The sequence below is a fragment of the Lacerta agilis genome, chromosome 12 (genome assembly GCF_009819535.1).
Source record: "Lacerta agilis isolate rLacAgi1 chromosome 12, rLacAgi1.pri, whole genome shotgun sequence".
NCBI classification, from domain to species: domain Eukaryota; kingdom Metazoa; phylum Chordata; class Lepidosauria; order Squamata; family Lacertidae; genus Lacerta; species Lacerta agilis.
This window is the reverse complement of record NC_046323.1, coordinates 20,964,405-21,252,762: the sequence shown is the minus strand read 5'-3', so window position 1 is coordinate 21,252,762 and position 288,358 is coordinate 20,964,405. Positions and strand designations below refer to the sequence as shown.

General features: G+C 42.2%; 3 protein-coding genes across 9 annotated transcripts; 1 reads left to right on the top strand and 2 right to left on the bottom strand.

The window, feature by feature from the left end:
* Positions 1 to 34,733: 34,733 nt before the first annotated feature.
* Positions 34,734 to 105,931, bottom strand: HIBADH (3-hydroxyisobutyrate dehydrogenase). Its single transcript, XM_033165205.1, has 8 exons — positions 105,810 to 105,931; positions 100,828 to 100,988; positions 98,237 to 98,346; positions 95,442 to 95,563; positions 54,963 to 55,096; positions 53,592 to 53,668; positions 37,048 to 37,204; positions 34,734 to 35,465 (listed from the first exon to the last, which is right to left on the bottom strand). Exons 1-8 carry the CDS (start codon positions 105,889 to 105,891, stop codon positions 35,307 to 35,309), a joined length of 1,002 nt encoding a protein of 333 aa, XP_033021096.1. The 5' UTR covers positions 105,892 to 105,931; the 3' UTR covers positions 34,734 to 35,306.
* A 13,557-nt stretch (positions 105,932 to 119,488) lies between these two features.
* On the top strand, positions 119,489 to 151,788 carry TAX1BP1 (Tax1 binding protein 1). Of its 6 annotated transcripts, none has more exons than XM_033165388.1 (17): positions 119,495 to 119,588; positions 121,151 to 121,255; positions 126,426 to 126,609; positions 129,751 to 129,853; positions 131,195 to 131,382; positions 132,595 to 132,753; positions 134,279 to 134,427; positions 134,508 to 134,598; positions 135,426 to 135,611; positions 136,274 to 136,501; positions 138,091 to 138,237; positions 140,454 to 140,579; positions 141,854 to 141,925; positions 146,004 to 146,184; positions 146,480 to 146,628; positions 149,846 to 149,931; positions 150,694 to 151,788. In XM_033165388.1, the coding sequence occupies exons 2-17, from the start codon at positions 121,233 to 121,235 to the stop codon at positions 150,893 to 150,895; spliced, it is 2,274 nt and encodes a 757-aa protein (XP_033021279.1). In that variant the 5' UTR covers positions 119,495 to 119,588; positions 121,151 to 121,232; the 3' UTR covers positions 150,896 to 151,788. The 6 variants fall into 6 exon arrangements, with proteins under 6 accessions (XP_033021283.1, XP_033021279.1, XP_033021284.1 ...); XM_033165390.1 differs by lacking the exon at positions 119,495 to 119,588 and adding an exon at positions 119,628 to 119,646; XM_033165391.1 differs by lacking the exon at positions 119,495 to 119,588 and adding an exon at positions 119,933 to 119,950.
* A 720-nt stretch (positions 151,789 to 152,508) lies between these two features.
* JAZF1 (JAZF zinc finger 1) lies at positions 152,509 to 288,080 on the bottom strand. Of its 2 annotated transcripts, none has more exons than XM_033165395.1 (5): positions 287,636 to 288,080; positions 213,561 to 213,633; positions 174,882 to 175,096; positions 157,055 to 157,224; positions 152,509 to 154,970 (listed from the first exon to the last, which is right to left on the bottom strand). In XM_033165395.1, the coding sequence occupies exons 1-5, from the start codon at positions 287,748 to 287,750 to the stop codon at positions 154,794 to 154,796; spliced, it is 750 nt and encodes a 249-aa protein (XP_033021286.1). In that variant the 5' UTR covers positions 287,751 to 288,080; the 3' UTR covers positions 152,509 to 154,793. The 2 variants fall into 2 exon arrangements, with proteins under 2 accessions (XP_033021286.1, XP_033021287.1); XM_033165396.1 differs by having other exon boundaries at positions 174,882 to 175,078; positions 287,636 to 288,074.
* Positions 288,081 to 288,358: the final 278 nt, after the last annotated feature.

The window sequence follows — 288,358 nt, the reverse complement described above, 5'->3', positions numbered from 1 at the left end:
GCATTGTATTAATGTGGCTTTTATTGGATTGTTATAAATGAAAACTAATAAAAAAATTATAATAATAAAAAGTTTAGGGATGGAGACTGAGCAGTTAAGGATTAGATGAAGGATTCCCAAAAGGCATGATGGCAATAGACAGGAGCCTGCCTGGACTTCCTGGAACGCTTCAAACATTATAAATAAGGAGCAAGCTGGCTATACACACACTTAAAGCACCTTATTAGAGAAAACATGCTTCCAATCCACTCAAGAAGTGGGTGTGCGGAGGGTGAGTTATGTGTGGAGGGTGTGTTGCGGCAGAAGGTTTGTTAACTGCATCCGAAGCTCTGTAACTGAAACATGAACTCTGAGGCTCAACTGAGCAAAGATAGGTAATATCATTGTTTGCTAATGCGGACTCCTGAATCTTCTACAATTGTTCTAGTAACGGTGCCAAGCACATCCAAGCAAGCCACACTGCAAGTCAGTGGTTTGATTTAATATCCAGTTCAAAGAAAAGGGTGAGATGTTGCAGATAGTTTGCTTCCCCTCTCCTCTGTTTTCTTTCTCATGCAAAGAGAGCAATGCTCTCATATCCAAAGAGGTCTGAAACAATTCTTACAAAATTACTGTATATGGCAGAGGGAGCGGAATTAGAATGGCAAGCCCTGCCTCCCTAACACAGACATGCTCAGTAGACTGTGTGAGTCCTACAGGCATACAAACCATATGTGTAGCTATTGATGGTGCATACAACACCTAGATGCATGCACTTTGCACATGATGCAGTTTGCTGAGCCTGTGTAGGACAGGGGCAAGGCTTGCAACCCACTCTCCCACCCGCACACCCCCAGACATGTTTGCTGTACAGTATACATGATGCAAAAAGTGCTTAGCCACACAGGGAGATACTGTGCTTTGTCACTATATCTGCCATGCAGTGGTGATGGCTCCTGAATCTTTGGTTGCAGATGCATAGTCCAGATGGTTCACACTCACAGCTTGGCTACATGTACGTCATGCAACAACAACAACAACAACAATTTTATTATTTATTATATTTTTAGACCATAGCTTCAACCAAGTTTCACAGTCTGGTATATAAAGGACAATACTTTGTAGAAATGAGTCTGCTGAAAAATAAATTAAACAAGAGTAGCTGAGCGATATTTCATTCTGTATCTATATACTTCATGATTTAAGCATGTGTCTTAAATCACTTCTGTGCTTACATAATTTAGAGAATCAGAGCCAAGACATATGCTGGAAAAAGGATTTGTGGCCAGTATGTATATTTATGTATAGCAGGCCATCAGCCTAAACAGCATCTGGTTACAAAAATCCATATGCTACACTTCAAAATTATTCACATTGGAGCATCATATAGGGGGCTATGAATCCAAGACTTGCATGTTTCAATTAACAAGATGTGCATGGATTTTGATAGCCATAGAAAATCTGGTAAAAGAACTGATGCAATAGCAATATTTAAACAGAAAAATACAACTAATGTACAAAACTGTAGACTTCCTAGCCCGATAGTTCTGTTAGACTAAATAACAGAATAGCCAATATGAGGACTGACACAAATTATTAAGGGATTGAAATGCAATTAATGGCAATCAGCATGGCAACATGGCTGAATAGGAATCGGGCAGATTTATACTCTCAGAAAATAACATCTTTTTTGATAGTTTAAAGCAAATAGATAATATGATCGTACAAAGTTTACATGTACAAAATTCATGTCATTATCTATCTTACCCCCTGCATGGCAGTGATTTTCCCAGTTTTCAGGTAGGAGTCTTTAGCAGCTCTACCTGGAGATGCCAGTGTCAAGGACTGGACTGAGGGGGACAAGATTGAGGAGGAATGGTGGAGACCACCACCCTCTCCTCCTGAACCTTCCAGAGAAGAGGAAGGCAGTATTGAATTACAGCAGGGGTTTGAGGAAGGTCACAGCTCAGAGACGGTTGAAGAGAAGACTTGGGAGGTGTTGGGGGAAGAGAGCAGTCAACTGACACGTTATCACTGGAGAGCATTTTTTGTCGGAACAGCGGTGACGACTGAGCCATAATGGCAACTCCCGGGTCGTATCTCCAGAACACGTCCAGGCTTGTCTCCAATGAGGAATAACGACCTAAGCCTTTGATGAGGCTTCAGGCACGTTCTCCCATACACATAGAGTAAGCACACAGCAGAATCAGCCAGAAATATGTACTACATTGCTACTTTATTTCTAACTATAAAGGACAGGATCATGTCTGCTCACTGGGAGAGACAGTCCGAAGAAGAAGGAACAAAGGAACAGGAAACCAGTAACATCAACATCAGTCTCCCGTGTGACTTCCAACTGTCTGGTGCTGGAATGTCAATAGAGTCTTGTGACTCCCAATAACTGCACAGTGGCAGAAACAGAAAACTAACATCTCTGACCCCCGCCCCCCCTCTCCCAGAACACGGCGTGCATTCAAAGTGGGAGAGCAAAGGACTTAGAGACAATTAGCCCCTGGCAGCCACTGTAAGGGGAAGTGCTATTGCTAGGAAGGTAGTGGGGGGAGCTCAGTTGGAGCAACACAATTAATCTAACAGGCAGCATACACGAGCCTCTCACTGTGAATTACCGAATATTCGGTAAGAGCTTCCTTGACTGTCTGCCGTGAGAGGGGGGAGGATCAGAACTCACTGAAGCCTGATGGCTGGGGAACTTTCTGGTGCAAGCAATGCTCTACCACTGACCTATGGTCTTTCCCCATAGTTCCTAATATTTAAATCATACTAGGGCAGGAGGGAGCACAAACACTTTGTGGATTTCTTAATTCTTGTACTTGCCTTGTGGTAAATTAGGAACAAATAAATTCAGAGAGAGAGATTGATGAACATGTAGCTGCCTCTCAACAGAGATAATACATACAATGTTAAATCAGGGTTAGATGTTCCATCTCATGACTTGTAACCAATAACTGGTTTTAAGAGCATTCCTGTCCACTTTTATTGGACTAATCAGAAGGCCAGAGAAAGAAGACAGTGTCTACATTACTGCAGCAGGATTCCCTCCTCCCTGTGAGGTTTTTTGTTGTTGTTGTTGTATCCTTAAAACTGCCGGGATCAGATCAAATCTATGGAAAGATCATTGAAGAGTTCAATCTCATTTTTGAAATATAGATTAGTCAGGAGGATAGCCTGAATTCAGCACTTCTAAGTAATGCTGTTTCATTGATTCTTTAGGCCAGCTGGACTTCATTTTAGACAGATACTTAAAAAACAAGTTTTAAAACTTTACTGGGTTTTTTTTTAACAACCCTTTAAAAAACCTGTCAGAAAATTAGGTAGGAGAGTTTCCCCCTCCGTTGGTATTAAGGAACAGGTTTCAGTGAGGGAGGGGGAATGTATTTGCCAAAGAACGAAGTTTTTTTTACACCACCCCGGAATTTTTTTTTAATGTTTAATGTTTTAATGTGTATAAATAATGAAATTATTAGCATTACATTATTATTATGAAGGGCACAGAAGGAATGCTTTAAAGGAATAAAAATGCACAAAATAAACTAGCTATGCAACCTGTGGCCCTCCAGATATTATAGGGCTCCAACTCTCATCAGCCCCAGCCAGCAGGGCCAATGCTCAGGGATGATAGGAGTTGTAGTACAGCAACATCTGGAAGGCCAGAGACTGGTGACCTGTGTTACATGTAATCCAATTCTGGAGAACGTTCAGATCAACATTGCATCAAATATTAAGTGGAGCAATACAATATGCAGTAGTGTGTGTGGTCCACTGTTATGGAGAAGCACAACAAAACCAGATTTTGGTACTGAGCACAGATTTCAGCATTTGGTCAATCCCAGAGTCCATTAAAAAAAAAACCCAACACACAACAAGCTAATTTTAAAAATCACAAAGGCCTGCGGTATGGCCGCCATCTTGGATGGCTTTAGAAAGGGATAAGAGAGTGACTACTAGCCTGACATGAACTGGTAGGACAACGGGGAGGAGAAAGAGGATTCAGCTATGACTGGGATCCACTGAGGCAAGCTGGGGATGGGAAAGTAGAGGTTGGGGTTGTGGAATGACACACTGGATGGGGGTCAGGGTGCAGGCAGTGTGCAGGGACCAGAAGAGCAGGACCCCTCATCAGAGCCAGAGTGGCCCCTTTCTCCATGAACAAGGCAGGTTCTGAGGTGTAGGGAGCAGAGGGAGTATGCTCTGGGAGGCTGAAGCAGGCAAGGACCCAAACACAGGTGGGGCTTGTTAACTCAGGGAGGAGGTGTTTGATTCCTCAGCCAGACCAGGCTCAGAACAGGTGAGGGTCACATGCCCTGTCAAGCCCAGATGCTGCAGTCAACATGCAAGATATAAAAGCTGAGGTGCTGTGTCTGCTCACTGCCCATGTTAAGGGACCTTGGCTTGAATGCTCCAGGACCGCTTTGAGTTTGACTCTGGACTGTGTTTCCTTTGGGGGGGGGGATATTTATTTATTTATTTTGCAGATACAAAATTGTAACAAACCAAATGCACCTCTCCATATAGAGAGAGCTTACTCTGAATCTCACGACTTCCCCCCACACCCTCCGTGGGTCTTATTCTCAATTTTTATAACTGTATATTATTCCATAATCTATATTTCATATCAATCCATACTATCTGTAGTATTTGTTACATTACAAACCAGATTAAAATCCTGCTAATATTTCCATCTGCTTGCAGTGGTCTCCTAAATAACTTATAGATTTTTCCCATTCTTTTAAAAAAGTTTTTGTCTTCTAGCTTCCTGAGTATTCCAGTCAGCTTTGCCATTTCAGCATAGTCCATTAGCTTGACTTGTCATTTCTCTCTGGTAGGGACTTTTTCTTCTTTCCATCTCTGGGTTAGGAGCATCTGAGCAGCTGTTGTCCCATACATAAAAAGTCTTCTCTGGCCTTTTGGAATGTTGGTACCTATAATTCCTAATTTTAAAAAGCTTCTGGGTTTTTTTTAACAAAGGTTATTTTAAACATTTTTTTAATTTCATTATATATCATCTCCCAGAAAGTTTTTATTACCTTACATGACATATGAGAAACATATGAGAAAAGGTAACTTCTTCTTCTTCTTCTTTACATTTTTCAGCACATATTTGTTCTTGTTCTATACATTTTTGCTAACTTACTGTGTTTCCTGACTGCTGGACTTTGGACTTTGCTTCTGTGGATTGACCCCTGGACTGTTGAACTTTGGAGTTGACATACTGTATAAGTCAATGGGACTTGCTGCCGGGTAGGTCGGGGGTACAGGACATAGTCATGATAGCTATGTTCTTCCACTGTTGGAGACAATAAGTGTCTGAATACCAGATGCTGGAAATCACAAGTGGGGAGATCAGGTCCTGCTTGTGGGCCTCCCATGGCAATCTAATTGGCCACCATGAGAACAAGATGCTGGACCAGATGTGCCATTGACCTGGCCTTCTTATAATCTATTGCTCCACCTCACATGTTTTTGTGAGGGTAAACTATGGAAGGAGAAAACCATGTGCACTGGAACCTTGGTTCCTGAATGGCTTAGTTGACGAACAAATTGGCTCCCGAACGTCAAAAATCCAGAAGTAAGTGTTCTGGTTTTTGAATGTTTTTCAGAAGCCGAACATCTGACACAATTTCCACTTGAGTGCAGGAAGCTCCTGCAGCCAATCAGAAGCCGCGCCTTGGTTTTAGAACATTTCGGAAGCCAAACAGACTTCCGGAACAGATTACGTTCGAGAACCAAGGTACTACTGTATACCACTTTGAACTCCTTGGAGAAAAGATGGTATATAAAGCACTGGATCATATGTAATGTAACAATCCATAAATAAAATAAAATCTCAAATGAGAGTTAAGCAGTGCAACCTTATGCATGCTTACTCAAAAGTAAGTGCCATTCTAATCCCAGGAAAATGTGCATCTGGGTTGCATCCTAAAGATCTTCATCAAGGTGACATTGAATAACCATCTGAGAAAGATGTGAGGCTTAGAAAGCAACGTACAGCTTATGGTGGAGTGAAGGGCAGAGTGAATCCAAAGTGTGTCTGTCTCTTAAAAGATCAATATGTTTGTGCCACCAGACATGATACAGCACAGCCTGATTGAATAAAAACTGCAGGTCACACGCAGCTGAATCTAAAATAAATGTGGATGGTGATGGGTTTAGCCTCGGGGATGCAGGAATTAAATTGTTTGCCTGGCCGCACTGGGATGGGAGGGGGTGCTGGAAGCCATAGCAGTTGCTTACTTTCACAATAGTGAGTCACACAGAGAGAGAGCAGGGGGTGGGGTGGGGAGTTCTAACACAGACAATTGCCCCTTTGGTTTACCTTGCAGGAGGCTGACAAAAGATGCTTCATTGCCACTTCCTGCCCACCTGCCTAGTTCTTTCAGAAGCCAGAACTCCATTAAACCAGGAGGTATTCCCACTTGGAAAATTTAGCCCTAATGTAAGCCATTACAAAGTCATCCAGATTTCTCCCAATCCCCCAGCCCCCCTCCCCAATAAAGGAGCGAACCATGACATTCTTCTACATTTAAGCCACACTGATGGTGACCATAAACGCTGCTCTTTGCGGAGGAGGAAGGGCCACATTCACAAATGGTGCAAAGTGACATTGCTTTGATGAAGCCAGGTGGATTTCCTCCTTCCAAAGCTCTACTGTGCCCCCCCTCTCATTGTGGCTTTAATAATTCATGTGCCTTGTTCGCCTTACAAGAGAGGCTGTGCTTTGCAAGTGGTACAGGGTGATTAAAGTACCTTTCAAGATCTTGTTGGCGAGATCTCCTGAAAGTGTTTAAATTTTAAAAAGATATTCTTAACACGATGTTGCCGCTGTGCACGATGGGAAACTGGTTTCCTTTCCCAGAGCCGATCTAGTCCAATGTCACTGAAGAATGGTTTAATTGGTTAATCATATAAATTACACTCACTTAATCATTTTAATCACCGGCAACCAATTATCGCAAAGTTATGGGCACTGAGATAACACTTATGCAAATGTTTGCTCCAACACAAGCTACTAAGAGCTTGGCCGGGGGGGGGGGGGGGAATCAACTTGACAGTGACTGATTTTAAGAGGAACACAAAGGAAAGCAATCATTTGTTGGCCAGGACTTTTGCTTTAATAAGCCCATTCTTTTGAATTATGGTGCTGGAGGAGACTCTTGAGAGTCCCATGGACTGCAAGAAGATCAAACCTATCCATTCTTAAAGAAATCAGCCCTGAGTGCTCACTAGAAGGACAGATTCTGAAGCTGAGGCTCCAGTACTTTGGCCACCTCATGAGAAGAGAAGACTCCCTAGAAAAGACCCTGATGTTGGGAAAGATGGAGGGCACAAGGAGAAGGGGACGACAGAGGATGAGATGGTTGGACAGTGTTCTCGAAGCTACTAACATGAGTTTGGCCAAACTGCGAGAGGCAGTGAAGGATAGGCGTGCCTGGCGTGCTCTGGTCCATGGGGTCACGAAGAGTCAGACACGACTGAACGACTGAACAACAACAACAACAACAACAACAATTCTGAACTTTGATAAAAATGGATGTGAAATTTAGTAAACATGTTCAGCACACAATTCTATATTTTAAGGTCAAATACGGCATCTCCCACCCCTTTTCTAAAGGGGAGAAAGGAAATGCAAGATTGTGTGGGCAAACCAGTTGTGCTCCCTTAAATCTGCCTCTGAGATGATGCACCCAAAGTTTTATGTTGATTCTTGAATCCAGGTTCCCCCAAAATCTCAGCCCAACACTTCATTCAGACCAGTTTGAAAACAGTGAACAAGGTACCTGTTTTCCTGACTGCAACTCTTTGTGTTGCACCAGCCCACCAAACCTAAGATCATTTAATGCCTGGTGCTTCCCTGTAGAATAGCCATACATATGCTATAAATATACTTTTACTACGAAGGGCATAAAGGGAATTATACATCATGTGGAAAGGCAGGGAATAGTGAGTTACCATTTTTGATAGCTCGCCTCCCAGTAACTGTGCTTACAGAGTCAAGTGCTGTTTAATTGGTGGGTAAATAAAGAGGGGGAAAAATCACACTTGTGTTGCAGAAGAAAATTAGAATGAGGAGTGATACAGTTTAATTAACAGGGGTGTTTTGTTGTTAAGACCTGGCAAAAAAGGAATACAAGACTGGTCTGGGCAATGAACGTTAAATGCTGCAATAAATGGGTAACGTTAAAAGTATGAAAGGACCATTATAAAACTTCTAATTTGGTTTTCTTAATAAAATTTGAAAGTTGTCATTGCCTTCAGCAGGGAACACATGAAAAGTTGAGCCTGTGTTAGTACAGGGGGGCCTAGTGTGAATGAGGGAGCAGAGGTGAGACAAGAACCAAACCTGGAACAAACAGGTGTGATTTTCTGCGCATGTTGAGTTTGACTTATTACTGTTTGCAATGAAAGGAAAGCAATGAACATTCTTCTTACAGCTAGATCTTAATATAAGCCAGGGCTCCGTTCAAGCTAAGGTGTTGTGCTTAAGGCTACACACTAGCATCCTAGCTTTCTCACAATTGAGGGGCTTTTTGATGCGGGGAGCACTCACACATGTAACCCACCCACTCCTGATGTGCAGGTGAGCACACATGCATTCCGAATTAGCACAATTTGCACCATTGGTTCTCGAGAAACTATTTGCTGCTGATATTACTTATAGAACTCTAAAGGCAGAAGAACATCCCTCATGTGATAGGGTCCTGATGCAGTTGCAAATGCTGCACACATTCTGAATTTTCTTGTCAATGAAATGGGACCAAACAAGAGGTATTAGATAAGCACTGTATTGGCAGTTTTGGTTCTTGGAAAACCTAGGATTTCCACAAATAAAAGGAGGAGGAGGAGGAGGACGACGAGTTTGGATTTGATATCCCGCTTTATCACTACCCGAAGGAGTCTCAAAGCGGCTAACATTCTCCTTTCCCTTCCTCCCCCACAACAAACACTCTGTGAGGTGAGTGGGGCTGAGAGACTTCAGAGAAGTGTGATTAGCCCAAGGTCGCCTAGCAGCTGCATGTGGAAGAGCGGAGACGCGAACCCAGTTCCCCAGATTACGAGTCTACCGCTCTTAACCACTACACCACACTGGCAGAGGTGGATTTAGGGCAATGCACACTGGGCACCGAGCCTAGTGGTGCTGCAGGACGTTTAAACTATGAAGTAGTGAACTTAGCAGAATGGAAGGCGAGAGGTGGGGGCAGGGGTGCCAAATGTTGGCCTGGCACAGGGCACCGTTGGAATTTGAAAGACCAAAGTCATGTTGAGAATTCCACTCCTCCCAAGCTGCAGAGGTGTGTTGGATTGTTCCATGTCCCATGTCTGTTTACATTCCAGCACTGATTGTTGGAGCCTTGTGAGCGGAAATTGAGATACGCTGTTCCGTTTTGTATGGCTTTTGCTTTTGCAGTCTCTCTCTGAGGAAGAAGGACAGAGAGAGGGGCCATTTTTTCTTTGTTCTGTTACGTTTGATTTAATTTGCAATAAATTAGGCTTAGATGTTACTCCTCAAGGCTGAGCTTCTGTTTTGAACTCTGCTCATCGTGTGCTCATGTCCCTGGATATGGGCCACATCAGTGTGACGGGAGACCGGAGTGATGAATCCCAGGCGATGCTGCATTGGGGGGAGGCACCAGGCCTCGGCGTTATCACCCAACAAGTCCGACCTGATGGGGGAAAGCAAACCAAAGCATCTATTTCCCAGTCTTCTATCCATCGGCTATTATTACTATTATTAAAAGATCAGCTGTAGATCTGAGGTGGCTGGTACCCAGTTCAGGAGTCTAATGTACCCCTAAGCAATTTTTGTGACTGCCCCAAGACCCCAATTTTGTAGGTGGCAAAAGGGATGGAAATCAAAGCAGACACAGTCGGTGGAGCCCAACAGTATGACCAGGATGAAAATCACTGCTTCCCTAGTCATCAGATTGATCATTGGATGAGCAGAGAGGTGGCAATAACTCTGCTGCTCAGTTGACCTACGTGGACCAGCTGGAGGGAGTAAGGGTGGGGCTGTGCCCCTGTGTGTGCATGCAAGGGTGTGATAGCCACACCCACGGCTGGCATGCATTCCCAGAGGGTTGGACATAGCTGAATGCAGGTTAGCCACTCCTGCTCTAGATCATCAGGCGTTCCAATGTGTATCAGACATTTAAGCTCATATACCTGATATGCTCCTCTGGTGTAGCCAACTGGGACTGCATATTGAACAAGAAAGATGAAAGACCCTGAGGCTCTTGGTGTGTGTGTGTGTGTGTGTGTGTGTGTGTGTGTGTGTGTGTGTAAGCTATAGGAGCTGTGGAAATGAATGGGGATGCTAACCTTGCAAAATGGCCCAGTAGCAGTGCCAAACGCAGGTGAGTTAAGTAATTGTCTGCTCTCTCTTGCAAATTTCATTAGGCCATTTTTGGATTAATGCAAATGATTGGATTTGTTACCCACTGGGCTGGCCTCTGGGGATTCAGGGAAAGCTGCCATTTCTTCCACAAGAATTGCTGCTTTCACTTTGGAAGCAGTGAATCCAGATTTATGGTATTCCATTACGGAGGAATGCATTAAACTCTGCAACTGTCACCGCCACCTTGATGTCAACGGAAGTGCACTGCCTAGCTTTGCTGACTTGATTGATGAAAGAGAGTATATCACACTAACCTCTCTCTCTCTCTCTCTCTCTCTCTCTCTCTCTCTCTCTCTCTCTCTCTCTCTCTCACACACACACACACACACACACACACACTCCACCCCATTCCACGCCTTGGAGGGTATTAAAAACAACAACACCAAGTACATCTGAAGGAACTGCCCACTGCTCACACAAAGTGTTCTATGAATTGTACAGCATTCTTTCCCCATTTTTACTGGGGCTTTGTCCTAGTAGACCTAATTCACAAGCCTTCACTAATAGGCTATCTGAAAATAGATGCGGTCAATGAACGAAGTGGTGGGACATTGCTGTTCTCTTCCTGCATGTGTTAGAACAATATCGCATGTAGCATTGTTCACCCTGCAAAAAAAAAAAGGTCTGGTTTGTGGCCATGGATCTATCAACTTTCCTTGAAAGAATAAAGTAGAAGCAAATACTTGACGCTTAAGCTGTTTGTTTCTAAATAGTCTATACATTTTGCCTTCAGTTTCAATTTGTGTGAAGATTCCCATGAGCACAACGGTATCATTTGCTTGCTTGCTGCATGGAAAGATTAAATAATGGCTTTAGAAATCGAGATTAAGAGATAGAGCTGATGCACTGGTGCTCCTCCAAATTCAACTATCTTGCTAGAGAGGATTTGCCATGTGGAATGAATTTGCTTATCTAGTGAAGTATTTACATGGCACCTCACCATGATATCTGAGTGCCGGAGAGTCTGAAAACACTGGATTCAGTTGTCTGCAGGGTAAAATGTGCAGCAAAATGTTATTTGTAGTGCTGTTGTGTAATTGATAATTATTAGATAACAATGGGAAAGCCATTTTGGCTGGCAGGCTTCCCTACTGACTATGGGAAAATGGTGAGACAACTGTTTTTGGTGGAAGGAGTAAGGAGCTGAAGTGTGGTTCTGTATTGCAAAATGAAGATTTCCCAAACTGTCTCCATTGCTGGCAATCTACAAGGTTGAGCTTAAATTCTAAAGTTGTCTTTTCACAAATTTATAGAAATTATAGATTTAAAAAACCTGCTGCGTATTTCGTTATAAGCTGTCCCGAGGCACAGTTTGTAAATAAAACATGCCTCCACTTTGCTCCAGCTTTTGTGCATTGAGAAAACATATTGTTAGACCTCTTCCTCTTTGCAGAACTTGGCTTCTTTCCTTCTGAAGTCACTACACATTATCAGCACCATCTCTCACAGGAGAAGGGAACCTGTGGCCCTCCAGATGTAATTGAAGTCCAACTCTCATGATCTCTGACCAGGAAGGGCTAATAGGAGTTAGTGTCCTACAACTTTCGGGGGGGGGGGAGACGACCCTCTGGTTCCCCATCCCTTATCTATCGAATCACCAAAGGCATGCCTTTATGAAGTGAACGGCAGTAAGCAGCAATTAAGGAATGTGCCAAAGATTTTAAAGAGACAGTTTGGGTTTTAAATCAGTCAGAAGATACCAAGTTCATCAAGCTACAAAGCCTTGCTATGGAGGCAATCTGTTCTGTGCAACTCCCATTGATTTCAGCAGGGCTTACAGTGGGAGAATAGGAACATAGGAAGCTACCTGAGACCAAGTCAGACCAGTGGTCCATCTATCTTGGCGTTGTCAGTACTAACTGGCTGCAGCTCTCCAGGCTAGAGTTTCGGACAGGGGACATTCCAGGGATTGAACCTGGGACCTTATGTATACAAAACAGATACTCTACCATTGAGCTACCACCGCTTTCTGGGTTTTTCTCATTAACTTTCTATATAATTATATTCATAGTGAAGGGTCCATATAATCTGAGGTGGGGGCATGGTAGGGTGGGGTGGGGTGGGGTGATACACAGCTTACCCAGCTTCTCAACATTGATGGGATCACTGCCTGTTACCAAGAGGGAGAGGCAGTAGGTGGTGGGGAGGTCAGCGTGGTGACAGCATTATGGTGGAACTAATCCAACATTCCTGCTGCTGCACGCACACTGCACCAGCCTCCTTGCTGCCTCCCCCCTCTCAGAAACAGGCAGGCACTCTAATATTGGGAAGTCAGATAAGCAGTGTATTGAGCACCAGCCACTATGGCTTCCAACTGTGCCCTGATCTATATCAAATCTAGCACAGCTTGAGGCCTTGTATTCCTAGGACCAAAGCTATATCCTGTTACCCCTTTTGGGGCAATGCAGTTGCAGTTAATCCTTTCATTATAACAATGTGATAACAGAAAGATACTAAAACAAAGGGAGTTCCCTTCGAATAAAAAGGGACCTCTAAGAGGATTTCTCCAGAGTGAGTGAGCATGACAATTGAAAATGCAGTTCAATGCAAGCAAGTGTAAAGTGATGCTCACTGGGGCAAACAATCGTAACCACATATATGTTAATGGCATCTGCATTGACTGATCAGGAAAATGATCTTGAGTTGTGGTGGACAGTTCAATGGAGATGTTGACCCATCACATGGCAAATTGCATGCTAGGGATCATTAGGAAAGGGATTTAAAATAAAACTGCCAATAATGCCATTATACAAATCTATGGTGGGACCACACTTGAAATACCGTGTACAGTTCTTGTCACTGCACCTCCATGGTTTTTTCCTGAGAGCTGGAAAAAGTACTGAAAAGGGCAGCCAAAATCTTCAAGGAGCTTGAGCAACACCCCGGTGTGGAAAGTTTATACATTTGGAGTATTTTAGTTTAGAAAAACAGTGAGTAAGGGGGTATGCGAAAGAAGTGTATAAAATTATGCACAGGGTGAAGAAAATAAATAAAGAGATTTATGCTTTAAATGTATGGTGCGGATGCTCTTGTACCACTTTAAACTGTCATGGCCTCTCTCATAGAATCCTGGGAATTGTACAGTAGTTTGAGAAGAGTGCTGAGAATTGTTGTTGTTGTTGTTGTTCAGTCGTTCAGTCATGACCGACTCTTCGTGATCCCATGGACCAGAGCACGCCAGGCACACCTATCCTTCACTGCCTCTCGCAGTTTGGCCAAACTCATGTTAGTAGCTTCGAGAACACTGTCCAACCATCTCGTCCTCTGTCGTCCCCTTCTCCTTGTGCCCTCCATCTTTCCCAACATCAGGGTCTTTTCTAGGGAGTCTTCTCTTCTCATGAGATGGCCAAAGTACTGGAGCCTCAACTTCAGGATCTGTCCTTCTAGTGAGCACTCAGGGCTGATTTCTTTGAGAATGGATAGGTTTGATCTTCTTGCAGTCCATGGGACTCTCAAGAGTCTCCTCCAGCACCATAATTCAAAAGCATCAATTCTTCGGCGATCAGCCTTCTTGATGGTCCAACTCTCACTTCCGTACATTACTACTGCTGAGAATTGTTAGGAGACTCCTATTCCCCTCCCAGACTTACTCACTAGGTCATCACCTTGTCGTGGTGAGTGGGCTGGCACGTTCCTCTGATCCTTGTGAGCAAAGCCGTCGGGAGTATCGTACTCCCAGTAGGGTCACCCAAGGCGGTAAGGTCAAGGGGGAGGAGCTTGACAAAGAATGATCCAAGAAGTCCTCAATGGCAGAACAAGCGGAAGATAACAAGCGGTATGTTTCAACAGCTGTGAAGGTGGATGAAGGCTGCAGCAGATAAGAATCTACTGTTCGGCATGATACTCATGCCATCGGAATAGAGCCTTACTGTGGAGACTGTGCATTGGTCAGTGTGCACTAATCTACACACATGAAACAAATTCACGCACAGGCGTCTCCCCAAAACCCATCCCAAACCCAAACCCAAGAAAGTTCCATGGCAATCGACAAATGCCAAGAGGAGCAGGACTGTGAAATCTGGAAGCCCCTAGTCATGAACTGGCACATGGGCGGTGGATAAAGATTCAGTCATTTTGAATGGAGGCAGTTGAGTAGCTTGGCAGCTGTATCCATGACTGAGCAGTCCTATTCAGGATCCACTCTGTTAAACCTTGAAAAGGGGGAGGGGCTAGAAAAGGTGCCCTAAGCATAGTCTGCCTCCCTTTTCCCCTGACTGGATTACCGCGCCCAGTGGGGTTACCATCCAGCGGTCATAAAAGACAATTGAATGTCCCCTCCCAGAGCTACCATTTCCACAATCAATCCCACTCCCACTTCAGAGGTAACTCTGGAAGTTGTAGCTCTCTGAGGCATATCATTGTGCTTTAAATGTTTAGTGTCAGGGTGACCATAGAGGTGCCAGGCACTGAAACTTTGGCATGCACCCCTTGAGTTACTACATCATTCATTGCATGGCTTCAGCTGAAAATGTTTCAGCATGATCTGTTATGTGTTTCCATCCCACCCCCTTTTTATTTGACACAGGATACTTGTTGCTTATCCTAAAGCCCATTGACCGACAGTGGAGTTTCTTTTCATTTCTCTTGCTGAGACATAAACACAAGAGGCGTTGCTGCAGCATCCAGTCCAAATGACTAACACATAAACCTGGATCGATACATTACATTAACAAATTTATTGTTCCTATCCCCTGCTTAATTTCTTAAGCTCCATCAGTAACATAAAATGTGAACTATAGATTTCAGATGATAACTGAATTACAGCTGAATGCAGAAGAAACTTAGGCAACCGGTAAAAATCCAAAAGGTACTGTGGAGGCAGAGAAAATATTTATTAGGACTGGATAAAATGTCACAAAGTAGCTTCAGGTTGGATATCCAGCAAAACGACACTGGGGTGTGAGAGAGAAGAACTGATCATATTAATACGGAGACGGAGTGCAGGGGGAATCAGATGAACAGCAGAATCCTATAGGTGGGTGGTGACTGGCACCCCTTCTGATTGGTGGTGCAGAAAGCAGAGAGGCCAAGGATAGGTGGAGTCAGGGCCAATCACAGGCAGAGGCAACTAATTCTAGTTACTCATCCTAATTCTAGTCCTTATCCTCCTCTCTGCTGAATTCTACAGCAGAGCAACACTGAAACTGTGTGGGAGGAAGCTGACAGACAGGGCCCCCCTCTAGACTAGTTGTAAGATGGTAGGGCAGGTGAGGGCTTGCTGAGGGCAGACTGAGGTTGGTAGGACAGTGTCCCTTTTGGCCTAATAAACCAGCCTCCACTGCTGCATAATTCCACTCAGGAGTCACTCAGTGGGGAGCATTAGGCTGCAAGCCTATTTGCAGTTAGCTGAAAGTAAGTCCTACTGATCTCAATGGGGTAACTTCTGAGTAGACATATATTGGATTGCCCTGGTAATTAGATTAGACTCTGTTCACAGCAAACCTGATTTTCGGTTGCACTGAAGGCAGCTGGTGGAAAGGAACAATGATGCCAATAAGTCAAGGAGGTTGTATGAACTAAATATATTGCCATGTAACCATGATCTTAGGAAAGAAAACAAGGTGGACTGCAGCTGCAACTCTGTGCACAAATGTCACCGAAAACAAGAAGCCATCTTCTACTGAGTCAAAGCATTGCTCCTCCTTGTTCAGTATTGTCTACACCAGTGTTTCCCAAACTTGGGTCTCCAGTTGTAGTTGGACTACAACTCCCACCATCCCTAGCTAGCAAGACCAGTGGTCAGGGATGATGGGAATTGTAGTCCAAAAAAAACTGGAGACCCAAGTTTGGAAAACACTGGTCTAGACTGACTGGCAGTTGTTCTCCAGGGTTTCAGGCAGGGGTTTCTCCATGCCTTATCTGGAGATGTCAGGGATTGAACCTGGGACCTCCTGCATGAAAAACAGTTGCGCTACTATTGAGCCACAGCCCTTCCCCACCACTCAGGTATAGCTCTTCTCCGAACTCAGAGAGTCATCTAAATAAACATGTGTATTGTCTATGTTTGCAATAATCAGCAGGCTGACAAGTACAACACTATATCACCAAGGTATTCTACTCAACAACTAAAATATATTTTAGCATGGGATGATAAACATGTTGTTTGGTCAACATAAAATCTAGTAGTAAAAGCTACAATCAACTCAATAAAGTTTATGGAAATTGAGTTAGAAAGCATGCATATTTAACACTCAAGTATCTACTTGTTATATCCAAAATTGGCTTTTTTAAAGCTGCAAATGTTTTCTGATGCCACCTAAATCGGTTATCTTAATTGCTATGCATATTGATAACCATGAAGTCATTGGGCTGATGCTTCATGCTCGGGGCCTTCAGTGGGTTGTGTTGTGTTTATCTAAAGCCATTCCTCCCATTCAATTGTTCAAAATTTGAGGGATGATCCATACATTACAATTACAACTTGTTTCCTTCTCCCAATTAATCAAGAGCCCTAGCCATGTGAGCTGTGTAATGTGTAAAGTGACAGAGTGGTGTGGCAATTGGAAATATCTTCTGCTCCTCTGATCATGGAAGCTGTTTCATAACAGTCTGTCAGTTTCTGGTTAACACGTTATATTTGCTTAGCAGACCATTTGGCTATTCACAAGGGGGAGGGGCAGGAAAATAAAGTGACGGATTAAAACAAAGGAATCAATAGTCTTTAGGATTAACATGTATATGTAGCCACTACTGATTGTTCTAGTGTGGTGATCCTGAGTTGTTCTGGGTCTGTTACCCACCAGGCAAGCAGCATCTCCCAACCAGGAGAGACTCCGAAGGCCACCAGTTTCCAATGCAGTTTCCCATAAAGGTCTAGCATCACTTGTTAGTCATTGTTGGCAGTCATCTGTTTCAAGAGACAATGGAGTATGGGTGAAGTCAAACTGCTGTGTTAGCAGCACCAAAGTGACCATCCATAGTGCACAAGCTTGGGAGGTGTGTATGGGGTCCTGGGCTAGCCAGATGCAAAGACCTTCCTCTCAGGCTCATTAATGTGGTCCAAAGGAAAGTTGGCTGCAGGAGTTGCTGGAAGAAGGTGTACAAGGCACCTTAGGGACTGCAGAAGAAGAAGAGGAGGAGGAGGAGGAGGAGGAGTTTGGATTTGATAGCCCACTTCATCACTACCCCAAGGAGTCTCAAAGCGGCTAACATTCTCCTTTCCCTTCCTCCCCCACAACAAACACTCTGTGTGGTGAGTGGGGCTGAGAGACTTCAGAGAAGTGTGACTAGCCCAAGGTCACCCAGCAGCTGCATGTGGAGGAGCGGAGACACGAACCGAATTCACCAGATTACGAGTCTACCGCTCTTAACCACAACACCACACTGGCTCTCACTCTGGATTTGTGTAGGGTTTGCTCCCAAAGACAGACAGTACAAGGCAGCAGAAGTTTTGGATCAGAGTTTTCCTTCTCCTACCTTCCCAGATTGACAAGCCCCATCTGCCCCTCACTTCCCTCTACATTATATGCAGAAACTGCCTTCCTGAATGTTGGGCCCACTATTGGTCTCATCTGCTCAATCTGCCAGAGTCTGCCTTTGCATGTAGGGAAGTCCCTAACTCACAAGAGGGATTGAGACCCATTGGCTACCATCACCTGGTCTAGCCAGCCAGTTGAAGCCATTCCCATGGTGTGGCCACTGTCACATGCTGACAGCTTCTAGGAGCCGCAGATGAGAGCTGAGTGCAGGGTGAGGACCAAAGGTGGACAAACTACCCCAAAAGGTCCCCCACCAGAGGTACTACCCCTCCCCTAACACCCCACACACCCCAGTTAATGTTGCAGCAACGTTAAACAGAGCACACTGAGTTAGCAGAGCACAAAGAAGGAGGTTGCTTGTCTTTCCGAGATTTACTCAAGAGAGAAATGGAGAGCTTTCCCTAATATCAAATTTCCTTGGAGTTCTTTCTTCGTCTTTTGCATTAAACAACAAAAAGTGTTGCCTAAGTTGCCCATGTGCAGTGTACAGCCCTGAAAGAAACTCTTAAACAGCAGCATACCTTGTATATTACAGCACCTTGCAGCCAATTACAGTAAAAGGTGGCTGCTTCCCAAGAATGTGTTTCTGCCTTCTGATTTATGGCCATTCTGTTTCCTGCATTATCTCAGACCACCTCTCTCTTTTGCTCTGGATATGCATTCTAATGAGAGTTCCCAAAACAAGGAAGCCAGTCTTTGGGCTGGTTTGTTGCTGTGTCCTTATATATGGCTAATTAGCTGTCTTGCTGGTAAGTGTAATGCCACTTCATTATTATTTAGATCTGTTCAAATCTGGGTTCAGGCCTAGCCACAGGACTGAGTCTGCTTTGATCGCCCTTTACAGAGAGAAAGGAACTTGCTCTTGCTTCTTTATTTTTCTATGGCTCTCAGGTGTGCTAACTCCCTGGGGCTGAGGCCCCCCAATCTTGAGGGGGCAGAAAAGGCCGGGTGGGATGTTGCGAAGAAGAAGAAGAGGAGGAGGAGGAGGAGGAGGAGGAGGAGGAGGAGGAGGAGGAGGAGTTTGGATTTGATATCCTGCTTTATCACTACCCAAAGGAGTCTCAAAGCAGCTAACATTCTTCTTTCCCTTCCTCCCCCACAACAAACACTCTGTGAGGTGAGTGGGGCTGAGAGACTTCAAAGAAGTGTGACTAGCCCAAGGTCACCCAGCAGTTGCATGTGGAGGAGCGGAGACGCAAACCCGGTTCACCAGATTACAAGTCCACCGCTCTTAACCACTACACCACACTGGCACAGCACAACCTGGTGTGTGAATGACTCATTGGGAGGAGTCCTGCTTGACCTCTCCCGATGCAAGCGTCACACATGCAATGCACGTCACGCGTGATGTCACACACACACACATTAGGTTTGCCCCCTGCTGCTCCCCAATGTCAGACACAACTTGGTGCCTGTGGTAGCTCTCAATACCTTTGACCCTGGTATCCTCCTGGACTGGCTCTGTAGAGGAATTGTACTATAGCAGATCTGGTCCTACCTACAGGACCAAGTCCAGAAAGTAGCATTGGAAGAGCATTTCTGCACGTGTGCGCCCGGTCATTATGCTATGGGGTGCTGCAGGGCAATATTTTATCCCCAGTATCTCTCTCAAATTACTGGAAGCAGCAGTCATTAGGAGTTTGGGGGCAAGTTACCGTCAGTATGCTGATGACACTCTGCTCTATTTATCCGTAACATCTGAATCAGGAGAGGCCATGTGGTGCCTAAACCTGGGTGCAGGGGTGGGATGGATGAGGAAAAATAAGCGCAACAAGATGGAGGCACAGTGGCTGAGTGGTTGCCATGTCTGAGAAATTGGTCAATTGCCCACCCTGGGCAGGGTTGCACTGCCCCTGAAAGGGCAGTTAAGGAGCCTGGATCCAGCTTTGTCACTAGAAACGTAGGTGGTCTCCATGCCTAGAAGCACCTCTGACCAGCTGTGATTGGTATGACAGCCACAAGTGTACCTGGACTGGGAGATCTTGACCATAGTTGATTCAGGGATTGGTGACTGGTCTGCTGCAAATGCATTCCGAGTTGGGCTTCCGTTACACGAGAACTGAAAACTGTCATTTGGGCAGAATGCTGCAACACGGTTGCTAACAGGAGTAAGACACCATCATCTCATAACACCTCTGCTCAGAGATCTGCACTGGTTGCCTGTTTGTTACTGGCCAAGTTAAAGGTGTCAACTATTGGTATATAATGGCCTTAACAGTTTACTTGCAGGATCACCTCATTCCATATGTGTCAATTTGACCACTTCAATCTGGAGAACTGCCACTGCTACAGGTGCCACATAATGTTCATTCCACAGTTGTAATAAATCAATATTTTGGTGTGGCAGCAGCACCAACACTTTGGAATTCCCTGCCTATTACCTGCATATAAATTACTACTAATGCTATTGACAACAGGCTGACACCTTCCCTGGGCTCTTTTTGGTGCCTGCTGAAAACATTTTGCTTGGGCAAACCTATCCAAACACATAGATTCTGACATGTTTTAATCTTTTGTACTGTTTACTTTAGCTATCTTTAGATGTGTTTAATTGTTTTAGGTCATTTTATAAAAATAAAGCCACTGATTACCTCAGCTTTCTCTACATAGCAGGTAATCTGATGGCCACCTCACCAGCATGATCAGTGGGTTTGGATTGCTCACATAAGACCCAAAGAAGACCCCTGCTGCATCAGGCCAGGGGCCCATCTAGTCCAGCCTATGGGCCCAATGCCTTTCAGGGGCCCTGAGACAACGGATCAAAATAATACTGTGTCAGGCAGCAGAGGAACCCACCCTCACAGCCGGTTGCCAGGAATGGACAAGACAAGGTAAAGTCCTTACCATCTGCTTTTATTCAATATTCACAGAGAGAGGCTTGGGAATGTGGACTCTCGGAATAATGGCATTGCTCCGAGTAATTTCCCCGTCCCCTCCTCTCCCACCTCCTCATTCGTCATCCCTTCTATGGCTGGTGCTGAGAGCCTTTTGCTTCTGAGCCCTTTGCTCTCCTATTTTTAAGGCTTGCTGGGTTCTGAGAGATGGTGGGTCTGGAATGCTTTCTAGTGATAACGTGTCAACCAGCTGATCCAGCTCTGCTTCCTCCTCTTCTTCCATTATTTCCCAACTTTTCACCTCATCTTCCTCTGAGCTGCGATCTCTCTCAAACCCCTGTTGTAATTCTGAACTGTCTTCTTCTCTGGAAGGGTCAGGCTGGGGAGGCAGTCTCCACCATTCCTCCTCTGCCCAGTCCCTGACATACTGATTTAATCTTGAAAGAAAATCACAATCAAGCTTTCTTCAATGTTATTCCACTAGAGTCGGAGGAGGGCAAGGTTTTGACTGCCTCAGGATTTTAATCCAGCATCGATTGTAACCACAATTGCCCCTTTTGTTTCAGCCTCCTCCCTTTATTCCAGACCGGGACCCCCAGCTTAGAGTAAAGCAAGTCTGGGGAACCTGAGGTTCTCCAGGTTTTGTAGGACTGCCTCCTATCACCCTTCACCATTGGACATGTTGGTTGGGGCTGAAGTGCATTGAGACTGTCTGACCCTGGTCCCCTTTCCTTTGAGTAATGAGGTCACTGGTCCCCTTTCCTTGGAGTAAAAGGAAAAGGAACTATTTTGTGTACCATAAATTTACATGTTGACTTTCACCCGAAGTCCAGCTTCAGCTCCAGTGAAACCTGACACATATGTTTCAAGTCTGGCTTGGATGGGTTGAAAAATAATGTGGATAATTGGTTGTCCAATCTCACGCCGAACCATTTACCACAGATTTCCAATGTAGGCCTCTAAGGAAGACTAAAAGAAATCATACATATCCTCTGTATCCTCCATTGGAATATGGTCATACGTTGCTGGCAGATAAAAAGATGAGCTGACACCAAACGTTGACATCTGGTTTAAAGCTGGAGTAGTGATCTAACCACTAGAGGGGATACACAGGTGAGAACTCATTCCACAGGAACATTTTCTCCCAAAGGTATTCTTTTAAATGGAAGTTGGAAAAGATAATTACCTGGTAATAAGAAACATAATGACAAACTCTTGGCTGGCTGTATTTGAAACAACACCAATATTTATATTAAGTCACTTCTAAACTACATCAAACAATGACCTTGCTTGTAATTTATTTCCCCAGGAGAGCCTAGCTCACTCGCAGCATATGGCTTCCAGCAGTTTATCCAGCTCAGGTGAATGAAACAAGTTAACTTGGATTTCCTTAAGGTCACTCAGATGTCTGCCGCTGTGCATGGCGAAAAATCTCCTGTGAGGTAAAATGTGCCCTTAACTCCCAGCCAAAGTTTTAGGTATCATTAAGTACTTGTCTTGGGTATTGCACAAGACATAACCTCCTGCCAAGATCTCTATGATATATTCTCCACATAACAATAGTGCCTACTGGGGCTTGACTGGCTGTGCTATAAAGATGATGAAAACAAAGACCAAAATTCAATCATTTTGTGCTTTTCACCTAATACACAGCCATGAATAAAAAGGTCTGATTTTTCAAAGGCACTGCATAGATGCAAATGCAAAGGCCTCCTCCTGGAATATAGGCTTTCTGGTCAAGGATACCCTGAAACAGAAGAGGGGAGGGTGACCACTTATGCCTCACCTCAGAAAAAAAGGATATATATAGCCAATAATAAATAAATAAAATTTGGGTGCCGATTTGCATAAAATTTGCATATGGTGATTTACATGCTAGATGCACATTTAGAAATAAATAGAAAAACAGTGCATCTCACCCTAATGAGAATCTGGGGTGGTGGGGGTGGTTCATAGACAACCAGGACCTTGAAGCCTTGAAAGTTGGAATAACGGTCAGTATATAAATAAGCTGGATGTGGGTGTTGCTGTGGTCTAAACCACTGAGCCTCTTGGACTTGTTGACCGGAAGGTCGGCAATTCGAATCCGCGCGATGGGGTGAGCTCCTGTTGCTCGGTCCCAGCTCCTGCCAACCTAGCAGTTCGAAAGCATGCCAGTGCAAGTAGATAAATAGGTACTGCTTTGGCAGTTAGGTAAACAGTATTTCCATGCCCTCTGGCTTCCATCACGGTGTTCCGTTGCGCCAGAAGTGGTTTAGTCATGCTGGCCACATGACCCGGAAAGCTGTCTGTGGACAAACGCCGGCTCCCTTGGCCTGAAAGCGAGATGAGCGCCGCAACCTCATAGTTGCCTTTGATTGGACTTAACCGTCCAGGGGTCCTTTACCTTTACCTTTTACCTTTATATAAGAATGCAAATGTGGAGTTAGGCCTTACATACATCTACTCAGGATGTTTATTATTTTTTATAGAAAGTTTTACTGGATAGAAGAGTTCAAAAATGCTGGGAGGAAGAAAATTGTTTGGGCTTTGTTTGCACACCAGCAATCTGTTCTGATTTTACAGCAAAGTTACAGAAATGCTGATCTATGATTACTAGACAAACACAGTTGGGGGCAGAGGAGGAGGAATTTGGGTTTTGTTTTGTTTTTTCCTCCCTCTTAAGAGGTTTCTTCTGCCTCCCTATTTTTAACCTTCACACTTCATCAAACAGCAACTGCTTTAGCTAGAAGCCTATTTCAAATATACCTTAATTTCTATGGTCAACCTTTCTGATCTGGATTAGAGGTGAAGGATGAGAGCTATGTCAATCAGCACAGCAAAAGGCTGAGAATTCCACTTTGAAGCTTGCAAGCCTGGTATCTAAACCATAGGACTACTAGGAAGATTCAACTGCTGTGAAATGTAAATGAATGAAGAAAGCAAGTTATTGAAAACTACTAACTACAGAGCTGAGTCTGGGTCCTTTAAAATAATTTGTTATGTGCAAAAATTATATGCTTTGAAAGTAAAATGTAACCCAAGCTGCAACCATTACCTGGGAGTAAGTACCACTGAAATCAATGGGGCTTGCTCCCAAGTAGGCCTGTGTAGGATCAAAGTTTTGCTACCAGGAAGCAAAATTAAAATTGAACTGCAACTTTCAAAACACAAAAGTTCCTGGAATAATGGCCTAACTTTCAATTTACCGTGCCAGGTTGCAAAGACAATAGTAAATGCTGCCGGAAACAGCTGAAAAGTCATGTTTTAAAGTAAAAACACAGGAGTACAAAAAAGTGGCGAACTTTCCTTCTGCTGTATAACTTCAGTTGAAATCAGTGGAGCATCCATATATGCAGCAGTAGGCTATCCCATACCATCCAGTCTGCTCTGTAAGAGCAGAAGGAGATGTCTTTCTCTGTGTCCCATCTAAGTGGAAATATGGTTCATTGTGGGGAGAAAAGGGCCTATTCTGTGGCTGCCCCCAGAATGTTACTTAGCCATAGAGCAGGCACATCCAAAGTTCGTTTCGGGGGTTTAATCACCTGGCTCGCTGGTCAGTTTAATCTGGCCCCTGTGTGGCAGTTTATTTCGTGGGGTAAAATCCTAAAAAAGCTCAACAACTTTGGTCGGCCCCCACTTCATCAAATCTGTCCCTCTTTGAAAAAAGTTTGGACTTCACTGCCATAGAGGGAGGGTTCCTCCTCCTTCTCCTTCTCCGGTAAGTAAATGTGTTTTTATTTCATCAGGCCTTTATTTTATGAGGCAATTTTTATTTTTATTTTTAAATGTCTGGCTCTTCCTTGCTACTGCTGTGCATTGTTAAATTAAATTGTAATGCTTTGTGTTGTGAGCTGCTCTAAACAAACAAATAAACAAACCTGCCATTTCCACTTCAGAAATTTCCCCACTTTAAAGCAGCTTGCAAGATTTTCTGCCACCCCAAGGCAGAAAATCCAAATAACGCCCCAACACGATTCCAGGTGGTGAAATAATAACCTAAATTGACATTTTGATCTCCTCCTAATTGTAGGGCCAGTCTTACACCAAACTAGATTTTATTACCCCAGGGGAGGACCACAGCACTCTTTTATCAACTTGTTTACCTTTAAATTAGCCATGACAACTGCATAGTAGATGCAGTGACCTCAGCCACAGATTGCTGGTTTCTATTTCCCTCTCACCTTAGCTCAGGGCATTTTCACAGGGGAGGCTTAAACGAAAAATGTAAGATGCCCATGGGAAGCCAAGGTGCAGTCTGATCTCTGCAAGCATCTTGCATAAATTAATTCAGTCTGCAATCTCCATCTACAGAAAGGGTCTAAATTCCAAGTGCAGCCCTTGCTTTGGCCATGATGCCACTCAGACCAAGCCACATACACCTTTAAGGTATGGAAGTCAGGACAGGGTTGAAAAGGGATTTGCAGGCATCACTGATCAGTGGTGCCTGCAGAGCCCAGTGCTCAGTAAGCTATTGGACTCCCTGCTGTAGGATGTAACATAAGCAGTCAAATACATTTCCTGTTTGCCTAGAGTGGACATGCAGGGGAATGTTGGTCCAGCCAGTTGAATTTCCTGTTACGCCTTGTCTGAAGCATCCTCCCTTTGCATGTGACCAGGTAGGTGGGCGTGACCCTTCCAGACTGTGGGATTTGAAACTTACAGCAGTCAAGTACAACTTTCCTACAGTGGACATGTTAGGGGATGTTTTGTACCACTCAGGAGAAAACTTCCTGTTTCCTCCTGAGCTGGCTGGGACAGACTTTCACTGCATGTGACTCAAAGACGGTGTGGCTTCTTCTGGGCAGAGGAGCAGACATTCCTCCATGTTGTTCTATTCTTCTTTTTCTCCATGCTTGTGTTCCTAAGAGTTAGGAGAAGTGACTGCTGAGTCGCAGTCACTTGAGACTATTTCCCTTATGGGATAGTTCACACAGTTATATGTTGTTCTGTAAATTAAGTCCGCCTTCAGGGATCTTATTGTGAACTGGATGACGGTAAGTAAACTAGTTTTATGTTAACTTTAATCAAATGGTCGTGTCTATTCTTTTAGGAGAGATATAAAAAGGGAAACCAGGGATCCTAAATAGTGAGGCTCAGATGAGCCAGCAACTAGCTAACCGCTGCGTAATTTAAAAGGGGGATTGTTTAACAACTCTGCTAAGTCATAGAACTTGCTGACGCAAGTTAGGAAAGATATCATAAAATAATATATCCTCTCCTGCCTCCCTAAACATCCCCACACAGACCCCACAAAAGGTCCAGTCACGCAGCCACCCTCCTCTTTTGATGCCATTTCTTCTCTTGGACTGCACTATACCCGTATGGGGTAAATCCACTCCTTCTACTTATTTGTAACTCTAAGCTAAAGCCTACCTTCAGGGATCCAGCTGTGAACTGAATGTGAGCAAACTTCTTATTACTTTTAAAAGAATCTTTATTCTTTTAGGAGGGAATCAAAGGGATCTTACCAGGAATAATAGAACTTAAGAGATTCTAACAAATCTGCAGATAGCTTCCTTGCTGTGTAAAGAGGGGGATGTACTCCGCTGTATGAATAAACTCACTAGCATGAGTTAGGAAGGATAATATTTAATCAATATATCCTCTCCTGCTACCCACAACTTTCCCACACCTGCAAACACCTGATCACTGATGCTTTGAAGACCCAACAGTTAGCGAAGAGCTGAGGCTGCAAAGCACCAGGGAGAGCTCTCTTCAAGCCCCAACAAACAGCTGAATGTCACTGCTTGCCCAGAGCCCAATGCAGCACTTTGAACTCTTAGCTGATTGCATTTATGTTACCCGAGGTCATTGCAATATTGAGTAACTAATAGGTGTGTAGCCCTGTCTACTTGGGCTGTGCAGGACTTAGGAGAGAATTTTCTCACTCCAATCTAAAGGAAGACCTCAAGGCCTCATTTTTGAAATTTTACGTTGTGTTCCTCACCATCACTACCTGCAGTTTGTGCAAAATGATGCCTGATCAAGAGTTCTGGAAAATGTTAAAGCTTGCTCAATATTTTGTGCTATTTTCTTGGGTCCTAATATAAGTATTGCTCAACTGTGGATTTTGAAGGTTTCCCTGCACCTCTTTCTGGCTCAACAGGACTGCCTTTGTTTTTTACACACCACAAAGTATTTCCATTTCTCTATATGATATAGTCCTGGCATGTCCAGCTCCCAAGAGACTGCGATCTACTCCCAGTATAAAAAACTGGCGGTGATCTACCCATTGTCATTGGAGGGGGGAGGAGCATGCGTGGGGGTGGGTGGATTGCCTAGAGTTGCTGAGCTTTTTTGGGGGGAGGATTGCACAGAGTTTTTTTTTAGCTTTCCCCCTGTAACTTCTTGTACACAATAAGGATCTTGTGATCTGCCAGGATCAGCCGGGGATCTATTGGTAGATCACAATCTACTGGTTGGACATCCCTGATATAGTCAAATGGAGTGACAGGGACATAAAAAAACCAGCAAGTGAAGAGAGTTAAATTAAGGATGAGGAATGCCGTTGGATGACAACTCCTATAATCCCTGACCACTCTCCATGCTGCTGGTGCTGATCGGAGCTGAAGCTCAACACCATATGAAACACCATCCCTTTCTTTTTAAGGAAAGGTACATTCAGTAACTCAGCTAGGACATAATCCTAAAGCATGATTTAGCAAGCAAATTTAGCAGTTATCTTGCTACACTGTTGTTAGGCAAACTATAGTTTCACTTATGTCAGAATAAGGGTGTGTGGTTTATTTTGCTCCAGGCTGAGCTTGTGGTTTCTCTGAGGGGGATAAACTACGAGCTCAGGTTCAGATGTGATGCTACGAAAATACCATGGGAACTAAGGCTGCCCAAACTCCTTTCAACTTTCCTTAAAAAGAAAGGGATGGTGTTTCACTGTTGGGAAGGCACATTCAGTAACTCAGCTAGGACATAATCCTAAGGCATGATTTAGCAAGCAAATTTAGCAGTTATCTTGCTCCAGACTGAGCTTGTGGTTTCTCTGACTGAGATAAACTACGAGCTCAGGTTCAGATGTAATGCTACGAAAACACCATGGGAACTAAGGCTGCCCAAACTCCTTTCAACTTCCCAACAGTGCTGATCTATAACCCTAGCCCTGTCTGTCTCTGTTTGTTTGTTTTTTTGGAAGACCTTTCTCTTCCAATTTAAAGCGTTGATCTTTACCAGTCTGCATCTGTATTGGCATATAGGGCAGTATATAAATTCAGTAAATAATAATAATAATAATAATAATAATAATAATAAGTAGTAGTAGTAGTAGTAGTAGTAGTAGTAGTAGTAGTCTTTATTGTTTTGTCGCTTGTTTTTTGCCACCCTGGGCTCCTTTGGGAGGAACAGTGGGATATAAGTTTATTTAATCAATATATAAAATGAACAAACATGTTTGTGGCACATAATGGCTGACCATCAGAAAGGCAAAATCATAGCTGTATCACTATCCTGTATTTTTATGAAGCAGGCATCTATTTTCCTATTCAACTAAATGGATGGCAAACAACTCTACTCTAAAAATGACTGCTTTACTGTGCACGTAATTATCTTGTTGCAATTTCAGGCTCATAGAAACTAAAGGTTTTCTTAAACTTCCAACAAACAAATGTTTGTTGATGCTGGCTATGGTGAGCTATACAGAGTTACACTATGCAAATTGGGGTTGATGAGCACTTAAATAATCTGTTTACAAACGAGCACAGCTGGGCAGGTCTCAGCGATTTTCTATCAAAGCAAAGTACCGGCCTTTATGGGCATCTGGTTGTTCCTGAATAGGTAGTTTAAACCTATACTCCCGTCTTCAAAGAAAGATCAAAGAGTTTATTACTTCTCAAAGAGTGCATTATTTCTACTTGGTACTTTCTTGTTTGCAAATTTGCATTATTAATAGCACAGGTGCCAATTTGCTTCTAGGTTGGCTTGCTTCTGGAACGAAGAGGTTCTTTGATAGAATCTGAATACATTTTATAAAACAATACAGCCCCATTCCATGCCTCAGTTAAGGAGATTAACTCTTCCTGAAGTCAGCAGAACTCAAAAGTTGCTTAAATCATAGCATAGCATTTCAGCTACTGGCCTGGTTAAACAACATGCACTCCATATTAGTAGAGATGAATGCAAGATACAAAAAGGAGAATCTTGTAGGCAAGGATGGATGGCTAGCCTTAAATCTATGTATGAGTATCAAACCCAACCCTTCAACTTAGAGTAGCATAACTAATACTCTTTAACAACTGGTATGGTATCTCATATGCCACTCTCTCTTACTGGACCACACAAGATCAGCTTCAAATGGGAATGAACATGAGCATTTGAATAAAGTAAAGACAGTGCATTCTTTATGTTATGTAAGGGAGAGATGTGACAGTTATCAGGGGTAGTTTTGCTCTAGTTATTATATATGAGAATACTATGTGGGTATCAGTGGCAAATTTTGGATAGCTCAGCTGGTTATAGTGTGGTGTTAATACAGTCGTACCTCAGGTTACGTACGCTCCGGGTTACTTACTTTTTGGGTTACGAACTCTGGTAACCCAGAAGCACAACCCAGAAGCACGCGCAACGCGCGGATGCGCAGAAGCATTCTGCGCAGTTCGCGCATGCGCAAACTGCTACTACCGGGTTTTTTGCACGTTTGTTCGGGTTTTGTACTTTTCGGGTTACAAACTGTAACCCGGAACCAATTACGTAAGCAACCCAGGGTACCACTGTAATGCCAAGGATGCTGGTTCAATCCCCGTATGGGACAACTGCATATTATTGCTGCATTGCATGGGGAGGGGTGGACCAGATGCTCCTCAGGGTCCCTTCCAACTTTGCCATTCCATGAAATTTCAGCAGCCTCCAGTGTGGCACTAAAATCTGGCGCCACCTCGTCTCTTGTGCTCCATTCTACATCATTCTGCAGCGTGGCGGCCAGTGTGGCTGAACCCTAAAACTGCCTCTGTGGGTATGGAGTTTAAAAAAATGCTTCTGGAAACAACAGTGTCTTAAAATTAGGCTTACACAGAATAAGGCACATCTCTATCTTGCAATGCATGTAAGAGGCACACATACCTCCAATGAAAATAGGGATGTCCTATATTATTATTAATAATAATAATAATAATTTGTTCCCCACCCATTGGACTGGGTGGCCTCAGCCACTCTGGGCGGCTTCTAACATATATAAAATCATTAAAATATAAATATAAAAACCTTCCCTATACAGGGCTGCCTTCAGATGTCTTCTAAATGGTTGTATCGCCTTGGCTCGTGGGTCGCATAACACACACCAAGTACATTTGTACACCGAAGCATTTAAATATCTAGGCTTTACAGGAATCATTAAAGAACAAAGGAAAGAGAGAGCAAGTTCTGAAAACATTGTGGTTTGTTTCCCACTATTGTGGCGCATGTGGAGCACGTTTTTTAATAAGCTTGAAAAGATGTTATGAAAATCGCCAATTCACGATGTTAGTTAAAAGCAGGTTGTAAATATATGTGTGCATGATGCACATTAATTACGTGGAATTTATTTTGCTTGATGATATCCTAATCTATTTGTAAATTACTTTATAAAAAGGAGAAATTAAATCCTGCGTTTGCAGCAATGCATGAAGCGTTCCCATGCTTCCTACCACACACACACACACACACACACACCGCTTTTTCTTTTGCTGGAGTCTCTCTTGGCAGACACACCACTGCCCCCTCCCATCGCTTCGGCTTACAGCAGATTGAATATCCACCATTACTCTTAGAGTCAGGGCAACATATTAAATATACACTTGTCAGCTCGGTTGTGTACATATGCAAAACAGTAAGATCTAAAAAGCTTAATTCAATCCAAGCTGGAAACCTAGCGCTACATTAGGTCATAAACAAAAGCGGGATGTTAGCAAGGCACCAGGTTCCTGGCAACCAGAGCGAAAGAATCAGACACTGCTGCCAAAGCAATAGCCTCCCAGGGGCCTCTGGAGAGGCAAGACATTTTGGCATGGCCTTTATTGCACAGGCTTCTGCTTTAGTAGGAGGTAGCTTCTGTCTTGCCGACATCTGAACAAGCTCTATCAATAGTCAAAGCACTTTGCAGAGCTGTGAGGTTTCTCACTCTTCAAGTTTGGGTTGCTAGCACTTCTATATTTGGTTGAATGTGCAAAAAGCAAGGTGAGTTAAAAATGGCGTCCGTTACCATACATCACACTTGCAATAAACAAAAATATTACTCTTCTCCCAACAATGGCCACTGAAACGTGGGCAAGGACAATAATAATAATAATAAATGAGTTTTATGGGGTTTATGTGTGTGTGTGTGCATCTATATTAGTAACTATAGCATGCTGCAAATAAGCTACCTTGTGACTTTGGGACCTATGCTGAAAGCAGGACATAAATTTATTAAACTGCTTTGAGGTTTTATTACAGCCAAGCGGTAAATAAAGGTTTAATAAATTTAAATAACTCTGAAAGCCACCCAGAGTGACTGGAGCAACCCAATCAGATGGGTGGGGTACAAATAATAAAATTGATCATCATTATCATCAGCTAGCTGATGCAGACATTCCACTCTCCATGGTAAATGGCATGAAATACAATGGTAGAAAAAGAACGGACAATGCTAAAGACTGTAATGAAGGCATTTAAGACCCCCCACAAGTTCTGGTATCTTCTCTGTGTTGGCTCTACTCCAGCTAACGTAAGTGCACTACAGCCATACCTTGTGTTGCGTTAGGTTCATTTTGCGTCTTTTCAGCTTGCGAACTCAAGTGTATACTTCCGGGTTTCGCCACGCGCAGAAGCGTTCTGTGTGCTTCGCACATGCACAGAAGCGCTCTATCGCGCTCCGCGCTTGCGCTGCTCTAGTTGCGGACCTTTGGGGGTGTGAATGGCACCCCAGAACGGATCGTGTCCGCAACTAGAGTTACCACTGTATTAGATTCAGGACATCATCATTTTGAGAAAAGGGGGTGGGTGGGTGGGCTATTGTATGTGGAAGTGTCTTTCGATTCAAGCTCGTTTAGCCTTGAACACAGCCACAATCTATCATACCCAAATAGTTCTCCAGTTGACCCAACCTTTAAGAATGCAATTGCACAATACTACTGTGACAAACTGGTTGCAGCATGCAGTGAGTGTTTTGGTTAAGCGTTCCAGCAATTGCATTCAGTTCCCCTCCCCAACAACCATGTCAGTTTTATGTGTCTGCTGAGCATACTCAAGTCCTTATGGACATGTTTGTGTACACATAAATTTACATGATCTTTGTGTTGCTAATTTTTTTTAAAAAAAATATGGCATATCGATCAGACAATTTGCACCTACATGCAGAGGTAATGTCCAACTGCGTACACAGAGGGAGGAGAACCCATTGCTGCCATTGTGACCCACCCTCCACACATACATATGCAGAGTGGAGTGGAAAATGCTATCTGCAGAGGGCTGGTCTACCCTCAAAAAGTACTGTATAACCATTTCTCTTTGCTGCTAAATAAGCTGCTGTGATTCAGCAGTTGGTGAGCCGACCTTTATCTGTTGTGCGATCAGATAAATTTTGCAAATGCTATGGGATCTGCCACATAAAATGAAAGATCATGTATACTCATTTATTTCCAACTCAAGGGTAAAGCCTGGTGACTAATAGACTATATAGTTACCACACTAACAGTCTTGTCTTCCTGGGAACTTGGCTCAGCAAACCTCAACATTTAACAAGCAGACATAACTAATTACCTCCGACCCCTAAGGAGAAGGAAGACTCTAGGTCACGGTTAAGAAGAATGAGGAACAGCAGCCCCAGTCTTCTCTTTATCTCTATCTACAAAGGGGTTCCATTCAAAATTTGTTTGCAAAAATATGCAGATTTTAGCCTGTGGTATTAAATTAAATACCATTGGCTCAAGAAATTGTAGAGGCCAACCCCCCCCCCCATCAATGACTCATATCTTTTAACAAACTATTTTCACAAATCAGTACGTAAAGCACACAGGAATATTTGAATCTGTGTTTATCTTTAATTTAAAAAGGAAAGTGTGCCTTCATTAGGATTTGTCAGCCCTGTCAGACAAATACCCAGATTTTACTGAGTGACGGCTATTGAAGTACCAACATCACAATTCAAGTTTTACTTAAAAGGTGGAGAGAATATTAAAAGAATAAACACTCTCTAAAAGTACAAAAGCCAGTAAGTAGGTTTAAAAATAAAATAAAAAATACCAACAGTCTATTTTATGCAGGACTCGTGATTTGAACATGTCGGTTTCTTAACCCGTTTTCCAACCTGACTTCCATTAGCAGATAACCATTTATGTGTCTGTGCCATCAACTCAACCAAGTTTCTTCAGGACTTCCCCCTGTAGTCTACATCATGGTCCATGATCCAGAAACATACTCACCCTTCTAATTTTTTTCTGAGTGTTAATCAGCTGTTGTGCAACAGAACAGTTTGTAGGTTAGGGAAACATACTGCATTTCCCCTGTTTCTATTTAAGCTGCTCCCATGCCATATATCCACAAACTGCTTTTATATATATATATAAAAGGAGAGTTCAACAGTGGGAGCTGCTGGAGAAGAAAATAAGAGGTAAAAAAAAAAAAAGTGTGAAGGAGTACTCCGTAATAGCAAACGTTTGTGCTACAGTTATCATTCCACAAAGCTCTCCTGCCATTAATATGAGACCCAGGAAATGTGTCCTGCAATGTCCTGGTAGGTGCAGCAGTTGGAAGGCTGCCACCCCAAACACTTCATTTGTTTAAACAGCAAAATTTCAACACCCGTATCCAAAATTTCCTTTCTGTGGGACTTTCCTCCACATCACATGTTTGGGCTTGAGATGTAAAGGCTGGGAGAAAGCCCCGATGAACTCAATAAAACCTCTTTCTGAGCAGACATGTATTGGATTGCACTGCGTTGATGGAAACAAGCAAATATTGACCTTATTCAGAACAACTAATGGGAATATACTTGCACTATAGGGACGCGGGTGGCACTGTGGTCTAAACTACAGAGCCTAGGGCTTGCTGATCAGAAGGTCGGCGGTTTGAATCCCCGCGCCGGGGTCAGCGCCAGTTGTTCGTTCCCAGCTCCTGCCAACTTAGCAGTTCAAAAGCACGTCAAGTGCAAGTAGAGAAATAGGTACCACTACGGCGGGAAGGTAAACAGCGTTTCCGATCGCTGCTCTGGTTCTCCAGAAGCTGCTTAGTCATGCTGTCTGCGGACAAACGCCGGCTCCCTTGGCCTATAGAGATGAGCGCCGCAACCTCAGAGTCGTCCGCAACTGGACTTAATGGTCAAGGGTACCTTTACCTTTACCTTTTTACTTGCACTATACTTCCATACAACTGTCCAATGTAATGGTGCTGCATCATCCAGGATAAACATGTATTAGGGATTCCTACACACACAATGGCCCATAGCTTACTGAAACCAATGGTAAATCTCTACTTGGTCCCCACCATTAAGCAGATATGTGTATACTTAAAGAGCACAGCAAAATTACACAATGATTGTTAGGTCTTATGCATGGATAATTTTTCTCCTATCCACCCCTGGCCAAAAGCTGTGGTAATTGCCAGCTCTGATTAACATTTTACTTCTCCTCATGAATAGGTTCAGAGGGTTCCTTCGTGTGCAAAATAAAAAGTATACTCATGAGCTATGTTTATTATGTAGAAAGACTACTGGACTGTAGTCCTCAATGTTACTACACATGGACTGCAGTGAAAAATGAGGGAAACTTTAAAGAATATACTCGTCTATAGAACTTCACACAGATTTTTATAAAAATACATATATTTGTACACCCAGAGTCCAATAATTATGGCAGAAAAACAAATGCAATCACACACAAAAAGCCATATTTAGTGATCATTCACCATCTTGGTTTTTATTTGCCTTTGAAGGCATGGGGTTTATTTCTTTAGATTTATAATAAATCAGGATATACCTAAAGCAAATGTGTAACAGTGAGGTTAGTAGTAGACATGAACCTTTCAAAAATATGTGAAAAGGGCATTATATATATATATATATATATATATATATATATATATATATATATATATATATATATATATAATCAGATTAGCAAAGATTAATCACACACAGTGTTATTTTAACTATGTCTACCATTTAAAACCGTGTAAGCAGCAGCCTTTCAATAAACTTGCAAACCTCTTTTAATATAACTTTCCACCAGCATTTATAATTAGGCCAAAGCGAGATGTAAAAAATATCAGGAAAATTCTTCATGGGAATTTTTTTTTTTTTTTTAAAGATGAAATGGTTTTGTTACTTAGGAAGCTCAGAATCTGTCCCTTAAATCACAGTTACATTTGCACAGTTTAGAACCGTGCTAAAGTCGTTTTGTATATAAGCATACTGAATTTTATTTAAACCTGATTACAGGTCTTTAATTAAGTCAGTTATATACTGTAAAGCTAAAACACGCACCAAACCCTTTCTCTTTATAATATTTCAAAATAAATCCTGGCATCTGCTGTAGCCCAGCAGATTAGAGGTGGGTGAGATCATGATTCATGACCTTCGATTAAACCCATGTATTTGATGAGTAATCGGCAAGAAGGCTCCAAAGACAGTTTGGTTGTTAACAGTGTCCTCTGTCAAAAGAGATTTCACAAGGTCTCCTCTTCACGTAGGAACTGGAACACAGACGAGAAGTCTTTCTGGGAGTAGCCCTTGGCACACATGACCCTATAGACCTGATGGGCTAGAGAGCCCAGAAGGACTGGCGTCTTGGTGTTGGTAGCGGAAACCTGGGCCAAGCCAAGATCCTGAAAAACAAAACAGAATTATGGGAAATGGAGCAAAGAAATAAAGTAAAACAAGAATTAGAATCGATTGTTGCTTTTATTATACAGCTTATACACAGAATCTGGCTTGTCAGAACCATCAGCTGTGTTCAGAAACCAAACATTCTTCCGGGAAGGAGTGTGGTAGGGGGGAATCCTGCTTAGCGCTGGGTTTGGGTGCACATGAAAACTCCCTGCAGGAGGCTCTCTCGCACATATGGAGCCAGTGGCATAGCATGGGTTGCCAGCACAGAGGTGGGAGAAAAACGGACAGAATAAGCATTCGCATTCAACTGACTAGTGGCATCCGTGTCACCCAGGTGATCGCAACCACAGATATAAGAAAAGGAAGAGCAGTTCCATTGTCTGGAAAGGTCACTTCCTGGTTCACATGGAGAAGCTGTTTACGACAGAGCCCAGTGACAGAAGCATGCAACCGTACTGAGGCAATGTTGGGTGTTGAAATTTTGCACACCCCCCCCAAATGAAACTTGGAAAACCTATTGTACTTGGAACAACGATGGAGGGAGGAAGAAAGAACAAACAACTGGGGGGGGGAGTAGTCAGCTTTTAAATTTGTATTAATTTGTACTAGTCTGGTGATAATTTGTAAAAATCATGGAAAAATCATGGAAAATCAATAAAATATAAAGAAATAATTTTGTGTCCCCTAACAATTTTGCGCCTAGGGCAACCGCCCCTGTGGCCTCCCTATGCTACGCTACTGTCTGGAGCAAGCAGGATCGCCTTCCCTTTGCATCAGCTGGTGCAGTATGGTTACCGGTTGTGACTGGTAAAAGGCACTTCTAGCCACAGGGCCAGCTAGGCCTCTGGTGACAAAGCTGGATTCAGAAGCTCCCCCTAGACTAAGTCTCTTCAGGCGGGCTGTAACCCCATGCAAGGTGGGTGATGGATCCGTTCCTTGGACATGGGAACCACTCACCCACAGTGCCTCCAGAGTCCAGCTCAGCTTATTTTCCCTCATCCATCCATCCATCCATCCAAGAACCAGCCTATGTTTTATAACACACATTTTTATGCATTACATCTTAATTGGTTGGTTTAATGTGTTTTTCCATGTGACGTTTCCCAAGCCCTTAGGATTTAGATCAGGGGTCAGCAATTTTTTTCTGCAGGGAGCCGGTCCACTGTCCGTCAGACCTATATACAACTATATTTTGAAAAAAATATGAACCAATTCCTATGCCCCACAAATAATCCAGAGATGCATTTTTAATAAAATGGCACATTCTACTCATGTAAAAACACACTGATTCCCTGACAATCCGCGGGGCGGATTTAGAAGGCGACTGGGCCGGATCCGGCCCCCGGGGCCTTAGTTTGCCTACCCATGATTTAGATGGACAATGCTTTGAACTGATTTTGTATTTTTCTGTGAAATGCAGGAAAAATCTGTACACGGTAATACGATGTGCTGCTGAAAGTCACGAGCAGGAGAAGGTACTGAAAGAAAACATTTATTCTGTGCAGCAAGAAGGACAAGTAACTTTTCTATATGAGCACTTTTATTATGTCCCACCCCCCTATATATGCATATACGTACCTTGGCCATGAGGGTTGTTCCAAAGCCACCTTGATAATTGTTAGCAGAAGGGACGCCGTCCATTACTCCTGGCACTGGGTTGTAAGTGTCGCTTGACCAACAACGGCCTGAGCTCATATTTAGGATTTTGGCCAGCAGCTTTGGGTCAAGCCCTAACCTGTCAAAGGTCAAAAGAAGAGAAGTGTTCGTGTCAAAATGCACACGTTATGGGTGACTTATTTTTATATGCGAGGCCCGTGTTGTCATTTCTCTACCTTTATTCGAAGACTTGAAAAATGATCTGGAGCACTGATATGAAGAGAGGGGAGACCCTTCCTTAAATTAAAGGTCATCAATCGTCCATATGCTTTTTACATGCAAATTGTGAGGTGAAAGTAGAAATAAATAAAGCCCTTCAGAGCCAGAGGCTCCCTATAGCTCTTCTATATAAAAAGATAATATTATATCCTTAAAACTCGAGTGATGTCCTTGGAAATGAGGTGAACTATCCAAAGCAGAACCACCAACTGCCAAGCTAGAAGCATGGCTGCTAGACACTAGTATCAGTAAAAAGACTAAGATCTTCTCCTTAAAGGACATTATATTATCTTTCTTTTTTATTAAATCTTTATTACACTCTCTTGCTCAAGAGGCAAGTCTACACAACACTGTGACATATGCTCTCTATCTATTCAGAGACATGCATTATAGTTCTGGGTCAATTGCTGAGAAGGTTACTGATCCTGATAAAACAAAGCTTGTCCAAGCAGAAACATCATTTGTTCTATCGCCATCACTGAGTTGAAAGAACAAACCACTATGCAGTGGAGGGTAGTCTTTACAACACAGTGAAAAAATATTTTAATACTGCATGCTGGTTGGTTGGTTGGTTGTGTTTTTTTTTTAAGAATCTGGTATGTTCCTGTGGTTGTTGCCGTCAAGCTGCAAAGTGTGATTTTATTGCAGTTATACTAGCAGGTATAATCAAAAACAAAAGCCGTTAAAAGTTAGTTTCACATAAATGCTAGGTATGTAAAAAGGAGAGACTTACAGAGATTTGGTTAACAAGAGAAAGAAAGGTAATGGTTCTACGAAAGCAAAACATCCACACTTTGTAGTTTTAAAACTAGAAGTTACATGAGGAAAAATAGGAGAAAGAGGAACGGAACTTTTTATAACATCGATCCCCCTGAAAATTAAAACCTCTCAGGAATTGCTGCTTTTGTTGACAGCATTTATCAAGGACTCTTGTTTGAAAACCATACTAGGCAAAAAACCAGAATTGTTTTCCGTGGTACAACAAACAGTGAAAGCAATCAGCTATTCTTGACTGTCATACGCCATTTAAGAAACACTAAAACTCAAGTAGTAAAGCAATTCAATCCCCATTCATCCACACAACACATAATGCATTTCTTTGCATTATAAATCTACAGGCTCTTTTGCAATTTTCCAGATTCCTTCTAGAAATTCATTATTTATATATTTTAAATCATTTATCACAGTGCTCCTGATTAACAGTCACCCTCATATGACAGTCAAACCTCGGTTCTCGAACGGCTCCGTTTTCGAACGTTCCGGTTTTCGAACGTTTTTCGGAACCCGAATGTCTGACGCGGCAGTAAAAAAAAACAAGAGAAGGGTTTCTGAAGATGACTTCAGTGCACAGGGAGCAGAATCCCTTCTCATATCTTGAAACCATGTACAGCTTTAAAAGTTAAGTGACAGCATTCTGAATCGTGCTTGGAAACAAGACTGTTAGCCAGCAAACCTTTTTCAGCACAGGCAAGATGTCCTTACCTTCAGCCCCTGCAGTGGTGGACTCTGAAATTTCAGTGGTGACCTGTGCGACTCTAAAATTCCTCCCCACCCGCCTCTTGTGCTCTGTTCTACAGTACTGTTTTGGCGTACATGGCAGGGCGGCACCCGGTGTGACCACATTGGTTGCGCTACTCTTAAAACCACCCCTGGCGCTGCTAAACTAACCTCCAGTTTAAAGACTGATCCTAAATCATGTGAAGGGTACCTCGTCCATCTTTCCCATTTTAATACAGGAGGCTCATTTGACAACATTTGGTGCATATGTTTAATTTTCGAAGCACTCCCCACATAGGTACACTCCCAGCAACTCACTAAGGTAACTCACACCGCCATGGTTGTACACAAGTCAGTGGACCATATACTGAAATGTTAGTTAAGTCTGCATTGAAAATTATTAAGTACCACAAGGGTTTAATTCACTCAAAACTCTTGTTACCAAATTCAGGATTTAGATATTTTGACATTATACCACTTCCAGAACAGAACTTCCCTCTGTTATATAAAAAATGGGCATATTGCATATTTGAAATTTACCAACCACCCAAGGAGGTGTATTCTGCAGTGCAAACCGGGGTGGGGGAGATGAGGAAAGAGAAAAGTAGTTTTCCATGTGGAATCAAACTGGTGCAGCTCCACTGTCAAGGCAGGAGTAGGTCGTCAATAACTCACAAGGTGTCTGTGAAGTTAACTCCTTATTCCAAGAAACAAAACAGCTCAGTCCTAGCGAGCAGAGCAACTCTTCCCAGTAGTTTTTGCCCCAATGACGCAGTTGCGAAGATTGGGGGTCCCTGCCTTCCCACCATTCTCTACGTCTCTTCCTCTCCCAGGTCCATCCCAAGCAACCAGAGACTTCTCCGCCTTGTCTGTCTTTGCTCCACCCTCTTCATACCTCTGACCGCTCATCATCATCCCACCACCAATCCCCTGGCTCTGAGCCTTTTTCTCTTGGGGGTTCCCCAGCTGGTGCCTCCCACTACTCCTCTCTATCCAGCCAGTCCATGACATCCACTGCTAGAATGTATCCTTCGGCATCATTCGAAGGAAGGCAATCCTGGACATCCTGGTGCCCTCAACAAGTCCCTCAGCTGGCATAGCCAATGACAAGGATGATGGAAGTTCTACTCCACAACATATGGAGGTACCACATTGGCTACCCGTTCTAAAAAAACTCCAATGCATTCACACCACTGAATTTTAAAAGAAAACTTAAACAAAAAAACCCCACAAAGCCCAATGCTCAAAATGATGTGTTCTCACACACCATGTGGTGCTTTTCAAGCGACTCCTTTCCCTGATCCTTCCCTTTTTATCCCTTGCAGCAAGTATATCATTAAAAGGAGCAAGTTAGAGGTGTTTTGCATTTCATCTTTCCGAGGAATCGTCTACTGGTGCGTAGATAACTGACAGCTAAAATTAGACACGTATTAAAATCAGTTACTGAAGAAGTCCTCTGTCTTCCACTGCGCCCAAAGCTTGTAATGGTCTGAAAGCGGGTAGAATATACAGTAATTGTCATTCAGTAAGAGTCTATCCTAGAAAGTCATGCTTCAGTGGAGAAGACTGAGTTTCCATTTGAAATCAACAAATTAATCCAAGACAGGTATCTGAAAGGGCAAGTTTAATAGGAAGCAGCTACTGGGCTCTCAACCATGATAAAATGTTATTGCTGTTTCCCTGTAAATTGGCTTGGAACATATGATACTTTCTGCATAAGAGCTCTATTGCTGTTCAAGAGATATACTGCTCAAGCTATCAAAACGATGACAGTCTGTCAGTCCCCATAATAACTTGCCACCGGACATGGCGAGAGGATGTGCATGCACACATGCATTTACAATTGCAAAGGTGTTCCACATTTTGGGCAGGGGGTGAGGAGAGAGAGAGAGAAAAGGTACCACATTGTTTGTGCAGCATCCCGTCAATAATTGCAGCAGATAATCCACACGCAAATACTTAAAAGTCTTCAAAAGCTAGCAGGGAGTTCAGGTCTACTGAGGTGCATAACATGTCTAGTTTTGTTTGTTAAAGGCAAGTTTGAAACTTTAGTTATCTGACTAACTAAATCTAGTAGGTTTTATTACGTAATTGCAACCTCAATGGTAACCGACTTCTGGTTTACGCTTGGTCTATTCAGGGACATAGCTGTTGGAAAATGCCCGGGGGGGGGGGGGGAGCCTGCAAGCCCCTGGAACTCCAAGTGCCCTCCAGTATGCACAGCTCTGTAGAAGGCATTCTCCCCTCATCTCCAGTGTGCTCAGCGACATAAACCAGCTGGTATTATGCACACTAATCTTCTAGCTTAACACAGCAAGAAGCATGAGACATCGTAGAGCTAATCTACTATTTATATACACACTATGTACAGACAAAAGCATAATGGCGTCTGTTCTCTCCAGCTCCGAGAGAACAAACAGGACAAGTAAACGTGAAAGTACATTACAGCAGAAGAAATAAGACTGTTTTCCGTTTCTCACGCTCTTCTCAGACAGGCATTTACAAAAAAATCATCTGCAGCAACGGAGGCACGAAATACTAACAATAGTGTGGGAGGTGCTGGGGGCATGGTGTGGCCGGGCGCACAATTTTTGAGGGGGCACAAACCAGGCACTCCACCCAGGCAACGCCAGCCCAGCCCAGTGCTCCTCACCACCGCCAAGGGCCTTGTCGGCTGGCCAGGCTCCCCCCCCCCCTGCATGGATGGGCAGGCAGCTCAGCACGGCCTAGTTTTGCTCTGGAGGGGGTGGGGTTGCTTTGGTGGTGAGGGCTGGGCTGGTGCCCCTGCCTGGCACACACATGTAGCCTGGGCACTGGTACCGGCACCTGCCACTACGCCACTGGGTCTATAGTCAGAAGCAAGTTTACATAGCAGCCACATTCCTAGGTTAGTTTTTGTTATCTCATTCCAGCCAAGAGCAGTGAGAGTGGCAACTTCTTCATGTGCATTTTAAAGAACTGCTTGATCCAACAATGTATACAGACTATGGACTTACAAGGCATGGATTTCTTAGTAGAATAGAGGTGGAGTGAAAAGAATGGTTTATGGTTGGAAGAGACCTTTCATTTGAGAACCCTTTCCTAGCTTCTCTCACCACTTCATCTCACCTCCTCTTGAGGCACATCAAAAGGAACAAAGAAGATGGAGGTTGCTGGATAAGCACTTTTAACATTTCAAAAATCTGTAAAAAATTGCAGTGTTACTTTTCATGCAGAGCTCAACATGACATAGGTTTCCCTCCTCCTAGTTCCACCCTCACAACCCTATGGAGGATATGTTAGGCTAAGAAATTATGACCGGCCCAAGGTCATCCAGTGAACTTCATGGATGAGTAGGGATTTGAACCCAGCCCAGGCACTCTAACCACTACATTATAACTTCTGAAGGATTTAACTGATACTCTACAGCCAATATGGGTCAGGGTTTGGAGTAGGGGTAGCCAATATGATGCTCTCTAGATGAATTTGGGCTACAATTCCAACCATTCATAGGGCCATGCGGGTTGGTACTGATGAGAGTTGGGAGTCCAATCACATTTGGACTCCACACTGGCCACCCTGGGGTTGGAGTTTGGGACTAGGACAGGGGATACTGAGGTTTAAATGCCTGCTCAGCCATGAACCTCACAGGTTAACTTTGGCCCATTCATTCTCTTTCAGTTTAACCTAACTTATTATTTGAAGTTTCATTTCCTCTGGAATCCCACACCCAAGATAAAACTAGGGGTTATACAACTCATTACCATAGTTAAAACATTTTGGCCTGGAATAAAAAAACCCCCAACATATTCTACTTCATGGTACTTAACTAGGACCAAAGTAGCTGAAATATTGAAATATAGTGTTGAGCTCTCTCAGATTTAGGGGTGCTGTCAGGAATAAATAGTTGCACAAATAATGAGGCAATCATCTAAACCACACCAACATTACTAGCGTAGTTTAATTTGCTGCCAATCTTTCAGTGGGATGATAATGTTCTAAAACCAAGCTTTCAGAAATATTCTTCAGACTATAAGCAACCAATTTGAGAAACCCAAATTGATTAATCTTGGCTGAGTTATAACCACTAATGCCAAGTTTCCGTTATACTTGGATGTGCTATATAAAGAAAAAAATTGACATTACTACCTAAGTAGACAGAAATATCTAAAAAGTTGCATTGCACAGAGGTATTAAGGCAGGTTTTACACATCATTCTGTAAAATCGAATTCAGTCATTCCAACGGAATTCAATGTGGATAACTCCCAGGTAAACGCTGAGATTCAAAGCACACAAGCAGTGCCACCATTTTATGCTAGAGACATTCCCACTCCTGCTTCCAGCCCCAGCAATGCCTTCCCTCTCCTAAATAACCTCCCCTCGTCTGATGGCAGCAGCAGCTTCACTCCATACACCCCACCCTCATAGGCACATGGAGGCACTTCCTACCTGTACCCTCTGTGCTTGTTGGGTCCTTCCCACAATATATTATTCCTATGTACTTTATGTTGTCCAAAGTGCATATCCCTTGTCATCCTCTCTTCTTTGCTCTTAAAAGCAGAAGCCACGGAAAGTAAGTTTGTTAGCTAAGGAAATCACGATCTGCACAAATACATGTGTAAACAATTCACAAGTCCGTCTTCGGCTTGAATAATCTGCTTCTCCGGTGTTTGGAATGAAGAATCCTACAAAACTAGCCTTGTGATTTAATTAAGCGTTCTAGTGACATAAAAGAATAACAATGCAGTCCCATCATGATAATGTATTCTTCAGAGGAGAATTTACTACAGAGGGATTTCTACTTGCTGAAACAATTTTCTTTTCCAACCTAGCAAAAGCTCTATAAATTGTAAACACGGTGTGTATTTTATTAGAGAACAATTCTGTCACTTCGAAAAACACACTTGTCAGCCGAAAAGAAATTGATAGCAGACAACATTCATTTTTAGTGGTTCTAAGCTACTTGAAGAATGTTGGTAAGTGCTTACTCGCAGCTATTCACATGCACAGAACTATGCTGCTCTGATTTGGCTAGTAGGGGGACACTGCTGCAAATTTAAGACTATGGCAATTTTCAAAAGTTAGAAGAAAATTCAATCAGAGCTGAAGATTCAGTGTGCATATTTTTCCCGTGCTGTTTCGAGGATGGCCGAGTTCTCTGTCATCCAGTACAGTTTCCTTTTTAAAAAAACAACTGAGAATCTGAAAACACTTTCAAAATGCAGCCAGGTTTATAGTAAAAGAGAAAATAATGTTTCAGTATAACATACTATCCTGACCCATCAGTAGTAGAAACAGCAAAGAGTGCAATGGAGTCGTAAAAGGAGAAGAAAAATTAATGCAGGACAGATGCTTAAGTTCTCCAGCCCATGTCACTGTTTCATATACACAGGCACACACTCATGCATTTCGTAATGGGAGAATGGATGTACTAATACCTGATACCATGGGTGGAAGCCAATCCTTCACAAGCTAGCGTCACTTCACACAATATATGTTAATTCTTTTGCAGACATGTTTTCCTAAATAAAGACTGTGTTGTTCAAAGTTCTGTGCATTTTCTGATCTCATGCACACATTAGTGATCCTTCAGTGGGTGTGCAGAGCTGTATTTCAGTATCCTTTGCAACTAGCCTAATTTTTGCATTTATTGTTCCTTAGGCAAGAAACCAGCACTCAAAGTTCATAACACTTTACAGGATTTTTTTTTAATAACCCCCCCCCCCCAGCAATATCAACTTTCAATAACAGGCATGAGAACATCTAAAGAGCAGGGTGGATTGCCAAGTGTTCCCAACGAACAGTTGCGCTTCATTGTGTAGCTTTGCTGCAAAGCACTGGACCACGGTTTCTGAACATACATGCAAATGGGCACAGCAGATGATGAAACGACTCCATGGTTTAGCAGCCAAGGTTAGAAGGAAACATGCACCATCTTGGACTAGTTACTAATTAGAGCTGCTAATAGTTCCAAAGGACAACGCCCAAAATCCAGTGAGTATTTATGATGAGAATAACTTGACCACTGCTGGCTAGGAAATGGTTTTCACATGCAGACTGGCCAACCATGAGATCCAGCTGCACCCACATTTGTAAAATGTTTTAGAACAGAAAAGAAAACTGAATGAAGGACACTTGTTTCAGATTTGGGTCAAACGTTTTCTGGAGAAAGAAAACTCGTGTGCCTTCTTGCAAAATGGAAAGAGCCATGTTCAGTGGTAGAAAACATGCCCTGCATACAAAAAAACCCCCACCCCAGTTCAATCCTGACATCTTTAGATAAGGCTCAGAAATATTCCTGTCTGCAATCCTGGAAAGCACTTGCTAGTCAGTGCAGATGAGAGGCAGGGAACTGGCAGCCGGTAGACCAGATTTGACCCACGTGATGGCCTTTTGTAGCAGCTCAACAGCCTCTGCTCAGCCCCCATGCATCTCCCAGCTTCTGTTATGACTTGCCCAAGAAGGAAGAGTCTTCTTGGGCTGATTGTTGTGTTCCTGTGCTACATGCTTAGAAAGAGCTATTTTCAAAACTGCAACCCATGGATATAGAGATGGTTCTCCTCTTTTGTCAGATCACAGTACTGTGTGTATGCATGCATGGTGCACATAGGAAGTCCCCACCCGCTTTTGGTTTGGTCCTAAGTACCGCTGACATCCCCCCCGTCAGAGGGTTTGCCACAAGGGCTCGCCACACTTGAGCAGATAAAACTGACCTAGATAGAGCAATGGTATGACTCACAATAAAACATCTTCCTACATTTCCAGAAGTCAAAGTCATTTATATCAGCATAAAATGAAACTTAAACCAAATCTCAATGCTTTCTGTAAGACTTTGCTCACACAGATCTGTTCTATTAGCAGTTGTATCAATTCACTAATTGTGAGTATATATATATATATATATATATATATATATATATATATATATATATATATATATGGGACACGGGTGGCGCTGTGGGTTAAACCACAGAGCCTAGGGCTTGCTGATCAGAAGGTCAGCAGTTCAAATCCCCATGATGGGATGAGCTGCTGTTGCTCGGTCCCAGCGCCTGCCCACCTAGCAGTTCAAAAGCATGTCAAAGTGCAAGTAGATAAATAGGTACCGCTCTGGCAGGAAGGCCATAAAGAAGGCTGATCGCCGAAGAATTGATGCTTATGAATTATGGTGCTGGAGGAGACTCTTGAGAGTCCCATGGACTGCAAGAAGATCAAACCTTTCCATTCTCAAAGAAATCAGCCCTGAATGCTCACTAGAAGGACAGATCCTGAAGTTGAGGCTCCAGTACTTTGGCCACCTCATGAGAAGAGAAGACTCCCTAGAAAAGACCCTGATGTTGGGAAAGATGGGGGGCACAAGGAGAAGGGGACGACAGAGGATGAGATGGTTGGACAGTGTTCTCGAAGCTACTAACATGAGTTTGGCCAAACTGCGAGAGGCAGTGAAGGATAGGCGTGCCTGGCGTGCTCTGGTCCATGGGGTCACGAAGAGTCGGACACGACTGAACGACTGAACAACAACAACTGGCAGGAAGGTTAATGGTGTTTCCGTGCGCTGCTCTGGTTTGCCAGAAGCGACTTTGTCATGCTGGCCACATGACCCAGAAGCTGTACGCTGGCTCCCTCGGCCAGTAACACAAGATGAGCGCCACAACCCCAGAGTCGGACACGACTGGACCTAATGGTCAGGGGTCCCTATACCTTTACACAAACACACACATATATGTAAAGGTATAGGGACCCCTGACTATTGGTGGCGCTGTGGTCTAAACCACTGAGCCTTTTTGGGCTTGCCGATAAGAAGGTCGGCGGTTCGAATCCCCGTAACGGGGTGAGCTCCCGTTGCTCGGTCCCAGCTCCTGCCAACCTAGCAGTTCGAAAGCATACCCCAAAGTGCAAGTAGATAAATAGGTACCTCTCTGGTGGGAAGGTAAACGGCGTTTCCGTGCACTGCTCTGGTCTCAGTGTTCCATTGTGCCAGAAGTGGCTTAGTTATGCTGGCCACATGACCCGGAAATACTGTGGACAAACGCCGGCTCCCTCGGCCTGTAAAGCGAGATGAGCATCGCAACCCCAGAGTCGTCCCAGGCTGATTTATATGCATGACCTCCTTCTCTACACGTAGGAAGTAACAAATACCAGCAATATTTCTCTGCTCAGATCCTTTCAGATTTGTATATACATAGTAGGGAGGGAGGGAGTTAGCAGGGAAAGGTAAGAAGCAGCCTGGCCATTTATCCTGTGTTATAGACTTGAAAACATAGCTTGTGGACTAGTCTAGTTCTCCCTTCTGGGGGTAGGAGAAAGACACATAGGCGAGAGTGTCACACTCACCATGACTGGGAATGTTGTTGCCTCAGAAGTCTCTTTCCACCACTTCATTTTCTTTAAGACAGAAATGCTTTCCCTTTATTCAATCTGGCAATAGGGGGAAGCTCAGGAAAGGCAAATAAATTAGACTGCAGACAATGCTGTATTGCTAATGATGTGGGCTAAGACTCATAGAATCCCTTAAACTTGGCATCAATCAAAGCAGTCAGAACCTAAACAGAATCCAAATTCGCACCACAAACCTTAACCTGGAATATGAAAACCCAGAGATACTTGCATGCTACAGTGGCTGCAAAAACCAATTAGGGTTGCATAGCATTATGGTGCCAGATACTGCCGGCTACTGAATATTTTTTATAACAGAAAGTGTGAGTTTCTACTTGAACTAAATACAATGAAGTCATAGGTGATTGATTTTTCATTAAGCAAACCATGACTTAAAACTGACTATGATACAGCTTTACAATCCTCAATTACAACAGCACTATACCACCTTATGGGTTTTATTATGGCTTGTTAAAGATACGCTTCCCTATCTTACAGATGCTCAATTTTAAAATGTAAATGGTAGAGGATATTGATAAACCAATTAGCACTGATGCAAAGCAAATTCCTCTTTTATCTCAATTACAACATGACAACTTAATAGGTCAAGATAGTCTAACATCTGAGACAAGGGCAATTCAATAAAACAACTGCATCTTGATATGGTAATTAAGAGGAAATGTGAATCCATTATCCTGCCTTTTGGGTACATGTGTGTGCATGTGTTAATATACATTTACTTATATATATATATACATACAGCTTTGCACACACTCATGTGTTTCTTATTATCTTCGCCAATATCAAAACAGGAATTTATTATTTAGGATCAGGGCCCACAAGTATTTACAGGGTACATAGCTCCTAGAGAGCAACTGAAAACACAAATATAAAACAATGTGGTCAAAATTACTGAAACCCTCACAATATATAGGAACAAAACAGTCAAAGACTGCAAAGTTAAATTAAATGTATACTGTTCATAAGGAACCACATCACTACATACGACATGTAGAGCAGAAAATCATAAATATGTTGACAGGGAATCAATCTCTTAATAACAATAATCTCTCTCAGTTTAATAAATAAACGTCATTCCATGTGGGAGCTGGATGCAAGGGTTTGTACTTAAGTGATGGGTGGCAGAGGCAGAACAGAGATCTTGCGCTGTACTATCCACCCCAATGCCTACCCACCTTCCTTAGTGAACTGGTGGTAGCAGCTGAAATGTAAGATAGCCTTCCTCATCTTTACTCAGGACTTAATCTGTTCCGGAAGTCTGTTTGACTCCTGAAACGGTTCGAAAACTAAGATGTGGCTTCCGATTGGCTGCAGGAGCTTCCTGCAGCCAATCGGAAGCCATGGAAGCCGTGTCAGACGTTCGGCTTCCAAAAGAATGTTTGCAAACCGGAACACTCACTTCCGGGTTTGCGGCGTTTGGGAGCCCAAACATTCAACTGCTAAGGCGTTCGTCAACTAAGGTACGACTGTAGTAGCCAGCTTTATGCAACACGCGTTGAGGATTCGTGAATGCTATACAACGTTAACTTAAGTGTTAGATGCAGATTTTGCCGAGTGATTTGATAGTACTGAACCTTACTGGAATCTTGTATATATGCCAATGAAGGTTTGAGAACTGAATTGGCGGCAAAATCGAGTGTAAGAGGATTGGTTAGAAATGGTCCAAGGAGTAGCTAATGGCTCACTACAGGAGGGAGTTATGTTTACCCGTATGCAAACTATAAGCTCTGGAATACATGGCTAGAAAAAGAGTTAAACACAATAAAAAATTTTTTTAAAAGAACAAAACAAAACTGCAGGATAGACATTGAACATAAGTATAAATTGATTTAAACCACCCCTTATCCCTGTTCCAATTCAATTTTTTGAGTGTCCTTGTTTTTGTATCCCAAATAGCAACAGCTATACAGTTCAGAGTTTGCAAATCCTAAGGGGAAAACCTAGGGAAAAGGTGAGATAACTCTCCACTGCAAACAGGCAAAGGAGTGCTTAACATGCTTAGTGTCCATGGAAAAGGGAAAAGGAAAGGACCCCTAGACAGTTAAGTCCAGTCAAAGGCAACCATGGAGTGCGGCACTCATCTTGTTTCAGGCCAAGGGAGCCAGCGTTTGTCCACAGACAGGTTTCCGGGTCATGTGGCCAACATAAATAAACGACTTCTGGCACAACAGAACACCATGACAGAAGCCAGAATGCACGGAAATACTGTTTATCTTCCCGCCACAGTGGCACCTAATTTTTCTACTTGCACTGGTGTGTTTTCGAACTGCTAGGTTGACAGAAGCTGGGACAGAGCAACAGGAGCTCACCCTGTCACAGGGATTTCAACCGCCAACCTTCTGGCTGGCAAGCCCAAGAGGAGGATAATAATAATAATAATAATAATAATAATAATAATATTTATACCCCGCCCATCTGGCTGGATCAGTGGTTTAGACGATCCGTGGTTTAGATGTGTGATCCACATCGCCCCATGCCCATGGAAAGTTGAACAGTTAGCAAGAGAAACAAAAAAGGAGTGAGAGGAACTTGGCAACAGAGGATGGAGGGAGGAAATAGATATAAAAAGGGTAGAGAGAACCATTCCACTGTCTGTATAAGCCTTTCCCTGGTCCACATTGAGAAGAAGAGTTTGGATTTGATATCCCGCTTTATCACTACCTGAAGGAGTCTCAAAGCGGCTAACATTCTCCTTTCCCTTCCTCCCCCACAACAAACACTCTGTGAGGTGAGTGAGGCTGAGAGACTTCAGAGAAGTGTGACCAGCCCAAGGTCACCCAGCAGCTGCATGTGGAGGAGCGGAGATGCAAACCTGGTTCACCAGATTACGAGTCTACCACTCTTAACCACTACACCATACTGGCTCTCAAGAAGTAATGGAAGTGAGAGCATTCTACAGAAATCGAAGGAGAAATGAAACATCTTGGTGTAGCTTGAACTGGGCACCACTGTACTTACCCAACATCTCCCAACTCTCCCCTCTGAAACCTCTCTCCCATAAAAAAATGCAATGAAAAATAAGCATGCTCAGTACACACCGAATGCTGACTGACAAAATTGTGCGGTGGTGGAGGATGGAAAACCATTGTTCTGTTTTGAGCAATGGACCCAGGATGTTCCAGGTGAGGCTTCAGTGGCACCCTGGACAGCTCCATGCAGGGCTCAGGCTGAAGACTATGTAACAGCAGAGCTTGGACATTGTTTCAGTGGCAGCAGTGTTCTCCACACTTTTGATTCAGCTAAAGTAAGCGAAGCGAGCAATTATATTTCCTGAGTGCTGAATTAGCAATATCTTACGTGTAGCCTAATTGCTAGTCTCCTTTTCATGGTGTGTGAGGTTTTTTTATTAAAGTGTTTTGTAGCATATATTTCAGGACGTCACATTTTAAATGAGCCAAGATAAACTAAGACAATGAGAAAAGTCAACAGAATGTCCCATCGGTCTGTTTCTAGCCTAGCCACTTAGAATATGCTTCACAGAAGAGGGAGGAAGCTCATTCTTGGAGTGGGGAATTCAACCGACAGGGCATTCCATACACTGATGCAGGAATAGCTAACATAGTGTTCTCCAGATCTTGTGTGACGACAACTCCCACCAACCCTTGCCAGCATGGTGGCCAAGGATGATGGAGTCAAGAATGACACCCAGTTGCCTACCTTTGCATTAAGGCATAGGAACATGGAGGGTCAGTTATTTGTTCTCAAAGCCTTTCGTCATCTCACAGCTTACATTAATGCTCATGTATGTTGCTGTAGGTCTACACATCCCATAGTTCATGGTGCCAGTGATGTCCCTACTTTTCTAAAACTTCCACACTGATTTACCAACACACTGATCTTCTGCCACAGTACAGCCCTTTAACAAAACCGAGGCACTTCTGCAATCAATTAGATGCAGATTTTTTTAAAAAAGGAAAACAAAATGCATTGTTTCCACATGAGACTTAAGATGACACTATAATCTCCATAGGTAAAGGTAAAGGGACCCCTGACCATCAGGTCCAGTCGTGTCCGACTCTGGGGTTGCGGCGCTCATCTCGCTTTATAGGCCAAGGGAGCCGGCGTTTGTCCGCAGACAGCTTCCGGGTCATGTGGCCAGCTGCCTTACAACCAGCAAATAACAATCCCTTAATGCTTTTTGCCCATGGCCAATATCTTAATATATGTTATTTCCAGATAGCTGAGACCACAAATGTCATGTTATTTAGTTATTTAGAAATGTTATGTTTCTTATTTGTAGCATGACCTTTGTGATAATTTTCTTAATTTTGTTTTTTACTATCCCAAACAATGGTATTGTTCAGGTAATAGGTAGAAAACAATTAATTATGGGAAAGATCGCTGTGGCCAGCAACTATCAGGATATTATTAAAGACATTATTAATATTATATTATATATTAATATAATAATAAAATATAATTATTAATTATTGTCAGAGAAATGTTCAATGGTACTTAACCAGTCCATACTGGACAGTCTGTCCAGTCAAAGCAGGTTTTTTTAAAATAGAGGAAGACAGAAGGGGAAAAGACTAGATTGCAATGGTATGGCAATAACTTCATCCAGATTGACTCTCCAACTAGTGAATGAATGGCATTAATTCTAGAGAAAATGGCTAGAATGTAAACAACCTCTGTCTCTGGACTTTTTACATGATCAATCATGCTGTGGTGAGATAGATTTTCTGCAAGGAGAAACAGACTCCTATATCTCAAGGCAAGATTCTTACTGACTGAGATTCTTATCTGTACTTCTCTATAGATAGGAGCCACCAGAATGGACTGTGATCTACACTTGTCAAAATATTTTAAAAAAAATAACAAGGAATCAACAGCACCACCACCGATTTTTCCATTGTTTCACATCAAACAGAAGTGGGTGCAGATTTGAGACAGGGAAGCATTGTGGCTATTTGCTACTGTGTCGGAATATGGAAGAATATTTAGAAAATTTATAACCCACCTGTCAATCCAATGATCCTCAAAATGGCTTGTGACAGACCGTAGTAGCATAAAGCAACCCTCCCTCTCCCAACTCAGCAGCCTTTAGACTGACTTCCCTACAGTTTCTCCTTCTCAGGCAAATGGATGGGTCCAGGTTCGTTTTGCTCTTGTCACGAGGATGCAACTTCACAGTGACCATTAGTCCTCTGACTAATGTACAGCAGCCAGTGTACCGTAGGCAGTTTTTATAAATACAGTGGTACCTCATTTTTCGAACATAAAACCGTTCAAGTCCTGAAACGTTTGAAAACCGAGGAGGAGTTTGGATTTGATATCCTGCTTTATCACTACCCAAAGGAGTCTCAAAGCGGCTAACAATCTCCTTTCCCTTCCTCCCCCACAACAAACACTCTGTGAGGTGAGTGGGGCTGGGAGACTTCAGAGAAGTATGACTAGCCCAGGGTCACCCAGCAGCTGCATGTGGAGGAGCGGAGATGTGAACGCGGTTCCCCAGATTATGAGTCTACCGCTCTTAACCACTACACCACACTGGCTCTACACCACACTACACCACACTGGCGCAAAGGGCAGCCTGCAAATTCAATTGAGAAAAGTGAGAAAAATGCAGCGGAAGCCGTTCGACATCCAAGGCACGTTCGAAAACGGAAGCCTTTACTTCCGGGTTTGCAGCGTTCAAGTTCCGAAACATTCGTCAATGGAGACGTTCGAGAACCGAGGTACCACTGTAATCAAAAGCAACCAAAGCAACGCTAATGCTAAGTTGGGGACGAACCTTGGTTTGCTGCTGCTTACAATCGCAGGGATGCAACTATTATTTAATATCTATTGTGGTTTTCAGAGTCAAGGATCAAGTAGAAAGAAAGTTAAGACAGGAATTCCCACGTCTGGGGCTTGCCAGCTTAGTAAGTGCATGTTCAGCAGTTAGTAGATACAGGACAGGATGCCACAAAGCATGTTTCAAAATGTGGCAGCTAAATGTCAGAGCTGCAAACGGGGGAGTTCACACAACTGCAAACTTCTAGATCACACAATTCCATGAATAATAATTTTAAAACCCTTTGTCTTTTGCAAGTAGTTGCACCTGCTATTCTTTATCTGTTTCATCCGAAAATAAGAAAAAGAGCTCCTATATATAACAATATCAAAATGTAATTTCATTTTATGGTCTTTATAAATAGTGTTCCTTCCTCCTGTAATCCTAGCCTAGATTAACAAACAAGGTTGTTGGGGTTGGGTTTTTTTCCGGGGGGGGGGGGCGAGCACTGCAATAATGAAATACTACACTTATGCTGCAAACAGCTGTTAATCTACATTTCTGAAACATCATTCTTCCCCCATAGAAGAGTCAGTCAGAAAAACACATAAACACAAACCGATATAAAAAGGATACCATAAAATTCTAACATACCTGATTCCAAGATTCATGGCCTCAGCAGTTCCAATCATACTAATGGCTAATAGCATGTTGTTGCAGATTTTTGCAGCCTGAAAAGAAATTCAACACCCCATGAATTTCTGTTATCCAGATAACTATCCAACAGGAACTCAAATTCTATTATGAATGCATTTGTTCCACAGCCAGTCCCTAGAACAGACAGCAACACGTTTTCAGGGGCAATGATATCTATCAAAAGCTGCAAAACAATTGTTGGCACACTTGCAAAGTAATTTGATTTGGTATGCCTCAGACATTTAACAGTCATCTGCATTTGCACTTTCAAAATAACTGTCTAAATATTTGTTCTTATTGACAATATGTTGATGCCACTGTCTAATAACCAACCAGAGAAGTAGAGTTAGCAAACTGCAACAAATAAGTGCTTATGCGTTTGGAAGTGTAAGCAGAAATCCGCCATAGAATGGACTGAAAAGATGGTAGGTACGTATTCTGTTTTAAGCGCCACCTATCACAATATGTTCTTTCTAGGCTTCTTATGTTTACTTCTCACTTTGTTAACTGAATAATAAATAAGAATAAGAATATTTGTACCCCACCCATCTGACTGGGTTGCCCCAGCCACTCTGGACGGCTTCCAGCATTTACAAAAATGTAATAAAACATTAAACATTTAAAATGTTCCTATACAGGGGCTGCCTCCAGACAACTTCTAAAGGTTGTATAGTTGTTTATCTTGGCTTATCTTCCACTGTAAACCAATGCATGCATCCCAGGACTTAGACCTTTGCTTATTCTGTGATATACAAATTGATCTAAGAGGCATTCCAGGCATCCTCATCCTTAATTGGTTATCTTACAAGTTTTCTATACCATTTCCCAGTTAAATGTTGATATAGAGCAGGCTTCCTCAAACTCAGCCCTCCAGATGTTTTGAGACTTCAATTCCCACCATCCCTGACACTGGTCCTGCTAGCTAGGGATCATGGGAGTTGTAGGCCAAAAATATCTGGAGGGCCAAGTTTGAGGAAGCCTGATATAGAGAATACAGTACGGTCAAATAAACCATAAAACCCTACCACCACCACCACCCAAAATAGCAACAACAGGATCAAAAGGCAATATGACAACTTAGTAACCAAGGACACATTGAAATATAATAATAATAATAATAATAATAATAATAATAATAATAATAATAATAATAATTATAGCCCGCCCATCTAGCTGAGTTTCCTCAGCCACCCTGGGCGGCTCCCAACAGAATACTAAACAGAATGAAACACCAAACATTAAAAACTTCCCTAAACAAGGAAAAAGATAGTCCAAGCCTATCTGTGGAAAGATGGCAAGAAATGTCTAGGATTTTTTCCTAGTCTGTACCTGTCCAGTTCCAACTTCTCCACAGTAGACCACATTGGAACCCATACATGTAAGCAGCTCCTTTGCAGCAGCAAACTCTTGCTCTACTCCTCCAACCATGAACGTAAGGTTTCCTGCTCGGGCAGCTCCAACACCTAAAGTCCAAAACAGCAACACATAATGGAGTTTAGCTTCTTTTCAGGTCACTCCATTCGCAGCTACTTAATGATGCAAGAATGTGAAGACACAGAAGTAATGCCGTGGAGTTCAATGCGACAAGTACAAAGGCACTGATTTGATTTATAGTATTTCTATGCCGCTTTTCATTCAAATGAACCTCAAAGCGGCTTACAAACCATTAAAAAAAAAGAATATCTCGAATGCAGCACAAATCGTATAAAATAATTAACAAACCATCAATAAAATAATTACAATTTATTAAGAAAACAGCAGTTGAAAAATAAGCTAAACATCACAATTGCAGCATAAGTCATATTATAGGATTAACAAATCCATATGGCATTTATAATCTATAAAGCAATATTAACAACATTAACAAAACAGCAACAAAAAAATAAGCTAAGCACTGTTAAGTTCATGCACACACTCTCCAAGCCTCGGTGTCTCTATTCAGTTCATTAAAAAACACATAAAGTACACATAATGCCCATTGTTAAGCCAGCTTGGCCAGATGTTGCATTGACTGGGGTCCTCAGGTAAAAGTAAAGGATCCCTGGATGGTTAAGTCCAGTCAAAGGCAACTATGGGGTTGCGGCACTCATCTCACTTTTCAGGCCAAGGGAGCCAGCGTTTATTCAGACAGTTTTCCGGATCATGTGACCAGCATGACTAAACCACTTCTGGTGCAACGGAACACCCTGATGGAAACCAGAGCGCATGGAAATGCCGTTTTACCTTCCCACGGCAGTGGTACCTATTTATCTGCTTGCACTGGTGTGCTTTCGAACTGCTAGGTTGGCGGGAGCTGGGACAGAGCAACGGGAGCTCACCCTGTTGCTGGGATTCGAACCACCGACCTTCTGATCGGCAAGCCCAAGAGGCTCAGTGGTTTAGACCACAGTGCCACCGGGGTCCTCAGGTAGTCCTCAGGTAGTAGGATCTTGGGCCTACCACTAATGGCACCACTGATGAGCAACTTGTTCATGCCACTCTCAATAAACAGGAGGTCCATTTCCACTTGAGGAAGTCTGAGACAAGACTGTCCCTCTGGAGTGGCAAGTTGCAACTGCACTCGGTGTTGAGGCCGACTAGTAGGTCCAGCATTGCCTCCACATTCGGGGGCCTCCCACTGCACCACAGCCCATCCACCAGCAGCTGCTCCAGCTTCTTCAGCCACACCTTGGCATATTGATATATCCACACAGCCAATGGCAGCCTTTCCAAATTACTATTTGGAAGTTTCATCACACACTTTTTTTTTTGTCCTTGCTACTAATCCCTTGGCCTGATCTCCAGCAAATTTAAGCCTAGATTTGCCGACAAAAATACAGCAATGTCCATCACAGGTCAAGCTTTCTATCAGGTTAACAGATTGCTAAATAGCTCCAGAAAATTATTGATAATTTTCAGCTGGTTAATCTTGGCCAGACACTCTTCTCTTGCTCAAATACTTGGGGAAAGTATAGTGACCTAGTTAGGGAAAGAAGATAAGCCCTGGTGTCTACCTTTGGAAACCTGGCATATAGTCACGTTCCTCCATGGACTGTGGCAGTTTGGATTATTGCAAAGGACTTGATGTAGGACTCATTTGGAAGCACCAGCTGCTGCAGAATGTTCAAGCCCAGCAGATCATTCCTATTTTGGCACTGCTGTACAGAATGCCTATTAGTGCTGAGGCCCTTTTCTAAGTGCTTTTCCATTACCTTTCCATTCATTTTATTTTATTTCATAAAATTCATTCACCACTTGATAGTAAAGAAATAACAACAGCATGACCTCAAAGTGGTTTACAAAAAGATAAAAACAAGAAAATCAAGAAAAAATTAAAACAATACTTTAAACCATACAAAAAGCTAAAATAGATTAAAATTCACCTCAACTTTCTAAGCATCTAGGTAGGCTTGTCTAAATAGCCTTTTTAGCAGGCACCGAAAAGAGTACAGTGAAGGGGACCTGCTTGATATCAAGAGGCAATGAGTTCCAAAGTTTAGCTGCTGCCACACTAAACAATCTTTCAGATACAGAATGGGTATTATGTGGCAGCTGTAGCAGTGCCAATTCCGCTGACAAGGCACCAAGGATTGGATGCATTTTCGCATTTGTGTTTCTCTGCCCCCTCAGGTTATCCACTGAGGCACTCTGCCTTCTATTCATGAAGAAATACAGTGTATACCACAAGGTTGAGCCTCTACAGAAGTGGTGCATTCGTTTTAAGATAGGAGAGAGAAAAAGAATTTGTTTTGATCTGATATTGGGAAAAGCTGTTTTTTGCAGTTGGTGACGTCAGAAGAATCATTAACTTTCAGAATTTGCCGAACTTTTCAAATTCTGGAAGGAAGAGTCTTTGTACTTCAAACACATTGAACTACATTAAATATTTCTTCTACCAGTGAGCACTAGGGTTTCTCCTCCTTTTCCCTTTACTTGTTTCTTTCCTCCTTGTGCACCTATGAAAACTTGATACCCAAAACTTCAAGTTGATTCTTATTTTACTGGTCATGTGGAAGCCTGCATGTGCATTCTTTGTCAGAGGTCCTGCCTCATGTACTGCTGCCATCGGAGTTTCAGCCAGCTGGGACATACATGGCAGGATATTTCTGGTTACGGAACTCCTCATCTCAAGAAGTGCAAAGTACAGCTGCCCCCACCCAATCAATAAAAATTAACAACAACAAAATAACAAACTGAGGTTCTGCACCCCTAACAAAAGACCTGCATTCCCAACAAAAGACTGGCATATTCTGAATTAGGTAATTTTAACTGATTATTTAGAGAGACAGGACAAGTCTCCAATTCTTCTCAAGTATTAGCCAGGGAATTTTCTCAGTTTGAGGGGGGGATATGAATTGGATCCAGACTAAGTTCTTTGACGTTGTGTCCTTTTGGGACTCAGTGGGCCAAGTTAGTCATGACTTAGTTTCTGTTGAAATGAGTGGGACTTAAGTTCAGCACAGTTTGTCTGGCTCCAACCTAATAATAAGGGAATAAATAATAATAATTAAATCTACAAAAGCTTAGAAAGATTTCCCAAGCTGTTCTGAAGGTTCGGAAGAATTCTGCACCCCCTAATACTCTGCCATCTTCATTTCAACTCAAAGAACATGGTAGTGGCGGCGGCAGCAGCAGCAAGTACAGCGCTGGGAAGAAGGAAGTAGGGAGGTTTCTCCCCTCCAACCTCCATTGCAACCCAGAAAAGGATTCCAGAGTTTGAAATCTCACCTCTTTTATTAGCCAGCTTGCTGAGCCCCCAAAGTTTCCCTTTGAATCTGGCTTGGGAGAAATTTGCAGATGTCTCTAATTATGTTTATCTTGAATCTACCTTGGAAAGAGATTATTAATACATAAAGCTCTACCTTATATCTCAGATTCCTAGAGAATAGCTAGCCGTTACAACACATTGGACCAATCACTACAGTTTTGAACATAATTTGTTGTTCGAACAAGAACACCAAGGAAAAGGAGGTCAAAGTTTTAACCTTCTCCAATTTTACACCCTTGACTTTTATTAAGGAAATTAAAGCTCTTCCTGCAGTGCCTTTGGAAGTGCAAGAAAATGGAGGGTTCTTATACCAACATTTTTTGCAAATAGACATTTTAAGGGATTAGCACCCATTGTAGTTTGCTACTACCACCTCGTTGTTTTCGACAATTGTTCTTATGTGACTTTATAGCCTGGAACATTTCCCCCCTTGAAATTCCTGCTGCATCACAAGAAATATTTTTACCATTTGTTTAAGGGAACCAAATTGCACCACGAATATTAAAAACAAATAAACACTCAGATATAACATGCTAGCTGCTAAAGCCCAAAGTTAGAGACTGAATTATTTCCTGTGTATTTGCAAACTATGAAATGCAAACATTAACTTTATTCCATTTACAACTGAACCAAATGAGTGTGAAGAGATATAAATCTCATTGAATCCAGCATAGGCATACATTTCAGCAAAACAGCACCTTAAAACAGCATTTACGGTTAATTCCACTGAAACCAGTAAATCACTTAATTTACTAAAATGCACTTAAATGTTTTAACCAGTCTACCATCAAATGAGATAAAGAAGAGGACCGAGGGGACCAGGCTGCTATGTGAACTGTCTTTAAAATACAATTGTTTTAATCATTTTCTACAGATGTAGCCTCACAAGGGTCTGCTGTCACAGGGACCATTTACGACTTGTCATGGTGTCTCTATTGTTTACCAGAGACATTCGTGCTAAAAAGGCGACAGCTGGGACAGAAAGCTGCTACTCAACAGAACAATATAATCCTGTGAAAAGTAATCAACAAATTTAAGAGTGTTAATTAACTTTACACTTTATCATGTTCAATTAGTTGCCCTTTCTAGAGAAAAGATTGCCGTGCACAATCGGTTTAGAGCGTGCCATGTTTGATTTGTAAGTGATCACTGTTTCGGTTTTAGAGTCGATGTCAGCTGTTCTCTTGGGTTTTGGTGACACAGATGAATGGCTCTACACATGTTTCAGGGGTGATCTGGTTTAACATAAAGTAGCATAACATAACCTCTTGTTAACATATTGCTGGTTTCACCTAGAAGGGAAAACAGCAGCATATGCGCGCGCGCACACACACACACGTATTTCCACAAACAAACAAGCAAGAGGGCTCCGCAGAAAACAAAATAAAGTTTAATCTTCTTCTGAAACACAAAGAGACACTGAAATGAACCATTTTTCACCATTATTTCTCAAGAAAAGTCTTTCCTTTTCGGGGCACATTAGGATCATTTCCTCAAAGCAAGATTTCTGGTTCTGCTGCATTATGCACAAGCAAACGCCTACATTTTACCAAGTGTGCATTGCCTTTAATAATGGCAGTTGAAATAAATGTTGTGTAGCTGTTCTTAGTACAGGCACATATCTGGAACTACAATGGGACTTTTACACATTTCTGAGATACATTTATAACGGGGGATTCTGTAAGAAAGTTAGATTCATCTACAATTACGATCTATATTTCCTCTAGAGCAGGTTTTCTGCTTGCTAATGGGACAAGGCAAAACATGATGAAGTGACAATGTATTCAGAAGTGCGTCTTAATGAACAAGTCTGTGTTTCTCAGTCAGCACTGACAAGCAGAGCTCCAGATTGGATTATTTCTTACCTTAGTGATGCAATCAAAACAAAACATAAACAAAAAGCAGGTTTGTCTCAATGCTGTGGGAATGTATCATAAAGAACAGCCACTCATTACTGCAACTCAGTGTATGACAATCAGTGGGAAACATTTAGAAAATAATTACTTTGTTACTGACTACTAAGCAAAGAAAAGGAGAGCTAGCTGAACACACAAATTAAAAGATGGCACTGAAATATTCAAAACATTCAAATAGCAAGGAATTATAACTGAATCTGATTCCTAAAAAGAAACAAAGTAAGCTTTTAACCGGAAAAGTTAACCCTGAAAGCTAATAATGGACCAAGTTAAATATTAAGGAGGAAATTATAGGCTAGTTTTACAATAGCTAAAATGACAAAAACACAGCAGCAGAAAACACTAGATTTCTGCAGAAGATCTGTAGGGAGAAAAGAAAGCGGTCGATAGATCTTTAAATTGGTAGCAATAGCTGTTCTTCTATCCCGAGTTGGCAGCTGCTACATTTGCAGACCTGGTTCATTATTTACCCATAATGACCATCAAGCTGCAGTCAAAGTCGGATCACAACAACTGTCAGCAGCTCTTTTAATTAGCCTTGTTTGAATTCAGATAAATATCACAATGGCCCAACTTCTGCTGAAAGAGCAACAGAATACCGTAAAAGATGAGCTGATCTGACTTTAGAACTACCCATACGGAGAGGAAGAAGAAAGAACTGTGCTATGCAAGCATATTTAAAAATATACTTGTATATTAATAAGGATTTGTGAACATCAGGCTTCCCACCACAAAGGTTCTCAGTTTCTGAAAAGATTTTTGCATCAGCCTTCTTTTTACTCTGGGATATATTTTAAAGCACAACTTACTGACACTTATTGTTTTCATTCATATATATATTCACTGTTTTCATTCATATATCTCGTTCTATTTTCTTTGAAAAAGGCATATTTTAAAGATCAATCCAGAACTAAAACAGATTAGCCTCTCATCCTATTTATCTCATTTATTTTGTTTAATCTCGGAGATCATAATCTTCCATTGCATTATCAGATCCCTCTCTTTGTGCTCATGTCACTAGAATAATGATCTCCCTACCCAGTGGGGACACAAATCAAACTGAGAGTGTGTCACCAGAGGGACCTACAAAAAACCCCCCAAATATTTGCATAATATTATTACATAAGCCGAAGAGGAATTGTATGGTAGAGTTTGTGCACACATATGCTTTCAGGAAATTAGCTCACCTTACAAATATTCCATTCACAGCTTGATCATTACAGAGGCAATATACATCTCTATTACAAATAAGTTGTACTAAAACATTTACTATAGAAGCGGAAGATTTTTGTTGTCAGCTCCTCTGGCTGTTGTTCACTCTGTAGCCTGTTGGGGCCAAACTGTATGCTGTGAACCATCCATTTCTCGGTGTTAGGGATGCTTTGTAGACACCAAGTTGTTGGGAGCATATGTAACGTAAGTTGCATATGGCCCACAGGTCAATGTTTCATTGCCGGGTCTTTGAAGTAGAGATTCTGAGGTCCACTTCTTTAAATCCAGTTATCAATTCCAAGTATTGAGACACAAACAATAGACTTCTGACAAGGCTGTGTGGAAAAGAAAAAGTTTCCCAAGCTGTTGCTTTTGTAGTAGCTACAAGATGCTCTGCCATCCCTTGTTCAGAGGGATGAGGATTAAGAATCAGAGAAAGAGAGTTCTAGAATATTCCAAAATGGTACACATTCCACATGCAGGCTTCAGAAACAACGAAGTATACTGCTTAGGGTTGAGGAACATTCCTGCTCCAGTTAGAATCCTACTAATTATTATTATTTTTTATAGTGATGTGACTCAGCATAGGTTTCATTTACTTTTTTCACTCCATGGAAAAAATACAGGATAATTATGACACACTTCAAAGAATCAGGGAATTTGCCTTGCAGTCATCCTACATTGTTCCAGTGTGCCCAGAAAAGAAAAGAAAAAACACCAATAAGGAAAACTTGCCATTCAAGGCAGCTCTTACAGGAGACTCAAGGAAACTGCCTGACCCGAACGAACAGCACAATAATGAAAGGATTTATGCTTCAAAAGAAGGTGCTGAGTGGCTATAAGGATTAAAGTGCTTGAACTTGACCATGGACATGAGTGGGAGAAAACAAACAGTAAAACTGCAGAGGAAGTTAGATATATCCTGAAGACAGAAAACAAGTCTAGTAAATGTAATGAAAAAGTTTGGCCAATAGGGACGAAGATGTTTAAAAGTCATTAATATACACCATGTATGTCTGCAGGCACCAAAGGATTACGAAAAAAGAATATAAAGCGACAAGGTATTATAGCACCAGCAAAAACAAATCCAGCAAGATTAAGGATAGCATGATGCAATTTATAAAGCGTGATGCTCTGTGCTGGTCACTTAATAGCAAATAAATATTACAGCACTTGAAAAGTTACCGGGTTGGGCGAGAAAGGCCAATCCTACAATGGCAGGCAACTGTGTAAATTACAAAGGCATAGCAAAGGAAAAATCTGTCTGCCTAGCATGAGACGCCTCTCTTAGTGTTTAGATCCTATCCACTCCCCAATGTCAAAAGTTCCTCTTAAAATACACACCAAAATTGGGATTGGGGCATGATTCCAGAGGCACATGGAAAACTGAACACACCTCCCAAGGTCTGTTAAAACTATTTCCCACAAATAAAATGGTGGCAAATATTGGGGCTAATGTATTTTTTTATAAACTTGCACAGTGATCCAGACACCCTCAAGCAATAAATCAACAAGCTGATGCTTTCACAATGTGCATTTCTTTCACTGGTGTAGCCCCTCTACCGAACTGCTTGTTAAGGGAAATTGACTGCTTTTAAAGGGCTACCTAGGAAAACTTTAGGAAGCAAGTGTTTATTTTACATCCTGCCCTTCAACAAGTTCCAGAATGGTGCACACACATCACATTTGTTCAACTGCAATCTCAGGCCACAGGACAGGGGATCAGAAATGGGGCTGCTAGGTGGTCAATGGCACCGGGAACAATAAACTTTCTTTTTTAGTAACAAAAAAGTGTTGACTGCAGAGCAAAGGAAGCTTGTGTACATGAACGCTTCGCAGTTTTGCTTTTTAGATATTATTTGGGTACTTTTACAAATCACATTTGGGAAAACAACAAAATGGCATCCTTCCATTTGCAGAACGGAACAATCAATTCACAGTTGGCCAGGTCACCTGGCAGTTATGAATCAATGTCATTAACTTGATAGGTTTATTGACAGATACAATGTTGTATCCATAACAATTGATCTGGTATACCTGTTTCACTCAACCAAGCCATCACAGGGCGAACAGAGTTGTGAGAACCGGTCCTTTGCAAGGCTCTGTGGCAAAACCCCAGAATCTTCTACTCTGAGCCTAACACTAAGACTCCAGCTATGCTAGATCTCACAAAACCTAAACTGGCCAGAACAGCCCCATGTTTAAGGAAATGGGGTAAGAGACTTTTGTCTAAACTGTGCAACTTTTACTATCAGTATAATTATGGAAGATTCCTCTCTGTTTAGTCAAACAGCATCCAACCCCAAACTGAAGGGTAGCCAATAAAATCTGCAAGCAGATTAAAAAAAAAACTCATTAAAAAAATTATATAGTGGTACCTCGGGTTACAGACGCTTCAGGTTACAGACTCCGCTAACCCAGAAATAGTACCACGGGTTAAGAACTTTACCTCAGGATGAGAACAGAAATCGAATGACGGCGCAGCGGCAGCGGGAGGCACCATTAGCTAAAGTGGTACCTCAGGTTAAGAACCGCTTCAGGTTAAGAACGGACCTCCAGAATGAATTAACTTCTTAACCCGAGGTGCCACTGTATTGCTTTTCAGCCCTGAAAAGTTATCCATGAGGAATATTAGATTTTTTAAAAAATTAAACTAGGCTATCATCTTAAGTGATGTCCATTTAATAGGACAGTAAACAGTTCTTTTCCTTTGATTACACATAAACTGATCAGTTACCATCATGATAACCATTTTAATGCAATGCTTAATTCCTACATTTTAACATGCAGAACAGAATGCCTGGTCATAATATAACTCAGAGGTTGCTTTAGAAATCAATGCACTTTTTCCAAGATATTGAAATGGTAACTTATTTTGCTATCTAACTCCTAATTAGAGAACTGATTTGATAAAATAAAGGTATGGATTTATTTATTTTGAAAAATCCAAACATGAAAGCATTCTACCTAATAAAGCTACAGTAAAGCCTTTTGAAATGTTTATGGAATATTTTATTTCTGTCCCTTTGCTACAGCTGTAAGGACATGTAATCAAGGATTTTCCAATATGTATCTAAAAGCAAATCTGTATGGTGTGTTTTATATTGTACTCCAACATGCTGTCAGTTTAATGTTTGTGGCACACAGGTTTTCCTCCAGACATGGTGATAAAAAGGAACCTAAATGGGAATATTAGAAAGTCTCTTTTTGCTAATGTTCTGCTGCAATTATTTAGTTAAGGGTTTATTTTTGTAGCTGGCGAAGGGCTTGCACTTGCTCTGCACCAGCACTGACAAAAGGAGGTCATGCTTCGCCAAAGAAAAGGTCAAAAGAGGACACACACTTATATGCTAATTTAGATTGTATAGATGTACACTTAGAAACAATTATTATAATTTAAGATGAAATGCCACAGTAGGAAGGTTTGTGACAAGATGACTTGTGCACCTGATCAGTCTGCTATCCAGATACTAGCTGTTGACAGGCAACTTCAAGGCCCCAAATCTCACTTCTTATGGCTCTTAATAATAACAATAATAATAATAATAATAATAATAATAATAATAATAATAATAATAATAATAATAATAATTTTATTATTTGCACCTCAGCCATCTGACTGCCATCTGACTGGGTTGCCCAAACCACTCTGGGTGGCTACCAGCATGTACAAAAACATAATAAAACTTAAAACATTAAAACTTCACTATACAGGGCTGCCTTCAGATGTCTTCTAAAGGTTATAAAGTTACTCATCTCCCTGAAATTTGATGGGAGGGCGTTCCACAGGAATTGGTTTGCCACATGTCGGGGGGGGGGGGCCAATGGCATCCGGGGGGAGGGATTTTGCCCAACTGACAAAATATCAGGGAAAACTTGGCAACATGATACATAGCTTGGGGGGGGGGTTACCCCCAAAAGCTCAACAATTATGGGGTCTTCCTGAATAAAGCTCAATAACTCTGCGGGTGGTGGGTGTCCGGAATTTTATTTTTTCAAATATGGTATCCCTACACAGGAAGGGTTCCACTACCAAGAAGGCCCTCTGCCTGGTTCCCTGTAACTTCACTTATCACAGCGAGGGAACTGCCAGAAGGCCCTCGGAGCTGGACCTCAGTGTCCGGGCTGAACGATGGGGGTGGAGATGCTCCTTCAGGTATACTGGGGCGAGGCCATTTAGGGCTGTAAAGGTAAGCACCCAACACTTTGAATTGTGCTTGGAAATGTACTGGGAGCCAATAGGTAGGTCTTTCAGGACAGGTGTTATATGGTGCTATGTTTAAACCACACTGAAACCGAACAGACATCTCCTTCAAATTGAGAATTATATTCTGTAAAGCAGGACACACAGTTACCTTACTCTACACTTATTTTTAAAATGTTCTCCGACATGTGAAAATGCCTTGTGAGGTTTCGCCTAAAAAGGCTAATTGCAAAGAAATCCGAAGTGAAACAATTAATTCACATACTTGCACATTAAATATTTACTTATAGCAAGATCCAAAATTGCAGCAGCAGACACAATCAGATTCCCATTCCTGTCCTGCCCCCACACTCCCTCAACCCCCCACAGCAATTTTTTTTGGGGTGGGTGAAGGCTGTAGGTTGGAGGGAAGGAATGGCAAATCCCATTTACAAAGGCAAAGGTCTGTTAGATTTCACCCTTAACATTTATTTAAAAAGCTTAAAAATTACTTATACATACTCCTTGAACACCTGTTCTCATGCATCATATTTTCTCTAGTCATAGTCTCTCTACTATTGTGGTCACAGTATTAATGCATAGTATTTGAAATAAAACACATCTGATCCTCTGTATTTTTTTATTTTTTTTATTTGAACATTTTCCATTACACAGAAATCAGAATGTGCCTTTTATGTAAAATGCCTTTTGGTAGTAGTATGAATTTTCTTTTGCTGTGAGTAGCACCAAGAGGGTAACAAAGTTAATTATTTCCCATAATAAGTAATTATGATTAGATAAGAGAGTCTTTGGTAATGACCTGTTCTTATGATGGAAGACCTGCATCTCAAGAAATATAATAATACATGAGCATAACTGTGTATGCAAAGTACATAGAACTACTGCCTCGGTTAACTTGTCAGTGAATGATTAAATAGGAATTCATAATTAGAAAAGTCCACAGTGTAATTTATTAGCTTTCCTGACAGTTCTGGTTCATTAAAGGTTGATTACCAAAGACTGACCTCTAGTGGCATAGGAGTCTCTCCTACTAGCTTGCTTTTCTTTACAGAAAGACAGCATGGAGCTGCCTAGGTTTTAACCTCAGTCAACATGAAGAGTTAAATTTGTATTTTTCTGCCCACCACTGAGGTCAGTTCCTGATTTCTACAACTAGTTCCTGCAACTAAGCCCCATTGAATTCAATGGCCTTACTGATTCACTTCTGCAAAACATACATATATGAGATTGCACTTTTAAAGGGCCAAGAGATTCCTGTGTATATTTTAAAACATCAAGCTACATTTCAAAATCTAGCTTATAAAAGCATCAAGACGCCACTTTGCATTTTCAGATTATACCCCCCATTGTTTTCAATACAAGCATGAAGCCAACTGAGAAGTTTGTAGTTCATTTTTCTTTACAGAAAAATGTAAGTGATATGTAGAAAATCCAAATCCAAATAAAAAAAGTAAAATGTTATCATAAAAACAGAGATAAAAGCAGGTTCTTGAACTAAGGGCATTCCTGCCATTCCTTTATCAGCAAATATATTTATATTCTACTAGGACCAGAACACTTAAAAGAGACTTATCCACTTTGCATGCAAGCAAAGCGACATGTAAAAGTTCCAGTTGTTTGTGGTGATGATTTAATATGCCGCCTGAATAATGAGCTGTGCTTTCCACAGCAAGTGAATCACCATTTAATGCTATTATCATCAGTTCATGACCCACCAGCACGAAATGTCAACCTGATTAATCTCATCTCAGTGCAACTGACCTCAGACAAGGAAAGCTACCCGGCTGTCCGAATATTGCTGCTAATGGTTGCTTGGCTTAAGTTTTTGCCTGTGTCTCTTACACATCTAAAAATCAATGAAGTAGCTATCCAAAAACAAACCAAAACATGCAAAGGGGAATTTCTGGAAATCTACTGCTTTAGTTTCAGTGTTTTCTTAAAAGCCTATAAAGCCATCTGATAGCATATGCTAGGTGTATGTTGGGTGTAATATATAGTATCTGATCAAACAATATTTTAGAATTGTTGTTCAAAAAAAAGGTGAACGCTAAATGGTGCCTTCAGAAAGAGATCTCAGAAAGGAGAAAAACATATACATCACTTTTGTAAAATGACTATACAGTGGTACCCTCTGGTTACGAACTTAATCTGTTTTGGAGATCCGTTCTTAAGCTGAAACCGTTCTTATCCTGAGGCGCGCTTTAGCTAATGGGGCCTCCCGCTGAGCGCGTACGTCCGCCATGCAATTTTCGTTCGCATCCTGGGGCAAAGTTCGCAACCAGGAGCAGCTACTTCCAGGTTAGCGGAGCTTGTAACCAGAAGCGTTCATAACCAGAAGCATCCGTAACCAGGGGTACCACTGTATGTAGTAAATATTAAGATTTTGGTTTTTTCACAGTTGAGTGAATCAAATGTGTGGTGGTACATTAATATCTCACCAAAGATCTCAAAAGCTCCTTTCCATTTGAGGTGTTCCAGAAGATGTCATCATAAAATAAACGCACTGTTACAGTGGCTCATTCGAGCACATGTTAAACACAAAGTGTGTTTCCGTGGACTGTGCATACTTCTCTGCATAGCTATCAAAAGTTGAAGTAAAAAACGAAAAACAGAGTTGCATGTCTCTTGGGCAATAAGCATTTTTGTTATTACTAGGGGACAATCAGGGTATTGCATCATTAACAATGAGTTCAGGAATTGGAACACTAAGAATTAAATTTTAAAACAAACAAGCCTTTGGTTGTAGATGATAACCAGAAAGATGTTTAGATGTCAGGTAAATGAAGCTGCGTTGATATACACGTCAGTCTCCAGACACAGCAGAAATTTATGGTCTATCCTAAAATTCAGACCTTCTGTTCAGCAAAGTGTAATTATTCCCTCATAGGATATAAGAACCAAGATGATATTTAAGGAGAGCTATGAAAATTATTCTCTATGACTCCTAAAAGAAAGACATTCCAGGCTATATAGCTCATTTGGGTACAGAATACAAAGTGGTACAATAAAACCAGGACAGGGGGAAAGATGGAGAAAGAAATAGTCTTCCCTTTACTTTAATATCATCGTAAGATTTTAATTGCAATACTCAATTAGCTGCAGCAGGACAGGTATTTCCTAGATTTGCTTTTATTAACACAACCAACTAACAAAATATTGGCAATTCATATACATATGGACTTGCCACAAACACAAGAGTGGTTTCACTGAATAACTAAAACAGCTGCAAATATATGACAAGACCAAAATGCTCCCCTTGTTACGTAAGAACATGGATTCAGGCATTGATAGCCCAAAGGAAAACTTGTTAGGAATCATGGACAGTACCTTTTGCCAGTGCTAGGAACTCTATGTCCAATACGATATTATGTATTCTCAAGTCATATATACAGAATTTATAGGGCAAAATATTTTCTTCCATCACACAACCTTTGAAGCAAAAGGAGGTGGGAGAAATACCTTGCCTCTTGCAGGCATAATTTAGGAACAGGTTTTGAATAAATAAGGTCCAAAATTTGCTTCCACTCTATGCAATGACACTGCTCTACAAGGAAGCATCTCTTGTACATACTTCTAGCTTGGCTTTCAATGCAGGGAAGAGTGGTGGCTAACTGGAGCATGGAGGCAGGGTAGGGAAGGAGCTGACCACACACTAGTTCACATGCACAGGCTTTTATGAGAGAGAGGCTGAGGTGACTTGGCCTTTTTTATATATATAAACTGAGACACAGAGTAAGCTAGCACTGGTTAGCTTAGTATACCGGTAATTGTAGTATACAAAAGGTGTAAAAACAGATGCTAAATGCTTTAGAGAACATCTGACTGGCCGCCTCCAAGCCATTTAAATGCCACAAAGTGGTTTAGAGACAGATGGCTGCACATAAATAAGTGAATTAAACATTTGGCAGCAAATGGAAACCATACAGAAATTGGTTTCCACACCCCCACCCTGAATGGCACAAAATGCAGTGTTTTGTTATGTAAGGGAGGCGACACACATTTTAACCATCCTGGGATCTTCTGCCATAACTACAGATTCTGGGTCAAGTACAAGGGAAGGCCAACATTGCAGTAATCAAATCTCAAAGACACCAATCCCTGAATTAGCTACTGTGGTCAAGGTCTCCCAGTCCAGGAACCATCAAAGCTGCCATACCAAGCACAGTTGGGAAAATAAGCTTCTAGCCACTGACGTTACCCAGGTTTCCAGCGACAAAGTTGGATCCAGAAGCAGTCCCAGACTATGTACCTGCTCCTTAGAAGGAAATGTAATGCCACCTAAACAGGGAATTGACCAGTTTCTTAGAAATGGGAACCACTAACCCACAATGCCTCCATCTTGCCAGTTTCAGGCTCAACTTATTTCTCCTTGTCCATCACACCGTTGAGTCCAGGCATTGGTCAAGGGCCCACATGGCTGCTCCTGATTTGGATGTTACAGAGATGAGTTCTTACCCCCCAAACTACTAATGACCACTCCCAGTAGCTTCATATACATATTAAATAGCATTAGGGATAAAACAGTACCCTGAAACACCCCACAATGTAACCACCAGAGGGCCAAAAAGCACTCTCCCAATGCTACTCTCTGCTTAGTCTTTTGGGAAGAATCAGAAGTCATGGTGACTGACACCAACTCAGTCCCATTGCGAGGCCTGAACCCAGATTACAATGGATCTGAATATGGATATGGTTTTGGTCTGTGTCAGCTTTGCAAGAAATAGCGCAATTGCCTGAGCACACTCATACCTTACATCTGGTATGGCAGAAACCGCTTGAGTTGTACTATCAAATGAAATAATAATAATAATAATACTTCCATTATGCCACTGTAGATGAATAACATACGAAGTTTTCTTTCCTACGTACAACAGTTTCCAAAAGTCATCACAGAAACTGGAGAACCATTTTGAAGAACCTACTTAGGGAGACCATATGCCGTAGGCATGAACTTACTTTGAGAGTTCTCTAATTGTTTTATATGCTCCCTATAAAAATTCTTAAGATCTTTTCGGAAAGCTAGAAAAGAACACCAATTTCAATTTTTATGGGCCTTTAAAAACCTGAGTCAAAAGAAAGAAAGGGTTACAGTTGCTTTTAGGGGGGAAAAAGTTCAATCAAATATTTAAAATGATATTATTGAAGAGCACACTTAAAACAAAAATGTAGGCTGGAATGAAGATTAAAAGTAACAGAGTCTGACCTATGTACAGATTCTGGTGGTCTGAGAATTGTGGAACTATGGTCTTCAACAAGGCTACACTAAATTTTGGATTTTCATAATCCGGAACTGTAAACCAACACTAGTTACTAGAGAATTAACAGAAATGGTTTAAACGTGTGTTGGGGGCGGGAGGGAGAGAGAGAGAGCAAGCACATATATTAACATATTATTCAAGTTATGAATCTTAAACTATATGATATATTTCAAAAGCGCATTGGTATCACAAGGTTGTAATAAAAACAGAAGGAATCTCCTTGACTTTCTTATACAGTATATCTTAAGGATTTTTAAAAAGCAATTTTGCAATAGAAAAGAAACTAAAAACTACTGGTGCATATATAATTTCAAAAGGAAGAGGATTACAGGTAAAATTTATGGAAGTTTATGTAGTTTGGGAAACATTTTAAAAGTTAATCATAAAGATAAATGGGTTGAAAGTGCTTAACTTCCATTTGGAAGTTGATGAATGGAATGGGATAATAATTTATGCAAGCAGCAGTCCTATTACCTGTAATTTTATAGAAAGTGGTATAAATTTTTGCTTTGATGGAACCTATTATACTACTTCCACATTACCATCTAATAAGCAGTTTTGGAGAAAAATGCAATGCATGAGAAAACCAAGATGATATAATTTAGCTTGTCTCACAATATAAATACACTGCCAGAGTATTAACTAAAAGTGAAAACATTATGTGTATCAAGAATATTGAACACTCCTTCTGGGAATAGGTTTTAGGACTAGCTAATGTAAATATTTCAAATGCTAACACACAAGACTGCAATACATTGTTCCTCCTAGGAATACATACTGCCACAATAAAGGTATAAAAACCGGTAGAGATTTGTTAGGACTGCTGCTTGTCAAAACAGTTAAGCAGATAGAACTTACTCATTTCAAAATGGGCAAATGTGTGACATCAAAGGGCATATTTTGTGCCTTAAAGTATTTTAAATATTAAATTCTCATGAAGTAAGGTGCAATCAGTTTTGTAAACAGTTTTTTAAAAGTATACATTTTGAAAACGTTTCTTATCCAGCTGCTGACTCTCTCCATAAACACACCAAAATACTGATGTAACCAGTGCTTTTTTCCTGGGGGTACGCAGACCCCTAAACATTTTGTGAATCTAAGTTTGGCCTCATTGAGGGGCAGTATTTCAATATGAATAGGGAAATGAGAGTACCCCTAAATATTCCATTTAGGAGGGGGGAAGCACTGGATGTAACTAATCTCCAAAGTGCTACAAGGTCATAATAAACATATTTATTCTTTATTTTATCAATATGTTGTTAAATAATCCAATACAGGGATGGGCCACAGGCTGCCCACATAGGGCCACTGACTTAAATTTATATGGATGACAAGGAAAGGAAAAATGGGGGGGGTGAGGTGGCAGGGGGGAAGGGCTTAAGGCTCATCCACTGTCAACATGTGGCCCCCAATAGGAAAAAAGGCTCCCCACTATGCTCTCTAATTCATTTGCATTTATGTGCAAACCAAGAATATAAGAAAAGCGCTCCTGAATCAGACCAAAGACCCATCTAGTCTGGTTTCCTGTTCTTGCAGTGGTCAACCAGGAAGCCCCAAAGGAGGACCTGAGCACAACAGTACCCTCTCCACCTGCGATTCTCAGCAACAGGTATTCAGAGGCATACTGTCTCCAACAGTGGAGGTAGCACATAGCCATCATGGCTAGTAGCAGTTGATATCCTTCTCCATGAATCTGTCTAATCCTCTTTTATGGTCATCCAAATGTGTGGCCATTACTACTTTGTGGTGGGCAAATTCCATAATATAACTCGGTGGTGTGTGGAGTTCTTTCTTTTGCCTGTCCTGAATCTTCCAACATTCAGCTTCATGACAAGAGAGGGGGGAAAGCCTGTGTCTGTCCACATTCTCCAAACCATGCTTAATTCCATACATTTCTATCACGTATCCTCCTACTCACACACCATTTTTCTAATGCAAAAAGCCTCAATTCTTGTAGCCTTTCCACATAAGGGAATTGTTTCAACCACTTGATCATTTTGGATGTCCTTTTCTTGCAACTGGAATGGCGCACAAAAGTTATTTGTTTGTTTTTTAATGCACAAATTGTAAACACAGATTACAAAACCAGTTGCATCCTGTTGATGATATGTTTCTTTATAAGCTAGTTGGTCAATCAATTTTTGTTGAAATAAGAGAGATAAAAGATTCTACAAAGGTGTTCTCCTAGGTAAGATGGCTATATACTTCTGACAGGTTCATGTGAGTTCTGGCTGGGGGGAAAAGCCCTGCTCTTTAACTATGCTGAAGTCTTATATATGAGAGAATAAGCCGCAACTCAGTGGGAAGAGAAGACCCATATAAATTTTCACTGTATACGTACAGGCTTCCATTTTAAGAAAAGCATGACCCTTAGCCCGCAGTCTGAAGTGGCACAGTCCAGAATTCTACCAGTTCATTCTATATAAATATATAGATCAACTTTCTACTGGCAAACATTATAAGTGTAGTGCTCATTTTTTAAAAAGCCTCTGATTTTATACCTATCCAGTCAGCCTGCAATCTTTAGTATCATCATCAAAAGGAGAAAGACGAAATGATGCAGTGTGCGGAATGAAAAACAAATTTAATTCCCTTGGTTCAGATGTGTGTGTGTGTGGGGGGGGGGGAATAGATTTCGTAACATAGGGTTGGCGATAAACCATGACCCATACTTAGCACACAAACACAGAAAGGTTTTCATCACCTTTGTTCTAGAGCTGCAAGCATTTCTGGGAGGCTGAGTTGCCTCCAAAGCAAAGCAGCATCCACATAGCCAAAGCAGATTTCTAAAGCTTTTTAACAATTCTCAGAGGCGACTTGTTATGTTTGTTGCCAGCAGTCCCCGCAGGTCCAGTGGGCTGACAAGCAATGTGAAAACTCAGCTAACAGGGACCTAGTCTGTTGGAAGCCACCAGCTGGCCTGCCAGGGCTTTGCAATTGCTTGGGGCAGCTGACAGCCTGGGCATTGCTGACCACGCTGAGCAACGTGCCACCCAGCTGCTGCGTGGTCACATCCATCTGGAGATCTCCAGCCAGACAAATCTCTACGCCTGTCAGATCTTTTCAGCAAGCCTTGTTATGCAAATTCAATTACTCAAGTGTACCCCATTACTGCTGGCTAACTGCTCCTTGAACCAATCTCACACTGACAGTCGACTCACATTTTTACTTACCCAAAGTACCTCATTTATTCCTGCTTAACTGTTCACTTGTATCATTAATGCAGAACAAAGTCCACAGCACTGTAACCTCTCTGCAAATGGACAATTGTTCACTTACGAGAAAAGAGCTTTGAGGGGGAAAATATTAACAGCACCTTTTTTAAAAAAAACCCAGCACATCTTATCTTAACAGGGACTTTATATCAACACAATCTCCAACATCACTTTATTGTTAAAAATGTGGACTTGAAAAATCACAACCAACCGGCCTGACGGGCTTTTTTCTTTTTTAAAAGATTGAAACAAAATGTTATGTGAATATTTCAAATACTCACCTAATCTCGAGTCATCTCCTGTGAAATGACAGCAGCCCTTTTATGTTTGAAAATATATAGACAAAGATACTCACTTTTATTCATTTGCTTTTTAAGCAATCCATAGGAAGAAGGAAATCAGCCACAGAACAAAAGTCCCCACTAAAGGATAAAACATTAACATAACGCCATTCCTAATCTAGGAAAACAAAAGGAGCTGTTCCACCCAAAGTTCTGAGGAAATAGTTAACCTCTTTATAAAAGCATTCAATATTTACTACACTAGAAACTTGTGAACATGGAAATCTGAGATGACTACTTCCTAGTAGTCTTGTAAACCTTTACCTTTGCCTACTCAAAGTGTTTCTAAACGTTTTAAAGACAAACCCAGAAAATAATATTAATAAAAATATAGTGGCGAACACAACATACGGAAACTAGTATGTCTAAATTTCAGTAACTAAAGTGAGTGAGAGTAGCTGAGTTGGTAAAGTATGAAACACTTAAGGTTGTGGGTTTGAGCCCCACGTTGGGCAAAATATTCCTGCATTGCAGGGGGTTGGACTAGATGACCCTCGTGGTCCCAATCCAATTCTATGATTCTATGACTTTTTGGTATGGAAGAATATTCAGATATGCGAGTCCCCATGTTTGAGGCAATATACTCTAGAAACAGGCTTACTTTCTCACCTGATGTTTAAGTAGGCCATAATTTTCTGGGTGGCATTGAGGGTAAATTAATGTAAAATTAACCTGCTGTGAACATGGCCTTAGCTGCAATTATTAAATGAGTATGTAACCCAAAAAGAAAAGAAAAAGAGAGTACGGCGTTACCACAAACTGTTTACCACCACTAGCTGGGACACCAGACGGGGAATATTTAAATGTACCTCTGAAGGCAACAAGAGGCAAGGAATCTAATGATAAAAACAGCAGGCAGACAGATGTGTGTAGGAGCAGGGGCGTCTTAGCCATAGAGGTTAGTGGTGTGGGGAACCACGGCGCCATGTTCTGGAGGGTGCCAGGGAAGAGGTGGAGGCTGGACACGCTGCCTCCCGGCATCACCTCACCGCCCTCGTCTGCCTCCGCCATGCTGCGCTGCACCCGGAGCTGCCTCCCTGCCAGAGGAGCCGCCCTCCAGCCCCTCCAGCAGCGCCGCCCTCGCCCAGCTCTGCCATGCCGCGCCGCCGCGCCTGGAGCCTCCATCCCGCCGAAGGAGCCACCTTCCAGCTGCTGCCTGCCCGGAGGGAAACGTAGGGGTGGGGGGTGCCAGAGGGATCCTTGCACCATGGCGCCAGATAAGCTTAAGGCGGCCCTGTGTGGGAGAGGCAGTCCTTCAACTATCCCAGTCCTGAATCATTTAGGCCAACCATTTAAGCCCTGGAAGCCAGCAGAAATGAAGCCCCATTCTATCCTAGATACATATTAAGTGTATTTAATCTTGTGATAAAAATTATTTACACAATCCGACTGACCACCAAGACTTGTTAACATCAAATTATCTCAAAGTAGTATCCCATTCCTCCTGGGATCAAACTGGATGCTACTCAAGGAGCCAGGCACCTCCATGGATTCAGGAAGGTGTCTCTTAGCTTAATAACTGGTTTTAAAATATAAAAAGCAGTGCCAAAGATATGCGGCTAACTAGTGCTTTTAAGAGGAAAACACAAACAGTCCACAGAAAACTGGTAACAGCTGATAGAACTCTCTGAGCTGTGCCCTGGACAGGGTTACCAGAATTTCAAGATCCAGTATAAAAGGGGAGAAGGAAGTCCATGACAAACCCCAATAATGTGCTTTTGAAATTGAGGCCTCCCTTTGTCTACTATAATTTCAGACTGGAATCCCTTTCTACTTGTGTGGCATTTTTATGCTGGTGCATTCTGTTCAACGTCCGCGGCATATTGTCCTTATACGATGTGAAACTAGTTTGTCTGCTCTCTCTAGCTCTATTCAGTTGATCCCCTGATTCACATAGATTCATTTGAACATCAGTACAGTGCTACCTAGGTTTTCAAACTTACACCATTCCGGAAGTCCGTTCCAAAACCAATGTGTTCCAAAACCAAGGCACGCTTTCCCATAGAAAGTAATGCAAAATGGATTAATCCGTTCCAAACTTTTAAAAACAACCCCTAAAACAGCAATTTAAGATGAATTTTACTATCTAATGAGACCATTGATCCATAAAATGAAAGCAATAAACCATGTACTGCAGTCACACAATCAATCAATCAATCAATCAATAGCTGAACTGGGTTCCACACAATCACAAAAACAAAACAAAAAGAGCCACAGAAACAAAAACACAAAATGAACAGCAAAAACAGGCAGACCTCAGCGTAACACTCAAAATGGAAGTGTGGCACTGAAATAAGAAGCGTAACACTCAAAACGGAGCATGTTCGGCTTCCGGAAAAAGTTCACAAACTGGAACACTTACTTCCGGGTTTGCAGTGTTTGGGTTCCAGGTTGTTTGAGTACCAAGGCGTTTGAGAACCAAGGTACCACTGTATAGGGTCAGACGTTTGACATGCATAGACTGGGGGAAGTAGGTGGCACTTGACTGATATCCACTGATCCTGAATGCAGGTTTTCCAGCAGCAGCATCAGATTAGAACAATGATTAGTCAATCACTGTCTGGCTGCATGAAATTTTGGATCTGACAGAGGAAATTTAAAAATGCCAGTTCAGAATTTGTGAGATGCGGGAATGGTAAAAAGCTTATTAGTCAAGACAAGAATTCTTAAACTTAGCCAAAAGCTGTTTCGAACAGAAGTGAGCAAGTCTGGTTATATGATTCTGTTGGTAAATTGATAAAAGTTAATGGTTTCTGCGGGACATGGGGGAGGAGAAGGAAAAAATCCAATATGGATTTATTAAAACATTCTTTAAGCAGCAGAATCACAAACTGAAGGTCATCTATTTAAGCCAGGGTCTCCCAAACCTGGGTCTCTAGCTGTTTTTGGATTACAATTCCCATCACCCCTGACCACTGGTCCTGCTAGCTAGGGATGATGGGAGTTGTAGTCCAACAACAGCTAGAGACCCAAAATTGGGAAATTCTGATTTAAGCCCTCTGTCTTTGACCCATGCCACAGCTGCAGTGTTAAAAGGAAAACAGTGTTTTTAAAAGAGATAAACTCGTTTCCCTCAGGCAGTATTTCTGTTAACTGTTCCCTCCCCCCCCCCACTTACGTTTCATTCCTCTTTACATGTGTACCAACCAGAAAATCAGTTTCAGAAAGGAAGTCATATGCATGGTTTGCAAAGTCAAACCTTTCCCATAAACTCCATCAACAGCTACTTTATAACTCACAGGCTGTTAACTTCATGACAACTCTTTAATGTAGCGCACTATTTGTTCTTATTTTCATTAAGAGTGGATTCAAAGTCCAGAAAAATACTCCAGAACAGGGGTTGAGAACCACCGAACCAAGTGTCCACCTTGGCCAGGGAGCTTTTTATATTTTATTCTGCTTTGGGGACAGGAAGAATTTCTGTTTACCTTGCCCTGCTGCTTACTTACAAGGTGCAGAGGGCGTTTCCTTTTTTCCTTTCTTTTTTTGTATTTTTCTTGCTTTGCATAACGGCGTGAAGCTCTCAGGTGGCTGCAGTTTCTGCACCCCAGGCAAGGCATGAAATGAGGCAGGCTGGAAGCCTACATCAGAGTGCTTCTTGGTTCTAATGGTTTCCCCCACCCTCTCTCTGGTCCAGCAGGGGGAATTTTCTCACCCACCTGCCATCCTTTCATCCTGCCTATTTTAGCTGATACAGAAGAAAAGAAAAGGACAACACCTTGGGCGTTTCTTAAAAGAGCATCAACAGGGCTGAAAAGCAGGTAATGCAGAGTGCTGCAGGCACTTCTAAGCCCTGCCTTCTGACAAAGGGAATATAGTCCTTCAGGAGGGGTTAAAAGTTTCACCACTCTACTATAAAAGGGCTCATCTGATTATCTTGGATTATTGGGGGGGGACCTAACTATGAACTAAAATAAATAAATAAATATAAGTAAATGTAATCCTACACATAGGTCTACTGAGAAACCCCATTGGTTCAAGTTAGTGGATATAGGACTTCAGCCTTAAAAAGGGTTGTTTGCATTCACACTGCCAGAACGGGCTCCAGGATGGAGGGGGTGGAAGAGAACGCACCCTCTGGTACATGGGTAGACAAACTAAGGCCCAATCGCCTTCTAAATCCGGCCTGCGGACGGTCTGGGAATCAGCGTGTTTTTACAGGAGTAGAATGTGTCATTTTATTTAAAATGCATCTCTGGGTTATGTGTGGGGCCTGCCTGGTGTTTTTACATGAGTAGAATGTGTGCTTTTATTTAAAATGCATCTCTGGTTTATTTGTGGGGCATAGGAACTCGTTCATTTCCCCCCCCCCCAAAAAAAATATAGTCCAGCCGCACACAAGGTCTGAGGGACAGTGGACCGCCCCCCTGCTGAAAATCCAATGCTGACCCCTGCTCTGGTAGGTCCTCCTTCTTCCTCTGTTGGTTGGTGCTGGTGGAATTACCTGGTAACAGTGGTAGGCAGCAGCAGCGGCGGCAGCAATCCAACCTGTGCTGCGTGGCTGCAGTCCAAGATTTAAACTTTCCAGAACACCCTTGATCACATCAGGGATACTGTGGGAAATTAAACTGGCAGCTGCACCAGCCACACAGTGCTGTTCAGAGTGCTGGACCAGGAAATTTTGTTTAAAGGGGGTGCGTCCCCAGGACAATCAGAAGCAGCAGGACCTGTCAGGGTGCTAGTGCTTTGGCAGCTATCCAGAGATGCTAGATGTTGTTGCTTTCCCTCCAACTATTGCAATTTATAGGGATGCTTTCCAGAGGCGGAGCATTACATCACTTACTAAAAAGAGGGAAAATTTCAAGCGCTAAATTTAAATGTCAAATATATGTTATGCTACTAAACAATCTTATTTAAATATATGTATATCAATAGTTCATTTGGTAGAGCATGAGACTCTTCAATCTCAAGGTTGTGGATTTGAGTCCCACACTGGGCAAAATATTCCCAGTATTAGACTAGATGCCCCTCGAGGTCCTTTCCAACTTTACAATTCTATGATACTATGAAATACAACTTATTACTCCTTTAGAGTTAAACTCATTAGGAAGCCCAGTCAGCCAGCATCCTGCCAATTAATAGTTGTATTTAAGTTTCCCCATTGTCACGGATACAGGTTTAAAGATAAAAGGGGAAATAATATCCATACAACAGTGTATCTAAAGCATCAAATCATTAATCTTGAAACGGCACTTTCCAGAACAAGGGTAGAATCCTATCTGCACAATCCCATATAAATCCCACAGTTTCAATGTGGCACACCACAGAACAGTAAGAACGTCAATATAAACTCACAGGTAAAATGGACACAAAGCAAAACAGCAGCTTTAAAAAATCAGCCGAAAAATTCAATGGTGGGGATAAAACCTATTTTAGTAACTAATGCACATTCCATGCATGAATGCCTAGACAAATAAAATTATCTTCACCTGGTGCTGAAAAAGGAAAAAGTCGCTGGTGCCACAAATGGGGTGACAAAATTAAAAAGCCCATCAGCTATCTAACACCAGCTACCCATCTAACTACTAAAGCCCTCTCACAACAACTGTTAACCTGAAAAGTAATTTCCACACACACACTACGAAGAATAGGCTACTTGCTAATTTCAAATAAACACAACCTGACCGTTGTTCTAAGGATGCCCCCATTTTAATTTATTTACCAAATATAGACAAAAGCATTCTTAAACATATTGGAAGACTCAGGGAGCAGGAAAAAAAAATCGGAAGACATAGATTATTAGACTTCCATTGCAACACATACACATTATGTCAATAGATCATTTAAACCGACAGCTATTATTCAATTTTTCCTTTAGCCGAGGCCTACTTGTTTTTCACCTCTATGCAGAGGTTCCCATGGCAACATGCACTAGTAATAGGTGCCATTCCAAACCGAACTAGAGGAGAATCTACTGTATAGTTATGATTTAAGTGGCTTTATTTGTTGCAACTTGCGGGATCTCCCCCCCCCCGCCTTAGCGACCATTATTTTTAATGAGACCAGTTTACTTTGAGAATCTTTAGCAGAAAAACACTCATTTACTCCAGACCTAAAGCAATGTCTGTTTAAAAAAAAAGTGGGAAAGCACAAAGATTACATGCAATGTAAAAATCTGCATGTGCATGTCATTAGTCCAAAACATCATTAAGTGCTCCAAGAAAAAGGCCCAAGCTGTTATGTGTGTTAATGAATTGGGCACTCTCAAGCACAGTCTCTGCTGTATCAGATTTGATAAAGACTAGTGTGTTAGCTAAAGTCTTGCTGATTAAGGGCTCTGGTGAGAAAATCTGACACATTAAACCAAGCAACATTTCAGGGACAGCAGGAGGCAATTCCAGAGCACAGGCACCATCTATAAAGGCCAACTGCCACAGCTTTTTGATGTTAAATAAGTAGCAACATCGCACACAACAACAAAGCTTAGAAACAGACCGTTGTATCAAGTTTAAAAGTGTAACGCGGAGGGTCAAAAGTCACAATTACCGTATACTGCTGCTGTTTACCAATAAATGTGTCTGTTCAAAAACCCATATATGTAAATTACAACATGACATCTCTTTTCTTCAACACTTGGGGATTTCAGATATAAAATATTCAAGCTGCTCTTTGAACAAGTAGGCCGTAAGATATATACTCGGTCCGAGGACAAGGTGGGAGGTCACAGACATTCACTTTGAAAGCATATACATTTCTCAACAGATTATACACATTAAATACTTGAAGAGAGAGAGTAATGGTGCAAGATGAATGGCACTTCATAAAGCTGTTGATAAATTATCACCTCCATGAATTAGGCAAGGATAATACATGGAAAGGGTAAAATACTATTACGAGGAGAAACAAATTCTTTCTCTAAGTTGCCATTTTCCAGTTGGATTTAGTAAGATTGGATTTCTCAGAAGCTGGCATTTAAAACAAAAATAATTAATTTAAATTTCTTCTATAAAACTTTCCCAAGTATATTCTAAGAACTAATGTTCTGCCTAATGCCTGTGGGGGGGGGGGGATAACCATACTTTGAAAAGGCAATAATCTTAATTTTAAAAAATTTAAGAAGAGTAAACATTGAGTTGGATTATCTGAAAAAAGGCTTCTTCGGCGGGAGAAATGCACTTTCTTCAGAGGAGGACATTTCTCTGAATCCAACCTAGCTATCCAGGTTTCTATGGGATGGCCTGGAGTGGGGGAAACCCCATCACAGAGATTGTAAAGATTCCCTCTCAACCGAACCAGTCAGTGTAATGGATTTCCAACGCTCAAAACATCTATTCCAGCTATAATGCAAAGATAGCTGCATGCAACAACTTGTTACATGCAACTACCGTAGTGACAGTCATACAACCATTATTCACAGCACAGCTATGTCTGGATACCATGTCCACTGTCCCTCAGACTTTGTGGGGGGCTGGACTATATTTTTTGGGGGGTAGGATGAACAAATTCCTATGCCCCACAAATAACCCAGAGGTGCATTTTAAATAAAAGCACACATTCCACTCATGTAAAAACACGCTGATTCCCGGACCGTCCGCGGGTCGGATTTAGAAGGCGATTGGGCCGGCTCTGGCTCCTGGGCCTTAGTTTGCCTACCCATGCCTAAAATGCTTGCTAGATTAGGTGAAAGGGTTTTAAAGAGATGGGTGAATAAGCTGCCTTGAAGACTTCCTTTTGGAAAAGTTTCAAATAAATAAAACAGCAAATTTCAGAACTCCTTTCTCACAGCGGAACGAAATGATAAATCAGTACACAGCTGATTCATATCAACAAAGGTTGAAAAATCATTACATAGCAAAGCACTTTGACAGATCATTTAGTTTTCCACTCCAACAACCATTCACTTCTATTCTCTTCATATTGTACCATCCTCTCTTGAAGCTCAAAGATCTGACTTCCTAAGTCATGCTAAGCAACTACTACTTTTCTTTGTAAAACAAAAAAAGAAGTTTTGAAAATGGAAGATTTTCTTTAAAAAACAAAACAAAGTATGATACTCTTCTGCCCAAATACTTCCAAATGCACCCGCCAACTATTTTGAAATCATGCTTGGTTGCAATGCCACCTGGTGGTGCGGAAAATGAATGGATTCCTTTGAAGAGATCGAAAGGTTTTTGGGGAGGCGGGGAAAACACGCAGCGTTCTTAAGAATTTCCCCTGCATTGGGTATCTATAGCTGCATCTGTTAACAGAGCTTCAAAAAGACTTTTATCCTCATTGTGCACAACCTAGTAAAGTGTTTAAAATTTACACATATAGCAGAAACTGAAACTAGGATTTCCCCAGTTGTTTCAAGTCTTTGTAAATTGAACGCCTGGATCAGTTTATGTACACATCAGGCTTCTTGACATTAAATAAAAACTGTTTTCGCTCCCCCCCCAACCAGTTCCAACTTTCTGAAGAAGAATAAAATGTTGCTGAAGCCTTAAAAGAAGGGTTACCGAACTGCTTTGTAAAATTACACTGTATAATTAATTCCATAGTAAGAATGTTTTTATGGCGTGTTTTGGTGACCCTTTATTACCATCAAGTTCACAATGCTGGTGGGCTGCCTTTTAATCCCTCCGCAGACAAAGACCCTAAATAAACACAGATCCCTTCCTGGGAAAGAAGTCCACTCTGGTTAAATGGTAAGGAAATGAGTAAATCATTAGTAATCTTTAAAGCCAAAGCCATAAACTCAAGTTACCTTAAGTTAAAATGAAAGTGTCCTGCAAGAGTTTCAAAGTTCTGTCACAGATAGAAATCTCCAGCTCTTGACTCCAGACTAGGCGCCAGCTGATAAACAAACAATTTAAGTCAAGAACTGGAGAATTCCCAGCTTTTTGGTTTAATGGGTTTGGCCAACAGTATTTATTGCCTTCAGTTTTATTCTCACTTAGCTCTAAGAGGAAATTTAAACTCATCATTATCTTAAAGCTCCATATGGGCAGCAGTCAACTCACCTGATATAGCTCCTTTTACTCTGAGGCAATTTTAGTCCTCAGCAGAAGTGAGGTAATAGTGTAAACTAATTAACTGCAGTTTAAGGTTGACTTTTTAATAGGTTAAATAAATTTTGTTCAGAATGGTTTATAATCTCTCTTGGGCCAGTGTCAATGCTGAAGAGTATAGCTTTACCATTTCCAGTCTGAAGTACTAGTAGCATATACCCATAAAAACACTCAACCAATGTGGTGAAGTGAAGTAGACAGTATTGGACTTTGGAGAGATCTGGGTTCAAAGAGACACTTGGCCATAAAGCTCATTGGGTGGCCATGGGTGAGTCTCTCTCCTCCTCTCTCTCAAACCAGCCTACCTCACCGGGTTGTTACAGGGATAAAACAAAGAGATGTGAACCCAAGTATGATGCTCAGAGCTCCTTGGCAGAGAACAGGATACTACCCTTTGATACTGGTGAGACACCATCAGTCAACCACTTCTTAGCTGCTTTAGTATTTATTAAAATGTTTGTATCCTACCTTTCCACTGGCCAACAACGCGGCCTACAATCAACATAGTTAAAATTGCAACACGATGCAAAATAAGATAAAACCAGAAGGGCAGAGGGGACTGGCAGATCATGGTCCAAAATGTTCAAATGAGTTGTTCATCATCATCATTATGTATTATTATTTATACCCCACCCATCTGGCTGGGTTCCCCCCAGGCACTCTGGGCTGCTCCCAACAGAATATTAAAAACATGATAAAACATCAAACATTATAAACTTCCCTAAACAGAGCTACCTTCAGATGTCTCCTAAAAGTCAGACAGTTGTTTATTTCTTTGACATCTGATGGGAGGGCATTCCGCAGGGTGGGCGCCATCACAGAGAAGGCCCTCTGCCTGGTTCCCTGTAACCTCACTTCTCGCAGTGAGGGAACCGCTAGAAGGCCTTTGGAGCTGGACCTCAGTGTCCGGACTAAACGATAGGGCTGGAGACGCTCCTTCACATGATTGTTGAAATGAAATGTCATCAGAAAAGGAGACAGGTGGATCTCCTGGGGCAGACAGTTCCAAAATCTGGGTATTGGAGTAGAGAAAGCCCTCAGCTGTTTACCCAATAACTGAAATTCTGGTGAGGGTGGGACTCAGAGAACCTTTCCTAGTGACCTTAGCAGGATCAGGCAGGACAAGGTCCTTCAGATTACCTAGTCCCAAACCATTGGCCCAAGTGCCTCATTACAGCAACAGACAAGTTTGTGGTCAAGTTTGGAGTGGCAGCACGTAACCTCACCCATCCAGTAAGTATAATACATATTTCTGTGGATTCCAGAGCAAATAACTATGCAGTGAGTCATAAGTGGGAAAGCATTCTCCCCCCCCCCCCAATGTGTGACAGAAGCCACAAGTTCCACATGTTTGAACGTTACTAACGCTGCAATTCCAAGTAAACTCAGTGGGACTTCCTTCTGAGCAGAAATGTAGAATATTGGATTATGGAAGTCACATGCCATTACAAAGGATCAATAATAGGCACCGCTGTTTGGCAGCCACCTTCTGAGACTGGCTCACTATAGACTTTTAAACCCCCCCCCCCAAAAAAGAGGTCACAGGTGTACTTAGTCAGGAACCCTCAGCATTCAGGAAGTTCCTACCATATGTGTGGATAAATTCTGCTTCAGATATTGATGCTTTAAAACCCCATTGTTGCTTGTTAACAGTTAGAGCAGTATGCATTTATGCTGATTTTTTTAACCAGCAGTATGCATTTATGCTGATTTTTTTAACCATTTTTCTTCTGATCTGTGGTGCAATTTACAGTGCTAGCCAACTGTCACCTTTTAAAATACCTGAAGCAAAATAATTATTCTAATAATCTGGAAAACCTTGCAAGATGGGAGCTGATGTTAGGTTTTACAGTGTGATTTTATTGCTTTTAAAAGAATTTTGATTTATATAGCAGGTCTTCCTGTGGAAATATGAATGTTGACTTAATTGCAATTTTCCTGCCATTTGCTAAACCAGCTATTTGGCAGACAATCAAATGACCTTAACCTTAATGTGAAGCAAGTCCTTCCCCCATTTTTTATAAAGAGCTACATTAGTTCAAGTTCTCGGCTGAGAGCTTAGGGTGGTAATAATGCACACATTATTATACCAAATGAGATAGTGGAAATGAGTTCACTCAAATGTAAGAGGTGGGTAGAATAAACTGCAGACTTATTCAGAGAAATAATTTTTCCACTACATAATTATTACTTTTAAAAAGAATCACTGGTAGGGAACTAGGCTGTCCAAAGGGTTGAATGTGATCTCACCAGTCAGGATTATGCTAGGAAATCATGTCATCTTACAGTATATGTAAACGTATTCTGCAAGAGGGCCCAGAATCTATCATTTCTGGGTCCTGTTGCATCTGATAAAGTGATCTGTCGTCCACAAAGGCTTATGCTATAAGAAATTTGTCCTCCCATCAGATGTCAAGGAAATAAACAACTATCTGACTTTTAGAAGACATCTGAAGGCAACCCTAAGGAAGTTTTTAATGTTTGATGCTTTATTGTTTTTTTTAATATTCTGTTGGGAGCCGCCCAGAGTGGCTGGGGAAATAATAATAAATTATTATTGTTGTTAGTCTTTAAGGTGCCACAAGTCTCTTCATGGGAATCTATAAGCAATCACACAGCTGAAAACCCCAGAATTCTCTTAGGGCAAGCTGTGTTGGAACAAGTTTTTTTAAAAAAACAACTTCTCTGAAAATGCCCTCCGACATTTCTCTTTATAGCAAATGTTGATATTCTATCTGGCGAAATCTAGGGGTAAGACTCTGCATGGTTGAAGATTATGGATCACAGTTGTAACCGGAAGAAGAGACAAGGTCACAAACATTTGAAGAGCTAATTGCATGGTTTCTGGTCATTCATTTACTCCCAATGATACAAGGGCCTCCCATTCTTTATGATGGATTGAAAGCACTACAAATTTGTTACTGAGTTTGCCACAATCCTCAGGGAGGATGCTAACCACTTTCTACCTTTGAACAACCTTTTAATCATGTTGTTGTTGTTGTTGTTGTTGTTGTTGTTGTTCCTAGTGACACAACAGCCAGGCTCCAGGGGCCTCCTTGTGTGAACAAATGGCACTTCTGCTCACAGAAATGAGGGTGGGGGGAGTCTCCAGTTTTTGCCAATTCCCTCCCCTCCATTCACAGATTGTAGCACCTGACATGACATCACTCTCCACAGGTGCTTTTGTGCAAGAGGCTGCAGCAGGAAAGACCTATTGTACAGATGGTACTCTGCCTACCGTCCTCTACATTCTGTCCACTATTTTCTTGAGAAGCTTCAGCTTAGGTAAAGGTAAAGGGACCCCTGACCGTTAAGTCCAGTCGCAGACAACTCTGGGGTTGCGGCGCTCATCTCGCTTTACTGGCCAAGGGAGCCGGCGTTTGTCCGCAGACAGCTTCCGGGTCATGTGGCCGGCATGATTAAGCCGCTTCTGGTGAACCAGAGCAGAGCACGGAAATGCCGTTTACCTTCCCGCCGGAGCGGTACCTATTTATCTGCTTGCACTTTGATGTGATTTCTAACTGCTAGGTTGGCAGGAGCAGGGACCGAACAATGGGAGCCCACCCCGTTGCAGGGATTCGAACTAACAACCTTCTGATCGGTTTAGACCCACGTTAAATGACTGCTATTCCCAACACCAAAAAGTTACCTACCTTTGATTTTAAAAGTGCAGATACTTCTATTCCATCTTGTAATAGCACTCTCACCCGAATCATGCATTTCAGCAATCAAAATTATCTTTTCTGTGTTATAATGATTATACACCACTTAAGGATGATCGTAGTTAAGCGGCATATTAATGAATCAAATCAATTGTGGGATATAAGAACTCCAGAACAAATAGTATTTAAACACACCCTGCAACCGTTCCTCGTTCCAGCTAGCTATGCAAGAGTTAATTCCTAAAGAGAAGGTTGCCTGTAATGTACAAAATGGAGGGAAGGGTGTTGTTATTTTGTTTTTGAAATGTTAAGGACATTGCTACTAGCAATATATCACAGCTTCTATAGCCTACATATCTAGTAGGGGTATTTAAAATGAGAGTCATCGTAGCGATCTGTAGTTAAAAGCAGAAATCAGAAAATGTATCCTCTTTTTTGCTCTTCAGAATATGGCAACTTTCCACCCTCCCTCTCTTTCTTTTGCAAATGCTGTTCCCATCCCCACTTTGTTCACTGGAAGCAAGGGAATGCCCTTATCTGAGGCTGAATGCTGAATCCTACCCTTAGTGGGGGCCAAGAGCTTTAAGGCTCTGTTATATTCAACAACGGTTCCAGGTGACTCATGAGTGGCACAGGCTGGGGACGAGACGCAAAATCCATAACCATAACCTAATGCAAGACCAGCTGTGTAAACAGTAGCATGAGGTTTAAGAACAAAACACGCAATATTTTGACTAACCTTTGTAGGTTTTCGCCTGGAATTTTAGCTCTGCTCCATGGCCAAAGCCATAAAGCAATAAAATGCTGCATTCTCATTTTGAGATATATTTTAGCCTGTTTCTACCAAAAAAAGTACCTTGCAGCTAATAAATGTTCCTCTCCTTGCAACAACGCTTATATTTTCAGGGGGTTGTTTATTACTGCGTATATTCAACATGAGAATGGAATGGGGGGAGGGAATATGCCTTTCCACTTTTATCAGCGGATGGGAAAGAAATTTAAAGTTGTTAACACCATAAAATGTCAAGAATGCCATTTGTTTCCAGAACTGAGTTTTCATTGGAAACAGGAGTTGTCAACTCCAGCCCAAACAGCTGTGGAAGAGTGGGGAGAGAAGAATGTACATCTATCAGTGAGGTGGGCAGCTAAGGAATCAACTGAAATTGAGCCAATGGCTGAAGAGCAATTGTCTGATATGTTGAGCTGTAAACAGCATCTCTATGTCCCGTCCCATCCCACCCTCAAAACAAATGCACACAGAGATCACACCAATTTTCTTTTTTCAAAATTCAACAAATCCATCCAGTAACATCATAGTATTTCTGCTTCCCCAGGCCGCAATGAATGATTTTGAATCATTTCCTGGCACCTGTCAATCTCAAGTCAAGACTGGCTTCAGAACTTGGCCACAGCACATGCTTTGTATTGAAAAGGTTGCGGGTTCAATGTCTGGTTTCTCCAGGTAGGGCTTGCCAGGAGTCACTCCCAATCAGTACTGACAACAGCAAGCCTGATGGACCAATGGTCTGACACGGTATAAGACAATTTTCTGCCCTCTGGAAGTGTCCACTGCTGCCCTTTAGATTTTTTTCTGGCCCGGCATGCTGAGCAGCATCAAGTAGCTGGGTCAAGTCACAGCTTAATTCCCCCCCCCCCCACAGTACAGTATGAAACAATATCAGGGGCACCACAAACAACCAAAATGGCAGCTAGACCCAGCCAACAAGCACTGCTTGGCATTGCTGCTGCCTACACCAGCTTACAAGGGCCCACTGATGGAGGAGGTGGCCTGTCGAGAGGTGGCCTCTATGCAGGGTCCCCTCACATCTGGAGCTGACCTTGTCTTAAACATACAGAATCCTTTTCTCAGGCACACCAATGGAAACGAGGATTTGTAAACTAAGGACAAAGGAAGATGACAGGCAACAAGACTAAAGAAGGTGGGGGTAATGTGAGCAGTGTGAGCCCTTCTAGAGAAAGAGCTTTGCGAGTACCAAAAATTCAACTCACATGGCAACTGCACAAGACCAGAAAACTGCTTCTCATCCAATTGGACTCTCACATGCAGTCCAAACTGGCAACTCTAATGAAAAATTCACACAATCTACTAGCTGATTTGTAGCAACTTCCCTATTGCAAACAGTTTTGCTGCTCTTGCCTCTAGTGCTACTCATGATGAGTCAGACTGTATGGTGGGCGGGACACAGTTAGCCTTGGGACAACGTATGGAGGCACAGACCCCTGAGCCATTGCAGACAACCTCAGCTGAACTACCACAACCATCCACGCAGCTTATCGCGGACTGAGGGACGCTGGAATTGCTAACCTACCAGTCTGAGCTGATAACACATACAATCACCAACTTGTATAAAAGGCTGGATGGCATTGAAAAGAAGCTTGAAGAAGTGCTTAGTCTGGCCAAATGCCCCTCTCCTCTCCCCCAGTTCAACAACGTTACTAACCCCATTCCCCGACGTTCAAGTCTGCAGGTCGACTCCGCGCAACAAGAAAGGTGCCCGGACGAACAAGCTCAAAACTTGAATCTGCAACTCCAGCCTTGTAAACTTGCGGTGCTGGTGGGAAATCACCCCTTGAATACTAACAAATGGGTGGATAAATAATCGGTTGCCAACTCTCTGTCCCAACTGTTGGGGCATATTCTTCGCCCTACAGAGATTGTGGATATTCTATGGCTGCCCTCCGGGCCCTTGCTGAGGTGTATGGTGATTAACTTCAGATCTGTTCATCTACCTGCAAAGATTTTAAAATTAAACAATCGTACAAGGAAATGGCATATTTATTTTACAAAGGTGTTTACTAACTTGCTCCGTACACCGTTATTCATAATGACAGGCGCCGCTTGTGTTGATGCTAGGTTTGACTGTCGTAGAAAGCAAGTGGATGGGGGGCTGGAGCTGAGGCCTTCATGCAAGGGCGAACCCGATATCCAACAGGCCTCAGACAGCCTTGCACTGAATCCAAGCTCACTTGCAACTGATTTAATCGATTTTCTACACCCTCCTCTCGGCTCCCTGGCCCCTTCATGTGATGTGCCCGCCACCGGTCCACCTAAGCAGCATCGGACTGAAACGCTCTCATCCTCATATGCCTCGATGCCAAAACTGGAGGCTTCCTTTAAGCCCAATATGTGGGCATGAGCAGCAACACTTGCTAAACTCAAATCCTCTAGCTATTCCATCTCAAGACACAGTTGCTGACCTTCTACCTTTACAACCTACACCAGGGGTCCCCAAACTAAGGTCCGGGGGCCGGATGCGGCCCAATCGCCTTCTAAATACGGCCCGCGGACGGTCCAGGAATCAGCGTGTTTTTACATGAGTAGAATGTGTCCTTCTATTTAAAATGCATCTCTGGGTTATTTGTGGGGCATAGGAATTCGTTCACTTTTTTCCAAAGCACAGTCCGGCCCTCCACAAGGTCTGAGGGACAGTGGACTGGGCCCCTGCTGAAAAAGTTTGCTGACCCCTGACTTACACTGTCCGGTGAAGTCCATGCTCTTAAAGTAAATGCTGAACACCCTGACACCTATAACAGTTACAGGTAGGTAGCCGTGTTGGTCTGCCATAGTCAAAACAAAATAAAAATAATAAAAAATCCTTCCAGTAGCACCTTAGAGACCAACTAAGTTTGTTCTCGGTATGAGCTTTCGTGTGCATGCACACTTCTTCAGATAGTTGGTCTCTAAGGTGCTACTGGAAGGATTATATTATTTTTTTATTTTGTGGTATCTGAAGAAGTGTGCATGCACACTAAAGCTCATACCAAGAACAAACTTAGCTGGTCTCTAAGGTGCTACTGGAAGGATTTTTTTTACCTGTAACAGTGTCATTGAGGACCCCCTTGGCCATATCAACTTGTTGGCCCTTCAACCAAAGCAATCACATCTACTTAGTGCCCAGCAACCCAGGGCCCGTCGGAATCCTCATATGGGGCTGAGCGAGGGTGACTCTTGCTCAGGAGTCTCTAGTCATTTACAGACTCTAGAACGCCATTGGAAAAGAGACTGGCTGCCACTATCTCCTTTATCACCTTATTTCCATATCTTATCATGGAATGTTGCAGGTTGGCTGTCCAAGCAGGGGGATGACAACCTCTATGGTTTCCTCATGAAATTTCAGATTTTATGCTGACAAGAGACATGGTGTTTGGATTCTTATCTTCCCTCTTTGCAGGGGTATGAAGATTTTGCCACCCCTGAGATTAAACTAAACACCCAGGGACGACCTAGTGGCGGCTTAGCCACCCTTGTCTCCACCGAGCTAAAGTGCAAGGTTCATCAGCAACAGTGGGTGGAGAGTAACAATTTACAAATCTTACTTACTAGCTGGTCCCCTTTTCTTGAGCTATCCTTTCCTACCAGTTTACTAGTTAGTGCTAAATGAAGCTGCCTTCATATAGACACAGAAGAAGAAAAATACAAACTGATTTTGAACGGGGGGCGGGGGAGAGAACTTGGGATTAAAAAAAGGAGGAATCATGAGTCTGATAAACATGGGTTCATACATCCACAGACTATTTTTGTGGGTTTTTAAATATTTATCCTATTAAATGTGCACTGATGACTGTTAAGACCTCTCAATGAAAAGATTGGTATGTAGAACACTATTCCAAAAAAAAAAAATGCACCTAAAAACTGTTGCGTGTATACTTGTGCCATTTAGTAAAGAATAATAAAGAGTTTGTAAAGTCCCTTTAAAAGCCACTATTATTTTATTTCACTACAGTTTGGGCCATACACCATTCTCAAAACTCTAGCTTGCAGTACTAGTTGTGAAACATAAATAAGTGGCCCAAGCTTATTTAAATGATTTAAAAAAAACACCAATTGTGCTTGGACAAAAAACAGCATGTTTAGAGCCTGAAGCAAAGTAAAAATGCCAAGTTATAAACTTGTCCTAGGGAGGATTTATAATGGAAATGCCAACAGACTCTTAACTACAGTGGTGCCGTTTTGTGCCAACATATAAATAATTTTAGTTTTTGTGGTCACGTCATAAATTAGACACAGCACCAGTGGAAACAGTAGGGTTCTGATTCAGTAAATAGAAAGAGCAAGAGTGTATGTTTGTATTTTTTTAAAAAAAAGACAAGCACTGTACAGACTTGATGCTGGCTCTGAAACGAAGTCTATATGAGGGTTTCGAATTGGAAAAAAAAAGGAGCCAAGCCATATTCTGAATTCTTTAAAGCTTGTAAAATAAGAAGTCTTTAACAAGCTCCGCTGCCTACTGTTTCAATCTTCTAGAAAGCATTTATACAAGTTAGTAAAAACGACTCTATTCAACATATGTTATTTTCTCCAGTAAGAAAAAAAAATGCACAGATGCACTCATGCATGCATACACACACACACACACACACACACACTCTCTTAAGTTTCCTTAAAGGACACATTCGTTTGACACAAGCAACTGCTGCAAATGCCACATTAGTAACATGATGTGTACAAAGGAGCTCTTATGCATACAAGGCCATAGAGGAGTCACTTTCTTCGTTCTCGGTTTACACTTGTCACTACAGCGTCAATAAATGACTTAACATATTCCAGTTTCCCTTCACGCAGGCGAGATGCAATTGGAGGGGAACCTATCCAGGCAATATGGAGAACTTCAAATTACATTCGCCTACAGAGGTCAGCTGCCTGTACAAGGGAAGATGGTAGAAAGTAATGGAAAAATGGAGACCAGCATACAAACATACGGTAGCTCTCTCTTGAATAGGGCAAGTCAATGATGTGTATTTGCATAGTGTTACATTGTGGGAAATGCAAATATAAGAAACTGGATTTTCTCCTACAGATTGAGCCACAACTTGGCTATCTGCCCTCTCTTTTTTTCTAGGTTTGCACTGATTAAATGCCTTTTTCCTGTACCTTTCTTGTCTCTTCACCATTTCTGTAATTGGCTACTAAGGCTGGCAGCTTGCCATACTTCTGTGAGCCTATATTCTTATATTTATTCTACTCCTGTTCATACTCTGACCTTAATCCAGGTTCAGCCAGATACCCATACCTTCTCCACTATCATTTCAAAATCTACAGTTGGGCTAAATACCTTTATTAGAACCAACCAAAATGTCACCAAGCCATAAACAAGCTTTTTAGTTTTCTAGTTTGCAGAGCTTTATCTAGGAGCTGGAGGTTATGTAACCCCACCCCACCTCCACAAAATAAAAAACCCCATTTTCAGGCGGCCAAAAGTAATCTTCTGGTTTTGATATCATCTGTAGTATGGGTAGGCAAACTAAGGCCCGGGGCCGTATCCCCTTCTATATCTGGCCCACGGATGGTCTAGGAATCAGCATGTTTTAACATGAGTGGAATGTGTCCTTTTATTTAAAATGCATCTCTGGGTTATTTGTTGGGCCTGCCTGGTGCCTGGTGTTTTTACATGAGTAGAATGTGTGCTTTTATTTAAAATGCATCTCTGGGTTATTTGTGGGGCATAGGAATTCGTTCATTCCCCCCCCCCCAAAAAAAGTCCGCCCCCCCACAAAGTTTGAGGGACAGTGGACCGGCCCCCTGCTGAAAAGGTTTGCTGACTCCTGATCTATGGCTAAACTTGGTATCCTCTAAGATACAAAAAAGCAGGAGAAGTTGTGTTGTTCCATTAGAATAAATTAAAACTTTAGTCATACAATTATTGAGGGGCAACTATAGCTCAGTGGTAGAGCTATGGGTCCCTGGTTCAATTCCTGGTACTAGGATGGGAACTTCCCGTCTGCTGCATGTCAGAGTAGGCAATACTGTATGGACCAATACTGAGCCTCTACGTACAGTAGTACCTCGGGTTAAGAACTTAATTCATTCCGGAGGTCCATTCTTAACCTGAAACTGTTCTTAACCTGAGGTATCACTTTAGCTAATGGGGCCTCCCGCTGCCGCTGCGCCGCCACCGCGCGATTTCTGTTCTCATCCTGAAGCAAAGTTCTTAACCCGAGGTACTATTTCTGGGTTAGCGGAGTCTGTAACCTGAAGCGTCTGTAACCCGAGGTACCACTGTATACAGAAGCTTCCTATATTCCTAGGACTAACCAAAATTTCACAAACAGAAGAGTTCCAAAACTTTTCTTCAAGTTGAAGGATAAGAAAAAGTGTGGAGGAGAAGAGCTGGCTTGACAGTGAAGCCATAAAGGCAGTAAATTGTTCAAAAGCACTGTTTAGTAACATGTACTATCCTTTTTATAGGTTCGCGTGACTTCCAACCTGGTCAGTGTTGTTACCTATTATGCTCTTCTGTGTAAGACAGCAGTTAAAATTGGTACCTTGTTTACTGTAGTATTTCAAAAGTACATTGACATCTGCAAATATCAAAGGTTTCACCAAGGCAAAATTAATAGACAACAACTTTCAACCAAAAAAGGAGGTATCACTGGACAAGCCTCAGTGAGGTACTCCTATTGTTAAACCTCCAGCTTCTATCTGAATTGGACAATGCCTTCTGGTAAAGAGGTTGAGGAAGAAGAGTTTGGATTTGATATCCCGCTTTATCACTACCCGAAGGAGTCTCAAAGCAGCTAACATTCTCCCTTCCCTTCCTCCCCCACAACAAACTGTGAGGTGAGTGGGGCTGAGAGGCTTCAAAGAAGTGTGACTAGCCCAAGGTCACCCAGCAGCTGCATGTGGAGGAGCGGAGACGTGAACCCGGTTCACCAGATTACGAGTCTACCACTCTTAACCACTACACCACACTAGCTCTCAATCCAGTATACCCAAAATATCATTTTTTGTTGAATCCATCAATCTTTTGCTGAATTTGCTGGATTCTAAGTCTAGAGAAACAATCCTTTATAATAGTATATTCAGATTCCCTGTTTCATATTACTGACCCTCTACTTTACAAGCTTCCAATATACTAAGTGGAAAATTACCAGCTTGATAATTTGGAGAGAGGAAACACAAAATATGTGGTGTGAGCATCCACAGAACTTGTCTTGTGCCATCTGATGATTTACACTCGATTTCAGTGAATTCCAGCTCCTCATGCCGCATGGCAAATTTCTTTTCAAACAGAGGGGACTATTAAAAGTAGTTTGTAATGTGGTGAGCAGGTCAACAGAGACAGCAATCGTTTCACTCGGCTACCATGAGCCCCTCTGCATGAGCCTACATATCTTTATGAATCTTGGATATGAAAACTCAGGGTTCTTTTTTATTTTTCCTAATGAGTAGTATGTATATCGGCCAGCCTTCCCTAACCTCCAACATCAGGGAAAACACAAGTTTAGGGCGGGGAAAGCTTACCACCAGAAACAGGGGCATCCATAAAAACAGCTCCCATTTTTTCAGCTTCTTTAGCTAGGTCTTTTGAAACTGCAGGATCAATAGTACTGGAGTCTATTAACAAAGAACCTTTCTTCACTTTCCTAAAGAAGAATAAGAAGTAAAAGATGAATAAGTCTGAGAGCTTTGTAGATATGTAAAATAATCAAGACAATTAGTTTATTTATTTATTTTACTGCTACCATCTGGCCTAAAGGCAACACAGCTTGAGTACAGAAGCTGGCACAATCAAATGAAGATCATCACAGATTTAAAAAAGGAAGTTGTATCAATGAGATCTTCTATACTGGCATGCTATTTCATAAATTCACACTGGTAATTGGCTATAACACAATTTACCAGGGCATTCTGCCACTGATCTTAGGTGCCCATACTTGGAACAAAGGAATTTCTAAGAGATGCTCCTGTGTGAATCTTCTAAATTACAATTTATCAAGATGGTCAACTCTAGAGACAATGGTTTTCTTTCCCACTGCAGATGTTAATCAAACAATAAGCTTGGCAATGCTGTTGTTATCACTGCTGTTGTGAAGGGCCAATGTGCTTCTCTTGCATATCTTCTGGCCTGGTACACACAAAGTTTTACTTTATTATAAACTATGGTTTAATGTGAACGATCAGCACACTGACACTGCTCAAACATCCCCACTTCTCTCCCTCCCTGAGCACAAAACAAACCAGAAGCTGGTCTCATGCTACGTGTGAACCAGAACTGCTTCACACACAACAGGAAGCCAGCCTATGGTTTGTTTCCTGCCTGACATGGCAAATTCAGCAGAAGTGAAGCAAAGACTGTTGAGCACTGCACACTGCTCATTCATGTTAAAACAGGCAGTTTTAACTATGGTTTAAAGTGTAAACTGAATTGTTACCATCTACACTTCCTGCATTTAATTTCCTTTGCATTTCATTCTCTTCCGAGCCCACAGTTTACAACTCTTCCCCCCTCTTTTATAACCATGTGTGTTTATATATACACCTGCAACTGAGAATTATGCTTCATGCATCTGATGAAATGAACTCTAGTATAGTGGTTACCTCAGAAGTCGAACGGAATCCATTCCGGAATTCCGTTCAACTTCCAAAATGTTCGGAAACGAAAGCACAGCTTCTGATTGGCTGCTCCGTCAGACATCCGGGTTCCAAAGAACGTTCGCAAACCGGAACACTCACTTCTGGGTTTGCAGCGTTCAGGAGCCAAAACGTCTGAGTACCAAGGCGTTCGGCATCTAAGGTACGACTGTACATGAAAGCTTACGCCAGACTTCCCTAAACTAAGGCCCACGGGCTGGATACGGCCCGAAGGACTCAGTTTTCCAGCCCCCGGTGCCCCCCATTCTTACCGGTGCGTCACAGCACAGCTGCCCACTTTCGGGGTGGTGGAGCACAGGAAATAGCTTGTGCGCATGCACAAGCGTCATTTCCGGCGCACTTTCGGGTTGCAGAGCGCCGGAAATAGCTTGTGCGTGTGCGCACAGCCTCCACAGACCTGAAAGTGAGCCGGAAATAGCATGTGCGCGCTCCCCAGCCCCCCGGCCCACCGCGCGATCAGCGCTGGAGGAACCGGCCCGAGGTCAGGTAAGTTTGGTGACCCCTGGCTTACGCCATGATAACATTTGCATCTGATGTACAAGATGTGACTGAGAGGTGATATAAATAAAAGAATTAAAAAATTGTCCAGTAGCACCTTAGAGACCAACTAAGTTTGTTCTGGGTATAAGCTTTCATGTGCACATGCACACGAAAGCTTACACCCAGAACAAACTTAGTTGGTCTCTAAGGTGCTACTGGACAATTTTTTAATTTATTTCGACTGCGTCAGACCACCACGGCTACCTACCAGAATCGAGAGGTGATATGATAGAAAACTTAAAATATTCCGTGAACAGCCCTGAGATCTGCAGGAATAGTGCAGTGTACAAATTTAAGAAATAATAATAATAATATCTAAAATGCTATTACATGGATGATGGAGCAAGCTTGGGTTTTGTTTTGTTTTTGTTTTTTTTGCTGCTCCAGAGGCCAGGACCCAAACCAATGGATTCCAATTACTTGAAAGGAGGTTGTGCCTAACCATTAGGGAAAACGTTCTGATGGTAGGAGCTGTTCGACAGTGGAATAGACAACCTCAGAACATGGTGGACTCTCCTTCATTGGATGTTTTTAAACAGAGGCCAGGTGGCCATCTGTCAGTGATTCCTGCATTGCAGACGGTTGGACTAGTTGACCCTTTGGGTCCCTTCCAACCCGACAATTCTATGCTTTTGCTGCAGCAGCCTAAGATGGCTACCCCTGGCTATGAACAATTTTCTTCAAGTCATCAAAATATCAACTTGTGTTATTAGAAATTCCTTACAATCTCCCCTTTGAGTTTCAACAGGGAAAAACACACACATGAAGGATTAAGATAATGGACTTCTAGCTATTATTTCTTTCCAGAGTACTGCAAGAGCAGCAAATGTTGCATTCATATACTAACAGGGATTAGTGCTCAAGTTTGGGGACAGACCATCACACATGCATCTCTAGGAGTAAAAATCTATTGCCAAATGCCGTTTGTTGCCATAGGTGCAGCAGGGAATTGTTTGCACACGCGGAGAGCTGATAAATACTATGTGCTTAGCAACGTTTTAATTCAGCAGGCAAGTAGAAAATGAATGCAAATAACACTCTAGGCAGAATATAGCATAAAGGCTTTATTTTATTATTAGGCTTATAAATGGGAGAGAGGAGGGAAGATAAGAGGAAATTCTCACTTCAGAATTCCATTGGAGCCTACGTAGACTTCTATTGCATTAGCACTAGATGGAAGCATCGTAATAATCCTGTCAGCTTTGTCTGCTACATCTGCTGGGGAATCTGTCACCTTTCAAGAAAGAGGGCGTAAGAAAAAGATCAGTGTTCTGTTGCCCTACTGAAACAGAAGTTATCCTTTCATGTTTTATCGTTTCAACCTTTTAAGCAAGTATTACAAGTACTTCAGTAGAACGGAAACAGCGCCGTGTAGCTAAGCCACAGAATCAGATGCGACAATGGAAAGGCTGAAATCTTGCTGTATCCTCCCGCTCCTATGAATTTTAACAAGAGACAGCACAAAGATGTAACAGCTGATTGGTTAGAAGGAGGGCACCATGGGTCCAGACAGAGTACAAGTGACAGTAAGAACCCTTTATTTCAGGCACAGGCAAACTCGGCCCTCCAGATGTTTTGAGACTACAACTCCCATCATCCCTGACCACTGGTCCTGTTAGCAAGGGATGATGGGAGTTGTAGTCCCAAAACATCCGGAGGGCTGAGTTTGCCTATGCCTGCTTTATTTGTTCCATGATGCTAATCACTTCACTGTTAACCAAATCATCATTACCATATATGGTGCAGGCATTTCCAAAAATAGGCACATACATTTCATATTAAGACATTCCAGTCAACTATAGCTTATCCATATTGTTACAAAAAAAAGGAAAAATAATGGGCTTAACCATCCAGGTGTGGAGCTTGTGACCCTCAATAACCAAAGGTTATGGGGGCTGTAGTCCAACAATTAGAGGCGTAGGGTAAGCAGGTCAGGATCAGGGCCCACTTGACCCTACTCAAGCCTTTATCCCTCTCTTGCTTGTGCACATCAGGAGGAGAGTGAACTACAGTGGTACCTCTGGTTGCAAACGGGATCCATTCCGGAGGCCTATTCGCAACATGAGCAGAGCGCAACCTGAAGCGCCGCGTCTGCGCATGTGCACGGCACGATTCACCACTTCTGTGCATGCGCAAAGTGCAATTTTGCGCTTCTGTGCATGCGCAACGTGCCGAACCCGGAAGCAACCCGCAGCGAACGCAACCAGAGGTATGACTGTATTACTCTTTTGAACTGAGAAATTATATACAAACTTCACAAACCACAGCTTGAGTCTACAGTGGTACCTCGGTTTAAGAACAGCCCTGTTTATGAACGATTCGGTTTACGAACTCCGGAAGTAGTGTCCTGGTTTGCGAACTTTACCTCGGTCTAAGAAGGGAATCTGAACGGTGGAAGGGCACTGGTGGCGGGAGGCCTGATTAGGGAAAGCACACCTTGGTTTAATAATGCTTTCGGTTTAAGAACGGACTTTCGGAATGGATTAAGTTCGTGAAGCGAGGTACCACTGTATTTTGTTTTAACTAGCCATGGGTGCCCATGATGTCTGAACCAGGACACAATCACACCCAACAAATAGGAAGCACATATCACTCAGCCCAGACCAGTGGCGTCGCTAGCCTCTGCGCTGCTGGGGGCGGCGGCAGCGCAGAGGCACCCCCTGGGGGAGGGGCACGACGCGCGCGCCGTGACGTCATCATGACGTCACGACGCACGTGTATACAGAAAGGGGGGATTTCCCCCTTTCTGAGGCTTTTTTTGGGGGGGTGACCAGCAAGGAGGGGGTGACAAGCGTGCCCCCCACCTCGCTGGTCGGCCCCCCCCCGCCGAAAAAAGCGGCGGAAAGCGGAAAAAGAAGCAGAGCGGCGCTTAAACGCGCCTGCTCTGCTTCCTTTCCAGGCTTTCCCCGCCCCCCCCGCGGTTTTTTTCGGCGGGGGGTGGTGACCAGCGAGGAGGGGGTGACAAGCGTGACCCCACCTCGCTGGTCGGGCCCCCCCCCCGCCGAAAAAAAGCGGTGGAAAGCGGGAAAAGAAGCAGAGCGGCACTTAAACGCGCCTGCTCTGCTTCCTTTCCAGGCTTTCCCCGCCCCCCCGCGGTTTTTTCGGCGGGGGGTGGTGACCAGCGAGGAGGGGGTGACAAGCGTGACAACCCCCCTCGCTGGTCGCCCCCCCCCCCGCCGAAAAAAAGCGGCAGAAGCACCCCATCCGTGTGCTGCTGCTCCCGGGGTGACGGAGGGAGCGGCGGCGAGTGGGAGTGGCGGGAGGGGCCGCCGCTTGTCACCCCCACCCGCCGCTGCTCACCCTGTCACTGGGGGCGTACCGCCCCCACTGCCCCTCCCCAGCGACGCCCCTGGCCCAGACACTGGGATCCAGCACTGAAGATTTTCTGGCAGTTCCCTCACTATGAGAAGTGAGGTGACAGGGAACCGGGTAGAGGGCCTTCTTGGTAGTTGCTCCTGCCCTGTGGAACACCCTCCTAGCAGATGTCAAGGAGATAAATAACTATACAGTTTTTAGAAGACATCTGAAGGAAGCCGTGTATAGGGAAGTTTTTAATGTTTGATTTCTTACTGTGTTTTAACTTGTTGGAAGCCGCCCAGATTGGAATTTTTAAAGTAATAATTCCTATCTTGAGATGGAATTAATGGAATTTCACAGCCCCCACCCCCATCCCTTACGAAGTAAGAGTCTTAAAATAAGATACCGATTACTATACCTGTGAGCCCAGGTCTTGAAATTCTTTACACGCTTCTGGAAATACATCATATGCTATGACAGGGTACCCATGTTTTACAAGGTTTTTCGCCATTGGATTTCCCATGTTACCCAAACCAACGAATCCAACAGCAGTTTTGGAAGCCATTGCCCTAGAAGACACTAAAGACAGTTCCAAGAGTTTCAGCATTAGTAAATGATCTTGAAATACATTTCCATAACAAAAACAGATAATATGGTTCAGATCTAAGAAATTCATAGTTAAGTTACGGTTATTTGTGACCATCTACAGTAGCAACTTGATGCTGTTGTTCATCTCTGAGTTCGTATTGTTAATTATTATGTCACATATTATTAGTGCTATGTTTTGTCCCAGCTTCTCTGGTGCCTGCCCTGGCAAGAGTTTTTCTCCGCTACTAATATGTGATTGAAGACTGTACTATTCCTATGTTTTATAATGGCCACTGTACCACGCACAGATAAAATCTATTTATGTTGTATTTCAGTTAGAATTTAAACTTGCTTGAACCTGTTCTCGTCATTTTTTTTTCATCTTTAAGAAAACTTCAATAAACACAGTATTTTTTCTTATTCTTTAACAAATGTTTATCCTAGTTTATCTTTATAAACTCAGAACACCCAATAAATAATATTAATTTGTAATAGTTACCATTTTGAATAATCTCATGTAACAAAGTGATGCAAAATTATTTTAAGGTGTGCTTTGCATGGTGCCTTCCACTTTCGGTTGCAGGGGCGTTTCTGCTTAAATTTTGTCATGTGAATGTAGTAATTCTAAAACAATTCCACTTGATTACCCATTGTTCTTGGGTTACAGGGCAAGGAGAATAAGTTCAACCTTAATATGGACTGGCAGGAAAGATTGTACAGATTCCACGCATAGCTGATCCCTTTATTTTTCCTGACTGCCAATCCAGCCAGTTAGTATCAGCTGTAATTCAAGACATAAACAGCTGCCCACCAGATGTTGAGATGTGCAAACTACTATCATATGGCAGTTTGTCTGCATGGACTAAAGATGCATTTTTTAAAAAGCATAATGGAGAATTTTCACACCAGTTATTTAATGCTTTTCCCCAGCAGTCTGAAAGCTATCCTCTGGTGTTAGTAGAACATTCATGAAAATTAGGCAAATGACAAACACTCAAATGCCAAGAGTATCCATCAACAGAATTAGAACCTGTAACACTACAGTTTGGTATGGGCTATAGATGTAATTCAGAAAAAGTGTATTCAAGACCCACTGGAAAAAAATCAAAGAGGCACTCAACTCTCAGTATTGCACTGTGCAGTTGTAAAGTAAGCGTCACCCACTAGGCATACATGAACAGGGAATGTTAGGCAACAGGATAAACAATAATTTCCTTTTCTAAATGAATACAATCCTAGCTTAGAGCTTGAATGCCATCTGTTCTCAGTTTGACTGCCAATTGTAAGAAACATTGACTTAAAGCAAAATAAAATGGAGTAGAATCATAACAAGCAACATTATGAATGAGTATCAAGCTTATATGAAATTTACCAAACCGCTCAACCTCAACAGCTTATCTAAAGAAGAATAGCATTCATATTGAAAAATCAGGAAGTGACAAGAGTACGTTGGAAGTAGATCAGTAGCATCTGAGTTATTAGTCTTCGGATGTTAAGCTCTTTCTTAGCCCCAACAGAAGACAGATGCAGCTGCTCTCCACACTATATTGTTGGTGCCATGATTAATACGCCAACATCTTGAATCAGACTTCCTGATTAGACACCAACCAGTTACCTCTGACAACTATCAAGCCAGCAGAAGATGTGCAAGCTGAGACAAACTGTTCTCTAATTGTAGAAAGTTACCCGGAAGCAATATTACTATAAATATTTTTAATAAACAGGGGTACAACAGTTTAACAACAATACACAAGGCTTCTATTTCACACCTCGTATCACACAGATAGGAGACCTGTTCAGATGTTACTGGACTCCAACTCCCATCAGCCCCAGCTAGCATGGCCAATAGACAGGGTTAAGAGGATCTGTGGTCCAACTATATCTGGAGAACCACAGGCTCTCTACCTGCTCGATAGGGGGTTTGCGCTGATAAAATGGGAAACAAGAAATCTGGTTTCCAATCCTGTCACAAAAAGATGCTGAAGTCTCTCTCCCCCCCCACCCGCCCCACCCAGATATGGGGACAGGACAGTGGAAAGCAGGAAACCAAACCTTCCATGTCACATGTTAAATCAGTAGCCATACAGACAAAGGGGCATAAACAACAGAGATGCAGGCTCTGTTTCAGATATTGGAAAACTACATCTTCCATCATCCCTTGCTAACTAAAACTAATGGGAATTGTAATCAAACATCTAGAGGGCTACGGATTCCCTACCCCGGAAATATATCAAGTAGAGCCAAACATGGAATGATTTGTGGAGAATTTGGTATCAAGGTCTTAGAGAGGGAAAGAGAAGAACAAGCCCTGCTGAATAACAGCTGTTATGGCTTCTGCAGGTGCAAATCCTGTCTCATTAACCTACACTGTCTATAGCAATGGGTAGGCAAACTAAGGCCCGGGGGCCGGATCTGGCACACTCACCTTCTAAATCTGGCCCACAGACGGTCTGGGAATGAGCGTGTTTTTACATGAGTAGAATGTGTGCTTTTATTTAAAATGCATCTCTGGGTTATTTGTGGGGTATAGGAATTCGTTCATTTCTCCCCCCCCCATATAGTCCAGCCCCCCACAAAGTCTGAGGGACAGTGGACTGGCCCCCTGCTGAAAAAGTTTGCTGATCCCATGTCTATAGCGACTAGCAGGAGGTTTTCAGGATTTCCTAGCACTAGATGCTGTCTATCACTGAGCTACAGCAATTGAAGGCTCCCCACATTTTTTAAAAAATGTAGTATTATTTATGTAATCATGTGACTTGGTCACAGAACAGCCAAGGATGACTTACAAACACTAAAGGACAGTAAACATACGGAACGAGATGATTTCCACAGACAAGAAGTCTAATTACCTTCACGTCATAAAGCCACTAGGAAATGAATGATGTGTGGCACCAATCCTATTCATGTTTTCTTAAAAGTAAACACCACCACTGTGTCCTTCGGGGCTTGCTCATGAGTAACCATGTTTAGGATTTCAACTTCAATGCCATAAGCATAATAAGCAACCGAAGGAATTTCACACTGCTGAACAATCCAACAACTGTGTAAAGTGTGTGGATTTGTGTGTGCATAAATACAGTAAATAGCTCAGTTGGTAGAGCATGGGACTCTTAATCTCGGGGTCATGGGTTTGAGCCCCACATTGGGCAAAATATTCCTGCATTGCAGGAGGGAGTTGGACTAGATTACCCTTGGATTCCCTGCCAACTCTACGATTCTAACATGACCAAAGACTTATTGACACATGATGGCAACAATATATAATATACATGCAAACATAGATATATGTGTACATATATATTATAACTCATTGCTTATACAGTAATTTTGAAGTGCTCAAAGCGCTCAGTGTATATTTTCCTGGTAATCTGTAAAACAACCCTTTAAAGCAAGCCAGCTTTAGTATTATCATATTATAGATCTGGAGATGGGATGAGAAATGTCTTCCCTAAAGTCAGTGCATGAGTTCATGACAGAGGGGCATTTTGAATTGAGGACTTTTGCACTCATACATCACAATTTTAATGATATAGAACTTCTATACAAGTTCTATTGAGAAACCATTTAATTTATTGAAACTCACTATTATGCAGTTACATGTTGTTCTATTTAAAGACACTAGGAATTTACCGGTAAGTCATTTGGGAAGTTAAAGAAGCACCACTGAATGTTGGATGTCAATAGTTTCACCCAATAAAACAAGCTGGTTTATACAAAGCCAGGCTTTTGCTAGTAAGACACCATGCAAACCTTTTGAGAGCACAGAGCTCTTATCAAAAAGAATGGAAAAATACACACACAGATAATTAAGGACAAACTAGAGGGCTTTAAAACATTTTCTTTTATATTATTTAGCATTACTAATAACCTAACCAGGGCAGACAAGTAAAAGCATTCAATTAAACTTGCTCCTTTAAAGATGAGAAACTACCCTGCAATCCTAGATACTGTACTGTACACTTATCTCAGAGAAAATTCCATGGAATTCAGATGTTGACTTGTGCTGCAGCATGAACATCGCTTGTGCAAACCCACAAGGCTATGGCTAACTTTACAAAAAGGATAATGTACATGGTACAACAACACTAACCACACCTGTACCAAGTTTTACACGTATGTATAAAACTGTCCAGGATCACAGTAATTAATAAACTGCCTAGTTCTCTGCGAGAAAAATAATCAGTATTATGTGAAAAGCAAATGTGAGCAGATTATAAATACCATTAACTTGATACGTTAGGTCACTAGCGTCACATAAACTTTTGTGGCCTGTTTTAAACACGGTGCACGTTATTTTAAGTAAACACGTTAAAGTATTTATTACACCGGCCTTCTCTTCAGCCGACCGTACGTTCTGATATTAGCCCAATATAACTTTACAGCTTGTGTGGGTTTTAACAGCGTGGGTACAATACTTGTAAAGGGCGCAAAATGCAAGTCATACAACCTTGCCTTCCCTTCTGATCAGCACCTTGCAAGCCTATGCAAACTTCAGACCAGGAGGTTTAAAAAAAAAAGCAAAAAAAAAAGCAGGCTAGCTCTGGAGAAGCAAGACCCAGATGTCATCGTTAAGGAAGACTGCATTTCTACCTATGCAACTACCTATGCAGTTGCCAATAAGTTTGGGCAAAGGGTTGTCAGACCCCTGTACTTGGTGACAAGGCGAGGGGCTGTGGGGTGGAGGGGGAAACAGTAGCCCCATCTACCCTCGGGGCTTCCTTAGGAAGAGGCCTGGCCCTTCTTCTTCTGCTCCTCTGCAAGGATCCGCGAGCAGCTCAGCCGAGCTCATCCCCGCAGCCCGGCGCTCCTTACCCATCGCCACGCTGCCCGCACAGACCTTCCTCTGCCTGCGCAACCAACTGGCGGAGCCTCTCAGCACCAGAGCCGCTGCCATGCTGCCTCCGCGCCGCCGCGACCTCCAGCTCAGGCGCCGCCCACCTCCGCCCCGCCGCTCCCCTTCGCTCTCACTCGCGGCCGCGGAGCACGGGAGGAGGCGGGCGGCGGGAGTGGCGGCCTCGCCAGCCAACCGCCGCGCCCCACGGGAGGCCGAGCGCCAATCGGAGCGAAGCTGCGCCTGGCTGTGACCCGTCGTGGCTACACCCACCCACGCACCCACCTCCCAGACCCAAGGATAGGCGGCAGAGCAGTTCCCCCCCCCCTTAGAGTCAGGGATCGCCCTGCTGGGAGGATCTGGCCTGGCTCACTCCTTTAGCCGGATAAACCTCCTCTTTGCTGGCAGCGATCCCTTGCTTTGATGTAAGATCTCCCCACCACCACCCACCTCACTTTCAGATAAGGCTTTGCTCTGGGGAGCTGTCAGTCAGAAGGGGAGATTTTTTTCCTCGCAGCTGTGAAATTCAATTCGAGGAACACTTACTTGGGGGGTGGAAATCGCCAGAACGTGCACGAGATGGGGCTGCACGTTTTGTGTTCTTCTGCAACCCCCTATGCATGTTTATTTGCAGGTCTCTCCGGGTTCAATTTCTATGTGTGCCTAAACTAGGCGCTGAGTCTCACTAAATTGAATCAAGCCTACTCCCAAGTTAGTGGCCTTACTCCCAGGTAAGTGCGGGTGACTTGCTAACTTGGGAGTAACGCCTGGTGTGGAATTTGCAGTGCTGTCCTAATAATATCTGCTCGGAATTAAGTCACGTTGAGTTCAGTGGGACATACTCCCAGCCTCGGGTTTGAATAAACCTATTTAGTCAGTGATGCTTCCCTGCTTTCTTGTGTAACGCTAGCTAGCTCAATGTGGCTGTGTTCAGTTTAGATAACTGCTGCACCAGATAAGGGGATCTGGCTGCAGATATTTCCAACTTTAAAATTGCTTCACTAGTCTGTGAGTATTTTAAACTATGGACATTGGCTTGCAGAGAATATTGACACAAGATGGATACGATTCAAAACATTATCAGAAAGTTGCATAACAAACAATGGAAAGAATTGTATCATCTGTATCTATGAAATTTAGAACTATCTCCTCCCAGATCAGGCTTCCTTGAGGATTTTGTGCTTGTGACCTGAAAATGAAGTTTCTGATTGTAGTTGTTTGCAAATTACAACTACAAATCAGTTATTCGTTAAATTTTATTTCAAATTCCCATGATAATCTGTTTCAGCATTGACAGGCAATAAGATGATGTGTGAGAAATTAGCACAAAGCCTAGTATATAGCATATTGGGTATTAATGAATTATAAAGATTTTGCAGGCTTTCTGTTTTTTGTTTCACCAGTTGTGAAAGCTTACTACTGTGTTAAACTGCCTTTTTTAAATGCTCCAAAGGGGTCCATAGAGCCACAGTATTGATAGAGTTGCCATTAACAATACAGACACTCAAACAGATTTGTGTATATTTTCAGAAACTGAAGGATATTTAAAATGTAAACAGGCATTAACTGCTTGTTAACTGCATAGCTTATTTCTACACACTATAACATTTTTGTCTCCCCTGTATTAAATATATGGGTGCCCATAACATTTAAAATACCTTTCAATATGAAAGCAAAGGCTAAAAATGTCTGTAAAAATGAGATTTCAAAATACTCATAAGCATTAAGTAGGCTTTTTAGAAATGCATGATTATACTGAAAACTGTGTAACAAAAATGAACTGTTAACAAGCGTTACTTTGCCCGTAGTAGGATGGCTGCCAGACTTTAATTGGCTTAAAAGCTATTCTTCAATCAATGGAGCATTGTGTCTTAAAGGCAATAATACTAGCTTTATGGTTTTAGCGTTAAACAGTTTTTTGTGGGGGGGAACCCTTGGTAAATACAATATGGAACATATTTTCTCTACCTCACTGCCAATGTATTTGCTATCTTTAAATATATATTAAGACTGCAGAGATGGGAGAGTGAAGTATAGGTAACCAACCAAATCTTTTGCTAGAGTGGATACTTCAGTAAGTATCAATACTGTATTGCTTCTTTTTTTTTTAACAAATGAGGTGCTTATACTCATGTCTTGTTGCAAAAGAGCTTGTTCTTAACATCTCACAAAAGGTGCCAGAAAGCCAAGTGAGACTTTTTAGGGAAGCAATGAGGAACTTGTGGGCTTCAACATGACCTCAACATATTGGAGAAGTGGGCTAAAACTAAGAAAATGAATTTCAATAGGGACAAAGGTACAGTTCCGCACCTAGGCAGGAACAACCAGCTTCACAAATATAAGATGATGGACACCTGGCTTACCAGTAGTACATGTGAAAAGGATCTAGGAGTCTTAGTAGACTATAAGCTTAATATGAATAAACAGTGATACAACAGCGAAAAAGCTACTGGTATTCTAGGCTGCATCAACAGAAGTATAACAACCTAGTTGGATGGGTGGGGTATAAGTAATAAATTATTATTATCAAGGGAAGTAATAGTGCTACTCTATTCTGCCTTGGTCAGACCATACCTGGAGTACTGTGTCCAGTTCTGAGCACCACAATTTAAGAAGGATATTGACAAACTGGAATGTGTGCAGGGAAGGTTGACAAAATGACAAAGGGTCTGGATTGGAAACCAAGCCTTATGAGGAACAATTGAGGGAGTTGGGTATGTTAAAGCTGGTAAAGAGGCGACTAAGAGGAGCCATGAAAGCCATCTTCAAATATCTAAAGGGCTGCTACATGGAGGATGGAGCTAGCTTGTTTATTCTGCCCCATAGGCTAGGACCCAAACCAATGGATTCAAGTTACAAGAAAGGAGTTACTGACTAAACACCAGTAAGAACTTTCTGACAGTGGAACAGACTCTCACGAGAGGTGGTGAACTCTCCTTCCTTATAGGTTTTAAGCAGAGGTTGGTTGGCCATCTATCATAGATGCTTTAGCTGAGATTTCTGTGTTACATGGGGTTGGACTAAATTACCCTCAGAGTCCCTTCCAACTCTACAATTCTTTGATTTGGACTCCTCCAACTGAGCATTGGTCATAGTCACCGAGGCTGATGGGAGCTGACATCTAGCAGCATTTGGAGGACCACAGGTTCCCTACCTCTGCCTTAGTGAGAATATTTCGCAACAGAGGGGCCATGATGAAAAGGACTGTGATTGATCGGAGTATGAGTCTTCGTATGTGTATATATCACATATATGAAAATTCTTTCTAGTAGCACCTTAGAGACCAACTGAGTTTGTTCCTGGTATGAGCTTTCGTGTGCATGCACACTTCTTCAGATACACTGAAACAGAAGTCACCAGATCCTTAAATATAGTGGGGGAGTGGGGAGGGGTATTACTCAGAAGGGTGGTGGGAATGGGTGATAGGCTGATAAGTGTGGAAAACCTGTTGACGACTCTAAACGGCTGCAATTAGTCTTGCAGGGAAAGGCAGGGGTGAGATGGCTAAAGATGGCTTTGTTATGTATAATGAGATAAGAATCCAATGTCTTTGTTCAAACCAGGTTTCTCCATGGTTTTAAGTTTGGTGATTAGTTGCAATTCAGCCACTTCTCTTTCCAGTCTATTTCTGAAATTTCTTTGTATTAAGACAGCTACTTTGAGATCTTTTATAGAATGTCCTGGGAGATTGAAGTGTTCTCCTACTGGTTTCTCTGTCTTGTGATTCCTGATATCAGATTTATGTCCATTTATCCTTTGGCGTAGGGTTTGGCCTGTTTGTCCAATATAGAGAGCTGAAGGGCACTGTTGGCATTTGATTGCATACACAATGTTGGAAGATGAGCAATTAAATAGTCCTGAGATGGTGTGTTTGATGTTGTTGGGACCAGTAATGGTGTTATCCGGGTTTATGTGGCAGCAAAGTTGGCATCTGGGTTTATTGCAGGCTCTGGTACCAGTGTCCATGTTGAGTTCTGTTTTTGTATTATTGTGGGTGAGGAGCTGTTTGAGATTGGGTGGCTGTTTGTATGCGATGAAGGGTCTTCCTCCCAGAGCTTGAGAAAGAGAACTGTCATTGTCTAGGAGAGGTTGTAGATCTCTGATGATGCGTTGTACTGTTTTAACTTGGGAGCTGTATGTGATGACTAGTGGTGTTCTGTTATTTTCTTTTTTGGGTCTGTCTTGCAGCAAGTTCTCTCTGGGTATCAGTCTGGCTCTGTTGATCTGTTGTTTAACTTCATCAGGTGGATATTTTAGTTCTAAAAAGGTTTGCTGTAGATCTCTAAGGTGAGAGTCTCTGTCTGTAGAGTTGGAACAGATGCGGCTGTAACGTAGGGCCTGGCTATATACAATGGATTGTTTGGTATGTTTGGGATGGTAGCTAGAAGCATGTAGATATGTTTGTCGGTCAGTTGGTTTACGGTATAAGGTGGTGTCTATGTGTCCATCCTGTATTTTTATAGTAGTGTCCAAAAAGTGTATTTCTTGCATAGATTGGTTCATAGTTAGGTTGATGGTGGGGTGAAAGTCATTGAATGTCTTGTGGAAGGTGTCCAGGGTCTGTTGACCATGTGTCCAGATAATAAAAATATCATCAATGTAACGCAGGTACAAGAGAGGTTTGAGTGGGTAGGAGTTTAGGAAACGTTGTTCTAAATCTGCCATGAAGATGTTGGCATACTGTGGGGCCATGCGGGTGCCCATTGCTGTGCCGTTGATCTGAAGGAACAGGTCCTCACCAAATTTGAAGTTGTTGTGGGTAAGGACAAAATGACAGAGTTTCGTAGCAAAGTCTGCTGTGGTTTTATCTGAAATGGTGTTCCTTATAGCTTGTAAACCATCGTTGTGTGGGATGTTGGTATACAGAGATTCCACATCCATAGTGACTAGAATAGTATTGTTAGGAAGGTTAGTCAAAGATTGTATTTTTCTCAGAAAATCTGTGGTGTCACGTACGTAGCTGGGAGCACTGATGGCATATGGTTTCAGAACAGAGTCCATATAACCGGGGGTTTCCGGTTATATGGACTCTGTTCTGAAACCATATGCCATCAGTGCTCCCAGCTACGTACGTGACACCACAGATTTTCTGAGAAAAATACAATCTTTGACTAACCTTCCTAACAATACTATTCTAGTCACTATGGATGTGGAATCTCTGTATACCAACATCCCACACAACGATGGTTTACAAGCTATAAGGAACACCATTTCAGATAAAACCACAGCAGACTTTGCTACGAAACTCTGTCATTTTGTCCTTACCCACAACAACTTCAAATTTGGTGAGGACCTGTTCCTTCAGATCAACGGCACAGCAATGGGCACCCGCATGGCCCCACAGTATGCCAACATCTTCATGGCAGATTTAGAACAACGTTTCCTAAACTCCTACCCACTCAAACCTCTCTTGTACCTGCGTTACATTGATGATATTTTTATTATCTGGACACATGGTCAACAGACCCTGGACACCTTCCACAAGACATTCAATGACTTTCACCCCACCATCAACCTAACTATGAACCAATCTATGCAAGAAATACACTTTTTGGACACTACTATAAAAATACAGGATGGACACATAGACACCACCTTATACCGTAAACCAACTGACCGACAAACATATCTACATGCTTCTAGCTACCATCCCAAACATACCAAACAATCCATTGTATATAGCCAGGCCCTACGTTACAGCCGCATCTGTTCCAACTCTACAGACAGAGACTCTCACCTTAGAGATCTACAGCAAACCTTTTTAGAACTAAAATATCCACCTGATGAAGTTAAACAACAGATCAACAGAGCCAGACTGATACCCAGAGAGAACTTGCTGCAAGACAGACCCAAAAAAGAAAATAACAGAACACCACTAGTCATCACATACAGCTCCCAAGTTAAAACAGTACAACGCATCATCAGAGATCTACAACCTCTCCTAGACAATGACAGTTCTCTTTCTCAAGCTCTGGGAGGAAGACCCTTCATCGCATACAAACAGCCACCCAATCTCAAACAGCTCCTCACCCACAATAATACAAAAACAGAACTCAACATGGACACTGGTACCAGAGCCTGCAATAAACCCAGATGCCAACTTTGCTGCCACATAAACCCGGATAACACCATTACTGGTCCCAACAACATCAAACACACCATCTCAGGACTATTTAATTGCTCATCTTCCAACATTGTGTATGCAATCAAATGCCAACAGTGCCCTTCAGCTCTCTATATTGGACAAACAGGCCAAACCCTACGCCAAAGGATAAATGGACATAAATCTGATATCAGGAATCACAAGACAGAGAAACCAGTAGGAGAACACTTCAATCTCCCAGGACATTCTATAAAAGATCTCAAAGTAGCTGTCTTAATACAAAGAAATTTCAGAAATAGACTGGAAAGAGAAGTGGCTGAATTGCAACTAATCACCAAACTTAAAACCATGGAGAAACCTGGTTTGAACAAAGACATTGGATTCTTATCTCATTATACATAACAAAGCCATCTTTAGCCATCTCACCCCTGCCTTTCCCTGCAAGACTAATTGCAGCCGTTTAGAGTCGTCAACAGGTTTTCCACACTTATCAGCCTATCACCCATTCCCACCACCCTTCTGAGTAATACCCCTCCCCACTCCCCCACTATATTTAAGGATCTGGTGACTTCTGTTTCAGTGTATCTGAAGAAGTGTGCATGCACACGAAAGCTCATACCAGGAACAAACTCAGTTGGTCTCTAAGGTGCTACTAGAAAGAATTTTCGATTTTGTTTTGACTATGGCAGACCAACACGGCTACCCACCTGTAACTATCACATATATGGTACATGGTATGAGAAGAAGTGGCTGTGGCGTTTGCCTTTCTAGGGTATACATATAGGAGAAGGAGTAAGTAAGGGGTTAAGTGGCTGGCCCTAGGCTAACCAATAAACAGAGGGGGGAGGAGCTAGGGGCAGCTGAAGGGAGTGAGTTAGAGTTAGAGAGCGGGGAGTTAAGGCAGTTGATGAAGAGCAGTTGATCGAAAGAGAGTTGGTTGGTGGGTGGTTGTTGATTGTGAGGGTTGGTGGTGAGGTAGAGTGGTGAGCGTAGGCAGGGTTGTAACCATTATCTTAAGTTGTTGAAGTTTTTAAATAAACACTTATTATTTTGTTTAAAATTGCACCCTGACTGTGAAAGTTAATACCAGGGAGGGGATCCTGGTTGGTGGCAGCGAAGCGCGTGGTGGCACAGGGATCAATAGTCCGTCAAACGACCGGGGACCCTGTGTGATCGCCACAGTGGCTTTTTAATTACCCAGGTCTGAGGCTTTAAATGTAATCTCCTTTTTCATGTTTCTGTAAGGAATGAGGAATTACAAAGAAAGCACATTGTTTTGACTTGCAGTATTTCTAAGCTCAGAATTAACATGGGTGGGTAACCACTGGCTATTAACCTCAGGAGCTAGGAAGTACCCGTAAAGGCAGTGGGCAGTTTGCCCAGTCATTGGCATCTTCTGTGTTTGAAACATTCCTTCTATGGCCTTGTAAACTGCATTCCTCTGACAGAGATGAAAGTAAGCATAACATTTGCATTCACAGCAGTTTCAATATACTACATGAAATAGCAGAACAAAACAACAACTCTACACGTGACAGTGACTCCCTTGATAAGGCTGTGATTAACTGAAGTTCCACTAAGGCTTGCTTGTTTTTCTCCCGAGAGGACAAAACATACCCCTCCTACCATGTCAAGATGCATAACACCCAAAGCTGCCAGGTTAGTTTGGCATCTAAGGCAGAAAATCCCACAAGCACTTATTCCTGCTCCCTGGCATTAAAAATGTAATAATGAATTAAATAACCAAAACTTTGCTGCAGCTGCCTGGAGCCTAAATATAGGGTGGGACTTGGGTGAGCATAAGATTGCAACCTACAGAACAGTAATCTGCAAATTCTGCCTGCCCCCAGCAGACTACTGGAAATTTAATGTGCATTTCAGACCACTTAACAAACTTGTTTTTTTTTTAACTAATCCAAACACGTGTAACACATTTTAATATTTTTGTATTTTAACTTTCATGTGTTTTAAAGTATGGTTGTGAATTTTTCTCAGTTTCTCGACTGGCCAGTTAAACCAGGTGAGGGTAGCTGATGAGTCTCAAACCCTCAGTGAGTTAGGGACTTCCTCTGCATGTGAAGACAGGATCAGGAGGATTGAGCTGACGGACCAATAGTGGGTCCAGTGGTTAAGAAGGCGGTTTCTACATGTGCTGTAGAGGGAAGGGAGGGGCAGATGGGGCTCATCAACCTGGGAAAGTAGCCCATCTAGGAGAAGGAAAACACTGTTCCTAAACCTCTGCTGCCTTGCGGGATATCTTTGGGAGAATAAAGGACCAAGCCACTAAGGAGTAAACCCTACAGAAATCTTGAGTAGAGTCCTTAAGAGAGTTGGGTAGCTCTTTGTATGCCTCCTTCTGGCAACTCTTGCAGCCATGATGGTGCCAAATGCATTGCTCTGCTTTCCTTTGGACCCCATCAGCAAGGCTGATGTCTGGGCAGCCCAGGACCTTCGTACACACTGCCCAGGCTTGTGCGCCAAGGTCACTTCAGTGCCGCTAAAAAAGCAATTTGACTTCACTCTGAGAGGCACATTCCATTGTCTCTCGAGGCAGACAGATGCCAACAACAACTACAAAATGCTGAAGTCATGAGTCCATGAACACGGTTGTATCTGGAGCCCAACGGTTATCCGGACTGGGAAATTTCCTTATTAAACACTGAATTAACAGATAGTGATTTGAGGTAGCAATGGCTAAAGCCATATCTGTTAGCAGGGTTTCACTGTCAACACTGCAGGTATAGGAGGCTGTTTCTGTGTATGTGAGAAGGTGTGCTAGAAGTAAAAAAAGAAAAAAGAAAAGGGGGAAATGTGTGCTATAAATAATAAATGAAACACTCCCGCAGACATGGGTCTCCAACACACACACATTAATTACACACCAGAGAGCGCAACTGCAGCCAGTTCAAGCACTTAATTCATGATTTGCATTTATTAAAAAACATTCCATTACTTTAACAATACAGTCATCCAACTGTGAAATAACAGCAAGTCAGATGTGCTCATGGACAGAAAAATGTGGTTTCTTATGCCCATTGTACAGTGCAAAGCTGCCAAATTTCACACCTTAGAAGGCGGTCCTTTCTTTTCTCTCTTTCCACCCTGCCGCACACACTCACATACACAATTAACGTGTCTGCTCTCACCTATCCCCTTATGGGAAAAGTCACAACTTTCATCAGTCTCACTAGTACCGATTTAAATAACCTGGCAACCCTTGAATAGTTTTAGTTCATCAATTCCAATTAAGGGTTGGCAAAGAAATCCAAAATACACACAGGATTTTCTCCTGAATGGGCAACACGACCAACAAGTTATTTCTAATATAGTCCAAAGGGATGCCGTCTGTGTCTCTCAAGGTATGCGTGACATGATTAGTTTGAGTGTCTAGGAGTCAAACACTGCCAAATTAAGTATAACAGGAATATCATTTATTATAACAGAAAAAGGTAGGCGAAGAGTGATGTAATAATTTTCCGGTAGATTATTTTATAAAGTACTGTGTACATCATATGCCAGAACTAGAATGAGCTCCCATTTAAGCAATGACTGGTACATACCTTTTGCATTTCATAGTAGCCTCAGGCTCTTTTTGGACGAAAAGTCCAGCTGCGTCGTTAATGAAACATTTAAATCAACTTGATCTGTGCCACTCTGCATTGGTACCATTACACAGTATCATCATTTCACTGTATGTTTTTATATGTTATATGTTTTTATATGTTTTTATCATCAGAAATTGTATTCTCTATAGAGTTTTTCCCGCGGTTGCTTCACAATATGCAGTCATAGGGTGGTATTCAGGTAGGGGCTCGTTGTCATGCCACTTTCCCCCATGGACACCTGATTTTTACTACTGAATCGGAGCAAACGTTCTCCAGATTGCTAAAGAGTGGGTTTTCCCAGGGAAAGTGGTGGGTACAAGGGCCAAAACCTCTTGGATCCATGCCTAGAAAGTGAAGGACAAGTGGAAAACCACTTGGACCCACCCTTTCTAAGCACAGGACAATCGGGAGTCTGGATGATCCCCAAGTCCTAGCCGGAGTAGACCCATTGAAATTAATAAACCTGTTACTCTTAACCATTAACTTCAGTGGGTAGGACTAGGAATGAATACCAACCATACAGAATGGAATTGCATGATACAGCTAGCTACAGAAAAACAGAAGAGTGTCCCACATTATTTTGCATCCGAAAGTTCCCCGCAACATAATCTGTATCTTGTTTGATCCAACAGAGTTAGAAAAACATTGCTGAAGCTAAACCACGACAATAGTATTTGGTTTTTAGTAATCTGGATTTTTAAAAGTCCTGTTCTACTTGCCCTGGGAGTTTAAGGTAACATCCAAAACACTTAGGGTTATTGGATCTGATCTGTGGTTTTAACAGTTCCAGGATAATGAATGATTATTCAGACTGATGACTCCCTTCCACCTACATTTCCACCTGGCCTGCTGTCACAGTCAATTTTCCTGCCTGTCTCCTCCAGTTAACAAGCAGATCTCTAGTTCTGCCTCACCATTTTCTGAATTACATTTCACTGCTTTGAGGATGTTAAACCAACAGGTGCTCTCTGTTGATGAAGAGCTGGGAACCATAAAGAAGTCATTAACAAAATCCTTCAGAAAAATACACATCCCAAACTAAACAACACTCTCTGTGGCAATATAAATTTGTTTTCACATAGGTTTTCCACATACTGGCCCTTAAAAGCTAGTGAAAACAAAGAACAAGAAAGGTTATGGAAAAAGCTCAAGCGCCATATTAGCAACTCAAAGACTGTCAATATCCTTAGTATCTATAGTACAGTACAGGAGGTGGGGAAACTTACATCAAGGGCCAAACCTGGCTCTTCAGGCATCTCTGTTTAGTTCTTGGAACTCTCCCCAGGTTACACTTTCTCTGCAGCCACATCCCTCACAATTCCTGCTTTGCCCCCGTGTTGAGTGAATGGAGCGCCGACCTGGTGAGGATAGCCTGCAGAGGGGAAATCGCAGTGCAGGAAGCGAGAAAGTTGAGCACGTAGACCTATTTGGAGTTAGGTAGCACAGCCCATAGGGTTGTCTCAAAGTACAGGGCGCCGTTGAAATTTGAGACCCCAAGGTCTGCCACTGGCCCAACAGACTCAAAATGATTATGATAACAATATATTATTAATAATAATAATAATAATAATAATACCCTGCCCATCTGGCTGGTTTTTCCCAACCACTCTGGGCGGCTCCCAATACAATAATAAAACACGATAAATACATCAAACATTAAAAACTTCCCTAAACAGGGCTGCCTTCAGATGTTTTCTAAAAGATAGTTGTGTATTTCCTTGACATCTGGTGGGAGGGCGTTCCACAGGGCGGGTACCACTACTGAGAAGGCCCTCTGCCTGGTTCTGTGCAACCTCACTTCTTGCAATGAGGGAACCATCAGAAGGCCCTCGGAGCTGGACCTCAGTGTCCGGGCTGAACGATGGGTGAGGAGACGCTCCTTCAGGTATACTGAAGAGCTTGCTCACGACCCTGTGGGCCTGATATAACCCCTGGAACCACCCCTCAGGATGGTTCTGCAAGTCGAGGATTGCAGCCCCCGCAGTAACGGCTAGCACACTTGCACACCCTCTAAGTGTCCCTATTTTCCAGGAACGGTCCCTGATTTACAGATGCCATCTCCGATTTGATCTTGGAATGTCCCGCTTTTCCTTAGGATGCCCCAATTTTCATCAGAGAAATGTTGGCGGGTATGGAGTTAATGCGGCCCCCAAGCCAAGGATATGTCACTATACAACCTTTCAAAGACACCTGAAGGCAGGTGTTGAAATGTTTTATTATGTTTTTGATATATGCTGTAAGCTGCCAGAGTGGTTAGGCAACCCAGTGGGGTATAAATAATAAAATTATTATTATTATTATTATTATTATTATCATCATCATCATTATAGAATAGGGCATTCTTATTTTCATCGGAAAAATGTTGGAGGGCGTGCACTTGCAGAGTCTGATCCAGTGCTGAAACTCTTACATCATAGCAGGGGTTGGACTAGATCAGTGTTTTTCAACCTTTTTTGGGCAAAGGCACACTTGTTTCATGAAAAAAATCACGAGGCACACCACCATTAGAAAATGTTAAAAAATTTAACTCTGTGCCTATATTGAGTATATATAAAGTAATTCTCTTGAATAGGAATCAAATAAACAATTTTTTCCCACGGCACACCAGGCAACATCTCACGGCACACTAGTGTGCCGCGGAACAGTGGTTGAAAAACACTGGACTAGATCAGTGGTGGCAAACAGCACTCAGAACCTTCTGTGGGCATGCTTGCCGTCGCCCCAGCACAGAGTTCGTAGGGGCAGTGTGTGTGCTGAGTAGAGCTGTGCATGTGCGAGTAGCCAGTTTGCCACCCACGGGCTGCAGCAGAAACATGAACGCTCCATTCTGCTGTCTTAAAGCACCTCGGTGCAGAACTGTCAGTAAGCCTGGAACCATTTTGCCAGGCTTACTGACAGTTTGATCTTTAGAAGTGCATCCCAGCGGGCTAGCCATCAAATTATAGGATTGTGGGGAGTTGGAAGGGAACCCAAGGGTCATCTAAGTCCAACCCCCTTGTGATGCAGGGATCTCAACTACAGCATCCATGGCAGATGGCCATTCAGCTTCTGCTTTGAAATCTCCCAAAGAAGAGTTTCTTGAAGGGAAATTGTCAAAACGCCCATGTTGTCTGGGAGTAATTCCCTTTTTCATGATTTCCCAAACAAGGATAATGCAAACCTTTACCTTTCAATTTGTATCATTGAAAGCTCTGTTACTGTGTTTTTCATTTAATAATAATAATAATAATAATAATAATTTATTTATACCCCACCCTTCCCTGTCAAACCGAGTTCAGGACGGCTAACACCAATAAAATCACAACAAAAACATAAAACAATTCATTAAAACACAGATTAAAATACAATTTAAAATTAAATCTAAACTGCAGCCTCATTTTGAAGTAGCCCACCAATCACACCAAAAGAACGAAACATCAGGGTGAAACTGAAACCAATCCAAAGGCTAGGTGGAACAGCTCCGTCTTGCAGGCCCTGCAGAAAGATGCCAAATCCCGCAGGGCCCTGGTCTCTTGTGCCAGACTGATCCACCAAGTCGGGGCCAGTACTGAGGCTCGGGACCTCCAACAAATTATTATTTGAGGACCTTAAGGTCCTACCCGGGACATACCAGGAGAGGCGGTCCCTTAGGACAAAAGATGTTAATTTAGTTGTTTTGTTCTAAACTAAAACTTCAGTATTCAGGTTAAATTGCTATGCTGGCACTTTGCGCTAAATAAGTGGGTTGCAGTTTGGGCACTCGGCCTCTAAAAGGTTCGCCATCACTGGACTAGATGATCCTGGGGATCCCTTCCAACTCTACAACTCTTATGAGCTAACTGGTCTTCCTGAACCCGTTCGGGGGGCGGCGAGAGCTCGCTATCAGCCGGACATACTAAAAGGATGACGCGGCAGGTGCGCACTTGGATCCGAGGCTGTCACGTGTGAGGAGAGCGCGAGAGGAGCTCGGACGCGCGGAGACCGGAAGTGACGCGCGCGAAGGGGGTCGGGCTCTTGAGGTAGTAATGGCGGTCGCGCGTCTGTGTTGTTGAAGCCTCCGGCGTCCCTGATAGGTGAGGGGCCTAATCTTCCCCGCGTCCGGGGCGAACTCCCTTCCCTGCCGTGTTGCGCGTAAGGCGGTAAAGTTACTTGCTCTCGGTATCCTCCGTCACAGTGACACTCGCGGGGGGCGGGGACCGTGTCGTCCGTTGGTCCGCGTTACAGAGGAGCGAAGGCGAGGTTGCGTGTTTGTGTGGGGGAGCGCGCGGTCGCCCTTGGGGAGGTGATTTGGGGGCAGGGTCCGTTGCTTATGGCGCGGGCGGTGGGCCGTAGGCCGCGTGGGCGAGTGTATCGCCGGCCGCAGGGCGACGGCGGGGATATGGTCGTGTGAACGTGTCTGCGCCCGGGTTCCAAGGTTACGCTGAGATAGGAGAGGGTAAGAGGACGAGGGAAGGTGGCGAATGCAGCGCCGAGTGATTCGTTTGGGATGCGGTGCTTGTGCAAGAACCGCGTCGAAATTCTACTTTTGCTTAATCTGATGTCCGTGGCGGGTGTTACGTAAGCGCCGAGAGGCTTAAGGGAAGGAGCGCCGGCTTGGCGAGGTTAGGCTTGCAGAGAGGGAAAACGGCAGCAGCGCAAGAAGTTGAGCAGGTCTTCCTGGACCTACTTGGGAGTTAGGTAGGGGGCAGTCAGTAGGGTTGTCTCGAAGTAATAGTGTTGCTGCGCAACTGGGGGGGTTGGGGTTGGGGGAAGGGCGTGTCAAGCGCTTTTGCATTCCGTTCCATATCGCCTGCAGGTGGAATAGCTTTTAGAGGGGCAAGGGTCAGGTTAAATTCGCAAGGCGATGGAGGCAATAATATGCAATTATCTCTATCAGGAAATAAAACCCTATTACGTTCTGCTTCTGTTTGTTAGCACTACAGTATTCTCTTGGCTCCAGTTCAGCTCCTCCCATCAGATCCGCTCATTGTGACCTGTGTAAACAAGCGGCCTCTTAAGGTCCCGAACAGCTTTTGCATTTGCCAGCTTTGACGTGCAGCTGCTTGCAAACTCCTGCGGGATTTTTGTACTTAACACATCAGTTTTGACTACTGTTTAATGACAGGTAGAAATACTGCTGCTCTAGATGACTTTTCCAGACAGAGTAGACACCTTTGCTTCTTGGAATAGATTTTAAACTGTGATTTGCATTAGGTGGTGCAGCAGGCATTGTATCTTTAAGGTAGAATTGCTACTGTGTATCACAGTGGTTGTTTACCATTGGAGTAAGCAGCTATTGAAGGGTTGTTTAAAAAAAAAATACTAATTCTTAGATAAACATTGACTTAAATGTTTGGGGTAGTTTATTGCTTTTAGAAAGCTGGTCTTGAATGAGCTTGAAAAACATTCATTTTCAGTGTTCCTGTTTGTAATGGAAACAAAAAAATGTGTTTAGCTCTACTAGGTAGAACCTAATAATCAATGGAGAATGGTGGTTCTTGAATAGAAAATATATAGAAAGTAGGTTGCACTGTTGATGCTGCTCTATTAAAGAGGACATCGAGTGCTTTAAATGGTAACTCTTAGGAAGATAGTCACAGTGTGTGGAATACTATGGCAAATAAGTATTAATGCTGAGGCATACTATTCCCTCCAGACCAAAGTGACAATGATGAAGCTACCATTTCCAATTTAATATGCAAGCTTCTGAAGTATTCCAAAAACCTTCCTAAAGCTGGATGCTGCAAGAATTCTTCAAAAGGTACAAAAATGTTTCTTATTGAAGGCATGGTATTAAACCCTTGTTTGCAGATTGTTCTTAAGAGAATGAGAGAAATTATTGTGGAGTTAATCAGGTTAGATTATTGCCTTGGGTTAGGGACTCAAGTTTTACGAATATGCTCGGATAAAAACACAATGGAGGTATTTCTGGAAATACAAAAACTAATTATAAACCATATCTTTCTCTAGCACAGAATTAAAACATATTCATCTTTATAATGTCCTTTATAGGAAATTATGATACAGTATTAAGAACATTCAGAAAAACTATTTTACCTGCCTTCTTTCTTGCACTAGGATCCCATAAAACACGTTTAATGGAATCAAAGAACAGTTTTGTTGTAGTATAAACTACCACTGATCAGGCACATGAAACATAATCTCCATTTGAATTACACACGTGTCTGAAGAGAAATACCGTATTTTTCTCTCCATAGGGCGTACCTCGTTTTTAGAGGAGGAAACAAGAATTTTTTTCTGGTTTTCCTCCTCTAAAAGCCCTGTTTTTTTGAGGATCAGCTGAAATTTGTGCAGCTTTTTTTGCAAAGGGGAAAAAGCAAAGCTTCTTTTGCAAAGGGGGAAAAGCCCCATTTTTATGGGGTTCAACTCACATTTCTACAGCTTCTTAAGGAAAGGGAGCCATTTCTACAGTTTCCAGACAGATAATCTAATCAGCCAGTCACATGTCGCTGGGGAAACTAAACAACCTCCCTCTGCAGCACAGTCAACAATGGAGGCCTGGGCAAGGGGGTGGGGCTGAAAGGGAGCCGGGGACTCTTATCTCTCTCCCGATCTCTTGCTGATCAGCTGCTGAGCAGGGTCCTTTCAACACCCCATTTTCTCTTTGTAAAATAAAAAGCACGATCCTCTTTTGGCCCCTGGGCAATTCGGCTCCAGGGAGCACCATTCACTCCATAAGACACACAGATATTTCCCCTTACTTTTTAGGAGGAAAAAAGTGTGTCTTATGGAGCGAAAAATACGGTATCATTACCAAGGCCTAAAAGCCATCAAATGCAAAGGGGGTGTCATTCTTATTTAAATATTCTAATGAAACAGGATAATCACTGATCAGTCATAACAGTGAGTTAACAGAAGGTCCCTAGTTTTGTGATGCCAATGAAGTTGTATTCCTGATGATTGAATCTTGTGACTATACTCTATTGTGCTTGATGTGACTGACTTCTGAGTATACTGGTACAGGATTTTGTTGTTGTTAATGTAGTGGAAGGGGGGAAATCCCCCCTAAAGTGGATTTGAGCCTTTTGCATAATAAATAGAAGGCTTCTGGCCAAAGCTCTGCAGGCATGTCTGTCCAAATCTAGATTTGCTCCTGTATATACACAACTTTATGAAACTGGGAAATTTTGTGTCATTCCTCAGTGGAGTCTGAGGATAGTGACCAGTAAAACATGATAGAGAGTTGCTTTTCAGCCTCTTGTATATGTAGACCAGTTAGTTCATGCTAACCACCCTTCTTGTCAGTGTGATTATGATGATTCAGATATGTTTTGGATGCTTTTTGTGTTGTCATGTTCTGCATAGCTGAGATTGTGGCAACAATACTGCCCACTGATGATGTTTACCTAGACATGGTGACAAATACAATCTGTTTTTGTGACTATCAGAAAGAAGTCTTACATTAAAACTGTTTTTAAAATAAGCTTCCCGTTATGTATTGACTCAACTCAGGAGTGCTCATTACCTTAGTTACCTTGTGAACTTCATATTCTTGTACACAACAGTTGGCTAAGTTATGCAGTCTAATGTTCTTTATCCCACAGTTGCTAGCATAGATTAGCATCCACTTCACTCCTATGTCATGCTTTTGTAATGAGGTTTTCACTATAAATATTGGAAGAGATAACTTTGCATTAAGTCATTATGTGCATTTGCCTTTAATGAGGAACAAGATGGAGGGAGTGAACATAAGAATCTGTTGAATCAGACTGGATAGCCAACGTGGTGCTCTTGGTGTTCCAGACTACAGTGCCTATAATGCCTGAAATAGGCCTTGCTGGCTGGGACTCATGAGAATTGCAGGCCAAAGTATCTGGAAGACATCACATTGGCTACTCACCTGCCACGAAGAAGCTTACAATCAGAGTTAGAAAGTAAAACAGGTTTCTTCCCAGCAACTGGCATTCATTGGCAAGCTACCTTTGGGACTAGGCTGATGAAAGTTTGGAGCAGTTAAACAACATTGGAATGACCACAAATTTCCCACCCCCCCAAAACACTGAGCCTTGGGATTGCCGATCGGAAGGTCAGCGGTTTGAATCCCCATGATGGGGTGAGCTCCCGTTGCTCGGTCCCAGCTCCTACCAATTTAGCAGTTCGAAAGCACGTCAAAGTGCAAGTAGATAAATAGATACTGCTCCGGCGGGAAGGTAAACAGCGTTTCTGTGCGCTGCTCTGGTTTTGCCAGAAGCGGCTTAGTCATGCTGGCCACATGACCCGGAAAAACTGTCTGCGGACAAACGGCTCCCTCGGCCAGTAATGTGAGATGAGTGCCGCAACCCCAGAGTCGTTCGTGACTGGACTTAACTGTCAGGGGTCCTTTACCTTTACCTAGACTAGTGGTCAAGACCGCATTCTTTGACAGCAAATTCCATCATGCAGTGATGTGGCACAGAAAATTTTCTAAAACTGAAAATTTTCTAGCAGTATCTTTTGTGGAAACTTTATTGATTTCATCAGTTTGTTAGTAATAATGAATGGATGCCAATTGCAAATATCATACTAGATAAGTTTGGTAGTTTCAAAGTGTTTATCTTTGTTTACTAAATACAAGTAATATAAATGTTCTCAAGGTCAGTGGAGCATTTTGCAATGCAAACTACCCTGTGCAAAATTTGCATAGGACCCCCCCCCTCCCCATTGTTCTAGTGTTAGGAAATGCATCTGGCTGTTAGCCAGAAGGTTGGTGGTTTGAGCCCACCCAGGGACAGCTGTGGGCAGGATTCCTGCATTACAGGGGCTTAGATTAGCTGACCCGCTGATCCCTTCCAACTCTGCAATTCTATTATTCTGTCTGTCCTGAATCTACTGCTAGTTAATTTTATTGAGAGACCAAAGCCCTAATATTAGAGGCAGAAAATCTGGTCTCTTCTTGCCCATGCATACGTTTTTAAAATCTTGTATTTTTCTAGTTCAGTATAAAATAGTTTAGCTTTTTCTCTTAAGAAAACAGTTCCAATCACTTGATAATTTTGGCTATCATGTGCCTTTGTTTATCTCCTCGGGGTGGCATGACCAAATGTGAAGTTGCACAATCAATTTATATGAGGCATTTATGTATAGACAGTTTAATTTTAGCCCCTTTTCTTGTAATAGTTAGCATGGGAATTTCTTTCTCCCATGCTGCAGAGAGAGCTGATGTTTTCAGTAAGCGATTAATTGTGACCCAAATATCTCTTTCCTCATTAGTCACTGCCAGTTCAGACTTTGTGAACTTGGCATATTTTTGCTCCAGTGCATAATGCTTATTTTGCTTTAACATTTTTGCCATTTTGTGGGTCCATTTACCTAATTTACAGATAGCTTTTTGGAACTCTTTACAGGCTGATTTAACCTTCCTGAATAATTGGATGCCATTTGCTAATTGGCACTTTATCTGTTTAGTTTTAACTTCAATTCATTTTTGACAGGGCAGGGGAACCTGCAGCAATGATGGAAGTTACAGTACAACATCTTCAGTGCTGCACATTCCCCATCCCTGACGGATAAACACAAGGAAATATGGGGTTAGAAAAAGGATGCTGGACTGGAAATTCCAGCATTCATGCTATATTCATCTTAAAGAGGCCAACTTTGGGACTTCAGAACCTTAATGGTGCTGTTTAAATGTATTATTGGCCTGACAGATTCTGGAAGGCATGCAATGAATATGATATTTTGGACTAGACAGGAGGTTTGGCTGGAAATAATAGGGTTTACTGCAGTTCTGTTACGGTCACATCACTTCTTGGTGAGATTTAGATTGATACTGGCAGTTTTTCTCTGCAGGGATGGTGGATCCATTAAGTTGGTCTGCTTTTGGAGACACATGGAATCCAATAAAATTCTTGAATGCTTTTGAGGAATTTCAAGCTGATGTGACTAACACTCTTTTTATTTAGTCTCTGGTATCATTTTGAAATCGTTGCCTCTCAGGCATTGCAGAGGTGTTTGGTTCCTTGGTTTACCTTGAAACAAACGGGGAGACAAATTGGTCCATAGATGGTGTAAGTCTCTCAAGTATGAGTCAGTTGACTCAGGAATAGTGCATCAAGGAGGTGGTGTCTCCTTGTGAGAGGGTGTGTGTCTATGCCTTAAGAAGTTCACTTGGAAACCTGATGATTTATAATGACTACAGGCAGTGGTCAATTATATTCCATAAGCCTGCCCAATTCCACCCCTTTTTGTGACCTTTTAAAGTCATTTATATGTTTGACACAATCCATGCGTGCGTGGTTGTGAAATTTTAGATATGCCTTAAACAGTTGCCTATATTGCCCAGCTGTAAATATCCTCTTTTCAGAAAGGTGGTGGCAGTTCAGCTTCAGCCACTTCTGGATGAAATGGATTATCTCTAGATCTTGTTGAATTCCAGTTCACATCAGTCCCACCTGGCACGCCAGTAGTCAAGAGGATGGAAGTTGGAGTCCAAAAATCTGGAGGGCATCAGGTTGGGGGGAAAGTATTGGCAGCCCTGATAGATATGTAAGATATGTTTAGATCCTCTTAGCATGTCATGCAGATAAAGCTAATTTAGTGGATGGTACGATGTGTGGAGGCACTCTCATCCTGCCAACCCAGTGGTTAGGTACTGTGGGTTAAACGAGTCTTTAAAACGGGAATGAGAATACCACAAATTAGCCATCTTTTTCTTGTTTAAGTTCCTTTCCTAAGTTTTATATTTTAAATAACTTTTGGGACTGTGTTCTATTTTTAGGGTGCTGTGGTTTTTTGTTTTGCATTTGTGTTACATTTTTTGCCTATTGGCTTTAATTTAAATTTGTATGTTTGGCTCAAATTTATTCATACTTTTGCATGCTACCCTGCAATCTTTTACGAAGGGTGGTTAAGAAATTTAGGTTGTCTGTACCTTTAAAACTTGGAATCATACAAATTACTGTTTTAATAGGAGTTTTAACATTATTTTACAGAGCAACTATGTCATCCTTTCAAGAAGTTCCATCTTCAAACAGTGCCCTGCAGACTTCAAATTTTGCACATGTCATCTTTCAGAATGTAGCAAAAAGTTACCTTCCAAATGTGCACCTTGAGTGCCATTACACTTTGACTCCCTATATACGCCCTCACCAAAAAGATTGGGTTGGTATTTTCAAGGTAAGCAAGTTTGTAGCATGTTTTAATATATGATAAGGGTTTCACTTTTGTTAATTAGAAGATACACATGAAAATGGAATAAAATGGTTGGGAATGTGTTTTGCTTTAAAAATATAAATGAGTTTATGGCAACATCACCATAGCTGAATTCCAGCTGCTTTTGAGGCCATACCACCATTTGTGCGGTGGGAAGGTACCAATAAATAACTTACACTTACACCTCCCGCTAAGGCGGAACCATGTACCCTCTCCCTTACAATTTAATCTACATAATTCAATCACAGAATATGAACCTGTCCACTTTGTAGAGATTTTCTCTGCTCTTCATCCTACCATCTGAGTTGTGTTTGATTGGGATGCAGAGAAAGGCATTCCCTTTGGCCATACCTAGAGGCTCATCTCTCTGATTGCCTTCAGCTTTTGTGAATTTTTCTTTCTTCCCAGTAGGTATTTGGTTTGGTTGGGTTAATATATTTTAATATACCTAGTATGTTGGTGGTTTGGGGCGCGGGAGGCACTGTGGGTTAAACCACAGAGCCCTAGGGCTTGCCAATCAGAAGGTTGGCGGTTCAAATTGCCGCAACGGGGTGAACTCCTGTTATTCGGTCCTTGCTCCTGCCAACCTAGCAGTTCGAAAGCACATCAAAGTACAAGTAGATAAATAGGTACCGCTCCGACGGGAAGGTAAACAGCATTTCCGTGCGCTGCTCTGGTTCACCAGAAAGCAGCTTAGTCATGCTGGCCACATAACCTGAAAGCTGTCTGCGGACAAACGCTGGCTCCCTCCACCTGGAAAGCGAGATGAGCGCTGCAACCCCAGAATTCTCCGCGACTGGACCTAACGGTCAGGCGTCGCTTTACCTTTTATGTTGGTGGTTATATTTTACCTACTGCTTCCTTTGTTCTTTATATTATTTTAATGTTTTGATTATATTTTTAATAGATGTTTTAAATTACCAGGTGCTTTGTAATGACTCAATAAGGGTTAGTCATTTTTGCTATACATATTTATGAAAGCAAATGTCTCCCGTACTCTTCAATTTAAACATTCTTCCCTTTTTTGTTGTGATTTTACTCTTTTCTATACCTTTACTAAAATAATTTTCCTGTGCATGTTTACTTGGAAGTGAGTCATGCTGTGTTCAGTGATCATATTTGGAAAGAAATCTAATGATCATACACATATTAAGAGAAGCCGGTATTGTAAAGAAATTTTCATGTTAATCTCTTTGAGTTATATAATGCCTTACTGTACCTAAGAATTGATGAGGCAAGAAAATGCAAACCGTGTTACACAAGATAAAAGAAAAAAAATGGAACTTAGAAATTACTACCTTATGCATAGCTTTTGTGGAGTATGCTGTTTGTGAAAATCTTTCAGCCTGATCTCTGGTCTCGTACCAGTGTTGGAGCAAATGTCAGTGTTGCACAATAAGTTGGTGGTTTACATGCGCTTATCTGAGATTCACAGATATGGAAAAAGGTTGCACAATGCCTGTTTGTTCCATTAGGGTCAAGGGGTCAACATGGAGGAAAGCTAGGTCAAGGAATGTATATTTACAAACTCCCTAGGAAGGCTTGCTTATGCAGTGGCTCAGAACAATTAATGCTGTCTGAATTAGCATCTTGGTTGTGCTAGTTCCTGCTGTACTGTACTGTACTATATTACAGTACTGTAATATAGGTTCCCATGGCAGACATGCAACTTTCTGTTGACTTCCTAATGGTGGTTCAGCAAGTCTTGAAGTGGGGTGCTGTATAAGAAGTTTCCATATACCTAAAAACCAGTTAAATTAACGCTGGATGATTATTGATTGGTTGTACAGTAAGCGCACACATAGTTCTTCCCTCCCTTTCATGTTTAGGCATTCAAACTGTGGCATTGTAAGTATAAAAATTACTTGCAAATAAATTCCAGTTAAAGATCTAAACTTGCTGCTTGGCAGAGCCAAGACATGCTGAAGACTATCCTCTTGAGAAGACCTACTTGCTAGGAATGATTGTGGTCTGCCATTCTTTATTTGAGAGCTAGCACACTGTAATAGCTTGTGTCAGGCTCTGATTGGAGAGCCTCGGATTCATATCTCCATTAAGCCATAAAGTTTCCTGGGTGAGTTTGGGCCTGTTACCACCACCCCAGCTTACTGGGGTGTGGTGAATATAAAATGGGGAGGGAACGATGCTTGTTTTCTTGAGCTACTTGGAGGAAATGAAGGATAGAAAAGTAGTAATGTCAGACTGGAACTTCTCATGTCCCCTCCTTGCTGGTAGATCCACTTGTAGGTAGATCTGTGTTGGTCTTCAAATAGCAGACTTTTAGGAAGCCAAACTATTCACAAGAGAGTGTCTTTCAAATAAAGCACTCATTTACCAGCAACAAAACCTGAAAATGGCCCTGCTGCCAGCCAGTTTTAAAGTTAACAGTGTGGTAGCTGTCTGACTATTGTTAACTCTTAGACTAAGGTAAGTAGTATAAATTTCCACTTTTTAACTTTTAGTATTCATTATGTCTCTGGGCTTAGTGCAATTAGTTTATATCTTGGTGCAGGTGGCAGAAATATTTCTTTACCAACATCCTTTAATAACAAAGGGAAACGGTGGGGTTGGGTAAAAAAAACCAAACTGAATGCAAGGGTAGGATACAATTGGAGTGAAATCTATGAATCTATGATGAAATTATTCTAGAGGTAATAGTTTTAATTTTTATCCTCACTGCAGAACAAGCAAAAAAATTGGGGGGAGGGGGTAAGATTAAGTATTAAAATAGCTGCTGCCAAAGGGTCTCTGTAGCCTGCATAAGTGAAGGGAAAGCTTTGAAGCTAGTGCAGAAACTCTATTCCTACTTTACTAAGAGTCTCAAAGCTGTGAAGACACATTATGGAGGGTTCATTCTGTCTCATGCCCCCCCCCCACCTTTTGTGCCTAAGACCATATTGGAACAATATCAGTAGCTAAATTATTGAGAAACTGCAGTGTTGAGACATTATACAGTGTTGAGACAAAACTACACTAAGCATCTAAATATGCACAGTAGTGGTTAATTGGATTTTTAAATGCATACTTTTCTTGGATGATCTGAAAGTTAATTTTTACAAAGAATTGCACATAATTATATTGTGATAAGGCTGCTTTTTACTTTAGGTTGGTTGGAGTACTGCACGAGATTATTACACATTTCTTTGGTCACCTATGCCTGACAACTATGTGGAAGGATCAACAGTTAACTCTGTGCTGTCTTTTCAAGGTAAATTTTAAATTGGTTGCTATGTCTGCTTAGGTTTTATTCTGTTGCTTATTTAGAACTTCGAAAACATCCATATATTTTGTGATAAATTATACCATTTCCATTGATGTATCATTTATTTAGTACAGCTTTTATTCAAACCTTTGGGCACATAAACATTATAGTTAGATGCTCTGGGTAAGTGGATCTATACTATTCCCTGTGTTTAATTGGAGTACCCTTCAGTGTTCTTCACCATTTAACCATGTGCTAAAGATGACTTAGCCCCTTAACAATCTGGGCTAGAGTTCAAGGATAAGGGATAGGATCTATAATTCCTGGCTTTTCTGAGAAATCTATTGGAGTTCCTTTCATGCCTGCTCTTAATGTATAATGGGCACACAATGTATGATACAGAATGTATAACTTGCTGTATCCCCAGATCCTATATTCAAGCAAATACTGAGTATCGCCTACAGAGGCTCCACTCAACTGTTTCATTCTCCAGGACCTTGCCTGAGTCACCTTGGTCATTCCATCTACTGGGTCTTCTATACTTCTTCCCCAGAAGGCATTACTATCAGAAGGGGGATTGCCTTTCTTTTATTGGGGTGCTAGCTGGTAAAGAGGTTGGGAGCCGCAGGCAAAGGTTCTGGACCCAGTATAGCCTGTAATGTAGGGTCATCTTTATTCAGTTCCCAAAGGATGCATGAGCACTTTCCCTTTTGAATATAGGTGGGGTGGGTGAGTGACCAGTTCTGTTTTTCCATCTCCTGTACTGTAGATGGAAAAGTCTTAACATCATGTGAGCCATACGCCTGAGCTTGGAGTCAAGTGGGAGGCGCTGCCCCCTTCCCTCTAAATCAACTGAGTGTTCCACCCACAAGAGGAGTGTGAAGCCATGAAACATGGAGGGGCACATCCTGTCTTGACTTACAGCTGACCAGCACCACCCAAACAATCACTTGGTGTTACTAATTCCCAACTGGTCTGGCTAAATGAGTCTATAAGTAGTCAGCCCATGTGTATTCTTTGCAGCTCTATCTCCTCAGGTGATCATGCATGTGAGAGATGCTGACCCAAGAGGACATTAGATCTCCATGACCAAGGAAAGTGAGGCAAGTGGCAGCTACCTGCTGTCTTAAGGCCTATCACTGCTCTCCTGTTGGTGTATTTTAGTCTCTCTTGTACTGTCTTAACAAAGCAGGACTTTCCCCTTCAAAGGAACAAAAGCAACTTGAAATTCAGGGTGGGAATTTCCTCATCCTGCATACAGTTTGTTTGTCTGGCTCTGAAGGACAGGAGTCTGTCTCTGCACTAAGTGCCTCCCTGAACGTTGTCTTTAAATTCTGTTTTCATTAGGATACTACCTTCCAAATGATGATGGTGAATTTTACCAGTTCTGCTATGTAACACATAAGGGTGAGATCCGTGGAGCAAGCACTCCGTTTCAATTTCGAACATCTTCTCCTGTTGAAGAATTGTTGACAATGGAAGATGAAGGAAATTCAGACATGTTGGTGGTGACCACAAAGGCTGGACTTCTTGAGGTTTGAATTGCCAAATGGCGATATGTTTATTTAGCTGTACAGGGTAGAACAGAACTTCCATCAAGTTAGAATTAAAGGGTTGTATCCATACTCGGAATAGACCCATTAAGATGAATGGACATGAATCATGTAGGTCCGTTCATTTCAGTGGGTATACTCGAAGTATAACTTAGGAGTGAAGTATGGCATTTTGTAAAAATGAATACTTTGACAGTAGCTACCTTAACATACACAGGTGTTTCTCAACTGGGAGCAAATACTTGTGAAGCACTTCAGAGCTCAAAAGAGTAGGTTGCAAAGCTTCTGTGAGGAAGGAAGTTATTGTGATGTGACAGGGTCACTAGGCACAATTAGCAGAGGAGAGAAAGGGTTGAGAGACTTGACTATTATTCATGCCAGTTTGTGGCATGATGCAAGGATGAGGATCATGCGGAGATGCTCTCTGTTGCAAACCTTTGTGCTCAATGAACTTGTGAACGATTCTCAACAGAATAGAGATGGCATATTAGGATAGGTGGAGCTTGGCAGACGGTGCCAATATCCTCCAGCATTATTGCTTCCATGGGAATGTGGTTGAGATTCCTGCATTGCAGGGGGTAGGACTAGATGACCCTTGGGGGTACCTTCTAACTTTATGATTATGTGGTGAAGTCCTCAAGAGGGCTTAAGTTCCTAAAGGATCCCATGATGCTCATTTCTAGAGTTCTGGTGATTACTTATAGTTGAGAGATACTTCTTGTAACTATAAATAGTAAATGACGTTTCTGTGTACTCTAGCTTCCATCACAGTGTTCCGTTGTGCCAGAAGCGGTTTAGTCATGCTGGTCACATGACCTGGAAAGCCGTCTGTGGACAAACGCCGGCTCCCTCAGCCTGAAGTTAAAATGAGCGCAGCACCCCATGGTCACCTTTGACTGGACTTAACCACCCAGGGGTCCTTTACCTTTTACCTGTTTAATAAGAAAGAAAGAAAGAAAGAAAGAAAGAAAGTGTTCTGTGCTGACTATTAACCTGACATAAAATTTCAGCCTTAATTTACGATTAATGTGTGATAAGTTGGGTGGTCAGTTATTAAAGTAAATATTAGAACTGTTCTTTTGGTTTTGTGTATTTCATTTATGCAGCTTGAAAGAAATTATACTTACAAATTTGTAATGTTATGGTGATATTGAGGTAAGAGCTACCATGTAAGATGGGATTATGTCGTTTTAGTTCCAAATTGAAAAAACCATGAAAGAAAAAGAAGAACTATTAAAGGTGACTGCTTCACTTGAAAAGGAGACCCTGCAGCTTAGAGATCAAGTTGAAAGACTGGAAAAAGAACTGAACCGTGAAAAGGAAAGGTGTGATCAGCTAGAAGCACAGCAAAAGGTAACTCCTGTAGTTCAAAAAAGCTTAAAAGAATCGTACATTTTCAAAGGCAGATTAAAACATTAAAAAAACCTTTAAAAGATGTCAGAGTCCAGGATAGATGCACAACATTATTTGAAAGTTTTTAGCGATGGATATGCTTTCCAGAATGTATGTTGGTGTCACATAAATACCTACCCTTTTGATAGCTTTTAATATTGCTGTGTCTTGATAACTTGGTAGAACTTTTTCAAAAAGTTTCAATTCAGGCTGTTTTCACCCAGGACTAACTCAATGGAAGACCAAAATACATTTTCAAAAATTATATCTAGCTTAAGTTGTATGAGGGAGCAGTTTTCAAAATGTTTCCATTGTCTTGCACAGCACAAGCTTGTTTAATACAATAAACAAATGATATGTTGTATGAAGCCAGTTAACGCCCACACTGCAGTGCAGCCTTGTACAGTCATTTGTCTCCCTCTCGTGACAAACTAATACTAGATTCCTGGGTTAGACTTAAATATTATGTTAGTGTCTACTCTTAGCTCCCTTATGTATAATTTTGGTATATAGTAAATCAGTTAACATGTCTCTTTGTTTGATCCTGTAAACATTTGAAAAATGTTTCCATGTGTATAGACTAACTAAAGAGTACTGGCAGATTCATTGGTTTCATAATTTTTCTCTTTCAGCAGGTTAATAAAAATCATGGTTTTATGGCTTTCTTTTTCTTTGCTGTTCTAGTCTTCTACAGTATTAATAATCTTAAAAGGGCGTAGAAATGTATATTTATTTTGTACAACTCTTTTAAAGTTACTCAAATATGCAAGATACATTTCAGTGCCTGTTTATTTGAAGTTCCTTTGGTTACAAAATGATAGGGAGAATTTTGTTCCTTTAGTAGTTGCAGAAGCTCAGTTTAGACTTAAGTAAAACACTACATAGTGTTGTACCCAACGAAATCACTCAGCTGGCAGTAATGCATCCATCAGCAGCATGGGGTGGGAAGCAATGTTAGTCTCACCCCCGCTCCACCAAAACACACACACACACACTCTTTTCTTAATCCCCCCCAAGGGTTGAGGGGATCCTCTAGAACAGATTTGGGGGGTGGGAGGCTGTGGGGCTGCATGGGTGGTATCCAATTATGGTAGTCATTCTGCTGGCAGGAAGCTCATTCTTAGTGTAGTGCAACAACTACATCCACTTGTTTCCTTACTCTTTCAAAATGTGTTTTTCGACCTCTAGGGCAGCATCTGTTTTTGTTAGATTTTGAAGAGTTAAGCGTCTCCATTGCTGCTTAGGCAACAACATCAGTACTTAACTTGTGCTAATGTTGCATTGGATCCTGCCCTTTGAACTGCGGTAATATAATAATGGTGAAGGTACTATGTGGTTTCTTAGTACAAATTGCTCAGATCTCATGAACTCTCCTTAGATGTTAGTTCTTTCTGATTTCCTCGCTGATAGCAATATTAGGATTTATTTTCCTTGAGAATTGTACACCCAAAATGTTCTTTGACAAATGCCCTTTTGCTTTTGCAAGGATAATTCCAAAACTGCAGAAACTCTTAAAACTGAAAATGAAGAACTCAAGAAAAAGCAGAATGAGGCTACTTCCAAAGTTCTACAGCTTGAAGAAGACATCATGACCGTTACTCAGAAAGCTATTGCAAAAGAAACTGAGTTAGACAGGTATCCATCTAATTTAATCCTTTTCACACTGATATTTAAAGATAAACCAAATACATAAGGATGTTTTACTTTGTTCATAGCTTGAAAGATAAACTCAAGAAAGTAGCCATTGAAAAGGAACAACTTGAATGCCAATTGAAGACTGAGAAGGATGAAAAGGAACTCTACAAGGTAAATTTCTGCTTGTCTGATAGATAGCTGAGAATTAGAATTCATGCATTTTTCAGTAGAAAGATACAGTTAAATAAAGGTCCTGTAGATATATGTATATATAGAGAGAGAAATTTCTGTTTGATGAAGTTCATTTTCATAGACCAGCAGCACAGCCAGTCTGACAAAGATTTTATTTTTATTATTTCTTAAATTTGTATTCTTCCTTCATCCAAAGATCACAGGGCAGTTACAGTATAGCATTACCGGAATGTCTGTGTTGCTGTTTCCCAGGTTCATACTTACTTCATAATAAGTCTTCCATAAAAGCAAAATAGAACATTCACTTAAAGGTTAATAAAAGAGAAACAAGAGTTTATAGCTACAAAAGAGAAGTTCAGCTACAAAAGAGAAGTTCAGCTTCTCTTTTGTATGGATGCCTGGTAAATCTGTGTTGAACATGCTATTCACGATCTGAAAAATGCATTAGTTTCTAGCTACCTACTCCAAATAGACTTTATGGAGCTGTTCACTCATGGAAGCAATATCACTTCTGATGAAACTTCTTATGTTTTCACAAAAGACATGAGTATCAGCTTTATACATATATTTGAAAAGTGTCTGTTCAGAACTATTTCATTTTAGATACCATTTCAGACATAACTTTAAACAAGACCTTAAAACAGTTGACCAAGCCAATGAAAAAAATTAGGAATTCATCATCATGATAGCAACTATATTAAAATATTTCCCCGTCTGTCTCTTTTGGGGGGGCTGTTTGGATTAAACATGATTGGTAAGGATGTAAGTTGGTTCTAGCATTACATATGGTTTGTAACTATAATTAGATACATTTGAAGAACACAGAAATTGAAAATACCAAACTTGCATCAGAAGTTCAGACACTAAAGAATTTGGATGGAAACAAAGAAAACCTTATAGCCTATTATAAAGAGGAAGTTGGCAGATTACAACTGTGCGTGGCTGAAAAAGAAAAGCTGAAGAGAGCTTTCTTGCTTACTTCATCAAACAAGGTAATGGGGGTACTTTGGTAACATTAATGTTTATGATTGAATTACTTCCGCTTTTCATTCTGTGCAGTGCATCTCCCAGTTAACTCAAATTATCTGCAGCATAGTCATTGGGTAAATGGAATCATTCTCTAAAAGAGGGGTTGATTTTCTATTTGAATTGTTATTGCGGCTTCCCATAAGACTTGTTGTCTGTGTTCATGTTTCAGAATTAAAGGCAATTGTCCATTTGTGGCATGTTTTCCCTTTAGATACTGCACACCTCTGACTTGTCAAATTGCTTATGTTATGCTGATAATTAGAAGTATGCCTTTTGTATACTTTTGTTTACCAACATCTTCGTTACAATATTTCCAAAATACCACTCTTCTGCAGGAAACAGAATCATGATATAATATGACCAGCAAGCTAGATATTTGTATTGCTCAGGAATGGAGAAAAAAGGAAGCCAAGTGAAATTATTAGGAAGGTTTAATCAATGTTACGTGAAGAACTGATGAGAAATATGGGCCAGTAGCCCTGTCCATACTGCTTAGTGTGAAGTTGTACTGATGGCTTTCCCCCTAAAAGTAGTGTGGAGCTATGTTTTGTGTGTCTTCCATTTGAAGATAACTGAGACACAAATAAATCTTATTTAAAAATAAGTTTTCTACTTTTTATTCTAGGAAGAGCCAAGTATTTTGAAGGAACAGCTTCGGAAAGCTGAGGATCAGATTCAAGCTAGTAGGCAGGAAGCTCTGCTGATGTCAAAAGAGCTCAGTGATGCTGTAAATGTGCGTGATAAAACTATGGCGGATCTTCATAATGCGCGACTAGAAAATGAAAAGGTGAAGAAGCAACTTGCTGATGCTGTAGGTGAACTTAAGAAAATGGCGCTCGTGAAAAATGAACAGGTAAGAGATTGATTGCTCTGTTACTTTTAATAATAAATTTTCTGTTACAGATAATACAAAGCAAAATTATTTGGATAATTACCGATTATCACTCACTTTCAGTGAGGATTAGTACAGTGGTACCTCAGGTTATGAACTTAATTTGTTCCGGAGGTCCGTTCTCAACCCGAAACCATTCTTAACATGAGGCACGCTTTCACTAATGGGGCCTCCTGCCACCGCTGTGTAATTTCCGTTCTCATCCTGGCGCAAAGTTCGCAACCTGAGGTACTACTTCCGGGTTAGTGGAGTTTGTAACCCAAAGTGTTTGTAACCCAAAGTGTTTATAACCCGAGGTACCATTGTACTGTACTAGTCTAGAACACAGTAATTGCATTGCAGTGAAGAGATCCAGTGAAATGTTAGCAAAAGCAGTTGATCTTGTATGAACGTCAGCAGGCAAGCTTAACTGTTACAGAATACGATAGCAAGTTGTCTAGGCGGTTGAAATATATCTTTCACATGATACCTATTGGATTTGCCTGTTGTGCAAAAGGAGACTTGTGCAGGCAGAATGGCTGCTGTAGCTGCGGGTTGCAGTTGAATAGCATCTCCTGCTTAGGCTGACTCCTTGAAGCTTAAGAGTGGTTCTTGCAATTTCTATTCAGATTCTCCAATCTAGGAATGGCCAACATAGAGGCCAAATGTTGAATGAGGCCCCCAATATCTTTTGGGTAGCCTGCAGCTTTCATGGTCAAATAAACGATTTTAATGGAAGTCTCCCACATAGGCATGGGAGCAGAACATGCTCTCACCTTGGTATAGGTGGATGCATTGCCTTTGACATTTATTTATTTATTTATTTTAATTTGGAGAGTTTGAAAAATTGCTGCTTATACTTTGCCCACCTTCCACTGGCCATTCCAGTAGGTGAGCAAACACTGGTCTTATCTCCAATCTTGGTGTTAAGCAACACAGTGCTAAGAGAAGAGATAATAGATCTGTGCACCTGGTGTGATACAGTGTCGGGTCATGAGCCAGATTCACTGATTTGGCTGGGTTAATTTGACCTGTACGCCAGTAGTTCTCCAGAAAGTAGCCAGAACATGGCATTTGAATAGTATCCTAAGGGTTAATGTTTATAGGCAACCTTTCGAACCAACTGAATTGGTCAGTCTTAATACAGGGTGCATCTCAGTTGCAGTTTTCATCTATTACGTGTTATGGAAGAGAGGCCATTGACTGCTGGGACATTATTTTGTTAAAGGATTGGTTTCTTTGTCTAGTAAACGTTCCCAGAATGACTCCTGTTGTAGCATTGTTGAAACTGAGTGGGTGTGTGCCCAGTTAATGCATGGCTGGGAAACAGTTAATGGCTTCATACAACTTGCACTAAACTTTCCGGAGAAAAAGCAAGGCATATAAGAAAAGTAGTTACTCTTATCCCACTTCGAAATAGTTTCTTAAAAAGAAAAATTGATGATTTGACGTCAGCAGAATTAATTTCTTACTTATCACTTTAAAAAACCTATAGTACTAAGAAAAAGCAAATAACACAATTATTTTGAAGAATAAACACACTTTTATTAATGATCATTCTGTTGTTAAAGGAAACTTCCAGCACTGTAGAGAAGGAACTACGCAGAGAAGTTGAAGACTTAAAGATCCGCCTGCAGATGGCTGCTGATCATTACAAGGAAAAATTCAAAGAATGCCAGAAACTGCAAAAACAAGTCAATAAACTTATTGACCAAACAGTGAGTAGCATTTGTGAATATGTAATATTTACACGCTCATTCTTTTTTAAATCAGTTGACTACTGTGGGAGAAATAGAATATTTTTACAGGAAAACGTGGGTTTTTAAAAAATCCACAGTGGCTATTGTCTGAAAATCAGTTCAGTGTAAGAAAGTTGAATGGAGGGGAAAAAAATCAGTTCCCTATCCCGCATTGCTCAGAAGGGTTCCATGACATTCTGTTTATTTTAAAATGAGCACTTTCTGTGCTGCTGTTTAGAGCCGTGAATGTTCTCAAAGGAGTCAACAGTAAAAAGTTACTAAAGCTGTTATATTGTTTTTCCTGTAACTACCCAATTATAATGAAGTATAACAACAACATATTTATACCCTGCCCACCCGGCTGGGTTTCCCCAGCCACTCTGGGCAGCTCCCAACAGATGAAAAACAGAATAAAACATCAAATATTAAAAACTTCCCTAAACAGGGCTGCCTTCAGATGTCTCCTAAAAGTCAGATAGTTGTTTCTTTCCTAGACATCTGGTAGGAGGGCGTTCCACAGGGTGGGTGCCACTACCGAGAAGACCCTCTGCCTGGTTCCCTGTAACCTCACTTCTCGCAGTGAGGGAACTGCCAGAAGACCCTCGGAACTGGACCTCAGCTGAACGATGGGGGTGGAGACGCTCCTTCATGTATACTGGGCTGAGGCCGTTTAGGGCTTTAAAAGTCAGCACCAATACTTTGAATTGTGCTCGGAAACATTGAACAGGTGGCTGTGGCATGAGTCAGGTACAAGAAACTTAGTTTCTGTGAACTTTGGGACATAAGAATAGCTCTGTCGGATAAAGCCAAAGGCCCATCTAGTCCCAACTATTTTCCATAAAGGAGTTGCTCCAGGCCCTGGATAATTTTGGTTGGTGTTTTTGCATCTTCTCCAGCTCTACATTATCTTTTTGCAGTGACGATAACTGTACAAAATATTCAAAATATGGTTGCACCATAAGGGCATTATGATATTAGCAGTTCCACACTCTGTCCCTTTCCTAATGATCCCTAACATGGAATTTGATTTTTTCCACAACTGCTGTATCTTTGATTGGCATTTCCACTGTGCTATTTGCTACATCTCCATGATCTGTTGTCTGATCAGTCACCAGCAGTTCAGACCATCCCATGGTGTATCCTTCCACCCTGAAGTTCCTTAGGGCAGTCCTAGAGGCTGACATTGAGGGATGTGCAAGGAAAATGTTTGTTTCTGCTTTTGTTACACTGACCTATGAAGTGGTGCATAAATATTAATAAAAGAAAAATGTATTTAAGATAACAGAAGTCCTATCAAATAGCAGTGTGGCAGAAGCACGAGAGTAGGTTCGGGTACTAAAAAAGAGCAAGTAAAATGGCTAATGCAAAAGTAATTTGTTGGTAGGACATACAGTACTGTCAATTCCATGTGAGCAATTAGTGTACTGTAAAAGACTTCGCAAGTACTTTTGAAAACTACAGGTGTCAGGCACCATCTTAAGAGGTATTCCCCCTTTTCTCTTGCATAGGAGGGAGTGCTGCTTTTAAAGATGCTTGCTGTGACTCATGCATGGATTATCTCAAAAAGGTGTCTTTAGCCAGATAGCAGCTTTAATATGTAGATGAAAATACCTGTTGAATTAGGGGAAATGGAAAAATGATGAATAAGAAGGGCCTGAAATCATGAAGTGGGATGATGGATTCTCTTGAAATAGATGGGTTCCGTGATTATGTCTAAATAGCTAGTACCAGTTGAGGAATTGTATATATCAGTTCTTCTACCTGCAAAGGTAACATGTTCACATTTCTTCCCCAACCCGGCTTCCTTTACTTGTTCCTTAGAAGTTGGTTCATAAACGGCTCTGCTGTGTATTGGAGTGTAAGGAGCATTCTCTTTGGCCTTCTGAATGTAAGGTGTTCTTGATAATTGCAAAGCTTTGTGGAGTGTATTTGTAATGCCCCCCCCCCATTGAAACTACTTTTGTAGAGAGATAACAGCTATGTTTCAAAAGAACTGTGGAGAAAATACTAAATCACATAGAAGCATTTTCATTGCTTTGATTCTTTATCCAGGCCAGCATATTAGGAGCCAATATGATTGGATAATAAATGAGGGAACCAGCTGGCAGCTTTTATTTAAAGAAGCTGCAATGCATGTGAAAGCGCCAATGAAATCTGCAGGGTTGTGAAATCTTGACTAATAATTTTATCTGCAGGACGAGAAACTGAAATGCAGTGTCTATGCTGATGAACTGGCTAAGTTGGAGCTGAAATGGAAGGAGCAAGTGAAAATTAGTGAGAGTGTGAAGCAACAGCTGGCTGCAGTAGAAGACCAGTATCTAGTAAGTCTGACTCTTCCTTTAACAGTGGTGCCTAAACATTTAAAGACATACAATAACAAACAGAGATTAGCTGCTGATCAGAAGGTTCTTAAAATAAATGCATTGTACAGAGCCGTTAATTAAAAATAATTAATTTACTTTATGGAGAGCTTGGTTGACTCGGATTTTTGTTGTGCATTATTTCTCCTGGAAATATTCTTGGCTGAATATGCTAGCATTTTCTTACCTGTACAGTATTGTCCTCTGGAATAGAGGTTGATAGTATATAGTAGCATATGTGATTGTACTGTTAGCAGCTACTCTTTTCAGCATTATACCATACTTGCAAATCAACATGGTTCTTTCTAGCAGTAGAAAAATTGACCCGGAGAATGAAAATGTGTAGTTCTTACATGGTGCACAAGTTGGGTTAGTTTCTACTTTTGGTGATTAATAGTACATAAGCATATGCAAGGTGCCTTTATTGCCAAGAACTGAATCTTGCCCCCCACACCTAAGTTAAAGAGTCAGAGGGCACCTCCATTTTGAAGAAGGGGGAAGAAATGAAGAATCACTTGCCTAAATTGAGGCACTGCCCCAAATCTGTCTCATACCCCCATATTCCTCCTCTCCAGAGACAGATTTCTTTCTGCAACAAACTCATGATACATGTGCATACCACATTCCCATGGCAATATCCAGCAATATCTCCTACTCTGCTCTACACCCCCCACTCCTGAAATAAAGGGATGAGGAGATAGGTTTGTCAGGTCCTGCCTCCCATACAAGAACTGCAAGCTGCTTCTTGTCCAAAGGGCTGCTGTGTAATTTTGTGTGTGATGTAGATTGGTTGAAAACAGCAGGAGAGGGATTGTGAGAATCCAGCTCATTTACAGTAATAGGAAGAGAGCGCTCCTTCCCTATCTCCAGTCCCTTAAAAGGTTACTACTTTTTCACCTTGAGGGCCTGACAAGATTTTAGAAACTGATAGGTGACAGCAGAATTATCCAAAAAAGTAGGGAAGTGCATGAAAACCCAGTTGAACAGACTGATTTAGTAGATGGAGGAATGGATGCCACAATCTGTTGGCCAAATGAAGGACCTGAGTCTGCATTGCTGCTGATCAAAACTTTCTTGACAACTGTAATAGTGATGTAAATGATTATTTTTGTGTAATAATGTTATGGAACATTGGACTGCAATCTTTAATCAGAAGAAATTCTCATTGTAAGAATAAGCGAGGAACTTGCTGTGCATTGCCTAACATGGTTTGTTTGAACTTCTGTATTAAATAGGTGCAATTGGCCGAAAAGGACAGACAGATAAATGAGCTGACATCCCATTTGGGAATCCTCAGCAGAGAAAAGGTAATGATTAAATATTGTAAGTTGGTGAGCTGTTTCCATTGGAGATTGTTTGGAACTGTTGCTGTGCATATGAAGCTGCTTCAAGAGTGGGAAGGCTGCATATAGAAACCAGGAGTTGTTAACAAAAACATGCTATGGGAAATGTTGAATTGGAGTTTATAAATGTGTTTATATATCACTCTCACAAAATACCAGGGTGGTATAGCAACATGAAAACAAAAAATGTATAAAAAGATGTATTAAAATTATTGGTTACTCAGGAAAAACAACTGCATAGGGCAGTCAGCACGAATTCTTCAAGAGATATCTTGAAGAGCCAGTGTGGTGTAGTGGTTAAGAGCGGTAGACTCGTAATCTGGGGAACCGGGTTCGTGTCTCCGCTCCTCCACATGCAGCTGCTGAGTGACCTTGGGCTAGTCACACTTCTTTGAAGTCTCTCAGCCCCTCTCACCTCACATAGTGTTTGTTTTTGGGGAGGAAGGGAAAGGAGAATGTTAGCCGCTTTGAGACTCCTTCGGGTAGTGAAAAGCGGGATATCAAATCCAAACTCCTCTTCTTCTTCTTCTTCTGAATGTCTGCTGGAAGAGTGTTCCACAGCATGAGACTAACTAAATGCCTGATTTCTGGTTTAAGCCAGTTGGGCCTCTATAACATTAACAGGGCTGTTTTAGATGACCACAGTGATTGAACCTGAACATAGGGCTCAACTCCTTAAGGACCCATGTTGTTCAGGTCTTTGTACATAAGCAAAAGTTTGATGTGAAAATATGGTCATTTCACTTTTAAATGTTGACCATCTGAAGACACTTTGCTGTGCAAACTGTGAGAAGACAGGGCAGTCATTGGCAGAATTCACATGCCATACCCAGCATAGGGCTGGACTGAAATGTCCTACCCCTGTTCACCAGACCTTCCATAGATGGCAAATTGAGGAGGTGGAGGAGAAGAGGTTACCAATTTTCACGGGTGGATAAAACTTGCTGTGGTGTTATTAGAGCTTTTAAAAAAGCTTTGCAAAAATGCTACTTGTAGCATCACTGTGTCCGTTCTTTTTAAAAACAAAAAACAGGAACTTTGCAAAATGCCTCTTATTCCAGAATGCTATGGCGCTCTGCAAAATGATGGTGTGCTGGTGGCAGCGTTCCACAGAGGGCTGATAACGTTCTACCACTCACGACATTTTGCAAAGGTGTTTCTCTTTAAGGAAAAGGTCTGCCCTGCCACACAAAAAAGAGGAGGGAGAGGGGAAAGACTTGCCATTACCATGGCCAGCCCTTAAGTGCTCCTTTTCCCCATCTCAAATGTACCCCTTGAAAATGGCAGTTCTTATTTGGTGTGTATGTGTGTAAGATCGAGAGAGTAGCTTCAGTGAAGGCTCTTCCCAGCCAATAGTTTTTAGAAAAGGCCATATTTTATCAGAATTTGTAATTGGTTGCAAACTACATTATGTGAAACAAGGAAGAAATGAATTCAGATACCGTTGAAAGAAAGTTAAGAATGCATAAAGCAGTTGGGAGCAGCCTCCATGTTAATATGAGGAGCAGCAGTCGAAGCAGAAAATCCAGACAGCCCCAGTACATACATAGGTAGAAATGTTTGGGTTTTTAGATGGTGTTCTTCTGATCCTAGATGGATTTATCTGTTGCTCAAGTTTGAGCAGTTCTTTATGCACTATTTAGTGTTTAACAAGTGGTGACAGTTCCATATTAATTTCAACATTAATAAAGATTAAAAATAAAATGTAGCTCAAATTAATTCTAAAAGGAACTAAAGAGTAATCATACCCATATGTTGACTAGATTTAGGGATTACAGAAAAATCAAAGGCTAAGTATTATGTATAAATAGGGACTAAGTAATTTTATAGGTTTGAGGATAGCAGAAATAAATGTGTTTAGCATTTCCTCTTGGGTAAAGTTTGTAAACAAATGTATAATGGAATATAAATTGGGAAGCCATAGAATGCACTCTGTTTAACCTTTTAACAATCTAGTCTTTTCTGGAAATGCATAGATACTTGAACAAAAGCCTTTAAGTACAATCACCATTGTTGGAACTGTGTGTTTAAAATAATTCTCTTCTGCTTAGCTTTATCAAAACACCATTTTTATTTAGGTTCATTAAAACTTAAAAGAATTGTTGTACTGCATACTTCCATAAAGATGATATCTTTGTAATGTTCAAATACCCTTTTGTTATGATAAACAACACACAGCTAGGAACTATCAACTTTAAAATCTGTGGATCTAAGAAATGTTCGGGCAGTCCTTGTTTGATTTCTTAAAATTTTCCAGTCACTTTAATCTTATATAGAACTTCTTAAGTTTTGACTTGGGAAATAAAGCAGCTGTGCTGAATGCCTCTTATGTATGTTACTCCTTATTTTTCTTGTTTGTTACATTCAGCTAGGTTTCAAGGTATTAACTTAAAACAAAATAATTTGGCTCTGGGGAGGCTCCCAAATAGTAGCTATCTGATTTGTGGTCGAGTTGTTTTAGTCACTAGAACCAATAACAAGGAGATAGAGTTCTGTAATGCTTTAAGTGTTGGCAACTTTCCAGAGCAAAACAAAGCAAATTGAGCTTACAGGCCTTCTAGTGGAATTGAAGATGTTCAGTCACCCGGATATCACAAAACCAGATAAACATTCATGTGGCACTGGGTCTTTCATTTTATGATTATTCGGTGCCTACTTAGAACCAGTAAATCTTTTAGATAAGGACGACTTTCTAAACAAATGAAAAGGACAGAAAACCTTGTCTGTGCAGGATCCTGTTTGCCGTTTCCATTCATAAAATAGTTGTTTCAATTTTTTTTTTCTGTATCATGCAAAAGGAAAATAAAATTATTTTTTTAAAAAAACAAAAATAAAAATAAAATAGTTGTTTCACTTTTGAGAAGATGTTGATAAAAAGCAGATGTTGCAACTTGCTTTTCACCCACAGGAATGTTTCCCTTTAGTTGAAAAAAGATCAGGAGAGCTTCTCCATGGTCCAGTGTTTCATCCCAGTATGTGTAGGAAGTGTCAGCTCTGGCCCTAGCTGCCTAATTCGGTAGCTAATATAAATACAGCTATAGAACCAGTAACCAAGCCCATAATGCCTGTCATTGACAGTCCCCTCTCTTCTGATGTTCCCAGGAATGTTGCATGGAAGGGATGAAGGGCGTATATATTCAAGCTGCACACCTTGTTATATAGAACTGCCAGCATACTTTTTGTACATTTGCATGCGGAAACACAGCTGCTTGTGTGTTCTCTTATTTTAGGGCAGAGTTAAAATTTTTTTGGCTATTTGGCGTCTACATGTGTCAATACTGTGGTACATTTTCCTCCTCCTAAGTTCATGCTAATGGCTAGTGACAGTCCTCTACTGCCTTCCGTGGTCTAGTCCTGAAATTGTTCCATCACCTAGAGTTGAGTGTGTAAGCATTTAGATTCAAATGTCCACAAATCCTGCAGTTTATTTTGTTCACTTCAAGTACACATTTGTGACAGCTGCTGCTAAGCCATTCAAGTAAATTGGAGGTCATGTATCAAGCCTGATTGTTTTGCACACCACAGTTGAGTGTTCTTGCAATGGTATTCTTAGCAGTCCATGTATGTGCTTTACGCAAACAGATTTCCGAGAATAATCTTAACTGGTGTTTATTTAGCTCAGATTTATTTTTTTGTAATTGAAACGGAGCATTAATTTGCCCATGTTAATTTGCCACTCAAGTGGCAAACATTTACGAAATCTGTTTAAAGTAATCTTCTGCATAACATGAAACTAATGGCAGTTTGTATAAGAAATATGAAAAATGTCACGGGAAGGGTCATAGCCCAGTGTTGGTTCAATCTGCAGGAAGGGATGGGGAAAATAACCTGTATGAAACTGCAGAGCTACAGTCAAGTCAGTATAACTAGCTAGCTGGACCCAGTGGTTGAAGGCAGCTTCAGGTAAGCCTGAATATTTTTTAAGGCCTCTGTACAAAAACTGGTCAGTATGGAATGGAAGACCCAAGTTAAGCCATCTTTTACTACAGACTTTAAATGGGTTATTTTTGCCTGTACATTATTTTTTTCCACTTCTCTTTAGAGCCCTGGAAGGAGACCAGAAAATCAAACTGACAGAATTACCGAAGGACAGATTTCTCAGCATGCAGTTTATTTTCTCAGTACTGCTCTTACTTCAGGGGATGATGGACAGGTTCCTGCTGTGCCAACTCGGTTACCAGTACTGCAGTATGGAAACCCTTATACAGCCCAGGAAACAAGAGGTTTGGAAACTATTCTCACCGGCTTTTGTTTTCACTGGAGAATTCCAAATGGAAATGTACACTTCCGAGCAAATGAAGTCACTAAGCTAACTTTAGCTAATAGTCTTTAAAGGTAACGGTAAACATACATTGTGTTACGAGGAAGAGGTTTTCTTTTTATAAGAGAATTCATTCACCTACACTCTTTCCATGTTGTCTGTTTTACTTATTAAACTCTGAGAAATTACTTTTTGAATATGTTTTAAAACCCTTCGCTATATGTCACTTGGAGTTCATTGCCTGATTGTGATTGCAGATGGAGCAGATGGTGCTTTTTACCCTGATGAGATCCAAAGGCCACCTGTAAGAGCACCCTCTTGGGAACTTGAAGACAATGTAGTGTGCAGCCAACCAGCCCGAAACCTCAGCCGGCCTGATGGTTTAGAAGATCCTGAGGATAGTAATGTAAGTGAGAAATACAGTAACTTCTTGCCCTTCTTGAGTTTTGAGGTACAAGCCTTCCCTTCACAATCTCACTAAGAAAAATTCCTCTCTGGAGGAGATGCTTCTTTCTGATTAACCAAATGACAAATTTTGGTCACAACTAGTTCCTTTTAGTCACTGGTCACATCTAAATGTCTTCATACACCCTCCCCTGCCTGTTCATACACTTCTGTTCATAGACCTCGGCTGCTCCTCTCTGCACCACGGTTGCTGTTACTAATTATTATCTATGGGCTGTGCTCACTTGACAAAACACACATTGGCACATAGTTACTTATCCAGCTAGCAGTAGCTGTAACGTGTGCACTGGGTTAACCGTGTTAAATTATCTTAATTAGAAGGTGCTTCAGTGGAAATTCAGGTTGATAACGGGAAGAAAAGTAGTAGACGTAAAGTTAAATCCCAATAGGGATGTTTTTGAAACAATAATACTTGGAAGCTAATATTTCCAAACATTTAAATAGATGTTATATTAAGACTACTACACGCTTAAAAATCACCTACATTTTTCTAAGTACTGTACATAATTCAAATACAGCATTTTGTACCTGCAGACTGACAATCTGATGGACACGGTAGAAAAGGAAAAGGGAATGGGGAAGGAAGAGGCAAACAAGTATTTGAGTAGCTGCACTTCCACTGGCTGATGTATGGAGCCACTTTTGTCTCCCTCTTGCCATTAGGTACTTCCTGGAAAGTGCAGGAAGTACAGCCTGCCTGTGGCTGTAGGTCATCTGGCAGAGTGCTTCCTTTCTGGTCTGCATTTCCTGGTACATTAACAAAAGACAATTGGTATTTCCAAATACTGGAAGTCTCGTCAATAATGTAAAAGTTACTTTCTTTATGGAATTCCTGCTTCAGACTGTGGTTATAGCCCCTTGCCCATGTAATAAATGTAAAATATTTAGGACATGAGATACATTAAACTATGGTAAGCAATGCTGTTAAGTGTACGGCACAGTTTTTTGCTCCCTTTAAGAAACACTTGAATTCAAGAAACATTTCTTTACAAAGTCCTATGCTCTTTGCAAGCATAGTGGTATCACGACCTACTTCTCATTTAGTCTAGTTTGCCACATTTAATTGCTATTAACCTTTGCAGAAACTGATCCGTGTTCAGACAGGCATGATTTTAGCCCTGGTGCTCAGTACCTATAATGGAGAAAAATGTATCTCTTCCTCCTGCCTTTTGCCCCCTGAGTCCATTACTGTGAATAATTAAGAAAACTGTCAGAACTTTTGCGGCCTATTTAAGGTCTTGGATGTGAGCTTAGTGCTCTTCCTTACCTTTACTTCACATTTTGCATATTTAATATGATCGTTCTTGGCACAGACATTACAGATGACAAGCCCTTCTCCTCTTTAGTCATCCACTGCAGTTTAATTAGCAGAGTGTTCTTTCTAATCTATGTGCTTTGCCCTCTCGCAAACCCAAGAGGAACAGAGCTAAAGTCTTGTGCTCATTTGCTGACACAGCTTAGATTTGGTAATGAGGTAGAAGGATCCTAATATGCTCAAATGGGAACCAACTTTGGGCAAGTGTGTGCCTGTTCACAGAAGATTTTTCTTGTCTTACATCAAATAGAAGTTTTAACATCTTATCATCCTACTTTTCCTGCTTGTCAAATGAAGATCACTTAATTGTTCCCAGCAAGGATGTTCAAACTGAAGAAATAGGATGCTAACTACCTTGCACTTGCTAACTACCTACAAATGCTTGGCAGGCACCTATAGAGCGGAGCAGATTAATATCAAAATACCCCTTCAGAAGTAAGCAAACTAAGCAGTTTGTGGCATGAAATTTATCTTATTAGATGTAGAGCATCTAGCATAATGCGCTATCAAGAGATCAGATAAACTGTCTGGTTGCTTCCTTTTTATTTAAGTGGAAGCATCAGTGGAATGTATGCAAGTATCCTGCACAAAAAATGTGCAATCTTGTATTCCCTTCTGTATGCTGGTGTTGACATCTATTCCTAAATCAAAATCTGCTTATGTATGCGCCGTGTGCTTGAACCTAGGCAGTTAATCCCAGTCCTACTGTATCTGCTGCAGTAGGGTAGCAGGTATGCATGGAGTCCTCTACCACATGTAAGACATAACATTGATGGGGATATGCACATACATAAAGTGCCTGCAATCACTTCACTTTTTTTATTAGTGTAAAGAACATGTTAATCAGATGTATGGCCTGTGAATGTATACTCAAATCCCCCTGCCAGTGTCTTCTGAATAGTGGCTTAAGTGCATGCACCAAATTGCCAATATTGAGTTTATGTGAATGATAAAAGTATATCTAGAATAGCATTCTGTGGACTATTTCTAAAAATATATCTGGATAGTATACTTCGCTAATTTGTTAGCTGCTGCCAAAACATTTTTATATGGGTAATATGCACCTGTAACAGGTTGGAGCAAACTGGAAAAATATTGACGAGCCTTTATATCTAATTAGTTGATTTGAAAAAACAATTCTTGTTAGTTACATCACAAATGTTTCCAAATGTCTAGACACTCACGTAGTTGGTTTTGCAAAACAGGCAAAAATAAAGAAAACACCTCAAATCCTCTTTCAAATGTGGTATTGCTGGAGCACTTATATATTCATGTTGATTTGCTGAAATTTGAAATTACTTGAGCACAGGAATACATTTTATAGAGTTCTTAAAAGCTTTCTCTACTAGAAGCTCTAGGGCATGCCTTGGTGTAGTGATCTTACTAGTGTCAGCTGCAGCTGTTATGTGCTGTTGGTGTTCGTGAAACAAGAGCACAACTGACAGTGATGATTAGAGCAGCCAGCCAGATAGGATAATACAGTAGTGGTTGGACCTGACTGCAAGGTGACACATGTGACTTGTTTGACAGGCTGCAGTGGCACATCTGGCCCACTAAAAAAAACTTAGCCATTGGGAAGAAGCTGTCTTGTGGCACCAAATCAATTACTTCTTCCCACCTCCTATATTTTTTGCAGATAAATATTTTATCATTTGAACTTTGTTTTAATTTAGCAGTGTATGAAATGAAATTTTGGCTTAATGTGGTTCCCTGCGTCTTTATTTCAGAGAGGATTGCATATATATATATATATATGTGGGTGGTATTTAGATCTTTAGAGACTTGTGAATGTTACAAATCTTTTGAACAAAATATGATAAAAAGCCAACCGTTCTACTTCCAGGATGATGAGGCAAGCGCACCTTCTGCTCCGGAGCCACCAAACCTCGGCTTACATGAACGTGGAACAGGCTTTTGTTTTGATTCCAGGTAAGGTAGTTTCTTGTAGGTGAAAGTGGTGTCAGGCATATAGTAATGTTGGAGCCATCATTTAAATTTTATGCTTTCCTGCAACATTCCACTATCATACTTTGTGAAATGGCACGTTGACAGAAATGAAAGGTTCCATTGGGATGGGCCAAATCTCATGCCATGGCCTAAGTAGTTCTCTGGATCACAACTTTTAAACTTGAAAACGTAAAGTGTGCATTGACCCCATCCTGCATTGTGATTCACCCCCACTAATAGTTTTGTGACAGAAACTAAATTGTCTAGTTAGATTTGGAGGCTCTGTTCACAGCAGAATGTTAACATCTTGGGTGTTTTTAAAGATAATTTTAAAGACACATCAATCTCTGCTTTCCTCCATTTTATATATATAGTAAAGTGATCATATACCTGAGGCATTTAAAAGGAAGACTTAGTGCACAAAAGCTACCGGTAAATATTGTTTGGGGTATGTGCTTTAATCCTGTGGAAAACAACTTTGTTAAGCCGGATGGCATGCAGGTATCAAAATTCAGTTGTAAGATTGGTGTGGGGGGAAGCTTTCTATGCTAATAGTGCTAATTATGATTATAGATTTCTTACCTGCCCTTTACCATGAGATCTCAGGGCAGGTTACAGCAATTTAAAAAAACCAGTATGTAAACTTTCACACCTGTGGGAAAGAATTCCACAATTTAGGGGTGCCACAGGGAATGCAGGCAATGGAAGAACTCAAATGGTTGTTCTTTCCTCTTTTCTCCCAAGTTTTGTGCACATCAAGAAGTGTCCCCTTTGTGAAGTGATGTTTCCTCCTAACTATGATCAGAGCAAGTTTGAAGAACATGTTGAGAGTCACTGGAAGGTGTGTCCTATGTGCAGCGAACAGTTCCCTCCTGACTATGACCAGCAGAGCTTTGAAAGACATGTACAAACACACTTTGATCAGAATGTTTTGAATTTTGACTAGTTTGAGGCATCTGAATGCAGCTTAGTTTAGACAAAACTTGAATGAGCGAGTTCTGTAAGAGAAGAGTATACAGCCATCATAAATTGCTGTTTAAAGGCTACTTTCAGTACAGTGCTTTGGCCTATTAGCAAGTATTGGGCTAGCCTTCTTTGATCTAGCATACACCCAGAGCTGTTATAATATCTATCAGTATTTATTCCCTGGCTGACAAAATGCATAAGAACAGAGGAAATGCACAGACTTGTTCAGAAACCTCTTAAGTCGAGTTTGTAATAGTGGCAAGTGTACAGAATGACTTGATTTTGCTCTTGCATTTGCTTATGATTAGATATTAAAATTCTCATTCCATGATAATAAAATGAGGTTTCTTGGTAATCTTGTGTGTATCCTTCATATGATTGTTGATTCTGAAAGTTTAACATACTTTATCCAACAAAAATATAGTTTTTTACATCTATGTCAGAAATGTAGTTGCTTTGAGAGACATGCTTGCACAACATCCTTACAGCAACATTCACTTTTGCATAACTATTATCTCTTGCAAATGTCAAGTACACTAGTAATCTGTTAAAAGTTCTGCTGCATTTAGGTCTGCTAGAAAATAATTGTATAGAAATCTCTACCATTAGGCTTCATTTGTATTCAGCAGATTTTTAACGTGTTATGTAGCACCCCCATTCCCGGATTGTTTTTAGCAAGTTGTGTTCATAGGGACTAAGATTTCTAGAATCTTCTGCATTCTGCTTTGCACATTTTCCCCATTAAATTTGTGGTGTGTATATTTAAAACACTATATTTTTGAAGCTTAAACTTTAGTAAGTCATTTGATCCTTTTGGATAAAATTCACTTTTCCATCTGTTGTACAATAGTCAAATTAAAGACAAAAACTAAATATTGATCATGAGTCTTTATTTGGCACCCTTCTGTGTTTCTGAAGCTCCTTCAGTTGTGACTGACATGGCCTCCATTGTAGCTTTTTTTTCAGGGGCAGGGGGGGTTGCAGATGGAGAAATTGCCAATGTCCCCTGTGGGAATGAAAATGTCTTGGGATTAAGCCATTGTTTACTTAAGACTTCATTGCTACTGAGAAAAATGTGTAGTATTTTTGTGATGTGTTTGTCTCTTCTAGAATTTCACTTTCGGAGTAAGTTATCTCGGTTAGTGATCCAATCTGTCTCAAGCGTAGCTAAGTAAGAGCAGGCCATGGGCTAACATGATCCCATTACCCCTTCCTTTCCCAACTCAAGAACGTTGTTTCGCACCAAGGTACACATAATAATGGTTTGCCAATTGTTTCCTAGTTATGATGGGAATTTGGGTTAGAAAACACTGGCCAAGGCTTGAAAGAGAAGAGGAGGAAATCTACAAACCTACAGCCTTATACTGTAATACAAACCAGCCCTGATTGAGATTTTTGCAAGCCTGCCCAGCTAACTAATTCAGTTAGTGCTGCCAGCTTTAACAGCAACTGTATCATCCGATGCCGTTACTGTTTTAACTACTAGCTCAGTCTTGTTAAACTGCAATTCTGTTGTATGATTTGGGTAATGTACAGCATGCTCTTTACAGATCAAAGCAATGAAAGATAATGAAGCAGCATCTTAATTTTTTTCTGGGTCGGAGGCAATTTATTAAATGTGGTTCAATGTACATTATAAGCAGCTTTAATGGAAAGAAAATTGTACGTACTTTGTGGTGCTGAGTTCTAAAACAAACCTCTTGTGACTTCCAAACTTAATGAACTTTGTCCCCAACAAAATATAGGAAAATATAATTTAAAGCACATTATCACAGACACAGTACAATACATTCACTATACACAGTATAACAAAATAGTCCCATTTTTACCTGTTTTAATACTGTCACACTGACTAGGTAAATAGCAAGTTGATTGTAATAGTGGAAAGGGAACGACATGCAACATTTTGCTTATCTGTTCAATAGGGTTAGCCCTGCCTTCATTTACTGAGAGCAGAGTGAAATGACACTGAAACATTAGATGCTGTGTAGTAGAGCTTTGAGTGCAATAGATTCTTATGTCTGGGTCAACCATTACCCCAGCCTTTCCCAACCTGGTGCTCTCTGCGTGTTTTTGATTACAACACCCATCGGCCTCAGGCTGAGGACAGGTGCAGTTCAAAACATCTACAGAGCACCTGGTTGCAGAAGGCTGCCTTACATGGGCTATATAGAATGTATAGTTTTCTGAATATGGTTGAGGGTGGTTTGTTTTTAAAGAGGCTCCGTTTGAAATTCTTTTTGACCCTCATTATGAGAGATTCAGAAGTTCTGAAAAATCTTTTTTAATTAAAGATTGAGGGGCAAGGGATTATTTGTTCTAAAAGAATGAAGACTTGCATTTCCCATGTAATATACATATATAAATACTTAAGTACACAGACGAGGATTACCTTTAAAACTTAACTTTTTCTCATGAGGGAGACAACCTCTCAGTTTTAATAACATAGGGTTGTATCCAACTGTCATAGTTGGAGTAGACGCAATGGAATGAGGGATGTAAGTTGCTTACGACTAAAGTGAATTGGGGTCATTGGGTCTACTCCGAGTTTGACATAAGTGGATATAACCTGTAGCTTTGCATACTACCTAAACTGTTAACTTTCACTTACACAAGAGGACAATAATGAAGGCAGGAGAGCATCAAATAAACAAAGCATTCAGGTATGGTCCAGACACAAGTATCTCTCTGATAGATCTATCATCTATCAGATCTATCACCGAGTACCTGATTCAAGAAGCACTTCATTTCAGTAAGGCTCATGATGTCTCATAGTTCAGAAATAAACTTTTAATGCTAAACTTGTGGAATGCAACAACCCACAGTAAGTTAGAAAATATATATTATATATACAAAAATCTGAAGGTACAATGTAAATGGAACTTGAAACTCCCTTAACACAAATAATGTACCTCATTAAAACATCCTAGAATTTTTTATTTGCAACCACTGGTCCATACTAGTACAGGGGCTGCAAGTGTTGGCAATACATAAAACATTTAAATTTGTTGGCAATCGAGAACTACAAAGTGCTTTAAGAACTTCATCTAAGATGAAGATAATTTCTCCCTCACAAATTTGCACTTTTATTTCCAAATGTCTTCTAGTAGTAGATATTAAAGAAGAACGAGACCAGGAGAACTTGGTCTTCTGGAATTGTGGTGGGTCATTTAACATTATATAGCATCCTTTGCAGACAGGAGTAGGAATTCTAATGCTAGAATGAATGGTTTACTAGTTCAAATGCAAAGATTTTCAGCATTTCAGAGAGCTAAAGAATTTGCAAGGTAATATAAAATACAGCAAGCACACCTTTTATGTATGTTATCTGAGTATGAAAATATTTTTAGCATATGTTAAACATTCTCTTATTTATAATTCCAATACCTAAAACCTTCCTATCCCACAGATATCTCTATTACATAAGGCATATTAACCAGGTGGATAATGGGGAATTGTTTTGGTTTTGCAAGCACATGGGAACTGATGTGTTGAATTTCTTCAATCACATTACAATCTTGAAGTTCTCAGTGCCAAGCTTTCCTCCTCCCCTTCCCCATTCTTATTTTAACACTGCAGAGCAACTAAATATACAGCATACCCTAATTCTCCTTTTAGGGGGAGGGAAATACTCCAGAAAACCTGTAGCTTTTAGCACCTTTATATCAAACTAACGTATATGGGCATGATGATTACATGTGCAAATGTACAAAATCATTAACTCTACAAAGATACATCATTCCAAAATTACAGAAAAATTGTAAAGCATGCAATTTAAATTCTTTACGGGGTTGCTCAGTGCTTCCCCAGAGAAGGTGGCTGTCTTCAAAATCAGCAACTGCTGGTGAGGATTCCTTGGCACATTTGTGACCAGCATGTTATTGCTGCATCTTTCTGATAATCTCAGCAGACACTGGTGGGTGGAAATTGATTGTATGGTGCCGCAGACCCTGAGCTGTCTTGTAACTCTTCCCACAACGACATTTGAATGGCTTCCGCACACGTATCTGTGTTCTGTGGCCATTCTTGGCATGATATTTTATACCGTTCACATTCTGTAGGAGGAGGAGGGAGTATAGACTTTTAAGCTGTTCTATATTAAGTGGTCTAAGCAATAACTCTGGTTTTCAGAGTGCAAGTGTATAGTTTACATTATAATTATATACCATTTAAGGAATAGAATTCAGCTACCAATCTAAATATACAGAAGCGTGACTAGGGCTGCTTCGTTGCACCGTCTCAGATGGGATCATGAAATGTTCACATTTGCTACAATTTCATTTCTTCAGTGTGTCAAGCTTTATGCCCATCTGTTTTCTCATGAGGCCAGAGTGGCAGATGCAGTTGGGGTATATACCTAGGAAATGCTCAGCTACACTACTGGTAACATCAAGAGGCAGAAATCACACCAACCTTCACAGAAGGACAGACCCAAAGCGAATAGCCCATTCAAGCAATAGTTGAAACACTGCTAGATCATTTTTATATTACTTTTCAAGAGCATTTAGCCATCCGGCTGCTGCCATAAAACTCGACTACCAAAATAAAAGTACAGTTCAATCCTATACATGTCTACTTAGAAATAAGCCTCAATGAGTTCAAGGTAAGTGGATACAGGATTGCAGCCTTATTAAATGGAAACAGCTTTTTCAACTGGGGGTGCGTAAAAATGAACTTATACATAAGCTCGGTGATTTCTGCATTTCTCTGTTACCCCTGTTTTATACCACGTTTTCATGTTAGATTAAATATGTGGTTTATCTTTCTGCATTCTGGTTTAAATTTCCAAGCACAAAGAGTGAATTTCTTTATGGAAGAAACAAGTAGAATAAAGGCAGAAGATTGGGGGGGGGGCGCAAAAGAAAGCTGCATGAAAAAAAGTATGAAAACATACATGAGGTCTTTTATGTATGTTGGCAAAACAGGAAGCAGTATTAGCCACAAATTAGTACGTGTTTTCTCTTATGGTAGAGCACTTTGTGAGTCAACAACTTGTCCTTACATTCATGGTGTACAACAGGGATCCCCAAACTAAGGCCTGGGGGCCAAATGTGGCCCAATCGCCTTCTAAATCCGGCCCGCGAACGGTCCAGGAATCGGTATGCTTTTACATGAGTAGAATGTGTCCTTTTATTTAAAATGCATCTCTGGGTTATTTTTTGGGTCTGCCTGGTGTTTTTACATGAGTAGAATGTGTGCTTTTATTTAAAATGCATCTCTGGGTTATTTTTTGGGTCTGCCTGGTGTTTTTACATGAGTAGAATGTGTGCTTTTATTTAAAATGCATCTCTGGGTTATTTGTGGGGCATAGGAATTCGTTCATATTTTTTTTTCAAAATATAGTCCGGCCCCCCACAAGGTCTGAGGGACAGTGGACCGGCCCCCGCTGAAAAAGTTTGCTGACCCCTGGTGTACAATATATCCCCTAGCTTAGGTATAGCTAGCCAACATTGTGCACTCTAAGATCATCCTTGAGCTTACGGTCGGTCACATTGGCTGAAGCTGATGGGAGGTGGAGACCACTACATTTGGCTACCTGTGGCTCAGACAGTACTCATGGATTTTTGATGGACAGAGTGCATATGATAAAGTTACATTGATTGAAAGACTTAGACATTTCCCCCTGTTAAGGCAGTGGTTCCCAACTGGTGGTCTGTATAACCCACTCAGGGGATCTGTGGCACCATTCACATAACAAAAGCTACCATAGAGATATCAAAAATTTTCGAAACTAGAGGGTCCATGGCTTGGCTTTTGAAAAACGGGAGCTGCAGTACTTAGCTATTTGGGAAGCACTGCTCTAAGTGGGGGGGGCACCTTTGATTTCCTCAATGTTTTCTGTATTTTCAGGTGTCATGTTTCATATTTTTGGAGTGAATGCTTTGCCCTTCAGCATCTGGGGCAGTTTCCCATACATGGGTCTCCAGCTGTTTTTGGACTACAATTCCCATCATTCCTGACCACTGGCCCTCCTAGCTACGTATGATGGGAGTTGTGGTCCAAAAGCAGCAGGAGACCCAAGTTTGGGAAACCCTGATCTAAGGCCTTAGCGGTATATAGATAGGATAAAATCCAGTGAAAAATAAGACACCTGCTTTCAAAGGGAAGGGTTTCGACCATGCAAAAATAGAACACTTACCTTATATCGCTTTTTACAGCCAGGGACAGGACAAGCAAAGGGTTTTTCGTCTCCTCCATTCATACACATGGAACTTAGGATAGCTTCAGAGCTGATGGCACTTTCTGTAGTCCAGGACTCATCGCTGTCTGAATCTTCATAGTCTACTTCCTCCTCATCATACTCGCTACCTAAGAAGACAGAGCAGCGAAACAAAATAAAAAAATAGGTTCAAATAAACTATAGCCGAAAGTTTCATATTTATTAGTGTCCTCCAACCGTTCTCTGCCTCATCTATTGCCATCCTAAGTTATGTTACTCGGAGACTGGTACTTTCAATTATAAAAATGTTTCCCATCATAGCTAGAACTTGGTAAGGCACAGAATGCTTCATTTGTTTAATAATTGCTACCAACATATTACACAAACAGCTTTAGCTAGCTTCATTCTAAATATTAATCGGCAGAGCTATTTTACTGTCAGACAACCAGGGAACGGGAGAGGAGCAAGATGGAATTGCATGCTCTGCCTCCCCCATCCCTGGCCTCAAAAAACCAAAGCAGATTTTTAAGGCTTTTCCTTTACACAGTAAAGCACTTGAATGGCATAATTCTCTAGATCATAAACAGTGTAAAATAATATGTTGACAAGTCTTAATACATTTACTAGCCCTCTGGAATTAATAGAAATTATAGCACGACATTAATAAGAATTATACTGTAGCAATTACAGCTGTGAAACTCACTCCCCCAGGTGTGAGGATAAATTGCATTGTGTGCTGCCCTAATACAGCATTATGTTCCAGATAAACTACAGCAGCCTTTGGAGGACCACGTGGCAAGCTTTTTAATTTTATTTTTTAAAGTTGCAATAAATATTAATAAGACTCTCTGTGTGGCGCACATTAAAGGGAGAAGGAGAGTAACCGAGAAGGCAGAGTTTCAGTAGTCACAGTAAGTACATGTAACAAGGAGCGGTCATAAAACACAACCCTCTCTCAAAAGGCTTGTTGCAGGCTTGGCAAGGGCTAATGTTGACATTGCAGGATGTTTCTGCCCTTGGCTGAGTCATGCATTTTGCTCAAACTTCAAGCCTTTCAGTCATTTCACAGCAAAACCCACAGTCAATAGCTCTCCTGCGACCTATGTTTGCTCAGTAGACACATGGCAGATGGATAACTAGATCTGGTCCAACACAGTGGGTCCTAGCAAACCATGGTCTGCAAGCCAGAAGCCAAGTTCAGAGCCCATATTCCCTTCCATTATGGGATTGATTCTCGCTTCTCTTTCCTTGTCAGCATTTCGAGTCAAACATGCACTCTTAACATTTCCCAAACTTGGATCTCCAGCTGTTTTGGAACTGCAATTTCCATCATCCCTGACTACTGATCCTGCTAGCTAGGGATGATGGGAGTTGTAGTACCAAAACAGCTGGAGACCCAAGTTTGGGAAACCCTGCAATGGTAAACTTGGTTTATGCCGGTCTGGTCCCCTCTGCAAATCCACTTCAAACTCTGGGTTGAAATTTTGGTTTACAGGGGAGACGATTAGCATTGATGCACCATGTAGCTCCTGTATGCGTGGGCTTCTCCTTTTATTTTAATAGAACGATCTGATTCACATGCATCACTTCACTTGTGTGGACTGGATTGCAAGTAAGAAGGAAGTTCTTGGAGACAGCAAGACTCCTGCAGGGGCAACTGGTTCGACTACAATTTCCATCAGCACTAAAAGAATGGCTAGTGGTCAATAACATCTGGAGACACCAGCCATATTGGCCAACCCTGGACCAATGCTGTATGTTCACATTTCCATAGTTCTAAGTCATCTCTGTGTGGGGAAGCTTATCAGGAGAGTTTTCCAGAAATGAATGTAAGATTGAGGAACGAGAGGAAATTCAAAAGCCATACTACTGCTAACACGATTTTGTCTTTTAAGAGATTCTTCTTTCTGCCTCAAGCATTTTGCAATGCCAATTGGAATCCTGTCAAATATGCACCAACATGCAAACAAAGCTTTAAGAATATTAATGGCTATTAACATTTGAGAAGATTAATCCATTAAATGATTCATCTCTCTTTAGGATTTGTCTACACAACGACATTCAAGGATATATAATTCTCCCTGTTGTTTACACAGGCCTGGAAACAAGGGATGTTTCAGCCACAGGCCACTACTCATTACTCATGGTGCTCATTCACTGATTTGTGTGTTCAACCAGTAGAGAGAAAGTTCACTGTTTATATGGCCCACCTGAAAAACGAGGGAACCAGCATTTCTCAAGTACATGCAACCTTTTCACCAAATACAGTGTGACATTCACAATATTTTATGAAAGTAATGTTAATTACATATAGCTAGTATATTCACATTGGCCATGTCCTTATGTTAATTTCCAGTTTGCACACCCTACTGTCTGTTGGGACCCACTGTCCTCCCTCCCTCGGAAGAAATAATTCCATCTTTTTTGGGTTGGGGGGGGGAGGAAGAGTCTTTTTCCACCAGAAACAGGCAGTCAGTTGCAGCATCAGGTGTACAAACAACTCTAAATCTACCAGCTAGTACGTACTGCTGATGGGAAGCTTGCTTGTGATATGCTGAAGGGGAAGTTCACTTAGGCCAAGAGACACATTTTTTGGTCTCTGCTCTTTATTTTATTTTATTTTTTTGCAATAATAAAACGGGAAATGAACAACAACCAAAAAGTCAACACCTACTTGCCAAGTCAAACTCGGCGCTCTCTGACTCAGACTTGTAAAAGGCCCATTTAAAAAAGAGAGACTTGCCCATCAACATTATGGTGTGCCTTCCCTGCCAACATCTGGATGTTCTGCTGGCTAGAACCACCCTTATGAGGAGTCGCTGCTGTTGGAACATACATATTAATGGCCTCAAATCATTTCTGGTAATGCTCACCGGGGACCAAAACCAAGTAGACTTCAAAGGCATTTCAACTCAAGAAAAAAATCGCGCCTATAATTTTCAAAAATTAGATGTCTCACATTTTGTGGGAAGTGGGCATATGTTGATATAAATACACATGTTCTGGTAAGGTGTTAGATAAATATATGCTCACTGGCCACAATCCAAAGAGCTACTTAGGCTCCTACAGTACTGCAACGGAAGATTCTACTCCCCGAACTCCCACCTCCACTTTGAATAGCCCTGTGCCATATCACAACCTGGTTTTGGAAACTGACTTCAAAAGCAGTTTGCCATGCAGCAGGAAGTTAGCTGCTGCTTGGGGAAAACAAGTCATAAGCTCTCACCTTCACCTGCTATCAAAACTTGCTTCTTCAATGTTCTTCACATCCTGCCCACCCCCTATTTAAAATCCACTCTAGCTGTGTAACTAAGTTGTGTAAACCCTTCTTTCTCAGTTGTTCTGACCACACTACTTCCTTTCATTCTGCAAAGATGACATTTGCCACTGGAGAATTCAAGCTTCTTGCTATTTCTTTCATGAATGTTAACTCCATTTTGGCCTTTGTTTCTCTGTTTCACTTTGGAATTTTTGGAACTTAACTTCCAAATAAGCGTGCCTACGACTGCAGTCTTCTAAGTGAAACTAATTTCCTGCAAACTCAAATGATCTCTCATAAAAAGCACAACCCGATTCACACTTTGTGTGGCACTTGTAGCTTCATAAAAAAAAAGTTTTATGGGAGTACTTATTTTAAGACAACTAATATATGGCTATTGTAACTGCTACTTGAAATAAAATGGGGTAAATTTGTTTTACGATGGCAATTTCTAAGTAATACTAATTTACTGATCTCCCCCATATACACTCACCGCATTTATTTATTATAGATAATATATTCACCTAAGCAAACATCAGGTGGTAAAGCAAATTCAGTTTTACAGAATGAAACACTGTTCAGAAGATCATTGCTGGAGGCTGAGAGGACAAACATTTCTCTAAAGGAAAAAAGTGGGGCTTCTGCTCACCTGCTTGGCAAAGCAGATTATATAAGGGTGAAACTTGAAAAATTAGAATATCGTGGAAAGGTTCATTTCTTTCAGTAATTCAACTTAAAAGTTGAAACTAATATAGACTCATGACATGCAAAGCGAGATATGTCAAGCCTTTATTTGTTATAATTGTGATGATTATGGCGTACAGCTGGTGAGAACCCCAAATTAACAATCTCAACTTTGGGGTTTTCATCAGCTGTATGCCATAATCATCACAATTATAACAAATAAAGGCTTGACATATCTCGCTTTGCATGTCATGCATCTATCTCACATATTAAACTCCAGTAGCTAATGAAAACAAATGCTTACATAAATGGACTTTTCCACGATATTCTAATTTTTCGAATTTCACCTGTACATATAAGATGCACAGATTTCACTCTTCCTTACCACCATTCTCTCTATACAAGTGGTACATGGGTATTAGACAACTCACTAATTCTACAGAGCATATTTGGTTCCAGGGTGGTTTATAAAATTAAAGTATCAAAAAACAATAGAACCACATCATTAAAAAAAAATGAGCGGAGAAAAACATCAGACAGCAAGAAATGCTTTAAAGGTTTGAGAGAATAAGCAAGGGTTCAACTGACATCTAAAAGAAAAAGAAATTTGTGCCAGACAATTGTCCCTGAAAAGATATCAGTCATCTGCTTCACTGCTAACAAGGAAGGGAACACAGAGCAGCCTTGAATGATATGGGAGAAAACACTCCTTCAGGTACTTGGGTCCCAAACCATTTAGGGCTTTAAATGTCAATACTAGCACTTCAGATTTAGCTTGGAAGCAGAAAGCCTTTCAGTAGAGCTCTTTTAATACTGGTAGGATTTGATCCAATTATGCTGTGCCAATTATAATTCCGGCAGTTTTATTCTGTGCCACCTGAATCTTCCAGACTTTGGCACTGTCCTGCAGAGACTTCAGCTGAAGAACCAATCAAAGCTGGTAACAGGGCACTCTGTGCCACCACAGCTGCTTCCGTTGTCACATGAACATTGAAATGCGTGAATACTTGGGCAAAAAGTCCGCCCCTCAGCTGCAGAAGATTGACCTAGAGGTCACCAGAACAATGCAATACCTATTCTTTAAAACAGGTGAGTTTTATGACTTGAAATGGTGAGAAAGTGGTAAAAAGAAACACAGGTCTGGTATGACTGCAGAGAAAACACATTCTTTTGAAAGAATTCACTTGTTGAGCAGAACATTCACCTGTTGAGCAGAGGCGCTTTGTGGACAATACCTTGGTTTTAAACCCAGTAGGCTATTAAGGGTTTTCCCTATCGTCAGTAGGCAGCCAGCTTATTAGAAGAAGCAGAAGCACACAAATGTTTGATAAGTGCATAATGCCTGCCCACACAAGTCTAATACTATCCTTATTCACTTTTATGGAGAAATCTATTCGCTGCAACAAAACTGAGATTGGATTCTAAATCTAAACAGCCTAAGCCAAAATAGAAGCAATTTTCAGGAAAGGTGTGTTTGAAGTACAAACTTTCCACAGTTTGGAAATCTATGGCCACGTTATAAGCTGAACTCTAAACCTCTTTGAATTCAGGCCTTCCCTAAGTGGTTTTCTGCTGCTGCTGCTGCTGCTGCCGCCACCAGTCAACTATTCACACCATTTCCCCAAACCTTCCACAGCAAATTTACCCTTTCAAGTGGTGAGGGAACCTGTGATGAAGAAGGCTTTCTGGACACAGGAGTTAGGAGATGTCTTGAAGGTCTCATTCTTAAGCCCTAAGTGTTCCCTGAGCATTCTCAGCATTGTATTTTTCCCTGCCAAGGCACATGAGAAGTTTTCCAAGATTATCTCAGACCTGTTTTCAAGAAAGCTCAGAAAAACGGAATCAGTTGCAAGGTAAGCCAGCTTGACCATCACTAATCCAAACACAGACACACAAATCTTGAAACAGTGTAGATGGTCCCAGTGCCCCATGCCCAATCCTGCAAAACTTGGTTATGTGATGAGTCTCCCCTTCCTCCACCACTCTAACATGGCAGCATTCCTGTCTTCCTTGTCTCATTCCATACACACACTCTTCCACTATGTTTGGGACGGATTAGATTGCCTAATAAATTCATCCCATTTTTTTTTTTAAAAAAATGCCGGAATACAAACTGATGTAAAATATCTGAACCCTCTGGAGTAGATTTGGAGGGTAAGTGCAGCGGTTGCAGAGTGGAGTCCTCATCCCAAATTCCCTTCCCACTATTCTGCTGGTGGGTGCTTCCATCAGCCAACCAACATCAATTGCATCCTACCTGCAACATTTATTGCATCTGAGATGGTAATTTTGCTACTGCCAAGGCAGCATTCAACATGTCACGCTACATATACAATTTCCACTGATTGTAAAAAAACAAACAAAAAACAGGCAACACTAAAACATGCATATAAAGTACTGATTCTAGAGAAAAGAAAACAGTCACGATACCAAGACATATGTTCTGTCTACTGGGTTTGATCTCGACACTTGCAGCCTGGGTGCTGCAGAGGTGCTAAAAGCACACTGCTACCATTTCAACACACAATGCGCTCTTGACATTTTAAGGGCACGGTCATAGTCTCAGGAAGTTATTTTGCATTCTCATATAAACATTCCCCCCCCCCATCTTGTTTTCTACAAAAAAAGACCTTTCAGAAAGGGTAAAGGGCCTTTGGTTTTTATACGCAATACAGGAAAACATTATCAACCCAGCCTTGCAATGCTTTAAAACATTCTCAAGCAGCGTCCCTACAGCTTCATTTAAACAAATGCCATCTATTAGCCACTTCCAGCATAGACTTCCTGCAATTAAATAGCAATGTTTTACAGTGCAACTTCTTTTTTTAAAAGATAATTAAAATAAAAGAGCAAATAAAGGAATAAATAAACCCAAGCAGGTCCCTCCCGCCAAAGGTTTATCCTGCAAATTAACTCAGACATAATAAAATTTTCTGGCTGGGGCACAGGCAACAAGAGCAGCTACACCACTGAAGGGGGAAAAAATGAAGTCGAGCATTTTCCATTCTCAGTCACTGCAATGCTAATTGAACACTAGCAAATTATTTCAAAGTTCTTTCTGCAAGCCCTCAAGGAAGAATGGACACTTGGAACTATAGGGCAGAAAGATAGTGCATTTAAATGCAAATAAAGCATTCATAACAGATGCTATTTTGGGTCGGCATTCTTAAGTTTAAAATACAAATCCAGGACAAAAATGCAGCCTTAAGGACTCTTCTGCACATGCTGGACTAGCAGTTTATTGTCTTTTTTTCACCCTTTTTCTTTTTTAAAGGAACATTATCAGGAAACAGATTCATGCTTAAGATAAAGGAGGACAATAAAAAAGCACCTACGTAAATGAACGACAGTTTATATGTTACAAAGATACATTCAAGACCTGTTTTATAACAATAGATTTAAACGTGCTTTATGGCTGTACAAGAGCCATCCAGCCATTTACAGTAGAGGCAATAAAATGCCTGGTCCACATTGCACTCACCTGTGGTGCCTGGGATATGGTTTGCATTTATTTTGGAGGTAGGGCTGACTAAATTACAGCAAGAGTTAAATATGGCCTTGTTGATCAACCTGAGCTTTCCAAACCTTTTGTTGAGACCCAATGTTAAGAACCGAAGTCATCTTGCTTCAAACTGCAAGCCTGACCTTGCAGGTTGCTAGACTTATGGTTAAACCGCCATTTGGAAATCTGCTGATGGTGCTTATCAGGGGCAGAAAAATGGGAATTGGTTTGGAAATCCCAGCTAGGTGTAACTTTCAGCATAGGATGATGATGAAGAAGAAGAGTTTGGATTTGATATCCCACTTTATCACTACCCGAAGGAGTCTCAAAGCGGCCAACATTCTCCTTTCTCTTCCTCCCCCACAACAAACACTCTGTGATGTGAGTGGGGCTGAGAGACTTCAAAGAAGTGTGACTAGCCCAAGGTCATGCAGCAGCTGCATGTGGAGGAGCAGAGACGTGAACCCGGTTCACCAGATTACGAATCTACCGCTCTTAATCACTACACCAGACTGGTAAAGAAATGCAAGGGATTTAGGAGCCTGAGATAGCAGCGGTTTGGCAACAAGGCGTCTCAAGGGCTTCTTTCCTGGTTCATCGGCAAGATGAGAGTTGCTAAGAATATGGTCTTGTTTGATTTTTCATTTAATTGTTCTTGACATCCTAACATAGCACCAATCAGTAGTTCATTGGCCTAGTTGATATAGAAGGAACCCATGCCAGTTCATCTCTCTGTATCACTGTTAGCGTTCTTCCCCTAAAAGGGTTTGTGTGCTTCACTGACAAAGGGCAATCTTCTGAACTAGGAGCCTGGTCTACACACCTCCGATGTGTTTTTAATATACATAACAATTACACTTTAAAAAAAATTAATTTCCATGTGGGATCACAGCCCAGTTACTTTAAAGATCAGCTTTTTGTGTTGATAGACTTTTAGACTTTGCTCACCAAAGTTCTTTCCCTGTATGAGCAGGCATGGAAGTGAATCCTAGGATTTCTATAGCAGAACAAACAAGCTAAAGTTGGACAACTACCAATATGCTGATAAGCCATTATCCAGATTATGGTTTTCAGAAAGAAACAAGCTGGTACACCATGTCAGCTGTGTTTGTAGGGCAAAGTATGAATATACTTACAAAGAAACATGGAGTGTAAGGAAATCGACTGTGCAAGTGGAAGTTGTTCCACCTGTGCAATGACTTCATGGGATTCAGTCGTTAGTCTTTAGGTGTCCCTGGACTCTTTCTTATTTTATTGGCAAGAGGCTAGCACAGCTATCCTTTTTAGAATATGTGCACTACCAGACACATGAAATCAATGGGAATTGCTTCTACTGGGAGCACCTGAATTTCTTGTAGCTTGGCAGGCATAAGAAGCTACACATAGCTTTTTAACAAAAGGATGCCTACCAACCAACCAGTAGTAGTAGTAGTAGTAGTAGTAGTGAAAAAATGGTTAGAACTGGAATGCCAGCCTTTCATTTTCCAAACATCTGAAACATAGCATCTACACAGTTATAGAAAAAGTCAATGCACTAAACTAAATGATGTTACCACCAGGTTTTCACTGATCACAAAATGAGACCTTTTAAATACCGGTACTTTATGAATATGAACTAGTGCTATTTGATCTGCATTTTTCAAACACCAAGGCACTTCATTGTGCCAATACATTAATTGGCTTTCTTTTTGATCCTAAAACACATTTACAATGGTTGAATGTTGAAATCTGCATTGGATTAAAATGGGCAAAACACTGGCTGCTCATATACTGCTGGGCCAGGTTCTAGGTCTCGCATACCTTAAAGGATACTTTAAAGACCACCTGAGCCCTTATATCCCAATTCACTAACTGAGATCAACCAGAATGGTGAAATTTGCATTGGACTGAAATAGACAAAAGATACTGATACAGACTTTTGTACTAGTATGTGCTGCTAAATTATATAGAGCTAAAAGGCTTATCTTCATACTAGAGTTATATTGATGTGGACTTTAAAAGTACACAGAGATAAAACTTCAGCTACTGTGCTAATATGTTATTACATTATTCACAGTTGATGTTCTTACCTGTTGCAGCGAGTGTAAATAATGCGCACTAGACGACCAGTATAATGGAAATGGCACATAGCAACAGTGCTATTTCATGGAAAGAAAAAGTAAAAAAACAGCAACAGTGGACCACATTCTTCTAGGCACCCTGGCAACACATATACGTCTTCCATAAGGGCTACATTAGCAGTTCTGCTGCATGGAGGTATATACCGGTACATGCTTGAAAGGCACCTTAAGACGAAAGGCCATATTTCTGCTGCAGCTTTGTAGAATGGAAATCACAACGAGTGATGACTTTATGAGCTTGGTCTAGACAAGAGGGTTACTCTTTGGTGAAATTGCTCCTTGGGGAGGTTGCTGTGAAAATTCCCATGCAACTAATTACCAAGCCACTGGGGTTTGCTACTGAAAAAAGGATTTGGCTTTGAGAAAGGCAGTTACTGGAAGCCTGCAATGCAGCAACTCTTGTCATCATGTCCAGATTTTACTTCAGTGGCACAGCAAGGATACTATGAACGAGGGAAAGGGAAACAACAGTAAAGAACAATAAAAAAGGCAGGGTTAAATAAGAAAATGGCCTCAGGCGGAGTAGATAAGAAGGGAAGGTTATGTTCTTGTAATTGTTTGATGCAGTGCTTCCTCCAACTGCCTTCCTACAAAGTTAGATTTCACACAGCCGGCAGGGAGCCCACCTACCAGGTGGCAGGAAACCTAAAATCCCAGAATCACAGGAGGCTTACACAGCGCCAGGCTCAGCACACATGTTGTCCATCAGTGCTTTAATATATTAACAGAATTAGGTGAGATACATCAATGGCATTACAATAACAACAAAATCTAACAAATGGGTTATGTCAGGAAAACAACAAAAGGATGACCAGCCATGTCTATTTTAGCTCTGCACCATTCCCACCCCCCACCCCACCCACGCTGCTATCTAACCATTAAAAGTATTTAATTTATTTGAAGTCCACACAAAGAGGAAGGCTTAGCATTCCCATTCACTTTGAAGCAATGGAAGGAAATGTGAAGAACATTTAGCACGCAAGTTTCACACCTTCTATTATGGGTTCACACAAATCCTATTATGGGGAGAGGAAGGGGTCCTGAAGCCCCTTCCCATATTACTCTTCAAGAAGCATTCACCAATAATTTGTATATGTGCAAACGTATTCTGGCCAGAGGAGTTGATCCCTTTTTAATCTCCCCATCACCACAGCTTATGGATCTATTTAAAGGTAAAGGTAAAGGGACCCCTGACCATTAGGTCCAGTCGTGTCCGACTCTGGGGTTGCGGCGCTCATCTCGCTCTATAGGCCGAGGGAGCCGGCGTTTGTCCGCAGGCAGCTTCCGGGTCATGTGGCCAGCATGACTAAGCCGCTTTCTGGTGAACCAGAGCAGTGCACGGAAATGCCGTTTACCTTCCCGCCGGAGCGGTCCCTATTTATCTACTTGCACTTTGACGTGCTTTCGAACTGCTAGGTGGGCAGGAGCTGGGACCGAACAATGGGAGCTCACTCCATCACAGGGATTCGAACCGCTGACCTTCTGATCGGCAAGCCCTAGACTCTGTGGTTTAACCCACAGCGCCACCTGGGTCCCTTATATGGATCTATTAAGACTGCCATAAATGGTGGTGGTTAGTGCTGGGTGATATATTGTGATATTGGCAGTGCTCCCCCCCCCAAAAAAAAAATGTTTAGGGGTTCTCTCATTTTGACTCAAGAAAACCACCATTTTATAGTTCAAATCGGGAAAAACAAATACAGTAAATGGACAAAAGTAGAAAGATTCACAAAATGTGTAGGGGTATGCGTACCCCTGCAATCCCCCCAGAAAAAAAGCACTGGATATTGGTTTCATAATTTTTGACACGTGTGTGTGCTATGCAAAAATCAAAATGTGGGGGAAACCATGAGGCCAGATAACGCTTCTCTCGATTCCTTCAGCCCCAGGTAACCTTCGTGCCCCCAGCCACTACCCACAGTTGTGGGACCAGGCCCAACAGCAGTCAGTCCCACGTAAAGTGAAACATAAATTGTGGAAATAAGACAGAGCACCTTCCAGAAAGTTAGAGCCCTTGAACTGTGATAAGGCCTCTTTGGAAGGGAGTTGCTGCCATGGGCATTATGGGTATATGGGTATTTTGATGAACTGAATAGAGTGAAAGATTATGAGTCATGAGTGTGTGTATGAACTTAACAGTGCCTAGTTTGTGTTTGGGTTGCTGTTTTGTTAATGTTGTTAGTATTGTTTTACAGATTATAACTGCTGTATTGATTTGCTAATCACATAATATGACTTTTGCTTTGGAACGTTTAGTCTATTTTTTTAGCTGTTGCTTTGCTAACAGTGATTTAAAGATTGCAACTGTTTCACTGATGATTTGTTAATTATTCCATATGTTTTATGTTGTAATTGTGATGCTTTATTATGTTCTATCATGTTATTGTTATTTCTTGTTTGCAAGCCACTTTAGGATTCAGTTGAATGAAAAGCAGCATAGAAATATAATAAATCATATTAATTTTGCTTTCTGGGTGAAGCTCTCCCGCTCTCTCTCTCTCTCTCTCTCTCTCTCTCTCTGTGTGTGTGTGTGTGTGTAGAAACAGATTATAATATATTTCTGAGCCTCTGCGTATGGTAATAAGATGGATCCTCAAAGTTCCTAGTTTTAACAAGTGTTAAAAGAAAAACAACTTAATGAATCTAAATATTAAACTACCTGACTTGGTTTTATTGGACTTGCTTTCTGGGATAGATCCAGATTAAGTTGGCTGTACTTAAGTCCCACTGAAATGAAGGTGACATAAGTTAAATCTTACATTTTACATTGGTACATAGGTTCTCAAAAGCCTTGGAACTCAAACAACTTGGAACCCAAACACAACAAACACGGAAGCAAGTGTTCCGGCTGGCCAACTTTTTCGGAAGCCAAACGTGCTCCATTTTGAGTGCCACACCTCTGTTTCGAGTGTTACGCTGAGGTCTGTCTGTTTTTGCTATTTATTTTGCATTTTTGTTTTTGCGGCTCTTTTTGTTTTGTTTTTGTGACTGTGTGGAACCCAGTTCAGATACTGATTGATTGATTGATTGTGTGACTGCAGTACAGTGTTTATTGCTTTCATTTTATGGATCAATGGTCTCGTTAGATAGTAAAATTCATGTCAAATTGCTGTTTTAGGGGTTGTTTTTAAAAGTCTGGAACGGATTAATCCATTTTGCATTACTTTGTATGGGAAAGCGTGCCTTGGTTTTGGAACGCTTTGGTTTTGGAATGGACTTCTGGAACAGATTAAGTTTGAGAACTAAGGTACCACTGTATATTGATTTCAATAGGGCCCAAGTTCAACTAACTTAGGCTGGATTCAATACCACTGCGCATATATACATATAAACATTTTAGGTGATGTGTCTGTATTTTCTACATGAGCCAGGGAAGAGCACAACAGAGGTCCCTAGTCTATAAGGAATGTTCTGTGGTTTACATTTGAAACAAGAGGTTATGGTGCCTGCATGTTACACATACACTGACTAACCACATGCTTATTTTCAAAAGAATTCCTTTTGACTCATACAGGCAATCAGTTTTAATTTGCTTAGGGTAGCCAAATAATAGGCAAGCGGCTGCTTCTACCAGTGCAATTAAGAGTACGGACATGCAAAACATTTTCTCCCCCAAATCTAAACACCACTTTGTTAATTCACACTTTGCTATTTGGCACACTCCATAACTCACCTGTAAAAAAGTGGCAGCCAGCCCAGCCGTATGTGAAGATTAAATAAAAGAACTATTTAATGAAGTTTCATATTACTACTCTCTTATTACTAGTACAAATTGTTCTGTAGGAGAGCACCTAATTTAGTGAGCTAGCCCAAATTAAAAATTAACATAGGGAGCTCATTTTTTATGTATAAAAAAAAAATAGTACGTGTCCAATAAGGCACTGCACTAACAAAGCCCTGAGCATTATGGCTGCGGCTGAGTGGAAGGACATATGTTTATGCTTATTTTAAGAACATAATTTATGACACAAATGATTGGGAATAGTTTGCAGGGTAAAATAAATAATAATTTTCCAGCAAGAGAATGGAAATGCTCGCCTTATTTATTTTACTCTTCTAGCCCACCCGGTTCTTGAAGGTCAAGTCACAGATAGTGTTTTCCTGCGGTAGGTATGGCAGCATGCTTCCAAGATGAGGAACTGAGGCTGAAATATAGGAGCTTAGCCAAATCTAAATGTCTTCACAACACACCCATCACAAGATCCAGGTGCGTGTATTGCCTGTTCGGCCCACATTGTAAGCCTGAGACCAAAGCCCTCCCACACTTAAATATTGTGGCACGGAAAGCCAGACCAAAAAGAGGTGGACCAAAAGCGCTTCTAAAGGACTTTTAAGAAAGATATAGATGGTTTGAGGGTGACAAGTGTCAAAGAGTTTGTTCCATAAATGCAAATGTCCCTTTCCTGGGCGAGCTAAATTTTCTTGATCCATTTCAATCTGTTTTCAGACCTGCTTTTGGCCTTGACAGACGCCCTCTATTAAGAGAAAGACAGTGGGAGTGTGACCCTACTAATACTCCTGGTTCAGCTTTTGATACTACTGAGCTGGAAATAGGGGGCCTAGCTTTTTCTCTCTTATCAGGAAGGCTCAGGGGTGCCAACTTGGAATAAAATATTGGTTAGGGGGACAGGTGAGTCCCGCCCCACATAACTGATGACAAGATGCAGTGCGCACACACTGTCAGGGACTGGGCTGAGGAGGGCTGAACTGAGGAGGAATGGTGGGAGCCTCCTCCCTCCCCCTCCCCCTGATCAGGACCCTGAATCTTCACAGGAGCAGTGGAACAATATAGATTTGGAACAGTGGTTTGCAGAGGGACATAGTTCAGAAGACAGAAGTTGGGAAGAACTGGGTGGTGAACAGCTAGGAGAAGGAGGACTGGGGGAGAGAGAGCTAACAGCCTCTCTCTCACTGGAAAGTGTACATCCGCCCAGCCCAAGGTCACAACGAGCAGATAAGGTGGCAGCACTGGCAGAGGAAGCCGCTTCGCCACCCAGGGTGGCAAACCCAGGGGCGGAGTCACTCTGTAGCGTGCATGCGCAACGTTGCTACGTATGCCGCATATGTAGTGACGCTGCGCATGCGCGCTGTGCCCCTCCCTGGCTCGCCTCGGCCCACAGCCCAAGCAGCAAAGCATGCACTGAGCAGGTTTGCAAGCCCCACCGCCGAGCGTGGCTTTTTACCAGGCGGCTGCAGGGCTCGGCTTGGGTATGGGGGGGCCGCCCAGAGTGTCACCCCCTCCAGGGTGGAACACAGGGACCCCGCCCCCTTCGCCCCCCCTTCCTATGCTACTGGGTGGCAGCACAGAAAGCAAAGTGGTTTCCTGATCAGGTTGCAAGATGCAGAAGTGACATGGGTGATGAGGGGGGAAGTGGGTGGAATCCTTAATTGGGAGCTCCTTTGTCCAAGGAATGGCTGCTTTGTTCTCTCGCTGTGCTCATTAAAATCTGTAAATGGTAAGAGACTGCTTTCGCTTTGTTCTGCTTATCTACTGCCAAAGGGGGGGGGGGGAGGAAGACGAGTCCTTGAAGCCTGACACACACCATTTGAATGGCAATGCCCATTAACTGGGGGTGCATCCCCCTCCAATATTTTATTGGGGGGCAGCAAAGGGACCTCAGCCCCTAGGAGTTGGCTTCTATGGGGGGGGCTGATTGAAGAGATGTGGGGGGTTTACTGTTTGCCCCCATGGCTCAGGGAGGTGTGTGTTTAAGCTGTTCCAGATTCAGCTGCACTCCCAATGAAGGATCTGGTTCACACTATTGCTGGAATCTCAAGCGGCATCAGCTGCATGGAACATCACTCCAGTTAGACAGATGTAATGCACTGTACATGCGGCTGCCTTTAATGGCTGCTCACAAACTGCAAAATATAGCCATTAGGCTGGACAAAGACCTTCTTTTTGGCCAAGCTTTTAAATACTGTTTTAAGGCTTTTTTTTTTTTTAAACCTACTTCCAGTAGCACCTTAGAGACCAACTAAGTTTGTTCTTGGGATGAGCTTTCGTGTACATGCACACTTCTTCAGATACCTGAAGTTAGGGCCGTCTTAAAGGGATCGGCTGCCCTGGCGCGATGATGCCTTGGCGCCCCCGGCGTGCCGCCTCTCCGCCCGCCTCCCTACCACGCTGGCCGCCCCTCGGGAGGGGGGTGGGCGAGTGGGAGATGAGGCGCGTGGCGCTGGAGCGGCACGGGGCTTTGCGCGCCCTTCCCAGCGCTCCAGCTGGGGCTCCGGAGGGCAGCCGGCTTGCAGCTCGCCCGCTGGCGCGCAAGCGCCCTCCCGCCCATGGGGGCGGGGGTGGGTTGGGGAGGGGGTGCCCGGCACCCTGTGCCACCCAGCATCTATGACGAGACAGCCCTGCCTGAAGTATCTGAAGAAGTGTGAATGCACGCGGAAGCTCATACCAAGAACAAACTTAGTTGGTCTCTAAGGTGCTACTGGAAGTAATTTTTTTATTTTATTTTTTGTTTTGACTATGGCAGACCAACACAGCTACCTACCTGTAACTAAAAAAAAACCTGTTTAACTCCTGTGTTGTTTAGTTGCTGTTTTAAGGCTGTGTAGTGTTATTATTCCTTACGCTGTTTTCAATATTGTAAGCTGCCCGGGAAATGTTTAAATTAAATGATGGGATGCTAATTTTTTAAAAAAAATAAATAAATGTGATCCAGCCAGTGAGAGTACCAATGTATGTGTCCATATTGTGCCATCATATAGGTGCTCTCAAAGGGACATGCTATACTCACAGCAGCCAAGCCATTTAACACTTCGTAAGTCAGAACCAGCTCTGCAGGGGTCTGCACAGTTTAAAGTAAAAAAAAAAAAAAGGGAGCAATCGCCGAAATCTGACTCCCCATCTCCTTTTCAAGTTTAATGATTGATGAGTTGTTTGAGATATGTCTAGCCAAACATGCTATTCTGTTTCTGCTATCAGGGTGGGCCCCCGTCATTTACACCTGCCACACAAGCAGGCAAGGTGACTTGGAAAGCAAAGATATATGCACATTGTAAAACTGAATAAGGGTGGCCAAAAGCCATTTTTTTAAAAGAACAAAAAGTACAATGAGAGGCTTTTGAAATGCATAGAGTTGGAAAGCACAGATGATCTATACACGCTGCGAAACAGAATAAGTGGGGGAAAGGTGGCCAAGAGCCATTTTTAAAAAACAAAGAAGCAGAATGAGAGGTTTTTAAACAAAACATTGAAAAGCATTTTGTGGAAAAAGGAGAGTCACTGAGAACATAGAAGGTAGCCTTAAACTATTGGTTCACGATTTACGAGTGGACCACAAACTCATACCAGGCTGATATTAGTTACCTAGTTTTACTGAATATAATTCATTTTTTAAAAAAATCTATTGCAAGTATGAAAAAAGGTCCAGGGATTATGGGTTTCAAATAAATCCATACAACTCAGAAAGTGGTTCAATTAAACAAAAAATATGGGGTCATTATTTCTCAGCCATACTCAGTAGCTTCTTTCATTTAAAAATGAATTACAGTATATGCAAAGATTACTAAGAATGTCAGAAAGATGTTTAATATAAAACCATATTAATATTATGGAAATCAGTTTGGAAACACTATTGTTTTAAACACACACAAATATTTGACATCCAAAGATTTAAAATGTAGGACCCAACGAACTTGCACTTTTACAAGTGCCGTGTAATGGTCATTTTGCAATTCCAGAGAATCTATCTCTTCGTGTGGCAGCACATATACTTTGGAACATTAGGCAGGTGCCCTCACTATACACACTTTTTTAATTTCAGCAAGGCATATATATATATATATATATATATATATATATATATATATATATATATATATATATATATAATGTTGCACTGATTTTACAGGGATGCAAGATGTCTATAAGGGCAACAGGAACACCACTTTCTCACCTCTTCCCAAGTATAGTATGAGATTCCTTTTTTTCAGATTCCACACAACCCATTTAGCTCCATTTCTCTTACTTCACGTTGCACCGCAATTAGCAAAACGACAATAGATAAATTAGGTACAAAAACCAAACAGAAGCCCAGTCACACCTGTCGGAAACCTCATTTTGGTTCGTGAAACGGAATCTGACCATAACGCACGTGAGATTTATTTCCCGATAGAAAATAAAATGCAAAGAAATCACAACATGCCCTTCTTTATGGCTGCATGCCAAACTACTCAATCTTTCAATGGCACACTGCAATCGCTCACTGCTATGAAACCAACTCCTCTTACCTGTGGGTGTGCTGCTACGAAACGACGAGGAAGGGGTAATGGGTGGCGTGACTGGTGGAGTAAGGCTCCCACTGCTGTGGCGTGGAGGAGTAGATACGTTCCCCCGGGACACTGAACTTGATAGAGTCAGGGAGAGTTTAGGCTGGATTTTTTTCTTCAGGGATTCCTGCTCTCGCCGAGCTGCATCAGTCATAAACCTGCAACAATGGCGATGCCAATGGGTAAGAGAAAAATCATTGTGAAACAGTAGCGCTGGACAAACATTCAGTACAAACACTTGATGCTACTTCTCAAGTTATGTTTCTGAAGTTACGGCTTCCACAAGTTGCCAGGACTCGAATCGAGAAGGGAGATTCCGACTAAGCTTCAGGAAAGGCTTTCTGACGGTAATGACAAGTGACGAGTGACGTTTGCGTGGTCACGCGCAGCCCCCTGAATTCCTGGGCGACACCTGGTAGTTTGGCTGCCTGCGCCCTCCCTGAGGCTGTAAAGCTTAGGTTGGATGGCCATCTGTCATGGATGCCTTAGCTGAGGATCCTGCATTGCAGGGAGTTGCACTGGACGACCCTTGCCCCCCCCCCCACTCTATGATTCTATGATTCTTTATCTCTTGCAGTTTTTGATCCATGGCATATGTACTCCAATCATTTAAAACAACCATTGACATACTATGACATAAGTGCAGCACAGGCAATGGGGTCTCACACAGATACAGGTGGGTGGCAGTTTTTAGCATGTTATACATGTGACATTTTAAAAGTTAATTAAAGGGGGGGTTGGCCCACCTAAAAAAGCAGCGCAGTGTCAGACAAGGTTCTGAACTAGAAGATAAATGCATTTTACAACAGGGCTTATAAACTGTCCACTGGACACATTTCTAAAAAATGAGAATTGGCATACAAAGATTCCCTTCACATTCCACCACTGCAATTCCTTCTGCTTTGTGACCCATTATTAGACACCTGCTCCCTGAGCCATTGTGACATAATGATGATGTCAACTCCTGTGTTCTGTTAGCTCTACAGTTCTACTCCCATTGCTGTCTCAGCTGTATCCCTGGTGAGAGTTAAACATGTTCCAGTTGCAGGGAAGTGAAGGGAGATGGATAAAGAAAACTACCAGCAGGACTCAGAGAAGAGAAGGGAACTGGATATACCCTGGGGGGCCACATAACTGTCTGTGAAATGCAAACCATTGAAGCCATACTATTTTAAATACAAGCATGCTGTTTTAAGTTGCTTGTGGATTGCCCTAGTTATATTAAGGGGATTTGTCTTACAGTAAAGCTGCACTTACTAAAGAGGAAAGTAAAAAACGGGCATTACCGATACATTACTTCTCCACTTAAGTTTCTGATGGTACTGAGGTAGCTCCTCATCACATTGTGTGTGTGTGTGTGTGTGTGTGTGTGTGTAGTTATTGGTTCCAATGTTTTGTGAGGGAGGCCATCACGCAAGAAGCCAAGAATAACAGTGGAGAAGGTGGGACTTTGAAGGATGAGGAATGGATCCCTATATATCAGGCTCGGGAGCCTCAAGTGCAGAGGCCTGAGGAGTCCCATCGCTCAGCCCGAACACTGAAGTCCTCCAAGGGTCTTCTGGAGGTTCCCTCACTGTGAGGTTACAGGAAACCAGGCAGAGGGCCTTCTCGGTAATGGCGCCCTCCTTGTGGAACGCCCTCCCTTCAGATGTCAAGGAGATAAACAACTATCTGACCTTTAGAAAACATCTGAAAGCAGCCCTGTATAGGCAAGTTTTTAATGTTTGATGTTTTACTATATTCTAGATTTTTATATGCACTGTAAGCCACCCAAAGCGGCTGGGGAAACCCAGGCAGATGGGCGGGGTGTTATTATTATTATCAGTGGTCAAGGCCTCTTGGGACTCTCCCTTGGCCACACCCTCCCTCCACAGGCCACACTTCTCACCAGCCCTACTGCATACCCTCCTTCAGGGTTTCTGCCTGGTTGGGATGTTATTGAACAGATGCCTCTTGGTTGCCTGGATAGAAGACAGAAAGGAGTGTGTGTAGACACCAACCTCTTGTACAGAAGCAACATTTGCATCATTGCTTTCCTCACTTTTGCTTCTTGCCCCACCTACCACCACAAACATGTGCCCCTCAGAAGCTTGCCAAGATGGGAATGCGGGTCTCGGGCTGAATAAGGTTCCCCACCCCTGCTATATTTCGTGGCAAGGTCAGAGGACCGGTTTTTCTCCATCTCAAGTAGCATCTCATAGCTTCACTTTCTCCCACAAGACACCATGGTTTCCATTTGACTTCTATGGGAAAACATGAATCTTCTCATTTTCCATAGTGTTATAATAATACACCAACAGATTGTGGTGACTACACTCATTTGCGATCAAGTTTTTCAACAACCAAAGTGGACCTCAAGAATTCCTTTCTGAATGACCTTTTCTCTACAGGATATGTTACAGGACAATTTAATGTGTAACAGTGTAACGTCCCAAAGTATGGGCAGCCATTAAGTAACTAGGCGAAACTAAATGTTCTAGATGTAAAACAGAATCCCCCCCCCAAAAGAAATATAATGCTGATAGATTACACAAACTAGATAATGTAACCATCAAGCCATCCATTAAAGCCAAAAAATCAATTGCCAGGAAAACAAATTACTCCAGATATTAAGGAGCCAGCCATTCTTTTGTGCTCTGTTTTCCTCCTGCAGTTACCTCTCCAGATGAAGCTTTTTCCAAGTGGGGATAACCCTTTCAAGCATGTCCTCTTACAATGCTAACTACCTTCTGTCTACCTTTTAGCAGTTAATTACCAAACTTGTCATTAATTACTGACAACAACCCATTTCATATGGACCACTGCATCAACTAGAAGAAATGTCTTATATTCTGGCTGCTGCAGGGAGGGGGTGGTGGTGCAGTTATTAGCTTGCCCAGACTAATTTTTCAAAAGGCTGAATAAAAATGGTGCAATAAACCACTGAGTACAGTTTAATGTAGCAATTATCATCCCAGAATTCACCTTCACAGCAGTTAACAGCTAGCTTGTTAGGGCATTCATCAGCCTTGCTTTTGCTTTGGATCATTAATTAACAAACCAGTTGTCACTTGCTGCTAACAATACATACTTGATGTGTTACTGCTTAATAATAGGAAATAGCTTTATGGACGCTTATATTTCATTCCACATCCTCTTTGTAACATGGTTCAGATGCCTTAGTGTATTGTACAGTAATAATAATAGTAAAAAATCTTTAAAAGATGTATTGCACATTATTGGGCTGGACAGAGCAATATCTCTTTAATTAAATGCATTTATGCTGTATTTAAAACATATTTTGAAGCACGCCATTAATTGCTTAATTTATTCCAGACTGCACCGCTCCTATTCAGTGACATGAAAGAAGCTTAAGAGTGCACAGCTCATCAGGGAAAAGATTTCAGGGACAATCCAGTCTTTCCTCCACTAGGCCTACAAGGCTTTATAGAGCACTAGAGCGATGGCAGCTGCTGCTGTGATCAGGACCACATTAGGCCTCATGCCATCACAAAAGCCACACCCACACCCAGAAAGCGCCACATGTTTGGCTGGCAAAATGGGAAGCTCTGTTCAAGGAGAGTGACGCAGGCATCACTCTGCAGGCAGCAGTTGGCAGGAGGGTGACAGAGGCCGACAGAGCTCACAACAGAGACTCTTCCACTCAGTGCAACCACCCCTAGCCCAGCAGAAAAGAGTTGGATTTCTCTGCCAAACTTATAAAAAAAAATACATAAAAGTTTGATTTAATTGAGAGGAAATTTCAAAATCTAAGAGTGGAAAATGTTGGAAGGGCAGAACCTCGTCTTACCAAGTGGAATGTCTGGGTGGAATCCTTGCAAGAACAAGAAAAGTTACGCTGACCCCTCAAGATGTGTGAGATAGAGGCTGAAAGGAGCAAGCCGGTGGGTCAACTCGAGAGCCTGACTCAGCACAGAGCAGGAAACTGAAGAAGAATAGACGTCTGAAGTCTGCTTAGGCAGGACAAAGACTGCACAGTCCCAGGGCTTAACGGAATACCCAGGAAATTCTATCTTTGGTGACATGAAGAGTACTTCCTCAAAGCAGAAAATAACTTAGTAAGCCATCTTGTAAACAGAAGGCTGCTACAATACACTGCTTCTTCTTGTGATTTCCACAATGCATATCAATAAAAAAAACACACACACACTAGCAGCCTGACACTATGCTTATTCAACTTTATTCAGTGGGATCTACTTTCAAGTAAGTGTTCTTAGGACTGCATCATGACTCTTTGTTCCCACTATAGGAACGTAACAGGAAGTTTGTTGCTAATCCGAACATAGGGTTGTATCCATTCCAGTGTTAGTCTCACTCAAAGTAAACCCAGTGAAATACAGTGGTACCTGTAAGTTAAGAACTTACCGTATTTTTCCGTGTATAAGACGCTCCCCCTGCATAAGACGCCCTCTGTTTTTAGGGACTCCAGTTTATGAAAATAGGGGGGAGATTGCCCAGTGCATAAGACGACCCACAGTTTTTCACATAATTTTTAAGTAAAAAAACCCCCTAGTCTTACACATGGAAAAGTACACTAATTCGTTCTGGAGGTCCGTTCTTAACCTGAAACTGTTCTTAACCTGAGGTACCACTTTAGCTAATGGGGCCTCCCACTGCCACCGTGCCACCAGAGCACGATTTCTGTTCTCATCCTGAGGTAAAGTTCTTAACCCGAGGCACTATTTCTGGGTTAGTGGAGTCTGTAACCTGAAGCGTCTGTAACCTGAAGCATCTGTAACCCGAGGTACCACTGTAGATGAGCATGACTAACAGGCCCAGCTTACCAGGAGATGGACCCACAGAATTCATGTTTCAGCATGTTATAAGATGAAGTTTAAAACTGCATTTTTTCAAAATGGCCTCTGTTATTCATACTGAGATAGCATGCACAAGTCCTGCATATCTGTATATCCTTATGTTGCAGCTGAACCCCAAAGTCATGACCGGTACAAGCAGATTATCAAAGCTACTTCATTTTTGTGTTCATTTTCAAAGCAAATCATACACTGTGCTAAGACGATAAGTTTGCAGCACTGTAAAACCGATAACTATTAACGTACAACTTTAAAAAAAAAAAAAAACACAACGCAGGCATTTTATGAGACATTAAATTTACCTGGCACAGAAGGAGTCATAAATATATGTAGATTGAACCAGGAGATATAAATATATCAAGAGGATATACAGGAAATCCAATTAACCAAAATGCATACTATTTTTCAAGACATTGCTTAATTTCTTTCACGTTGTCAGTCTTCACACTCTGCATGTCAGCTTCATAATTCATCTGCCACTCAGCAAATTATTTTTAACCATAAGCTTCTTAGATAAGATGCCTGTCATTCTTCTAAAAAAAGCAGCAACAGCAGAGCATTTTCGAATACAGAATTGCTTGGCCTTGATTTCTTCTACATTTAGAACAATAATTTGACATTAAGGCCACATTTATACCATACATTTAACTCATCATGGTACCACTCTAAACAGTCATGGCTTCCCCCAAAGCATTCTGGTAACTATAGTTTGCTAAGGGTTCTGAGACCCCTGTTTACACATTAAACAACAGTTACGTATGAAATGAATACCACACACAAAAGCTTCAGTTCTGTGCTTAGTGTTACAGGCAAAATTATCAGTCTTCTTAATAACATGGTACTTCCAAAGGAGAAAAACGCTGATTAATCTCACACACCAATGGGAAGCTCATTTCTCAAATCATGCGTCCTTACGTAACCAAAGTAACCCTATACATACCCTTCAAGTGTCCCGATCTTCCAGGGACAGTCCCAGAGTTATGAAAGCCATCCTGGCTTCTGATTTGATCCCGGAATGTCCCTATTTTCCCTGCCAGTTCTGCCACTGCTAGGCTTGAGTAGCAGCAGCAGCCGGCACTTGTCCCAAGTGGCGGCAAGGGAGCATCCCACTGCCTCTCCATGGCCGCTCCATGGCCATTGCTACCCAACTCCTTCCTTGGGTTGCTCATAGTGGCTGCTGGACAGCAGGTGAGGCTACCACTGCTGAGGCCCAGCCCCATGTAATGTACTGGCTCTGATGGTCAGGCAAAGAGCGGGAAGAAAGGGGGAGCGGAGCGGAATGCAATGAGTCTTGATTTGTTAAAAAACAACAACACAGTTTGTGCATTCACATCTAATCTTGCCCCTATTCTAACTATTTATTGGTGTGTGGTTTTCTTCTTGCAAATCTACCAACAAATAAAATAAAATAAAATAAAATCAGGATGAAGGTGTATTCTCGGGACAGTGGCGGGTATGTGCTGTGTCCCATTAGCGTAGCATTGGTGGCACTTGCCCTTCATCTGATAGCAGATGCTCGGAGGTGGGTGACCAAAATGGGGGGTTGAGAAGGGTCAGTTGGAGTGAGTGAGAAATGTTCCTATTTTTATGAGGAACGTTGGAGGGTATACATTATACATGCATGGAACGGAAGTATCAGCAGGCTTAGGGAACCAAAAAGTTTGCAAGAAGTACAAAAAACCCCACACTTCACCATGGTGTGTGTGTGTGTGTGGGGGGAACTAAAGAAGGAAACCCACCAAATGGGGGCAAAGAACAGGGAGCATGCTCAGTTGCCACATAATGTTGACTGTTGGTGGTGAGGCTGGAAAATGCATTTCCCCCCACATGTCACAATACAGTCGTACCTCAGAAGTCGAACAGAATCCGTTCTGGAAGTCTGTTTGACTTCCAAAACATTCGACTTCCAAAGTGCGGCTTCTGATTGGCTGCAGGAAGCTGTAGCCATAAGGAAGCTGCAGAAGCCCCGATGGACGTTCGGCTTCCAAAAGAACGTCCGAAAACTGGAACACTCACTTCTGGTTTTCAATCATTCGGGAGCCGGAACGTTTGACTCCCAAGGCGTTTGGGAGCCGAAGTATGACTGTACGTTTTGTTGACGGTCTCACTTGTTAAGTTCTTCAGAGTACATGTGAGGACTCCTTCCCGCCACCCCCAAAAATCCACATAAAATCCTAGATGTCAGCTTTAGAATGGCCTTCCCTTTGATATGCTAGTTTTCTAGTGCAAATTGGTTTTGCTTCCTTTTTTAAATTGATGAGTATCTATCAAAGAAGTCTGGGAATTGTAGTTTTGTGAGGGGAATAGGAGTCTCTTAACAACATTTAACAAACTGCAGCTCCCAGATATTTTTGGGGGGTGGGGAAGTGGTAACATGGTGCTTTAAATGTATGCTATGAAGGTGGCCACTGTTATTATAAGGCTTTTAAAAAAATGAGTATTACAAGAGCAATCTGTCCTGCTAGCGTCATAACCATGGATCAGATAAATTGAGGTATGTTTGTCGGAGCACACTTCATTTCCTATGGTTTCACGCCCAACCCCTTCTATGGACTCACTGTCTTACTTTGGATAATTCTTTCCCAAGCACAACTGCTCAACAGTAAAAGTTAGATAATTTACAAGCTAGTGCAACAAAGTTCCTTTAAATGTAAACATAATACAGTACAAATAAAATGATAAATAGGAGCCACAGCAAAAGGTGAAAAAATAGTTGGGGTGTGTGTGTATCTTTGAAAAAAATTAATTAATCCTGTTGCTTCCCACTTCCTCTGGAATTACTGGAAGACCTGTAACAATCTGCTGTGATAGGAAAGGACTGCCATTTGAAGAAGAATACCCTCTGTCTGAGTCAGACCGCAGTAAGTTTCTTGAGCGTTGCTTGATCTGCTTCATCATCACTATCGTGTAAATCGGGGGCTGTTGTTTTAAAATTTATTTCAAGTGAAAAAAAAAAGGTCAGGAAATGGGAGTGTAAAATACACTGTGTGCTGTACAACCGTACCATAATACATACTGTAGTGATACAAGGGGAAAATATGCGGTGCAATTTAGGAAGGCCTTCTTGTAAGTGGGGGGGGGGGGGAGGAATGCATAAATTGCCATTTTAATTAATTTCCTAATGTAAAGCACAGCTGCAGTAAAGTTGGCAAATATAAGTCACCTTTACAGTTTGCGTTTCTCAAATGAAATCATGCTTTTTAATTGGGTCTTAATGTGCGCGAAGCTATGTTTTATTTACTCGCTATTACAATATCAGCATTTTTATACTTTCTGCTTGCTTGTGCAAACAAACTTTATTAATACATATATCTGAATGCTCTAATCTCAGTTACAATGTACCAGTTTGAGTTTCAACAATTAACTGGCCTTTTTTTTGTGGACTCCCGCTGCTATGTGAACTAGCTGTAGGCTATTAAAATAATGAGTCCGGACTGAGTCATCTGATCTCATGCTTGGTGCAAAGCCTGAGGAAAAGGACTTTGCCCACAATTCCTAGTCTGTTTACCAGACTAAGCCCAGACTGTTGGGAGCTTTGTCCAAGAACTCCCTTCCCCCTTCCTTCCATGCATAACATGGTATAACAGAGCCCTCTGGAGGTCAGTATTATTGCTTTGCTCATTCAAAACTATTTGCCCTCCAAACAATGTAGAATAGTCTTTTCAAAGTCTATTATGGCAACAAAGGATAAAATAGCACGCACCTTTGCTCCACCCATCCAGCCCTGGTAGGGTTTTTTTTAATCAATAAAAACAACTATGTTTTGGGTGCATCTATATTTTTGATGCAGAGAAAATATGCCATTCTGGAAAAAAGTACAAACTGATCTTGTGATGCTGCCAGCACATGTAAGATAGGTCACAGATAGCCAAGCCAGAGAATGTTGGATCAGAATAAGGAAATTCTTTGTTCTATTAAAAGAAATAATGCAGAATTTACAAAACATTCAAGAAATAAAATGTTTTCTCACAACTGCATGAATAAGTTTGTGAGTGGCATTTATTTAAAAAGCGACCTCGTGCTTTGATAAAACACACACAAGCCCTTTGATTTCCTGCCGACAGTCTCGCTAAAACGCCACAGGGCCTTAACTTGTAACGGAAGAATAAACAATTTAGATTGTGATATTTATCCTTCTGTCAGATCTATGATATCAAACGTATTTGTAAATTCGCATTTCAAAATATATTGTGACATATTTTACTATAAAGATTTCCCTCTACCATTCATTGAAGGTAGTGATCTAGCAATGTAAAATTACAAATCCTCTAAATTCTTATAGAGCAAAGGCACTTTAAACTTACGAGTTTCCAGTAAATGTCTCCATATATGTAGGCCAATGTATTTTAAACAGACCTACTTGTGATAAATCTATTGTGCACCAGGTCTAGAACATCACCTTTTCCCTGAAAGCATTACCTAAAACTGCCCAACTCTTTCCAGATCCCTTCTAAAAAAACTGTTACAGCAAAGCTCTAAGATTCCTACATATGAACAGAACTCTGCTTAATAAAGAACTTGGCTTCGAGCAGGATGAACAGAATTAAAATGAAGTGCAACCTTATAAAATATTTTGATACAGTTGGTGTATATCAAATCATCAGATCATCAGAAATTAGAAACAATGGATGGCACCTTTTGGAGCATAGCTACAAAACGGTGACGATAGAGAGAGAGAAACAGAGAACAAGCACATCCAAGCAATAAGATAAACTAAATATTCAGATCCACTTTGTCGCCTGTCACTGGACAGAGCCCAGTATTCGTCACAATACAAAAGTAAATACAGAATCTGAATGTCCTGGCAATGTTTACGCTTAACTCCCTGGCCCTTCCGTTTCTCATATGCTTCATCTGATACAGAAATTCAGACTACAGGGCAGCAGGAAAATTCAAACAATGCATATTGCTCACTGTTCTACTCAAGAGTGTTGAGAGAAAACAGGTGACAAGGATTAAGAACAAAATCAAATTTGCATATATCCAGCTATGGAATGGAAAATTAACACCAGTGTAACATGATTCAATAGCAGCAACATGGCCACAAAACGAAAAAAGCATAAAATTTAAAACCAGTCCTGTTGAGTAGCTAATATGGCAGATAAACGAAGGATGAAAACTATTCTGCAAAGCTCTTGGCAACGATGGGAAGACAAAAGCTAATGGGAGAAACAGACCTAAAAGCTAAATCAACTGGATGACAACAGGCTATCAAATGTTAACTGATCACAATCATTCTACCAAATCCTTCCAGATATACATGAAAGTAAAGTGTGAAAACCACAGATGGCGCATGAATGAATGAACAAAATACAACGAATAAAACTCTTTGAAATGAAAATAGTTCACAGCCGGGCTCAGAACAAGCAGGAAGACCAGGCGCAGGGGTTGGGTGGGGCTGTTGAATATTGTATTCACAGTGTTAGCTAAGAAATGCCTGCTCTAACCTTCTCTTCTATGCATGCTATTGTTTAACCCAAGATCCAGCTTTCTCAAAAGGGGAAGCAGGGAGTTGTGGGTCATTTGCATATATTACAAAAATGTATATTTTCCAGTTTACTAACATTTAGGACATACCAAGGTTTCTAAAAAAACCCATGCTATAAGCCAGCTTTCCCCCAACCAGCCAGCATGAGAACTTTTTAAATATCTATTCTGAATTTTGAGAATTGTTTAATGCTAGCATTGGTGTGTGTCCCCTACTGATAGAAATAGGGAAATCGTAATGTGTCGCTCAACCTCAGTACTGTATGGTGGAACCAATGCAATACGATTTCTGTGCAACTTTTTAATAGTTTCCTTGAATATGTTTGCTCTCTCACGTTTTCGTGGATTTGGGATGAAGACATGAAGAAACCCATGCTGGTGTGCCAAGCCTTAGCCCACGTCTAGCGAGGTCCAGTGTACGGCCTCTCCCAACACAGAAGTGGAAGTCTCCAGGGGCCAGTGATACAGCTGTGCCCAGGCTAAAGCCTTGTGCTTTGGCAGAGACCAGTGATACCCATGAACAATGCTAGCATGAGAATCCTGGAGCAAGTGAGGTGGGGGTAAGTTGGAGATCATCCAGTAAAATAATCAAGTGATAAAATGATGCAATAAACGTAGATTATTTATGGACTGGGTCTGTAAGGGCTGGTGGTACGGAATAATGATTTTGGTCCAAATATTCCTTATTGCTCTCCTGTTTCCAATTAAAGCATGTGCTTTAATGCTGGGCTATGGATTGCACCAAGAAAACTTTCATTTAAACAATACTTGGGCAATACACCCATACAATTAAAGCACACGACTGCCCAGAGAATCCCGAGAAGGGTCCTTTCACCTTCACAGAGTTACAATTCCCAGTATCCTTAACAAACTACAATTCCCAGGATTCTTTGAGGGAAGACATGTGCTTTAAAAGTGTCTGTTGAATGCATTTTAAATATATGGCCTGCCCTTACATAAATCACAAGTCCCAAAATATCCAATTGGGTTTGTTTCTGAAAGTCTTCCTGTTTCATTTACAAGAGTCCTTTCTCCCATGTTTTGGTTAGGGTCAGACTCACCTTGCCTCTCCTGTTTAGTAATAATAATTACACACAAACACACGCACACATATTGCCATTTTGAAGGGGACAGTTCAAATAGCTAAATATCCCATATTGATTATGAATGCCTTAATTGCTTTCTAAGCTTGTCTATTTGTGTATCATTCACAGCATTTGTGCATTAATATATTTTCTGTATTTTTGTAATATTAAGAGAGACAAAGGAATGTGCCTAATGTTGCTTCTTCAACTATTTCTGGGAAATCAGCCAAAACTGGCCAGCAGCTTCAAAGTTTTGATAACGGTGTACGGTCTGGAATTAAACAATGGCCTGTTAATACAGAAATAGCACCTTGGCTGTTACCATAGAAACACCATCACGAGAGAGGGGGACGGAAAGCCCCTTTTAAGGAATGTGCCGTTAATTGTGGTTAGCCTTTAATGGGCTTAAGAGCTGGTCTTGTTGATTGATCATACTGGAGGCATCAGGCTTGTTGGAGTTGTGTATCCTTACCCTTACATGTATTGGTATGTATTGATTTATATTTGTGTATTGTTCCTATGGGTCTTTGGGAGAGGGGCAGCTCTGAGTTGTGTGAGCAAGGGGGGCTCTCAGCCTTGGACGGGATGTATGCGCTTTCTGAGCAGACAGGAGGAATGCAGCTGGAGTTGGCTCCTGCCACCTGTATTAATATTATGTTCAGTCCATTAAGATGTAAGGTATTTCCTAGTTAGTAGACTCATCCCCCTGCATGGGTATTATTGATTTATGCTTTTGTATTTCCTATCTAATGCAACAAGTATTATTGCCGGTTAATTGAAGTTATGCTTTCTTGCTGATTAGGCACACACACATACCTTATGAATAGGTTCAATCTTCAGCATACAATAGGGGACTGTTGTTGCTTATGTTGCTATATTTCTGGGAAGTCTGCCAAGTATATTCAAAGCTCGCCAGGTACACATTCCCAGACTGGGGAGGCTAGGGAGGTTGTACTCCTAAGGAACATGTGAACCTTGAGCCAATTTTCGGTTTCTATTTTCGGTTTCTGTATTGCCTTTATAATGAGTACGCGCCAGTCTCTCAGTGCTCAGTCCAACTTTTGGATTGTGCCTTTTGCTTTACATATGTAACTCAAAATAAATCCTGCTGAACCCTGCATGGTGTTTTGCCTCTTCGTGTTCCTGAATCCACCGCTCAAGAGCTCAAGAGCCCATTATGGTCTTACATTTGGCGTCCCTGGGTGGGCCAGGGCTCTTTGAGTGTTGGATGCTGACATGAAGGCAGGTCTGTGCCTTTTCTGGTCTGGCTTGTGGTCGCTGTAAACACTTGAAAGTTTCTGTGCACGCCAGGCTACCTTTGACTGGGAAACTGAAAGCCGTTTCTGTGGCCACCGCCTTGCCGTGAAGGAACAGACACAAGGAACAGGAGAAGGAACAGCGCTGAAGGGCAACCCGCGGGAAGGGTAAGTAAGGAATCCTCCTGGGAGAGGGGATAAGGAAAGAAGAATTGATCATTCTTCTGGGAGGTGGTATAGGTTTGTACGAGTGGACCCGATCAGTCCATAAGACAACTGAAAGCCACTCCCTAGGGTAAGGGTGGACGTCTTGGACACCCAGAAGGGAAGTAGGACGTCTGAGACGTCCAGAAGGGAACCAGAGATAGGTTGGGAAGGTGGTGTGTGAGGCGCCTGTGTGGTTGTAAAGAGTGTATGAGTGGGGGACCGTAGAGGAAACCCAAAACTGAGTGTGGATCTCTGCCTTGGCAGAGACGGGACTGGCAAGTAGTGAGATTCCTGTGTGCAGGAGACTGCCCAGGCCACGAACCCCGGGTGCGAGTGTGTGTGTGCAAGCACGTTTGAAGGCGCGGGAAATGGGGGGAGGTTCTTCAACCCCACTGACCCCGCTCCAGTGCATTTTGAACAACTGGAAGTTAGCTAACAAAGGCAATGCCTATGGTATCAAGCTAGACAAGGAAAAGATGAGAAGTCTTTGTGAAGTGGATTGGCCAACACTAGACACCGGATGGCCATCTGAAGGATCCTTTGATCCTGTGAAAGTGAACCCACTGTGGGCAGCAGTAATCCAAACACGTTTGGATCAGATTCCATATGTAAATATATGGAAAGGGTGTATAGACCAGAACCCGAAGGAACAATGCAAAAAGAAGATAATGCCATGCTCTGGAGAGAAAGCACAGTTGCAAGTAGCAAGTGATCTCGACAGAACAGACTTAGACATTGTTCAGCAGACAACCCCTTATGTTCCCAGTGCTCCATTCCAACCCCCACCGAGTCAATCGCCGCGAGGCCAGGCTCCAAGGGCAGTAGAGGAACAAGGAGGAGAGACAGAGGCAACAGACCCCAAGGCAGTTCTTCAAACGCCTAAGAAAAGTGTGTATCCCACCCATGAGTTAAACCAAGAACCAGAGGATTTGCCATGTACCCCTGGCATCCATGCCAGAACCCCAGAGAACACTGCAGTAAATTACCAAAGGGCTAGGCTGATCATGAAGAGGTGGCAGGCTGCTGCAGGTGGGTCTGATGGGCTTTTGAGGCTGGCTCAGATAAAAATTAAAGAAAAAGAGGAGTATTTAAGAGCCTTCCTGAGCACAAGCGAGCTGGTGCTAAATTATGAGGAACAGCGGAGACTAAAAGAAATGGAAAGAGTGAAAGGAATAACTTCTAAGGACCCTGAAAAGGTGATCACGTTGATCACTTCTTTGATGAATACTACCCCTACTTGGGAAGATTGCCAGCAGACATTGCAAACAAGCGAAGAAGTGCAGAGAGTACGTACTGAAGCTCGTCGCCTTCTGGCAGACGACATAGTAGATGAGGGAGAAAGATTGCTTCAATATCCCCTCACAGATCCCAACTGGGATTACAATGAGGCAGATGCCAGGCAGAAGCTCAAATCTTATAGGAGCACTTTGATCCAAGGGCTCATTAGGGCTGCGCGAAAGCCCACCAATATGGCAAAAGTTTCTGAAATTATCCAGAAGCCTGATGAAAGTCCTGCCATGTTCCTGGAAAGACTGAAGGAGGCATTTCGAATCTGGACACCCCTAAACCCAGAGGAAGGGAATAATGAGATATTATTAAAAACTACCTTCATAGCCCAATCAACCCCAGATATCCGCAAGAAAATACTGAAGAAGGGTGGTTTAGAAGGCCATTCATTGGAGTGGACGATAGCAACTGCTCAGCGTGTATATGATAATAGAGATGAGGAAAAGGAAAGGAAACGAGAGAAGTACAGAAAGAAGAAATTGAATATGTTGGCACTGGCTATAGGGGAGAAGCAACAAGGAGAAGAGGAAATGAGGAAGGGAAGAGGACGTGCAACTGAAGGAAGAGGCAGAGAGCGCGGAAACTGGTTTAGGGAGAAACCAGTGTGCGTTGTGCAGCCGAGAAGGCCATTGGATTGGAAAAGGGATGGCCCGAACAGGAGAACGGGCGAAGGCTGAAACCAAGGGGAACCAACTAGAGGAAGAAGAGGAACCAGTGAAAGTCGCTACTCCTATCATACAGACCGATGGAATAGCGGACAAGGAGGTCCAGTACTCATGGGGCTGGCAAAGTTTTGAGAACCAGCAATAGGGAGGACCAGGTTCACTTTAGGGTTCCCCTGAACTCATGGCCCAGATGTAAATAGGGAACCAAGTGGTCAATTTTATGGAGAATTCAGTAGTTCCAGTGGCAACTACAGCAATCAGCCAGCAGTCAATCAAAGTTACAGGGGCAACAGGGACCAGTCAAGTAAAACCTTTTCTACAACCCATGGAATGCGTGATTGGGGGCGAACGCTGACCCATCAATTCCTAAATATGTCAGAGTGTCCCATCCCTTTGTTGGGTCGAGATCTTCTTACAAAGCTCCAAGCCCAAATTTCATTCTCCGATAAAAGCAGCTTTGTTCAGAATGGGAGGAGATTAGCGAAATATGAAACAGTTGAAGCAGGTCCTTTGGATCCGGGAACGTCAGCTCAGACAGCTGAATTAGTGGCCCTCACCCAAGTACTATGGTTGGCCAATGTACGAACTGTAAACATCTATACAGACTTTGAGTATGCTTTCCTCACACTAACGAGGATGAAGCTATATGGAAAGAATGTTGGTGGCTGGAATCAGATGGGCGCAATGTGAAACGCCGAAACCAGCTAGCAGAACTGTTGGGAGCCGTTTGGACCCCTGAGATGATAGCCGTGAGGCACTACAAAGGGCACCAGAGAGGAAAGGAACCTGTGACCCGAGGGAATAGGGCGGCCGATGGGGCAGCAAAAGGAAGCTGAGCCTCCCTGTGCCGAAGTTTTTGTGTTTGAGGCACCTATCCGGAGCAAGATAACTGCAGTTCCAGTGCAGAATGCAGCAATTGAAGTCAGTGACCTAGGTATGGCCGAACATGCCGCACTTGACTTACTACCAGAAAGCACAGAGAATGTTGTAGTTGAAATCAGAAACCAGTATTTCCAAAGGCAAAGGCAAAGGCAAAGGCAAAGGCAAAGGCAAAGGCAATGGCAATGGCAAGGCAAAGGCAAAGGCAAAGGCAAGGCAAAGGCAAAGGCAAAGGCAAAGGCAAAGGCAAAGGCAAAGGCAAGGCAAAGGCAAAAGAAAGGCAAAGGCAAAGGCAAAGGCAAAGGCAAGGCAATGGTAAATGAAAAACTTGAACCTCTCCGTGCTGAGACGGTAGAAGAAGACTTGCCCACAAGAAAGGTGGAAGTGCAGGTCTACAAGCAGAATGCAGAGACTGAGATCCATGTGTGGAGAATAGAAACGGATGGCCGTGTCAAAGAGGTGGAAATAAAGTTCCTCCCAGGGAGTGTGGAAGCTGGGACAGCAGACTTAAAGGAGAATTTGGAGCCTTTCACAAAGGCGGAAGAATCAAATGTGTCTGTTTGTGTGGAGGCCATCACGGGGAAGCCAGATGTAAAGGTGAAAGCAGAGGTTCCTGCAGAGAAGGTGGATATAGAGTTTGCTGTAGAGATTGCCAAGGGAAATGGTGGAGCGAGGTTCTTGCAAAGACGTTGAGGCAGAGGACTCCACAAAGCAAAGAAGATGGCATCCTCTATAGAAACAGCAGAAGGTGATATTATTCTTAAGGAAAGGAAAACAGAAGCCCCCATAGAGAAGGCAGCCCTCAAGGCTGGTGTGAAGGTATTTGCAGAGAAGGAGGGTGCATAGTGGAAGTGAAATTTCCTCCTGAGAAGGTGCATAAGGAGATCTTTTCAGACAGTCAGAAGAATTATGGAAGTGGAAGCCGCAGCCTCCAAGCAGCCAGATCTACAGGAGATCCTGCAGCAAGTGGAGAATGAGGTCGGTTTCAACTCTGAGGTAGAAGATACTTCAGATTCCCTTGCGACATGTGTTGAGGTAAATTCTGATAAAGCCTCTGTAATTGGTGACAGGACTGAAGCTCCTGAGCAGAGGGAAATGCAAGATGTTTATGCAGTTGTTATTGAGGGGCCTTCAAAGAATGAAGTAGAAGATGACCCTGCCCTAAAAACATCAACAGAGCAAGCTGTAGCTGAGAGATCTATGGAGAGGGGAGTAGCTGAAGTCTCAGCACCTGATCAAAAGGTAGTGAATGTCATCCAAATGGATGTAGCAGATGCCAGCCATACCTTGAGATGGGCAGGCACGGAAGAAAGTTGCAGTTGATGTTCCGGAAAGTAATGGACTGAAGGATTTCACGCTTGTAACTGCAACTGAAGGATCTTTGCAGAATGACAAGGAAGATGCGCTTACTTTGGGATCAAAACGCACTAAGGCCGAGTTAACAGAGGATGACACTGTGAAAAGTGAGTCAACTGTGGATCCCCCGAGAAGAAGAAGGAAAAAAAAAAAGAAAAAGAAAAAAAGAAAAAAAGAAAAAAAAAGGTTGGAAGCATAGAGCTAGCTACTGAAGCGAAATTCACAGGAATGGTAGCAACTGCAGCAGTAAAGACCAAAGGTGGAGGCACCCTCACCTCGGACTCTGGTGCTTTATCAGAGGAAGGAAAGAGTTCTGTCACAGAAGGCAAGCATTGTCGGAGAAGGTGCTAGTAAAAAAATTCAACAGGAAAATGTACTTTGTGCAGCTCCAGTGCAGCAAGAAGTAACCACAGAAGCAATTACAGCTAGAGAAAAAAAAAAACTTCAGGAGTTGAAAAAGCAGCTGAAGTATCCTGTGCTGAAGAGACAACGGAAATGGTTTCAGCTGTTTCAAGAAATGTTATAGATATTGAGCATGATGTGCAATCACTGTCTCAGATTTTTGTCTTTGAACAGGTGGACCCAGGCTAGAACGCCTTGTGTGCTGGTGGAACCGTTGCCGCTATCGAACCAGGAGCCGAGTGTGGGTCAACATACCGCCCCATTCTGCGAGGCCTGGCGAGGGCAGCGTACTGTTCTCCTGTCTATTCCAACGACAGTGAAAGTTACCGGTACCATCCCGTGGGTCCACCGTCCGCGTGTGAAGGAAGTTGAAGCAGATTGGACAGTGATTCCTGATTATTTCTCGATGTCCGCGAGACGACAGCCCTGCTGGTGCCACACCCGGGAAGCTGGCACCTCTACGCACGGCAGAAGAAACTGGGAAACATCAGCAGCTGAACGGTATCAGGACAGTTGGACAGCAGGACAGTGCTGCCATTGGTTTGTCCAACCAGTCAAAGCAGGGCCTATAGGGCTACTGGGGAACAGGAGTGGGTCCATAGACCGTTCCTCCTAATCCGGAAGGTGGGCATCACACACGAGGTGTATTGCTCTACAGTAATCGCTATAGCCACAGGGGCCAAGTGATATACCAGGACCATCTGAGTCAGGAATTAGAAAGGAGGTGTGTACGGTGCAAGTCAGTTTTCCCCCGTCAATAAATGGAAGGGTCACTCCCTCAGGTGGAGGTTCCAGGAACCCAGGGTCAGGAAGAAACTGTAGTTAAGCTGCTTGGAATACTTCCAACAGCAGGAAATCTTCCTGTGGTACATGTGGCCTATACGTTGATCCCCAAAGGTGGAGAGCAGAGGAATGATGCCCCACGAGAACACCACGCAAAGAGAGAATACACTGAGTTTTCTAGGTGTTAGCATCATGTTAACTATACTTTACATGGTGGTGGTATTTCTTTTCCTATTGAGGCACCTACAGGAGCGTAGGTTGCGGGGAGGGACCCAAAGGAAATTGCTTGGTACGCATGTCAGGCCCCATAGATGCAAAAGGTGAAAAAATGCCTTTGATACCCATCCCATTGAACCTGACTGCTTTAAATACGAACATGCATACCATTGCGGGAGAGTTAATGATGTTACTACCCCTATAAATGGAGAGGAGGTGCTACCTGATAGTGGCTCACAATTGGTCTCCATGGCCGAGGACCATATCTGTTTGTTATTTTGTTATCAATTTACATGGCCCCTTGTTTAGCCCAATGTGTCCAAAAGTGTATTTCTGATTCTGTGCAAAGGATAACTGATCCCTATAAAATGACCCTGTATCGCAGTTTGGCTCAGGAGGATCCGTCAGACGAACTCGTACTGTGAAGTCCGAGTTGTCTGAAGAGAAAAGGAGGGAATGAAGGGGACAGTTCAAATAGCTAAATATCCCATATTGATTATGAATGCCTTAATTGCTTTCTAAGCTTGTCTATTTGTGTATCATTCACAGCATTTGTGCATTAATATATTTTCTGTATTTTTGTAATATTAAGAGAGACAAAGGAATGTGCCTAATGTTGCTTCTTCAACTATTTCTGGGAAATCAGCCAAAACTGGCCAGCAGCTTCAAAGTTTTGATAACGGTGTACGGTCTGGAATTAAACAATGGCCTGTTAATACAGAAATAGCACCTTGGCTGTTACCATAGAAACACCATCACGAGAGAGGGGGACGGAAAGCCCCTTTTAAGGAATGTGCCGTTAATTGTGGTTAGCCTTTAATGGGCTTAAGAGCTGGTCTTGTTGATTGATCATACTGGAGGCATCAGGCTTGTTGGAGTTGTGTATCCTTACCCTTACATGTATTGGTATGTATTGATTTATATTTGTGTATTGTTCCTATGGGTCTTTGGGAGAGGGGCAGCTCTGAGTTGTGTGAGCAAGGGGGGCTCTCAGCCTTGGACGGGATGTATGCGCTTTCTGAGCAGACAGGAGGAATGCAGCTGGAGTTGGCTCCTGCCACCTGTATTAATATTATGTTCAGTCCATTAAGATGTAAGGTATTTCCTAGTTAGTAGACTCATCCCCCTGCATGGGTATTATTGATTTATGCTTTTGTATTTCCTATCTAATGCAACAAGTATTATTGCCGGTTAATTGAAGTTATGCTTTCTTGCTGATTAGGCACACACACATACCTTATGAATAGGTTCAATCTTCAGCATACAATAGGGGACTGTTGTTGCTTATGTTGCTATATTTCTGGGAAGTCTGCCAAGTATATTCAAAGCTCGCCAGGTACACATTCCCAGACTGGGGAGGCTAGGGAGGTTGTACTCCTAAGGAACATGTGAACCTTGAGCCAATTTTCGGTTTCTATTTTCGGTTTCTGTATTGCCTTTATAATGAGTACGCGCCAGTCTCTCAGTGCTCAGTCCAACTTTTGGATTGTGCCTTTTGCTTTACATATGTAACTCAAAATAAATCCTGCTGAACCCTGCATGGTGTTTTGCCTCTTCGTGTTCCTGAATCCACCGCTCAAGAGCTCAAGAGCCCATTATGGTCTTACAATTTAAACTTGTATTGGCTACAATACAAGCTTTCTGTTTTTACCGGAATAATCCTGGAAGTCAATGCCACAAACAATATCAAGGTCAGATGTATAATCAGAGACTTTGATGCTTTCTTAAAAATGAGGGTGCTCTGATACAAAATTTATAACAAGTAATCTCTTGAAGATTGCTATTAACACGCTCAATAATTTTCTTACTTTTTCGTCCAAGAGGCTTTATTATTTGTAGCCTGTCAGTATGACACATAAATTATGAGCCTTGTTCACCTATAATAGGATAAAATGAAACTTCAAAATTGACACTTATGAAGAAAAATGGGAAAGTCCTTAGCACCATGATACCAGCTAAAGTGTGAACAATTTGCCAAATAGTACAGGCAACCAAGCTGTCAAACATTAGGGGCAGAAAAAGCATAAACCAAAAATATGAGACCATCTAGTCACTACAGCTCACAGAAACCAGTACAGAGTTAGCCCTTTGATCTGATAATTATAATAATATTATGTAAGTAAGTTTGACAACATACGAAATATAATACTGAATTTGTGTTATGCCCAGAGAAGATATTCTGGGCAAAAAAATCTGAAAATTCTCTGATGCAAACTACCATATGCACAGCAATTCGCACAGGAATTAATTTTCAAGAAAATCATTGCTCAAAGTAAATTGCAGTGAGTTTAATAGGACTTACTCCCAGGTAAATGAGCAGAGAATTGCAGCCTAGGTTTGTTGTACTTAAGACCTATTAATTTCAATAGGACCTAAGTGATGATTAACTTTTCAACATTGATTTCAATGGTACCTCAGTTCAACTAAGGGCTTATCCACGCTTACTTTTCCTCTGCTCTTTCCAGGCATGGTGTACGCTTTAAAGCTTCGTATTCAAGCACCCCTTTTTTTGCTCTGGAGCCTTCCCAATGAAAATCCGCTCTCCGAAGGTCAATCGGAGCAAACGTCAATCTGTGGAAGACCCGAATTGACATTTGCTCTAATTGAGCATTAAAAAGCAGGGTTTTCACCGGGAAAACTCACGGCAAAATAAAAAACAAAAAACTGTTCCGACACAGAGCTTTTAAGCGCGGACCTGTGCCTGGAAAGAGCAAGGCAAAAAGGTAAGTGTAGATAAGCCCTAGCTTAGTCTGCATCTAATCCTATGCCATAAAAGGTGAGATATAAATAGTTAAAACAAACAATGGCTGTGTTCACACATAATGCTAAACCATTAATTTAATAAGCCAGTCTCATAATCAACGGCTTGAAGCTGACCTGTCAAAACTTATCAGTTTGTTTTAAACCAGGATTCCTGGTGTGGGCATAATGCTAAGACAGGATTCAGTAAATGCAAAAATAAGCTCTGGTGAAGCTGCATGGAAGGAGGAGAACAGGGAAGTGTATGAACCCAGCACTTCACTCTTGTCTCATTCTGGCTTGTCCTTATAGAACCAAACAGGAAAATGACAAAGGGTTGTATTCAACCAAGTCCCACCTACAGCAGACACGCTGAAATTAATTTGACCTAGGTTAGTCTTGAATATTAACTTCAATGGGTCTACTCTGCATAAGACTAGCATTGAATACCACCCTAAGAATTTGTGTTTTGCAGAAGAATGGGGGTTTGGTAAAATGGTGAGATGCTAATGAGAGCCATAGTGCTAAATTAAGTGGTAACACTGAAGTGGCACAACTGGGAGAGCATGATTGGCAGACAGGACCTAGAAATTCCTGCCTAAGAATTTTATAGTTCTAGTGTTGGGGTAGGCAAGCTAAGGCCCAGGGGCCGGATGTGGCCCAATCGCCTTCTAAATCTGGTACGCGAATGGTCCGGGAATCAGCGTGTTTTTACATGAGTAGAATGTTTCCTTTTATTTAAAATGCACCTCTGGGTTATTTGTGGGGCTCGCCTGATGTTTTCACATGAGTAGAATGTGTGCTTTTATTTAAAATGCATCTCTTGGTTATTTGTGGGACATAGGAATTCGTTCATTCCCCCCCCCCCCAAATATAGTCTGGCCCACCACATGGTCTGAGGGACGGTGGAGCAGCCCACAGCTGAAAAAGGTTGCTGACCCCTGGGCTTGAATCAGGAACTATATAGACAAGGCTTTCTGTACCCTGAACGACCCAAGGCTGCTGGCTACATAAGGGAATGGGCAACAGTTCCAGCTGGCATATGCACACAAATCTCTTGTTCTGGGGAGTTAAGTGACCGCTATAGCACCACCAACTGACATAAATCTCCTAGACCTGCTGCCTTCCCTCAGTCTAGACCACTGTTCTTCGACCTTGGGTCTTCAGATGTTGCCGGACTGCAACCCCCTTCACCCTTGAGCATTGGCTAAGTGTATGGTGGAAGTTGTAGTCCAGTAACACCTGCGACCCAAGGTTGAGCAATACTGGTCAACACTAAGTCATTAGGTCTTCTCTCCTTGCTGTCAGACTACTGGCCTTCAAGCTTGCCTAGTCCCTCAGGCTTTAGCTGCCTTAAAGGTAAAGATACCCTTGACCATTAGGTCCAGTCGCAGACGACTCTGGGGTTGCGGCGCTCATCTCGCTCTGTAGGCCGAGGGAGCCGGCGTTTGTCCGCAGACAGCTTCCAGGTCATGTGGCCAGCTGCCTTACAACCAGCAAATAACTATGCAGAGAAGCATAGATGCCGACTGCTAGGGTCCAAGGCAGTCTTGGCCCACTGAATATATTTTTTGAGGGAGCTGGGCCCCCTCAATTTTCAGAGGGCGTTCAGCTCTGCCCCGTCTCCTTGCAATGCCTCTGCAGAGAAGCTAGCTACATCAGGCTCCTCCCTTCCTCAACTGTCACCTGGCAGCAGCCATTCCATCAGAGTACAGCATCAGGGCTACACCAATCCCCAAACATTTTGAACTCCAGCTAGTCATTACAGGAACTACCATGTAACTTTAAGAACTGTACCTCGGTTTTCTTGACTTCTTCGTCCTCCATCTCCATTTTTGCTTTTATGTCATGTCTTAAACTGTAAGCCTGCAGGCAGTCTGTCTTGTTTTTGTTGCCTTAGGTAAGCCACTCTGGGAGCCTTTTTGGCTGAGAAGTGAGGTAAAAAAATTCTTCAAATAAACAATCGTAATAAATAAACCTGACTCGAGGGCCTGACGGGCAGGTACTGTCTGAAGGTTTCCAAGCCAATTTTCCACGAGTCTGACTCTGAAGGCTAGAAATTTCCTTTAAAATATAATTGAATCCTCATAATTGTGTGTCACTCAGCAGGTTCGGCATGAAATTCCAACATATGCAGACTTGCAGGAGAAAAACAGTCCTATTCATACTACAGGATTTTTTTTTTAAGTCCACTAAATAGGAATGTGTCATGTAGAAATCAATTTAGGAAACCACATTTCTCTTCTTTGGGCTATATGCATCATTATACTTGATACAATCAGCCTACAAAAATCTTTGATCAGCACCATTTTGTATCTGTCCAGATTTTAGAGGAGATGATTTTTTAAGCACTTTCGGGCAAGTTGCAGTTTTATATATATATATATACATCTTGTCCACATCAGGACAAGCTTTCTCACACAGAAATGCATACCATGTGGGCTACCTGCTGAGTTTTGGCAAGCTTGGCAGACTTAAGGACATAATGGGCTAGGCAGTTGTAGTGGGGGGGGGAACCTCCCTGGGAAAATTTAAGTCAGGAAAGAAAAAGAGACTTTCCTCCAACGCTTCTTACTGTGAGCTGGCAAAAAGAAGATAAGGACAGGAAATTAGATGTAAAAACCAGCGCATTGGCTTCCCCCCGCCCCCCCAAAAAGGAGACACGTTGCGATTTGCCAGCACAATGTTTTTGAAATCTGGTATTTCAAATCACCACACAGAAGCTTAAATATACTTGTTCTTTTAGGTGGTTGATGGTTTAATATCTGATTTACACTTCTGTTTGGGATTAGAAAGCAGTCTGCTTGACGCAAATTTTTCCCTTTGTATCTGTGTTTGGAACTGGTGCTGAAGGTGCAGAGGGTACTTCCAATTTCTTTCTAACACCCCATTATTATTATTAATTATTAATATTATTAATTTATTATGAACAGTTTAACCTTTTTTTTACTTTCCAGACCTGAGCTTTGTTAAGGAACAAAACAATGTGATAAGAAATTGTGGATGGTCTATATGTCCCTGTGCAAAGAAATGGATGCTATTATTTTTTTAAAAAAATGATAGTTAATAAAACCACTGTATTGCTGGAAGCACTTCAGACAGCTCACTAAAAAAGAAGTTACCGTATGTGACAAGGCTTGTTGGGAATGGAAAATAGGCTTTTGCTGCCTGTTGCTGTTTCTCACCCAGCTGGCACAACCAAAGTTTGAGTGTTGTTGCACTCCTTTTTAAAATAAGTATCCTTCCCAGAATTACAGGCTAATCCCCAAACACAAGTGTGCCAGCAGTAATTCTGGCATGCATCGTGGGAAGGAAATGTAAAAGATCATACAAGGAAAATATCGTCAAAAATTGGTTTAGGGGAAAAAATGTGTCACTAGCATTTAATGAGAACTAATACTAGAGATAGACTAAGACTAAATATTTTCCTGTCAGTAGAATGACATTTACAATACAATACAATACAATACAATACAATACAATACAATACAATACAATAAAGGCTGTATCCAGTTGGGGTCCTTCACCTGATAGTTCTTTGACCCAGACGATTGAAGGACACACCTGCTCTGGAACCAAGTAGGGGGCTTCAGGAGAAAGGGGAATTTCAAAAACCACCTCCTCCTCATTTCAATTCACTCTGGATCAAATATATTTCTGTCAGTGCCGGGACATAGTTTGATATAGTCCTCGGTGAATGAATGGCTGTGGAGTTTTCCCGAGAATAAATAAAGTGAATTCGTTCATTATTGCACCCAAAATTCTGCAATTATGAATATCCACCTCTTTGGTCATTTTAAACTCATCTTTAGAGATGTAGAAGCACCTGTCAGGTGGCTTTTGCTTTACAATTTCAATTTTTCTAGGGTTGCCATATTTCAAACAAGGGAAATCTGGACAGAAAAGTCACTGAGCTTTCTTTTGACACAGTTGTTGAGCTGCTTTGGGGTGGGGGGTGTTGCAAATTTGTTTGGTTTTTTTGTTTTTTGTTTTACTCAACGTTGTTTTTGAGCTATTTTTATGGGAAATCGGTCGACATAGGCTGCCATATGTCTGGATTTCCCCAGATATTTAGCCAATTTCCACGTGGACACTGCTGCTGAATGCAGTGTTCTAGATATGTCTGGGAAATTCCAGACGTATGGGCAACTCTAATTTTTTTCAAGATGCACATTAATACAGTTTACCCAGTTTATACCAATGTAAACTGTTATGACAGCTAAACTATCCATGTTTAAGAAGCAAGCATTAGCACCTGTAGGTCATTCTTCAGTGTGATAAAGCCTTCTATCTTACAGAACATGTAAACTTGAATAGCCCACTATTTGAATGAAACACAAGAAGGGGCACAGTTAATTGAAAGGCAACAATCCTTTCAAATGAGAAGTAACAAAATCTCAGAATCCGACAGATATGCGAACTGCAAAATTAGACATGAACTTCAATCATATGCATGTTTGGTTAATAAGAATGGTGATAAAGATGATGATGATGATACTGAACATTTGCATAGTGCTAGTAAGTGTCACATACTTTTTTTGGGTTGTAATCCTAACAACAATCCTATGAAGGAAGCAGCGGTGGAGCAAACCGATCGGGTGCCTGGGGCGAGCCAGGGCAGGACACTCCGCGGGGGCCTCTAAGGAGTCTGCCTGCCTCCTCCCACTCAGCCGCCCTACAGCTGAGGGGGAGGCGGTGGGCGGACCGTTTGGGGCAGCATGGGACGCATGGCTCAGGCACGCTGCAGGCCCCACAGTGAGTGCTGCCTGGCATTTTGTCACCCCTCTCAGTGGTGACACCCAGGGCGGCCAGCCCCCACCGCACCCCCCTTCCTCTGCCCCGGAAGGAAGTCAATAGTGTTGTCACCCCTATTGCAAATGGAGAAACAGAAGTTCAGTGAGTTGTTTGCCTAAGGCTAATAGTAAGATCATGGCAGGAGAACTGGGATCTTCCCAATCCACTGTTTAGGCTCTACATTACATCAGGTTGGGTGGGTGGGGGGACCCAAAGTTCAATCAGGCTTATCTCTAAGTAATGAGAACAGGACTGTACCCTTTTTATTTTACTTTAGTTTGCTATAAAATATCCTCGGCATGTGAATACACTGTAGTCTTGTTTGGGTGCTCATACAATTCCCAACTGTATGAAGATGGACTCTGTGGCCTCAGGCACATCATCATGGTCCCTGCTGGCTCTGCCATCTACACATTGGGTGGAAGTACCAAATCAGGGAGCCTGCTCTACAAATGACAAAAGCATTTAGGATCAACCTCCCTAAATAATTATGAGAGTTATTCCAACATTTCATAGAGCAGCTTTTAAAACTTAATTGCCATAATAAGAATACTCTCCTTCTTCATTGAGTATTTTAAAGGGGCTTTCACATTAATCCTTTCCATTGGTACGACTGTGGGCGTAATCCAAATGGAAAGTTTTCTTCACATGTCCCAATGAAGTAAAGGGGGTTCACACAGGAGACCTTACCAACAGATTACAGCCTATATTTGTATTTTAGGTCATGTTGTTACACCTACAATATTCTTAGCCTCTAGATGCCTCTAAAAAAACAAAAACAAAAACCCTTAGTAGCTACTGTGTTGTTGTCAGGACATATTTGAATGCTGTGTCTTTTTAATTAACTGGAAGCCATCTGAAAGTGCCACAAACTGTTCATGTGTGAACCTACTGAAGATAAGAGAGTTGCACTGAATTCAAAGTGCAGAAGCTTGCTAATGCTAACAAATTAGTTCTGCTTTCAAGATGGAACGCTTCTCTCTTTAATGTGTCAACTTATTACAGAAGGACTCCAGTTACTGCTGGAGCAGTCATACTAAATCAGCTTTTCAAAATTAATATTCTTTTTTTGCAATCAATTATGAATGTTTCAGCCTCAGATAGATGCTGAACAGACACCTCAGCACAATATTATCACCTCGTCCACAAATGAGCTCAGCACAGAGACCTGATCTTTTTGCCAATATTACATCAAATTATTAACAGCAAATATTGAAGTGAAACGATTCCTAAGTACTACTTTGCTTAATTTTGTTTCAGGCTGCACTTAATCTTTATTCATCTTTAATGAGTATTTATTGTATGGCCCTGACAACTTGCTACTTCTGTGATAAATTATCTGACTCAAGTCTGATTAAAAATGCAACCCTGAATGCTAATTATCTGAACAGACCTGCTTAATAATAGCATTTCTTGTCAATTATGGAGCCGCAGAATGGGTGCCAGTTGTAACATGCATCAACAGCCTCTTCTTAGAGGCAGATTTCCCATAATGCTTTATCATCTGCCACATATAAATCCAGGATTCTGTACCTGTGGTGACCTCCTTATTAGTGAACTGACAAAATGATGAAGCAAGCCAGCAACAGAACTTCAGCCACAAGACAATAATGGACTGCAGTTGCAATCAGTGGGAGCTCAACAACCCAGAGTCAGTGGTAGTTCCTTTAATCTCTAGTCCCTGCTGGACCTCTTGGTTTGAGTAACAAAGTCCATATCCCACCTGTATTTAATAAGCTGGAGAACAACCTCTGACTATAGGACACAGAGATAGAATAGCACTATTTTCTTGGTGGAAATATATATATATACATTTACGATTGCAGTGGCAATGTTTACAGGCTTGCTGCAGCTATCTGAAGACAATTTAAGCAGAAGTATTACTACCCCTGCCAACGCATCATTCAGCTTAATGATAGTAGTTTTCATGTACATAAAACCAGCAACTATTAAGCTTTGTCCTACCAAACAAAGAGTAGGTAACAATTAAACAGAGATGGGTGTTTGTAGACGCCACGCTCATGCACGTGAGAGTGTGCATCGATGACACTTTTTTTTGAACCAGCAAGTTGGAAGGAAGCAAAGGCCACATATCACTCTCTATGATAAACACATAAGAACGCTATCACACAGCCCTCACTGGAGAGCCTCATTACAACCCTGGATTTGATGCCAGGGGGGAGTAGATCGAGGAGGGGGTGATGTGTTGGCAGTAGCAAAGGAAGGCAGGGGCAGGGGGTGCACCGGGAGCCAGTGCTTGTCAGAAGCTATGGCATCGACAGACACTAAATATACAGTAAAACCACAAGGACAGATAGAAGGGAGTCACATATGGATTGTGTAAGTTAGATATCCAAGTCCACTTTACAATTAACTGCTAATTAATCTGATTTCTTTGCCCTAATCTTCCTAGCTGTCAGAGAAGAACTCTTATAGAGAACAACTCTATTAAGCTGTAAAATTGTGGGTATCACTCAGCAGCCACTTCACCCTCTCCTCCCTAGTTAGGTTGGTTTCCTGCTCATATAAAGGAGTTAATATGGCTGTTCTCACCTCTGACCTATGGAGTGAAAGCCAAGGTATGGGGCTGTGACCAGTGACTAAGATCCTACACACCTACTGACTGAATAAATGGATCCAGTTACAGGTGGGTAGCCGTGTTGGTCTGCCATAGTCAAAACAAAATCGAAAATTCTTTCTAGTAGCACCTTAGAGACCAACTGAGTTTGTTCCTGGTATGAGCTTTCGTGTGAATAAATGGAGATGAGCAAGAGAAGAGGGATTTATCTCAAGACAATAGAACTGATTTAGAACTGCCGTCTCTCTTTCAGATATATAGCACACTTTTCACCATGAGACTACCAGTAACAGACAGAGATATTTGGCTCAAATATGACAGCTCCATAAAATAAAGGTGAGAAGGGTTTCAAACTCTAGGTAAGTCTGGAAAGCTGACATTTCAGGATGGTGTTATTTCTTCTTTTAAAATAAATGAGCCTAATGTAATGGCCTGATCTTTGTGCCAGTAGTATGTCACATTAGTGTGGCAAATACTGAATTCAAATGTTTCACAAGTTTAACATGGCCTAATTTTGCATTCAGGTTGCACTTAAACCTTATCATTTCCCCATGAACATCCATTCTCTCTCTTTCAAGTAAATTATTTGCATGTTCCACAGACTGAAGCGGTCAAGTGGGCATATACGAGGTGAGACAACCTGGCAGGTAACCTGGTCCCAAGTTGTTAAGGGCTTTATATCATATATTTGTAGCTTGTTGACTGACCAAACCCAAAAAGTGTGGTGTGTGTGTCCGTGTGTCCCCGGATTTGGGTGAAAAAATGTTGGACAGTGCAATCCCATCCAGGGTAGGTAATTGACCAAGTTCTCATACATGTGAATTACTCCATCTTGCCAGGATTCAAGCTCAACTTATTTTTCATCATCCATCTTTCCACTGCATCATTTACCTTCTAGATAGCCTGTGTTCCTAATCGACACAAGCTCTACACACATCTCAAAGTGATGTAATGACCTGTGTAGATACCGGGGGTGGGGTGGGGGAGACTATTGAAGACAAAGAAAAGTACAAGCCACTTTTGTGGGTAAGCACCAGGCACTCTACTCCAGTTATTGGTACTGCTGGTCAGACATTCATGACCCACCCCTGGCCCCTGGCCTTGCACGATCAAATTCAGGGTACAGTGCTCTGCTCTACCAGTTATGAAACAGAGATTCATTCATTCATTCATTCATTCATTCAGTGTCAGACTTCAAGGAATCCAATTCCTCTCCCTCATGGCTGGATGCCAGAAATGGGAGAAACAAGACGTTCTTACCAATGTATTTATTCAAGATTCACAGAGAGAGGTGTAGGGGCAGCCGAACCAATAATGGCGTTGCTCCAACTGAGCTCCTCCCACCTCCCTTCCTAGCAACAACACTTCCCCTTACGGTGGCTGCCAGGAGCTAATTGTCTCTAAGTCCTTTGCTCTTCCACTTTCAAAACACGCCAGGTTCTGGGAGAAGGGGGGGGTAGGGAATGCTTTCCAGTGATAACGTGTCAGCTGGCTGCTCTGTCTCTGTCTCCCCCTTCTCTTCTCCCAACACCTCCCAACTCTTCTGCTCACCTGTCTCTGAGCTGGGACCCTCCTCAAACCACTGCTGTAAATCAATACTGCCTTCCTCTTTTCTTGAAGGTTCAAGAGGAGGGGGGGCGGTCTCCACCATTCCTCCTCAGTCCAGTCCCCCTCAGTCCAGTCCCTGACATCCAGCTTTTAAACCATCCTTTATCCAACCAGGGTCCTAGAGCAATTTACAAAATACAGTTTATAAGTTACTACCTAAAACCACAATATAAACAAAGTAAAAACCAGCAAAACAACCTTCAGTATTGAAGGTAAAAATAACCACACACTATACATTCAGCTCCTTATATGGGAAATGTGAATACTGTCTTATTAACCTTACACTAAATGCAGACAACGCAGTTGGACTCTTCTTATGTTCTCTCAGGGAATAAAAATAGCAATGAAACCGACAAAGACATACCCAAAACGCAGCTATTGGGAAAGCTGCTTGTATTCCTGTCTGTTTATGTACAGGAGTTCTGCATTGGCAGAAGAGTTGGCAGCTCCATATATTCATTATGGATGCCAGCAAACTTCTCCCAAACTGGGCTTGGAAAAAAAAACCCTCAAAAGAGAGGCAAGCTTTACAAATTCTCAGATTCATAATCTGAGCCGGAGAAGAACTCCTTCACATACATACACCTGTTGTTCCATCCCAACAAACTCTCTTCAACGGCCCCCAACTCTAAAATAGCATTCATTTACTGGCTAACAGGGGTGGGAACACAAAGGAGGAAGGCTGCCCCAGTGTGGTGGATGTGTAATCTCCCCAGGGGTTATTCTGCCACTATAGTGGTACTTCAGAAAACCACATCAAACACCAGGGAAGTGGAAATAAAAGGGAGGGGGACACATCATTTCCCCTCATATATATTACCCCACCCACTCTTTTTGCTGTAACTCGCATCTCCACTGCTAGCCAGTTAAGCAAAAGAATAATGACAGTGTTTTAGGGAATTTGGGGTTATTTGCTGACCCTCAGATTTGTTGGGAACAGATCTATGTTTTTTTAAAAAAACAGAAACAAGCACATATAGCTATTCTTCCATTTAAGCTCAACTGAAACCTGATTTTCATGTCCTCCTGCATACCAAACTGATGAACTTGGGTGGTATTCAACCAAGTTTTACTTAAAGTAGACACACCGAAATTAATGCACCTAACTCAGTCATCTCCAATCATTTAAATGGGTCTTCTCTGAGTAAAACTTAGCTGGATGCCACCCTCTGCTTTGAAAAGATGATACTGAGAAAATTTGATCTTTTATTGCAATAATTTACTAGGCAGTTATTTTAAAAATACTGTAAAATTCTTTCATTTCTTTCCAAGCTACAAGTTAACGCAACAAGCTCTTGTAGGTCCAAAACAGTAAAATCTGAATAAGCAGTTTTAAAAGTCCCAGCAGACTTGTAACACAGTAAGAGCGATGAATTCCAACCGCTTGAGACACAAACGGAAAAGATTTTGGAATTGAGAATTACATAGCATGGCTCTTCTTTAGTCATGGTGTGCATAGTTGCCTTTATCCTAAGCAATTAATTGCAAGTAATACCCATAGCCATATATTCAAAGTCAAATAGATTTGGAGAGTAATCAACCAATACTGTCAATGCTTATGTAACTCTGTCCAAATTGTCATTAATGAGACTTTCAGGAACATTGCAGCACTAGTAATTTCTGACTGTATTGTTCAAACAAACAATCGGATTTCCCCTCACATAGACTAATTGCAAATACAGCGCACAGTTGTTTTCACAAACCCCACTGAGGGTTAAGCATGGGGAAATGTGCAACAGACTGCAGCCATTGTACAGTGACCCCAGTCTAGAGGTCTGTATTTTCTCCACTACAAGCATAAAGCTTGCTTGACAATTTATGGGAGACTGTAGTTAGATAATAATAATAATTCCTTTATTGTCAATGTACAACCTGTGTACGATGAAATTAACCGAGCCTCCCCCCTCCAAAAAAACCACTCAATCTCATTGCACTCTGTGTGCTTGTCGCACAACACAGCAACCCCGAAAGTCAGTTGTACTATATTATTTTCCATTCAGCAACAGCTGTGGGCCTCAACTGTAGTTTTTTTTAAAAACACACACCTAAAAATATATATAATAATTTTATATATCGTATTTTTCGCTCCATAAGACGCACTTTTTTCCTCCTGAAAATTAAGGTGAAATATCTGTGCGTCTTATGGAGCGAATGGTGGTCCCTGGAGCCGAATTGCCCAGGGGCCAAAAGCAGATAGTGCCTTTTCTTTTACAAAGAGAAAAAGGGGTGTTGAAAGGACCCCGCTCAGCAGTTGATCGGCAAGAGACCGGGAGAGAGATAAGAGTCCCGACTCGCTTTCAGCCCCGCCCTCCATTGTTGAATGTGCTGCAGGGGGAGGTTGTTTGTTTCCCCAGCAACATGTGACTGGCTGATTAGATTATCTGTCTGGAAACTGTAGAAATGGCTCCCTTTCCTTCAGAAGCTGCAGAAATGTGAGTTGAACCCCATAAAAATGGGGCTTTTCCTCTTTGCTTTTCCCCCTTTGCAAAAGGAGCTTTGCTTTTCTCCCTTTGCAAAAAAGCTGCAAAACTTTTAGCTGATCCTAAAAAAAACCCCAGGGTTTTTCCCTTTGCAAAAAATGCTACAAAACTTTTAGCTGATCCTTAAAAAAAAGGGCTTTTAGAGGAGAAAAACCAGGAATTTTTTTTTTTCTTGTTTCCTCCTCCAAAAACGAGGTGCGCCCTATGGTCCGGTGCACCCTATGGAGCGAAAAATACGGGTATATAAAAAGCTGTGTCTATTCTTATAGGAAGCCAGAGAACACCTCTGAATTTCTATCACAATACTGAGTCAGACCCAATGACTGCCCGAGCTGTCCAGAGTTTCAGACAGGGGTCTTTCCCAGCTATACCTTGAGATAAGGAGGCCGAACAATAAATCTTTTGCATGTAAAGCCTTTGTTCTGCCGTAAAGCTGCTGCTTTTCTCCCTGAATTCATTTGCAAGGAGCCCCAAAGTGAACACGTGTACATGTATATGTTCAAGGGTATCAGAACACACATCTGTGTGTGCACAGGGTCTTTTCAAACGGAACCTTTGAATGTGCAAAGAGTGGGAGTCAGCAGGAGGAACCCAAATGAGTTTTACATTTCCATTAGTATCCAAACATTAGGGGAGTGGGGGGGGGGAGAGACCACTGTAACCCTTCCTGTAAACCCATGTTGTGCTTTAAACCTGTTTGATAGAAACTGAGCATCAACCCATCAGTTTGGTGAATAATATTCCGAGACTGTGCAGCTTGTACTGGTAGCATAATCTATAAGTATAAGCAACCACGATCTCTTCTTATCTCCTCCAAACTATGTCAGATGTCAACATAAGATGGCCTCTCGTCTCCTGTCATAACTTTATATCTTCCAGAAGCCTGCTGTCCATTTGCCACAACACAAACAGCGGAGGGGTCTACAACACCTTCCAAGACAGAATGAACTACCAGTAACTGAGGATTTCCTTCATTTTGGCTGGAGCTATTGGTATCAAGTATGAATATGCATTATGTTTCTGGAGTGGTGGGTTTTGTAATATGAAGACTTGACTTTTTAAAGAGTAAATATCACATTTCCTTAACATTTAACATCATTTGGTAATCATTATTGCTGCTCAGGACCTACACCAAGTGTGTAGATCCTCTCTGCTTTGTCAGTAATGTGAAACATTAGCAAAGCATCATGAATACTCACATTTGCCACCCAAAGTGTAACAAAGATTTGTTGGCAACGCAACTTTCACCCTACGTACCACACCAGGGCTTTCCCAACTAGAAGACCACACATTCAAGAAGTAAATTGTAGAAAGCCAAAACCATCTGGACTACAGTATCACAGTCAATGAGACTTTAAACCCACAAATCCCACAAAAATTGTAAACACACACACACGGAGAATGGATAACGATTTAAGGGGTCCACTAACACCACTTCTACACTGGTAAAAATGAAGGAGTGCAATACATGAAAAATGAAGAAAGGCCACAAATGCACTCTGATATTTACTCAGATTATTATTTTTGAAGTTTATACGGCCTAATTTTAGTCCCATTTATATGTACCATATGCTCAGGACTATAAATACCCTTTCCCCTGATACACAGCAAGTTCATGGAACCAACAAATCCAAACATTTTATTACCTGTGTGCCAAAGACAATCAGTTCCATTCATACTGCAGAGCTTTTAATCATAAGTTTACATTTTAAACAGAATTGGGCGGACGTCTAACAATGTACATGTTCGGTATAGGCAACAGGCCTTTGGTTATTTAAACCTTACCCTGGTTATCTAAAACAGCTGAGTTTGCAAAAGCCCAGACATGAAACTGGAAGTCGTTTCCACTGCAAAGTTTTCTGTTATTGATGGGGGAATAAAAAAAGCAGCATTTGAAAAGGCATTTTACACTTTTGTATCTACTGAAATTCAGGGCTATGTGTATATACAGATGTTAGTTAAAGCGAGCATTCCTTAATGTCATTTACTCATGTAAGAGTGCAATCCTATGGCCACTAGGAGGGCACCCCCAGGGGACATGGGACAGATGGGATATCTCTATCTGATATCCAATCTCTGAGAGGAAGACCCTATATTGTACACCCATTTTCTGCTGCTGCTAAAGCCACTGATGTGCTGGACCAGCCAATGTTAGATATCAATGTTAGTGTCAATACTGGTGGGCCAAAAAGAAGGATTTAGGGGAGGGGGCAGAATGGGGAAAGTCCAGGGAGCAGTTTGGTTCCAAGAATTGAACACCGTTCTAGTGCTTTGAAGTGCCCCTAAAGCAGGGAGAAATTTAATCACTCTCAGGAGTGTGTATAAATCTCTCCCATTATATCACATTGCATGGGAAAACATACAAAAATGGGGGGTGGGGTTTAAAACTAGGAAATGGGTGTAGGAATGCAAAAGTGTTCGTCTGCCCTTATTTCCACTTTTCTGGCTCAAGCCTGTGAGGGTGCTGGATATGGGAGAGGAACTGCCTTTAAACCCTCCGTCTATTTAGGATTGCAGTCCAAATAAGGCTTCAGTAGGCTTATAATGTGAAAATACGACGCAGATGACTGACTAGATCCAGACCTGCTTAGTTTTAAGCAAGGTTGCTGCGTTATGCGGCTTTATACCTCAGGACCACATATTAAACACATGTTTACACATTAGACAACGTTTACGTATTGAACGAGTATCACACAAAAGACTAAAAAGTGTTGTTGTTTTTAATGTCACATGCAAAATGATCAGTCCTCAGAATGACACTGTACTTTCTCAAGGAGAAATTATGGATCAATGTTGTACAGGCATAAACCAATGACAAACTCATTTCTCAAGTATGGATCCTTATGCAGCCAAAACAGCACTATACCTGCACGAAAAGGAGGTATCAGTAGGCTTAGGGAACCTTAAGTTTGCAAGAAGTACTACAGAAGCGAAACACCACCATTTGGGCAGGAACTAAGGGGACAAACGCCCAAAAATAGACCAATGAGGACTGAGCATAATCAGTTGCCACACAATGCTGACTGACTGTTGTGGGCGGAGCTAAAAGGGGGCATGGCTGGCTGGCTCCATGAACAGGAGCACCCCACGCTACGTTTTGTTGTAGGTCACACTTGTTAAGACTAGTTCTCATTGAGATGGTAAGCCTGTGTTTCAGCTCTCCCACTTCTGAGTTCATGCAGGGACTCCCTACCATCACCACCCCATAGAAACTTAGTTGTCAGTTCTAGCCTAGTCTTCTCCTTGACATGCTAGCTTTCTATGTTCATGGATTTTTAAATATTTTTAAATGGATGAGTATGCTATAATGCAAACCATCACCTGCAATCTCAGGTCATAATGCTCAGACGCAGTTTGCCATCTCAGAGAAAGAACTAAATCTAAGGTTTAGAACACTTTGGTATGCTTTCCATCTTAAAAGTATATTCACAGCTTTTCATTTTATAGAGGTAAAAATTAATATTTGCATCTTATCAAGTCGAACGTATTAACATTTTGAATGAATTATCTGGTTCTTGTAACTTGCCTCCCCTTCAAAAAAAATAAAATATCCCAACAGTATTATTCCTTTTACAAAAAACAGCCATAAGCCATTCATTCCCTCGTTCATAAATAAATTCATTTCTGTGCACATTGTTTGAATTACCATCTGAGGTTTGTCTTGTTCTTTCTCTAAACCAAGTCTGAGGGAAGGGTGTAAATATATGACTACAAGAATGAAAACACATGATTCCAGTTGGTCACTGCCAACATATAAAAAAATAAGATCAGACAAAAAAATAATATTATCTGCCAAGTGACGTGTTACTTTGAACCAGCTGTTTCTGTACTTTGTCACAAATATTCAATCCAGCAGCTACTGGAAGCCCTGCCCTGAACTGTAAACAATAACAATGCATTACGTAAAGAGAACACAAGATACCATTCTTTCTTTGAGAAAAGTGGGAACATATTGGGATTTTATAGCAGGAAAGATGGCAAGATGAAAACTACTAACAATATGCAATGAACCAAACATTTAAAACCTGGAATTCCCAATTACAAAGTACTCTTGTCAATATAGACATATATGACAGGAAACCTAATTTAGAATGCAATCGTACGCATGTTTAGCCAGAAGGAAGTCTCACTGAAACTGAATGTGACTTGCTCCAAGGTAAAGTGTATATATGATTGCATCATTAGGGCCCTTCAGAAGAAATCAAGCAGCAATGCATGTTCTGAATTGCACGGCTTCAGGTTGTGAGAGAGGAGGATTCATACCTGAATACTTCCCAGCCCACCTGTTTCTAAAGCACACAAGAAAATAGCATGTCAGGGAGAAGGCTTCACTGATTATTATTATTTTTATTTCAAAAGTTGCAGGGGTGGTTGCCCTGGGTGCAAAGTTGTCAGGGGCACAAAATTTCAATGCCTAGGGCTGCCTCAATAGAGCTGTGCGCTTCTTTTGCTGGGTTCCACTGAAAAGGACTTCTCCATGAGAACCAGGAAGTGACCTATTCACACAATGAAACAACTCTTCTTTCCTTATCCCTGTGACTGGATCTCCTGGGTGAGGCAGACGCTGTTTGGCAGTTGAATGCACATGCATATGCTGTCTGTTTTCCTCCCACCCACCCCCTCCCACCCTCTGCACGCCCTGGGCACTGGCAACCCATGCTATGCCACTGGTCTCAACCATTAACAGGAATGCAGTCCTAAAGGAAGCATAACTAACCCTGGTGTATGGCTGGAAGCTAAGCAGTTCTGGGCCTGGCCAGTGCCTGACTGGGTGGCTGCCTGGGAATCACCTGAACACTGCCTTGGGTTCCATGACAGAAGAAAGGTGGGATATATGTGTAAGAAAATAAATAAATAAAATAAGTGGAAGAAAAACAATTGTGTCACAAATGCTTGCAAAAGCATTCACACAATGAATATGTTCTTTGGCCATTCTCATGCTTCTGTTATTTATTTTAAGTTTCTATACTGCCCATGTAACTGCCAGAAGTTGCACAAGCTGCTGGGCAAAGCCCTTTACATTTAAATTCATTTTTCTTATGCAATGTATTTTTTTTAAGGTATCCCAGTTCATGAAGGACAGATCAGTCAGTAGAGCATGAGACTCTTAATCTCAGGGGCATGGGCGGAGAAACTGCTACTTGCCTCTCCACCCCCTGGCTCCCGCTAAAGCAGGCTTTGGCGGGGGGGGGGGCAGAAGGTGGTTTGCCTAGGGCGCAAGAAGCCCTAGCACCGGTCCTGCATGCAATCACATTCCCAAAGATGGATGGCACTACTCAGAAAGCATCTTGTGCTGGACAGGAATGAGTCACTGGATACAAACTATACTGGCTGGTACTGATGGGAGCTGAAATCCAGCCACATCAGCAGAGCCATTGCTTAGTTAGCCACTCTTGCTTCATGCTTTGTTTGCCTGGTGGCACCTGACTATCCACAGTTGCAAAGCAAGATTCTCGACTAAATTGACACTCGGTCTGATTCAGAGGGGCTCTTTGTTCCTATGATGCAACTGTTTCGGGAATCTCTTGGATGGTGGTGGTTGGAAACAGATTGGTTCTTTTAATGTATCTTCTGCTTAAAAGTGATATAAAAACAAACGTTACCACCATATTTACTTCAAAGTTTGGACAAGCTTCAAGTATAACACTTTGAGAAGTTGAGCAGCTGTAAAACCATTAGTAGTATTTTTGCAGTTCATCTCAAGCTCACCAAAATATCTGCAATGGGTACAAATGTTCCTGAAAATATTTCTAAACTTATTTAGTAGAAGTAACATCAACAGTTCTCAAAGTGGAAACTACGTCCATCAAATAGCCATTCCAGAAATGAGCAGGGAATGCCTAAAGATCACTGTTAATATCCACTAGTTTAACTCTATAATAGTGAATGTTTCCAGAAGTGTGCAATATTGTCTGCATTCCCTTGTGATTGCATTAGAAATTCACTGCAACAGATCCATAGCTTTTAATTGATTAGATGCTGTAGAAAACAGTGAGCAGCTTACCTATTAATGTAACTGAGAGCAACATAAGTTGGCTGTTGTAGTTCTTGCTTCTCCAATACACGTGGGTCTGTATCTGTAACAAAATATATACAATTAAGAGGGTTTGATTTAATTAGGATTCAAATCATATGAATAAAAAAGGCATCTGATGCCCTGTTTTTGAAATCACATACAGGACAGATTATTTTTTTCATTCTGAAATAACAGACATACTGGAATACAATTTTTTTAAAAAATGATTTTTATTAGTTCATGTCATAATTTGATTAAATCACAAAAATGGAAAACAAATAGGACATGACACAGAAACAGAGAAAATAGCCATCTGATAATGTACACATACCCAAGTAAATAAACTTAAAACAAGAGTTAAGGAAACAAACTGGCTCTTTATTTAGGTGCAATCGCATCTGTTGAGAACTGCCTTCCATGGATGACATGAAAGAATGCCATTTAGTATGTAATGTTTTTTGGCCATCTGAATGTTGTGCAAGATTATGGGCACTATAAAGTGTTGTGAATTAATTGTGTAATGCATGTGAAGCAAATGGGTAGGCCACCAATGGTGGAATTGCTCCTGAAATACTCTTTATTGTAACCTAGTGTACAGCTGGCTCTTAAAACACGTTATAATAAAATTCTGTTCTAAGAATGCAGAATCCCCCTGGTGTGTCATAAATTCGTACCCAACATTTTTAACTAGGCACAATCTTTTACCTAAATTTTAAAAGTGGGGGAAATTGTTTAACAATATTATGAACAAATGTTACACTTTGACCACTTATTTATTTATTTTTTAATAAAGTTTTGTGGGGATAAAAGCAGAATAACCATTTTGGCCTAGTTCTCCAATCTGTTAAAGTCATCTTGAAACCGGATTTCATCTTCTGAAGTATTAGGTACCCCTCCCAGTTTGATATCTGCAAATTTGATGAAACCCCCTCTATGTTTTAATACAAGCCAAAAGATGCTGAATAATACCAGGCCCAGGACAGACCCCAGTCACACCCCACTTGTCCAGGATTACAGTGGTACCTCGGGTTACAAACGCTTCAGGTTACAGACGCTTCTGGTTACAAACTCTGCTAACCCAGAAATAGTACCTCAGGTTAAGAACTTTACCTCAGGATGAAATCACGCACCAGTGGTGTGGCGGCAGCGGGAGGCCCCATTAGCTAAAGTGGTACCTCAGGTTAAGAACAGTTTCAGGTTCAGAACAGACCTCTGGAACGAATTAAGTTCTTAACCTGAGGTACCACTATATTGTTATTGTTATTAATTAAATTTGTATACTGCCCATGAGATGGTTGGACAGTGTTCTCGAGGCTACTGGCATGGGTTTGGCCAGACTGCGAGAGGCAGTGAAGGATAGGCATGCCTGGCGTGCTCTGGTCCATGGGGTCACAAAGAGTCGGACACGACTGAACGACTGAACAACAACAACAACAACAACTGCCCTTCCTCTGAAGTACGGTTGCCATATTTCAAAAAGTAAATCCAGACACAAAAGTTTTTTGGCAAATTTGTTGAGCTAGGTTGCCATACGTCCGGATTTTCCCGGACATTGCAGCAATTTGTGTCCAGACACTGTTTTCGACTGTCATATTCCGGCTGTGTCCGGAAAATTCCAGACATATGGTAACCCTATCTGAAGATCACAGGGAGGTTTACAACATAAAAATACAGAATATAGTAAATGCATAACGCCTGCCCCCAAAACCAATAACTCCCTTTCTACAAACACATTAATAAGGCAATCAGCCAAAAGCCTGGTTATAGAGAAAGTTTTTGCCAGGCACCTAAAAGACATGTAATGAAGGTGCCAAGAGAACCTCCATGAGGAGGAGGAGGAGTTTGGATTTGATATCCCGCTTTATCACTACCCAAAGGAGTCTCAAAGCGGCTAACATTCTCCTTTCCCTTCCTCCCCCACAACAAACACTCTGTGAGGTGAGTGGGGCTGAGAGACTTCAGAGAAGTATGACTAGCCCAAGGTCACCCAGCAGCTGCATGTGGAGGAGCGGAGACGTGAACCCGGTTCACCAGATTACAAGACTACCGCTCTGGAAGCATCCTAGTATTAGGTCAATGGCAGATTTCTCCACTCACACTATCACTGCTGCTACCTTGCTTGAAAGCGTGTATGGGAAATGTATGTGGAATGTTGTGAACATACGTTAAAGGTGGAGGACGACAAAGTTCTGAAGAATAGTGAAACACTACCAAAACACGAATAAAGGCTTGTGTAATCTGACTGCAGTTAAGGAGCGTTCAGGGTTTTCATTGCCAAAAGGGGCAGGGCTGCACATCTGCCTTACTAGCAAAGAGTAGCATTCTGCTTTAGCTGCAGGAGCACATTCTGTTTCAAACACAACAACTAGGACAGATCCTTCCAACTGGGCTGCTGCAAAGATAATTCTGCCCTACCTTAAAATATTAGGAGGGGAAGCCCCTTTAATTAGCAATGCTTTTTCAGTTTGTTGAGGCATTTTATATGTTCATTTTAAAACAAAAACAAAACAAAACAAAACCACATACCCCATGCACTCAATTTTCTATTGAGATCAATTACCTATTTCCTGCCAATGCTCTGTCCTGTCTCTACAGATTATTTTCTGAAGCTATCAATCAGAAATTCAAAGCGAAAATTGTGTGTGCGTGCACAGACACTAAAATACACGCCACTGGCATATTTCTATTTGAAAAGGAGAAACAAAGAAGAAAATTAATTCCCTCCAAAATTGATTTTCCAGTCTGAACGAGGAAATATTGCAATAAAAACAAAACCAGTGTGCTAATCTCATTTTGCTACATTAAGGCAAAGCAGAATTGAATATTTGAGTGTATGATGCTATACAATACCAAGTCTGACCATTAGTCCTATATTGCCTTCTTTTGACAGGCAATGGGTCAGAGAGGCTCTGGTTTGTTACCAGTTTGTCATTAGAATCTGGTGGCTTAAATAGTAAGCCAGCGCTATTTCATCAATGGAACTATTTGGAAGTAAGCATGCCAGCCAATGGAAGGATCAGTCTATGGTCTGGTCTTTTGTACACGTTTGCACATAATTGTCCACAAATTTACTCTATAACCTGTTGTGCCAGGTAATATTTCAATAAAATATTTCAAATATCATACAGGCATGTATTTTTTCTTTTTAAAAACCACCACCACCAACAACAACAGGAAGTTTGCCTCAAAGACCTTGCAAATAGGACAGGTTATAAATATAACAGCAGAAATCTCAAACTGAAAATTATTCGGAATTACTTTGGAAATCCCCCCCCCCCATTTATTGATCGTATAGAATCTGCAACTATCTTAATGTCATGCCTTTGTGGGAGATTTCCAACCAAGGTTCAAGCAACGGAGCTGATAACCAACCTTGAGTGAAACGACCACTTTGTTAGTAAACGTTATCAAACCCTTGAAATTGCTCGATGCATTTCCCATTCTGAAGTCTGGATGCTTGGATTTTGACTGAAAGAAAACACAGCTCCTTTAACATGCACAAACTCAGCTTCTTACATAATCAGTGTACCAGTGCCTAGACACAGCTCAACATTATTGGTACCTTGCTTAGCCCTGTTCATCAGAGATAACAAGGCTTTGGGGATTTAAAGGCAAGTGACCTCCATGAAAAATTACCAGCAGTTGCCACTTTAAGAGCTTTTCTTGGCTTCTCTTTTTTCGATAGCCTTGCTTACATCCTGCCCATCTCTACCGCCTCCCCAGCAGATGGCTGGCCAGAATGCCAAGTACATGCCTCCTCTTCCCATTACTGCCTGCTTCCCCTCTTCGGGCCCACATAACCACCTGTGTTCTTTCCCCTGTGGTTGTTCATTCACACATATCACCCTTTCTCCCCAGCCTCCCTTATCCACGAAATTCCTTTCACTAATTTTTCATCCTCCTCCAGATATGCTCTTCAGCCAGCTCTGTTCCCAATCTTGATTTCTGTGCGTTGCAATACGTTATCTCCATGGAGGGAGCAGGCCAGCGATTGGAAGTGCTCTCCAAACAGATACGGGCTAGCTTAAGCAAGATAGACCAAAACAGGCATATAAAAATGCCAAGTCGAGGCTTTCAACTTTTCTTTAAGCATTAGCTGGGCAGTAAAATTAACTGAAAGTAGTCTAAACAGTTTCACATGGGATGCCCACAGGGACTTAAATGTATCTGCAGATGACAAATGTTTCTTGAAAATCCTTCGCTGTGAAGCTGCTTTTCAACTCTGTTGGTCCTTTGTGGGGTGGGGGAGAGGGGGAGGAACAGCCTTAATGCAGCTACCACAGACTAGTGCACGTAAAACAGCTACAGCTGTCATTTATTCTGAACAGATCAGTCGTTGGTCATGTACCAAGCATCACCTTAACCCACTTGCTTCCTGAGTTAGTGTGTGGTACTAATGCCTCATTATTTTATGGCTCCTGTTGCACAATTAAGAACTTTACATTCCGTGTGTGCTCCCCTTCGCACCACCCCTCAAACAAGGCTTCAATGCTCGATGGCAAACAGAACAGGAACCTACCGCTTTGTACTAGGCAGCTATAAAGATTATGTAGTAAACCAACCAAGAGATCAGTCTGCCAGTGTCCCATAGCACCAGGTTGTTGTTTTTTTAAAAGTTTCCTTTCACTTTTTAAAAACAAGAGGAATTGAAACTGTTTGTTTATCTGGACTTTTAAGCTTGCACTTCACTGAACATTTAGAAAAGTGACAAAAACACCACATTAATATACTTTTAAAAATGTTTGTTTGTTTGTTTTTTACAAATAATCTTGTTATTTCATTCTTTTTGTAAATTGCTTTGAGGTTATTTGTACAATCAGGTGGTATATAAATGGCATAAACAATCAAACAAAAACACCAGGTTTTCAGGCTTTGCTGTGCAGCCAAATGAAATGAAATTCCAGAGACCTTGCCCTAAAAGGCAAACTACTGTTGTTTGTTTGTTTGTTTGTTTGTTTGTTTATTGTTGTTGTTGTTGTTGTTGTTGTTATATTTTTATCTGATTCTCCATCACAAAGGAGCCCAGAGAAGCAAACACGTAAACAATGTATAAATCCTCTAATAATAATGCTAATCATAATCATAATAACAAGTTGGGGAACAGCTACTAAAAACGGGAGCAGATTAAATATTGCCCTGGGAAAAGAAGGTTCAGTGGAAGCTGATCTACACATTCAAAAGCAGCACATGGCACTGAACTACTGTACCTCACAATATGAGGGGAGGGCTGCCTCTCCAAACACTTCCCCTTATTAAACACTCCCTGCATGCAGAAGACTAACATCCAAGGTGTGTGCAATTAGGAATGTGCATGCACACACCTGTTTCTAGGCATTTGTAGTCCCACAATGGGGATAAGAAACCACGGCAGGGGTGGCTGACACTAGGGTTGGATGGATAAGTCTATTTCTGGTCCATGTCACTTTTTGCATGTGTCCCCTCACAAGTCTGTATCATTCTACATTAATATGCACATTTGATTTTGAAACCCGCAAAAAAATCCACATTTCAAATGTGTGCTTCTCGGCATTTTTTTGTATCTAAATATATGCATTTTAAAATACATTGCCCAACTTTTTTGAGCTGAGAACTGTATTGCAAAATTTGGAGCAGTGGAAAATCCAAAGGAGCTACATTCAGACCTGCATGTTAGTCCCGGTGGTGTGAATGAGGTCAGTTCATTTTGGAATTCACATAAAGGAAAAGGTTGCTCAAGCACACTTGTTGGCACACACCTGTGGCTGGATTGCTGCCTTCCGACATGTGACCCGCAAGTAGGATAATCTGTCGTTTAACCTGGTTGCAAAGATTGTTGCAGTCTTTTATGGATAAATCTAGTAGAAAGCAACAATATTGAAAACAGTGCTGCCAGATGAGCACATTTTTGGGATTAAATGGCTTGTCTTCATAGAAAGTAAATACCCAAACTGGAAGTACACATGGACACAACATTCCTATGATTGTAGTGAGGCCAAAAAAGTAAGAAAGTATAATTTAAAATCAAATTATTCACTAATCACCCTAAACTGAAATGATTGCAAAACCTGATTCAGACGTGTCTATGCAAGTAAAATATGTATGTATCTGTTTGGGGGCAGGGTGGATAACCCACAACATATTCAGTGTTCCCCATTCCCTACCAAACAGCTGCGCACCTCTGATTCACCTGCTACTTTCACCACAAAAATGTGGGCAAAGCATGCACTCAATGGCTTTGCTAGGAGGGGATTCAGCAACATCAGTGCACACAAGATCCAGTAAAGAGGAAATGCTCATCAGCAAATGTATGTAATAAATCCGGATCTGCCTCACCTTCTGTTTGCAGGAGCCAAGAACATCCCATTCTGTGAGTGGAGCAGATATGTGCATGTGTGTGTATTAGTGGTGACTCAACAACATATTGGTTATAGTTACAGATAGGTAGCCGTGTTGGTCTGCCATAGTCGAAACAAAATAAAACATAAAAAAAATTCCTTCCAGTAGCACCTTAGAGACCAACTAAGTTTGTTCTTGGTATGAGCTTTCATGTGCACACGAAAGCTCATACCAAGAACAAACTTAGTTGGTCTCTAAGGTGCTACTGGAAGGAATTATTTTTTATTTTTTATATTGATTATAGTTATTTTAATTGCTTATTTCGTCAACCAAATAAGTTCAATATTAATTTCATCCACCACCAAAACAAAGAAGACATTTTTGCGCACACAAACTGCTTTGTTTATTTACATGTTTTAACTATATGACTAACCCCGTATTTCCTAATCAGAGAACTAACATGCAAGCAAACCAACAGGAAAGTGCTACCAATAAGAACCCTGGATATTTCCCTTGTAAAACCACACATCAAATTAGATAATGAAAACAAACAAGCAAAACAAAAGATTAAAGCAATATTCCCTGTTCAACAATTATTTTTATACTGCTCTGAACTGGAGGAAGCTTATTGAGTCATATTATGGATTTTATGACTGTTTAAGGGCTTTCAATATCAGATTTTTTTAAAAATTTCAAATAAGAAAACTAATTGCATGACCATCTTGCTCCTCAGATACAAGCAATGCAACAAAAGATGACCTTTGAAGCTCTCTCAGAATCTCCATGTAGGCAATTAAAGTGAAAAATGAGATAGTGCTGGAAAGTTATGCATATTCTATCTCTTATGTATAAATAACATTGCTTTCAAACAAGAGCAGAGCAGGAAGAAGATCTGACCCAAACATTTATCAGCACAGTAAGATACTTGTTTGTTTGCTTTCGCTTTACATGTGGCAGCATATGATAGACTAAATTGGTCTTTCAAATTTGAAGGCAACTTTCTCTCTCTTTTTAGCCATATATACAATGTACATTCTCAATATAATGTACCCAGAATTCTTTGTGGGAGAAAGTGTTTTCAAATGTGATTTAGACGTACACAGCCAACGCCTTAAAATGACTCATTTAAGAAGCTCTAAGACAGTGGTGTCCATACTTTTTTCAAAGAGGGCCAGATTTGATGAAGTGAAGGGCCGTGAGGGCCGACCAAAGGGCCTACCAGAGTTGTTGACCTTTGATTTTACCCCAAAGTTGTTGAGCTTTTTTTTAAGGATTGAAGAAGTTGTTAAGGTTTTTTTTTAGGATTTTGCCCCAGGAAATAAACTACCACAGGAGCCGGATTAAACAAACCAGCGAGCCGGATTAGGCCCCCGAAACAGGCTTTGGACATGCCTGCTCTAAGGTTTGCTCTCACATGCCACCCCTATCAGTTGTTCCTGGCATGTTAATGTCTACTCAAGATCAGGTACCTGCTCCATGTTTCTGAAACAAAGAGTAACAATTCATTCCATATTAACTGGAGTGCCAAAATCATCCCCTATGCATTTATAAAAGAGTAAGTCCTTTCATTTCCTGTTTACTGTTAGACACCTGAAGCATCTTGAGCACTAACAAAATCAAAGAATCTGAGAATTATGGATCTGGAAGGGACTCCGAGAGTCATCTAGTCCAACCCCCTGCAATGCAGGAATCTGACCTAAAGCACCCATGACAGATGTCCATCCAACCTCTGCTTAAAAACCTCTAAGGAAGGCGAGTCCACACTATTTACATTCCATTAATTAAAAAGAAAAACACGGGGAACTTTATGCATGGTTTTATGCATGATTTTGGTCACCCATGCTAACAGCTCTATAAAGAAGGCTAATAGCATGACTGAGCAGAGATTTCATCTGTTGTCTCCTAGCTCATAGCTCACTCTCTTAAAAAAACTATAACACACCAGCAGGGGCCTATGAAGGGGGGGCAGAGGGGGCGGTCCGCCCCGGGTACCACTTTGGGTGTGTGTGGACAAGATGGCCCGCTGCCTCCCCCAGCTGTAGAGTGGCCGAGGGCGCGTGCGAGTCAGTATGGGCGCTGTTCACATGGTGTCTGTATGGGCTGCCTCTCGCACAGCGACCATATGGGCTGCCGCTCATGCGCAGTCCGTACGGGGTGCCACAGGGTGGTTCACCCCGCCCCTCAGCGTCCTGCTTCGAGAGCCAGAGAGGGTTCCCCCGCCACTGCACACCAGGTCTTTAAAGAAATGAAGTAAAAGTTAGACTTGCTCCAAAACAGGCACAGGGGGGCGTGCATGAGAATTAGATAAAGAATTATTATACATACATACATACATACATACCTATCTATCTACCATCTATCTCCTTGAAAATTGTATGGGATTGCACTGGAACTGGAACTACATACATTGTGTTGTCCAAACAAGCACATGACATATTTAATTCAGGTAATTCAGTTCACATGTGTGAGCCATGTGAACATTACGTGTAAAAGGTGCTGCCCTGAAGGCTGTGCACACTCTTAGCCTGCCTCCACGTCCACATGTTAGGAATGGAAACAAGCACAAAGGCCAAAACCTTTCCATGTAAGCCAGAACCCTCATAATGCAATATTCCAGCTCACAGAGGTTTCCCCCAGCAGTTGTCCATCCTGGAGTGTTGATATCAGGCGTAAAGCCAAACAGTGCAGCTTCAGATACATAGTCAGAGCTGTTGCCCCACAGACCCTTTCTAAGCATGAAGGCAACCATTGTTCATAGGAGATTGTACTGTGTCACATGAGAACAGAGCATCATGACTGCATTTCCAGGGAAGCTGTAGGCTTACAGCTAAACTGGCTCCTGTGTGCTTTCAATCTTGACTGGAAAAGAAAAGGGGCTGGTATACACATTCAGCAGGAGGTAAAAGTCTGAGATGATAAGAGAAGACTGCACCATCTCAATCTATTTTGGAATTATCCTGCAGACATGTAACACTGCGAGTAAATTATATTGTTTCAGAGAGACAGAGAGGTTCTATCCTAGTCTGTTCCCTGCTGTGCCAATTTTCCTAAGTGAATTTAAAAAAATGGGATCCCCACCCTCTCTACCTGCAGTCTGAAATGATGAGCACCATTATACCACCACGGAATCAGTCCACTTAATTTACTATTCTGTATATGTAGACCAGGTCAGGGGTGTGGCTTGAAAACTGGTAAGGTTAGTGGGGCCTTGGCGAGCTGTGACATCAGTGCAATACAGTGGTCCCTCGACTTACGAATTTAATCCGTTCTGAAAGCACATTCGTAGGTCGAAAAGTTCGTAAGCCGAAAAGGCGATTTCCCCATAGGAATGCATTGAAGCAGTTTTAAAAAGAACAATTCGTAAGTCGAGGAAACCACATCTAAAATTCGTAAGTCGAATAAACCGCATCTAAAATGCCAACAGATTTCCATTTGGATGTCAAAAAATTCGTTGGCATGCGGCCACTTTTTTAGTTCGTAAGTCGAAAAATTCAGATGTTGAGTATTTCGTAAGTCGGGGGACCACTGTACATGCATCTTTTGAAAGGAGGTGCATGCAGACAACACCGCAATGCCTTTAAAACCAGGGGAGGCAAGCAGTCATTACGCTATTGTAGCCTTTCCCCCTATGCTAGAAAGAGCTTAACAGAGCTTTTTAAGTTTACTCCTCCACGCTGACAGTGATTGGGGGACTGAAAAACAGCAGGAAGGGGAGGAACAGGGAATGAGCAAGTGGTATGGCAGGCTCTGCGAAATTATTTGTTAAGACATTCCTCTAGCGTATGGATCAGTTGTACCATACAAAATGGATAGGTAACTTGTAGCCCTAGGACCTAATCTTTCTGGGCTCAGGACCCATTCTGTCCCTCTCCTGGAGTGAGGGGTACAGAGAGAGAGAGAGAACAAAGCAGCTGGCAGAGGAGGGGTCTGGCAGAAAGAGAGACAAAAGAAAGTGGCAAAAAGAGAGTAAGCGCTGTAGCACAGCCCAAAGCCAGTTTAATATAAATAAAGAACTGTTCTTAAGCTCATTGTTTTTCCACAAACATCCTTGAATTCAGCTAGTGCTGATACCATACTGACATCTTGTGGTCTCCTTTTTTATAACATAAAAAAGAGAATCTACGTGGAAGATGCCCACACATGCCAAATTTTGCTGTTACTATATTATGAAAGACTGATTTACATTAGTGATTTATACAGCAAGGAGAACTTTAAAAGACCTGTGCCCTGTTTTAGGCTGCAAAAAGTATTATTATTATTATTATGCAGATTTCCTGACTTTCGGTTGTGAACAGATAGTTGACATGTTCACTTAGGAAATATATTTGCATTATAGAGCAAAAACAGACACAGGGATAAAGCTTTAGGCATTAAAGCTTAAAGAAGACAACATTTTTGTGAAAAGAAACGGGAATTTGCTCTCTCTCCCCCCCCCCACCCCATGGCAGTGCTGCGGTCCTCTGTAGGATGTGGAAGAGAGAACCACTTGCTTAAAGGTTCTAAAATGTCAGTTCTGTTGCCTTTTATTTTCTTGATTGGTATATCATGATAAAGACTGCACCCCCACCCCCTCTTGAACATCTGAATCATTCGTGCAAATCAAGTTAAGGAGAAGTGCTGCCTGCTTATTTCCTTCCTGCATTCCCACTTTCACCTAAAGCAACTGCTTTTGAAGCAAAGAAGTTTGCATTTCTGAGCATATAGCTTTGGGGCAAGACTGTATCAGAAATTCTCGCTGAAATTATATGCTCAGGAAGCTTTTAGGTGAAACTGCTTTGCTTCAAATTGTAAGGCAGTAGCAGTGGTGAAGGAATGCTCTCTGGCACCCGGGGCGGGGGTGTCGAGGGGCGGGGCGAACCTCCCACAGGGTCGGGGGCAAACCGCCTGATGGCGCCGCTCAAGTGCCGTACGGATGGCGCTTGAGCGGCGCCCATAACAATGGTGCACACCCTCAGCTGCCCTACAATGAGTGTAGCCCTCAGCTGGCCGCCATTTTGTCACCCTCCCCAAGGTGACACCTGGGGCGGACCCCCGAGCGCCCCTTCCTACGACCCTGGCAGTAGCATTTCTTGGTCTGCACTGTAGCAGCATCCTAAAATGAACTAGAAAAGTGTGCTTTTTTCAATAATATAAAATAACCATTGCACTAGTACACACCGTTATGTTCCTGGCTCAAAGCTTGACTGGAACAATGTGTACAATTTTATAGGCCTAAAAGAAAAACAAACACGTCAGAGACAAACAGTTTCAAATGCTTTATACAACTAAAACCACCACATTGCAGCCAGGACAACTGCCAAGATAACAATTCAGAAACCTTCGTCAAAGCAATTACTAATTACAGTGCTTTGTGAAAACAGAATAACTATAGGATGCTTCATGAGAAAAGGCAGTGATGCCAGTTTTGGTTGTTAGAGATATGTAAGGGCTCGTCCACACTTACGCTTGCCGCACGCCTAGAAAACATGGGAGTTTTCCACTTGTCCTGTGCTTTTGAGGTACAGGTCAGAGCAGTTTTTCACTTGTCCCACAGCTTTGCCCAGGAAAGCTTGCTGCTCCCACTGAATCAGAATAAACCATCAATCTGCAGAAAAACCAATTGACGTTTGTTCCAATTCAGCTGTAAACAACAGGTTTTCCAGGGGGAAGTGGCAGGGCAAGCAAAAGTATGGATGAGCCCTAAGCAATGGGTGTTATTGCCTTCGATTTCACATCTTTTGGGATGGGCAAAATGAAGGAATTTATACATTACACTCACTTTTGCAGTGTTGCATTCACTAACTCAGTGTTTTTCAACCTTTTTTGGGCAAAGGCACACTTGTTTCATGAAAAAAATTGCGAGGCACACCACCATTAGAAAATGTTAAAAAAATTAACTCTGTGCCTATATTGACTATATATAAAGTAATTCTCTTTCAAATTTTTCAATTTTTCCCACGGCACACCAGGCAACATCTCGCGGCACACTAGTGTGCCGCGGAACAGTGGTTGAAAAACACTGCACTAACTAGCTGTCTCAACAATACTTCAAAGTGATCATCATCCCTTTTTTTGTTTTTTGTTTTTTAGGTAAAACAAAAACAGTATTTGGCATATTTCTAAACCACATCCTTTTCTCACTTTAAGAAGAAAGGGGCTATGACCCTGAAGACATCATGAGCATATAAACCATCTGAAATGAATTAGTGCGTTCCATGTTTGTTGTGCTCTATCAGCAGATGTTGTCCGTGAAAAAGTACAGCGTGTCATTCACCAGCAAAAATATTGTTATTAATTGTTAAATGGGCCAACACATTTCAGTCTCTCTTTCAGTGGAATATATTAATAAAACCTATTTATCACCTCAGCTGATAAACACAGAGACTTTCTTTTGTCATACAGGTTCCATTTAGATATTATGCCAAACCAAATGGTGACTACAGACGCTCCAAGTGTCCCTATTTTCCAGGGACACCCTTGATTTAGACAAGCCACCCCAGTTTCTGATTTGATCCTGGAATGTCCCACTTTTCCTTAGGATGTCCCTATTTTCAGTGGAGAAATGTTCCAGGGTATGGAGTTATCCGACTCCTGAGCCATCTGAAGGCAATCCTGTATAGAGAAGTTTTTTTAATGTTTAATGTTTTGTTATGTTTTTATATACAGGTATGTTGGAAGCTGCCCAGAGTGGCTGGGACAACTCAGTAAGATGTGAGGGTTATAAATAGTCAAATTATCATTATGGAATGGGATGTCCCTATTTTCATTGGAGAAATGCTGGAGGGGGTGTTACTATGATTTGACCTGTTGTCTGATCAGCCACTCCATGGTTTTCAATAAATCAACAAAACAGAAACCATGGTTTGAAATGAATCTACACCAACTATGTATGGAGTTATGCTTGAACTGACAACCCGTGTGTTCATTAGAAGCTCTGCCTCTGGAGGCAGCTGCATAGTAGAAACAGGAGTGCTGAGCAGACAGAAAACAAAAGCAGGCATGTATCTCTAAATCATGGTTTGCTGAGCATATGGAAAAATGAAAGAAGACCAGCAGCTCTAAATCATGATTTGGCTGTGCGCTTGGATGCTCAAACATTACCTGGATTCACAGTTATGGCTAGTGCAAACTTTGTTTTGCTTTGAATTGATTGGCGGTTTTAGCCATTTATCATTCATAGTGACAATCCTCATTTGAATGTGTAAATGATTTTCCCTTGTTCCCTGGGAGCCTACAAAGTCAACAAGCTAATTTTTAAAAAAGATGTACCCTTTTAATTAAATTGATATGGTGTGGGGGGAAGGGTGTCAGCTGACACTATGGTTAAAACAATGATTGCAGAATAATAACTAAAACAACAGAGCTTCCTAAAAAAGGTCAGCAGTATTGTCAGATCCCAAACAAACAAACAAACAAACAAACCACATTGATATTTAAAAGCCTGGGCAAATAAAAAAAAACATATTTGCCAGGTACCGGAAGAAACAAGACTTGGCTCCAGGCAAGCCTCTCCAGGAAGATAATTAAAAGTTTTAGTGCAAACACATAAAACCCTGAACAACTTAGGAACCAGTTATCTGGAGGAGTGATTCTCCTGGTACTGTTCTACCTGGGCTTTTGGGATCTGCGAGGAAGAACTTTTTTCTGATTCCATCTCTGGGTGAAGCCCACAGCTCCTTGCCTCAAGATATGACCTTCTCAGTAGTGGCACCCTGTTGTTCCTCACCTGAGGTATGGCTGATGTGACAGTCTTATCTTTCAGTGCCAACTAAAGCCCCATTAAATCCTTGAAGCTTTTGGTGGGGAGGAAAGATTTATATGCTGTTTTATGTTGCTTTTAAGGTTACTTTAAGTTTACTGGGTGATCTATATATTTGTTTTTTTATCATGCAGCCTGCCCTAAGATGGCTTGGTGATGAAGGGCAGAATAGAAACTGTATTAATAAAAATATAACACCACGAGAGCAAGAATGTTGTAGGCTGTCCACTGAAGGCTGTCCCTCTCCACTGGCTGAAGCTAGAAAGAGATTAAGAGTGACAAATGCATCAAAGGGGACTGATTGTCTGGAAAAGGATATTTTAAAATCCATTTTGGGGTCTTCCTTGCACTCACATGATTCTAAATTTATTTGTGGCAGTTATCAATCACAACTATGACTCATTGGATGAAAACTCTGAAAGACTTTTATCTCAGAAAGCAATTCTTCAGAATTACACATGCATATTTTGCTTCACAACTCTCATTCTACAAGGACTAGAAACTCACATTTAAAATAAAATACATAAAAACTTGGGAGTCTGGGTCCCCTGCTTATCTGGACACAGGACAGAAGTACCCCTTGGACTTCCTGTTGGCAGCTCTGCTTCTGAGAGGGAAGGATTGGATGGAAGAAACAATTTTGAACAGCAATTTTGAATCAGTCAGCAGAGTAATGGCTAAGCACCTTTCTCCCATATTCATTTTGCTTCTGTCCATAGGCTCCTAAAGTTGTTTTTCATTAAAAAAAACAACAACAACTTGGGTGTGCGAGGGGAGGATGTAACAAGTATCTGATTTGCCAAGTGTCAAGTTTGGTACAGGAAAGGAGATAGGATGAGGTGGCAAACGTACAGATATAATGAAAGTAACCTAGTGCAAATTATCCTAAGTAATTATAGTTTATAAAAATCTATATTCAATAATGTCTTCCTAGGAGTTAAGAAATGCTCAAAGCTGTCAGACGAGACTGCGTGCATCTCCATGGAATGACAGTTGTAATCAGAATCCTATTGACAAGAGTGTTCATCATTATGACATTTGCTGGTTTTTCAATGAACTCTCATAAACCTGGGCTGATATATAGTCATAGAGAGTTCTGGTTTAGGTGCCCTTAAAAGGGAATTAGACAAATGCATAGAAGTTAAGTTTATCAATGACAATTAGATCTGTGGAAAGTATAATATGCTATAAATACTAGTCAGTGGCAGCAAACAATGTGGCACGTCCATTGCCATTTTTATTTGCTTATAGGCAATTGAGAAGCAGGATAGTGGATTAGATAGAGCTAACATGCTAATCTAGAGAGTTATTTGGAAATTAGCTGAAATAAAAAGAAGATTACAGTATCAAGCCAGTTTGGTGACTGGGAGTGGCTGCCGAGACTATATAACACCGGTCCTGAAAGACCTACATTGGCTCCCAGTACGTTTCCGAGCACAATTCAAAGCGTTGGCACTGACCTTTAAAGCCCTAAACGTCCTCGGCCCAGTATACCTGAAGGAGCGTCTCCACCCCCATCGTTCACTGAGGTCGAGCACCGAGGGCCTTCTGGCGGTACCCTCACTGTGAGAAGTGAAGTTACAGGGAACCAGATTGAAAGTTAGATATAATTTGAGGATTAGATAGGTCGTAGAATAGAAGATAGATGAATAAGTTTGAAGATGATAAGGATTAAGATAAGATATTAGTATAATTAATTAGATAATGATATAACATATGGTAAGAGGTTTGAGATATTAATGAATTTTGTTGTTAGAAAATGGACAGAAATATAGTAATTGTGGAAGTTACAAAAAAGGTATTTACAAGGGACGCAGGAGGAGGAGAATGGAGGAAGTCCCACCATGATGTGAGGAAGAATCATTATGTAAAAAGTTATTTGTTTATGTGTTGTTCTTTGTGATTGTTGTTGTTGTAGTTATGTTGATTTTTTTTATGTATGTTTTTACTTAAAAATTTTAATTTTTTTTTTTTTTTTAAAAGAAGAAGTTACAGGGAACCAGGCAGAGGGCCTTCTCAGTAGTGGCGACCGACCTGTGGAACGCCCTCCCATCAGATGTCAAGAAAATAAACAACTATCTGGCTTTTAGAAAAAATCTGAAGGCAGCCCTGCTTAGGGAAGTTTTTAATGTTTGATGTTTTATCGTGTTTTTATATGTGCTGTAAGCTGGAGAGTCACCTTTGGTCATTGTAGACAATGCTGAGCTAGAAGGAGCAACGGTCTACCTGGATACAAGGCAGCTTATAACATTCCTGGGGCTTCTATAATTCAGAGTTGCCTTCTGAGTGGATAAAAATTCTATTGCTGCACCGATGTGAAGTGGAATCACAGAGCAGTACTTCTGACTGGGAAGAGACCTTGCAGGCAGTAATGTTACTTTGCCACCCCCTCCTGCAATTACCGTGAAAGAGCACCACAATAAGGACTTAAGTGAAATGTCAGATATGAGCAGCACAATTTAATCTTGCACCTGCAGTCCTTTTTTCATAGCCCTTTAAATCACAGCAAGTAAATTTACAGCCTGTCATCCTTCCACTCAGAAGATGCCAGCCTCATCTACCCATTTGTCAGCCTCATAACTACCCCCAAAGAGCAACCTCTCTGAACCAGGGCCATAAAGCACCGCCTTGAAGTGCTTAACACCTAACTCTGCCACTACATCTGTGCGCATAAGTGTGGAAGACACTCAGGGCACTCACAACACTGTATGTCATTGTCTCCAGACTGTAAACTCCCTGGGACAGAACAGTTTCTCAGATTTCTTCATATGCAATTTTTATACCAGGCACAAACACACACACACACACACACACACACACACACGTGTTCCAATACGCACCAGCAGCCATTTTAGAGTTCTTAAAACCGACTTTAGCAATGTCAGCTAATCCTTAAGGCAAACATATGCAATTTCTGGATGATGGAAAGCTAGGATAGGTTGTGAACATCAAAGCTCAGCAAAGGGGTGGGAGGGAGAGACAAATGCATAATGTTACAGAAGACAAAAGGGGAAACTGAAATGCACAAATGCAAAATAGAAGAGGAGGAGGAGGAGGAGGAGGAGTTTGGATTTCATATCCCGCTTTATCACTGCCCTAAGGAGTCTCAAAGCGGCTAACATTCTCCTTTCCCTTCCTCCCCCACAACAAACACTCTGTGAGGTGAGTGGGGCTGAGAGACTTCAGAGAAGTGTGACTAGCCCAAGGTCACCCAGCAGCTGCATGTGGAGGAGCGGAGACACGAACCCGGTTCACCAGATTACGAGTCTACCGCTCTTAACCACTGCACCACACCGGCTAAAGGCTGATACAAACATTTTCTTACCCTACTCTCAACTGTAAAACTACAGCCCTAGGCACACTTCCCTGGGTGTAAGTCCCACTGAACTCTGCAGGACTTAAATTTGAGGATACCTGCATAGGATTATGCTGCCCAAAAGCTTCAGAGTGGCTAACAATTAAAAACTTACAGTTTGAAACAGTAACCACCACCAACAAAACATTACTTTTTCTAATAATTATCAAGTTTTCCAATTTAATAATCCAATAAAAACCACATTAAAACATTCCAAATTACAATACAACAAAAAAGCCAAATATAAATGCCGAATTTTATATCTTCCCATGGTGACTTCCCATGCTCTGAATTTCACAAAGTGCTGATCATCTAACACCACATTTCATTTCTTAGTTAATCAATAAGCCATTCCGATATTAACCCTTCATATAATTTTCCTTTACTTTTGCAACCACTGGCCTGGTTTCACCAAACTTTCACCTTCTTAGTTCTGTGTGAAATGTTTCCCCCTGATGTTTTCCACAGTCCAGCAATTCCATTTTGAACAACAAAACATTACAAAGCATTAACCATGGTTGCTGTTTAAAAACATTATAGGTAAGCCATAACAATATAAACAGGATAACACAGTCAACACCAGGTGAGCCTCACAAGGGAGGGAATCCTGAACTTGAAGCAGACTAAATCTCCCTACTACCAATATGGACCACTTTCTGCTATTAATTAGTAAAGTAAGGCTGGATCTAGACACATTAAAGAAGTGATTCAATTAAACGTGTTGTAAACTCATACAGGGAAATCCAGTAGGGAAAGATGGGGCTCCACAGTGCCATCTGGTGTCACAGTGTTATATTGCATATACAACGCATATAAAACGCCTTTTTTAATTAAAAAACAAAACAAAACACCAGTCTAGCTGAATCTGAGATGTGTTTGTGGTAAACCCTGACACATGAAAAAGATTCAGGTATATTTTTGCTTCAAGGATACATTGAGGAAAATACACAGGTGGCCCTTGCCTCCTGAAGCATACTTCCCTGACAGAAATACATGCGGCTGCCTCAGATGCTATGGTAATATGCCAGAAGGAACCGTGTTCGACAAGGGCCAAAATGCACATGTGGGTCCTTCACCCCATTTCTCAGTGTTTAAGCACCAAGAGACTGAAAGTGGGAGCAGAACATCTGAGGGAAGGGAATGAGGGAATGAGTCTCCATTACTGAAGTTGGTCTGCTCAAAATCTACCTCTCTCTCTATGGCTTCCTTTAAAAAATGACAGAAGTTAGTTGAATAACTGCCTGCCATAAGTACCTTGTCCCTAAGAAAATGTGCCTACTTAAATGTAAATATAAGTCTAGAGGATAAAACTCTAGTAAAAGTAAAAGACCCCTGGATGGTTAAATCCAGTCAAAGGCAACTATGGGGTGCAGTGCTCATCTTGCTTCAGGCTGAGGGAACCGGTGTTTGTCCACAGACAGCTTTCCGGGCTATGTGGCCAGCACGGCTAAACCGCTTCTGGCACAACAGAACACTGTGACAGAAACCAGAGCGCACGGAAATGCTATTTACCTTCCCTCCGCAGCGGTACCTATTTATCTACTTGCACTGGCATGCTTTCGAACTGCCAGGTTGGCAGGAGCTGGGACAGAGCAACAGGAGCTCACTCCATCACAGGGATTCAAACCGCTGACCTTCCGATCGGCAAGCCCAGGAGGCTCAGTGTTTTAGACCACAGCGCCACCCACATCCCTTTTAAGCCCCACTGTGCTTCCCAGAAGCCAAAAAGAGGGCAAAGATTCACCCAGTGACAGAATGTCATCTGCAGCTGGCTAAACGACGTTATTTTTCAGTGTATCCAGTGCACATGAGGTGCGTAATGCTGGTGTACACACCTATATTTCAGAACTGTAATTACACTTTTCAGTACAGTTATAGAATATATAGTAAACATATTGAATAAGTACATAGATATTTCTTTGCAGAATTATACTATTTATATAACTGGACTTTTAAAAAAGATTTTAAACTCAGGTTTAATAATTATCAAATAGGGTGGGGCTATGTGCAGCAAACCTTAAATTTTGAGACACTTCCACTTAACATCAAACATTTTTACTTGACAAGACAGAACTGGCACTCTTAAACATACCTATTTTGGGACTTATAAGGTACAGATGACATGCTCTATGTACATATTTAGGATTCTCAACGTGGCGCAAGTCAAACAGCTTTGATTCAACAGGGTCCCCTAACAGTATTAAAAACTGTTCTAATTGCATTCTTCAAGCCAGCTGAAGGCTGACAGCTTCTGCTCTCCAGTTCGCTATCACAGCACATCAAGGGGTTCTATTATAAGAGGAGCACCTGGTCTAAATTTATTTCAGCAGCCCAGAGCAAAATGGGAAGGTGCTTAATGTTCAGCCACAATAGTGACAGTTTTACGAGATATCGAAGGTTTAGAAACAAACAAACGAAAGGTTTGAAAGGCGCGTGGATAGAAACTGTGACAATAAAAAATCAACATTAATATATCAATTTTAAAACATATACCACCCAGGAACTCTAGAGACAAGGCTAAAAGTTCAATGCAAGCAAATGCAAAAAAAATATTTCCATCTTTTCCTTAACACAAGCCACCAATAATTCTGAGGAAATCAGTGCTATTCTATAGAAAAGTAGCTACTGATGATACAGAAAAGTACACTGTACAAATACTTGAATTTCAGCATTAAAGCACTTGTCTTTTAGTAATTCTTACTTATTTTCTTAACTATTTTCTCATCAGTATCATTCATATACAGGTAACATCCATGTAACTCCAACCTACAGTACATTAAAATAGGTGGCAAATCGCAGTATTCGAGATGCCTTTGCTTTAGAAGTCACATTACAATCTATTTTGCATTTTCCTCACCCCCCACCTTGAAAACAGATGTGGGGATTTTGCTGGGATCCTTATCTCAAACACAGAAGGTTCCCCCACCCCACCCCACCCCGGAGTGCTTCATTCTGATGTGTTGCGTTCAATAGAAACAGTTGCAACACAAATGAATGGAATGTTGAGCAGTCAACTTAAGAGGAAAAAGCTCAGCTACATCTTATACTGTAAACCTATAGGCCAGGATCCAAATTATTGTGGCATTCGTTCCACAAGCCCAAGTGGTGTCTACTACACCAGTTTTGTTTCAAGCAGCAGCCCTCCTATGCCACATGGCAAACTCCTTTTGTTCCAGAAGCACTCTGCGTTCTGGCATAGAGGCACATTTCAGTTGTTCAAAGAAAAATACCAATGGGCCATCCTAGCAAAAACTCACTGCGTAAAGCTTAGCAGACCTTGGGATCCAGGCTGTGCATTATAACTCTAATTATTTAAGCCTCAAAAGTCAGCGTTGTTTTGAGTTACACAGCTGCATGTTAGTGTAACTGTGATAAGGGTGATGATTCCGCCCCCCCTCCTGACATTTTGAGTGTCTCCTGAATGCTTCAGAGATATTATTACTGCTCTTATCGTATTTCTAAGCCCCCCAGATCAGGTATGGAAGAAATCACACTGAGCACCACCTAAAAAGATTAGGATAGTAAACCAGTCCTTCACACTCAAATTCCCATTACTTAGATATGCATGGAACCATTAGGAAATTTATGGCGCTGGGTAGGTTAGACTGGCTCAGGCACCCCCAAACTCGGCCCTCCAAATGTTTTGGGACTACAGTTCCCATCATCCCTGACCCCTGGTCCTGTTAGCTAGGGATGATGGGAGTTGTAGTCCCAAAACATCTGGAGGGCCGAGTTTGGGGATGCCTAGACTGCCTGGAAGAGTGTGGATTGTGTGCTTCTCTCATCTCTCAACCATGGTTCCCACACTAGGGCCACAGTCACTCTCACATTGCAGCTCCAGGTCTGCTATTCCTTATGCATGCACCTCACCATAGGAAGTGGTAAGCACAGAACAAGATTCCTTATTACCCAAACATCGGTTTCAGACCTGGTGGTCCCTGGATTGCAGACAGCCATTATTGGGGATCACTACCAGTCATAGTGGTGGTCAAAGGTGCCCAGTAGGGGTTGGGTTACTGAAATGTATGATTTTTTGTGAACACTCATCCATTCATAGAGTGCACAGAGGCTATGGGGCGCTGTGGTCTAAACCACTGAGCCTCTTGGGTTTGCTGATCGGAAGGTTGGCGGTTTGAATCCATGCGACGGGGTGAGCTCCCGTTGCTCTGTCCCAGCTTCTGCCAACCTAGCAGTTCGAAAGCACACCAGTGCAAGTAGATAAATAGTAACCGCTGTGGCGGGAAGGTAAATGGTGTTTCCATGCACTCTGGCTTCCGTCACAGTGTTCTGTTGTGCCAGAAGCGGTTTAGTCATGCTGGCCACATGGCCTGGAAAGCTGTTTGCGGACAAACGCCAGCTCCCTCGGCCTGAAAGCGAGATGAGCACCGCACCCCATAGTTGCCTTTGACTGGATTTAACCATCCAGGGGTGGAATGGATGCGTGCACAAGAATTGGCTGCCATTGCAACTAGTTGTGATTCCTGCTAATGGCTTTCTGAAATCTTCTGTGAAAATGAGGCCTTGAATATTGTTCTTTCCTCCCTTACAATTATCACACAAGGCACTTTGTAAATGGATTAATGTAGTTGTAGAAAACATTGTCATGCATAATTTTAAACTGTGTTTTTTGACATATGGATTCAATATTTGAAACATAATGCACAATAAGAACATTATGTGTCTATTTCATACCATTAAGTTTGTAAGAATACATAGACTATGTTTGTATGAGATCCCTGTTAATAGAATCACACTGCATTAATTGCATTCTTCAAACCAGCGGAACACCGATAATTTCTGCTCCTATTACAATGCCATTATAACACTTTCCAAGCCAGTCAACATTAAAGATGGTCTGTTCTCTACTTCTGCCCCCATTGCTACCTAATCCCAGCTGAATTTTTTTAAAAAATTAAAGTGCATGTAGGGGAATATTGACATATAAAATGCAAGGAGGGAGTCTGTCATAAAAACTACTCACTTTTCTCTTATAGCAGCAATGTTATTTGACTACTGTAACCATCAGTAGCTAGGGATTAGTAGTTTTATGGAAAATCCTAAAGAAGCTAAGAGGACCCTGTTTCTCTTGTAGAATTTTTTTTTTTAATTCCATGTCGTCCAACAGAAAGCCATTTTCCTTCATATAACGGCAATTTATAATTTTAACAACTATTAGCAAATACATACTTTCAGATAATACTAATTAATATGGTGCAAAATCCAGTGCTCCTGCCCCCAGTTCTAACAGTGGAGGTGTTCCCTAATGTCACTGCTTCGACCCTCCAGTGCTACCTTCTCCATGGTTCTGGCGATTCCCCCAACTCAACAGATTTTCAAGGAGAACAGGGTGTCCATTGTGGGAAGGGGTGATTGGAGGAAACTGCACCCCCTCCTCTTGCATTAGCAGAAACCCTCGGTTTGAGCAAAAGTCATCCCACGTGTGGAATGGCAGCGTGCAACATCTACCATCATATAAAAACATATAGCCAATGTGCCCTTGCCTTCTATATGTGGCTTTTTAACTTCCTGGTCCTTCCAAGTGGATGATGCTGTAGCTTAATAAGCCCAAAAAACTCTTCAAATGCACGAAGCTGATAGGTTTAAGCTGTTAAAACAAGCATAAATCCTATCGTACATAATATCCCATTTTTTATTATCTTAAATTGTGTCCAGGCCATATCATGGGATCCCCTTCTGCAGTTATGCATGGCTGGGAGGTAAATAAGACACAGAGCACAGCAGCAGAGGTTCTCTCAAGTGGAACCTCCTGGTATCAATCATTATCATCGCAACGGCTGTTGTGCTTGGTCAGCAGCCTCAAATCCTCTGCCAGTCGGGAAAGAGTTTCCTAATGTTATTCACAGCCACAGCCTGACTGTAAAGATTGCCACAATACATAATATTTAAAAAAACATTTTCCCATGCAGTTTCACACGGCTGGATTATGTTACTCTTCATTTAACCAGAAACATTTGGCAGGCAGACATAATAACACTATTAGGGGTTAAATATATTTTACAGCTCCCCTTAAGAAAGATAAAAGTATAGACAGGAAGCATTTCAGATACCTTCAGAGATTTCTTTGTATTTTATTTAAAGACGTAGCACTGTGTCAAGATGGCTATAAAAAGTTTTCACGGCGGATAACCCCACCAGGAGCCATCTCCAAAGTCCTCTACTCTGCACCTCCTCTTTGCCGCAAATCCCTAGCAGGGAGGGTAACTCTCAAAAGGTGCATTTTTGCCCATACATACAGTACCTTGAATTAGTAACACAAAAGCACACTGACATTTATTCTGAAGAAAGTCCTGCTGGCAGGATTAAAAATGCTGAACTAGCATCTGTCAAGTAGTGCTAATTGAGCTAAGGCTGCAGACTATTTAAAAATAGCTTTACAAAGAATAAAATAGCGCCAAATGGAAATGGAAGTTCGCTAGTCCTTTGGCATTTCAAAAATTATTAACTGGGGGGGGGAATGGCTAGTGTCTTGCACAAAGAGCAAGAGTGAATTTAAGGAACACTTTTTGCAAGAGCCAATACCCCTGAAATGAATAGAAACCAAAATCCTTACTGCTGGTATATTTTGTAATAAATGAATAAATATCGTTAAGCTATCAATATGTTGTAACTGCTTAGCTCAGTGAAACTTGGATGAACATAAGAAGCTGTTTTACAGCGTGTAACAGTGAGTTTAGGGCAAAACTTTATCCTGTTTTCACTGAAGTCAAAGCAGTACAAGATGTTCTTATCAGCAGTTTTGAGGGAAGTGATCACAGGTGAAAAATCCTGACAGGAAATCAAGCTGGAATGAAAAGTCTTTCGAAACATGGACAGCAAAACTGTATTTCATTTCTTCTGGGAGGTTAAGTATAGCAGGTTAATCTAGCAGGAATAACACTGCCCTATTGTGGGGTGGGGGAGAGAATTAGAACCTGAAGGCCAAAGTAATCAGAGTAATCAATCTCATGGCACAGCTTCTGCTGGCATCCCGGAGAGTGGCTTGCTGCATCAGAGGAAGCACCAGATGTAGCCCAAGTTCTCTTTCTGCAGCTTTTTCATACACAAACAAAAACATGAAACATGGTGCAATTTAAGGCATTTAAGTGTATGCCCTCCAAAATTAACGCTGAGAGCAGCTCTGTCAGGAATTGGATTTCAGCTGTTTATTAAGTCTTCGGGGGGAGGCCTGCAACCAGGGGAGGTGGGAGAGATTCGTTTATTTTCTCCTCTCTGTGTGTAGTTTTTGATCAGGAGGGGATTCTTTTTATTCACATCATTAATGCAGTTTTGAAGCAGCTGCACCTGAGCTGCTCAACAGTAACAACAAATCACACACACGCAGACACACACACACACACACACACACACACACACACACACACCCCTACACACCTGTTAACCATACTCTAGATGCCAGTTGTCCTAGCAAACCAAAACCATAGTAACATCTCTTTTGATAGCAATATCAAAAGGGAAAATAAGTTCAGAAATGTTTTCCTACGTTTAAGCTTCCAACTGAAAGTACCAAGGTTCCAATCTACTTACAGTTTTATTTACCTAAATTCTAATACCTTAATTCTCAATCAAATCCTGTGGCAAGTTTTGACATGTAGCCCTGTCATGTACATGTTTACTAAGACACGCAAGTCTCGCTGAGTTAAATGGAGCTGACTCCTAATTAAATGTGTATCAGGTTGCAGTATTTGTCTCCTTAGTTCTGTGACAGATCTGACCTAAGCTGAGATCGTAATTCACTGTTCCCTGGGAATTCATCAAAGATTGGGTTGACCAGGTTGTAGTGAGTCACAGCCCAAACACAGTCAGATATTTCAAGACCTCACCACTATGCCAAAATTTCAGCACCACTCAAACTATGGTGACCTCATCGCATGATGACCGCATAAACTGAACCTTGTTTTGGAGTACATTCAAATGAAAATGTCATTATGACTTACACCCCCCAAAACACATTTAGGATGAGTGTGAAAATAGGATTAACTGGGTTTTTAACCACACTGAAAATCTCTTATGTAATTTGAATTGTAAATTATCAATTGTAAATTTATCCGAAGATGCCAAAGCTGTTCCATAGCAAATTTCTAAATAAGTTATGCCACTGGTGATGCCTCTGTGCTTGCAATGATTGTACAGTACTTCAAGGAATTGTATAAACATACTTTGATCCTTTTCATCTGAAATGAAATTCTACTGAATTGGTTATCATGCTTCCATCCTCAAGAACATCCAGTATCATATATGTTCTAGAATAAAACAATAAGATTGGAAAGGAATTCTAGGAGTAAAAAAAAACAACACCTACCACTATCACAAATATGCATGACCAAGATAGGATTAATACATGCAAATACATGCTCACGGCAGATTAATAAGCCTGGAAGGTCTGTATGTAGCTTTAAGAAATGAACAGCTATGACTGCAGAGCTCTTATTCAGTGTATGTAAATAATTATTATGTTTATCAAATCTATCAGTGTCTACATAAGTTCTAGCGCAATGCTGCCTTAACACAATGAAAGATAACTTGGATTCTGTGTTGGGTATGCATCCTGTGGTCTATAATTGCCCAGTATTTATTCAGTGTGCTTCTCAGTATCTTTTTTCTTAATGCTTTTTAAAAAGGTCTTTGGCCCTAGGTACAGAGGTCAGTCAAATGGCGGTGCCCATTTATTATCAATATGTGGCTTAGCACTGTCACTTGTGTGCAACCATTTCAACAGGGGGAAGCCAAATAGCATTGGAGTCACGACTTTGACCACTACTGTTCTAGGCCTTCAGCACAAGGTTTTCATGCATTTGAGCTGGTATTCAACTTCTGTGGTTGTAATACTACACTGCTGTCTAACAGAAACCTGTCAACTTGATGTGTACAGGATTATGCTTTGTCTTGCCATGGCTGCACACCCAACTCATGGTTTCCACTATACATTTTCTCCATCCTGCTATTGTGGACGTTCTGATGTTCTACAACTCGTGTATCTATTTCTCTCTACTTTGCATGGTTAACTATAAGGCATATATTGTTCAGTAAGTGCAACTCATGCCATAATTCAGCTGCCACATATTTCTTGAGCCGGAAAGGAAGGTGCAAGGCTGAATATTCCAAGTTTTCAATGTCAAATACAACAAACTATTGTTACATAGAGTATTATTTTTTGTCAACCACTGGCATTTTCTACAGGAAAACTCCAGTTTCAAGGGCTGAGCCTTCAAGGATTTGGGCAGTCTTTCCCAATAGTGTGTATCTGAGTGTGTGTTTATCTCTCTGTGTGTATATGTTTGTTTGTGCTTGTGTATCTATACCTAAATATAAAGATGGATAGATATTTGTATCTTAAAACACAATGTACAGTACTTGTACAAATCACGCTATGCCAGTTTTGTTAGCCAACTGCCTATTAAAATATCTGAAAAGTAGAAATCTAAGTTCCACTGCTGTAGTAGACAAGAATGGCCTCTTTATGGTGTGTTACTGCTGCCTTAAGGGGTGAATGAATTCTGTTTAGCACACAACCCCAGTTACAGAAATCCCAACATCGTTGTTGTATTAAACAGATGTCTTTCTCTGCTGATTTTATGGCACATGGAGAGCCAAAAGCCTTCTTATCAGACCAAATGTTCAACTACTGACTTTGGAACCAATTAAAAGGGACTTTTAGATGACTTTTAAATTAAAGCTTTCAAGCTACCCAACTAGCCAAGTAAACTGTGAGCTCCGGATACCCCACTTCAATAGCTTTAGTGTCTGTTTTTATAATACAGTTACTTTACTGGTTTTTAGCTGGTTGAAGCTTCAAGAAATATTGCCTATTCCAAAGGTTATCAAGGTTCCCCCCCCAAAGGACACTCACAAGCATATAATCTTTAGAATTCTAAAGCACAGACCTCCAGAAATTATCATGAAATGTGGGAAGTTTGCATTTGCGATGGCACTAGCAATGTTATGTAGAATGGCTGAGAGACTGATTAAAAATTGCCCTGTAAACTTTTTTCAGGAGGAGAGGGAAGAGAATTTATGCTCCCTTTATCAAATCAGTATCTCCTGAATGTTAAACTAAACTAAAATAAACCTTAGCCGGACACCCCTTGAAGCACTGCAGTGTAGCCACGAACATCTCTTAACTCCCTTATCAGAAGCTGTGTAACAGAAGAATGCCAGAGTTCATTGTAGGATCTTCTAAACATCCGGAACACTTGCATACATAAATAGATAAATGCCATGCAAATTTGGAAATGCGAAGTCAAAAGAGCTGAATGGTTAAAATGCTGAAAATGTGTTGGATTTCTGCTACATATTCAGTCATTTTGGTTTGTTTTTAGTACTCTTGAAGACAAAAAGTGATATAAAACATCTAAGCACCATGTTAACTTATAATGCAGTTGGCTTTTCCTGCTGTTAAGGGCACCTGAATGATAATTAATAGATATTTAGGCTGAGATCATAAGCACGCATAAGCAGGCTGATTGATGGATGAGTGAGATGAAAGGGATTTGCTTCCATGTAACATGTTCATGATCAGTTATCTTGATCAATGAAAGAATCCATTAAGACCTCAGTGCTATGAATCAGTGAGCAAGACTGAAAAGCGAGAGCTACAGAATTCAGGTGAGCTGTGGTAGAAGCAGGAAGGGAAAGCACTCAATAGTTCTTGAACAGTGGCAGAGACGGGGAAAAGAGCCCCAACTTTGATCTTTAACGACATTGTCGACACACACTTTTTGGATTTCCTCACTTTAAAAAAACCCTACTTCAAAGGCTACAGATACTACTTAGCAACAGAACCAGCACTTCCATAGCTACCCTGTCTAGCTGATCACTTGGGAGAGTTACCAACATAGTAAAATTACGGCTGAAATCTCAAATATACTCTCTTCACCTTTTGAAATCAGGGGGTTTAATTTAATCTATTTATCAACTTATATTAAATGTCTGTTCCACTCTTCCTCTCCTCCCACCCCCCAAAAAAACCCTTGCAAAAACAATACAATAAAAAAATTTAAAGCTATGGAAAACATACAATTAAGACACATCAGAAACATTTTCTATTTAGATCTCATTAGGATCACCATACAATTCAGATTTTCTGGAACTACATGTTAAAAATCCATCAGGTCAGTTTACAGAACTAGATATTGATGATAGACGCTTTCCCTAATTTTTGACAGGGTTGAAGGCAGGTAGCAAATCTACGCAACCTTCAAGAGTTTCAAGTCCCCCAAGTCAACGCAATTTGTCAGCATCCTCAGTTAACTGTGTCTGTATGGGGAAAGGGCCTATTCATTCTGTGATTGCTTATGCCAAAGGGAGTCAATATGGTGCCCTCCAAGTGTTGTTGAATTCCATCTCCCAACAGCCCCAGCCAACATGGCCAATGGTCAGGGATGTTGTGAGCTTTCAAGTCACCATGTTGCCCAGACCCTCTGGCAAAGAGGAGGGAGTAGTTTTTATTTTATAACAATAATAGCCGCAGATATGAATGTGTATGGAATACATAAGTCTTATATGCTGCAGCTGAGCCGGAAAGCCAACCAATCACCAATTTGCATACATTTACTTTACAACTTCCAACAAATTAACAGCACAATCCTACGCGTATTCACAAAGAAATAAGCATTCAGCAGGGGGCGCGGGTGGCGCTGTGGTCTAAACCACTGAGCCTTGGGCTTGCCGATCGGAAGGTCAACGGTTTGAATCCCCACGACGGGGTGAGCTCCCGTTGCTCGGTGCCAGCTCCTACCAACCTAGTAGTTTGAAAGCACCGCTCCAGTGGGAAAGCAAATGGCGTTTCCATGCGCTGCTCTGGTTTTGCCAGAAGTGGCTTAGTCATGCTGGCCACATGACCTGGAAAAACTGTCTGCAGACAAACGGCGGCTCCCTCGGCCAGTAAAGCGAGATGAGCGCTGCAACCCCAGAGTCGTCTGTGACTGGACCTAACAGTCAGGGGTCCCTTTACCTTTACCTTTTTAAGCATTCAGCAGAGTGTAATCTTAAATGTGTCTATACAGAGGGAAACCGCACGGCATTCAATGGCACTTGCTCCCAGGTATGTTACTAGAGAACATTAAACCAATACAATTAAAAGTATGTAGCCTAAATTTAAGCAACTGTATTTCAGCAGTTTCACACTCACCACCAAACTGCATGTGAGAGTCCTCTTGGCATGTCAGAAACACAAGTACAATTCACAGTAAAAAAATTATCTGTCAGTGTATGTTTGTTTGTTTGTTTGCTTGCTCACAAATCACACTTGCTCAACTGAGCTGATTATGTTGCAGAAATCAATGGTTCTTCAGCTGCATTCTGGAATACAAACATTTCATCTAGAGGAAGGAGAGTAGTTTCTGAAAGAATTACAAGTGTGTCTTTTATTTTTTTTAATGTCAGTTTTCTGAAACTTCAAGAGATTCGATTTACTGTTTAGTACATCTGGGGGTTTTTGGTGTGTGTGTTTGTGTGTTTTTTAAATAGCTTCCAATTTGAACAGCTATCGTCTAAGTTTCATCACAAAGTGATTTTTTATGACCGAGTTAGAAACTCCTAAAAATGGAGTTTACAATGGAAGTGCTGACATAACTTAACATAAGCGGTGCAAATAGTGCCTTTGTAATCAACGCACATTATATTTATGAGGTAGGTAAAGTCTGTTACCATTAATCACTAGAGTAATATTGATGGATTCCAAGTTTGAGATCCAGCAAAATTGATGTGTTCAGTTTCTCACACCATTGATACTAAGAGAGAGAATTTCCAAGCATGTTTATGGCCTTGAGCATTGAGCACTTTAAAGAAATCAACAAGAACTGCTTTAACGAAACAATGTATTAATCTGCTGCTTGCACATTTCTGGTCTGGGTTGTGAGTTTGGGTTGTTTTTTTTTGGCTTATTTTGTGTAAGAAAGCAGCTAAATATAACTTTTATTTGCAGTATTATGCCTTAATAATGGTTATTGCAAACATTTAGAATGCAACAAATAGAGATTAATCACCTGAACCCTATACAACTCCTAAATTATAACTCAACGTACCTATATAAAACAATCTAAAATGTCAGCACCTCCACCTTTATGATATCGCACCATTCCAATAATTCTGTTTTACAAGCAAATTCCTATTATACATTAATAAGTGCTGTTGGTGGCTAAACTTTATGTCTTTGAGTAATGGCCATGTTGAAGGCAATTAGGACAAGCCAGGTGCAGCTGGGACTGGATCCCAATAAAAGGGTTTTTTTTTTAAAAAAAAAATTTTTACTATTTCCGTTTGGATTTTGGGGGTGCATTCCAATCTGCACAAATTAAAAGAGGAAATTGTTTCCACATTTCCAGCAGTTGGATAATCTGATCTGAAGATTTAGAAGCTTCACTGAGTAGCAAGCATTACTCCAGTTAAGACTTGCACAGAGGCAAGTAAATGGGGCATGAAGGCGAACCAAATGCATGTGAAGTTGGGCGTCAGAGAAGGTAAATGCAACTTTTAAAAAACTCAAATGCAGCCCGACAGCTCATCTTTAGGTCTACGAGTATGTGCCCATTGAAATGTGTTCCCTGTCCTGATCTCATCTTGTAAATCGGGTAAGCCGCCATCCGTAGCACAAACATAAAACGCGCAAGTAACCCTTTCAAACTCTTGTCTATGAAAACCTCATAGTGCTATAAATTACTTAAGTCCTTAAAAGAAACTAACTGGACGCTTCTTTGTTGATTTCCGGGGTGTACACTGAGTGTTAGAATAAATGAAAATAACTCCTTATTGCCGCTGGCTGCATACCCTCCAACATTTCTCCGATGAAAATAGAGACGCCCTAAGGAAAAGCGGGACATTCCAGGGTCGAATCAGAAACCGGGGCGGCTTCTGTAAATCCAGGACTGTCCCTGGAAAATAGGGACACTTGGAGGTTCTGTGGTGCACTGAGACAGCATGTGGTGCAGTGAGATATGGTGCAGTGCTTTCAGGATATGACCCTAACTGCTAGTGAGTTACGAGACCCAGGTTAGTACTGGTGTACAAAGCTCTAAACGGCTTCAGACTCAAGTACATTAAGAAGTGCTTTGCCAAGCCCCTGCCAGCCTGAGTTTTGTAATCTGCAGGGAGGGACCCTGCTTGTGGTGCCCTCGGGAAATATGGCAAAGGACAGTCACTGCAAAAGTCAGGCTCTCCTGCCGATGGAATTCCCTCCTCATTTTGGTCAGCTGCCTAAGGCCTATTTGTTTCAGCAGCAGTTTGGAATATAACATGAGTGGTACCATTTGTGCAATGCAATGTCGATTATTATGGTATGTTGCATAGAACATTATGGTTCTAGTAAAGGTAAAGGGGCCCCTGACCATCAAGTCCAGTCGTGTCCGATTCTGGGGTTGCGGCGCTCATCTCGCTCTATAGGCCGAGGGAGCCGGCGTACAGCTTCTGGGTCATGTGGCCAGCATGACAAAGCCGCTTCTGGAGCGGTCCCTATTTATCTACTTGCACTTTGACGTGCTTTCGAACTGCTAGGTGGGCAGGAGCTGGGACCAAGCAATGGGAGCTCACCCTGTGGCAGGGATTCGAACCGCCGACCTTCTGATCAGCAAGCCCTAGGCTCTGTGGTTTAACCCACAGCGCCACCTGGGTCCCTCATTATGGTTCTACTTTTGCATTAATGTTCCATTGTTAGCTGCCCTGGGATCTTACAAAAAAAGGAAGGGCAGCTTATTAGAAATAACAACAGAAATACTAATATTTGGCATATGTTATTAAAAACAACAACCCAATGCAAATTAACACTAAGAACAGCACACACCAAAAGGGTGATAAAGAGCCTTTTACAATAAACTTTCTTTAATTTAGAAGTGCTCTCACAGAAAATAAAATTCTGGTGTGGTTGCGAGTCTAATCGTTCTCCTCTGCTGCCTGTGCTGCATTCTGTAATTGAGAACAAAATCCATTATACCTGCTAATGACAGCACAGGAACCGGCTCCAGCTGCACACTGAGAGAGTGGGAAAATAAGACGCATGTGGCAAAGCCATATTTCTCACCCTAATTCCACCAATTTCTTTCAAAGCACAATATAGTTCACTGTGTGGAATTTATAATCTGCAATATGCCATCGAACCTCAACCTGTTCCACACTCCTCCCACAAGCATACATACCAAACACATAAATATTTTCAAGCTTCTTTTTTTCCTATTTCACATTTTATAGCCACGGGAAACATTGTGTGGTCTCCCCCACCCCACCCTTTTTAACTTTTGGAGCCAATCCATCAGTTTTCATTGGCTGTGTTCGCACATCGCAATAAGTCAGGGTTGCTGACTTATCATGCTTTATTACCACTCCTGTTTTGCACCTCCTCTGATGCATCGGGAAGAAAAGGCCAGGATGCTGCAATTGAGATTGGCTTCCCATGACATCTGAACCTGGGACTGTGACATGTTGGCCCCTGAAAAGCTAGGATTGCTGGCCAGCCTTAAACCATTGTGGCTGTTAGCTTACAGCAGGCACCCCCAAACATGGCCCTCCAGATGCTTCGGGACTACAACTCCCATCATCCATAGCTAACAGGACCAGTGGTCATGGATGATGGGAATTGTAGTCCCAAAACATCTGGAGGGCCGAGTTTGGGTATGCCTGGCTTACAGGGTCTGGATTGTTATGGAGCAACAAACAGTGGGAGAAACAAACCGTTGTTTGCTTCTCCCACCAGTGCAAGCGGGGTGGGAGGTGGGGCATTCACAATAAGCCATGATCAAAGATCAACTTTTGATCATCAGGACATGAAGAGACAGCTCTCACCAAACTTGGTGGGAGTTGGAGTGTTCTGCAAAGCATAACTGCTTGGGCTTCTTCACCGGTGGACAGGGAAGCCGAGTGGACATGCTGTGTTCCGGAACACCTTGCTCTTGCCAACAAGAGGGGGAAATTCTGGCAGTGGTGGAAGTGGTGGGGTGGGATGATAGGAGCTGTAGGCCAGCAACATCTGGAGGGCCCGGGATTCCCTACCTATGATGCAATGTTTTTAAATTAATATATCACTTTACTAGGACTATACAAGCTCCAGATCTCAAATTCCATTGAATTTAATTAGAAGCAATACATCTCTCTAAGGCGGAATCTACACACATATAAAAACCATTCTGAAAATGCTTTTTTAAAGTGGTTAAAAAAAATACATTGGATTTTCCATAAGGCTGACCATTGCCATCTATTGACACATCGTATATTGCACCTAAAACACACTTAAAATGTTTTATTTGCAGCTGTATAGCTGAGTCCCAGGATATCTGCAGTGAAACTGAAACTTACATTGAATCCACAAGAACTTGTGTGTTTCGTTTAAGGTTGGCGGACAGATCTTGGTTACGAGCCATTCATTAATTTCTCAAAAATGAGGAGCAGCCATTGCTTCTTTATCTTAAGTTTACCCTGGCACATGGAAGCTAATCAGTCTCAAAACTCCACCTTTGAACTGAATCTACAAGCTGATCTCTTTGCTCCAAAGTGCAGCCGAATTTTTTGTACTTTTAAAAAGATTATTTTTCCTTATTCCCCCACTTTGTGTAGCATCTTACCTGATGAAGAATTCTAGAGTATTCAAAAGCTTGCCACGATTTGGTTGATCCTAACACACACCTTGCCCAGTTGTGGATTTCTGAGTTTATTCCTTATGGAACATGGCTACTTTCGCTTTTTATATTGTTTCTTCGTTATACTGTGCATTAAACCATGCCAGTTGCAAATGCTCTATAATACCAGTGTTCAGTCAGGTGGGGGCACACTTCTAATAGCAATGAGATTTGCTTACCCCATTTTTTCAGTAGTTAGTAAGATATTTTTATATAGAAGGCAGAAAAAAATGCAGACATGTGCTGCCTACAGGGAAATTCAGAACAATAATGAAGTGAAAAACTCTTAGCAAAATTAAAACCAATGCAACTTGATGATTTAAAATAAAACAGTGAACATTCCAAGAGATGCCACCATTACCCAAAAGAGTTGAAGGACATTAAAAAACAACAAACTCCACTTTTTTAAATTAAAAAACCTCCACTTGTTACGTGCACCATTCTAAGCAGGCTGGAGCAGAAGTCACCAGACTAATAAGGACAGTCTACTGACCTGCACTGCCCTCTGCTGGCAAAACCCTAGAATTTCCGTACACTTTTGAACTGAAAACAAAAGCCGTATGAAGCAACATGCCCAATGGCAATTTTGGCCAAGAAAATTTCAATCTAATGAGGAAAATTTAGTTGTATAAAATAGAGCCAAGAGACTGTATTGCCACCTGCATAATATCATGCACACGTACTTAATGAAAAACCCATAAGGGGTGCATTGCTGTAGCGGCACATCTGCTGCTAACTAATAGATGTACTGATGCCAACTTTCCTCTTAAGTTATGCTCGCTTTTACACTTCCTTTAAACTACACTTCCAGCTAGTCCCCTTTAAATTGTATTTCTAAGTAGCCTTACAGGGAGAAAACAAACAAAAGCAAGGGGGGGGCGCCACACAGAAACCTTATGGAAAGGATAAATATACTGTGAAGGGTGGCTGCCATTGCTCTTTTTATGCTATAATAAGTACCAATCCAAAAGGGACCCAGGTGGCGCTGTGGGTTGAACCACAGAGCCCAGGGCTTGCCGATCAGAAGGCCGGTGGTTTGAATCCCCGTGGTGGGGTGAGCTCCCGTTGCTCGGTCCCTGCTCCTGCCCACCTAGGAGTTCAAAAGCACGAAGAGCAAGTAGATAAATAGGTACCGCTCCGGTGGGAAGGTAAATGGCATTTCCGTGCGCTGCTCTGGTTTTGCCAGAAGCAGCTTAGTCATGCTGGCCACATGACCCGGAAGCTGTACGCCGGCTTCCTCGGCCAATAAAGCGAGATGAGCGCCACAACCCCAGAGTCATCCGTGACTGGACCTAACGGTCAGGGGTTCCTTTACCTTTCAAGTACCAATCCTAAATCTACTAAGAAACAGGGGTAGGGAATCTGCGGACCTCCAGCTGCTGTTGGACTCCAATTCCTATCAGCCCAACCCAGCATGGCCAAATGGTCAGGGGATAATAGGAGTGGTTCTCAAGTGCTCAAATCCCAAAGCAGTACACTTCTAAACAAATAGTGAAACCCTCAGCAAGTCACTGTAACCCTGTCTATGCCTGATGGGGATGTGACTTCAAACCCAGAGGTCTCTGCGTTTGTCCCAAGAAGCATTTGCTGCCGTTTGCCTCAAGTTTGGGCCCTAAACTAGTACATACAAACGAACAGATGCAAAGCTAACATGTTATGCAATTGCAGGCTCTTATAAGAGAGGCTATTTGTGCAGCAAAACAAAGTGGCCTAAAGCACTTTAGCGCATTTAAAGATAAAGGAACATGATGATAATAGATGGGAAAATTAAGAGAGGCTTTCGCCAAAACCTCTTTTTCTTTGATGTAATCAAAGATTCTCAAGATTCGAATTCTGTGTGAAATTCCACTTACCACTGTCCGTGTGTCAGGTGCAGTGTTTATTACAGTCAACCTAGCAATAAGACTGCATGGACATAAAATATAAAAATAAAGAGGGGAAAGGCATGATTTGAAACAGTGCACAACAAATAAAATGTAATAAAAAAAGAAAAAGGAACAGTGCACTACTGGTCCCTTATATTCCTACCTGATCTTAGAGGCCTTTTGGGGATTCACTGTTAGTAGCCTCCATGCCTTGGGTGCATCACTTTTATAGGCCAGGAGCCATCCTTTCAGAACTGTGGGCCCAATTTTATGGAACTCCCTTCTAGTTGACTTCAAATAGGCTCTCTCTCTCTTCTGGCACCTACTGAAAACCGTTCTTTATTTCAGCAAGCGCTTTAACTGAATTTTGATTTCATGGTCTTACCTGATTTTTATTTTTACTGTATTGTGTTACCAGTGCCGGATTTACGTATAAGCTAAACAAGCTACAGCTTAGGGCCCCTCGCTCTTGGCCCCCCCAAAAAAAATAAAGGGGGGGGGGAAACCTGGATGTACATTTCCAAAATATAAGATAAAAAACAAATAAAATAAAACCTACATACAGCAACAGTGTTTTGTGTTGCGTAGGCTCCTACGATAAGGTTACCAGATGTTTTTCAATTAATCCGGGGACACTTTTCAACTTCAGTTGAAGGGGATGGATTTTGTCAGGGGACTGATTTGTAAATCTGGGGACTGTCTCCGGGAAATGGGGGCGACGGACGTCTGGTAACCTTATCCTATGATGCAAGTAATGGGCCCCGCCTGCTCCCTAAAATATCACTAGTTTGCTCATTTCTATATATAGGGTGCCTACATTCTATATATAGGGTGCCTACATGTGAGGTGCACTTGGTGGAGATTCATAATATGTCCTTGTCCTACAACTTCTTGCCAAGGGAAGCCTGTTAAGTGACCTTCCACCAGGGCAGGGGTAGATAAATAACTTTTTGTTTGGTCTGTCTTGCTGATATGGGACTTTTTATATATACTGTATTGTGGCTGCGTGCATCTCTTCTTTGTGTTCGTTTTCAATGACCACTGTATCTTGGCTTGTTTTTAATCTGCTCTGGTTTTACATTGTGGTATTGGTGGCCATTTTGTGACTTGCAGCCACAGCACTTTATCAAAATTCAAAATGTGCCCACAGGTCCAGGGTCAGTCAAAGACATTTTGACACATGAGGCAAACCACAAAATGGTGCCATCCCCCAGCCAGGAAAAGTATGAGTGAAGATCTACATCATGAACAATCCTAATGTATATCAGGATTAAGGGTGGGCGGAGAGGCAGCAGTCCCTCCTGTTTTCCAGATTTCGTGGCAATAGAATCTTCAAGCTCACAGATGAACAAATGAGTAGAACAAGACTCGGCCCTATTGCTAATACTAAGTCTGCATAAACTGGCTTTGTTCCTGTGTCCATTCAAACAGAGAAACATCTATTTCTTCTACAGTGGTACCTCGGGTTACATACGCTTCAGGTTACATACTCCGCTAACCCAGAAATAACGCTTCAGGTTAAGAACTTTGCTTCAGGATAAGAACAGAAATCGTGCTCTGGCGGTGCAGCGGCAGCAGGAGGTCCCATTAGCTAAAGTGGTGCTTCAGGTTAAGAACAGTTTCAGGTTAAGAACAGACCTCTGGAACGAATTAAGTACATAACCAGAGGTACCACTGTATATGTTTTCATCTAAAACCAGGAAAGCATTGCTTAAGCACTCTGGCCAATATGGTTTAATGTACAGACATCAAACCATAAATCTTGACATCAAGGAAAAGTCATCTGAGAAATGCTGACAATATTTTAGCAACACAGGATTCAAACTGCAACCAATTTTCTTCCTACCCACAGGGCTAACCTAACCCAAATCAAGATCCAAATACCATTTTTTAAAACTCTTTCTTCTTCCAGATGAACAAAGCAGTATGTTGAAAAAGGCTTAAAATATTTTATTTCCCCCCCTCCCACGCAAATGGCCTAAAACAACATAACTAGTTTCTGTTCATATATGCTTCTGTCAAATTACAAATCCCCAAAACACAGGATTTTTTAACAGAAGTGCAGACGTATTAACTATAAAAATGTCAGCATTCCATTTTATTTCCAGAAAGAAAAAGGGTGGAAATCAAAGAGGGCAAAACCTATCCATTTCATTACGCTGCTCCGATCAACACTTCAAAGCTAGGGAACTACCATAGTGCCAGTTTAGAAAGAGCTACCAGTTTGTTTCTGGGCTCAAGTCAAGGTGATTCTTAATAGCCCCAGTCTGAGAGTGGTGCATCTTAAGGATTGAGTTTCTCCACATCAACCTGCAGACAAAAAAACAAAACAAAAACTGGGGCATGCATCTTCCAAGACATGATCCCGGGCAAGTCACATGACCCGCACCACAATATCTCCCCCCCCCCAGCACTTTTGGGGGCATGTTTTTGGGCACCGCACAAGATAGTAGTGAGAGGACAGCAGACATTGAACCTGGGACCTGCTGCATGCAAAGCATGTGCTATGACCCTTCCCCATGACTTTATTGACTGCCTTGAAACTTACGCATAAAGGTTGGATTACAGATCTTAAAAACAAATAAGCAAAGGCAGCATCTTGGAAGACTCTGGCACATCCTTGTGTTTAACCAGTTCCTCATCTTGGAGGGACGGACTCTCCCAAACCAAGCTATCAATAATGTCAAATGTCAAGGAGTGTTGAGCTTCTAGATAGCTTGGCAGGACAAGACCAATTCTACACCCACATGGACATCTCTGCATTAGGTAAAGGTAAAGCGACCCCTGACCATTAGGTCCAGTCGTGTCCGACTCTGGGGTTGCAGCGCTCATCTCGCGTTACTGGCCAAGGGAGCCGGTGTACAGCTTCCGGGTCATGTGGCCAGCATGACAAAGCCGCTTCTGGTGAACCAGAGCAGCACATGGAAACGCCATTTACCTTCCCGCCAGAGTGGTACCTATTTATCTACTTGCATATTTGACGTGCTTTCGAACTGCTAGGCGGGCAGGAGCAGGGACCGAGCAACCGGAGCTCACCCCATCGCGGGGATTCGAGCCGCCGACCTTCTGATCAGCAAGCCCTGGGCTCTGTGGTTTAACACGAGAACGGACCCAAGTTATTTAACCGGTCGTCTTTCCCAAATCAAACTGAGATTTGCAGGCGATGTTTACATTTTTCTTTAAAAATAAACAAAGCCACCAAGTGAACTACAAGGAATAATGTTGTTCTTTGTATCATGTGAAATTAAACCTATGGACTTAAAGAGCATATAAAAAGACTTTTCTTCCCAGAGTTAAAAAGAGTCCTTGTATGCACAGGCATGCCTTTTTTTATATATATACAGTCACAGCTTCTTACATTAAGCTACTTCAATGTGATAATTGGCAGTATCTCACAGGATTTCAAAGCATAGCACTTGGTCAACAAATACAGTCTGCACGAACTACCGGTAGCTCATGCTACTTTGAAAGTTATCCCCTAAACCATAAGGCAACAGCAAGCAGTAGCAGTAGCAATCCTCGTGGAAAAGTAATACTGTCCCAGATCAGTCAGATCTTGAGGACTCTCTTCCCATGATTCATGTCTGGTTGTTGTTGTACACACACACACACACACAAGTGTAGGGAGACCAGATTTTCATCACTGCATTCCCATGCAATTAGCATGGGGAGGAGGGAAGTTTTCATTGAAACCACTGAGCTATGTCTGTTAGAATGCAGAGAATGTTGCTCAAACTCTCATGAAAGGTTACCAGGAATACTTTAAAAAAAATGTATTTAGAGATGCAGACACAGAACTAAAAGAGATAGAAGAATACATAAGTCAGCCTGCCTATGTTTTATGTGACTTTGGCTGCATATGCCAAAGCATTTGAAGCACTTCTTATCCAAGGTCCTTAGATGACCATATTATAAGCTGCTGAGTACCCAAGGTTCAGATAAAAGAAGCAGGTGCCACTTATGTCTGTACATGAGCACAGTGCGGATGCTGATGACAACTTATAGCCTCTCCTTTATTAGTTAGAAATTCAAGACAAAAAATAAAGAAAGACGTGGACTTGAATTCTCAGATAAGGTAACTTAAGGAAGTTCATGGAAGGAAACATTCACCAACCTTCTCCTCCCTGAAGCAACCTGTAAATAAATAAATTAAAAAGACTTGCTAGGAGCTCAGGGATACCCTTCTTTAGAATGGGGGGGGGGCTGTGAATGGGGGGGGGAAGGGTCTGGTGGTGGAAGTTGGCATTGAAAAACTTTCCTTCCATGAAATCCTTTACATGTAACTTATCTTAGGATCCAAGATTGACGTTGGGTGATTTCACCTCTGCTGCAAGAGTTCCAATGCCTCGCCTATATTGACCAGGAGGGCACCTGATCAAATGAGATTTTTGGCAATGCACAGGGAGCTGTTGTGAGCCAGGCAGTCACCTCGGAAGGCATTTCCTGGTGGGAAGGGGTGGTGGAGAGTCAGAGTGGTGACGAGATGTTGGAGGACAGAGCTGTCCATTCAGCCGACCCTTCTCCTCCTAAGCTAGCCTGCTGCTCTTAGTTGCAGCTAAGGATGCTGTTCTGTTAACTAGTGTTGAAATTAGATTCAACTACCAGTCCAGTTGTTGGCTTCTGTATATGTGAGGGCACCATCTTGTTTCTAGTCTCAAGCTCTGCCAAAAAAATAAACATAAAATAAATACACGAGCCAAATTCCCACATATTTTTCTTTTTCAGCAACTCCTCAGACTCTTGTGCTATTATTAAATAACTTCCCTACACAGGCATATTTCCCCCCCCCCCAACCTATATTTAAAGGAGAAATCATTTGATGGCAAAAACATCATTTTCACCCATAATCCAGGCTTGCTGTGCAAGGCATGAGGCAGATCCAGGATTTTATAAATTGGATGGTGTTTGCTTCAAGATGTGACAGCTGAGATTTTCCAGAATAGGTATTGTGTTCAATTGTAAAAACAAGTAAAATGTTTCACTCCCTTATATGAGCATAGGCAACCACCATACCAATTGGCTTCGTTCCATAAAAAGGCATAGGGATATCTTTGCACTTAGCGGGGCCCTTTACAGTCCCATCGCAGGCTACAACCCCAGAGTGTTGGCAACGCAGGCTCATTTTTGGATTCCAGTTAAGCTTTAAATCTTGCCATTCTAGGCCAGTGAGGAGATAACGTTGTTCTTCGGTTCCTTGTGCTGTGTTCTGATTCCTAACTGGCAACCCACTCATGCTGGAAACTCTGATTTCTGGCTGGTGTCCAAATACTCTACCTCATAATCTATAATCAATAACACTGAGCTGCATAGCTGATGCAGCTTCTAAAACATCAGATTAAAAATAATAGAAGTTTCCCATTCAGAAAATTGAAGGGGTGGTGGGGGGAGAGGACATAGGAGTTTAAGACAAAGGCAAGCCTTCATTGTGAAACAAACCCATCGTTTTGTTTTGTTTTTTTTTAAAAAAATAATCTGCATTTGGTTTATAATCTGGCAGAAAATAAACACATGAAATCTAATTTAGAAATTGTTTTAACGTTATATCTGATTTGGTACAGCACCACTATAAGATGCTCTGCTATCAAGTAAAGATAGAAAGAAAGAAAACGAGGCTCTGAATCACTTAACTGTGGACAACAATTAAGTATTGACTCAATGGTAAAGCAGTGAGGGGGCATGGCTCTTGCAATTAAAACAGAAGATTTGTTTTATTGAAGCTGCTGAACACAGCCAGAAACTGGATTTCTCCTTGCTCCCAGACTAAACAAACACCACCGGCATCTCCTAACAGCCTCATACAGATTCTCTCCAAGTCCTGACTTGCATTAAGCTAGCCGTGGAAGGAATAGCTAACACAATGGATGAACTAACTGTTTAGACTGCTCATTAACTGTCTGAAAAGATATCTCTGGAGTGCTGTGGGAATTAGGTAGCCCACCAATTTTTTCCTACCTCTTTCTGTATCAATGGGGTGGGGGTGGCGGCAGTGGAACAGGGAAAACATGTAGCTTTCCAAGCAGAAATTTTACTTGGTTTTTAGCATTTAACTTATGATATGAAGAAGAAAATTAAGAAAAAACTTCAGCTACTGCTCCCTCCACAAGTGTAACATCTCTCCCCTAGTTTGACAAGGTTTGAAGCATGTCTGTCTTTGACACATATGTGTTGTGCTGAATCTAACTTTCTAAATCAAACTACCCAAGTACAGTACAGAGTAGGTGGAGGATGTGCTTCAGGTGGCAAGCACCTGCTTACAGGTGTGAGGGATCTGGGAGGCAGGAGGCCTTTCTTAAGAGTAGACCCCCTTTTGTAAGGGGGTTCCAAAATTCTCATAATTCTTATGCTAGACTGCCACTAAATAAAACAGATCTCCTGACACTCTAGGCCAGGGGGGTGCACAACCTGCGGCCCCCAGATGTTTCTTGACTACAACTCCCATCAGCCCCAGCCATTGTAGCTAGTGATCAGGGGATGATGGGAGCTGTAGTCCAGAAACATCTGGAGGGCCATCGGTTGTGGTGCACCCCCTTCTCTAGGCTGTCCAGCTGCTTGGAAAGCTTCCGAGCCTAGCAGACAATGACCCTTCAGCCACCTTTAGAAATATTAAAAAGCAAGGAGTTTTGGATTTACTTTTCCAAAACTCAGAGGGCACAGGACTGAACAAAATCCTGTGGAGGGTGCCAAGAACACATGGGCTCTATCAGCTACTAAGGCTTTGAACACGGGGAGAGTTTTAGTGAAAACTTCATTTTGGAACCAATGGAATCAAATTTCCAAGTAAAAGAAGAAAAAGAGGGGAAAGAGAGGGCAACAGCCTTACACAGAGTGTTGGAACATAACCATCAAAGCCTACCCAAATTAGCTAGTTACATGCTACCTGTATGTGCAGAGTTCCTTGCAAGAGAAGGGTTTCGAGACAGACCATCTTCAAATTACTTATTAGATGGTACCAGGAAATAAAGACAGAGGGCAAAGCCTCACACGTTTAAAGGAATCTGTGAAACCAGTTCAAGCTAGCCTCTTTACAATAGATTGTTGTTTCCATAGAATCACAGAGCTGTAGAGTTGGAAGGGACCACAAGAGCCATCTAGTCCAACCCCCTGCGATGCAGGAATATTTCACTCCATTTGGGACTCGAACCCACAACCCTAAGATTGAGAGTCTCATGCTCTACTGACCGAGCTATCCCAATTGCCCAATACTGAGATGCCCACAACAATATCTGTCGTTGATCTAGAAAGCCAGTTAGAAATTTATTTAGAGGCTAGAACCACCTCCTTAATGACTCTGCACTTAAAAGCGCTAGGTAGGTCGTACTAGATGTGGTACTGAAAAACAGGAATTAATTTGAAGGTATTTGTTGGGGAATAAAAGACAGGGTATCTCTCTGCTGCAGATTTCCAGAGAGGTCTGATCAGAGATGCTCTAGAGGGCGCTGTTGATCTGCACCCAAATGCAGTGATCATGACAACAGGTGATGTAAGAACACAGGAATATTGAAATGTGGTTGCAAATTCTGCTTCACGCATGGCCAATCAGTTGGGGAAAAAAACCTTGAAATAAAACATCTAAAATTTTGTTTCTGCAGAAGTGGTGCTTGAAAGCACTTTAAGTGACACATGTGAAATGAATAGAAGACGTTTCACTTACAATGTTACCATGCACTTTAAGGATAATTTAACTAGTTTGAGGAAATTGCTACATTTATATGCAGCCACAGGAAGAATGGACTTCAAAACACAATGCATCTCTTGTAAACTGGAGCCATTACTCTCATTAATTAGCATTTTCGCCAGATGATCTCTGAAAACTGGCAAGCTGTGTAATTCTGTAAAAAGTTCAAATCAACACATGACCATCATGAGATATTAAAAAAATATCAAAATATTCCCTTTTCACGTTTGTATGAATCGAATGCAATTATGAATCTAATTATAATGTAGGATGAGGGGAAAATAAGATAGAAACAGTGGCCTGAATAGTCAGCAGAAAGTAGCATTCAGCTGAATGCTAAAGCAGCTGCTGATATACCCTCTGAATGGAGACTGATAATCCAAACATTAGTCACTAAACAGCGAATGTGCAATTATGTTGCCAAAAGTTAGATTTTTTAACAAATCATAATTCTAAAGATAAAACAGCAGATGCAAGTAAGTTGCTCTAACGATTATGTTCAAATTCATTATCAGTGTATGTCTTAATAATGCAGCCCCAGAGAATTAATATACAAACATAATTTTCTCCAATTTTTCTTTTCTTTTCTTGCTTCAAATCTGCCTTGACAGCAGAGATAACACAAATCCAGAAAGAGATATTTATTTTGAAAGATATATTTCTAAATAAATATAGATATATTTATTTATCATGGGTTTACAGGGGAAACTGGCAAGTGACCTATTAAATAAAAAAGATGGTAGATAATTGTAAAGCCAAAATATGGAACATCAGCTGGTTTCCTAGCAACAGCTGAACTTAAGATTCTAGTCAATCAGATGTAAATTTCGCCGTGTTATCCCTCAAATACTGATTATAGTAGCCTCCTTTAGATGCAAATTTTATGGGTAAATTAAATGTAAATGTTGACAATGTTGATATGAAAATCTGCTGATTAGCATAATTTGCATGTCTTGAGCTACAGTATTAAATACTACCAGACAAGAGCAAATGCAAACTGTAAAGTCATTCTCATATGTACTTTCTTGAACGCTGCAACAAAAACAATGCACCAATATTTGCAAAAAAAGAGAGAAGAAACTGATTCCTTCAGAAATCTAAATTATTCTACTTTGTCAATAAAGTGCTGAATTTACTCTACTTTTAATAACAAGCTGGTCCGCACAACATGGTAAGCCAAACTATAGCTTAACAGATGAATGCATTGTCAAAAATGTTGTTTTTATTCCAAGTGATCCCGATTATTGATAACATGAAATGTTTCGAAGAATGGCAAAAAGCACTGTCTAAGTTCATCTGGCAGGGGAAGAAACCTAGAATTAAGTTTAAGTTTCTGACGGATGTGAAAGAAAGAGGTGGCTTCGCCCTGCTAGATTTAAAGATTTATTTTGAAGCGGCAGTATTTTGTTGGTTGAAGGAATGGTTTTTGTTGGAAAAAAACTGACTTGTTTGACTTGGAAGGATTTGATAATTTATTTGGATGGCATGCTTACTTATGGTATGACAAGATAAAGGCCCATAGAGGATTTAAAAATCATATAATTAGAAAATCATTGTTTAACGTTTGGATCAGGTATAAAGATCTGGTTGAAAGAAAAACACCCAAATGGATTTCATCATTAGAGGCCAAGGCCCATAAAAGGTTGAATATGGAAACCAAGTGGCTGAAGTATAGTGATTTGCTGTTGGAAGTTGAAGATAAAATTAATTTGCCCTACAATACCGGGGGGTGGGGGGGTGGGTAGGTGGGTAAAGGATCTCTGGGCGGCTAAGTCCAGTCAAAGGCAACTATGGGGTTGCGGCGCTCATCTGGTTTCAGGCCGAGGGAGCCGGTGTTTGTCCACAGACAGCTTTCCAGGTCATGTGGCCAGCATAACTAAACCACTTCTGGCGCAAGGGGACACCGTGACAGAAACCAGAGCACATGGGAACACTGTTTATCTACCCACGACAGAGGTACCTATTTATCTACTTGCACCAGTGTGCTTTCGAACTGCTAGGTTGGCAGGAGTTGGGACAGAGCAACGGGAGTTCACCCTGTCATGGGGATTCGAACCGCCAACCTTCTGATTAGCAAACCCAAGAGGCTCAGTGGTTTAGACCACAGCGCCGCCACCTGCGTCCCAATGACAAATGACCAGGTAGCCCTCAGTCATGTTGTATATTACCTTGAGAACATCCTTTTGTGTGTACAAGCGCACTAAGCCAAACCATGGCTTAGCATGAACATACTCGTGTGCAGGCTCTCAGGAAGGAGATTGTGTGTGCTTAGCTCATTTCCAGTCATTTCCCTGGTATAAATCATTAGTGTGTAATCCCTGGTATAAATCATTAGTGTGTAATCCAGTCATTAGTGTGTAATCTGAACCCATGCTCATGGTTTAGCTCTCTCCCAATTAAGCTGTAACCAAAGATTGTCCTAGGAAGGCCCCTGAAGCTTTGCAGCCTGCCGTACAGGAAACTTCCAAAAACTCTTCAAGGGCCTCTTCCACATGTCATATTCATGCCTGTTTGGTTAACCGGCATGCAAAATGGGTTCTGTCTACGTAATGTAACTCCAATCCCTTCCTTTGTGTTGCCAAGCTATCTGATGCAAGTACAAAGTCAATGGGACTGTAGCCCCAATTCATTCCAACTCTGGTGTGCGCAGCGCCACTCTGGGCACAGCTCCAGGAGCAACTGAATGAAATTCAAGGCACCAAGCCATATGAGCCTTCTAAAAAATTTCAGCGTTCAACCAAGGAAAATGCTGCTCCACCCAAATCACCTTTTAAAGAAAGTAACAGACAAAAGACAAGCAACTCCTCACTGAATCGAAATAAGTTTACATGTTGAGGCCTGAAGTACTGCCAGGAAGGTTTCAAGGACCATTTCCAACTACAGTGGCGCCTTGGTTCTCAAACTTAATCCGTTCCAAAAGTCCGTTCCAAAACCAAAATGTTCCAAAAACCAAGGCACACTTTCCCATAGAAAGTAACGCAAAAAGGATTAATCCGTTCCAGACTTTTATAAACAACCCCTTAAACAACAATTCAACATGAATTTTACTATCTAACGAGACCATTGATCCATAAAATGAAAGCAATAATGTACTGCAGTCACATAATCAATCAATCAGTAGCTGAACTGGGTTCCACAGTCACAAAAACAAAACAAAAAAAGCTGCAAAAACAAAAATGCAAAATAAATAGCAAAATCAGACAGACCTCATTGTAACACTCAAAACGGAAGTGTGGCACTCAAATTGGAAGCATGGCACTCAAAACGGAGCATGTTCAGCTTCCAAAAAAAGTTCACAAACTGGTACACTTACTTCTGGGTTTGCAGTGTTTGGGTTCCAAGTTGTTTGAGTACCAACAGTATAGCAACCTTGAGACAGCGATTCAGTGTGAATACGTAGGTGTGACTCAGCCCATAGGCTGGCTAGCTAATCAAAGAGAATATAATGTTGTACTACATTCTGTTTAAATATACAGATAGGAAGATTTAAATTTTTTGTGTAGTTATTGCACCATCCATATAAAGTTAAGCATACAAAGTTTAAAATGTTTCCAAACTAGGTGCTCATTCTGGAATTGTCACACTTTGTTCACTCTTTATTGGGTGTCTACACAGCACTCAGCATTATCATTTCTCTCCTGTGTTTTGTCCGGACTGCTTTTGCTTTTCCTCCCCTCCAGATTGCAGAAAACATTATCCCCACCCTGACCCGGCCAACAGCAGAAAATGTGATGGTTTGGAAGCCAGAGAAAGGTAGATCAGGATCTACGGTTTGATCTCTGGGCGATTTTCAGTAGATCAGCAATAGCTTCTGATTTCCAAATGTTTAACAACAGCACCACCAACACCAACACAATCCTTAAGTGTGGAATGTGTGGCTTATGGCAGAAGAGCAATGACTGGATAGCACTAGGAGCCACATTTTTTCATTAACGGAGGTAAATTTACACACGCACACACAGCTTTATTGCGGTCCAGAGACCCAAAATGAGTTAAATTTGTGCTTAACTCCTTCCATGGACATTGTGGAGGGGGGCTTGCTTAAAAGTAGCTAACCTTCGATAAATTGTGTCCTTAGCTTATAAAGTAGCTTTATAAACAAGCAAGCAAGCAAGCAAGCAAGCAAGCAAGCCAGAAAGCTAAATATTATGGCTCACCTCACCAGCCCACATATTTTGGCAGTTTAAAGTATTTTGCTTCCCAATCGCTGAAAAGGAGCAGCTGCCAGACTTCACTGCTGAGGTTCAGTACGGAAAGAAAACTGAAATTTGTACAGGATGAGAAATTGTGTCACAGAATATTTTCCAAGAAGCTACCTACGGCAAGTGAAGCATCATTCCAAAGGCAGGTAACAGTTCTTCAACAAGTTGTTGTTGTTGTTCAGTCGTTCAGTCGTGTCCGACTCTTCGTGACCCCATGGACCAGAGCACGCCAGGCACGCCTATCCTTCACTGCCTCTCGCAGTTTGGCCAAACTCATGTTAGTAGCTTCAAGAACACTTCAACAAGTTACGTACAATATTAAATAGGTTTCGCCTCTGTGGCCAAAAAAAGGAACAAACTCATTCTTAACTCTCACCAAATAATTTATTTGCTGATTTGAGGCACAGTTGCCAACAACAGCGTCTAAACAGCTTTTACAGGAGGTCAAATTCCCTAAAGTTTTACACCAGCCAAATTCACTCACAACCCAGTCCGGCTACTGGGGACAATCTGCCTCTGAACCCACTGTGCTCCTTTGGTTGTACTTTTTTGCTCATGAGGCAGTTCAGCCAATTTTTTAAAAGTTGCTTGTGTAAGGTTCAGTGCTATTTTTCTACAAAAAGAGGTGCCAGAACTCACCATGAACATCTCCCTCATTCTCTTGGGATGGCAATGGTGCCTACCTGAGAGGTGCCGGAACTGAGTTCCGGCAAGTTCTGGAAGAAAAATAATCCCTGGTATGGGTCTTCTGGTAAGACCTTTACCCAAGGCAATCTCCAAGTCTAACACAGCCACCAGCTCCCTTCTTCTAATTTTTCACATGCAAAGCCTTCTTAACACACTGGGAATGGATAACTTCATATTCAGGCCTCAGCTGCCCACTTTTACCTCAGTTTCCTCAACTCTTTGCCCCACACCTCACCGCATCAACTGACTTTCCCAACTGACAGTCAACAGCCATTCAGAGTCTGTTGCTTCCCAAACCAATCCAAATGTATTTAACTGAGCGAGGCCCCACCTACAAATATGAAAAGCCATCGTTCATCTTCTCCACTTTTCAGAAAGAACCTGTGGCCAAACAGCTACTGCTAAATACAGTAGCATTTCTCCACATGGGGCTTCTGGGGGCTGACATTTTTTCCTCTGAAGTCCCAACCAGAGGAAGTTTCCATTAACACATATTGTTGTACTCAACGGCTCTGGGGTGAAGAAAAAACATGGACCACCAAGTGCAGCTACAAGGAGGAGTTTCAGAGGTGGACCATAAGAGGTGGACCCACCCCCACCCCCTTATGTTGACTTACTCCTTTCAAAATTTCCTGGGGGTTGTCCTCCATTTCACCCACCCACCCAAAATGTGAGCCATAAGTTCCAACATGAGAACATTCAGCTCAGGGCTAATATAAGTGTTATGTATTGGGTTTAACACGTTATGATTCTAACCAATCGCAGAGCGTAGGTGGACGAAAGTTCCAATGGCAAGGTCTATAAACTGTCAACTGCCAACTGGCAGTTCGGGTTGGCTTTCAGAGTGTGTTCTTGTTTTAATATGGAGTGAGCTGTGGAATAAACGAAGTTACATTGGGCTTCTGACTTTTCCTGAATATTTAATACTGGCGACGAGGATGGGATACTGGCCCTACCGGATTTGAGGCCTGAGTTGGCACTGCAGCACCGCCCTGCCACTCATAGTGAGTGCGACATCCAGTCACACTGGACTCTGCAGAGAAATCCGGTAGTGAAGAAGGGCCAGCAGCGCCTTCGCAATCAACCAGCACAACACAAGCGACAGCTCAAGGTACGAAAATGGCCGCTGGGCAGACTAGGCCACCACCAGACTTCGACTTGAGTCACCCCGAGCAATGGCCACAATGGCTCCGCCGAATAAAGAGCTATGTTCGGCTTCAAGGGTTTACTAGGGAAATTGATAAAGTAGATGTACTTCTCACTGTGCTGGGAAGTTCCGCCATCACTCTACTGGAAGGTCTGATGGCACCCAGGGACATAGAGGCCTGCACTTTCGATGAGCTGACACAGGCTATGACAAGACACCTCGCACCTCAGCCAACTAAGAACCACTGCCGCTACGACTTGGCGCACAGAGTGCAACAAGCGCAAGAGTCAGCGAGGGAATACATCACCGCGCTCCGGGCAATTGCGATGTATTGCCAATTCACTGACATCGAGGAACGACTTCTCGAAAGATTCATCACTGGTATGCGAGACAGCCGTCTCCGCCGCAAGCTGCTGGCAAAAGATGACATCACAATGATGGAAGCAATAAATATGGCCACATCCTTTGAGAAGGATAACGCCCATGAGGCGGCCTACAGCCTACATGCCGAAGTGAGAACTCACCGCATACAGCGAGACCGGTCATCTTCAGTAGATTCCCACAATGGGGATGTCCACCGAGCTTCGGACAGATCCGACCGACACCACAGCTCCCAAGCTACAAGCACTTTGTCGAACCAGCGATCATCTGACGCACCTCAAGGGACCTGCGCCAGCTGCGGAGAAAACCACGAGCGGCGGACATGCAGGTTTCGGAATGCCACATGTCGCCGCTGTGGGAAAACTGGGCACATTGGTCGAGTCTGCCGCTCCAAGACCTTCGGAGCACGACCCAAGCAACGTGTCCATGAGGCCTACATAGAGGAGGAGTTACAGTCCACCTCTTCAGCCAGGGTACTGCAACTTCCGTCCCCGGGGCCCAATAAGCTTAGGGTGCGACTCAAGATAGAGGGATCCCCGTGTACTATGGAATTGGATACCGGCTCATCCTACTCCATAATATCTGCTAAGACTCTGAAAGAGCTTTGTCCTGACGGCGGTCCTCCTCTCCGCCCGGCCCCCATAGTTCTGCGGGACTTCCAGAGGAAAAGAATACAGCTAAAGGGTATGGGCACCTTCAAGGTCCAGTTTAAGAAGTACACCAAGAATTTGAACCTCATCATAACTAAAGGCCCATTCACTAGCCTTCTAGGCCTAGCATGGTTCGGGCCATTAGGCTTAAGCATTTCAGGGCTTAATCAGATTTCCCCAGGGGCAGAATTTGAATCAATCTGCCACGAGTTTCCATCAGTCTTCGATGGAACCCTGGGCCTGTACAACGGACCCCCGATTTCCCTACGGCTGAACCCCACAGTGCAACCCATCCGGGTCAAGGCCCGTAGAGTCCCATTTGCGCTGAAACCCAGGATCGATGAGGAGCTTGATCGCTTAGTCGCACAAGGGGTCTTAGAGCCGGTAGATTCGGGAACCTGGGAAACCCCAATTGTCACACCGGTTAAGCCAGACGGCTCAGTTCGTATTTGTGGTGATTACAAATGCACCCTGAACAGGGCCTTACAGGACCACGCATACCCGGTTCCAGTAGTGAACCACGTGTTAGCGACCCTGGCTGGGGCCAAGATTTTTGGGAAGTTAGATTTAGCGCAAGCTTATCAGCAGCTGCCCGTTGATGAGGCCACCGCAGACGCCCAGACAATCGTGACTCACAGGGGTGCTTTCAGGGTCAAACGCCTACAGTTTGGAGTTTGCGTGGCCCCAGGGTTATTTCAGAGCCTAATGGATCGTCTCCTTAAAGGCATTCCCGGAGTCACACCGTTTTTCGATGATGTGCTGATTGCCGCATCATCAAAAGAGGACTTTACCGCCAGATTACGGACAGTGCTCCAACGCTTCCAGGCAGCAGGACTTAAAGTAAAGCAGAAAAAGTGCCTGTTGGGAGTTAGCAGTGTGGATTTCCTGGGGTTCCGGGTTGACGCGGACGGCCTGCATCCAGCAGAGGACAAAGTGCGCGCCATTTGCGATGCCCCAGACCCAAAGAACAAGGCAGAGTTACAAGCCTTCTTGGGACTTCTTAATTTTTATCATGCATTCCTGCCACACAAGGCAGCCGTAGCTGAGCCTTTGCACAGGCTCCTGGACAAAAAAGCACCATGGGTCTGGGGCCCTCGACAGGCCAAGGCTTTCCGAGGGGTCAAAGACTTGCTTGTGTCCAACTCAGTGTTGGCACACTTCGACGAAAAGCTTCCGGTGGTGTTGGCTTGCGATGCTTCCCCTTATGGAGTGGGCGCAGTACTGGGCCACCAGCTCCCAGATGGGAGGGAAGTTCCAGTAGCTTACTTCTCCCAAACTCTCACGTCGGCAGAGCGCAACTACTCCCAGATCGACAAGGAGGGTTTGGCAATAGTTAAAGGAGTCAAAAAGTTTCATGACTTCCTTTATGGTCGGCCTTTCACAATCATTACAGACCATAAGCCACTCCTGGGACTCTTTGCGCCCGACCGCCAGACACCCCAGATGCTTTCGCCACGAGTATTGCGCTGGTCCATTTTCCTGGCCGGGTACCAATACTCACTACAGCACCGACCTGGGAAAGCCATGGGTCATGCAGACGCGCTCAGCCGCTTGCCACTGCCGGAGAGCGGCCCTGACCCTGCTCCTGCCCACCAGATCCTGCGGCTGGAAGACTTACCTGACCAGCCCCTGCATGTGAAGGACATTGCCGCCGCAACCGCGAAGGACAGACTATTGGCCCGTGTCTCGGACTGGGTGGGGAGGGGGTGGCCCGGGAAGCCGGTGTGGAGAACTAGCCCTATGCCAGGTAGGGGTTAATTTTTTCTGACAGTTAGAACCCTCAGGGGCGGGCTTAGCCTGGGTATAAAACACCCCTCCCAGTGGGCAGTGAGGCAGTTAAGTGCGGGGAGTTGAAGGTGAAGTGTGAGTCAAGAGATAGAGCTGGGAGTTTAGAGTCTTAGGTGGATGTTAGCAGAGAGGATAAAGAGATTGTGAAACGCGTTGTTATTGATATTTAGTTAACTATTAGAGGTATTAGGCCGGTAACATTTAGAGGTATTAGGCCGGTATAGGACAACTGTTATAAGCTTATTGAACAACCTTTATTTTATCAGCAACCACAAGCTTTGTACGCAATAAACATCTTTTTAGTTCACAATATCCTCGTCTGTGGTGAATGAAGTAAGCAGGATCCAGCTAGTAGTCTGAAGGGCTGCAGCTGGGGACTGTTTGTCGTTGGTGCAGCACTCATAGACCGTAAAACGTCTGGGGGTGGGCTGTACAGGGCGAAGGGCCCGCGACATTAAAGTGGTGGCAGCGTCGGGACGAAAGATTGTCATAAAGTGGTGGTCACATTGAGATCAAAGATCTAAAGTGTTGGCAAGAAGTGCCAAGGTACAAGAAGGATTTAAGGGTGACGCATTGTGTGAAGTGTGAGGCTTAAAGAGGATTTAAGCAAACTTCAGTGAGACTCTACAATCTAGTCAGGAAGGGGATCGCATACACCTGGAAAGGGAGAAGGGGAATTCAGAGAGGAATTACCTGGCCCTAGGGTGTGGTGTGATAGCGCCTAAGACTGTGAGATTGTGAGAGAGTTACAAAGATACATTGCGTTTGAAACTATTTCAGGCAGGAAGGTTTATAGTGAGAGGTCGGAAAAGTACGCTGGACAAAGTTCACTGAGGTAACTTTAGGCGTGACTTTGGACCTAAACTGTGGAAACTGAGCCTGAAGAAATAGTTTAACTGAAACATCCTTGATTTAAGTACAGAAATAATACCACCAATTAAATAGAAAATGCCACCTAGAAAGACTAAAACAGCTCTTAGGGACTCACAAGTAGAAAGCTCTGAAGAAGAAAATGGGGTTTCCCAGATTGAGGAAACCAGTACTGAAACAGTTAACAAAAATCCTGCTGAGGGGACTAGTTTTAAAGCCTCAGAGGAATTTGAGAAATGGAAACTAGAACAAGAATATAAACTGAAGGAATTAGAAATGAGATTGCAAGCTGAGGAAAGAGAGAAAAAATTACAAGCTGAAGCAAAAGAGAGGGAATTAAAATTACAAGCTGAGGCAAAAGAGAGAGAATTAAATATTGAGAGAGAGAGAGAAAGAGAGGCAATGGCACTGAAAGAAAAAGAAATGACCTTAACTATTGAGAGAGAAAGAGAGGCGAGAGAACTGAAAGAGAAAGAAATGACCTTAAATATTGAGAGAGAAAGAGAAAGGGAGGAAAGAGAATATTTATTAGAAATGAAAAGACTTGAATTATCAGCTGTAGAAAATAGAAACAACAACAATAGTTCCACACAAAATCCTAGCAGGGTGGATTTAAAAAGATTCCCTGACTTCAAAGATAAAGACGATCCTGAAGCGTTTATCATTTCTTTTGAGAGGGCTTGCGAAGATTTTGAAGTAAAAGATGAGGAGAAAATGCAAATACTGAGAGCTCGTATTAGTGGAACATTAACAGAGATTTATTCTCAAATGCCATCTGATCAATCTAAAGATTTTGAAGCATTTAAACAGTTGGTTTATGTTAGATTCGGAATTACTGCAGAACAACTGAGACAAAAGTTTAGAACAATAAAAAAAGTGCGAGAGGAAACATTTGCTCAACTAGGAGCTAAAACTACAAATTATTTAAACAAGTGGCTAGAACAGGAGGGTGCCGATTCTGTGGCGAAAATAAAAGAGGTGATTGCATTAGAACAATTTTATGACACGATTAATAGTCATCTGAAGTATTTAATTAAAGAAAGACGACCTAAAACCATCCTGGAAGCTGCTAATCTGGCAGATGAAATAAATGAAATCCGAGAACACGCTTATGATGCCCCGAAATATAAGGACAAACAGTGGGAAACAAATAAGTTTAAGAGAATGCAACAGCCCACAAAATTTACCACAGAAACTGCCAAGAAAATTTTTCCCGCCAATGCAAATGTTCCCCATAACACGCCTATGACAACGGGGGGGGGGGGGACTGAGGGAAAAGTAAATAAATATAGTGAGGGTAAAAGGCCTGAATTAATCTGTTGGCAATGTGGGAGAAAAGGCCATCGACAGGTGGACTGTAGAACTGAACCCAGAACTAAGAGTGCAAATACTATCCCTCAGAAGCAGACATATTGTGTCCAAACTGTGGAGACAGAGCCAACTGCCAACATGGTTGCCACGACAACCGAGGCCCAGTCTAGAGAACAGGCTGATGAGTTACCAGAGGCCCAAGTTGTGAGGTGCTATATAATTCAACAAGATGACATGCTATTACACAAAACAGGAGAAGAAATTTGGGTGAATGGTAAACAATATAAAGGCTTAAAAGACACAGGGTCTCAGATTAGTATTGTACATCCTGATTTGTTAAAGCCAGAAGACTTTATTAAAGGCAAAACAATCAGTTTAAAAGGAATATCAAAACAGCCAGAAATCTTGCCAGTCGCATTAGTTAATCTGACATATAAACAATGGTCTGGAAAATGGCAAGTAGCAGTTTCGCCAGAAATCCCAGCTCCAATGTTAATCGGGTGGGATCTACTTGACCATGTACAGAGTGCATTTGTGGTAACTAGGGCACAAAAACTGTGACAGTTACCTCAGGAGGAAAGGCCTGATACAATTGTTGAACTGACACAAGATACAAGTATAATGCCAGTTACAAATAGTCAAGCAGCTAGTTTTGCAGCCAAGCAGAAACTAGATACAGATTTACAGAAATATTTTCAAGCCACAGCCTTGAATACAGTATTAACCCCTGAAAGCTCGGAGCGGTTCATAGTCAACAATGGGTTGCTATACAGAGAGATTCTTTTAAAGCCTAATAGAGGGGGTAATGAAATCCACAAGCAACTAATAGTACCTACTGAATTCAGAACCAAGATAATACAACATGCACATGGCAGTATCTTTGGAGGTCACTTGGGAATCACCAGAACCAAACAAAGGGTGTCCCAAAATTTCTTTTGGCCTGGGATGGGCAAGCAAATAAAGTTATTTTGTCGAACGTGCCATACTTGCCAATTACAAGGACATGGGCAAGATAAAACGAAAGCACAATTATGCCCCTTGCCTATAATTTCCCAACCCTTCCAACGTTTAGCAATAGATATTATTGGACGACTGCCAAACGCCAGTCGCAGGGGACATCATTATTTATTGACTATTGTGGATTTTGCGACTAAGTATCCGGAAGCGATTCCATTACGAAACATAGAGACTGAAACAGTGGCTTCAGCTCTAATAAGTTATATGTGTCGGCTAGGGTTTGCAGAACAGATCGTGACAGACCTTGGAGCCTCATTTACCTCTAAACTGATGCAGCGTTTGTGGGAGAGGTGTGGGATAAAACATATCACCAGTACCGCTTATCACCCTCAGACGAACGGATTGGTAGAACGTTTTAATGGAAGCCTGATAAGAATGCTGAGGGCATATGTAACGGAACATCCTCACGATTGGGATGACAATATACAAGCCTTATTATATGCGTACAGATCCATACCCCAGGAAAGCACGGGTTTTAGTCCCTTTGAATTATTGTTTGGGAGAAAAGTCAAGGGTCCCCTAGATTTATTAAGATTTAATTGGGAAGGACGGCCGGTTGGGGATTCTGAGAATGTAGTTGATTACCTATTCAAATTGCAAAACACTCTCAAACGATCACTAGAACTGGCAGGAGAACATTGCAAGGTTGCTCAGCACAAACAGAAAGTTTGGTATGACAAAAAGGCACGTGTGAGATCTTTTGAGCCAGGACAGGATATTTTATTAATCAGACCAGTAAAAGGGAATAAGTTACAACTAACATGGGAAGGTCCCTTTAAAATCATTTCAAAAATGAATGATGTAAACTATATAATTCAATACGGTGAAGGCAGGCGGGTCGTGCATGTGAACATGATAAAGCCTTATTATAAAGCAGAAGGGTGGTCATTATTTGCTATTAAAGAAGATCCCCAAGACATGCCAATACCTTGTTGGGAAAGGGAGAAGAAACCCTGTCCAATAACTGACATTAAGTTGGACCCCCAACTAACGCAGTCCCAACAAGAAGATGTAAAACAAATTTTGACACACTATGCACCCACGTTCAGCAATAAACCAGGTATTGCTAAAGGGGTAATGCATCAGATTGATACGGGCGATGCCAAACCCATTGCATTGGCTCCGTACAGGATTACAGGCCATTATATAAAGACTGTAACCGAGGAAGTTCAGGAGATGTTAAAAGCTGGCATTATTGTTCCTTCGAGTAGTGCATGGGCAGCCCCTGTTCTTTTATTAGATAAGCCCGATGGAACTATAAGATTTTGTCTGGATTTTCGCCGTCTTAACCATGTGACAAAATCAGATGCCTATCCTATGCCTAGGCTCGACAATTTAATCGAGAAAATTGGAAGCTGTAAATACATATCTAGTTTGGACTTAACAAAAGGATACTATCAGATTCCAATGGACCCAAAAGATAGGGAAAAGACCGCTTTCAGAAGTCCTATCGGTTTATATGAATTTACAGTCATGGCGTTCGGTCTAAAAAACGCACCAGCCACTTTCCAACGCCTCATGGATAAAGTTTTAAATGGGTTATATGACTTTACAATTGCGTATCTTGACGATATCGCCATATTTAGTAAGACTTGGGAGGAGCATAAAGGGCACTTAAAAATAGTGTTACAAAGAATCCAAGAGGCAGGCCTAACCATCAAGGCGGCAAAATGTCACATTGGGGGCAGTTCTATCAAATATTTGGGTCATATGATTGGGGATGGGCAGATTAAACCCTTATCTGCAAAAGTAGAAGCCATCGCAACCTGGCCGAAACCCACAACCAAGAAGAAAGTGAGAGCATTCTTGGGGCTGGTGGGGTATTATCGTAAATTCATCCCCAAATTTAGTGAAATAGCTGCTCCTTTGTCTAGTCTGACAAGGAAAAAAATAACAGACCCCATCACGTGGACAGCAGCCTGTCAAACTGCTTTTGACAAGCTGAAGAACGCACTGATATCCCAACCAATACTAGCTACACCTGATTTTGGCAAGCCATTTACGGTCTACACTGACGCGTCTAATGATGGACTTGGCGCTGTGTTATGCCAGCCGGGAGCTGAGAACGAACTACATCCGGTCGTCTACCTCAGCAAAAAGTTGTTGCCTCGGGAGAAACATCTGTCGACGATCGAAAAAGAGTGTTTGGCCATCATCTGGGCTCTGCAACGTTTAAAGCCGTATCTGTGGGGACGATCATTTGAACTTTGTACGGATCACTCACCGCTGATCTGGCTACGATCCATGAAGACCAACAGCAAGTTAATGAGGTGGGCATTAATCTTGCAGGACTTTGATTTCACCATCAAATCAGTAAAAGGAACCCTGAACATTGTGGCTGATGCGTTGTCTCGAAAACCAGGGAGCCACGGCTGATCCGAAGACAAGACATCACCACAACGATATTGCATGTCACTGGTACTATGTAATATTGCATGTATATAATGTTCACAACCATATGTACTTTTACTGAAGATGTAACTGTTTATGCTGTAGTTAGGTAATATAGGTAAGAGTTATAAAATGTATTGTTTATGTTAATGTTTAAAAATGTTGTTTGTATCAGAGGGATACTTTGGCTAGTAACTCCTCTGATACAAACCTAAAAAGGAGGGAGGTATGTGGAGAACTAGCCCTATGCCAGGTAGGGGTTAATTTTTTCTGACAGTTAGAACCCTCAGGGGCGGGCTTAGCCTGGGTATAAAACACCCCTCCCAGTGGGCAGTGAGGCAGTTAAGTGCGGGGAGTTGAAGGTGAAGTGTGAGTCAAGAGATAGAGCTGGGAGTTTAGAGTCTTAGGTGGATGTTAGCAGAGAGGATAAAGAGATTGTGAAACGCGTTGTTATTGATATTTAGTTAACTATTAGAGGTATTAGGCCGGTAACATTTAGAGGTATTAGGCCGGTATAGGACAACTGTTATAAGCTTATTGAACAACCTTTATTTTATCAGCAACCACAAGCTTTGTACGCAATAAACATCTTTTTAGTTCACAATATCCTCGTCTGTGGTGAATGAAGTAAGCAGGATCCAGCTAGTAGTCTGAAGGGCTGCAGCTGGGGACTGTTTGTCGTTGGTGCAGCACTCATAGACCGTAAAACGTCTGGGGGTGGGCTGTACAGGGCGAAGGGCCCGCGACAGCCGGGTCCAGAATTTTCATGTTACACAGCCCGCAAAGACGAGCTGTCTACTCACCGAGGATGCGTGTTATGGGGTAGCCGTGTTATAGTCCCCACCCCGTTAAGAAAAAAAGTCTTAGAAGGGCTGCATGTGTCTCACCCGGGAATTGTCCGGATGAAGGCATTGGCCCGTAGCTATGTGTGGTGGCCAGGCATAGATGCGGAGATAGAGGGTTGGGTGAAACGTTGCGAGCCCTGCCAGGTCTCCCGGCCGGATCCACCCAAGGCTCCAGTACAGTCCTGGGAGTCCACACAGTCCCCATGGTCCCGGGTGCACGTGGACTTCGCGGGGCCTTTTCAGGGCCAACTCTTCCTAATAGTGGTCGACTCTCAGTCCAAGTGGCTAGAGGTGGTGCCGACCTCAACCGTGTCCACGAGAGCAACTATAAACGCGCTTAGGAAGCTATTTGCAACACATGGCTTGCCAGACACACTGGTGAGTGATAATGGGACTGCTTTTACTTCGGCGGAATTCAAAGAATTTGTAACAAAGAATGGAATCCGCCACATTCGTTCCGCTCCTTTTCACCCAGCCACTAATGGCCAAGCTGAACGCATGGTCCGTACTACCAAAGACGCACTTAGGCGCATAGTGCATGGTGACTGGACTCTCCGGTTAGCGGAGTTCTTATTAGCCCAACACACCACTCCAAGCGCAGTGACCGGCCGGAGCCCAGCGGAGTTGCTTATGGGAAGGAGGCTCACTACCCTCCTTGATCGTATGCACCCCGACCGGGCTCTTGAGCAACGGCCATCGACTGTGGTGCGGGGGGCTCCTAGAGGGTTCTTCCCGGGGGACACTGTGTACGTCCGGAACTATGGGCCTGGACAGGGTTGGGTCCCAGGTACCATTGCCCGCTGTACAGGTCCGGTCTCCTATGAGGTAGGGTTGGAGGGGGGTCTGGTTTGGAAGAGACACCTTGACCAGATCAGAACCAGGACACCTCCGAACAGGGAACTTCAAGCGGAACCAGAGTACAGAGAAATGGGTACTTTGGGAGAATTTGTGCCCAGGCCAGGGTGGGAACCAGATGGGTTGCCGGTGACCGAGTTACCCCAGCAAGGTGACTTCAGGCCGGAGTCCTCAATGGTGCCATTGGCCATGACCCCTTCAGAGCTGGCCTCCCCACTTAGACCGCAGGTACCGGAGGAACCTCCTGGGTCACCCATTCAGGCACAGGAACCACGACGGTCCCAGCGGGAGCGGAAAAGGCCAGCACACTTGGATGACTATGTTTGTTCCTTTTGTTAGGAAGTTGGGGGGAGGAGTGTTATGTATTGGGTTTAACACGTTATGATTCTAACCAATCGCAGAGCGTAGGTGGACGAAAGTTCCAATGGCAAGGTCTATAAACTGTCAACTGCCAACTGGCAGTTCGGGTTGGCTTTCAGAGTGTGTTCTTGTTTTAATATGGAGTGAGCTGTGGAATAAACGAAGTTACATTGGGCTTCTGACTTTTCCTGAATATTTAATAATAAATTCTTAAATATGGTTCCCCCATTTAATCAAAATAAATGGAGCGGGGGAAGCCATAGGTCAGTGGAAAAGTCCACAGGTTCAAACCACAACATCTCAGGTATGGCTGGGAAAGATTTCTCTCTGAAACTTTGCACAAGCTCTGCTGTTAGTGTAGACTTTAGTGAGCTAGGACCAATGGTCTGACTGTGCAAAGTAACTTCTTACATTAAGCTGCTTTGGGTTATTGGAAAAGCTTTTTGAGATATTTATACTGTAAGGAAAATATATACGTTAAACATGCTAATTGTTCAGTTTCAGGCACCCCACCCCCCAAAAAAATAATATTACTGGTTGTAAAGATGAGTCTATTTTAAACCTGTCCTGTTTCTATTTTTAAAACATTCTGCTTATTGTTTAAGCAGTAGGCATATGATACTAGGCCGTTTTAAAAGGAGAAGTGAAACAGATTGAAAGAAGTCAACAAGCTCAATGAACCCTTATGTAATTCGCCTGTGGTGAATTACAATGTCAATAACTGAATGACGTTGTTCAAACAGATTTGCATGTGCGTGCATTGCATGTTATTATATTTGCTATATATTTTACTACATGTTTACAAAATCAGAATTTCTCCTCAACATGCTGAGTTTGCAATCTTACATTAAGAGTTTTCACCATATACTTAAAGCACGCAATTCAGCAATGAAATAAATTGTGTATCAGTCATTGAAGGTTCAGTTATCCAAGGCTGAAATTATTATGGCTCATCAAGTGGCTGTCTGTTTTAAGCCGCTGTTTCAGCGTTCTGTGAGAAGAGCTCCAAAACAGCTATTATTTCAAGCACTTACTTATATATATTTCAGTTGTATTAGCCTCTTTTTTCAGAAAGCCAAGAAGGACTTAAATGGGACTCCTAGAAGGTCTGCCATCCAGCTGAGAAAAGAGCACTGAGTGCCCTCAGATTAATCTCTAGATCAAAATATAGATGGATAGAATAACGGTCATTCTCACAGAATATGGCACTCACGTTTAAAACATAATTCAAATATAAACAGGAACTACGACGGCAAAGCTAACTAACGTATGAGGCAACCATTAAAGGAAGTATCTGGCAGGCAGGTCCAGTTAAAAAGTAGACAAGAGATTCCACTAAAATCTGAACAATTAGCAATAAATCCTAAAAGTAACAGGATTATTCAACAACAATGAAACAAGGTTCTTTCTCAGTTTAGTAAGGGAATCTATGGAAATTCCCAAAGATTAGAAGGGGGGGGGACCCTCAACATTGATCTTAATGTACTTATTCAAATTCTTGCTAGAGAAAGTTTAATCCTGTTTTTAAATCCCTCTAACCTATTACAGTGATAGCAGGAAGAAGCAATGATGTTTCTGGCAACAGAGTGCCCCACAGAGACCTGCCAAATGTAGCAATTCAGATGTGGTTTCCTGCTCCTACGCCTCTCTTACCACATCTACAATGGCTAAACAGAGAGTGTGGGAAGCCCACATTTCTGCAGCAAAAGGAAATATTATGACTTCTGAGCTGATATTCAGAGGAAACATCACTTAGGTAGTCAAGAATGTGCAAAAATTGGCATGCCTGCATCATTATGGCAAAAGGCCTCCGAGTTAAGAATACAGTGGTACCTCTAGTTACGAACTTAATTCGTTCGGGGGTCCATTCTTAACCTTAAACTGTTCTTAACTAGAGGCGTGCATTTGCTAATGGGGCCTCTAGCTGCTGCTGCACCACCGGCTCACAATTTCTGTTCACATCCTGGGGCAAAGTTCTCAACTTGAGGTAACTCTTCCAGGTTAGCAGAGTTTGTAACCTGAGGCGTTTGTAACTCAAGGTACCACTGTATACTGTATCTGAATCTCTGAAGTCACATTTTCTAACAGCAATGGATTACAGGAAGAGGACAGACATTATAATGGTAAAAAAGGTAAAGGACCCCTGGATGGTTAAGTCTAGTCAAAGGAGACTATGGGGTTGTGGCGCTCATCTTGGTTTCAGGCCGAGGGAGCCGATGTTTGTCCACAGACAGCTTTCCAGGTCATGTGGCCAGCATGACTAAACCGCTTCTAGCGCAGCATTACACCATGATGGAAACCAGAGCGCACAGAAACGCCATTTACCTTCCCGCTGCAGCGATACCTATTTATCTACTTGTATTGGCATGCTTTCGAACTGCTAGGTTGGAAGAAGCTGGGACAGAGCAATGGGAGCTCACTTCATCACAGGGATTTGAACCGCCAACCTTCTGATCGGCAAGCCCAGGAGGCTCAGGGGTTTAGACCACAGTGCCACATGCGTCCCATTCTACAACATTACAAGACACAGATGCAAAGCAGGCAGGGTCGGGGAGACTAGTGTGAAGAAATGCTTCCTAATACAGGTAAGTAGCCGTGTTGGTCGGATGCAGTCGAAATCAATTAAAAAATTAAAAAAAATGTCCAGTAGCACCTTAGAGACCAGCTAAATTTGTTCTGGGAATAAGCTTTCGTGTGCATGCACACTTCTTCAGATACAGTGGTACCTCGGGCTACGTACCCGATCCATTCCGGGGTGCCGTTCGCACCCCCAAAACTATGTAACCCGAGCGTCCATTTTGCGCATGCGCAAAGCGCGATATCGCTCTTCTGCACATGCGTGAACTGCGCAGAACGCTTCTGCACATGCGCAGACTGCGCAGACATGCACAGAAGTGTCTGCATGCCGAAAAACACTTCCGGGGTACCAGAGTACGTAACCCGAAAATACAGAAGCCGAAGCGGACGTAACCCAAGGTACGACTGTACACTGAAACAGAAGTCACCAGACCCTTATATATACTGGGAGGGTCAGGCGGGGTTTTTCTCAGAAGGGTAGCAGGAGATGGGTGATTGACTCAATGGGTATGGTAAACCTGTTGACTGTTGATGACTGCAATTAGTCCTACAGGAAAAAGCACCTTGCCTCCCACTATATATAAGGGTCTGGTGACTTCTGTTTCAGTGTATCTGAAGAAGTGTACATGCACTGTAACAACTTCATGGTGAGTAACGGCACCTTTTTTCTAGACAAAAGCACTGAATGGAGCCATTTATGCAAGGGAAGGTGAGCTCTCCCTTCCTGGATACCTTTAAGCAAAGATTTGATGACCATCTGTTGGGGATGTTGTAGGACCAGATGGACTACAGGGCCCTCTCCAACTCTGCAATAAGAATTCTAGGTTGGGAGAGGCAAGCACACGAAGTCTAAAACATTCAGGCATGTGCACATCTGCAATTCCATAAACTTTTGAGAAATCCTAATAACCTCATCCCAACATTGAAAGGACTAAAGAAGAAGCTAGAATCAATGGAGATACATCAAGTCTAGTACATGGGTGTAGCCAGGATTTTTTTTAGGGGGAGGGAGGCTTTATGGGGGGGGGCAGAATCAAGTTATCTGTGATGCAATTGATCAGTTAGTTAAGTATTTTTATTTCTTTACTTGATGGGGGGATCTGTCACCCCTGCACCCCCATCTACATGCATGCTCTAGTAAAGGTAAAAGTAAAGGACCCCTGGACAGTTAAAATCCAGTCAGAGGCGACTATGGTGTTGCAGCGCTCATCTCGCTTTCAGGCTGAGGGAGCCAGCGTTTGTCCACAGAAGCTTTCCGGGCCATGTGGCCAGCACGGCTAAACCGCTTCTGGCACAATAGAGCACTGTAACAGAAACCAGAGTGCATGGAAACGCCATTTACCTTCCCACCGCAGTGGTACCTATTTATCTACTTGCACTGGTATGCTTTCGAACTGCTAGGTTGGCAGGAGCTTGGAGAGAGCAGCAGGAGCTCACCCCATCGTGGGGTTTCGAACCACCGACCTTCTGATCAGCAAGCCCAAGAGGCTCAGTGGTTTAGAGCACAGCGCCACCCACGTCCCTACAATGCTCTAGTATGAATTGCAAGCAGTGGCCTCATACCTACTGGGAAAGCCAGGGGTAGAGAAATGAGACCAAATATATATGTAGAATGGAAATCAAGATAGCAGGAACATCTACCTGTGAGCCCTTGGAAAGGTCTTGTGCAAAATTGCAGTAGTTTTCCAAAGTATTCTGTGCAGAGGGAAATAACAAGTATTCTTGTTATTTGTGGTGGGAGGACAAGTGGGAATGTGGGAAAGGGGAAAAGAGAACAAAGACATTATGCTTTTAAAATACAGCTTTATGTTATTGTGCTACTTGCAGAATTAACTGCCCTGAAAGTCTGGCAGCCACAGATTAGGAGCTACAAAACAACTTAAGTTAAACACATTTTTTGCCTGCAGGCTCTTGAAAAGGTAAACTAAAACTAATTACAGTATATCATAGTTGTAATGACAGCTGTATGGACTTTTAACATTTCTATTAAGAAACATGCACCATCGTTTTCAAGATGGCTTTCTCCCATGCAAATATTTATCGGGCTGAAGCTGTAAGTAACCTCCATTGCAAAACAGAATGCGTACTGCTCAAGGTCTACCTAAAGCTGAAATAATATTTCTAGTATGGCAATTATGAGAAGAAAAAGAATTGCTGTGTTTCATAGGAAAGCACAATACATTCTGACAATAGAGAACAGAAAAGAGTTGTTGGCAAAAGGTCAGAGGTGTTAATGGAGGTGAGAGAGAAGTTCCAGGAATTGGTGGTAGTTGTTTTGGTCTGAGCAAGATTCAGAAGGATTAAGTTAGCAAAGACTGGAAACCCGCTCCTGCAAATTTAGCACAGAGTATCAATGCATCAGATAATACTATACATGGAGTATGTGGATCATGCACACCACTGCCCTCTACTGTGTGTAATCAAAATAGCAACAATACTATTTATTGGAAAGAGCCAACAACTGTATGTATCTGGACTAACATTTTGCAAAGCGCCATTTTGCTTTAGCTAAAATAGCAGAGGGACCACTGCTGCAAGCAATAGAAAAGGGTAAAGGCAATCAAATTCATTTCTTTTTAAAGCGGATCTAATATGAAAAGACAAAACAAAAAACAAAAAACCCAGGGAGTGGGAAGAAAAAGGTCTACTTGCCCTGCAGAAATCATCAAGAGAGAAAGAGTATATCTCAAACTATTTTCCTTAAGTTTGGTTTGTACTGTACATAGTTATCTCCTGACTGCAAATGGGAACCCCGTCATTATGAAACAAAGATGTTCATTCTGCCTGGAACTCTTCCGAAGAAAACCATCTAGAGGGATTTATCTCTGTGCCCAATGACTGCAATGTATCTGCTATTGGTATCGATAGGAATTGAGCCAACATAAACATGCCAATAGGACAAGTGATGATTTATTTAACAGAATTTGCATACCACTTAATTGTAAAAAAAAAATAATCCAAGTGTTTTACATAAAAACAACCAAAAAACAGTACAGCAAAGGTACCTGCTCAATGTCAATGGGCAGGGAGTTCCACAGTGTAGGTGTTACCATGCAAAAAAAAAAAGGACTGATTTCTTACAAGTGCAGACCAACCATCACGTGCCACATGTAAAAGTTCTGGTTCTGCTAATCTCAATGGGCAAATATACGTAAGGCAATATTTCTAGAAAACTGGTCCCAACCTGCGAAAGGTTTATATACCAAAATAATCATTCATCTATATGATTTTCCGCACCTGAACTAGCCTCTTGTTAAGACTGATTAATTGCTTAGATCGTCAAACAAAATTTGTATTATTCACGCAGTTTCAAAAAAGAAACAACAATTCACTCTCACAAATATTTTCAGGTTAAGTTACACAACATGATTAAAAGAGTACCATCATGGATTGATTGATTTTGTGTGTATCTCCAATATGGGTTAAGAAGTGTCTTAAGTGGAATGTGAAATTAAATCAGTGAAAATAATATATCAGGGTGAACACTGCCTCAAAATAACACAATGAGTCATCTCCAAACTTCAAGCTGGGGTTTGCCAACATGGTGCCCACAAGCACTAGTTCACTTGCCAGTACCTCCTATTTAGCTCATGGAAAGTGAAAGTAAATATCCCCTCATGAATCCAAAATGCTCACGGGACTGTTTCCTCTTCTTGCTCAGCTGCTGTTTCCACTGCCTCAGCCTGTTCAACACTGAGCATGTCCCCTTAAGCATGGCCACATTTCATTAGATGCAAGGAGCAGATACAGTACCCATCTTCCATTCTGAATACAGAGGTGCAATGAGCTCCTCTCTGTTAACAAACATGGCAGTGGCAGCAGAGACAGTGGAAGGTCAGGTGGTACCCAGTGCAGAAAATTTCTTGTCACCGCCCCCATTTATTTATTTATTTATTGCCTGCAAAAATGGTTTTACGTTATTTCATATTTTCTTACAAAGGAATAATAATAATAATAATAATAATAATAATAATAATAATAATAATAATAATAATAATAAACTTTTATTTATATCCTTCCCTCCCCGGCCGAAGTCGGGCTCAGGGTGGCTAACATCAGATACATAACATTGGTATAAAATCAAACAGTAATTAAATTACCTCCTAAAAACATGTCAAAATCAAATTAAAGTCTAATTAAATGGCTTTCCGCAGGGTTAGGGTTGGGAACAGTAAGTGCTCCACTTATGACTATCACTGGCCACAAAAGTACATTTTAAATAAAATCAACAAAAGCACTTGCTAGATCAAGAGTCAGCAAACTTTTTCAGCAGGGGGCCAGTTCACTGTTCCTCAGACCTTGTGGGGGCCCAGAGTATATTTCTTTTTTTGGGGGGGGGGGATGAACGAATTCCTATGCCCCACAAATAACCCAGAGGTGCATTTAAATAAAAGCACACATTCTACTCATGTAAAAACACTGGGGAGGCCCCACAAATAACCCAGAGATGTATTTTAAATAAAAGGACACATTCTACTCATGTAAAAACATGCTGATTCCCGGACAGTCCATGGGCTGGATTTATAAGGCGATTGGGCCGGATCCGGCCCCCGGGCCTTACTTTGCCTACCCATGTGCTAGATGATTCCCTTGACCTAACACAACAAACCGCTTCCCCCAAAATGTTGGAGAAATCATCCCAGGAAAACCACCCCAGCAAACCCTATGGAATAAAAATTTACAGCACCTGCCGTAATGCCAGCATTTCTCACCAGGCATTCAAAACAAGCCGTTTCTTATTCTTTCTGCCCCAAATTTGGCATCCTCGTGACTAGCCCTCCTACGATAACAAGCTTCAGTTTGTTGAACCATTCTCTATCTATACAAAGCAGAACCCTCCTCCGCCCACAATTTATCATTATAATGGCATAATGCAATTCAGCCAACTCACCCTTAACATAGGGTCATAACTGGCTTATACCTAATCTAATAAAATTCTGGATTCAAAGTATGCCATTTATTTTCAGCCCTGTTCCTTCCCCCTACCTGCATCTTACAATGAATACAGATCAACACGGTACCAGGGCTTTATGGACTTGGGTTGCATTGGGAAACCTTAGTTGCTTTCTGCAGTCTATTCTGTTGTAGATTTCCTTAGTAGTCATCAAATCCCTCCAGAGAAAGGCACTACATTTTTTTTCTGATTAGTTGTCGAATGAATAATTGAAGAAGCAAATGGTTGAAATCACTTATGATGCTTTTAGGCATCATGCTGCCAATATGGGACAAATTGACACAAGTCCTGATGTGGCTTCCCATATGTCTAGTAGTTCTCCCTTCTGTGGTGACCCTTCTTCCACTGTAATACATTGCACCAGTTTTTGAAGACATTAACTTTTCCATGTGATTTTTTTTTGATGAAAAACTGGTTCTCTCTTTCTCCTTTATGCATTCCATTTCACTCAGGGAAAACATCCCCACTTTTTATAGTTCTAGAGAGCACTTTAGAAATACAAGGAATTTTGCCATTTTGACTCCTGTACAAACAGGACACAAGGATCTTTCAAAAACCAAGGCTCATTTATAATTATATGCATAATAGACTTAATATGTGCCCATTTCTAGCCTGCCTTCTCTACTTCTTCTGCACCTGCACACCTGCTAAAGTATCACTCCTCAAAATCCTCTGTTCAGTTATGCTTGGACTACTGCAAAGCGCTCTACATAAGGCTAACTTTGAAGGTGACCCAGAAACTACAACTAATCCAGAATGCGGAAGCTAGACTGGTGACTGGGAGTGGCCACCGAGACCATATAACACTGGTCTTGAAAGACCTACATTGGCTCCTAGTACGTTTCTGGGCACAATTCAAATTGTTGGTGCTGACCTTTAAAGTCCTAAACAGTGATAGCCAAGCTTAGCCCTCAAGCTGTTTTGGGACTACAACTCCCACCATCCCTAGCTAACAGGACCAGTGGTCAGGGATGATGGGAATTGTAGTCACAAAACAGCTGGAGGGCCAAGTTTGGCCATCACTGCCCTAAACAGCCTCAGCCCTCTGCCCAGTATACCTGAAGGAGTGTCTCCACCCCCATCGTTCTGCCCGGACACAGAGGTCCAGCTCAAAAGGCCTGGTGGTTCCCTCACTGTGAGAAGTGAAGTTACAGGGAACCAGGCAGGGGGCCTTCTCGGTAGTGGCACCCGCCCTGTGGAACACCCTCCCATCAGATGTCAAGGAAATAAACAACTACCTGGCTTTTAGCCCTGTTTAGGGAAGTTTTTAATGTTTGATGTTTTATTGTGTTTTTAATATTCTGCTGGGAGCCACCCAGAGTGGCTGGGGAGGACCTCCAGATGGGAGGTATATAAGTAATAAATATTATTATTATTATTATTATTAATAATAATAATAATAAGATCTGGCAGCTTCCCATGGTTGAAAACATCTCCTCAGACTTTTATCTATCAAGAATGTGATAGCCAGGCCAAATTCAAGGTGTTATCATTGTTAGAGAAAGCCCTTAACAGAATGGGACCAGTTTACTAACCCCATATACAGTCGTACCTTGTGTTACGAATGCTTCAGGTTGCGTTCATCATGGGGTACGAACACGCCGAACCTAGAAGTACCAGAACGGGTTACTTCCTGGTTCGGCAATTCGTGCATGCACAGATGCACAAAATAACGTCATGCGCATGTGCAGAAGTGCCGAATCGCGTCGTGCACATGCACAGACGTGGCACTTCAGGTTGCGGACCTTTCATGTTATGAACGGGGCTCCGGAATGGATCTTGTTCATAACCAAAGGTACCATTGTATGCTCACTCAACAACATTGATCCATGGAATTGGCACTTACTTACTTACTTACTATACTGCCCTATACCCAGAGGTCTCAGGGCGGTTCACAAAACAAGATCAACATATAAAACCACAATATATATAATCAAAATAAAAACAACCCAATAACACCTGCCCCAAAAAGGAACCACATTTTAAAAGGGCATAGGATGTCAATCAAATCAACCAAAGGCCTGGTTGAAAAGGAACATTTTTGCTTGGTGCCTAAAGATGCATAATGAAGGCACCAGGCAAACATCTCTGGCAAGAGCATTTCACAGATGGGGAGCCACTGCAGAGAAGGCCCTTTCTCGTGTTGCCACCCTCCAGACTTCTTGAGGGGGTGGCACATAAAGAAGGGCCTCTGAATATGATCTCAGGGTCCAGGTAGGTTCATATGGAAAGAGGCGGTCCTTGCCGTTTTGTGGTCCTGAGCCATTTAAGGCTTTATAGATCAAAACCAGCACTTTGAATTAGACCCGGAAACCCAATTGGTAGTCAGTGCAGTCGGACCAGGATCGGTGTAATATGCTCAAACCATCTTGCTCCGGTGAGCAACCTGGCTACTGAATTCTGCACTTTTACAGGTGCCACATAATGTTTGTTCCACATTTGTAATAAGCCAATATTTTAGTGTCGTAACTCCTATACCCTGGAACTCCCTGCCCACTGATAGGCAGCAGGGGCAGACTTTAGTCTTTCAAATTATCAGTGGGTAACCTGTGTTAGAGGGACGCAGGTGGCGCTGTGGTCTAAACCACAGAGCCTAGGGCTTGCTGATCAGAAGGTCGGTGGTTCGAATCCCCACGACGGGGTGAGGTCCCATTGTTTGGTCCCAGCTCCTGCCAACCTAGCAGTTCGAAAGCACGTCAAAATGCAAGCAAATAAATAGGTACCGCTCCGGCGGGAAGGTAAACGGCGTTTCCGTGTGCTGCTCTGGTTCGCCAGAAGCAGCTTAGTCATGCTGGCCACATGACCCAGAAGCTGTCTGTGGACAAATGCCGGCTTCCTTGGCCCACAGAGTGAGATGAGCGCTGCAACCCCAGAGTTGTCTACGACTGGACCTAACAGCCAGGGGTACCTTTACATCTACCTTTTAACCTGTGTAAGGCCAAAATTTGGCACGCAGACCCCCACTTTCTGTTCTGCTCAATTCTCTGCATCATAGCTGTTATGCCCTGCATGTAAATCACTTTCAGGTGCCTCATGGGAAGTGATTCATAAAAAAGATGTGATAGCATCACATTAGTTAGGCCTTAATATGAACTCTCTCTCAGTCTCATGTCTGATAGGCAAGGATGACCAGATCTAAGCTTACAATATGTTGAGAACCTGATGCTGCAATCAGATGTTTGCTCCCCAAACATTATGATGCCAAGCTGCACTGAGCAAAGCCATAGTTAGTTTTAGTGTGTCTGAAGCCAGGCAAAGTATTCTGCACAAGCATGAAGATAACCTGTGACATAATCCTGAGAGAAGCTTAAAACTGCTTGTACTGCAGCCTAAGGTTGTAGTTGTGAGCAGCGGATGAATTCTACCATGATGAGAGGATGCCATGATAGAGTGGCTAGGTCAACCCTAACTGATAGGTGCTTGCATTCCTAACTCAACAATTCATTGCTAGATGAATTATGAATTCTCCAACTCAGGATCATTGACAAGTGGGAGGGACACATCCTTTCTTGGATGAAGTTCTCACTTTGCTACAGTAAAGCAATCAGATTTTCTCTCAAGGGTTTATGGCTTGAAGATAATTATAAGCATATCCAAACATATTCTGTTGATACAGGAAGCAAGAGTATTCACTGGGTATCACATGAGTGGCAGTGATTCAACTTGCTGGCCATTTTTGAGTCAAATTTTATTGTATAGTAAAACATATAGCCTTACAATGGATCACAGACAGCCAAACAGATTCACAATACCAATGCATCAATATAACACATTAGATTATTGGCCACTCCTATGCTGCCCCGGGAATGCACACCAAATCACTGCATGAAACAAGTAACATTTATGCAATGGACTGGAAAAGGGTGAGGGAGTGAAAGAAAACCAGTGGAGGTGGCAAGAAGCAGCAGTAGAAATTTCAGGAGGAGATGTGGGTTGGTACCAGTGTCTAGCAGCCCCCCCCCCCCGGCCAGGTCATAGGCCTTAACAAGTGTCAAATGGTGCTGATTCCTGATACCATGTGAATACCACCAACTCTGAAACAAAATGTAACATGTAATAACTACTATAGCTGTGTTGGGAGTGTTACACATTGCTGTAGGCCTTAAACTTACGCTATTCCCAACTGTTTATAGAGGGAAATCCTCTGAAATCAATAGTGCTTCTCCATGATTTCATTCTGGCTTAGAGAAATGCCTCTCCTGGCTTGTATCCTGCTCTTTCCAGCGGGTTTATGCAGTGACACATTTAGAAAGGTTTTTTTTTTAAAAAAAGCGGGCATGTACTTTTAAAAATCAAGAACGAATGGCTTCCCAAAGACTTTTCACTTCATCCTCCCCCCCCCCACTCCAAGTTAGGACTTTCCAAGAGTCATGAAACAGAACAGCTTGTTCACCTCTCCATTACAGAACAGCATGATGTGCCACTTAGTTACATTTTTACTCAACCACCCCAGTCCAGACAATCAAAATATGCACACAAAGAAAGGCAAGGGCTTTTTGGTTTACAGTTCCAGCTCTTTCTTTTACCACCAACACTTTTTCATTACACTTGTGTCACTTTTTATTTCTTAAAAAAATTAAAGTGGTTTGCATACCCAGTCTGGATTAATGCATCTTCAGGATGAAGGCAGTATCCTGAGCAGTCTGTTTTTACCCCACCTCAAATTAACTGTCAACTACAATCACCCAGTGGAGGCAAATAAGCTATAGGCAATAGTCACGATAGCCTGAGCACCTGCATCTTTCGCTTACTTCCCTGCAAGGGTTATAAAGAATGCAACCTTCTTGCAGGTGTGCCAACTTGAAAGAAATATTGGGGGGACGACGACCAGGTGAGCTCCATCCAGCATAATCAATCACATGATGTGGCACATGCACACTATTTGAATGGCAATGCCCATCAACTGGGGGGGGGCAACCCCCTCAAATATTTTATTGGTGGGGCCAAAGAGACCTCCGCCCCTATGAGTTTTGGCTCTTATGCCTTCTTGCAAGAAAACATACTTCCATATTTTCGTTTCGTTCACCTGCTGCTGGCATTTACTCCATGGCTCTCATCTGATTGCTCTCTGACACTGTTGAGATTTCCTACTGATCATGTTTAACCCGTGTGTGAAACGCAGCCTGGGAAAGTAAAAAACAGAAAGAAAGAAAGAAAGAAAGAAGGCCCAGACCCCAACGCCCTGCAAGGGAAGAGCATTTTGTTTTCCTATCCATCCTCTCAGTCAGCGTCCAGTCCTTCTGCGGGCATCCTTCCCTGTTTCCTTCTGAAGCCAGCCTTGGCACAGGGAGACACCGCTGCCGCGGGACTTGTTGAAAGCACTTGTTCGACACTCCAGGCGGGGAGGGGAAGCTAAATCCTACAGGTGACGGCGGCCCCGGATCCCAAGGCTGACCTCGCCGCGCCACGCGCGATCTCCAGGAGAGGTCCTTGGCGGAGAGGCCCAGCTCGGCTCCCAATGGAAACAGCCGGGGAAAGAGGCGAGGCTCCGCCCGGGCGACGGGGGCTCCTCCCCGCCCGGCGCCCCCTTGACGCAACCACGCCAGCCGGCAAGTCCCCCGGCAGAGACCTCGTCCCCTTCCCCTGCGGCAGACACTTGACCTCCTCCACCACCAAACACCAACCCTTCCCCGCTGCCGCCGCTGCCGGGGCCCTGCACGCCCTGTCCGTCCCTCCGGCCTGCCTGCCTGCGTGACGCGCCGCCTCCGCCGCGAGGCGCCTCGGGTGCAGTGAGCGAGGCCGGCCCGGGGTTGGCCCGCCAGAGAGGCAGGGCGAGAAAGCGAGTGTGAGCAGCCCGCGCGCGGGCGCGCGCCATCCTCCTCGCCTCCACACCTAGCAACAGCGCTGACAGGACGCAGCCGCCGCTGCAGCGGGAGGAGGAGGAAGCGGAATGGCCGCCTCGCCGGCGGCGGCGGCAGCGGCGGCGGCTTCTCCCTCCCTCCCTCCCCACACTGCCCTGACAGCCAGAGCCGGGGCGGAAGCAGCAGGCGGCGTGCTGGACTCGTCCTCCTCCTCCTCCCTCCGGGTCTCTTGGTGCGCCGCGGCTGCCAAGGCAAACTCCGGCGCCTTTGCAACAGCCCCGGGGCTGCACGCGCCTCGCCAGCCACCCGGCGGCCGAGTACCTCAGGCACCCAACTCGTTATAAGCCCAGAGGCGGCGGTGGCCGCCGCCCCTCCTCACACAGCACACCCACCCTCGTGCCTGCCTCACCCGCCGCCCCTGCCCTCCCATTCATCCCCGGCGGCAGCCTCGCCCGCCAGTCCCTCAGACTCTTCCACCCACCCCCACCCCACACACCCGACGCCCCTCCCTCCCCGCTCGGCACTCCGAGCCGCTCCCGCCCACCCGCCGTTCTAGCGTGGTTGGGGGTCTCTTGCCGCCGCCGCCGCCCCCTCCCCCGCCCCACGCCCACGCGCCTGCCGGGGTAGGGGGGGGGGAGCCCGACCCTCTCGCTCACCCACCGATATGGTTGTCCTCGATGTGCTCGATGAGCTCCGCCAGGGTTGGGAAGGGCAGCCCGCAGCCCCCGAAGCGGCAGGTATTGGAGAAGAAGGAGGCGGCGGCGATGCCTGTCATGGTGTTACATGGAGGTTTTCGCCCCTCTCCGCCCTGCGGTGCCTACTCTGCCAGGGCCGCCGCCGGCGGGAAAGGGAGAAACCGGACAGAGAGAGAGAGGAGAGGAGAGGAGATGGGGAGAGAGAGAGAGAGAGAGAGAGGGAGGGAGAGAGGGAGGCTGGGGGTTGGGACGAGGAGGAGGTGGCGGCAGCGGCTGCAGCGTCGGGAGCGGCGGAGGGGAGGGACGGGCTGCTGGGTGGGGGGAGATGAGGCAGGCGCAGCTGGGAGGAGGGACCATTGCCGCACTGGAACAGCTGGGCAACCCCTGCCGTCGCCGCCTGACTCCGCAGCAGGAGCCAGAGACCCAGGCCACGCTCGGCGGCGGAGGCGGACAACTCGCACGGCTCCTCTTCTCTCTGCCTGGGGAACCGGAGCGGCGGCGAGCGTGGGGGGGGGGGCGCGCGCTGCACAACAGTTGGGGGTGTGTCTTCTCCCCTCTCAACTTCGGAGGATCTACTACGGCAACTTCTGAACGCCCCACGGATAACGGCGGCACGGGGGGGGGATGTTGCGAGGGGAGGGGGGGAAAAACCTCAAACCTGCCCTCTTAAAAATCTGAACCTAGATCG

What these genes read in the sequence shown, in the direction of transcription:
- HIBADH (XM_033165205.1), bottom strand. Translation starts at nt 105,891, where the DNA reads ATGGCAGCGGCTCTGGTGCTGAGAGGCTCCGCCAGTTGGTTGCGCAGG. An exon ending in GGCTCCAATGGAATTCTGAA is followed by an intron (nt 95,564 to 98,236) that starts GTGAGAATTTCC and finishes ATTCTTCTTTAG; the next exon opens with GAAAGTGAAGAAAGGTTCTT. An exon ending in GGATGCCCCTGTTTCTGGTG is followed by an intron (nt 55,097 to 95,441) that starts GTAAGCTTTCCC and finishes TTTGGACTTTAG; the next exon opens with GTGTTGGAGCTGCCCGAGCA.
- TAX1BP1 (XM_033165388.1), top strand. Translation starts at nt 121,233, where the DNA reads ATGCTGCAAGAATTCTTCAAAAG. An exon ending in ATTGGGTTGGTATTTTCAAG is followed by an intron (nt 126,610 to 129,750) that starts GTAAGCAAGTTT and finishes TTTTTACTTTAG; the next exon opens with GTTGGTTGGAGTACTGCACG. An exon ending in AAGATCCTGAGGATAGTAAT is followed by an intron (nt 146,629 to 149,845) that starts GTAAGTGAGAAA and finishes TTCTACTTCCAG; the next exon opens with GATGATGAGGCAAGCGCACC.
- JAZF1 (XM_033165395.1), bottom strand. Translation starts at nt 287,750, where the DNA reads ATGACAGGCATCGCCGCCGCCTCCTTCTTCTCCAATACCTGCCGCTTC. An exon ending in CATCGAGGACAACCATATCG is followed by an intron (nt 213,634 to 287,635) that starts GTGGGTGAGCGA and finishes ATTTTGTTACAG; the next exon opens with ATACAGACCCACGTGTATTG. An exon ending in TCGTAGCAGCACACCCACAG is followed by an intron (nt 157,225 to 174,881) that starts GTAAGAGGAGTT and finishes CTGTCTTCTTAG; the next exon opens with GTAGCGAGTATGATGAGGAG.